This window comes from Aquarana catesbeiana, linkage group LG07 (assembly GCF_042186555.1).
Source record: "Aquarana catesbeiana isolate 2022-GZ linkage group LG07, ASM4218655v1, whole genome shotgun sequence".
NCBI lineage: Eukaryota > Metazoa > Chordata > Amphibia > Anura > Ranidae > Aquarana > Aquarana catesbeiana.
Genome location: NC_133330.1, coordinates 293113555 through 293401912, shown reverse-complemented (window position 1 = coordinate 293401912; position 288358 = coordinate 293113555). Strand labels below are relative to the sequence as shown.

Here is a 288358-nt window from a genome sequence, read left to right as displayed (position 1 = left end):
AGCAGGCACTTCGACAGAACACCGGTCCACGGCTATTTGCATATGAATGCCACCACTATTTATATTTCCCTGCCAGTATTTGTAAACACAGGGTCTGCAGGTGAGTCATTTCACAACAATAGGGCAGAGCTGAGCAGCATTAGTAGCAGAACTTCACACTGAGATATCGGGACACAGGACAGGACAAACTTCAAGGGACAAGGGAATTTAAACTGGGATAGTTGGCAAGGTTTAGGCAGCTGCTTTGGGTCCCACAACAATGATGGGGCCCAGGGCAGCTGTCCCTTTTGCCCTGCCTAAAAGAGTGCCCTGCTGTATACAGTATGTGCTTTCTTGAGCAGGGGGACCTTGTGGGCGCCGCAGGATTTCAGTTCTTTACGTCGTAGTGTGTTACCAATTGTTTTCTTGGTGACTATGGTCCCAGCTGTCTTGAGATCATTAACAAGATTCTCCCGTGTAGCTCTGGGCTGATTCCCCACTGTTATCATGATCACTGAAACTCCACAAGGTGAGATCTTGCATTGAGCCCCAGATCGAAGGAGATTGACAGTTATTTTTGTGTTTCTTCCATTTGCGAATAATTACACCAACTGTTGTCACCCTCTCACCAAGCTCCTTGGCGATGGTCTTGTAGCCCATTCCAGCCTTGTGTAGGTCTCAAATCTTGTCCCTGACATCCTTGGACAGCTCTTTGGTCTTGGCCATGGTGGAGAGATTGGAATGTGATTGATTGCTTCTGTGGACAGGTGTCTTTTAAACAGGTAACAAGCTGAGATTAAGAGCACTCCCTTTAAGACAGTGTTCCTAATCTCAGCTAGTTAACTCTATAGAAGACACCTGGGATCCAGAAATCTTGCTGATTGATAGGGGATCAAATACTTTTTTCAGTCAGTAACAACTTGCTGACCAGCCGCCATCATTATACGGCGGCAGGTCGGCACGATCCCGCAAATCGCCGTAGCTTTACGTCGGCCCTTTAAACGGCTCCACCAGGTCCTGGCCCATGTCTGCCAGCCACGCGCGATCATGGGCACGAGAGCCAGAACAGGGATGTGTGTGTGTGTGTATAAACACACACATCCCCATTCTGTCAGGAGAGGAGAGACAGATCGTCTGTTCCTAGCGATCTGTCTCCTCCTCTAGTCAGTCCCATCCCCATACAGTTAGAAACAAACAGGAGGGAACATTTAACCCCTTGATCGCCCCCTAGTGTTAATCCCTTCCCTACCAGTGACATTTACACAGTAATCAGTGCATTTTTATAGCACTGATCGCTGTATAAATGGTCCCAAAAAAATGTCAAAAGTGTCCGATCTGTCCGCCGCAATGTCGCAGTCCAGCTAAAAATCGCAGATGGCCGCCATTACTAGTAAAAAAAATAATAATAATAAAAATGCAATAAAAATGCCATAAATCTATTCCCTATTTTGTAGACGCTATAACTTTTGCGCAAACCAATCAATATACGCTTATTGTGATTTTTTTTTTTTTTTACCAAAAATATGTAGAAGAATATATACTGGCCTAAACTGATGAAGAAATTTCTTTTTTTTACATTTTTATTTTGGATATTTATTATAGCAAAAAGTATAAAATGATGTTTTGTTTTTTTCAAAATTTTTGCTCTTTTTTTGTTTATAGAGCAAAAAATAAAAACCGAAGAGGTGATCAAATACCACCAAAAGAAAGCTCTATTTGTGGGAAAAAAAAGGACCTCAATTTTGTTTGGGTACAACGTCACACGACCGCGCAATTGTCAGTTAAAACAACGCAGTGCCATATCGCAAAAAATAGCCTGGTCATTAAGGTTGAAATTCTTCCGTTCCTTAAGTGGTTAAAATTCAAATCAATTTGTAACTTATTTTAAATGAGTTTTTCTGGATATTTTTGTTGTTATTCTGTCTCTCACTGTTAATATAAACCTACTATTAAAATTATAGGCTGATAATTTCTTTGTCAGCGGGCAAACGTACAAAATCAGCAGGGGATCAAATATTTTTTTCCCTCACTGTATAGCAGGGGTAGGCAACCCTTCAGCTGTTGTGGAACTACATTTCCCATGAGGCATTGCAAGGCTGGCAGTTACAATTACTCCCAGAGGCATGATGGGACTTGTAGTTCTGGAACAGCTGGAGGGCCCCAGGTTGCCTACCCCTGTTATATAGCATAGTAGCTCCCTTGCTTTGCAGATCAAAGTTCTGGGATTAAAATTCTACCTGGGATGCTATCTGCATCAAGTGTCAATTTTTTCCCATGTCTAGGTGCTTGAGTTTCTTCCAACAATCCAAAGTCATACAGGTAAATAAATTTACTTGTTTCCAAAATTGCCTGTAGTGTGTGTATGTGTAAACTGTAAACTCCTCTGGGTGACAAGGAATGATAATCTGTGTACTCTGTGCATTTAAGGGTTTTTTTTTTTTTTTTGGTTGTGTTTTGTTTTTGGTTTTTTTACACAGGTACCCGCTCACAGTTTCTCAATTCTTTCCTAGGCAAGAATGATTTTGCTTGTCCCAAACTTTTAAATAGTTTATTTTTTTCCAAGCAAATGTCACCTAACCAGCTTAAAGCGTTTGTTACCCCAACACTTCATATCCCTGGATATGTGCCTGCTGTACCATGTACTTGTATGAGAAAGTATCCTGTTCTCTTTGTATTGCTTCCTTTATGTGAAATCCTTGGTGTTCCTGCCAGTCCCCCTGCTTACCTATTAAAAACTGACCACACTAAGCAGGAGAGCACATTGTGGTCAGCTCTCTAGCTATGCTGGGAACTCAGTGTGCTCTCCTCCAATGATCAGACTTTTCCTGACATGCCCCCTGCATAGCCTTTCACTAAGAAGATCAGTGTGCTTCTACTTCTTCTCCCCCAGCTCTTATGCAGCTGAAAACAGGGGGATTGTGATCACTTATAAAAAAGGGAAAAAAATTATAATGTATTTTTATATCTATACAAAAAAAAGTTGTCTTTCTTTTTTATGTAAAGTGGTTGTATACACCTTTTTTACATTTTTACCTATAGGTAAGTCTATAATAATGCTTACCTGTAGGTAAAATGAATATCTCCTAAACCTGTATGGTTTAGGAGATATTCACCCTGCATGCAGCCACTGAAGTCAGCGGCGCATGCGCAGTGAAGGTCCGGCGTATCATGCTAGAACTTTCCAGAACGGAGGACTTGATGTGACGTTATTGCAGCTCCGGCCACTCACAGCGCAGGAGCCGCGATTCCGGAAGAAATGCAGAGAGGAAAATGTCAGCTCCCTAGGCGGTGACCAGGATGTGATACCGACGCTTCGTTCTAAGGTAAGTATTTCATAATGAGCTAGAATGTGGTGCATACTAGCTCATTATGCTTTTGTCTTACAGGTTTTTTTTTTGGTTTTTTTTTCGTTTGCGACCGCTTTAAGGCCTGGTTCACACCTATGCATCTTTTAGTGCATTTTCAGTTTTGCAGAAACACACTACAGTCCCATTAACGTGGTTTCCTATGGATGTAGTCCACATCTGTGCATTTTATGGGAAGGGCCAGGATTTTTTTTTCTGGTTTTTGGTTCCTTCAATGGATCAAAAACATGTATAAAAGAAGGTTCCCCCAAGAAGGGTGGGGTTTTCAGGCAGCAGATTAATGTAAGCAAAAAATTATTCAAAAGCAAGTATTGTATTAGTAAGATTTATTAAAGTACAAAAATAGAATATTGAAGTTAAAATATGAGTTCAGCAAAGGGAATATATACCCTAGGTGCAATTCATGCAACATTTGCAATTCGTGCAATTCATGCTGGATCAAAAACGTGTATTGAAAAACGCAAAATGCACCTGGAATATGCAAACTGCAACCTGCATAGGTGGGAATCAGGCCTAAAACTGAATGGGTCGTTTTACAAGGTGATCGTTTACAATCACTTTTTAATGAGAAAAAAAAGGGAACCAGAAATCGATGCATTAAAAGTATGTTAAAATGCAATATGCATTTTTAAAAAAAGGCATGCCGTATTTTTAAGCACACCAGTGTGAACAGAGACCATAATATGGAAAAATCAGTGAGCCAATCACACAAGCAGGAAATGACATATCTAGGGAAGATCTGTACACCATGTGTGTGCACAATGCCTCCAGGTTGCCATATTGCATTGCATTTTACAGTCCCTGATTTGGAGCAATGTCCCTCTGTCCCTCATTCCTCCTCATTTGTCCCTCATTTTGGTCTGATCTATATTGCTGTATATAAAATGCACTTTTTATCTATCAAAAAGTTTTTTTCCAGCGCTAAACCTTTCATCTAATTTCTAAATGGCTGCATTTGTAAATTCCAAAAGCAATGTAAAGGAACAGTAGTGGTAAAGAAAGCACTTGTGGGTTTAACCAATCTTGTTTTTTTGTACAATTCTCCTTTAAGGGGGCGTGGCAAGGGGTGTGTCCTATGCCTACATACTTTTGCTGATAGGTGTCCCTCATTCCCATCTCAAAATGTTGGGAGGTATGGCTGCAGATTGAAAAGGAAAAGTCATTTTTAATGGCTTGTGTAGCAATTGTATATACATTATTATTTTTAATTCCACAAAAGTGGAGTTACCCTTTGAGCTGATGTGGAGATATGCTGGGACTAGTAGTTGCACAGACTGTCTTTCTTTGATTCAGTGTCATCATTTTACAGATTGATTTATAATAATGTCTGAAGGAAGAACAGTTCCTGTTGCCTATAACAGCCCAACCGGTTTCACATGTTTTTTTCCTCCTCCCATTCTCATAGAGGTGAATCTGGTAGAACAGTTTATATGGTGATAAAGAGGTAAAGCATTGCTGCATGACCCGGCGGGGTGAGGCTTATAACATGCACAGTAAAATGGAGATTTCTGAAGCCAGTAAAAAGATGTTGAGTAGACATAGGACATCATACAGCTCATTCGTTTTTTTAGTTACAGATAGTGTTGAGTTTACATTTCTGTCAAGTGTTATTTCTTTCTGCGACTCTGTGACTTTTTATAATTTAAACTATTTATTTAAATGCTGGCAATAAAAAAAAAAAAAAAATGGGGAAAATAACGATGTGGGGTCCTCCCCAATCCACACCAAGCCTTTTGGGTCTGGTATGAATTTTAAGGGCAACCCCAAGCCCAAATTAAAAAAAAAATGGTGTGGGGCCCTCTCCAAAGTCCATACTAGACCCTTATTTGAGCATGCAGCCCAGCAGGTCAGGAAAGGGAGGGAACAAGTGAGGCCCCCCCTTCTGAACCATACCAGGCCACATGCCCTCAACATCGACACCACCCCCTATGACATCATCAACTGATGCATGCTGGGCTGCTGATGTCACATGGGGCGGGGGCCAACAGGTGATGTCACCAGGTGGCCCCGTCCCTTAGCTATTTAACCACTTGCCGCCTGCCATATAGTAAAATGACGGCAGCAAAGTGGTTTCAATATCCTGACCAGACGTCATATGACGTGATCAGGATATTAAGCGCATCGCGGTCGATCGTTGTTGCGGTGTGTCAGTCTGACACACCGCAACTCCGATCTAGGTAAAGAGTCTCTGACGGAGACTCTTTACCACGTAATCAGCCGTGTCCAATGTAAATAGGACGAGCTGGTGATCGGCTTTTCCTCACTCGCGTCTGTGCTGCGAGTAGAGGAGAGCCAATCGGCTGCTCTTCTGACGGGGGGGGATCTGTGCTGATTGTTTATCAGCACAGCCCCCCCTCGGATCCCACCCAGGACCACCAGGGAAGCCAGCCAGGACCCCCAGGATGGCCATCCACACTGGACCACCAGGTATGCCCCCTAGACCCCAGGGAAATACCAATCTGTGCCCAGGCAGCTGCCAATCAGTGCCCACTCCAATACCTACCACTGCCAGTGCCACCAGGGATGCCTATCAGTGTCTCATATCAGTGCCACGTATCAGTGCCCATCAGTGCCACGTATTAGTGCCTATCAGTGCCGCCTATCAGTGCCCATCAGTGCCGCCTATCAGTGCCACCCATAAGAACCCATCTTTGCAGCCTTTCAGTGCCCATCAGTGTCACCTATCAGTGCCCACCAGTGCCACCCAGTGCCACCCATGAGTGCCCATCAGTGCCGCCTATCAATGCCAATCAGTGCTGCATATCAGTGCCACCCATCAGTGCTGCCTACCAGTGCCCATCGTCAGTGCCCGCTCATTGGTGCCACCTCATTGGTGCCACCTTTTCGGTGCCCATCAGTGAAAGAGAAAACTTACTTATTTACAAAAAATTTTAACAGAAACAAAAGCAAAACTTATTTTTATATTTTATATTTGTTTAGCATAAAATAAAAATCCCAGAGGTGATCAAATAGCACCAAAAGAAAGCTCTATTTGTGGGAACAAAATGATAAAAATTTAGTTTGGGTACAGTGTAGCATGACCGTGCAATTGTCATTCAAACTGCGACAGCGCTGAAAGCTGAAAATTGGTCTGGGCAGGAAGGTGTATAAGTGCCCGGTATTGAAGTGGTTAAGGACTGTCAGACGGTGGAGCAGGCAGACGGCGGGAGACTTTTTATAGGTTGGAGGTGGCAGCGGGCGGCCTGATTGACGATGGACATTTTTAAAAAATTCTTTATAACCCCACTGACAGGTGATGACTCATCAGTTGTTAAGGATGCAGAAGACATAAAAAACGCAACAATTGCGTTCTTGGTGCGGGTCCACATTACACGCAAAATGCAACCTGTTGCAGGGAAAAAAGACCCTGACCCTTTCCAAAAGCGCACCGGCTGAAAAACGCATAGATATGAACGTGTCCCATGGGAAACCATGTTAAATGGACTGTAGTTCATTTCTGCAAACTGCAAAACGCACACAAAAAAATGCATAGGTTTGAACCTAGACTTATTTATTTATGTAAAACCCTTATCCCCCCCAAAAAAAAACTGCTGTAGGTGCTCATAAAGTGTTATCTGGAGTTTGGCTTCAATTTGTTAGTGTATCTAAATCTGCTAGTACATCTAACACTCCCCTCCCTCCGGATTAACAATGCTGCTATTCATTGGTGCCCTCTGTGCTCCTTCATCCAGAGTGGAGGCACCCTAATACAAGGAGGTGTGTTACTGGCCAGATCACCAGGTAAAATCAGAGGGGGAACAAAGCCTAAAAAAGAAAACCAATGCAGCCACCACATCCATTGATTGGTAAGTTGTAATATATGACATTTTGGGATTTGGGTTTAATACCGCTTTAATTGCAAGATGAAAAAGTAATTAAACAATTTCAAAGTAACTCTGATGGAGTGGACGTGTATCATATAATACACGTCACAATCATTACAAATCTCTTTAAGTCTCAAAAAAGGATTGTCTTCTATTGAATGGTCTGGTTGTAGGAAATGATATCCCACAGGTGTGCAGTATTCATCTTCCTTATGATGTAATATGGTATGTCTGTGTAGATTTATCCTTTTTTGTATTTTGTATTTCGTCCTCTTTTATAAATGTAACATTCATTGTTGCACTGAATGAAGTACAGCACATTACTGGAGGTACAGCTGTATGATTCAGCAATATTGAGATTTAGATGCCCGCATCATGTTAATAACACACCGCATCGCATGTAACTTGCATTAGGCTCCGTTCACACTGGTGCGATGCAGGAAACCCTGCCATCCCTGTGCGGGTTCTCGCATCGCACCTGAATCACAGGCGGTTCACCCTGACATCTGCGAACCGCTACGGGTGTCAATACAAAGTTAAATGACACCCCCCAAGCAGTTCGCAGATCACATTGTTTGGCCGTCATTCGGCCATAGCGCGGATGTCAAGTGGTTAAACTTCTGCATCATGGCATCGCATGTAATATGCGTTACTGCATTGCGGCATCAGTCATTTTGAATGGAATCCCAGTGCCCCAAAGACACAACTTTTTTTTAAAGTTCTGGACAGAGCGGAGAGGAAACAGAATACATATTTTATTGTTGTCTGTGCCCCCGTTGGGACATACACCTTCTCTATTTGTCCTGTTTACTGTTATCATTGGAATTGAAAGTAAAAGAAAATCCCAAATTTTGGGTTGTCCCCAGAATTGTAATAGACGGGAAATCTTCTAGTGTGGACACTAGTTCTAGTGACCTGGAGGTCCCCAAGGGATTCCCTTATTGGCAGGGATTTCCTCTCACTTCCAGTTCTATGGGACGCAGATGGCAAAAAAAATGACATGAGGTTTTAATCCTCCCTTATGCTATCCAAAATGGAGAACGTTTTGGTTATAGCTCTGCTTTAATGAAATGCAAGTCTGAGGTTGGTTGGTTGCCTGAAGGTGAGTATAGGCTAGCCATATGTATTAAGGCTCCGTTCACACATAGGCGATTTGAATTGCGTGCGGAATCGCTGCGATTCTGCCCATAAATCCAGGATTGCGGCAAAACGCAGAACCATGTTTGTGATGTCATGATTTCCTAACCACCTCAATACAGGGCACTTTCACCCCCTTCCTGCCCAGGCCAGTTTTTAGCTTTCATTGCTGTTGCATTTTGAATGACTATTGCGCGGTCATGCAACACTGTACTCAAATGAAATTTTAAATAATTTTCTTCACACAAATTGAGCTTTCTTTTGGTGGTATTTAATTACTGCTGTGTTTTTTATTTTTTATTAAAAAAAAATTTAAAAAGATCAAAAATTTGGGGGAGAAAAAAGTTTTTCTTAGTTTCTTAGTAAATTTTGTAATTTTTCTCCTTCACTGATGTGGGCTGATAAGGCGGCACTGATGAGGCGGCACTTATGGGCACTGATTAGGTGGCACTAATATGCCACACTGATGAGCACTGATAGGAGGCATGTATAGGCAGCACTGATGGGCAGCACTGATGAGCAGGCACCGATGGGCACTGAAAGGTTGCACTGACTGGCATCACTTATGGGCATGCATTAGTGTCACTGGTGGGCACTGCTGGGGCTTTCCTGTAATCAGGGCACTGAAGATCAGTGGATCTGGCTGCTGGGGCCTGGCTGATGGGGCCAAGGGTCTGGCTGCTGGAGCTGGGCTGCTGGTCCTGGGGCCTGGCTGCTGGGGCCTGGGGTGTGGCTGCTGGGCCTGTGCTGGTCCTGGGGTTTGGCTGCTGGGCCCTTGCTGCTGGGGGCTGGGGTCCGGCTGCTGGGGCCTGGGGTCTGGCTGCTAGGGCCAGGGGTCCAGCTGCTGGGGCCTAGGGTCCGTCTGCTGGACGCTTACAATAAGCGTATATTGATTGGTTTGTGCGAAAGTTATAACATCTACAAACGATGATATATATACTGGATTTTTTTTTTTTATATGATTAATGACGGTGATCAGCGACTTGTGGTGAGACGGTGATAGTGCAGCGGGAAATCTGACACTAGCTGACACTTTGTGCCCATGAAATGCAGCCTTATCGGTGCCCATGAAATACAGCCTTACCAGTGCCCATGAAATGCAGCCTTACCAATGCCCATGGAATACAGCCTTACCAGTGCCCATGGAATACAGCCTGATCGCTCAGCTGCTGGGGCTGGGCTGCTGGAGCCTGAGGTCAGGCTGCTAGAGCCTCAGGTCTGGCTGCTGGGGCCAAGGGTCTGGTTTTTGGAGCCTGGGGACTGGCTGCTGGGGCCAAGGTACTGGCTGCTAGGGCCTGGGGCCTGGCTGCTTGAGCTGGGCTGCTGGGGACTGGGATTTGGCTGCTGGACCTGTGCTGGTCTTGATGTTTGGCTGCTGGGCCCTTGCTGCTGGGGCCAGGGGTCTGGCTGCTGGGGCCAAGGATCTGGCTGCTTGAGCTGGGCTGCTGGGGCCTGAGATTTGGCTGCTGGGCCTGTGCTGGGCCTGGGGTTTGGCTGCTGGCCTGGGCCCTTGCTGCTAGAGCCAGGGGTCTGGCTGCTGGGGCCTGGCTGCTGGGGCCAGGGAGTCTGGCTGCTGGAGCCTGGGGCCTGGCTGATGGGGCCAAGGGTCTGGCTGCTGGTCCTGGGGCCTGGCTGCTGGGGCCTGGGGTGTGGCTGCTGGGCCTGTGTTGGTTCTGGGGCCTGGCTGCTGGGACCAGGGGTCTGGCTGCTGGGACCAGGGGTCTGGCTGCTGGGGGCCAAGGGTCAGGCTGCTGGGGGCCAAGGGTCAGGCTGCTGGGGGCCAAGGGTCAGGCTGCTGGGGTCCAAGGGTCAGGCTGCTGGGGGCCAAGGGTCTGGCTGCTGGGGCCAAGGGTCCGGCTGCTGTGGTCTGGCTGCTGGAGCTGGGCTGCTGGTCATGGGGACAGTGAGCCATCCCAGTCAGAGAATTCCCCAGAAGGATGCGGAGGGGCAGAGGCAGAGAGAAGCCTGTGCGCCATGATCTGTAGTCTGTAGCAATTATTAAAAAAAAACACCTTTCCCCAGTCAAGTGGACCCCTTATCCACTTTCGGGTGCTGCCGCAGTCCTGGTCTGCCCAGCGGATTGATATAGAAGAGACCGGGACTGTTATGTACTTGTCGCACAGGTGATTACTGCGTGGCGGCACCCGAAAGTGGAGAAAGAGTCCGCTTGACTGGGGAAAGTTTTTTTTTTTTTAATTGCTACAGCCTGCAGATCACGGCGCCCAGTCTCCTCTCTGCCTCCCCCCATCCGCTTCCTTCCCTGCTGAATTTCCGGACCCAACATAGAAAGTAACCCCGTGCAGCAGCCAAATCAGGCTGAGGACAGCAGTATGGGCTGTCCCCCCCCCCCCCCCCGCCTCATCTCGCAGCACCTGGGCCCAGGATCGGCCCTTCATCTGCCTGTCATTCAGCCACAGACAGAATACAGAGCAGCCCAAGTGGCCGTACTCATTGGCTGCTTGGGCTGCTCTGTTTTCTGTCTGTGGCTGATTGACAGGCTCAGACGGGAGATCGCCCGGCGCTCGCAGGTGTCCAGGAACCCGTAGTCAAATGTGAGAGACTCCCACAACTGTCTGCATCGCCAAAGGAGCCCCTTAAGAATGTTAGGTTCTATGTTCTGCTTCTCAACCCCAAGAAGAGTCTCTGCCCCTCTGGCACACCTGGTACACAAATATCACTACAGACACAATGGTAAGGGACACCACACTGTAGCAGGTCAAAAATACTTTACCGAAAGACTTTGTAATAAACAAGACAGTAGTATCTTGAAATAGGCAGTTACCTATGGTAAACCCTGATAATTGGTAACAGGCCACAAAGGAATATGCAAAGTAATCAAAACACAGTTTTGACTAACCTGCAGATACTAAGATGACCTATGTGCTCAGGTATGAAAGGGAGTAAGGATGACGTCTCATATGACAGACTACTTCCTTAAATTCCTGAGATCATGGGCCCAGAACATAAATGTACAATGCAATACCCAGTCCTTAGAGTTGTAGAAGAAATGTGGAAGTTCTTATAGTGGAGATATCCGGTATCTTCAGCTAGCTCAATGAGGGCCCAAAGAGATCTCTAGGCAATAAGGCCCAGCAACAAATAAACTGTCTCCTGGGAAAGCTCAGATGAGAGGATAGGGTAAAGGTGTCTGCATGCAGTGTCTTTTTTAGTGTATGTGGTCAAGGTGGGTTTTCCGCCCACTCACCAATCTTGGCGACACCAAGCCCCAAGGGAAAGGATGTCCTGGAACAGGCACTTGAAGGATGCCCGGCTGGCAACCAAAGAACCCACTGATACCTGTACAGGTACCCACACAGCCGATAGAGTGCCTGTGGAGGTGGGCCTGCGTCAAACCATGGAGCTGCTGGTGGAAGAGCGGTAATGTCATCCTGGCCATGATGTCTCCCTCGAAAGCTCTGCAGGAAGAAGAGCCCCCTTCTCCTGCCTCCGGTCTCTCTGCCTTGTGGTCCCTGCTCCCAGGCAGCCTCATGGTGTGTCCCTCCTTTTCCTCTGCCCCTGTCCCCATCTCAGCACGCTGGGGCCTCTAGTCTGCCCTCAGGTATTGCCACGGGGCCGCTGATCTTCGGCACTACATGTCCCATGTCCTCTCCTTCTCCTTTCGCTGATTGGCCCTTTCTTTCTGGCCAATCAGGAGCAAGCTTTGGCGGGTCGGGCTACACAGGCACTGAGACACCTGAGCACAACATGGTCAGCTAGAGGACTGACCATGTTGTGCTCTCCTGCTAGTGAGGTCAGTTTCTAATAGGAAAGGAAGGGGACTGGCAGCAACAGTGGGGATTTCACATAAAGGAAGCAATACAAAGAGAATAGGATACTTTTTCATACAAGTACATGTCACAGCAGGCACATATCAGGGATATGAAATGTTGGATTTACATGGGTTCTTGTCTAATAAAGCATTTGACAAGAAAGCTGTTTTGCCTGCAGTTTAAACACACTTCAAAATCACGTGCTGCATCCAAAGAAACACATATTGGTTACAGGCATGCAAAGTGGGTCAAAGGGATCTTTTCAACTGCTATGTGTATGGCTCCCAGGGGTTTTGCTGATTTTGCATTTGACGTGTGTTCCATGTGCACTGCAAATGCAGGAAAAAAATGCCAGCCCAAAAAAAAAAAATACAATTTTACCCATGAAGGTAAAGGTGTCATTAAAATCAGGAATCGGCCATAATGAAAACTGGGTCATAGTTCCACAATAGCTGGAGAGCCTGTATTATTCACAATATGTATATATCTGTTCGGTTCTTGTTCTTAATGTCTTGGCAGTCGCACCTCAGGGCAGTCCATAGGGTGGAGTACCTGCTGACATCAAACTTTATCCTGAATAAAGGCGTGCGGTGCTAGAGATAATGGGTGAAGCTGTCAGCGGCCTGTAACACATTTCACATGGAATGAGTCATCTCCAAATCAAGTGGCAAAAAGGGAAGACAGGGCACTGCCGGAGTCAGCAGATTCTGATACTCTATCACTGACAACAAGATTGCTTAACCCCCCTTCCTGGTCCACCACCGTTCTTCTCTTCTCTCTGACACTCCAGGTTGTGGTGTCCTCAAGTACAATGAAGGACTATTGATCCTGAATTGCCCTTGACACAATGGTCGGGCACAGCACCTTAGAGAGGAGGATTCAGGGGACCAGTCACACAGATGGAGTGAGGAATAATGTAAGTATTACTTCTTATTCTTCTACTTTTTGGCTTAACAACTATTTAAAGTGCTACTAAACCCACAACCGTAAAATCAGTCTGAATATGCAGTAGAGCATGCTTGTTCCAGTGGATATAAAAAGTCTACACACCCCTGTTAAAATGTCAGGTTTATTCGATGTAAAAAAAAAAGAGGCAATACTAATTAATTTAAGAACTTTTTCCACCTTTAATGTGACCAATATACTGTACAACTCAAATGAAAAACAAACCGATATCTTTAAGGGGGGGCGAAGTAAAAATAAAAAAATAAAATAATGTGGCTGCATAAGTGTGCACACCCTCTTATAACCGAGGATGTAGCTGTGTTCATAATTAAAGCGGAGTTCCACACAAAAATGGAACTTCCGCTTTTTGGAACCCTCCCCCCCTCCGGTGTCACATTTGGCACCTTTCAGGGGGGAGGGGGGGTGCAGATACCTGTCTAAGACAGGTATTTGCACCCACTTCTGGCATAGACTCCCACGGGAGTCTATGCCTCTTCCTGTCCCTCCGCGCTGTCTCCTGGGAAACACACAGGTCCCAGGAGATAGCGGGGACCAGTTACGACGCGCAGCGCTACTCGCGCATGCGCAGTAGGGAACCGGGAAGTGAAGCCGCAACATTTCACTTCCTGATTCCCTCACCTAGGATGGCGGCGGCAGCTGCCGAGAGTCGAGCGAGTGATCGGCGTCGCCTGCCGACATCGCTGGACCCTGGGACAGGTAAGTGGCCATTTATTAAAAGTCAGCAGCTGCAGTATTTGTAGCTGCTGGCTTTTTATATTTTTTTTTTAGGTGGACTCCCTCTTTAAGCAATCACATTCAAATTAATGTTAAATAGGAGTCAGTACACACCTGCCATCATTTAAAGTGCTTCTGATTAACCCCAAATAATGTTCAGCTGTTCTAGTAGGTCTTTCCTGACATTTTCTTAGTCGTATCCTACAGCAAAAGCCATGGTCCGCAGAGAGCTTCCAAAGCATCAGAGGGATCTCATTGTTAAAAGGTACCAGTCAGGAGAAGGGTACAAGAGAATTTCCAAGCATTAGATATACAATGGCACACTGTGAAGACAATCAGCATCAAGTGGAGAAAATATGGCACAACGGTGACATTACCAAGAACTGGACGTCCCTCCAAAATTGATGAAAAGACGAGAAGAAAACTGGTCAGGGAGGCTGCCAAGAGGCCTACAGCAACATTAAAGGAGCTGCAGGAATATCTGGCAAGTACTGGCTGTGTGGTACATGTGACAACAATCTCCCGTATCCTTTAAATGTTCGGGCTATGGGGTAGAGTGGCATAACGGAAGCCTTTTCTTAGAAAGAAAAACATCCAAGCTGGGCTAAATTTTGCAAAAACACATCTGAAGCTTCCCAAAAGCGTGAAGGAAAATGTGTTATGGTCTGATGAAACCAAGGTTGAACTGTTTGGCCATAATTTCAAAAGATATGTTTGGCGCAAAAACAACACTACACATCACCAAAAGAACCCACCGTGAAGCATGGTGCTGGCAGCATCATTCTTTGTTTTTCTTCTGCTGGAACAGGGGCCTTAGTCAAGGTAGAGGGAACATTTCCAAATACCAGTCAATATTGGCACAAAACCTTCAGGCTTCTGCTAGAAAGCTGAACATGAAGAGGAACTTCATCTTTTAGCATGACAACGACCCAAAGCATACATCCAAATCAACAAAGGAATGGCTTCACCAGAAGAAGATTAAAGTTTTGGCATGGGCCAGCCAGAGTCCAGACCTGAATCCAATTGAATATCTGTGGGGTGATCTGAAGAGGGCAGTGTTTTTGCAAAGAAGAGTGGGCAAATATTGCCAAGTCAAGATGTGCCATGCTGATAGACTCATACCCAAAAAGACTGAGTGCTGTAATAAAATCAAAGGGTGCTTCAATAAAGTATTAGTTTAACCACTAGGCGTCCGTGCTATAGCCGAAAGACTGCTACAGCACGGACTCCAATTGCCGTGAGGGCGTCCCTGGACGTCCTCCTGTTTACTTCCCCTCTGCGTGCCGCCACAGGTGCGCATCGGGGAAGTTCTGTGTTGGCCGTGTCCCTTGGACACAGCCAATCACAGATCGTGCTAAATGGCCAATCACAACGGCCATTTAGCACTCGATCTGAGTGTCCAATGAGAGATGATCTCATATGTAAACATATGAGATCATCTCTCGTCACCGGCTCTCCCTCCTCACACAACGGCAGCGTGTGGGGAGGGAGAGCAAACGGCTGCATCAGTGTAAGAAAAAAAAAAGGGAAAATAAAGTGCCCACAGTACCTGTCAGTGCCATCTGTCCCCAGTGCCATCCATCCCCAGTGCCACCTGTCCCCGGTGCTACCTTTCAGTGCCATCTGTCCCCAGTGCCACGTATAAGTGCCATCTGTCATCAGTGCCACATCAGTATCACGTTTCATCAGTGCCACCTATTAGTGCCATCTGTCATCAGTGCCACGTATTAGTGCCATCTGTCATCAGTGCCACGTATTAGTGCCATCTGTCATCAGTGCTACATCAGTGTCACGTGTCATCAGTGCCACATATTAGTGCCATCTGTCATCAGTGCCACATATTAGTGCCATCTGTCATCAGTGTCACGTGTCATCAGTGCCACGTATAAGTGCCATCTGTCATCAGTGCCACCTGCCAGTGTCACGTGCCATCTGTTATCAGTGTCACGTGTCATCAGTGCCATGTATTGGTGCCATATGTCATCAGTGCCACATGTTAGTGCCACGTATTAGTGCCACGTGTCATCAGTGCCACATGTCAGTGCCACGTATTAGTGCCATCTGTCATCAGTGCCACATTAGTGTCATGTCATCAGTGCCACGTATCAGTGCCATCTGTCATCAGTGCCACGTGTCATTGTCCTGGTGCTCCAGGGCCTTCAAAAGTGTAATAGGTAGTCAACAAGTTAGATGTGTAATTTATGCTCCTAGAACACCTGATGGTGCTCCCTGCATGCTGGGCCTCTCTATGTGGCCAGGCTGTAAAAAAGTCCCACACATGTTGTTTTGTAATACTCAGGAGGAGTAGCAGAATGTATTTTGGGGTGTTATTTGTGGTATATACATACCATGTGAGAGAAATAACCTATTACAATGACAATTTTGTGGGGAAAAAAAATCCTCATTTTGCAAAGAATTGTGGGGAAAAATGACAACATCAAAAACCTCATCATGCATCTTGCTAAATACCTTGGAATGTCTACTTTCAACTTGGGGGGTATTTGTACTTTCCTGGCTTGTTTGGGTTACAAGAAATTAGATAGGCCACCAGTACATCAGGTGTAATCAATTTTTTATGATTTGCACCACAGCTTGTAGACTCTCTAACTTTCACACAGACCAAATAATATCCAGTAATTTGGGTTATTTTTATCAAAGATATGTAGCAGTATAAATTGTGGCCAAAATTTATGAAGAAAAATTAATAATTTGCAAAATGTTATCACTGAAACTAAGAAAAATGTGTTTTTTTTTCAAAATTTTCGGTCTTTTTTCATTTATAGCGCAAAAAATAAAAAACCCAGAGGTGATCAAATACCACCAAAAGAAAGCTCTATTTGTATGAAAAAAAAGGACAAAAAAATCATTTGGGTACAGTATTACATGACTGAGTAATTGTTATTCAAATTGTGAGAGCGCTGAAAGCTGAAAATTGGTCTGGTCACAAGGGGTTTAAGTGCCCAGTTGTCAAGTGGTTAAGGGTGTGGACACTTATACAACCATATTATTTTAGTTTTTTAGTTTTTTTTCCCTCCACCTAAAAGATTTCAGTTTGTTGTTCAACTGAGTTGTACAGTTTATAGGTCACATTATAGGTGGAAAAAGTTCTGAAATCATTTATCTAATTTGTCTCATTTTTGACATCACAGAAACCTGACATATTAACAGGGGTGTGTAGACTTTTTATACCCACTGTATACTCAGTGTGGAACCTAAGGGCTCCATCCTCCACATTGTGTAAAAAGATTGTTTGATCCTGTCTTCTCTGATCCTCCCCTTCTTCAACAGTCCCCAATCCATCTCCTGATAGTACAGAACCTTGGGGGCATTTTGCACATGCTCAGTTTGGTGTGTATTGATGGACAGTTTTTTTTTTTGGGAGGGTGCATGAGATCAGCACAGGGCCAATCAGCACTGTCCAGACAGAGGGTCAGGGGTCCTGCATCCTCATAGGACAGTCAGAGGAGAATGAAAATTCATCCTACAAGCTTTAACAAGTGCTTGGCCAGACACTGATAGAAGTCACAAGACTGCTATATACTGCTAATGAGAAAAAGTATTTAGCAGTTTATATTTACTAAAATAATTGCATTTCCATGTTCTGTTTACTGTGGGAGACCAGATATCACGAATGCAGGGTCCTGGGTTTAGTAACACTTGCAGTGTGTGGGAGGCCCCAGTACAAGGGTGATTTTTTTTCCCTGTTCGGAGTGGAGCTTTAAATTTGGGTATTGGTGTCATATAATATGAAAAACTGAGCCTAAAGGTGGCCCTGGATGGCAATGACCTCAAAGTAGAGCTCCGGCAAAAGGATTGTGCTTCAATTTCACAAAAAGGATTTGAATAAATCAATACTCATGTCATCAAGGCCTGATACATAAAGTAAACTCACAGAAGGTAAAAAGTCAAGTATTATTGTATAAAGGTAAGATAAACAAATTAATATAAATTATATGTAACTGACTGCAGTTAAACTATATGAGGAAGAAAGCAAAAAAAGATAGTGCAGGTTAGATATCACCCCAGAAAAAAATAGTATAACTAGTCTTGATTTTCAAACTTTTCAATATGTTCACTCCCTGAATTCCAGGAATATTTGTGCTGTATGAACAAAGGTTGTTTCATGTTCTTTAAAAAACTGCAGGAAACTAAAACGACTAACTCAAAATTCTGCTAAAGGCTTGAAATTAGGACAGACGCTTCCAGAAATAACTGTGTCGGAAGGATTTTCTAAAAGTGATGAACCTTGCAGAACTAACACACAGCTGGAGAGGATGGCGGAACACATTTTCTTGGATTAATTACCAAGCTCAAACTACACTATTTGGCCAACATTTGTAGACACCTGACCATCACACCTATATGAACTTTTTAGACATCCCATACCAAGAACGTGGGCATAATATGGTGTTTCTCCCCCCTTGCTTTTGAAAAGAGAATCTGAGAACTGACCCCTGACATGAACCACCTCCATCCCTAAATATAGCAGAGAAACGACAGTCGCTCCTGGGACTTTAAATGAGATGTTCATGATGATCAAAAGGGTGAACAAGTATAAAGGTAAAAATGATTTATTGAAAAGTAACAACATCATCCAACATAGGACATGAGCATGGGTGATCAAATTCATAAAACAGCAACATTGCATTGTAATCCTAAAACATAGCCATAATATTATAGTAATACATGCGATACAGATATGCATGGTACATCTCTAACCCGACGCGTTTCGCGAGCTTTCCTCGCTTCATCAGGGGCTGATGTGCATATCTGCTGTCTATAAGAACAGATAAAAATATATATTAGAGTGTCGGTTACGATTATGATTATGATAAGCAAGAAGCCTGAACCGATCATCCCATACTTACTTGTCAGACAAAAGGCTACAAAGACTGAACCCAAACAGGGGTCGGCAGAGGGCATCCCCCCCGGGAGCTGAAGAGACGGAGAACTCAGCAAGGAGGACCAAGGCCAGAGGACCGAGGCCACCTATATGAACTTTTTAGACATCCCATAGCAAGAACGTGGGCATAATATGGTGTTTCTCCCCCCTTGCCTTTTGACCATAAAGTCGGCCACAGATGGAGCGATTTTGGTTGCAGGAAAAATAATCGCTTGATTCCCCCATCAACACGAATTGAATCCCTCCTGTGGAGCTATTGTGGTTTTTTTTTCCTTTTTTCTTTTCGTTTTTCTCTTTACCTTACCTCCCACTTGTCCCTCTCCCACTCCCACTCTGTATCCTCCTTTTCTCCCATACTCTGCAGAACACCTTGCGCATACTCTGCATCCAGCACATACCTCATATCTCTATGACACATGCGCAAAAACACATATGCACATCATTTCATACTTCTAAGACATTTAACCTTATACATATTACATATTTGTATTTTCCATACAGTGAGTATGCCCTGCAAGACATATGGGAGCATTCTAGGTCCACGCTTCCTTTCCTTTCTCATATTGCCATGCTGCCCCCCACGTCTGGCCTTGGTCCTCTTAGCTGGGTCCTCGGTCTCTTCAGCTCCCAGGGGAGATGCTCTCTGCCGACTCCCACCTGGGTTCAGTCTTTGTAGCCTTGGTCTGACAAGTAAGTATGGGATGATCAGTTCAGGCCTCTTGCTGCTGTCCAATCATAACCAATACTCTGAATAATATAACTTATCTGTTTTTACAGACAGCAGTTATGCACATCAGCCCCTGATAAAGCGAGGAAAGCTTGCGAAACGCGTCGGGTTAGAGATGTATCATGCATACCTGTAAAACATGTATTACTATTATATTATGGCTATGTTTTAGGATTATAATGCAATGTTGCTGTTTTATGAACTTGTTCACCCATGCTCATGTCCTTTAATGGATTATGTTGTTGTTCTTAATAAATCATTTGTATTTCTATACTTGTTTACCCTTTTTGATCACCATTAACACCTCATTTAAAGTCCCAGGGGCGACGTCCGTTTTCTCTGATATTTAGGGATGGAGGTGGTTTATGTTAGGGGTCAGTTCCCAGATTTCCTTTGCAATGGACAGGGGAACACAAGGTGATTATTGCTACTGGCTATAATCGCATGAAAAATCCGAAAGGCTGGTTGTACCCAAGTTGATTAAGTTGGGTACAATCAGCCTGCCCATACATAATTTGAATCTCGGCCAGTTCAGCAGAGATTTGAACTGTCTATGGCTGGCTTTACTGCCTTCAATCCCCTGGGAAGGCTTTCCACAAGATTTCAGTGTGTCTATGGGAATTTGGGTCTTTTTACCCAAAATAGCATTTGTGAGATCGTGTACTCAATTTGGAAGAGAAGCTCAGGCTCAAAATGAGTGTTCCTTTTCCTCTCAAAGTGTTCTTCGATAGGGTTGAGGTCAGGGCTTCTCAAAACAAGTTCTGTAGCATTAACAGCATTCTTCACTGGAAATACCTGAACTCAATCATTAGGAGGGGTCTTCATATACCTTTGGTTATATAGGTAGGTGTGATGGTCACATAAACAGCTTATAAATCTATTTGGCTAAATAGCTCATTAAACACCTAACCTGCTCCATAAGACATTCAGGGTCTAGAAGATTCCTAGCATATACTAATGCAGTCATTCTGCCAATTCGACCCTGCAATTGTCCATAGAACTGTTGACCTTCATTTGAACAAATCAAATAAATTTACAAGTCAAATAAGTTTAGTCTTACAACATCTAATAACATTGCAATATGTATTTTTATTAGCAAGAAAACAGGTGCCTTTTTTGGATGGAGAAAGGAAGCTTTAACACAAGGTTTCTCAAAATCAAACTGGCTTTAAAACGATTGCTCATTCCCTTATTGACCCTGTAACATTGATCTGATAATTGTATTATTAATGTTGCCACCATTCAACTCTGTGGATATATCTGCTGTTCAGAGGACAGCCCACAAAACTCAGGATGCCGCGTAAGGCTGAAATGAGCAAAGCCCAGCTATCCTTCCTCCAGCCAGAGCTGACTGCAAGCCTTGGGTAATAGCTATAGATTTTACAATTCTAGTTTACCACATATCCTTTGTATAGTTTACTATATTATATTTGTAACGATTGTACATTGAGCATGGTGCAAACGTTTTAGGTAGGTGTGAAGAAATGCTGTAAAGTAAGAATGCTTTAAAAAATGTATAGTTTAATTGTTTATTTTTATCAATTTACATAATGCAAAGTGAGTGGACAGAAGAAAAATCTAAATCAAATCAATTTTTGGCTTGATTACCCTTTGGCTTCAAACCAGCAAACCATTCTTACACTTACACACTTTGTACACTTGCACAAAGTCAGGGATTTTGTAAGCTTTGAGTCAGGTGTACGATTGACCAGTCATACAAAACATGTGCTAATGATCATCAATTTCATATGTAGAGCAAGACTGAGCACAGCAACAAATAGCAACCAACATCGGAAGATGTCCAGCAGTACCATCAGCACAGAACTAGCGAAAACAATGGACCCAGCTATACCCATCTACTGTCCGGAGTCTGGCCAGAAGTGGTCTTCATGGAAGAATTGCAGCCATACCTCCAACATAGAAACAAGTCTAAATGACTAAATTATGCACAAAAACATAGGAAGTGGGGTGCAGAAAAAAAAGGCTCTGGCTTGATGAGTCAAAATTTCAAATAGTTGGTTGTAGCAGGAAGCAGTTGGCGAAAGGCTAGAGAGCAGCAGTGGCATACTGTCAGAAGCCGTGAATTAGATTGAGACTGAAGTACAGTTAAATCACACTTGTTTAATAATAAAAGTAAATAGAACAAACGTAGTCAAAACATAGCCAAAGTTGGGTAACCGGAACGGATAGTCAGACAAGCCAGAAAGTCAGAAAGCCAGAGATCAGCGTAGTGGACCAGCAAGCAGGATCTGGAGCCAGAAGGAATGTCAGCAAAGCAAGTCTTTAACAGGAACACAGCAGATAGTCTCTGTGATGTTGACCAAGGCGAAGGCAGAGATCATCTGGGCTGGACAACTTAAGTAGGCAGGACTGACGAGCAGGATATCAGCAACAGGTGAGTCACTGTGGAGAGATAGGAGCTGGCAATTAGCCGACAGCTGAGTGGCCAGCTCAGAGGAAGGAAGGGCTGAGCCCAGCCCTGACACATACCAACGGTGGGGTGGGGATTTGGGGGGATCCCAAGACAAAGTCGTGATGACGAAACGCATAGGGATGTGACTGTACAGCAACTAGTAGGACATCTTTGATATCACGAGGGACGCTCTGGCTGCATTTTCAGTGTGGTGAGATATTTCTGGCTGTATTATCATCCATCTGCCGCCTCAGTTCTCTGGGTTTATATTTTCCAATGCTTGTTTTACTCGTGAACTATGTAAGTGCAATATATGAAGATTTTATTGAATAAATGGATCAGTGTTTTGACGTTATCATACTAGTGGAGCTTTTCTGTTATCTTCCTCTCAAGTGATTGCATTACCGTGTCTGCACCGAGTGGAGAGGAGTGGTCTGAGGATTTAACCCTTGTGGGGTAACTGCTCTGCTGTCAAACACACGAATGTGAGGCAACTACCTTTGGTGAGTTCAATACTGACGAGGAGAGGTGCTGATGGCACTTATGGTGTTGTGTGAGGATCTCATTACTCTTTAGAGGATCGTTTACACTTTTCCGAAAATCCTTCATCTTAATTTTATTGACTGTTTATGGACTTTCATTCACTGATTTTCCAATTCACACTATTTTTAATTTTGTGTGGTTCATTCAAGTGCTGCTGTTTACCTTTAGGTTCTTTAGTGATTTTCAATCTTTAAGTAAGCCAAGATGGTCTCTGCCAACTTGAAACACAGTAAGAAGATGGATGTGAAAAGAAAGCTGGTTAATAAGATTTGGACAGCCCTGGATCAGGGGCGGATCCAGAGTCAAGTCTCAGGAGGGGCACTGCCAGAAAATACATTTTTTTTCCGGGCAATTTATCGGGGAAATGGCTGGTGTTGGCGCTTCTATCATCACGGCACCATGGTTATTATGGTGTCAGGATGATTGAAGCGCATTATTTCCATTCTTACATTGTAATATACAATGAAATAGTTCAACTCACCATAATACAGAATCAGTGGGAGTCACTTTCCACGTCGCCTGCTACCAAATGCGGATTGTCACTTGCCACATACTGCAAATTGTCACGTCACCTGCCACATTTTGCGGATTGTCACTTGCCACGTCACCTGTCACCAGATGTGGATTGTCACTTGCCACGTCACCTGCCACACGTTGTGAATTGTCACTTGCCACGTCACCTGCCACACGTGAATTGTCACTTGCCACGTCACCTGCCACACGTTGTGAATTGTCACTTGCCACGTCACCTGCCACACGTTGCGAATTGTCACTTGCCACGTCACCTGCCACACGTTGTGAATTGTCACTTGCCACGTCACCTGCCACATATTGCGAATTGTCACTTGCCACGTTGCCTGTCACCAGATGCGGATTGTCACCTGCCGTGTCACTTTCCTGCTAAGGTGGTCTCTTGCTATGTCCCAGAGTCAGGCAGCAGAGAGATGATGTAATCTCTCTGCTGCCCACAGCTGCCTTCACAGTGAGGGCGGAACTGCAGGGATGCAGGGCAGGCGCAGGGTGGTGAGAGATGTCATTTCTCTGCTCGCCTGCCCGCCGGCTCCCTGATTGGCCAGCAGCCCGCTCAGTCACACACGGAGCTACCCAGCTACCCCCTCTCCCTCACCTGCCCACTCACCGACCAAGCTGCCTGCACTGTCACCCATGGTGCCGCCCACACTGTCACCTGGGGAGCCGCCCACACTGTCATCCTCGGAGCCGCCCGCACTGTCATCCTCGGAGCCGCCCGCACTGTCATCCTCGGAGCCGCCCGCACTGTCATCCTCGGAGCCGCCCGCACTGTCATCCTCGGAGCCGCCCGCACTGTCATCCTCAGAGCCGCCCGCACTGTCACTCTCGGAGATGCCCGCACTGTCACTCTCGGAGACGCCCGCACTGTCACCCTCATTCTTGGAGGTGGCAATTGCCCCGTTGCCCCCCTAGATCCGCCCCTGCCCTGGATCTTCATTTCTGGGGGAACTGGTGCTGAACTGTCTGGGTGGGCACTGACCTGAGTCACCTGGCTTATCTAGGTGACTAGTTGTTAATTAGTTTGCCAATAATTAGATCACTGTTAGCGATTATTTGCTAACTGTTGATTAGCTTACTGTTTATGTTAGCTGTTCATCTGATGTACTGTTAGATGTACCTAAGATCTTACTGTTTAAAGTTTGCATTGTTTAGGACAATGTGATCAAGCTCTTATCTGATTTGGTGTGGTATATATTCTGGGTGAATTTGCAATAAAGAGTTCCAGTTTGCACCTAAGCTAGTGTCCTCTAGTTCTTGGGTGCAATGCTCAGCTATAATTTTTAAGTTTAAAAGGCAATATTTTTAGAATTTCAATCTCGGCCTAACAACCACAAACCAGTTTTGCTGGGCTGACCAAATCTTTGCTAAACATCCCAATTTAGGCCTAATACACACAGGACATTTTGCAAACTTTCCTAAAAGCCTTTCCTCCTAGCAGCAGCATCTTGGAAGACAAAAACTCCTGCCACTTGTAAAAGTGTATAACGCGTTTAGGTGCATTTAGGCATGTTTAGCCGGCAATTGCTGCCGATTTAGCATGGGATTTGACATGTCAAATCACTTCAATGTGAACCAGAGTTAAAAGCCTATGTGTGCATGGACACATAGGTTAACATGCAGGGGCATTTACTGTAGAGGCAGGAAAAAAGAAAAATGCCAGATGCACCTAGGAGCAGCTGAAAAAACGGCTAGTGTGCATGAGGCCTTACTGATCCTGAATAACTGTGCAAGACTGAAGGTAAGGCTCAGCTTTAAGAATGACAATCTAGGCAAACTATATACAATGCAAAGACTTTACCAAACTTTTTTTGCAGACATACCTTTTTCTGCTCTGAAGCGCTTTCTTTCACCTAGTCCTTTTTCACACTGATTTCTCAGAGGGAGGGTCTGCCTTAATTTTAACCACCTGAACATAGTCAGTGAAGTAATAAGAAATGCTACAGTATCTAGATCCCTTTAGAAGTGGGCGAATCATAGAGAAAACGAAAAAATAAAACTCATTATGCCAGAAAATTCAACAAGTTTCTCTGTGCAGCAAATCAAACAAGCAGAAAATTCAATTGGGGGGGGTGCTCTATATATATGAATAGTTACCAGGACACCCCCAGTGTACCATATTGCTAGGATGTGAAATTTAAATTTTTCGACAGTTTTATAACATTACAACTGCTGTAAGGCGGTAGAATTTAGACATGTAAAATCAAAGTTTAGTGATTTTTTTTTTTTTTTAAGTGTAAAAAATAAAGTTCTCCCAAAGAACTAAAAACCCTCCCAAAAATATTTTTAGTCACCCCACATAAACACATGTATGAATGTATATGCACGTCAGGGGCTCCTACACACAAAAATGTTGATTGCAGCACTTGTTACATATCGCCACGCACGCTGGAGTGGGATCAATAATTCTAGGCCAATTGTTCATCGTTAACTCAAAATTGATGACCTGTAGGGGCTTTTAAAGCGTCACCTATGGAAAATGTAAGGTACCAAAGTTTGTCACCATTTCACAGGCACATATAACTTTAAGCCTTGACATGTTGGGTATCCATTTACCTGGTGCAACCTCAGCTTTTATATTTTACCAAAAAATTATGTACTATATCGTGTTTGCTTGCCCTAGAATTAAAGTGGTTCTAAAGACAGACGTTTTTTTATCTTAAAGTGATTGTAAGGCTTCATCTTTTTTTCTTTTTTAAATATCAAACATATCATACTTGCCTCCACTGTGCAGCTCGTTTTGCACAGAGTGGCCCCAAACCTTGACTTCTGGGGTCCCCCTGGCGGCTTTTGCGGCTCCTCCTCTTAGCAGATAACCCCCTAGGAGAAGCGCTCTCCCGGGGGGTTACCTTGCGGGCGCGCTCCTGAGTCCAGCATTTGCGTCCATAGACACGAATGCCGGACTCGGCCCGGCCCCCGCGTCATTGGATTTGATTGACAGCAGTGGGAGCCAATGGCTGCGCTGCTATCAATCTATCCAATCAAGAGCCGGGACCGCATGCAGAGAGGGAGAGCGTGTCCTCGCCTAGTGAATAAAGGGGCTCAGGTAAGTAATACGGGGGGGGGGGTCTGGCCACTGCCAGAAATGTTTTCACCCTAATGCATAGAATGCATTAAGGTGAAAAAACACAAGGGTTTACAACCCCTTTAATGCATTAATGCATTCTATGACAACTGGGAGGAGAAGAGGAAAGCAGCAGGAGATATACTGATTGCAGAGCGGTACAATGACAACTGGGAGGAGAGGGAGAAAGCAGCAGGAGATCAGCTGATTGCAGAGCGGTACAATTCCGAAGGTACTTGGCACAATTAGATCACACAAACACACACAGTCTACACTATACACCACTGCAACAGAGTGGATTCCAGCACTCTACCAGCACTTTAAACTAGGGCTTATTTTCGGGGTAGGGCTTACATTGCAGCCCTTCCCGGAAATCACAGTAGGTCTATTTTCGGGGTAGGTCTTATTTTCAAAGAAACACGGTAGCTCTGCTCTTAGACAGCAGCTTTACTGCTAATCTATGTGTGAGAACTTATCAGGCTGATAACAGAGCTACAAAGCAAGAGACAGCTACAAGACTAAGTGCTTTGAAGAGAGATAAGAAAACTCTGCAGATCTGTGTGCTCAGCTCAAATTTCATTAATTTCATATCGGGTTTACATCCACTTTAAAATAAAAAAAATACCTTCAATGTGCAGCAGCCCCCCTACTTACCTGAGCCCCATCTCAATCCAGCAATGTTGCACAAGAGCTTTGGCTGTCCAGGACTCCCTCCTGATTGGCTGAGACACACAGCGGGAGTCAATGGCTCCCGCTTCTGTCAAAATCAGTAAGCCAATGAGAGGGGGCGGGGCCGAGCTGCGGCTCCTTGTCTGAAAGGACACAAATGGTTGTGCTTATATCCTGTGACATAAAAATTGGAACTACCACTATTTTATTCTCTAAGATGTCTGCTTTCAGAAAATATATAATGTTTGGGGTTTTAACTAATCTTCAGGCCTAAAAATATTTTTCAAATGGCTCTGGCAGCGAAAGGGTTAAAGTCTAGCAAAAGTCGGCACACGGAAGGATCTAATAAAACTATGAAGACTTTATTAAGACATAAGGTTCAAATTCTAATTAATCTGACCTACTTACAGGTTTCAGCCTAGGGGCCTTAGCCATAGCTGAGTGAAAGTGTTAAAGGGAAAACCTATACTGAAATAATTATAGTGCTGCAATTGCAGTCTTCCTTCTGAAAATACTAGTTTCCTAAGAGTCTATGTATAGCTCCAAAACGGACTCAGAAGAAGCATGCAGCAAGTAAAGTTGGAGCTCCTGATATGCAGCCTTATTTCACGTAAGTGGCTTAATGAATATTATTTCAAGCCCCACCATCCAAGTGGACATAGAGTTAGATTATAATTCACCCCCAACTCAGCTCAGCTCTCCGGGGCATCATCCGCAGCCGCCGTCCGGTCCCCTCCTCTCTAGCCAGCTAGACACAGGGGACAGACTGCAGCTGCGGCCTAGCTCCGGCCCGCACCAGCCTACCTCCTCAGCTCACCTCCACCTCTGCTTCAGTAGGCCAGCCTGCCAGTACTGGTAAGTAGTGGCCTAGGTTCACCCTAGCGCCCTCCCCTTCCATCCCTCTGACTCCCCCCCATCACCCCCTCTCACTCTCTCCTCATCTTTGGACCATCCCCGGTCAGGTAAGTACCTTGGGGCATCACCCCTCAGCAGTTGATCCAGGGTCCTAGTTCCGACCGCCTCCAGGGGTCAGGAAGGAATTTTTTTCCTCGACCGCAGCAATTGGCCAACTTGGCTAGGGGTTTTTTGCCTTCCTCTGGATCAACGGGAGAGCGGGTAGGTCAGCAGGACACCCTTCAAGCTCCAGCTCCACCACCTGAACCATCGCACCATGATCTGCACCATCAACTACACCACTCCTTCCTCAGCGACATCCCTCAGGACCATCATCAACAACACCACTCCTTCCTCAGCGACACCCCTCAGGGCCATCATCTTCGCAGCAACTTCATCGTCGTTACATCAGTAGCATCATCATATCAGCCTACCAACAGCAACTTTTGTTTCTCACCATGTACATCTTGAAATACTCAGAGGACGCCCTCCGCAGGCTAAGAAATACCACCTCAACATTACCAACCGCTATTTAAAAAATACTACAAAAAGAACAATTACTAAGGACCAACATACAATTAACCATCAAACAAAGGAAGACACCAATTCAACCACAACAATTAGCATGCACCTTGATCAACACCAGATCTGCAGTCAAGCACAGACTAGAAGTCCACGGCTTCATCACCCAAAACAACATAGATTGCCTCTTCATCACGGAAAGCTGGCTAACACCCGACTGCAACGCCATCCTAACTGAATTGGTGCCTGAGAACTACAGTATCCTAACTGAGCATAGAATAGGAAAAAAAGGAGGAGGCCTAGCAGTGATCTTCAAATCCCACCTTATGCTCATCAAACCAACACCACAGAATGCAGTGCCTTTCATGGAGACACTCACCCTACATCTTCAAACAACACCCCAAGACATCATTCACATACTGCTATGCTACAGACCACCAGGACCGAAGTCTAATCTCATTACACCTCTCACTGAATTCATGTCAATCCACACCCTGAAAAACAAAAACCTTCTGGTACTTGGGGACCTCAACCTCTGGGCAAACTCTACCCAAGACCCCATCACCACCACCTGCATCAACCAACTGGAAGAACTAGGTCTTCAGCAACTGATCAATGCTCCCCCGCATGCATCAGGACACAGTCTGGACCTCATCTTCAAGCAAAATATGGACATCAACATATCCGACAATGTACCACTACCATGGACGGATCACCACGCCATCAAATTCAAAATTGCCACCAACACCATCCTCCAAAAACGAAACGCACAATAACAACACACTGGACCAGATCTCAGAAGAAACTACACTCCGATCTCTTCAAAACCACATTATCAAACAAAATAGCAATGCTAAATTTAAACCATTCGACGGAACAAACACTAAACTCCTTAAACAAGGCATTACTACAAACAGCAGACTCAGTGGCTCCGAAACGTAGAACAATCATCCGCAAAAAATTCTCTGGATGGTTTAATGCCACTCTTACTCTACTGAAGCAGGAACACAGAAGAGCTGAAAGAGCGTGGAGAAGAAATCCTACAAAGGAAAACCACACAATCCACAAAGCGCTCACTAAGAAATATCACCAATATCAAAACAAATATCAACAACCTTCAAAGCAAAAAAAGAACATTTCTCAAACACCATCTCAACAGCCTTAAACCGCCCTCGGGAACTTTTCAAAATAGTCTCTCAGACTATGAACCCTACCTGCCTAGAGACCCCAGCAAACGAAACTCAAGAATTCTGCAATGAGTTTTCTGATTTTTTCATCGACAAAATCGACAACATTCGGAAAACAATTCAACAGAAGAAAACAACCGACTGCATTCAACCTAAGCAAAGAGATGGAATCGATACAATCGCACAATCACCGAACTTTTCACTGATCCCAATCACCACTGACACCACCAAAAACATCATCAGAAGCCTCCGAGACAGCACATCACCAAATGACATAATTCCCACAAAACTTCTGAAAGAATGTTCCGACATCTTGGCTTCTACTATAACACATCTTATAAATCAGTCGTTCAAAGAAGGGATTGTTCCGATTGCCCTGAAGCAAGGCACCATCAAACCCCTCCTTAAGAAACCTAACCTCGACCCTAAAGACCCTAACCACCGCAGACCGATAACAAGCTTAAACACCATCTCCAAGATCATGGAGAAAGCAATAGTACAACCGCTACAAATCCACCTGGACACACACAAACTCTTGGACCCACTGCAATCAGGCTTCCGCCGAGGCCATGGCACAGAAACGGCACTTCTCAAAATATGGGACGACGCCCTAGAAGCAGCAGATGATGGAGAATCATGTCTTCTGGTACTGCTGGACCTCAGCGCAGCGTTCGACACAGTGGACCACAATACCCTACTCGACCGCCTCACAGAAGTAGCAGGAGTCACAGATTCAGATCTACCATGGTTCGCATCCTTCTTAGGAAATCGTTCACAGACAGTGAAACTAGGAGCCTTCACCTCTGAAACCCGCGCACTATCTTATGGAGTCCCTCAAGGTTCACCTTTGTCACCCGTGCTCTTCAACATCTACATCCGTCCACTCCACAAAATCATCAGAAAATCAGACCTCTGCTTTCATTCATACGCTGACGACACTCAACTCTACTTATGCATCACTGGACAAAAAGACCAATATCAGCGACTAGAAAAATGCCTCTCACTAATAGGCGACTGGATGAGCACAAGCTCCCTCAAACTCAACAGATCCAAAACAGAGCTTCTGCTCCTCCACACAAACAGTAATACAAAAACCAAGACCCCATGGACATCACCCACCATCCTTGGACAGTCCATCTCCCCAAGCACCAAAGCCAGAAATCTCATCTTTGATGCAGAGATGTCGATGGATGTTCAGTAGTCAGCAGCTCTGACCATCTTCTCCGCCAACTATGTAGACCAGTGTTTCTCAACCTTTTTCCAGTCGGGGCGCCCTTAAAAAGTATTTTCAATCTTGAGGCACCCCAGTCCAAGGCTTGGTTCACGTTACTGTGTGTCACGGAACACGCACAAAATCGCGCTCGTTCCTGACACACAGACAAATGCTCTGATCTTTAAGGGTGCAATTAATTCTTAATGGTACCCCACACATTGGAAAACGTGGGGTGCTTTTGGTGCAGTGCAATTTCAAAAAAAAGGTTGGGGACTGAATGGGCTGCCCTACACGCAGCACGCAGCCACACAGATGTGAACCTTGTTCACATGTCAGGTTGGAGGGGCAGTAAACCAAATGGTTGAGCTATTTTTACCTGCCCAACTTCTCCCCCTTTAGCTGCAGAGGCAGCAGCTGGGGGTGTACACATGCTGTGGCTGCAGCTGGAGGGTATACCCAGGGTGAATGAGGCTGCACTGCAACTACCCCGCAACTGTGTGCATTGCACGGTTGCAGTGTAGTGATGCTGCATTTACGGGCTTAAAATAGGTGGTGGGGAGGCAACATAATGCCTCTTTACTGCCTGTCAAATGCCTCTGAAAAGCGATACTTGCATGAATTGCTTTTCTGAGGATCAGCAGTCCTGGCTGCTATCACAAACAAGCCCTACAAAAGCAGTTCTGATGGTACAGGAATGGGGGGGGAGGGGGAGGGTCAGGATTAAAATTAACATACACATATAGACACATGCACACACACACACAATACAGACACATGCACACACGCATACAGACAAATGCACACACACATACATACAGACACACACACATACAGACACATGCACACACACACACACATGCAGACACATGCACACACACACATACAGACACATGCACACACACACGCATACAGACAAATGCACACACACACGCATACAGACACATACACACGCATACAGACACATGCACACACACACGCATACAGACACACGCATATAGACACATGAACACACACACACGCATACAGACACATGCACACACGCATACAGACACACATACAGACACATGCACACACACACACGCATACAGACACATGCACACACAACACACGCATACAGACACATGCACACACACACGCATACAGACACATGCACACACACACGCATACATGCACACATGCACACACACACGCATACATGTACACACGCATACAGACACACATACAGACACAAGCACACACACACGCATACAGACACATGCACACACACGCATACAGACACATGCACACACACACACGCATACAGACACATGCACACACACGCATACAGACACATGCACACACACGCATACAGACACATGAGCACACACACACGCATACAGACACATGCGCAAACACACACATACAGACACACACACATACAGACACATGCACATACACACGCATACAGACACATGCGCAAACACACACATACAGACACACACACATACAGACACATGTGCACACAAACACACATACAGACACACATGTTCAAACACACACATACAGACACGTGTACACACACACACATAGACAGAGAGACAGACACACACAGAGACACATGTATAAATCCCACAGTACCTTTCCAGTTTCCTCATTCAGCCAGGTACTGCACTGTAGGGGGAAGCAGAGAGCACAGCACACTCCCCTGCACTTTACTTTCACTTTTGAGGCTGACGGAGCTTCTCACAGTGCCGATGTACAGTTGAGCAGGGGATCTGGAGATCGGGCTCATCTGACAGCCCTTCTCTCCCCTGATCCCGCGGCACACCTGAGAACCTCTGACGGCACACCAGTGTGCCGCGGCACACTGGTTGAGAAAGGCTGATGTAGACTCATCCCATTCATTTCAGAAGAGGACAAGGCAGCAGTACACTCATCAATTCCCGACTCGACTACGCAAACTCCCTCTACATAGGTCTACCTAAATACCAGATTTCTCGCTTATAAGTCATCCAAAACACGGCAGCAAGACTAGTAAACAGAAAAAAACCCTGGGAATCCATCTCCGCATCCCTGAGGACCCTACACTGGCTAACCGTAAAGAATTGGATCACATTCAAGACCCTCTGCCTCACCCACAAATGCACACAAGGAAACGCTCCACAATACCTATGCGAGAAAATAAAACACTACACACCTAATCGCAGTCTACGATCAACGAACCAAAACCTCCTCCTCATTCCCAAGTTCAGGTACAAATCAAAGGGAGAACGAAGTTTCGCAGTCCAAGGACCACGGCTATGGAATGCTCTACCCACTAACATCCGCATGGAAGAAAACCATCGGACCTTCAGAAAAAAACGCAAGACTCACCTCTTCTAATCAAGCAGGACAACTCAGGACGGATCAAGCACCATGAAGCGATTCAGTTCGCATTTGTAGCGCTGTACAAATTCTTCATTCATTCATTCAATTATGCCGAGTGAAGCGAGGCCGTGCCCGAAGTGTGGCGAGTGAAGCGAGCCCGCGAGGGGCCCTGTGGCAAAGTGGTGTCTTACAACAGTGTTGGAACGCATATGGCGGCGTCGCGTATGCGCACTCCAGCGGGTAGCCAAATGTGATGGGTCGCCATATCTGACGAAACTCCGGCAGGACATGGTTGGTGGGAGGGGCTGGCAGGGTGTTGTACATAGCTTCCTGGAAACATCACAACACGGTTCCTCGGTACTCCTCTCAAGAGCCCCCAACCCTGATGCAAGTTGTAGGCTGGCTCTTGGGAGGAGTTATGTAAATATCAAAATACTCTAACAGGTGGATTACAATCTGGAGGAGTGGGTGTTCCTAGGAAGGCTCAATTTGCATTCAGACCACTATAGGTGTGCGCAGTCTATAGCATTAGGGTGTGCACCCCAAAGCTCAAACAAACATGAGACTGTACGGTCTGTGGCAGCGACCGTTTAGATCGTTCACAATTTGTTCACCCAGAGTCGTAAGGCCTGTGGCAGAGGCCATGTTCGAGCATTGCATCGGCTGCTAGGTCAGTGAGAGGGGCCTATCCGGTGATGGCTGAATCCAGCTGTGGAAGTGTTATTTCGCTGGATGTAGAAATTATCTTCAACCGCAACGTCTAAGGTACCTGAATCCCTTTTCACCCTCTGTGTTTCTATTGTGTATGATGTTACTGAATAAAACTTGGGAAGAAAAAAAGGACTAAGTGCCGGAGCCAGTGTTTCAATTGAACGAGTGATGAGTACCCCTATGATGGACACTGGAAAGAAGGTAACCATAGGCCGGAAAGAAAAAAAATAATTAGCAGTTGCTTTGGGGTGAAGAGATTAAAGTAATAATCTGATGATGCTATGAGGCAGCCCCTGAGATAGAGCGAAACCCTTCATGTGGGGGCTCGAGTCCGGGATTTACGGTTACCTATAGTAACTGAGACTTTTTTTTTTTTTTTCTTTGCCATGGAATTAATGCAATAGAAGACTTTGGACTTTGCCATTTTTTTTCTTATTTCATGCTCAACAATGTGATTGGTTACGGATCAAGATAATGGTGAGTTGGCGGTGGGCAGAATTAAGAAAGCCCGGGAGTTGCGTGATCAGAGGAGCCAATGGGAGGAACTGTCTAAAGTATGCGCAGAGAGAGCCACCGCGTGGTCTGACCAAACGCGGAGAAGGAAGGTCCTGCAGAGCGGTAGCCATGTTCCAGGGATGCAGTCTGCTATGGGGCTCAGAATGGTCTCTGGAGGTACCACTGTGAGTATCAGACTGCCTGGAGCGCTACTGACGGACACAGGGATTCGCCTGAAACTGCATGGGCGTTTCATCCTATATACAACGGGAGCACAGAGGCTTTGGGTATGTTGTGTAACGGATGCGAGGGACTAGTCGCAAGTCCTCGACCGTTTGTCCGATGCTTACATTGCGGGGAATATCTATTCAACGTGGAACAACCCACCGTGTCACCCCGGGCCTACCGAATGTATTGGTCCACAGGCTTCGCCACTGAAGAGACTGTTGTATTCAATGCTGTAGTCAGGCCTAAACTCTCAAAGTCTGCCACGCTGAGTGTTCCCGGTGAGAGATGGAACTATGACTGCCATTGAGGAGCCGACAGTAAATACTGCAATTGCCATCACCTCTACCATTACCGACCTTGCTGTTCCTATTCAAAAGAAGGTTGGGTACGTTAAAGCCTCCCGCAGCCACGGTCGAGGCCTACCTCAGAGATTGCCTGAACCGGATCTACGGAAGGAGTCCATATCAGGAACGGGTGAGATCTCAGGGGACATTGTGCATGGGGGGACTGTTTGCCGATATACACCTGCAGAGGAGTTGCGGGACTCTGAAATAGACTCTCTCTCTGATCTTTCAGGAGATGATGATCTTTTGAATCTTTGTCCCAGGAGATGTTGTGGGCGAACAGTGATGATGTTGCTGCAACACTTAATTTGTCTGACTGGGCAGCTGTGAATTTGGGGAACACATCACCTCAGGTGGAAACCCCTAAAATTGCTAGCGGGACTTCCCTCTTTGCTATGGTACACAAATATCCAGTTTCATGTGTGCCTTCTGGTTTGGGAAGTTTCCGTTCCTTGCCAAGACTCGCTCGATCTCAACGGCTGTTAAACAAGCGAGTGGCTACAGAATATAGTCTTGAGTTCCCATACGTTCCTAGAGATATCATGCAAGAGATTGGGGAGAACAGAGAAGGCTGGTATAGTGAAGACGTTTGGGACTCTTTGAAAGGCCAAAGCCCTTTAGGAAGCCAGAATGTTCTTCTGTGATGGATGATCAGTTTGCCGGATGCCTGTTACATTGGAGCTATGGGAGGCACATATATGCGGATAAGGTTGTTATCTGTCGGCCGAGAAGAGATAACATCATGTACTTCATCACCACAGTAGATGCACAAGGCAAAGCTGTGACTTTACCAGATCCCCGGTTTTATTGGTGATCGATTATGATAACCATTCTGCTTGTGACAATCGAAGAAGAAAACTTCTATCTTCTTTTTCTTTCTTCAATGCAAGGACTATGGGGATAGTTAGTTAGTGTCAGTTGATAGAGAGACTACGTGTCAAGATTCTTTTTCTTCTTGCAGCTTTTTTCAACACTAACCTAAGAAGATTTGTATTACAATGACTTCTGCCACCAGATGGTAGCAGTTTCTTGTTAAGGTCAAACTTTAAAGAGAAATCATCTATGACAGTAAACATAGTTGCCAACATTGTAAAAATATTTTTACGGACACTTTTTTGGCTATAGGTGGAGTCACATTATAATTAGGGGGCGGGGCATGCATTTGTGGGCATGACATAGTTGAAATAAAAAAATGCGGCGAGCCGACAAAAGTGTGTGGTTGACGTGGGAAAGTGGGCGTAGCTTAAATGGGCGTTGCTCAAATGGGGTGTGGTTAGAGTCTGAGATGAATGAGGGATGGAGAGGAAAAGGGATGGAGAGGAAAAGGGGGAAAGGGGGGGACAGGGATGGAGGGACAGCAGCCCTAGATCCTACACCACAATAGAAATGTGTATTCCAGAGTTTAACAATCAGCAGATAAAGATACTCCAAACACCTGGTGTTAGCGCTTCAATCATCCCGGCACCATGATTGTTATGGTGTCAGGATGATTGAAGCGCATTATTTCTATTATTACATTGTATAAATCTTTCAACTCACCATAATGCAGAATCAGTGGGAGCCCTGAGCATGTTGCCTGCCACCAGATGCCATCAGGTGTCCCCAGCGGAGCCTTCCTCCTATCTGTGTCCCCATCAGCAGAGTCCTCCTTACATCTGTGTCCCCATCAGTCCTCCTTACATCTGTGTCCCCATTAGTCCTCCTTACATCTGTGTCCCCATCAGCAGAGTCCTCCTTACATCTGGTGCCCCCGTGACATCCAGACTATACGGCCCCCCCGTGACATCCAGACTATACGGGCCCCCCCTGTGACATCCGGACTTGCCCCCTCGTGACATCCAGACTATACGGCCCCCCCTGTGACATCCAGACTGGCCCCCCGTGACATCCAGACTATACGGCCTCCCCTGTGACATCCAGACTATACAGCCCCCCATGACACCCAGACTATACGGTCCTCCCCGTGACATCCAGACTGGCTCCCCCCTGTGACATCCAGACTATACGGCCCCCCCTGTGACATCCAGACTGGCCCCCCTGTGACATCCAGACTATACGGCCCCCCCGTGACATCCAAACTGCCCCCCCGTGACATCCAGACCGGCCCCCCCGTGACATCCAGACCAGCCCCCCCGGGACATCCAGACAGGCCCCCCTGTGACATCCAGACTATACAGCCCCCCGTGACATCCTGACCGACCCCCCTGTGACATCCAGACTATACAGCCCCCCTGTGACATCCTGACCGACCCCCCTGTGACATCCAGATGGCCCCCCCCGTGATATTCAGACTGGCCCCCCCGTGACATCCAGACCGGCCCCCCCTGTGACATCCAGAGCGCCCCCCCCGTGACATCCAGACTGGCCCCCCTTGTGACATCCAGGCTATATGGCCCCAAAGTTGGTGAAGTGGAGCCGCATGGTTACAGTAGAGATTGAGCTGCGGCGCCGCCCATCCCCCACCCCTTTCCATAACAGGTCACAGAGACTGGCAGCGGGGTAGAGCGGGGCAGAGCGGGCCGGGCGGCGCCGCAGCTCAATCTCTATTGTAGCCATCTAGCCAGCCTACGGTCTCCTTGAAATTGGGGGCCGGCGGAGACATCATCTCTGCCGGCCGCGGACCTCTAGCAGCCAGCGGCGCGAACCTCGGCGACGAAAATCAGGAAAAACGAATTTCTCGGGATATCTCCCAGGAAACGATTAGATTGGGAAAAAGGTCTAAATCCTGGGAATGTCCCGTGAAATTCGGGACAGTTGGCAAGTATGAGTAAATATAGTTCATGGCAGGAAAATTTCATTTCTCAGAAAGTGGAGTTTTGCTTCTTGCAAGAAAGGTACTGACTTTTATTGTGTCATTTGTATTTGTGTATTTTATTTCAGATTCGTCTGGATCTTCTAGAAAACCGTTGGTGAGTGGGTGGTACAGATAGTTAGATCATGGGAAAGTTTGTTGTATTTCCTATTCAGTTGTGATATTGTTAATTGATATTGTTAATTGCCTATTGTCTTATTGATCTACTCTCTCTCTCTTCTTTCCACTTAAATGCTGGGATTCAGGTATTTGACTCTCAGGATCGAGAGTTACATTTTTTTAAACAATGGGGACATCATCTGTTACGGCAGGGGGAGTGTGTAGCGCCCTGCTCCTAATGAGCAGACGCTATATATTTTTTTGAAATTTAAATTAGTTGAAGCTACAGTTTAGGCTCAACTTATTATTGCCTAAATTTAATGGTTTCTGTGTCAGATTGGTTGGACTGCGCAGATTTCCATCTAACCATGGGTGGTGCTGTCATCATTGGTGGATCGGAAAATACAGTCTGGTCAAACACATTGACTACTCGCTGCTCAGAGGCTTTTCGGTGGGAGTGGTTCACACACCGGATATTTCTGGGTAGGGGTATTTAAGGCACAGACGCCATCTTTGGTGGTTCTTGGGTGACTATCGGGTGGTCCGCGCTTCCTGACCCCCTGGGCTCGGGGAGTGGGTTGACGCTCCCCACCTTGTGGCCCTCCTGGCCTGGGGGACTACGAATCCTTAAAGTTCTGCCTTAAGCTTGGCAGACCTAAGGCCTCTTAAGAAGAGCCTGGGAACTCAGTCGGAGACGCATCTTGGATTAGTACCACAGTCAGTTCTTTTAAAGCAGGGGTCTCAAACTCAAATTGCCTGAGGGCCACATGACAAGTTTTCATATCCCATGGGGGCCGCATGCAAACTTTTAAAATTTCAAAAGCAATAAACTATACCAGCAATAATATACTATACTATACCCAGCACTGGTGTCAGCAAACGCATTATACCCAGCACTGGTGTCAGTAAACGCATTATTAACCCAGCATTGGTGTCAGCAAACGCATTATTAACCCAGCATTGGTGTCAGCAAACGCATTATTAACCCAGCATTGGTGTCAGCAAACGCATTATTAACCCAGCATTGGTGTCAGCAAACGCATTATTAACCCAGCATTGGTGTCAGCAAACGCATTATTAACCCAGCATTGGTGTTAGCAAACGCATTATTAACCCAGCATTGGTGTCAGTAAACGCATTATTAACCCAGCATTGGTGTCAGCAAACGCATTATTAACCCTCAGCATTACCCCCCCCCACACACAAATAGCCACACACTGCACAAATACCCCCCCACACTCCATAAAATACCCCCCACACTCCACAATTACCCCCCACACTGCACAATCACCCTCCACACTGCATAAAATACCCCCCACACTGCACAAATTTCTACCCCAGTCACCCCACTAAGGACTTTGCCTCAGTGTGATGCTCACTCACCTCTCCTGGCAGTTAGGATCATCTGCCTCCCGTTTCCTCTCCTCCTGGCTTCCATACAGGCCTAGTGACAGGGGACCCAGAGAACACAATCTCCCGCCCTGAAGTGGCAGCAGGACCCCGGTTTGGGGCTCTGGTCGATCATCAATGCCTAGGTGGGCGGATCGATGAGCGGATCCTTCCTCCGCTCCTTGCTCTGCTCTGTTCTCTCTCTGGGCTGCAGCAGCGTGCAGCGGAGAGGACAGAAGAGATGGAGAGGTAAAGCTCTTTGGCGCCTCCCCCTCTGCGGTGCCTGGGTGCAGTTCAAAAAGACGTCCTGGATAGAGGTCGACCGATATGGGTTTTTCTCTGGCCGATGCCGATATTTAGAAATCGGGGCAGCCGATATATGATGCTGATTTTTGTGGCCGATGGCACTGGTTGGCTGTGGCAGGTGGCACTGGTTGGCTTAGGCAGGTGGCACGTGGCACTGATTGGCACCGGCAGGTGGCACTGATTGGAAATGGCACTTATTGGCAGTGGCACTGGTTGGCACTGGAAGGTGGCACTGGCAGGCATTGGCAAGTGGCACTGGTTTGGAACTGGCAGGTGGCACTATTGGCACTGGCAGGTTGCACTGATTTGCGTGGCATTGGCGTGGAACTGGCAGGTGGCGGCAGGTGGCACTGGCAGGCACTGGTTGGCACTGGCAGGTGGCACTGATTGGCGTGGCACTGGCAGGTGGCGGAAGGTGGCACTGGTTGCCACTGGCAGGTGGCATTGATTGGCAGGGGCACTGGTTGGCGGTGGCACTGGCACTCACTGGTTGGCGGTGGCACTGATTGGCGGTGGCAGGTGGCACTGGCAGACTGGTTGGCACTGATTGGCGGTGGCAGCTGGCACTGACAGAAGGCACTGACAGATGGCACTGGCAGGTTTCACACTGAGCGGAGTGTAACCGTGTGTGAAACTTGACAAGGAGCTGTCCACACTCAGCGCTTGATGCTTGTGTGAAGCTGACACGTAGCACAGAGGAGAGAGACCCGGCTGGGGTGGGCGGGACCCTGCTGGGGTGGGCGGGACCCGGCTGGGGTGGGCGGGACCAGCAGCTATCAAACACCAGCCAATGATTGGGCTGCTTAAGAAAAGGGGCGGGCCACATACATGTAGCGGCCCGCCCAGATCCCATTGGCTGGTGTTTGATATTGGCCAGGTCCCGTCCACCCTGGTCGGGTCCCGCCCACCCCCGACATCAACCTCAAATCTGACAGATCCCTCTGTCTTTCTCCTCCTGTTATGTGTCAGTTTCACACAAGCATCAAGCGCTGAGTGTGGAGAAGGGAGGAGGAACAGTGGCTGGTGCTATAGAACGGCCAAATATCGGTCGACCTCTAGTCCTGGATCGGCCCTGCTTGCGGGCCATTTTTAACCGGTCCGCGGGCCGCAAATGGCCAGCGGGCCGGTACTTTGAGACCCCTGTTTTAAAGACTGTACGGTCTGTGGCAGAGACCGTTTAGATCGTTCACAATTTGTTCACCCAGAGTCGTAAGGTCTGTGGCAGAGGCCATGTTTGAGCATTGCATTGGCTGCTAGGTCAGTGAGAGGGGCCTATCCGGTGATTGCTGAATCCAGCTGTGGAAGTGTTATTTCGCTGGATGTAGAAATTATCTTTAACATCTAAGGTACCTGAATCCCTTTTCACCCTATGTCTTTCTAATGCGTATGATGTTACTGAATAAAACTGCGTATGATGTTACTGAATAAAACTGATGATGCTGTGAGGCAGCCCCCCGAGCTAGAGCGATACGCTTCATTTGTTTTTGTATTTTTTTACAATTTTTTTAGGAGCCCCATTATGGGGCTTTGGTGAGATATCAGGGGTCTAAACAGACCTCTGATGTCTCACTTTGGTGACAGAGAACAGAGAGTCTCCAGGCCATTTCCCCAGGCAGCAGGAGGAATCTGCACAGTACAGGGTGATAAGGGTGTGCCCAGGCTCACCTGGCACTCCATGTGTGTACGCTTACGCAGACCACTCTAGGTATCGCCCACATTATGCTGAGCCTCCATGACTGAAAGAAGCTAGATGATGCAAGACATCCTCCAGCCAGGAAATGTGGCAGGGTCTATTTGACTTGCCGTAGATTCTAATGCACCCTGTGAGAAGCTCACAGTGTGCAGTGATTAAGCATTTTTTTTTTTTACAGGAGAGGGGCCTGCAGGACTGTTCAGCCTAAGGCTAGTTGCTAATGATTCATAGCAGAATGGCACCTTTAAACATCCCCCAATGGCTGTATCTTCTTTCACTGGAAATGATAAGCACAGTAAACATCAATGACATCATAATGCAGTCAGCTGGTTGCCAGCAATATCTTCCTATAATGCCTCATCATGCAATCATGATGTGATCTGGTCATGTGATTATGTACAGTAGGAGATAGGCAGTGTGTGTGTGTGATTCTAATTTCCTGTTTGTCCCTTGCTGAATCTGACAGTCTCAGTCTGGAGCGCCCATGCAGGGGTTATAAAACCTGTGGTAGGATTTATAGAATTATGCTGGATACCTCGTCTTGTATTAACTCTTTTATAAACTAGCTATGAGATCATATGATGTCTGAGCGGGGTTTGCTGAACACAATAAGGCGCTATATCACATGAAAGGCTTAATGAGATTATTTAGGTCTGGACATCACTTGTTGGGTCTTTTTCAGTGCAGTAAAATTTCATAGTGTAAGTGTAAATTTGGCCGGTTCAGCAGAGTTTTGGCCTATGTGTGACTGTCCCAGTTTAACAATAGTCGATCGTTAGAACTCCTTCTGCCAAAGGGAATATTGGAAAACTTTTAGTGTTCAGTAGGCAGGTGCTTACAAAAAGTTCTGGGTGTTTAAAGTTTTTCTTCTACTATATACTATGCTCTGGGGTTTTGTTATTTAAACTGTGTTTATGCATGAAAGTCATTTTCTACTATGTAGATTTACTGCACTGTGTCCTGGGTTGAGTTTTTAAGCTGATAGTTCCTGAGAAGGATAGGTTAACACTGCTAGTAAGGTTTTCCCATTCTTTTCAGGAAGGTTAAGGTTACCGCCACCTACAGTACAAGTCATACCATATATATATATATATATATATATATGGGCTTATTAGTGCGCTAGGGAGGTTGGGTGGGGTTGATTAGAGGAAAGACTGCCAAATTTAGCCGTTTTGCTGTTGGGGTGAGGCTAGTCGGAGTTCCCAGTGGGGTATGGAGCCTGTGGATCTATATGAACTTGAATGAATATGTGCTACTTTAACTGGACCCGCTTATGGATAAATACTACCTTATATGGATCATTGCCAGTTTCGGACTTTTGCATTGAAAATTACTTTTATGGACTTGCTGCCTAATTCATGGACTACCTCATGGGGTACTTCTTTGGGCACTTAGAGAACTTGTCAGGAATGTGTGTGTGTGTAGAGGTCTTGGAGAACTGCTTCTGTGTTACCTCTAATGACTTCAGTAAAAGATTTTTTCTTTACATCTAATCTGCCTGGTCTGAAGTCTCTAAAGTGATGCATGCAAGGAGTATCAAAAGAACAGGGCTTACAACATAGCCCTGGAAAGGTTAGAGAAGGTACAGTACAGAAGTCTAACAAGCAGAGAAGCTGTCCCAAGAAGACTATATTACCATTGCTAATGACTACAGTCTACAATTCCTAAAGCAGCCAACCAGCCAGGAAACTGGTGACATTTCAAAGGTGATGGATGCTCTGGTAGTGAGGGGGTGTTATGCTTGGCTCCTTCACTAGCGACTGGCTCACCACATACTGGGACCGACCTCAGGACACAGAGTAGCTAGGGACCTAGTCTGGAGTCACAGAGAGAGATGTAGAGGGGCCCTGGAGTACAAGCATGGAGTTATGGAGAAGTGTGTTTCCTGCATCTATTAATACATTCAATACATTGTCATGGGAAGTGAGGTGATGGGACTGCTGAGTTGATGAAGACAGATCCACGCTCTGCAGTACCAGCTTAGAAATGCTGCACACCTGCGGAGAGGTGAGCTCTAACAGAAGTTGTGTCCGCAGTGCATTAGTGTGAACAATACAAGTATGGCCATGGATTGCAAAGTGTTAACTGTGCAAGTTGCTCTGCTCGCTTCTAAGTCCAGAGTACTGCCCTAATGATTTCACATGACCATGGCTCCTGCCTGTAATACAGACATTAGCAAGTGCAGTTCCACAGTGTCCCTACTAGGGCACCTTAAACCCCACCCACACACTGATCCATGTATTCTGACAATGGAGAGTCCCGCTGTCAGATTACAATGCCCCAGCACTGGGGATTCCTCCATCCCCCTTCTTTGTGTGGTTCCACTGAAGTCTATGAAGCCAAAAACGAACTATAAAAAAATCCCTGTACATTTTCCAAAAACACACTGCAGGCAATTGTATAGATGTAAACAGGACCCATAGGAAATAATGGTAAATGGATTGTGGTGCATTTTCTGCAGATCTGCAAACTCACTATAAAGCGCACAGATGTGAACCTAGCTTTAGTAGGGGACCCCACAAAAAAGGCAAAGGGAGTTCCCCTAAAAATATATACTAGACCCCTGATGAAGGGTTTGGTTTGGATATCAAGGAAATACCCCCCAGTCTGATATCTAGTTGCCTGGCTGTTGTGCAAATCCTTACTGACCAAAACCATCTGACTTTTTGTCTGACACACCTGATAAACATACTGGATCAATGACTCGGAATGCACTGAAGCTAAAACATCAGCATGACAACCAGGCAATGGTCGGGTTTACATTAACCCTATTGCTGTCAGAGCCATGTTTTCTCTCATGACATGTTTACTTGAAAGTCCTCAAGTGGCAAGGTACAAATGTGTGGGATAGTAGTAAACTGGACCTTGAACTTGCTCCAGTGTTGCTCCAGCATCCTGGAAAGTCAAGTATTCTACATGGTCACAACGCAGGCAGACAAACAAGCCTTTTCAACACACATTGCCAATAGTTGATGGATTGTGGTGGAAAAAAAGAAACAGGTTAGTGTTTTTTTTAAACAAAATACTACAATTTTCAACACATTTTTAGTTGTGATGATTACATCCACAACAACCCATATATGCTTTCTTCTATATTCATGTATATAATACAGCCGGTAAAGTAAGTATTGAACAAGTCTCCATTTTTCTAGGTAAATATATTTCTAAAGGTGCTACTGGCATGAAATTTTCACCACGTCGGTAACAACCCATGCAATCCATACGTACAAAGAATCCAAAACAAATAAGTTCAGAAATTAAGTTATGGGTAATAAAATGTCACAGGGAAAAAGTATTGACATGCTAACTGAAATGTATTTAATACTGTGTACAAAATCCTTTGTTGGTAATGACAGCTTCAAGACACCTCTTGTATGGAGAATCTAGCTGCATGCGTTGCTCAGGTGTGATGTTGGCCCATTCTTCTACACAGTCTTCAAATCTTGAAGGTTCCATGGGCCTCTTCTATGAACTTTGATCTTTAGTTATTTTCATAGATTTTCTAATGGATTCAAGTCAGGTGATTGGCTGGGCCATTCTAGCATCTATTTTTCTTTGAAACCAATTGAAAGTTTCCTCGCTTTGTTTTTAGGATCATTGTCCTGATGAAATGTCCACCCTTGTTTTATCTTTATCATCCTGGTAGGTGGCAGTAGAATGTACCAAAATTGTCTTGGTACATTTTTCTATTCATCCTTCCTGCAATGACATGAAGTTTGCCAGTATCATTTGCTGAAAAACAGCCTCACACCATGATGTTCCCACCTCCAAACTTCACTGTTTCAATGTTGGTATGGGGATGTTTTTGGGGGTGAGGTGCAGTGCCATTTGACCTCCAAACATGGTGTTTTATGGCATCCAAAGAGTTCAATTTTGGTCTCTTCTGACCAGATTATAAATCTCCCAGTATTTCACAGGCTTGTCTAAATATTGTGCAGAAAACTTTAAACGAGCTTCAACATGCTTTTTCTTCAGCAATGGAGTCTTGCATGGTTAGCGTGCATATAGGCCATGGCGGTTGAGTGCATTACTTTTCTTTGAAACAATTGTACCTGCTAATTCCAGGTCTTTCTCAAGCTCTCCACAATTGGTCCTTGGCTCTTGGACAACTCTTCCGATAATTCTTTTCACTCCTCTGTCAGAAATCTTGTAAGGGGCAGCTGGCCATGGCTGGTTTAAAGTGAAATAATGTTCTTTCCACTTCCAGATTATGGTCCCAACAGTGCTCACTGGAACACTCAGGTTTAGAAATCCTTCTGTAACCAATGCCATCAGTATGTTTTGTAACAATAAGGTTGCAAAGGTCTCAAGAGAGCTCTTTGCTTTTACCCATCATGAGATGTTTCTTGTGTGACATCTTGGTAATGAGACACTTTTTAATAGGCCATCAGTTGAGACGGAACCAGCTGATATTAATTTGCACTGAGAAAGGGCAGGATTGCTTTTGTACTGATAGATTTCAGCTGGTGTCTTGGCTTTTCATGCCTTTTTGCACCTCTCTTTCCTCCCATTCAATGCTTTTTTTCCTGTGTCATTCCATTTTTTTTACACATAACTTAATTTCTGAACTTATTTGTTTTGGTTTCTTTGTATTGTACTTATTTTACCCGCTGTATAGTCCCTTGCTCCAGAGAGCATACGGGTATTGGCAGCAGTGCAATGGCAGCACTGGATTTTTTTCCCTAGCAGATCTTGTCAGTGGAAAGTTATTTTTGGGTTAACTAGTAACAGTATTTTCTACATGTACAGTACATGCTTAATGGTCTGGGGGCATGGCAGCGATGCCTCCACCGCCTAAATACATTGTGTTAGAAGTTGTCCCTCTTTCTCATCTCAGAGAGTTGGGAGGTATGGCTCATGCACACAGTCACCAAATATACAGCTCTTTTATCAAAAATGTTTTTTTTTTTTTCAAGATCTGAGCGCAGTTCTATCGTTTTCTATGGGCCCATGCACACAAGTAATATCGGTAAACTTTGCTGCGTTCTGATCCCTCAAATCAAAATAGAAAAACCTGTATCTGAAGTCAGTAATTTACATGTGTATGCATGTGTAAAAGCTTGAACATACAGTATGCATACCTGTAAAGGTATAGAATTAAAATGTTACAAAACTAAACACTGTATAGACATTTTTAGGTCTATGCACATGGAACAAATACAAACCATTTTGTACGTTTTTTTTTTTATGCCAGCAAGATCCTGCTTAGATGATCAGTAATGTCATTACAGCCATGCGCATATACCGGATGTAGCATGTTCCTAGTGTGGGATGCTAGGTAAATTTAGTTTTTGGTTCCTTCTGTGATGAAGGGAGCAGTGATCTTTGCCCGTTCAGGGTTTCATAGGCTAAGAGTTTCACTGCTTCCCCCTGCCTCTGGAAGAAACTTCCACAGTTTTATTGAGGGAGATGCAAATAACCAGCCTGAATAGTTATATTCCAGCCAATCCCTGGAGATGAGTGTCCAGTAGGGGGCTGGGAAGATGATAAATAGTCTGAAGCACTGGAGAACTGGGCTATCTCTCCCCAGAAAGGTTCCAAGCCTGAGAGGCTGCTGCTATTAGGCAGCCAATGGACTGTGAAGCTGTTCTTGAGGCCTCAGTGGAATCGGGGATGAGGGTCTGACTGGATCTTGCTAGAAGCTGATTGCAGGACCTCACCATAAGGGATCTGATCTGGAGAAGGATTGTATCACTCACTGGACCATGTGGGGAGGAAAGACCCTAAATTGATCCCTGTGACTGTGCAGTGGTCTGGAAAGTGTATTGGCTACCAATAGTTGTGTACAGGTGCAAGGTAACCAGATACCAAATAATAAGCCCAATTTGGGTGAAACGCATCAGTGGGAAGTGGCTTATGGCAGTGATTGTGTTAGTTGGCTGCATTGATTAAACCCCATTCCAATGGTAAGACTTTCAAGTTTTGCACTTTATCCTTGCTATATTGGCTACGCTGGCTGAATTCTTTGTTAACTGGCACCCAGAGCTGTGGAGCACCCAATAAGCAAGCTTGGAGCAGTGCAATTTCTTTGATCTAGTACCTGCCACAGCCTGTGATTGCACGATTAAAGGGCAGCAGAGCACTGTTGCTGTCATCGCTGTGTTCTCCTCTTGTGCTAGGTGGTTTCAAGTATTGTATGCAAAGTTCTTTACAATGCAGCAGAACCTGATAGGCTTGCAGTGCTACCTCTTCCCCTCCAGTCTAAGTGTTGCTGTATAGGGGATATCAGGAGGGCGATATCAAGAGGTTTAGCTACTGTTACCAGCCATATGTAAAAATAATTTCTTCTTTAACAAATTTGCAACTAACTGAAATTGTGTTTTTTATATATCTGCCTAGAATTCAGTTGTAATCTCATATGAAATGATAAACTGCTGTGGAAATAAATGAAAGTACTGTTTTTCAAAGCCCTTGACATTTCTTGACAAGGACAGAAAAATTTAGAATTATTTCCAATTATGCCTTGCAGATCTCCTTGAGAGATAGACAGCACTGGTTATTCAAGCAAAAATGTGTGTTACTTTTTCAGGTCAGACATGTATTTTTGCTGCCTATTATTTTAATAATTTAGAAATGATATTCTTGTACCAAAGCCAAAAAGCTTATTTAGAAATAAATTCAGAGAAAAAGTTCACTGTAACCTGAACAGTTAGAATTATTCACAGCAGAGAATGTATAAAACTTCTTCCAAAGTTGAACATTTAATAATCTTGCACTAAGCTAAAGGTACACAGCCTCAATCACATTTATTGGAGTATGGAAAAGATGCAGGCTCCAGCACTGTAACCCTGGCTTAGTACTGATCTACTCTGATTTTACATGCATTTCAGGTCAGTGACACTCTAGGTTGGCCTTTTTCAACTAGGGTTCCTCCAGAGGTTGCCTGGAGTTCCTTGAGCGATGAGCAGTTTCTACGTGTCCAGTAAACAACTACCAGCAAATGTTTTAGCTATCTGTAAGGGAGACAATCTAAGAAGGCCCTTCTCCACTGGCCACCTATATAAGCAGGTCCTTCTCTACTAACTACGATGTAAGAGAACATTCTACTGATCACCTAAATAAAAAAAAGCCTTCTCTACTGACCATCTATACAAGAAGGCCCTTCTCTACTGACCACTCATACAAAAAGGCCTTTCTCAACTGGCCACCTATACATGAAGGCCCTTCTCCATTGACCACCCATACAAGAAGGTCCTTTACTGACCACCAAGTAAGAGAGCATTTTACTAACCACCAAAGAAGTCCTTTCTCCTCTGAGCACCAATTTAAGGAGGGCACATTTCTACTCGCGATCAAAGTTTCTTACCTGATCACCATGTGAGGGAATATCCCAATTTTCACTGTCTGCATTTACCTTCTGGCCATTATTATTGTTTCATTTCATTATCTCCTAAAATAATTTAGTCGTAAAAAGCAGACCTGTCAAATATACTCAGTGCATCATGTTCCTTACTCATTTATTTACTCTCACATCTACAACTATTTATGTTAAGGTATCATGATCTGTAGATAAAGTAAGGATACTCGGGGGTTTACTGAGACCTGAAATGTTTCTCGAGCGTTCCTCCATGTTCAAAAGTTTGAGAAAAGCTTCTCTGGGTGGTGAAGACAGGAGTATGACAAACCTGGAGACTGCAACTTTTAAAAATAGTTTGGCAATTGCAACTTCTATAACTGTATTCTTTCAATTCACTGGACTCTAGAGTAGTGGAAATGTGTTCACTTTAGTGACGAATCACGCTTCTCTGTCGGGCAATCCAATGGACATCTGACTGAGTTTGGTGGTTGCCAGGAGAACGGTACTTGCCTGACTGCATTGTGCTAAGTGTAAAGTTTAGTGGAGGGGGGATTATGGTGTGGGGTTCTTTTTCAGGAGTTGGGCCCCTTTGTTGTTGAAGGGAACTCTTAAGGCGTCAGCATACCAGGACATTTTGGACAATTTCATGTTCCCAACGTTGTGGGAACAGTTTGGGGATGGCCGATTCCTGTTCCAACATGACTGCATACCAGTGAACAAAGCAAGGTTCATAAAGACATGGATGAGCGAGTTTGGGGTGGAGAAACATGACTGGCCTGCACCTCAACCCAAGAGAACACCTTTGGGATGAATTAGAGTGGAGACTGCGAGCTGGGCCTTCTCGTCCACATCAGTGCCTGACCTCACAAATGCGCTTCTGGTCAAACATTCCCATAGGCACACTCCTAAACCTTGTGGACAGCCTTCCCAGAAGAGTTGAAGCTGTTATAGCTGCAAAGGGTGGGCCAACTCAATATTGAACCCTTCGGACTAAGACTGGGATGCCATTAAAGTTCATGTCTGTGTGAAGGCAGGTGTTCCAATACTTTTGGAAATATAGTGTATATTTAGTCTAGGGATGCATTTGACATGTGAGGCAAAAATAAAAGGAACCCTTTTGCATCATAAATACATTATACACCTCTGGCTAGCTATATTCCCTTGTGATACAATATAACACACAATTGTTTTTTCAAAAAGAAACATCCTTGGAATACAGAAAGTTGTGGAAAAAATGAAAGACAATCTCCTGGATGCAGGCAGGTGACAGGTTGTGTACATAATCCTGGGTGTGCAGATCTGGGTACTGTGTGCGCACGAGGTGTGCCACTGATAGGCAGGGTGCAAACTAATGGCACTGTAAGCTTAGCCTATTACTGACTACTCCTTTGTACTTCAAGGAACATGTCACAATGTACAGTATTTCTAGGGACATGCTGATAATGTATACACTTATACAAGAAACAAAAGGTGTATTACTTTTAAAAGAAAAAAATTACTGTAAAAGTGAAAACCCACCAAACATCACTGCGGTAGATTAATGCCACCCGAGAAAACTTAGATGTGTACATCTTTAGGAACAACTGTTATCACTTGACAAACAGAGGGACTTGTAAAACTCAGGGAAGCTCGAGGTGCAGTTGCAGTGCTTTGCAGGTGTAGCGTCACATAAGGCGACCCATCACATTTGGCTACCCGCTGGAGTGCGCATGCGCGACGCCGCCATATGCGTTCCAACACTTTTACGTCAAAACAGCACACTAAAACCGGCTCCACCCCTATGCAACAGGGCCCCTCGCGGGCTCCCTTCGCTCGGCATAATGATAATCTAACTCTATTTCCACTTGGATCGCCATATGTGACGCTACACAGGCTCCAATGTGAAAAAATTCTGAATGCACATTTTCGTTAACCACTTCCCATCCAGGGTACATATACATTTTGGACGAGAAGTTGGTTATACCAAGTATAAAAATGTAAGGTATCAAAATTTTTAGCTAGCAATCAACTTTACTGTAAAATTAATCCGAGCAGCTCTGCAGCTGTCCAATCACTTTTATAGGGCTCAGAAAGGTTCTTTTCCACCCCACCAGGGAGCCCAAGATGACTGCAAGTGGTTCGGTCAGACGTTCCTCGCTCTCCTCTGTGACAGATGAAGCCGGAAGTGACAAGAATTTCATCCCTTCTAATAGCAATAAAGCGTTTAGAAAAATTGTAAAAAATTAATTTAGACAAAAGAATAAAATCTAAACAAATTTAAATCGCCCCCCCCCATCCGCACACTCAAATGCAGGTCCCACATGCAAACAGTGATTGCACCACATGTGAGGTATTGCCGCAAATGTCAGAGTGAAAACAATAATTCTAGAACCAGAGCTCACATTTAACTGACAACCTGTAATAGCTTAAATTGTCGCTTTATAGGTACCCACAGTTTGTTGTCATTTCACGGGGTGTGCAAAATTTTAAATGTTGACATGTTTGGTATCTATTTACTCAGCGCAACATCAGCTTTTATATACCAAAAATGAGTAGTATAGTAAATGCATTTTTTCCTACCCTTAATAAAGGGCTGCACAGCTACTATTTTATTCCCCAGGGCCTCTGGTTTCAGTAAACGTGTAATGTTTGGGGGTTCTAAATAATTTCCTAGCAAACACATGCTGATTTTAACATGTGAGAAGTGGGAAATGTCAAAATTGGACCGGACAGCAATTGGATAAATCAACGTGGGTGCAGTGGAATATGGGGTTATAGCCCAACTAAACTTTCAGCTTAGACTTTGAAGTCTTGCAGTTTTTGTTCACTTTAGAAAACAACCACAGAGCAGAAAAGTCTATAACCCTGCCATTATGCTGCAGAGGTGGACTTTTGCCGTTTGCGTGGAAGCAGTGGTCTCTCTACAGGGGTACAACACACCTCCTGCGAGTCACAATTGGAGCTCTTCAAACAGGGAGCTTGAGTTTTTCTAATTGTAGAGCTATAGGTTTAAAACAATAGGGTGCATGCCAGACCTCTGCAGGGAGCCAACTGCTTAAGCACAGAACAAGAGTCCTTCTCTGAAGCATGATGGCAGGAGACAGGCGTTTCTACTCAGGCAGTGGCTTCTTTCTCAATAAAATGATCAGACCTAAAACACCTTTTGATGCACCTAAAATGTATTTGATTTAAACTGGAAGTTTAATTTGGTTTTACTATATTAGTGCAAAGTGGAATGGTGACATTCAAACAATAAGGCCCTGTTCACACCTGTGCATTTAAGGTGCAGTGCTGCATCTTTGATGTGATTTCATGAATATGCAGGTCACATAGAGTCCAATAGTAACACGTCTAAAATGCAGTGCACCAAAAATGCAATGCACAGAAGTCAACCGGCCCTAAGTCATATCAACCAATCATATTTTAGCTTACTGTTGTGGGACTAAAGTGACAATTTTTGCTAATGGACTCTTACACTATGCACATCCTCACTGAGCTATTCACAGCTTGTCTGATTCAGTCTGTAAATATATCACCATGTAAACTCCCTGCGAAACTGTTTGCTGTTCTTTTTAGTCATGTCTATTATCATGTACTAATATTGTGCCTTATCACCTGTGACGCTGCTCAAATCAGCTGATCTGTATATAATGTCCTAAGGCAAGACTGCAAGATGACAACCAACATAGCTAAAATGCAAAGACCAACAAGAAATTTTTCTAGCGATATTACACTCACTCAACTACAGTTTAAATCACACAAAATAGCAATGGATAAGGTGAAACTCCCAGCAGAAGATTTGATTGTTTATTAATTTTGATCAAAACTGTTGGTGGTAGGTTACCTTGATCTGTTTTTCTTCCTCTTTCCATTCTTGTTTTATCTCTTGTAATAGGTTTTCCCCCTTTTTTTTTCCTCCTGCACTTTGTGACTTCTCACATGATTCCTCCATATTTGAATGTATGATACCTATTTGACAATCAGCTTGTAACCAAACATATGAAGCTCTTATGTGTTCATGCTATAAATCATTGTTTTATCTCTGTAAATATGACCTTTTAGGGCCCTGAAGCTGTGTTTCATGTTGTACTGGTATCAGAATCAACTGTGATTGCTAGAACCTTCCCTGTGTGTATAACCAGCTCCATATCCTTTACATAATGCTGGGCACATTTACAGTTTCAGGTATTTGCAGAGCTAGGTTGCTAGTTTACGACCATACCCTACCTTTTTTTTTAATCAGCACAGGCGCAGGACCACCAATGGCAGAATGGGAAATTCAGAGGAATGCCAATTTAGATAGATAGAACCCTAATTTTTTGTCTCCTAAAAAGATACTAGTACAGAAAAACAGCTGTTAGTTCTGCCAGAAATCAACCGACTTCCCAACTTCCTGTTGGTTGACAAGGTATTCTCACTCCTGCCTTGAGTTATCCCTTCAGGGCTACAGGACATCTCCCCCTCTCCTCATCTCAATAACTTAAAGTGGTTGTAAACTCTTACATATAACCCAGTGAAGAGACGGACCTCAGGTGATGTACAGAAATTAAACAAATTCTCCTACTTAACCACTTAAGGACCGAGCCTCTTTCTGAGATTTGTTGTTTACAAGTTAAAAACTGTTTTTTTTTCTAGAAAATTACTTAGAACCCCCAAACATTATACTTTTTTTTTCCAACACCCTAGGGAATAAAATGGCGGTCGTTGCAATACTTTGTCAGCAGCGGTCTTACAAGCGCACTTTTTTTTGGAGAAAATACACTTTTTTTAATTAAAAAAAATAAGACAATAAATTTAACCCAATTTTTTTTTTATATTGTGAAAGATAATGTTACGCTGAGTAAATTGATACCCAACGTGTCACCCTTCAAAATTGTGCCCACTTGTGCCCAGTCTCCATAGGTGCCATTTAAAAATTCTACAGGTTGCACGTTTTGAGTTACAGAGGAGGTCTAGGGCTAGATTTATTGCACTGGCTATACCTTACGTGTGTGGTTTGAACACCGTTTTCATATGTGGGCGCTACTCATGTATGAGTTCGCTTCTGCACGCGCTCTCGGCGGGACAGGGCGCGTTTAAAATGTTTTTTTTTTCTTTTTTTCTTTTACCTTTTATTTTTACACTGTTCTATAAAAAAATAAAATTGTGTCACTTTTATTCCTATTTCAAGACATGTAAACATCCCTTGTAATAGAAAAAAAGTATGACAACCTCTTCAAAATGAGATCTGGGGTCAAAAAGACCTCAGATCTCATATTTACACTAAAATGCAATTAAAAAAAAAAAAAGAAGTTTTGCCGTTGCTTCTGCTCTGTAATAGTATGGAGACGGGTGGGGGCCATCCTCACCTCACTCGTCTCCATACCCAGAAAGGAGAAGGATCCGATCGCCTCCGCCGCTACAGTAAGTGGTGGAGGGCACCGGAGAGCGGCGGGGGGTGATCTCGCGGCGAATCTGCCGCAGAGACCACTATTCTCGGAAACCGGACCGCCCGCTGAAGAAGAGGATACCGGGGGGTTATGGTGGCTAGCTGCTGCCATAACAAAGATATCCCTCTTCAAACAGCCGATGTATATCGGTGTGTGGCGGTCCGGAAGTGGTTACGTTGTACCTGTTTATCTGCAGTCTTCTCTCCAGCCCTTCAAAGTGCAGAATTTATAAGGCTTGTCTGAGCCGTCAGGAAAAAAAAAAAAGGGGGGGGGGGACGGAGAGCTGGAGTTACACTCTGCAGAGCTCAGTGACAAGAGCTCTAGGAGCTGATTGGAAGCAAGGGATACACCCTCTTTCACACAGCACACAGGAACAAAGCTGAGGCTGTCAATCAGCTGGAGGTTCCTCCCCTGTCACATTTTTCTCTTGGTATCAGGAAAACTTGTCAGAAGTGATTCATGCTGATAGCAAAGAACAAACGCAACAGACAGAATTTACACATGATGGTCTTAACTGAGACAAGTACACACTATAGAGAAATATGCTTTGTTCACATTTCATGTCTGAGGTTTACAACCACTTTAAAGCCCAAGTGCTGCCAGAATCACAAACCTGAAAAATTGGCACAAGGGACATAACTTACAGTCAGGAAGGGTGTACCTTGTGCTGATTCCTCTTCTGTTAGTGAAAAATGTCCTCTTTCCTAACCTCTCTACCCCCCGCTATGATCTTCCAGTGCGTCAGGGGTTAAAGGAGAAGTATAGCCAAAGATATTGCTGTCAGTTCAGGCTCGGGAGAGATCCCGACTGTAAAGATGCCTGTACCCGCTTCTAGGAGACTGAGCCAGCCAGTCTCGCCCCCTGCACAGCCCAGCGCTGGGAGGAGGAAAGTAGAGAGGCGGTGACTGACATTCACCAGCTCTCTGCAGGCTCAGAAGTGAGAGATAAGCTGTCTTTGATCGCTCAGTTCTTGGTCTCTTGCAGAGAGCCTGACTATGCCCTTTTTGCCCCGCTCCTCCATTCATAGAAGCCACACTATAACTTCTATGAATAAAAAAACAATCTTTGAATGGAGGGCAAAGCTATAGATCCTGTTTCATTCATAGACGTTGTAGTACAGGATGGAAGATTTTTACTAACAGAAGAAAAATCAGCACAAGGGGCACATCCTACTGACTGTAAAGTAAGTTTCTTGTGCTGATTTTTGTATATAATAAAATGATAAAATATGTAGATGGACAAAAACAGAATGCTTTTTAATGCATCCAGCCTGATTTTAGATCAGTTTAAGATACTTCTAAGTTCCATTACGAGGGCTTTTGACTTGCAGTTGACTACCTCCTGACTTGCATTGACCTCTTATGCGGCTTTGGCATTTTCACTGACTCAAATGGAAAGAAAAACAGTTCAGCCTGTTATTACTCAGGCCAAATTACTAATCAATACCTTACAGTTTAAACATTTAATATGTCAGATATTAAACAAACAAAAAAATGAACAAAAAAATATGACATACAACAAAATTCCAGAAAGTGGCCAAGCAATCTCTATTAATTTACACTTTATTAAGTACTTACATATTATGTTCATAATTACAACATCTAGCTCCAATAAAATATAGAAAACAAACAGGAAAATATGGAGTCATGTAAGAGATGCCCTGCCATTTACTGCAGAACTGTAACAATACTTTACCACAAGGGAGCCTGTTCAGTAAGGCATAATGATGAGGTACAAAGTGAAGTAACCCATTATAACCAGGTTTTACTTGACCAGAGTGCAGCCATTTTTTGCTCATCTGACATCAGTTACGAGGTTCTCCCACATTCTTCATACTTCTCATTGCCTTACAAATAAGTCTAAGGAGTCAAAGACCCTTGCAAGTAATGGGCCTGATTATCAAACATGTCTGAAAGAAGAACCATATTTGTTTCACATAGCAACCAATAATTTTCTCCATTCTGTACTAGATCTCTGAAAGAGAACTCTAGCTTTAAAAAAAAAAACTTAAAACATGAACCTTTAGCATGAACTGCTGGTGGCATGATGTCACCCCAATGCCTACATGCACACCTAATTATTCTGCCATCTTCTGAGTTAGTGAATCAGAGAAAAAGTGACCAGGTTGCTCATGGGTGCTTTGAAGTCCATCCTTCCCAGATCTACTCATCCGTGGGCTACAAAGCTTGATGGGCTTCATCAATGGCACTGAGAGGCAGAACCTTTTTTCCAGCACTATGGATTTTAAGGGAAAATAAGGAGGTACCTGTGCCATCTAGACACCAGTGGCTTTTGTGGTATTTTATTTGTTCCTTCAGGCATTTTTGATTATAAGACCCAAAGACAAAAGTAAACTTTTTTTGCTTTTGTTTTTCTTTTTAGTGGTTATGTTTAAAATTCCAGCACAGAACAGCTGTACGTCAGTAGAATAAACATACATTAATTGATATATACATATTTAATAATATCAATAATAATATTGGTCCACAGAGTATTCCTTAATAGCAAATTCCGCATCTCTGTAAAACAGTGTACACTTAAAATAGCATTTTTGAGGGTAGAAGGGGGAAAGAATCTCATCAACACAGTAATATGAACATGCTTCATCAAATAATAACAAATAGTATTCCACATCTGATTAGTCAACAGAGAATAAAAACAAAATGGCCGCTAAGCCAACCAACATTTTGTGCAACACAGGTTTGAGTCTATACGCATGTACCAACTCTTTTTGTGACCACATATTAATACAAGTAACTACACATAGTGGTACGTTATAACAGATGGAAATCCATCTATCTGTCCTGAAATCTGAGCATCTTCTGATAGGCTGGTTGGGATTTCATGAAAACATTTCTTCTATAACTACTCAGTGCAAGAAATAAGACCAGGGATAAATATAACAAAACATATTAACAAACTGATTCAGTGGAAGGCTAAATTGTTGTCAAGTGAAAGGGTTAAATAAAGGGCCAATCTACTCAAAACATATTTCATTTTTAAAATAAATCATTAGTCTGAATTATCCAAGGGTCTGATTAAAGTGGAGCTCCACCCAAAAGGGGAAGCGCCGCTTGTCTGCTCCCCCTTCTGGTGCCACATTTGGCACCTTGTTGGGGGGGGGAGGGAGCTGGTACCTGGTTTTGACAGGTACCCGCTCCCACTTCCTGCTGAGAACTCACAGCCAGCCCAATGAGAAAGTACAGCACTATTTACACATGCGCAGTGGGAAACCGGCTGTAAAGCCGCAGGGTCTCACTGCCGCTTTCAACTATCCAAAATGTCGGTGCCAACACCCGAGAGCCCAAGCAAGAATCTGCTTGGGTGAGGACACCATGGGATCCCTGGACAGGTAAGTGTCCTAATAGTAAAAGTAAGCAGCTACAGTATTTGTAGCTGCTGACTTAATTTTTTTTTGGGGGGGGGGCGCTGGAGCTCCCCTTTAAAGACCAACTGAAATTTCAGTTTGAATCATTCCAGGTTCATCAAAGGAAAGGTGTGCAAAATCAAACAGTTCATTGTATGCTTAGAAAGTAGAAAAGCCTGTCCCCTGTCAGTATGCTGTAGAGAAGGACTCAGTGTAGAAGCAGTAGTCTCTCTGAAGAGGTATGCCAAACCCACCCAGACCTATAGCTGTGCAATCAGCAATGCTCACACTCCCTGCTGACTGGAGGACTCTAAGGCTGGCTATACACATTATACAATCTTCTTGTACAATTTTCCTTTACATTTACCAAAACCATATAACAGGAGGTCAAACCTAAACACTTTAAATTTGTTACTAATCAGGCAGGCCCTTGCACTATCTAGTTGAAGGTAAATATAAAAAGGAAATTGAACAAGAAAATTGTATAATTTATGGTCAGCTCCGACTCAGAAGAAGGAATTCTGTCAGATTCTCCACAGAGAGCAAGGATCCTTCTCTACAGCATGATGGAAGGAACAGGCTTTTCCATTCAGACTGTGACTGTCGATAAAGAAAGTATATTGGAAGACTTTGCACAACTGCACCTGGAATGTATTTATCGGATTTAAACTGATTTGGACTGATGGTTTTATATACTAACCCATAGCCAACAATTTAAAATTTTCTAGGGCTGTCCTGCCTTGTGGGGGGTCTTAAAGGTTTAGAAAAGTAAACCCTGATAGGGTCTGTTGTCATTAAACCAAAATAGTGTCGGGTGCTGCAAAATTCAATGTATTAAAGCACAGCAAGATGATTAGGCAGAACAAGGCAGTGCAATAATTTTAGAGAGAATTTACTGTATCCAGGTAGACATTTTTTGGGGAATTAAACATTAAAGATGCAAAACACACTGCATTTTTTGTAGTGTCTATTCTCAGCAAATTAAGGGGCCTAACTTATTGAAATATAGTTGTGTTCACCTCAGTCATCTAAGCCTGTGCAGGGGAACTGAAAAAAAAACCCCACCAGAGAGTATCAATTAAACAGTATAATGGGATAAGAGTCACTCACTCCAAAATAATTTTCTTGTTTGTTCCTTAAAATGTAAGTCTAACCAAATAATGGTACCTGATATTTCTTAGACCCAGACAGTCTGGTCTAGGAACCTGGCTCTACCTCCCTGCACCACTTGTTGTGGTCACTTCCTGTACTGCACACTGTTAGAATAAATGAATAATGGAGCCTTAACCACAAGGGCCACACTGTTCAGCAAGGCTATGGTGGAGAGCCAAGTCAGGATCTCCTGGTAATGGAACACACCTGAGCAAAAAATAAAAATCGCAACCCCCTCCTAAAAGTGCCCCTTTACATGTATTTAAAATATTTTAACTTCATTTTACTAGTCTTTAAAATAAAGCAAAGCACAATGTGCAACAGCAACCAATCAAAAGGCACCATTTACTTATCTTATTTTCATTAAGTGAAAGTTGATTAGTTGCCATTGGCTAATGTCCTTTGCACATCAACCTTGCTCCTCGTGCAGGTTTATTAAATGACCCTGTATATGATTATCTGATTTAATAGGGTTTAATCCATGACTTGGGAGGATAAACTAATTTACTTTACTTACTATCTTGTTTGCTCCCCACAGTTCTGATGAATCGCTCTAGATCAAGCAGTACTAAGTTACTAACCTGGAGTGCTAATCCCCTGGGTGCCCACCAGGGTCCTCCACCTGGCATCTAGCTGTTTAATGTAGTCATAGTGACAGGACATCGGAAATTACTGCATAATGTACACAGTGTGAACACAGAGCACAGAAAGCCTTGATGGCATGTCATACATTATTTAAAATAGTTTAATTATTCCTAATATATATCCTGGCATAGGGATTTGGCACTGAGGACCTAAAGGCAAACTTGTCTCAAGGAGGTGCAGTTCACGTATAAAAAATAAAACAATGGTAGAAATAAAGGCACCTGGTCAAGGAGAATTTTTTTTTTTTTTAAGTTTCACAAGTGCAGATTGAGAAACAAGGCCTCGAATACTGGACTATATTCAGCACCATTACATTTCACCAGGAAACTACTGTGCTACATACAGCAAAGCAAAAACGTCTATTGATGTAAGATGTCTTTAGCCTCTAATATGGAAGTCATCAGGCACTGCACAAAAGTTTAGAATTCTTTAGCTGCAAATTGCATTCAAATGCATTGAATTAACTTGCTTAGTAGTGTCGGCTCCTTCTGTAGAGTAATTAATCCTAAAGTGTGTGTTCCAGAGGCTAGTTGCAGATAGACACACATAGATGTGCACTGGAAAAGCAAGTAAGCAAGTATATAACAGAAGAAGAGGAGTCATATTGAATAATGTAAGGTGTCACTGAACTAAACAAGATGGCACCTACCTGCTTTACCATGCATGTAACTGAAATGCTACATTACAAGGGTTTCCTCACCCATATACAGAATCAATTTGCTTTCAGTTAAATTATCTCTGAAAACAGGTTCAAGCAAAAAAGGCGAATCCTATCAAGTAAAGCAGCCAATAATTACATATAGTCTAGATTCACACTGTTCTCAGTGCATAAGGTAACGTACACTCCTAGGTATGAAGGGCCTATATTGTTTCTTTCATACTAAACAGTCCATACATGTGAGCCAGCCCCTTAGGTAAGAAAGGCATTTCAACTTGCATGGGTTTTGCTGCATTAAAACTGACAAGTGTTAATAGGCCCTAAGAAAGGTGAGCTTTGACAGCCGCACCATAGAAGAGGTTGCCAGAAATGGATTCTGCATGTTTACAGTGACAATGTAACCTTAATGGGGTTTTCCAGAATTTTGTAAAACTCACCCAAAACTTTGAAACCCAGTATATTTTAGTAACACAAAGATTGCCTTTCTGCAACCATGTTGACACAACAGCTGTGCCCTTGTGTCAAAGATGTTTAAACCTAACCAGCATATTTAGAATAATCTGGGTTATAAGAAAGAAAAAAAAAAAAAACTTAAACCCACCTTATCCTACTGCTGCTCAGTAAAAAGCCTGGTACTTCCAGATCCACACTTCTTGCCTCCTGCTAATACAGCACTTGGGGCCTAAATAGTCAATCAACAGGCCCCAACTCTGTCACATGGAGATGGATGTGCTAGAGTTGGCAATTATCATCAATACCAGGCATTTTCAGTAACTGGTGCTAGCAGCAGTAATAAAGGTAAGTAAAGGGACATATGGTGCAAGGTTATAGTGTGGGGATGTGTTTAGTTTCCTTATGAAAGGTTTAATCCAAATGGAATCTGTCACAAAGCAAAGTACATGTATGAGAGGCCTTAGGTGCAAGCTACCATTATCTAACTCCGGGATTGCATTTTAGCTCCAGGGAGTGGTGTTTTAAAATAATTTCAGCAGTCCTGGAGTAAATATAATGCCTGAGAGGAAGAATGGCACTTACGGTCTAAAACTGGCACAAGGGGTCAGCACATTTTGTACAACTCCAACAAGACTCACAGGAATCAAGGACTTTCTACTGCTTTTACTACAGTGCTAAGAAAAAGAGATTTTACTTGAGATCAGGGATGTTGCAGACGATTTTGGTTTTGTATCACTAAAGGGCACATTGTTGAGCACACGACTGGACTGTGTACTATTCTATGGTTGCCCTCACTTGTAAAAGGACATCCAATGGATAATGGCCCACTCCTCAACAGCTCTGGTCTTCCTAAGATACAGGTGGCCTATTCTATTATCCCCATTCACACTTGAGCATAGCATATGTTAGGAGAATTTTTTAGGCTTTTTTTTACATTTATTTGCACTAAAAACAAAGTGCCATACAGGAGCTTCTGCAGGACAGAATTGTGCCTTTGTGTCCTCATAGGCTTATTATGGAAAGATGCACAGAACGTACAATTTTGCACATTTTCACACAAACTATTGAAGTTAATGGGGCAAAAAACAACTTGTTCTGCGTCAAAAGTAGATAATTTACCTTTCTGAGTTGCAGACGTTGAGCAGGATCCTGAACACTTAAATGTGAATAGAGAATATTTAAAAGCATAGGATTTTGGCTTGTTGAACATTTTGCAGATAATCTGCATGTAAATAGGCACCTTATAGATACATACATGGGTTTTTTCTGTGACAGGTTCTCATTAAAACTATCCCTATTTGATGGAACCCTCCAAAGCTTTATTGCACCCAAGTTTGATGCAACAATAAAAGTGTTTTTTCCAGCAGTTGGAGATGCTGGGGGAAAAAAAACAGATTTATGGCTTGTGGTCCCAGAGAAAATATGGTTATGCTGATATATGGATAGAATAAATCTGCATGGGGTGGGTGGATTATATATTATTGCAAAAAGAAACAGAAAGCCCCATTTAGTAAACTCCTTCTGAAATTGGGAGGAGACACTCTTAAAGCAGAGGCATAGACTAGTATACAGAAATACATAGTATCACTGCTCAGCCAAGTTTAAAAACACACACACAGATAACATTACCTGTTCACTGCTAGAGACGCCCCTAGCCAAGCAAGAATTGAGGAGATGTTTAAATACTTCATGGGTAAAGAATGAAAAGCTATTTAAATATTCCTAGGAACTACACAGTTTTATTGTACACCCGACGGCCAGCATGTTTCACGCTTCGGAGATCTCAGACTTGCTGAGCGCAATGGCGAGCTCCAGGTCTTCCTGCTCCTGCTGCTTTAGTCTCTGCATCCTCTCTTGTTCCTCCCGCTGGCTTTCCCTCTTCGCCCATTCGATCATATCGTCCTCAGACTGGTACTGCAGATTTCAAGAAAGACATGCACTGGCTAAGCAAGTCACAAAAATATGAAACAGAGAATTGAGGAAACATCCACCTAACAGCAGAAAATGGTTTTCTTTCAGGAGCACCATGCTCCCTATATATAAACTGACACAAAAAATAAATAAATCACCAAGTAAAAAAAAAAAAAAAAAAAAAAAAAAAGTTACACATTGCAGTTGTGGTTTCTTGCATTTTCTATGCTGCTCTAAAAAAATGAGGCTTGAAGAAGAATTCCAGGCATTGTTTACATAGTTACATTGGTGTAGCTTGGACTAATGTAAATAGCATCTACCATACCTGCGAGAGTCCTTAAGAAGCTGGAAATCACTGTAGTAGACACCGCTACTCCAGTAATCTCCACCTGCTTCTGGGTCCCGTGCCGAGCGGCTACGCTGCAGCATTATGAACACAGGAGGTTGGCTGCTCAGCATCAGCATTCTCTGTTTGGACAAAGTGGAGAGAATGATGTCACCTCCACCAATCAGAGAATGCTTTGCATTCATTGAGAAAATGTAAAGTATTCTCTAAATGGTGCCTGTGCCCAGTGGCCGAGCCCCTAATTTTTACAATGCAGCAGAGCTTGGGATGAGACCTGGAAGCTAGTGGAGATCGCTGGAGCAGATGTGCCTATTACAGTGATTTCCAGCTTCTATAGGGGGCCCACAGGTATCATAGATGCATAGTTACAATGGTCCAATCTGGACCAATGTAACTATGTAAAAAAATGCCATACTTGGAATTCAGGCAACCTGTACTGAGGATGTATTATAGGCTAATAAAGACCTATGCTTATGAAAATGTTAATTTCCTGGCTGTCAATCTCATCCAATAACTTCCATACTTTTAGCCCTTGAGCTGTGCCAACCGCGAAAAGGAGTTAACTTCAATTTGACTGGTTCATATCAGTAACTGAAAGCATTAAAAATTCAGTGTCCAGGTATTTGTAGAAAAAGGACATTAATGGCAGCTCTTATGTTTTATTTTTTAAAGAAATCTTGTACTAAGATATATAAAGTCTTCCATTTGTGATGTCTTTCTAAGAATATCAGCTGCAGGGCAGTCTCTGGCTTCTCTATTGGCCTCTATATATTTTCTGACATATTGACCTGGAACAAGCAAACAGATTACAAAGTCAGAACAGCTAAATTGCTTCATTGTCCCTGATCAGTCCCTCAGAAAGTTCTCAACTGCTAAAACAGGATAGCCAAACAATTCACATTTTCTAAAGAAAAGGTCGGCAATGGCAGCTTCCATATTTTCTCAGTGTAGGTTACCTTGAAGGTGGCATATGTAAACATACAATCCTTCAAGTTTGTTTCCATAATGGTCTTACTAGAGAACAAACAGTTCCAGAAGAAGTGTCTTTTAACTTATATAGGAGGATTGAGAGAGTAATTAAAACTCTATCAAAAAAGATGCAGATATTGTGGGCATAGCATAAGGCTGTAATTATAAAAAAAAATATGTATCTTTATTACAAAAATTATTAAAATGACATATGAACAAACATATGTTTGTTCATATGTCATTTAATTAATTCTTGTAATAAATATAATTACCGCCCACAAAGTCCCCCTCTTTTTTGAGAGAGTTTTAATTACTTTCTCAATCCTTCTATATATCTATTGGATGTTGGCAGAGTGGGGGGGCTCCCTTTCTATGTCTTTTAACTTAAGAATACCAAGAGACCATCACATTACAATGACACAGGAAATTATAATCTGATAAAAAAAAACAAGTGATGTAAAATTCCCGCTATAGTCATTCATTGCAGGTTTGCAAGTAAAACATGCTGATAATCGATCTCTGTGTATTACAATGCCCAACTAATTGCAATGGGTACCTTAAAGCTAAAACTATAGGCAGAAAAAAAATAAAAATAAAAAAAATTACAAATAAGCCCAGATTCACACTATAACCAAGAAGTGAATCGCATTAAAACAGTACAGCATTCCTGTGCAATTCACATGCGATTCAGTGAGGCGCAATTTGAGCCCCTTTCATTTTTAAAGGGCTCAAATCGCACCGCACAAAAGAAGTATAGGCACCTTTTTTTGGAGTTGCACCGCAGTGTTGTTTTGTACCATGCAATTCGGTGCAGGCAAACCGAGCTGCATTTGCGATCCTTTTGACACCCGCAGCAGATCGCAAACACAGTGCAACTGCAATGTAGTGCGGGACACGAGCAGGGATCGCCGCGTATGTGTGCTTAATACAGCTCTGTATGCATTAATACATCGTTGTGTTTCTAAAAGTAATTATTGTGATTTGACTTGATATCAGCCTCTTGTGATCACCATGCAGCAGCGCTTGGGGGGGGGATCTAGCATGTTGAGAGCAGAGAGATGAGCTAACCAGGCTGCTGCTTCTCCTTTCACAGTTTAGGGGAGGAACGAGACTGGTAAACAAAACTGCAGAAGAGAAAAGCCAGGTCTTCTGCCATACCAGACAGGGGTTTGCTCTGTGGCAGAGCTGTGAAAAATCTCAAGACTATATGGGCATAAATACAAATTATTTGGCAGGTAAAACAGCTCCCATCCATGTATTTCATCTGTGAAATAAATTTTTGGTCTGCTTGGAGTTCAGCTTTAAACAGATTGCTTGTTAGAGTCCAAACCTTCAGCGCAATTGCAATTTTTGTTTGGTTCATCCTGGCTCTATGAGCTACTAAAGGATTAGTTCACTTTTACCAGAAAACTGTTTATGAAGATAAGGGGCATCTGTACATAAATACTGTGCAGCTGTGACGAAAGTTGAATAAAGCCCTTGTTATAGGTGTAGGCCATTTACATACTTGATGAAGCCTTACTAGAATACTCCCAGGACGTTCATTTCAGGAGCCTCAAACGCTAAGCTCAGAACTACTGCATCAGGGGAGAGAAAGAACATGTGAGGGGGTCTAAATCAGAGAAAGAGCTCACTGTTCTGATGGTGGAGGTGAGCAGTAACAACTAGGCCTCACTTAGCAACATCCTAGTAATATCCTGGGAGTATTTCGGTCAGGCTTCATGAAGTACATAAATGGCAAACAAATACCAGTCTATGAAGAGTCTAGAGCAGGGGTCTTCAAACTGCGGCCCTCCAGGTGTTCAGGAACTACAATTCCCATCATGCCTAGTCATGTTTGTGAATGTCTGAGTTTTACAATGCCTCATGGGATGTGTAGTTCTGCAACAGCTGGAGGGCCGTAGTTTGAGGATCCCTGGTCTAGAGCAACCATTCCCAACTAGGCTTCCTCTAAAAGTTGTTAGAGCTGTGGAAGACTGACCTCCCATGGTTTACATTCTGTGGCCAACATCACTTGGTGGAGTCAGTGGCATGCCACAATGATCTTTTTAGATGTCTGTAAGGGTGGCGGTTTTTTCACTGAGTGCCAGAGTAAAGAAAGCACTACTCCTCTGATCACAGATTTTAATTTTATGATTTTTTTTCTGATATGTATTTTGTGATCATAACCGATTGTTTTAAATTTGGAGCGTGTGTTAAAATACAACCACCATACTTAAGCAAGCCATATTATTGTATTATGTGTATAACTTTATTGATATTGTTAACATACCATAAGTGCTAGTTTAAGGATACCTTTTAAGGATACCTTTGGTGTGAAAAGGTTGAGAAAAGTCTAGAGAAAGCAGTCCTACCCCAACTAGCATACATCATTACTAATTCCTTCAGTGGCTTCTTTAACACCATTAAATTAAAAAAAAAAATAAAAAACAAAAAAAAACCCACCATAAATATATTAAGCAAATGCCTTTTACTTGCATCTTCTCTGTTTCAAAGCCCCCGTTTTACAGAACAGTCAGTGTGGACCTGTAACAGGAAATTAATCCTGATAGTAAAAATCCCGACAATGTTTGGGTGTTAGAAACATTTCAGGTACGGTGAAAACACCTTGTTATTATTATGTTATTATAACAAGTCCTCAGCTGCGTGGAACCTTTATCTCCAATAAGAAAAAAAAAAATTTAAATGTATGTACATTTATAAGTGATCCCTATCCTTGAAGTAGTTTTGGACTACCAGTTTTTAAACAGGTATAGTGGTAATAAACTCTCATGCTAAAAACTATCATAATGCCACATGTAAAGCTTTTATGACCATCTATATGTTTTCTCTCTCTTTACTACAGCACAGTATCTTTTTTTCCTTACTTTTTTAATTCCTACCAACACAGTGGCTCCTATTACAGGCATTGTCTCTAAGCAGCCGCCACTGTGTGAGTGCTCCAGCTGAATTGTTTCCCTACACACACACAGGTCGCACAGAGAAGCTGATGCTAAATAGGACTTTTGATCAACCCAACTCCTATGCTTCACAGTTTAAGACCCCTTTCACACTGGGGCGCTTTGCAGGCGCTACAGCGCTAAAAATAGCGCCTGCAAAGCACCCTTAAAGAGCCGCTGCTGTGTCTCCAGTGTGAAAACCCCGAGGGGCACTGGAGTGGTGCGCTGGCTGGACGGAGAAAAAAAGTCCTGCTAGCAGCATCTTTGGAGCACTGTATACACCGCTCCTTCATCACTCCTGCCCATTGAAATGAATGGGGCAGCGAGGCTATACCGCCAGCATAGCGCTGCAGCAGCAGTCCTTTTGGTGGTTTTAACCCTTTCTCGGCCGCTAGCAGGGGGGTAAAACCGCCCCCGCTAGCGGCCGATTACCGCCGCTAAAACGGCGCTAAAAATAGTGCCGTTTTACCGCCGGCGCCCGCACCACCCCAGTATGAAAGGGCTCTTAACGAAGTTTTATTTTGAAAAAAAAGAAAAAAAGAAAAAACAAAAAAAAGGTGTCATAACTTGAACCAGTCAAGTCCAAGCAGACCTTTAACTGGGTCTTCACGTCAGGGTGCAGGATACACTTCCCAATCACATGAGAGTTGTGATTGGCTGTCATAGTCGTAACATGACCAGGAAGCCCATCCCCGCCAGCTCCCAATCACAACCAGAAACCGTGAGCTGTCTGACAGTTGGGTCACTGTGCTGGGAGTGCACCATGGTCGCTATGGACATACAGTATCTCACAAAAGTGAGTACACCTCTCACATTTTTATAAATATTTTATTATATCTTTTCATGTGACAACACTGAAGAAATGACACTTTGCTACAATGTAAAGTAGTGAGTGTACAGCTTGTAGTGAGCATAACAGTGTAAATTTGCTGTGCCCTCAAAATAACTCAACACACAGCCATTAATGTCCAAACCGCTGGCAACAAAAGTGAGTACACCCCTAAGTGAAAATCTCCAAATTGGGCCCAATTAGCCATTTTACCGCCCCGGTATCATGTGGCTCGTTAGTGTTACAAGGTCTCAGGTGTGAATGGGGAGCAGGTGTGTTAAATTTGGTGTTATCGCTCTCACTCTCTCATACTGGTCACTGGAAGTTCAACATGGCACCTCATGGCAAAGAACTCTCTGAGGATCTGAAAAAAAGAATTGTTGCTCTACATAAAGATGGCCTAGGCTATAAGAAGATTGCCAAGACGCTGAAACTGAGCTGCAGCATGGTGGCCAAGACCATACAGGGGTTTAACAGGGCAGGTTCCACTCAGAACAGGCCTCGCCATGGTCGATCAAAGAAGTGCCCAGCGTCATATCCAAAGGTTGTCTTTGGGAAATAGACATATGAGTGCTGCCAGCATTGCTGCAGAGGCTGAAGGGGTGGAGGCTCAGCCTGTCAGTGCTCAGACCATACGCCGCACACTGCATACAATTGGTCTGCATGGCTGTCATCCCAGAAGGAAGATTCTTCTAAATATGATGCACAAGAAAGCCCGCAAACAGTTTGCTGAAGACAAGCAGACTAAGGACATGGATTATTGGAACCATATCCTGTGGGCTGATGAGACCAAGATAAACTTATTTGGTACAGATGATGTCCAGTGTATGTGGCATCAACCCGGTGAGGAGTACAAAGACAATGTGTCTTGCCTACAGTCAAGCATGGTGGTGGGAGTGTCATGGTCTGGGGAGCTACAGTTCATTGGGGGAACCATAAATGCCAACATGTAATGTGACATAATGAAGCAGAGCATGATCCCCTCGCTTCAGAGACTGGGCCACAGGGCAGTATTCCAACATGATAACGACCCCAAACACCCCTCCAAGATGACCACTGCCTTGCTAAAGAAGCTGAGGGTAAAGGTGATGGACTGGCCAAGCATGTTTCCAGACCTAAACCCTATTGAGCATTTGTGGGGCATCCTCAAACGGAAGGTGGAGGAGCCCAAGGTCTCTAACATCCACCAGCTCTGTGATGTCATCATGAAGGAGTGGAAGAGGACTCCAGTGGCAACCTGTAAAGCTCTGGTGAACTTCATGCCCAAGAGGGTTAAGGCAATGCTGGAAAATAATGGTGGCCACACAAAATATTGACACTTTGGGCCCAATTCAGACATTTTCACTGAGGGGTGTACTCACTTTTGTTGCCAGCAGTTTAGACATTAATGGCTGTGTGTTGAGTTATTTTGAGGGGACAGCAAATTTAGACTGTTATACAAGCTGTACACTCACTACTTTACATTGTGGCAAAGTGTCATTTCTTCAGTGTTGTCACATGAAAAGATAGAATAAAATATTTACAAAAATGTGAGGGGCGTATAATAATAATAACTTAAAACTAAAATGTTTCTTTTGGAATGGATCTGTTAAGAAAAACAGTTTGGGGTTGACATACTGTAAGCTTTAGCCCCTTCCCACCCAGCCTATTGTAAAATGATGGCTGAGCAGGAGCACTGTTGTTCTGGGAGGGCGTCCTCCCAAAATCTGGCTGATCTGTCACCCGTCGTGCCCAACGGACACAACCGATGACAAATCACTGTACCGGGCCCGCTGTCAGTACTATGTGATCGCTGTGGTCAACCACTGCAGATCACATGACAGGTGTACACAATGAAAGGCTTTGTGTTACCATGCCTTCCTACTATTGTAATGAGCTCTTTGATTGGTCACAGTCATCACATGGTAGACCAGGCCAATCACAGCCCATCTATACCATGTGATCTGCTGTGGTCAATCACAGCTCTTCACAATAGTAAACACTGAATGAATAGTTTTCATTCAGAAAAAAAATGGTTGTTTATAACTGTAAAATGCAGAGTTATAAGCAATCATAGTGTGTAGAAAAATATATATAAAAAAAAAAACTGTATATTTTTCCATACTGTTACCAGTGTCCCTGATCACCAGCACACCAGTCGTATGGCGACGCTGTACTGCACTGGTGACAGTATGTAAAAAAAATTGTGAATTTTTTTTTTTTTTAATTTCTTCATTTTCCAAAAAAATGGGACAAAAAATTACCACTTCAAAAAACTTGCCATGCCTCTTACTAAATACCTTGGACAGTCTACTTCCCAAAAAGGGGTAATTTGGCCGATATCTATACTGTTCTGGCAATTTTGGGGCCTCAGGAAATGAGATAGGCCACCAGTACATCAGGATTGATCGATTTTCAAGTATATACCATAGTTTGTGGACTCTATAACTTTCCTACAAACTAAATAATATACACTGATTTGGGTTATTTTCACCAAAGAAATGTAGCCGAATAAAGTTTGGCCTAAATTTATGAAGAAAGATTATTTATTTGCAAAATTGTATAACAAACTTTTTTCATTTGGTCTTTTTTCAATAATTTTGCAAAAAATAAAAACCCCAGGGGTGATCAAATACCACCAAAAAAAGGTTCATTTGTGTGAAAAAAAAAAAATGACAGAAATGTCATATGGGTACACTGTTGCATGACCACTCAATTGTCATACAAAGTGTTACAGCACTGAAAGATGAAAATAGGCCTGAGCAGTAGGGTGGTAAAAGTGTCCAGTAGGGAAGGATTAGAAACCCTGTCAGATTTTTATTGCTATCCGGCGCTCTGTCAAAAAGATTTACCCTCTCCAATAGCAACACAGGAATAAAAATTGTTTTGCTCTTATGGGCAGTAATCAGATTTTTATATCTATGTACCTGCTGCAGATTTTCCACCATTTCCTGGTTGGGGAAACTGCAACCAGCTCAGCTGGAAGTGAGAGTTAGGCCTCTTGCACATCACAGCTTAAAAAAGCTCAGCAGTGTGTTTTTTTACTGATCTAAAATGCAGCCCATTGTTTACAGTGTGCTTGTACACACAGGTGTGTAAACAAGGACTGTGTATTTTTGAGTAAAAAAAAAAAAAAAATAGAAAAATCTGCGTTCTCGGTCAGTATTTTGCACTGGTACGTGTATATGAGCACAAATAGTAATGATTTTTTCCTAGGAATGTATTGTGCGCGAACGTGTATATACGCACGAATACACGCAAAACAATTGCCCAAAATTACTTCTAAAAAAGCAGATGCTTAATCATAAGTAAGAGGCCTAAATCTCTCTGCCCCAGATATCAGTAATGGCCCATCAATAGTTCTAATCCTTTCCTGTGCTACTCAAAACTAGAAAATACAGTAGTTTTTGGCTTGACAAACTTTAAAGTTCTTTTCTTTAAACAGCACCAAGGACGCTACTTACAGCAATGAAGTGTGTCCCATGTGCTGGTGGCTGTTTTTTAGGCTGGCTCACACCAGAACGCGGTGAGGGAAAGGCGCTGCCCTTGTGATCTGTATGTGAATGGCATTGTATTGGTAACAGCACCCCAAACACAGATCGCAACTGTAGCGGCTTTGCGGGCACCAAATCGTATTTCGCAAATCACAAGCGCTACTTTTTCCATGATACAGTCCATTTTACAGTCTATTCAAATGAATGGGCTGTCAAAACGCACTACCAGACGCATTGCACGGGAATCCATGTGATCCTGGTGTGAAATGGCCCTTACAACAGAAATCTTCCATCCTCTACCACTGAGCAGTAAAATTCTGATGCCGCAGGAGTTAGTATCAGCGGCTGTGCCTGTGACAGGCACTCATCAAAAGGGCCATATAGGCCCACCCTTTCCACCCCATGCTCTATTTAGAACACCCATACTATAGGCTTCCAAAATGCAAATCGTTCCTGTGACTGGACGAAAGGTGGACAAATGAAAGGTCCATCCCTCCAATCACAGAACACACTGCATTCTGGGAACCTATAGTACAGCTTTAAAGTGGCTCTAAAGGCAAAAAGGTTTTGTTTTTTTGCTTTAATGCATCTCCGCCCACCAGCCCACCCTTAAACATTTATCCAAGCCTGATCTCGAACCAGTGCTGTGCCTGTCTGTAGCCGCTCTTCTCCCCTCTTTCTCTTCTCGCAGGAGCCATTGCCTCCTGCTGCTGCCGAGCCATGCTATGTGTGTCGATAGATGAACACAGCCAGTCTGTGCAGATAGAGAAAAGTATGATTGGAGAACGGTGGCGTTCTGCAATGTGTCGAGTTGTATTACCACAGAATAAACATAAGATCGGTATTGCTTGTTTATTTTTGCACACACAGAAAGCGACTGATCTACTCAAAAATCAGAACAGGAATATGTGACTCTATCCCACACTTCTGAGACACTGTGGTGGTAGCCCCGATGTAATTTGTTTTGAGCCAGCAAAGCTTGGGAATGGAGTACCCCCAATAATTTGAAAAGGAAAGGAAAGAACAGATTGTCAAAATGTTCCTGTAACACCTTAAGTTCTTGATTACAGCTTAATTCCAGGCAGAAATAAGTATGTATCTCTGTGTTCAATATTACATTATTGTTTGTTAAATGCAAACAGTGTAAGCCCTGAATTTGATTTGGTATTAGTCTCTTGGAGTCCATATGCTAATAAAGGGTCTGGAGGATATTCATTATGAGGAAAGGTTGCGAGCACTGAACTTATTCTCTCTGGAGAAGAGACGCTTGAGAGGGGATATGATTTCAATATACAAATACCATACTGGTGACCCCACAATAGGGATAAAACTTTTTCGCAGAAGGGAGTTTAACAAGACTCAAGGCCACTCCTTAAATTTAGAAGAAAAGAGGTTTAACCTTAAACTACGTGGAGGGTTCTTTACTGTAAGAGCGGCAAGGATGTGGAATTCCCTTCCACAGGCGGTGGTCTCAGCGGGGAGCATCAATAGTTTCAAGAAACTATTAGATAAGCACCTGAACGACTGCAACATACAGGGATATACAATGTAATACTGACATATAATCACACACATAGGTTGGACTTGATGGAATTGTGTCTTTTTTCAACCTCACCTACTATGTAACTATGTGCAGCAGAGCTCATATTTGCAACGGTAGCACGGCACAAGTCGCCAACCAGTTGTACTACAGTGCTCATGAGCTAACAAGGAGCAAGCTGATAGGAAGAGAAGAAGTCTCCTGCTTCACCTGTCCAGTCAGGGGGTGGGAGAGGAATAAGACCTGTAAGTGTTATAAGTGCAGCAAAGAAAAATCAGGTCTTCAAGCTGTGTGGCAGAGCTGTTTAAATCTCAGGACTGGATGGACAAAAAGAGAACCCAATTGGCAGGTAATATATAATATAGACACCATATATGTATTTCATGTGTGTATTTCTCAGTCTGCCTGGAATTTAGTTTTATGTGATCAAAGAAAATTAATCAAAAGTACCAAAAAAGATTGCATGTGATTTTAGCAAAGATGGCCATAGCGTGTTTGGAGCATAGTAAATATGGTGTAGCACAAAGTGACATACAAGATAGCTCGCCTGGAGCATTGCTATTTAGTGAAAAATTAATCATCACTCAATAAAAGATATGAAAAAAAGAAGCAATCATCAACAAAAAGACATAATTGACATCATGTTTTACTTCAAATCATTTAAAAGAACGGTACAAATAGTGTCAAAAAGGCACAATAAAAACAGCACAGGATTTATAATACAGAGGAGCCACACAATGCCGGCCCTCACTGGGCGGTTTCGGGATGAGGGATGAGAGGGTCATGCCTGCCTCTTGGCTCAGCTTGTACTTACAGTGTTAAAGCTACTGAGGCTGCTGGAATCGTCTCCCACTTTGCAGGCAGTGAACGGGTCAGACTCCACCTGTTTGGGGAAGCTGAGATTGAACTGCTGAAAGGGATCTCCATGCTTGAACAAGTCCTCTGGCCTAGAGGGAGGCCGCTGGCCTGAAAACAGGAGCACCACACAAATTCTTAACATTACAGCTTATTGGCAACCAAGTCCTAAACTAAAAATATAAATATCTAACACCTGGACGAATACCAAATGTCTCTAAGGTGCATAACAAAAAAACCCTGCAAGGGAACAACTATGACTTAAAATACATATTTTTATATTTGGGAATAAAATGCATAGATTCTAATACAGGACATACACCTACAGGTGGCAGTGTTGTCTACATGTCTCTGAGGAAAGTTTACATAAAATAACCTTTGCAAGGACAAGATCCATGCAGGCTCCTCTTCCATCTGGACTACACAACTAACACACCGAAAACAAAAGTAATTATTGGGCAACTTTAAGCTGACCACAGACGGATTGAAATTTGGCCAGTTCAGCAGGAACCAGACGAATTTCGATCCATCTATGGGCAGGCTGGTTGTACTGAAGGCGATCCATTGATTGTACAACCAGCCTTTTGGTGTTTTTTTCACCTGATCACTGTCGGCGGCTATAGCCGCCAACAGCAAACGTATCCTGCAGGTGGGGAAGGCTCCCAGCTAGCAGAACACAATAGCGCTGCTAGAGGGATTCCCCCATTAACACTGACTGTGTTGATGGGGGAATTCAGCACTTTTCTTTCCTTCAACCCGCATTATCCTGCTGAAAGAGGTCACTTCCATCAGCGAATGCCATTTCCATGAAGAGGTGTACTTAGTCACCAACAATGTTTAGGTAGGTGGTACATGTCAAGTGACATCCACATGAATGGCAGGATCCAAGGTTTCCCAGCAGAACTTTGCCTAAAGCATCACACGGACTTGCCTTCTTACTATAGTGCATCCTGGTGCCATCTCTTCTTTGGGTAAGTGACACACACACACACACACACACACACACACACGGCCATCCACATGATGTAAAAGAAAACATGATGCAACAGACCAGGCCACCTTCTTGCATTGCTGTGTGGTCCACTTCTGATGCTCACTTCCCTATTATAGGCGCTTTTGGCTGTGGACACAAGTCAGCATGGAAACCATGACTGGTTTGCAGCAATGCAGCTTCATACACAACAAACTGCAATGCCCATTTTTCTACTTTCAACACATCTACTTCAGAGACAACATGTTTACTTGCTGCGTAATATATCTCATAGAATTTCAGATGACATTGTAACAAAATAATCAAGGTTACTCACTTAAGCCATCAGTGGTCATAAAGTTATGGCTAACTGGTGTATGTATATATGAAATACTGACCATTACAGGATATCGAAAGATCTTTTGAAGACCTAAAGTGGTTCTAAAACCTAAAGGTTTTTTTTTTTACTTAATGCATCCTTTGCATTAGGATAAAAAAAACCCTTCTGTGTAACAACATCCCTCCTGCCCCTCTTATACTTACCTGAGCCCATTCACAATCTAACGATGTGCATGAGAGCTGAGGCTCTGTTCGGAATGGGACCCAGCTAAGCACAATATCAGAGTGGCCATCTGCCTAGGTGCCTATTAGAACAATGCTGGCAGTCATATGTAGGATGTGGGTCATGTACCTGGAGGAGGAGGGCATGGCCGAGTGGGAGTTCCAGTCTTGGGTGGCAGTGCAGGAGGGGTCTCTGTCTGTAGAGATTCTGATTCAAAAGTGCTCTTGTTGTTTAGTGTCTCTTTTTCTTTAAAGGGTAAGGTGCCATCCGCAGAGTCTGAGTCATTGTTCTGCTTAAAAACAAAAAAAGTCCAAAACATGGTTAAAGTGCACATATAGTCCTAGAGAAACAATATGCTATGAAGGAGATAGAAAAAAAAAAAGAACTTTAAGTAATGGAGCAGGCGTGGAAACTCCTCCCTGCCTCCCACAATGCAGTGTTTTGTGCCTGGGAGGCCAGTTGCCAGGCTTGAACATTGTCATACCAGGGTAATGCCAATCCAGACTACAGGAGGTCAGCATTCACATAGGAATTTCAGTGGTCTTTAACCAATTCAGCTCCAGAAGGTTTTACCCTCTTCCTGACAGGACATTTTTTGCGATACTGCACTGAGTTGTTTTAACTGACAATTGCGCGGTTGTGCGATGTTGTACCCAAATAAAATTGATGTCCTTTTTCCCCACAAATAGAGCTTTCTTTTGATGGTATTTGATCACCTTTTTGTGCTATAAACAAAAAAAGACCAACAATTTTGAAAAAAAACACAACTATTTTTTACTTTCTGCTATAAAACACATCCAACAAAAAAAATGTAAAAAAAATCTAATTTCTTCATCAGTTTAGGTCAATATGTATTCTGCTACATGTTTTTGGTTAAAAAAAAAAAAAAAATCCCAATAAGCGTATATTGATTGGTGTGCGCAAAAGTTATAGCGTCTACAAACTATGGGATAGATTTCTGGACTTTTTTTTTTTTTTTTTAACTAGTAAAGGCGGCGATCAGCACTTTTTAGCGGGACTGCGACATTGTGGCGGACAAATCTGACACTTTTTATAGACCAGTAACACCAATACAGTGGTCAGTGTTAAAAAAAATACACTGTCACTGCACTAATGACACTGGCAGGGAAAGGGGTTAACATCAGGGGCGATCAAAGGGTTAACTGTGTTCCCTTGGAGTGCTTTCTTAGACCCCTTTCACACTGGGGCGCTTTGCAGGTGCTACAGCGCTAAAAATAGCGCCTGAAAAGCGCCCTGAAAGAGCCCCTGCTATCTCTCCAATGTGAAAGCCCCGAGGGCTTTCACACTGCAGTGGTGCGATGGCAGGACGCTAAAAAAAGTCCTGTTAGCAGCATCTTTAGAGCGGTGAAGGTGAATGGGGCAGCGCGGCTATACCGCCGGCATAGCGCTGCTGCAGCAGCGATTTGCGGTGGTTTTAACCCTCTCTCGGCCGCTAGCGGCGCTTTACCGCCGACGCACCCACCGCCCCAATGTGAAAGTAGCCTTACTGTGTAGGGGATGGTTTAACTGAAGGAAGACAGAGATCCGTGTTCCAGCTTAGCAGATACACAAGATAACTATCTTTCTTACCAGCAGAACGGCGATCTGCCTTGTTTACGCCGTTCTGCCTCTCTCGGAATGATCGCCGGGTTATCGGCGGACCCACTGATTGGCTCCTGCTGTGTCCAACTGATTTTATCTGCGTTTGTACACTGGCTTTTCAATAAAATGAAGATTCTTTAAGAGCAACAACTGGTGTGCGGATCATCTTTCCTACAGCAGGAGTGGGGCTCCGGCGGCGGAAGGCTTTCCACAAGATTTGGGGGTATGTCTGTGGACCATTCAGCCATAAATTAATTTGTGATGTCAAATATGGATGATGGATGAGAAGCCGTGGCTCAGTTCAGTACACGTCACTCGAGTTCCTCCACCCCAAACTTATCGAACCATGTCTTTATAGAGCTGGCTCTGTACAAAGTGGCACGTTTATGCTGAAACAGAAAGGGCCTTCTTCAAACTGTTGCCATAATGTTGGAAGTGCACAAATGTCCAAAATATCTGCATTTACAATTTTCTCTATGACCCCATTCAAAGTCCCAGACTGTTAATTCTGCCAGTGAAGTCCACCTAACACAGCTTGCTGTGATGGCGGGGTAATAATGCTGCACTGCTCCTGTAAATAGAGCAGAGTTGCCACTCTCATGTAGACTGGAAGATGAAAAAAGATGTCTTTTTTTGTTTATAGCACAAAAAATAAAATCTGCAGAGGTGATCAAATACCACCAAAAGAAAGCTCTATTTGTAGGGGAAAAAAAGGACATACATTTTATTTGGGTACAGCATCGCACGACCGCACAATTGTCAGTTAAAGTAACGCAGTGCCATATAGCAAAAAATAGCCTGGTCATGAAGGGGTGTAAACCTTCCGGAGCTGAAGTGGTTAATGCAGAAGAGACAAAGCATGTCTCTTCTACATTTTTATTTTGTAGCATAGAGTTCCACTTGAAGTTTACGAGGTTTGTGCATTTACGTAGTAACTGGATTTTGTAATTACCGTATTTATCGGCGTATAACACGCACCGGCGTATAACACGCACCCCAATTTAGGAGGGAAGTTGAAGGGAAAAAAACTTACATTTAAATGCCCTTCATTGCAGCCTTGTCAGTGCAGCCATGTCAGTGCAGCCATGTCAGTGCAGCCATGTCAGTGCAGCCATGTCAGTGCAGCCATGTCAGTGCAGCCATGTCAGTGCAGCCATGTCAGTGCAGCCATGTCAGTGCAGCCATGTCAGTGCAGCCATGTCAGTGCAGCCATGTCAGTGCAGCCATGTCAGTGCAGCCATGTCAGTGCAGCCTTCCCCAGTGCAGCCTTCCCCAGTGCAGCCTTCCCCAGTGCAGCCTTCCCCAGTGCAGCCTTCCCCAGTGCAGCCTTCCCCAGTGCAGCCTTCCCCAGTGCAGCCTTCCCCAGTGCAGCCTTCCCCAGTGCAGCCTTCCCCAGTGCAGCCTTGTCAGTGCAGCCTTCCCCAGTGCAGCCTTGTCAGTGCAGCCTTCCCCAGTGCAGCCTTCCCCAGTGCAGCCTTCCCCAGTGCAGCCTTGTCAGTGCAGCCTTCCCCAGTGCAGCCTTGTCAGTGCAGCCTTGTCAGTGCAGCCTTGCCCCAGTGCAGCCTTGCCCCAGTGCAGCCTTGCCCCAGTGCAGCCTTGCCCCAGTGCAGCCTTGCCCCAGTGCAGCCTGGGATCCCCTGTCCCTGCTTCCAGGGCTTCAAAATCGCGGTCCGCGAATTGAAAATGGCGCCGCCGGCGCCGGAGTACACAGAGCCGGTCCTCGGCTCTTTCCGGCGGCTCTCGTCTACTTTCGGCTCCACTCGTAGTCCCGAGCGGAGCTATCCGAGTAGGTTCGGATAGCTCCGCTCGGGACTACGAGTGGAGCCGAAAGGCTCTGTGTACTTCGGCTCCGGCGGCGCCATTTTCAAATCGCGGTCCGCGATTTTGAAAATGTGACAGCTCGGGATCGGCGTATAACACGCACCTGCGACTTTCCCCTGATTTTAAGGGGAAAAAAAGTGCGTGTTATACGCCGATAAATACGGTATTTAGACTGTTATAGTGGAACCTTTAGTTTTAATTTAACAGAAACCCTCACTGCAAACACCTGAACTCAATAAGCTGAGGAGAGGTCCACATACATTTGACCATATAAGTGAATATGGTCACTTTTTTAAACACACACACATATAATAAATATATATATATATATATATATATATATACACATACATATATATATATATACATATATACACACACACACACACACTTAACAGACTTTTCCAGGTACGCTACCTTAGAAAGTGTGCTGAAATCAGCAAATCCGCTGCCAAAAGACTCATTTCCAAAGAATGAGGCAAACGGGTCATCAATCCCTAGAAAAGCAGATAGAGGAGGTTGAATGACGTGATGCTACCCTGGTAATAAACACAAATACAAACTACAGGATTATGAGACAGACAATTGGTAATAATGACCTTACCAGACTGACTGGCTGCTTGGACAAAAGTTCCTCCAGGAGCAAATGGGTCATTACTATTCAAATCCTCCACCTGGAATTAAGAAAAAAAAAAAGTAAAGACATTTACCGAAAAAAAAGATATAAAAATAGTCTTTTGATAGAGGATGTAACAACATGGAGGATTATCTGCCACCCACAGTCCCTTAGTAAACAGTAGGGACCTATATTCCACTTGAACTTAAATGGTATAAAGTGAAGGCAACCAGTGACGTAGGGGTATAAAATGTCTATATGTAAGAAAAGCCTAACTATAACAATTCCTAAAAATGATCCCTCCCCTTCCCCTACCCATTATGTCTAACCTGTATAAAAAAAGATCTGCTTAATTCATCTACTTTCAATTCGCTCCAGTCTGTTCATGTGATCCTGCAGCTGTGTGTAAGTCACATGACTGGACCGGAGCGGATTAAAAAAGGTAAGTACACAGATCTGTTTTTTAATATAGGTTAGGCAATATAAGTAGGAGGAAGAGGGGAGGGGCTACATTTTTAAGAACAGTTATAGTTAAGCTTTTCCTCCACTCTAAGATTCAAAGTGGTCCATTTTAGAATTCATTCTTTTAAAGTGTCAAGTTTAACCTCTTCATTCATTAGATCAGCAGAGTAAGAGGCAGTGGCGTCAGGAGGGGGGCTGGAGCCCCGAGTGGGCCCCCAGAAAGCCCCGGGTCTCGGGCATTCACAAATGTATTATTATCCCCGAGCCCGAGCAGGGACCGATCTGACTCAGAGCGTGGCCGAGTGACGTAGCAGGTCCCGCCTTCTGGAGCCTGCAGCGCCTATGATGGACGTCCCACTGGTCCAAAGCCGGGACCGTGGGATGTGTGATGTCCATCACAGGCACTGCAGGCTCCAGAAGGTGGAATTACAATGCAGCCGCGTCACTATGAGAAGATCCCCACACGGTGCTCGGGCGGGCGGCTCTCCTCTCCTGTCCTCTGTCTCTGCTGTCTCCTAGGATGGGCGCACCAGCACCGCACACTACGGCTGAGCTGCAGGAGGAGCCGGAGGTCACGGTCACCTGAAGTCTGACGTCACGTGTAATGGGTCAGGTAGGTCAGTGCATGTCAGGTAGGCCAGTGCATGTTGTCAGGTAGGCCAGTGCATGTTGTCAGGTAGGCCAGTGCATGTTGTCAGGTAGGCCAGTGCATGTTGTCAGGTAGGCCAGTGCATGTTGTCAGGTAGGCCAGTGCATGTTGTCAGGTAGGCCAGTGCATGTTGTCAGGTAGGCCAGTGCATGTTGTCAGGTAGGCCAGTGCATGTTGTCAGGTAGGCCAGTGCATGTTGTCAGGTAGGCCAGTGCATGTTGTCAGGTAGGCCAGTGCATGTTGTCAGGTAGGATAGGATTGGTCCCAGGACAGAATACTGGGGGACCCCACTTCCCACCCCTGACCATTCCAAGTATTCCCCATTTATCACTACCCTCTGAACTCGCCCCTGTAACCAGTTTTCAATCCATGTACTCACCCTATGGTCCATGCCAATGGACCTTACTTTGTACAGTAAACGTTTATGAGGAACTGTATCAAATGCTTTTACAAAATCCAGATACACCACGTCTACAGGACTTCATCTAGATGGCAGCTCACCTCCTCATAGAAGGTTAATAGATTGGTTGGCAAGAATGATTCTTTATGAATCCATGCTGATTACTGCTAACGACCGTTTTCATTACCAAAATCTTGTATATAGTCCCTTATCATCCCCTCCAAGAGTTTACATACTATTGATGCTCGGCTAACTGGTCTGTAATTCCCAGGGATGTATTTTGGCACATTTTTAAATATTGGTGCTACACTGGCTTTTCTCCAATCAGCTGGTACCAGTCCAGTCGGTAGACTGTCAGTAAAAATTAGGAACAATGGTCTGGCAGTCACTTGACTGAGTTCCCTAAAGACACCCGGGTGCAAGCCATCTGGTCCTGGGGATTTATTAATGTTAAGTTTTTCAAGTCTAATTCTGTCCTCTATTAGCCATGAGGGTGCTTCCTGTGATGTGTCATGAGAATAAACACTGCAGTTTTGGTTACTGAAGCCCCCCGATTCACTCGAAACTGGGGAGAAGAATAAATTCAATACCTTCGCCATTTCACCATCCTTTGTAACCAGATTCCCTTCCTCATTCTTTATGGGGCCAATATGGTCTGTCCTCCCTCTTTTACTGTTTATATACTTAAAGCAGAGGTGCGCCAATTTTTTTTTTTTTTAAGTCAACAACTACAAATACTGCAGCTGCTGACTTTTAAAATAAGGACACTTACCTGTCCAGGGCGCGTCGGCACCCGAGGCCGAACCGTCCCTCGGTTCTCAGATGCTGCCGCCGCCATCTTCGGTAGGGGAATCAGGAAGTGAAGTCTTGCGGCTTCACTTCCTGGTTCCCTACTGCGCATGCACGAGTTGCTCTGCGCAATCCGAATGGTCCCTGCTGTCTCTGGGACGCGTGTGTGTCCCAGCAGACAGCGTGGGGGGGGACGGGAAGTGGCATAGACCCCCGCGGGATTCTAAGCCCGGAAGTGGGTGCAAATACCTGTCTTATACAGGTATCTGCACCCCACTCCCCCCGAAAGGTGCCAAATGTGACACCGGAGGGGGGGGGTTCCAAAAAGCGAAAGATCCATTTTTGTGTGGAACTCCGCTTTAAAGAATTTCTTGGGATTTTTTTTGCTCTCCTACACTATGTGTCTTTCGTGTTCTATCTTAGCGGCCCTAATTGCACTCTTACATTTCTTGTCGCATTCTATGTAAAGTTTGAATGCTGATGATGATACCTCAGCCTTGTATTTTTTGAAGGCCTTCTCCTTTGCTTTTATATGCATTTTTACAAGCTCTCTTGTTTTGGGATACATTTGATTCCACTAATCTACTCCAGCTTGCTCTAGTGAGTTGTTTGTATTGTACTGTAGTTGTAAAGATTCTTGTGTAATTTAAGAGCTGTAAAGCTCATATCAGTTGAAAATCTGCACTGATAACTGGAAGATTAAGATTTTGTGGTGAAAAGGCTGGTATGTCTTAAATTGCAAGCATCATAGAATTGGCTGTATCGCTTATCAAGACCACAATTATCTGGGTCTGCTCTGTAAACTAAAGGTGGCCTTAGAAGGATCACAATTTGCCTGTTCGGCAGAGCCCAGCCAAATCTCCATCCATGTGTGGCCACCGCAGTTGGACGGAAGTCAATCTACCGACTGTCAGAATACAATAGTGCCAGGGGGAGAATTTCCCCATCCACCTTGAATAGGTGAATGGGGTAATTGGTTCAGTATTTTTTGTTCAGCCTACTGGTCGAACGGAAAAAACGGAACCATCCATGTAAGGCCAGCTTAATGGGTGGCAAGGTTAGCCACTTATGTAGGTTTGCAGAAAGACAGTGCACGCACAAGGTGGGTACCAGCAGAGAGTGGCAGAGCTCAACAGCTGCTAGAAGCTTAGATCGAATAATGTACAGATGGCTAACAAATATGATATCTAAGGCGGGCCCATACACAAAGCTGATTTCTTTCCTGCAACCAAGGGTTGCAGGAAAGAAATCTGCTTGATTCCTCCATCAACACAGACAGTGTTGATGTGGAAATCCCTCCTGCAGGGCCCTTGTCCTTGCTGCTATAGCTGTTAGGGATAACAAGAGTCTTCTCCTGGCGGGGCCGGCTCACCCCCTGCTGGGAGAAGACAGTGATTATCGCTAGTGGCTATAGCAGCCACTTGCGATATTTGCAAGCAAATCTGGCAGGCTGGTTGTACATAAGTTGATCGATCAACTTGTTACATTCAGTCTGCTCACTAATGGTTCGAATCTCTGCTATTTCCTGCTGAACCGGCCAAGATTCGAACAGTGTATGGCAAGCCTAAGGGTGTCAAATGTTTAATGAAAAAGGTATTATTAAACCTCAAAAGACCCTTATCAACTAAAGTAGCACATGTGCAGGATCGGACTTCTAATACCCTCGGCACCTACAGTCACATTCAGTTCAGTGTCACCTCACAGTAATGGTGATAACAGCTAGCTGCTGTAGTGGAACAACACTGCTGAATGCGACATTTCAGAATAAATGTAAGTACATGCTGGATATGTTCTAAAATGCCTGGCCTCTTGCACTAAGCTTTTTCCCAATCTCTGCTGTGCTGAGCTAGTGAAAAAAAGCTTCACCAATGCCACATACATGTGCCTACAGCAAACGGCAACAACAGTTCATACAAGCACAGAAATGCATGAAGCGTAACGATAAGCTGTAACTTCTAGGAAGGATGAGTGATGTTTTTTGAGTTTAGTGAGTGGAAATAAACAAAAGCAAACAAAATTTATGAATGACAGAGCTCCAGGCAGACGATGAAATACACAGCTAATATACAGAAAAGCTTTATTTGGTGAATATTTGTTATTCTCAGCCACTCTTTACGCTTCAGCTTTGCAGCTTCCTGTGTCACTATCCTGCACAATAAATGTAAATGCTGTTCTTGGGGTTTCTCTTTAACCACTTTATACCACAGCCATTTTTTCAGGTTTTGCACACAATAAAAAACCCATTTTAGGCCTAGGAATTCATTAAAACCCTCAAACAAATTTTCTGAAAGCAGAGACCCTGGAGAATAAAATAACGGTAATTGCAATTTTTTTATGTCACATGATATTCATGCATTTTTATCAGTAAAAAATACACTAAAGTTAGTTTTAGTACACACAATATATTACATAAATTCTTTGTAAAATATAAAAGATGAGTTAGTGTCAAATAAATAGATACCAAGCATGTCAAGCCTTAAAGCGGGGTTCCACCCAAATTTTGAACAATATCTGTATGTATTCCCTTCCTTGCCTAGATGCTGACATGCCGTTTAAAAAAATTGAAATCGCCGTAATTACCTTTTATTTTTCTATTCTTCTTTGCACTTCCTGGTTCTCCTCCTGTGGGAGTAGGCGTGTTTCTAGCCTCTCCCAGACTCCACACAGTCTCCTGGGAGCTAGTCTCAGGCTTCCCAGGATGCCACTGAGCATGCGCGGGAACGAGCGGTGAATGCTGGGAGCACAGCATTCACCGCATCCAGGAAATAAATGCTTGTGGGCTTCAAATGCCCACAATGAAGATGAAAACCGCCTGCAGTGAATAATATAAGTTATTCTTTCCGAGGAAATCTGACACAGGCGGACATATTACACACAATATGTGAGTATGTAATGCTGAGAAGAAAAGTTTGTGAATGAACTAAAAAAAAAAAAAACGATAGATAGGTGGACCCCCGCTTTAAAGCTGCATGCGTTCATGAAAAGGTGACAAACTTTGGTGGACCCTTGATGTCTCCCCTACCCTACACTGAAGCTACTGGAGCACAGATCATTCCCCCAGCAGGATGCGGAGGCAACTGGGCGGCTCTAGGCTAGGTTCACACTAGTCAATGGTCTGAAATACGATCCGATCACATTCTGAATGCACGTGTTTTTTATTTTTCTGCTGAACAGCGGTGTATAACAGGACTAATGTGCTTCAGGCTCCATTGACTTGAAGGGCCAAACAGTGCCTGTCAACTCAGCACGTTGTGTTAAATTTGCTAGAGCTGCATTATAAAAAATCTCAGCTGCTGCATGTGAAAAGCCTGATCCGCCTTCAGGTATACGGCTTAGTGGGGGGGGCAAGAACCAGCAAATTTAAAGTGATTGTAAAGTCTCTTTTTTATTTTTTTTAAATAACAAACATGTTTTATTTACTTACCTCCTCTGTGCAGTTGGTTTTGCACAGAGCAACCTGGATCCTCCTTTTCTCTGGTCCCTCTTTGCTGCTCCTGGCCCCTCCCTCCTTATCGAGTGCCCCCCACAGTCAGCAGCTTCCAATGGGGGCACTGGAGCCGAGTCACAGCTCCATGTGTCCATTCAGACAAGGAGCCCCGGACCCGGTCCAGTCCCCTCTCCCCTGATTGGCTGACTGACTTTGATTGACAGCAGCGGCAGCCAATGGCACAGCTGCTGTGTCTCAGCCAATCAGGAGGAGTGTCCAGGATGGCTTAGACATTCGTAGACATCGCAGGAAAGAGTTGGGGCTCAGGTAAGTAATTAGGGGGTGCTGGGGAGGCTGCTACACACACAGAACGTTTTTTATCTTAATGCATAAAGAAAAAAACCTTTTGCCTTTACAACTTCTTTAAACACACTCCCGCTTGCTATAACAGCAAGGAGTGTGTTTAAAATCCTGTTCAGCTAGCCACCATTTAGAAACGCTGCTGGTAGACAAGTGGTTAAATAAAATCCAAGTAAACGTTTTAAGCCTATATTATCCTAAAACCAAACGCCTATATTAAACACATATTTCAGCACGTACCAAGGCAACGCTATTTCCTGATGCTGCAGCTGAGAAAGGATCCGCTTTTGATGACATGAAAGGATCCTCATTTGAGGATATGAAAGGATCAGCTTTAGATGATGAGAAGGGATCTGTTTTTGAGGACAGAAAAGGATCTACTTTATCTTCTTTTGTGGTTGGGAAAGGATCTGCTTTGGAGGATGGGAATGGATCTGTTGTAGACTGCTTGAAGAACACATCAGCGGCAAAAGGGTCAGAATCTTTAAAAGGATCTCCACCAAAAGGATCTGTAAATAAAGTGGTAACAAATTAGCATTGACAACCTTGATGGATCTTTAGTGCTCATGCAGTAACAGAAGGTTTCCCATAAATAAAATTTGCACATGTAACAGCTGTCAGGCTAAGGAATAAAGCACAAAACAGCTAAGTTTAGGTTGAAGCCTTCAATATGCTCTGTGCCACAGAAACAAAACTTTCCACTGTGTATATAACTCAAGTCTACTGCTGCTGCCTTATTCTAAATAAAAAAAAAAAAATTCACAAGCCAAATTAAAAACAGTGATTCCCAATTAGAGGAGGCACTGTGACCAAAAAAATATCAAGAAAAAAAAAAATATAAATGTACATGCAATAAATACTACACTGCGTGTCAACACACGCGAAACAAAATATCCAAAAACAAAAATCCTCGAGGTTCATTTTTATCTAAAGTCAAAACTTTTTTTTATTTTTGTTTTGGAAAGAGGGGAGAGGAATTAGAACACCTGTCAGTTTTTATTGCTGTCTGTGCCCCTGTTGGGGAGATTCACCCTCTCTAGTTCTGTTTACTATTATCATTAAAATAAAATTCCAAATTTTGGGTTGTCCCCAGAAAGGTAATACATAGGAAATCTTCCAATGGGGACACTAGTGGTTACTGGTGGTCCCCAAGGAACTCCCTTAATTTTCAGGGATTTCCTCTCACTTCCCTTGGCTATGGAACAGAAAGTTAGGAGCAATCACTGCAATGGGACACAGATGGCGAAAAAAAGCTGACAGGGGTTATAACCCTCCCTTACTCTATCAAAAATGAAAAAAGTTTTGCCTATAGCTCTACTTTAACGTATCCACCTAGTAAATCTTCAAACCACCACGTGACTAATGTGAAAGTACTGCTCCCTGCTGACTGCAATAAGTGAATCTAATTTTATTTTATTCATCTCAATATATATATTAAATATTTTCTTCTGAGTTTATTACAGCCTATAGGTGCATGCCAGCCCCAAATGGTGAAATTTGGGTTTTGTTTTGTTGTTAGTTTGAAACAAACAAAAAAAAAAAAGTTTGATTATGTCAGAAATTGAGAGCTGTCCTATCTATAGTACTCACTTCCTGTCAGAGTACTAGTTGAGTAATAAGCGCTCCTAGTACCCATTTTGGGACTACAGAATAAACAGGGTAGCCATAAACACATAGAGCTTTCACTCCTTCAGCCCCGTGGAGCAGAACAAGAGACATCAAATAAAGTGTATGTTAACCAAACATCTCATATTTCTGATAAGTGTCTATGCTACCATGCACTTGTATTAAAAAGTATCCTGTTCTCTTTGTATTGATTCCTTTGTGTAAAACACCTGGTCATCCTGCCAGTCCCTATGCTTTTCTTTTTAAAACTGGACTACGCTAGGCATAGAAGCACATCCGTCCCAGCGTGGTCAGTTTTCTGGCTGGAAGCGCAACCTGTCTGTTCTCTAATGGCCAAGACTTGTGCTGACATCCCCTCCTGCACAGCTCTTCACTGAGAGGACCAGTTTACCAGTTTTTCTACTTCCTGTTGACCCCCCCCCCCCCCCCCATGCAGTCTCCACCCCCATCTGTCTAAGCCCCTTATTCAATTGAGAACAGAGGTCATGTGATCACTCAAAAAATATGTAGGTATTTATAATTTGTTCGCCCTAAATTCTTATAGTAAGGGTTCACATATACTTTAATTCCCCCATCCTCGCTAAACAGCGCTGAATATCCCCTGCTGCTACTGTATTCAAGCAGCCACAGTACCCACAGCTTCGTGAGTACCCCGAAATGGTGACTGCAGCTAAGAGGAGTTGGTGGGTATGAGTAGTTTGGCAAGAGAAAACGGCAAGGCTGGCAACACTCAGGTCACAAAGAAGATTTGTGTTGTCAGGACACAACAGACAGGAGCACAATCAGCAGATATTCTTCTGTACTTCCAGGGTGTTTAAATGGAAAAGACATGGAGGAAAGGTGTACGTACTGCAAAGATGTGCTGCATATCTTTTTTTTCTCCTACTTTGCCTTGACGTACACTTTACGCCAATTTGATATATTTTAGATGTACATATATTTTGTTATTTTATAAGTGTGGCTCCCTACAATTAAAAAAACTAGATCTCTGTTTTGTAAAAAGTAAGGTATTGTTTTGAAAAAGAGTTGCTCAGCTGTAGATTTATTATAGAGAAAGAAATAAGAATTGAATACTGCATATTATTACACACAACTTACCTATTTTACCAAAAGGATCATCTTTAAATGGATCACCTTAAAATGAAAGAAAGAAAAGGCATGAACGAAAAAAAAAAAAAATCAACCACAAAATACATAAACCATTTTCAATGCACAGTAAGTGATTGTACTGGTGCACAGTGTACTGCTGAGAGATCATGAGTTAAGGATAACTATACTTCTATATTATTGTTTACATTATCCCTTTAATGTGTCGTACTCCCCATGCTCCTGCGAGATCCACGAGGAGTCGCATAATTGCCGCAGCACACTCTCTGGTGAGCCCCTCTAATGTTCTGCGTATGTAGAAAGAAGATACCATTTACTCCAATAGAAAGGCCATTTATTCAGAGGGAACCATAAAAGATGACCTCTCCATAAGAATGAATGAGATTTTTCCGCATATCACAGCTTTTCAATTTAATTTCTATGGGTACGAGGTACTCTGGATAAACCACTGATGGTCACAATGAGTACATCTTACCCATAGGAATGAATGAGCAGGTGAAGTGCGTGCACACAGAGGAGGACCTGGCAGGGATTTTTTTGCTGGAAAGGTATGTGCCGGGTAGGGCCACAAAGAGAAGATTGCTGGACCAAGGAGAAAAGTATGTTATTTATCCAGCTGGGCAGCACACAGGAGGGTAGGGGAGCAGGTTTACAAGAAGAAAAAAATAAATAAAAAAAAACTTACTGCCCACAAAAGGATCACTCTGGAAGAAGTCAAGTCCCGACTCTGGCACAGACTGTGCAGGGGGTGCACTTTGTTTTGTCTCAAAAGGATCTACTTGAAAGGTGACCTCCTGCAGCCATAAGAAATAACATAAATAAATCTCTGTTTACGCATTGTTTAATGCTATAATTTTCACATCATCTAAAAAGCTTTTGACATGCTGACAGTATAACTGCCTTTTTCTAGAAACATTAGTTGTGTGTCATCCAGAAAAGGAGGGAGAATACAGATGGAAGAGATGGTAAAGAAATGGGAGAGGGAAGGAGGAAAGAAGGGTGTAGGAAAGAGGAGAAAAGGTAAGTGAAAAGTAAAAAATTAGAAAAGGGAAGGGAGAAGGGAAGGGAAAAAAACATGAGGGAAGTACTCTATTAGTAAAGAGCAGAGGAGAAGAGGAAAGGGAAGATGAGCAGAGAAGAGGGCAGGAAAGAGAGGAGAAATTGAGGAGGGAAGACAAGTGTTGAGAAGACAGGCAGAAAGAGGGATTTACAGGTGCAGCATTACCTTGTCAGTAGTAACAGGCACATTATTGTGTTCATCTTTGTCCTCTGCATCACTCCCTGAGGTATGAACAATATCAGGACTGCTCCTTACCTAGGAAAAAAAAAAAAAAAAAGGAAACCAGTTTGAATTTTGTTTGTAAAACTGATAACAAATTCAATGTTTATAGGTTGATATATCTATATATTGTTACCCCAAAGACACAATGTATTATAAATACATGCACAGAATAAACACACCTATAAATGAGTGCAACAAGTGAGCAGACACCACACATTCCATATACCAGGGGAGTGATTCCCAGATACTGACACTAAAAGGGTGATGTACTAGTAAACACCACCCTGAGTCCTGTTCAAAAGAGACTGATGCAGCACTATTCATTGACCCTCTGAGGCCCATTTCACAAGACGGGTCCGATCAGGTAAGCAGACATGGACCTGTTATCTGCCTGCTCTGCTCAGCAGGGGATTGGTGGAAAGATCTCCCACTTATCTAAACGGAGCCTGCCCTGTGTGAAAGGGGCCTTAAACCCTGAAGCTCGGTGCAAGAAATCTGCACTCAATGTAAATGTATTTAGCACCTTAAAACATAGTAGTGGTTTGCCTTACTTTCAGTGCCATTGATGTACTAAATACTTACGGAGGAGCTTTGGTTCTGATCTTCTGCCTGAGCCAGGGTCTCATACTCTGTGTTTTCATGAAGATTGGCAGGCTCGCTGCTACTATTACTTAGGCTTGAGTGCTCTCCAGTACCATTGACCATGACGAGATCTAAATGAGGGCGCCAGCTGAGCTGAATTTGATCATTTATGTGATTCTCAGCAGTCTTAAAATTTTGTAGCTTCGCCTATTAAAAAAAAAAGACAGAAAAAAAACCAAAAAAAAAAAACAGAAAACATTAAATGAGACCGTTCTGATACAAAAATGATCATATAATCTAGTTAAAGTGATTAAAGATGCACTTTAAGGAGATATTTAAAAAACAAAACAAAACACTGGTTAAACATAAAAACAGAACTTTAGACTGACGGCTAAATACAGTTAAAGTGAAACTTTAATCAGAAAATGAAGTCCTGATAGATGACTTCATGTTGGCTCCTTTTGCAAGTATAGCTGTAAAACAATAAAAATAAATGCCTATACTGTTTTAAATCCAGTAATACACCGCCACATCCTACTCTGCACAGCCTCAGTTGTCCTGTATTCTCGGAACAGTGCCTAAAATCAGTGAGTTACTAGAGGCCAATCTGACAGCCTCAAGATTTACTGCGATTGGGGGGGGGGCAATAATGATACAGACTATGCCAAGGAAGGACAGATTAAGAAGAGAGAAGAGAAAAGCAGGAGAGGTGACAAACTCTGCTGCCAGAGAGATACAAAAGAGGTAAACTTGCAAGGATAGTGTCTTATCTTCTTTCCCTGATATTCTCCTTTCTCCCTGTAGCAGCAGTTGGCCATACATAGATTTAAATTTGGCTGGTTCAGCAAGAATCGCGTGAATTTTGATCCATGTATGGGCACGCTGTTTGAACCCAAGTTGATCTATCGATTGACTTGGGTACAACCAGCTTGTTGGAAAATTTTCTGTCCATCAGCACTGCTGATGGACAGAACATTCTGTACATTCTGATGGCAGGGAAGTCTCCTCAATGGCAGAATGCAATAGCCCAGTGGGAAGGATTCCCACATCCACATCAAATGTGTGGATGGGGGAATCATGTAATTTTCGTTTACTCAACCAGCGGTCATACAGAAGAATATATGGCCAGCTTAAGGCAGCCCTTAGAGGAGACTTTTTTTTTTTTTTGTGCAACCAGAGGGTTGCACAAAACAAAAAAAAAGACTCAATTTTGCCATCCACACATTTGATGTGGATAGGGGAATCCCTCTCACTGAGCTATTGTATTCTGAAAGCAGGGAAAAGCTGTCAAAATACACTGATCAGTGCTGCCGGCTACAGCTGGCGACGTTAATCTAGTGGGGAAAATCCGACAGGCTGGTTTTACAGAAGTCAATCAGTAGATCGCCTTCTGTACAAACAGCCTGCCCATACATGGATGGAAGTTCAGCCTGTCCCAGCTAAATTTCAATCCATCTATGGCTGGCTTAAATCTTCTGCAGCCTTTCCACCTAGCTGAGCCAAGACATACCATCAAGGATGTTAATGCACATATTTTAATTACAGAAAGTGACGGGGGAGAGTTTTCAATAAGGGCGTGACTACTCTGGGCTTAAACAAAATGGCAGCTCCCAGCAAAAAGAAACAGGTGCAATGGTAGAGGCAATTTACAGCACACACTTTTTTTGGTAGCATAATTATTAATGTGGAATGCATGTTCTTAGGTTAAAGAACATTTGTTGTTAAACTGTTACGGGCTCCACTTTAAATTACACAGGAGCTGTAAACTAAGGGTTTAAAATTTTATTGAGCCAGTCCTGAGATTTACACAGTTGGTGAACTCACTTTTCTCTACTGGATTTAAGAAATACAGCCAAATCACCTCCCTGCCCCCAAGCTGTAAATGGGTGATGATTAAGCAGCAGCAGACTGATGAGGTCATCCTCACCCCTTCTGTCTTTATTTTTCTTTCAGTACATGTGCATTTAGCAGAGTCTGATTAGCTAAGAGTACAGACCCTTCCTCCCACTGTACATGGGTTTATAGAAGCCTAATAGGAACATAGTTGGTGAGGCTGAAAAAAGACACAAGTCCATCAAGTCCAACCTGTGTGTGTGCTTGTCAATAGTACATTCTATACCCCTGTATGTTGTAGTCGTTTAGGTGCTCATCGAATAGTTTTTTGAAATGATCAATTCTCCCCGCTGAAACCATTGCTTGTGGAAGAGAATTCCATATCTTTACCGCTCTTACAGGTAAGAACCCTCTATGCAGTTTAACTACTTCAATACAGGGCACTTATACACCCTTCCGGCCCAGACCAATTTTGTGTGCTCTCGCACTTTGTATGCCAATTAATCAGTCATGCAACACTGTAACCAAACAAAATTTTTATTATTTTTTTCACACAAACAGAGCTTTCTTTTGGTGGTATTTAATCACCACTGGGTTTTCTAGTTTTTGCAACATAAGTAAAAAAAAAAAAAGAGCGAAAATTTTGGAAAAAAAACACTTTTAGTTTCTATAATAAAATTTTGCAAATAAGTAATTTTTGTTCATAAATTTGGGCCAAAGTTTGTACTGCTACATATCTTTGGTAAAAATAACCCAAATAAGTGGATATTATTTGGTCTGTGTGAAAGTTATAGAGTCTACAAGCTATGGTGCAAATCATTGAAAATTGATCACACCTGATGCACTGACGGCCCATCTCATTTCTTGAGGCCCTGAAATGTCAGTAAAGTACAAATACCCCCCAAATGACCCCTTTTTGAAAAGTAGACAGTCCAAGGTATTTAGTAAGAGGCATAGTGAGTCTTTTGAAGTTGTAATTTTTTCCCGCAATTCATGGGAAAATGAATACTTTTTTTTTTTTTTTTTTAACACAAAAAATTGTCATAAGTTATTTCTCACACTTTTGAAGGCCCTGGAGCACCAGGACAATGGAATTACCCACAAAATGACCCCATTTTAGAAAGCAAACACCCAAAGTATATTCTATGGAGGCATAATGAGTCTTTTGAACAGATCATTTTTTTCCCACAAGTCTTCGGAAAAGGTGGAAAGAAAATGAAAACGTATTTTTTTACAAAACGTTGTCACTTCATATGATATTTCTAACACACAGCATGTACATAGCAAAAATTAAACCCCAAAATACATTCTGTTACTCCTCCTGAGTATGGCGATACCACATGAAGCTAAGGGGAAAATAATACTGGGAGTATGGTATAGGCACCCTAACCTGAGGGAGGAGGGGGAGACGGATCCCCTTTCACAATTTGGATTAGCAGCAAGAATGGGAAGTGTTATCATAATGGGGGATTTTAATTATCCAGACATAGACTGGGTGGAGGGAACAACGCATTTGTCTAATGCTCGTCAGTTCCTAAATGTCTTGCAGGACAATTTCATGGGTCAGATGGTAGACACACCAACTAGAAACAAGGAGTTACTAGCTCTACTGATTACCAACAATACAGACCTGATCACAGATGTGGAGATACGGGGCAATTTAGGAAACAGCGATTATAGGTCAATTGGCTTCAGTGTAAATCACACAAACAGGAAACACAAGGGGACACAAAGACACTGAATTTCAAAAGGGCCAACTTCCCTAAACTAGGAACCTTGCTAGAAGATATCAATTGGGATAAAATTTTAGAAACAAAGAACACTGAGGAGAGATGGGTTTGCTTTAAGAGCATAGAAAATAAGGGCATTAGCCAGTGCATCCCATTGGGAAATAAAATAAAAAGAGCGAACAAAAGTTCTGGATGGCTTAACTCCATTGTAAAAATGCATATAAAAGCAAAGGCGAAGGCCTTAAAAAAAAACAGGGCTGAGGGATCATCATTAGCATTCCGACTTTACAAAGAATGCAACAAGACATGTAAGAGTGCAATTAGGGAGGCTAAGATGGAGCACGAAAGACACATAGCGGAGAGCAAAAAAAATCCCCAAGAAATTCTTTAAGTATATAAACAGTAAAAAAAAGGGAGGACAGACCATATTGGCCCCATAAAGAATGAGGAAGGACATCTGGTTACAGAGGATGGGGCGATGGTGAAGGTACTGAATTTATTCTTCTCCTCAGTCTTCATGAGGGGGGCTTCAATAACCAAAACTGCAGCGTTTGTCCTCATGACACATTACAAGAAGCACCTCCATGTTTAACAGAGGACAGAATTAGAAATAGACTTGGGAAACTTAACATTAATAAATCACCAAGACCAGATGGCTTGCACCCAAGGGTACTTAGGGGAACTCAGTCAAGTAATTGCCAGACCATTGTTCCCAATTTTTACTGACAGTCTACTGACTGGAATGGTACCAGCTGATTGGAAAAAAGCCAATGTAGCACCAATATTTAAAAAAGGGCCAAAATACATCTCTGGGAATTACAGACCAGTTAGCCTAATATCAATAGTATGCAAGCTCTTGGAGGGGATGATAAGGGACTATATACAAGATTTTAGTAATGAAAATGGTATCATTAGCAGTAATCAGCATGGATTCATGAAGAATCGTTCTTGCCGAATCAATCTATTAACCTTCTATAAGGAGGTGACCTGCCATCTAGATAAAGGAAGGCCGTAGACGTGGTGTATCTGGATTTTGCAAAAGCATTTGACACAGTTCTCCATAAACGTTTACTGTACAAAGTAAAGTCCGTTGGCATGGACCATAGGGTGAGTACATGGATTGAAAACTGGCTACAAGGGCGAGTTCAGAGGGTGGTGATAAATGTGGAATACTCGGAATGGTCAGGAGTGGGAAGTAGGGTCCCCCAGGGTTCTGTGCTGGGACCATTCCTGTTTAATTTGTTCATAAATGACCTGAAAGATGGGGTAAACAGTTCAATCTCTGTATTTGAAGACGATGCTAAGCTAAGCAGGGCAATAACTTCTCCGCAGGATTTGGAAACCTTGCAAGAAGATCAGAAAAATAATGGCGTGGGCAACTACATGGCAAATGAGGTTTAATGTAGAAAAATGTAAAATAATGCATTTGGGTGGCAAAAATATGCAATTTACTCACTAGGGGGAGAACCTCTGGGGGAATCTAGGATGGAAAAGGACCTGGGGGTCCTAGTAGAAGGGTCCTAGTGCAATGCCAAGCTGCTGCTAACAAAGCAAACAGAATATTGGCATGCATTAAAAAGGGGTTAACTCCAGGGATAAAGTGATAATTCTCCCACTCTACAAGACTTTGGTCCGGCCTCACCTGGATTATGCTGTCCCGTTCTGGGCACCAGTCCTCAGGAAGGATGTACTGGAAATGGAGCGAGTACAAAGAAGGGCAACAAAGCTAATAAAGGGTCTGGAGGATATTAGATACGAAGAAAGGTTGCGAGCACTTAACTTATTCAATCTGGAGAAGAGACGCTTGAGAGGGGATATGATTTCAATTTAAAAATACCATACCCCAAAATAGGGATAAAACTTTTTTTGCGGCATGTGGCCATTCATTAAAATTAGAAGAAAAGAGATTTAACCTTAAGCTGCATAGAGGGTTCTTTACTGTAAGAGTGGCAGGGATGTGGAATTCCCTTCCACAGGCGGTGGTTTTAGCGGGGGGCATTGATAGTTTCAAAAAACTATTAGATAAGCACCTGATTGACCGCAACATACAGGGATATACAATGTAATACTGACATATAATCACACACGTAGGTTGGACTTGATGGACTTGTGTCTTTTTTCAACCTCACCTACTATGTAACATGTGTGAGACTTTTACACAGCCTGGCCACATGGAGAGGTCCAACATTGAAGTAGTACCTTCAGGCGTTCTAGGAGCATAAAATACACATATAATTTCATTCCTTCCTATCACACTTTCGAAGGTCCTGGAGTACCAGGACAGTGGAATTATCCACAAAATTACCCCATTTTAGAAAGCATAACTCTGTTTATAAGTATATTCGTTTGAGGCATGGGCTGCAGATAGGTACTCGGGTACTCTGATGGGCTGGTGATAGGTCCTCTTTATTACTGGGGGGCAATCAGTGTGATTGGTGTGCACTGTAAGCGGTAACAAGCTATTACCGCAATCTACTCCTCACACACGATCGGTGTGTGAGGAGGAGAACCCGGTAACAGCTCGATACAGCGGTTTCTTGACATTCTGTGACCGGCTGTGATTGGACACAGCTGGTCACTGAGGCTGCAATTTGGACTTGTTAATTTACTTACCTCGGGTATAGGTACTTTAGTCAACCTACCACTAATGCCTCCAATACTACCCTCTGAAATTTGTTCCAAGCTGGCCATCTATACATCTGGACCTTCCCTCCCCCTCCCCGTTGACTAGTTTAAAAGCCCCTCAAAGTGCACCATGACAGCTGGGTCTTCCCCAGCCCCTCCCAGTAATCTGTCCACCAGATCCGTGATGTGCCGGAACCCGAGGGCCTGGTAAACAACATACAGTTCGGCGCTTCAGGTCTTTATGACAGATTGCCCTCTCTGTTCTTCAAATAACTGAGTCCCCTACCACCACAATCTGTCTTTCCTTCCCCTCAGCCTTAACCCCCGCCCTCACTGGGATTTTTTCCCTGGCAGCTAGGGGCGTCACTGCCAGGGAAACAAATTCATGCAAATACACTGGTTGCATTAAAAGGAATTTTTTTTTTTAATAAAATGTGTTTTTTTTGTTTTTTAATATTGGAATCCAGTGTTAAATATATTTTTTCTATAAAAACAGTTTCTGAATCTGTATTGATATCAACCTCTACTAATCCTCTGTATGGTGACTGAAAGGGGTTATGATGACCATGTCTTTGTATAATGCTGTCAGTCAGAAAGTGAACAGGCTTACAGTAAGGGAAGTGCACAGAGATAACCTCAGCTGTATGCTGCTGCGCCCTTATCTTCAAATCACATACTTGGGCGGGTCTTTGCCTAAACTGTATTGTTTGACAACACCATTGTCTGCAGAGGTCCAGAGCTGCCTAAAGCCTGGTACACTCTATTTTTTTTTCTTCGATCAACCCAGCGGGCTGAACGAAAAAAAATCTTTAGAGCTCAGGAGTTGCTGCTGTACTATCAGGGCTTCTGTTATAATAGGAATCTTGAACTCAAAATAGAGATTTCCTGTGTTAACCTGTGCAGGGAAGCCAATTGCTGGATCAGGAGAGTAAAGCCTTGTACACACCCCTAGTGGGTTGAAAAAAAACCCCAAAAAACTGACAGCTCAGGTTGGAGCCGCTGTACTAACAATCAGATATTAGTACAGAAATCACCCCCGCCAAGCTATTGTGTTCTCACAGAGTTATGTAACCCCTCCCCCTCACACACCAGAACACACCGGTCAGTGCTCTCAGCCATTGGTGCTGATCGGTAGACCTTCTTTAGGACTGGCTGTCGGCCGGTTTCTATTGAAACTGGGCCCATGTGTGCGGCCCTTAAAGCAGGGTATACACAGACCAAAAATTGTCCGGTTCAGCCGATACCAGCCGACCTTCGGTCTATGTGTACCGCTGTCTGTTCAACAGAAGTCTTCTGACAAACAGTCCTGCTGGAAAAACAGCATTCAATAAGTGCTTGCAGCCCATAGCTGCAGTGCTGATCTGTGTGTTCTGCCATATACCCAGTTTAAGTTTCCTCACAAAAAAGTATCTGGGTCACAAAAACAGTTAAAGGAAATGAAAAATCTTATGGTAGCTAAAGCGGTTTCTGTATACTGAACAATATGCTTTTAGCTGCTTGCCAGAAGTTCAGCTAAAAATACATACATCGTTTCAACAAAAATGTATTTTCTTTAAAGGAGCTGAGGATGGTGCTAAGGAGATTATTATGGAGCTTTCACACTTAACTTGTTCTGGAATGGTAGTTTTATAAAATATCAGCAGATACGCCATACTGCACACATGAGATGCACACATCCCTAACACACCAGGATAGGGATACTTATTTTCTGCAAAGCCCAATGAGATTTGAAAAGTAAAAAAAAAAGCTAAAATAAAGATTTTTCTGGTGTTAAAGCTTTGTGAATTAAGCCAATAATATAAGTTAAGGCGCTCTCGCTCCCCAACCAGATTCACAATCCTCTTTTTAGAGCTCATCTGCCTGCTCCCAAACATTTATCCTGGGCCTGTCTGTAAAGATTTATAGCTCAGAAAGTAAAGATATTTTGTCTTTGTTTTTCCCAGTAAATAAGGAAAGTAAAACTTACTAATTGCAGCTCTTCCTGACATTCCAGCAACTGTTTCTCCAATGGCAGAAGTTGTTCCTTTCCCCGTGCCAGGTTCTCCTCCAGCTGCACAGTCTCCTCCTGCAGTTGGATCAGCTCCTCCTTAGCTTTGATGACTTCCTCCTCATAGCTGGAGATCTGTCTCTCCTGACTTGATGCCTCGTTTTGTAAAGCAGAGACCTTGGCAAATAAAAGGGGGTACAAAAATAAGGAGATGCTGACTAAACTACAAGGCCTGGTTCACACTATTGCGAGTATCGTAGAGTTTTACCACACTGGCAACCAACCACAGTCAAAACACGCTGTTGTTTAAAAACACACGTGGCTGCCATTCATTCTTAGTAGGGAAGGAAAGGGTGTCACAGCTCCAGGTGGGTCTAACAAAAGTAAACCTCTTCACCAGTTTAGAAGGCACAGGTGCTAGCAATGCATATAGCAATAGATAGAAGTAGTTCTGGACTGCCGCACTCCAAAAAAATATTTGCCTTTTATTCATAATGCAAGATCAAAAATACATGCCACAGCAGAACGGACAGAAGAGCTGACGCGTTTTCACATTACAAACTGATTAGTCATAGCTAGATTTATGATCTTGCATTTTGAATAAAAGGCAAATATTTTTTTTTAGAGTGCAGCAGTCCAGAACTACTTTCTATCTATTGCCATTCATTCTAAATGGCACAGCTACACATCTCAAACTGCAGAGCTTCTGTAGGTGCGAGAACTGCAGGGAAACTGCATGGTGTAAAAGTTGTACTTTAAAAAATGTGCATGTACCTTTTTTTTTTTTTTTTGCAGGAAACGCAAGCACAGCAGCCCATTGAAATGAATGGGCTGCCGTGCCCACACAAGCACGGAAGGCAAACCTAAATTAGTGTGAACCAGGCCTAAAACATATATACAGTCTGTGATGGGGATAACAGAGATAACAGGATAAGGTCCAAGAGGCAGTACAGGGATAGAGACTGGATTGAAAAGTAAATATTAGTAAGTGTTTGCAGGCATTTCTCTTCTTGGCTCCTTCTAGCAATCTTATTATGTTAGGCACTTTTCTTGTTGGGTCAGGTTCACTTTAAAGTAGTATCACTTCCATTTTTAATAATGTGTTCTGTTCGCAAGCTGACAAAGTGCATAGAGCACAAAGTACAGCTGTGAGGTTGAACAGGGTACCCCCCTCTCTTCATGGCTCACCGATAACACAGCTAGCAAGGAGATGACTTTTCTGACAGATGACACTCTTCTCTGTCTTCAAGCACTTGCCTGGAATATTTTAGCTGATAGGACCCCCTCCCCTGCATTCCTCCTGAGATGCTTATTTTGGGCAAGTGCTTGAAGACAGAAAAAAGTGCCATCTGTCAAAGTAGCTATCTCCTTGCTAGCTGCATTGTCGGACGACCATAGATGGAGGGAGTTCCCTGTCCAACCTCACCGCTAACTTTAGACAGCACTTAGGAAGATAAGACAAAGTACTCTGCGTATTAAGTCCACTGGGAAACAGATCACATTGATGAAAATGAAAGTGAGACTTGTTTATTAAGTCACTAAGTGAATCAACAAATGGCAGAAATAAGCAACGCTGAAAATATTTTCTACCATGCCCCCAAAAAGGTTACCGGAGTTTTTATGCAAAATAACCTTACCTGTCGTGCCTCCTCTTCACATTGCAGTCTCAGTTCCTGTAACTCCCTCTCCAGTTTTTCTTTCTGCTCATCCAGACCTGCCACCACCTCCTCTACCTCCAGCTTCTGGGCTTGTAGCTTCTTCAAATTAGCACTCTCTTTCTCCACCTCATCCTGAAGATCCTAAAGAACACAACAGACAAATTCATAAGAGAAAAGTGGGTAATAAAGAAGCCTATTACAGGCAGTCCCCTAGTTACGAACATCCGACTCCTACTTACAAACGGAGAGAGACAACAGGAAGTGAGATGAAATCTACCCCTAGGAAGGGAAATTCTCTCCTGTAAGACCCCTTTCACACAAGGCGGACTCGGTTTCTACGGAGCCCGCCTCGGTCCGCCGGCTCAGCGGGAGATCAGTCCGTTGATCTCCGCTGAGCCGGCGGATGACAGGTCCCTCTCTGCTCACTGAGTGGGGAGGGGCTTGTCAGGCGCCGCTGCCGCCTATGGAGGGATCGGACGAAAACAGACAGCATGTCCGTTTTTGTCAGATCTCACCCGATCCGATCTGCCAGCGACGGACCTGGACATAGGGCCATCCGTCTGCTTTTAGCGGATCGGACGGGGTCGGATGTCAGCGGACATGTCTCCGCTGACATCCGACGCTCCATAGACTAACATGGATCGCCCATTCAGGTCCGCCGTCAAAACTGACAGGCGGACCTGAACGGTCCGATCGTGTGAAAGGGGCCTTAGAGTTATTATGGGAAAGAGGTACCTCCACTGATGCTTTATCACCAAGGCTAGTTTCCACAACAGCCCAAAATGTTCAAAATCCAATTGTCATTGGAACAGAAAGTGAGGTGAAATCTTCTGGACAGGGGCACAGGCAGCAAAACAAATGTTACATAGGTGTTAACCCTTCCCTATGCTATCCAAAAAGCTTAAAAATAGTTTTTTTGCTGGAGCTACACATAAAAAAAATTACCTGTTCCGACTTACAAACAGATTCAACCTCAGAACAAACCTACAGACCCTATCTTGTTTGTAACCCGGGAACCACTTGTATAGTGTTACACTTAAGACAATTTTTATTTTTTATTTTTGATAGAGTGGAGGGGGATTAAAACTCCCCTATTAAGGAGATTTACCATCTCTAATTATCTTGTTTACCTTTATCATTAAGAGTAAAAAATAAACAAAAATCACAAATTTTGGGATGACAGGAATAAAGAAGAAATCTTCCAATGGGGACACTAGTTCTGGTGACACCTCGGGATTCCCTCACTTTTGGGGGATTTCCTCCACTTTCTGTTTTGGCTATGGGACAGGAAGTGAAGGGAAATCTCCACAATGGGACACAAATGCTGCTTAGGTGTTCCCTTGCTGTTCTCCTTCTCTAACATTCACCAGGGTAACAGTTGAAATGATTTAAAACATACCTATTCTAAAATGTTATCTTACAGTTAAAGTGGTAGTAAAACGCTGGCTTTTTTTTTTAACCTGCAAGGCAATGTCAGAATGTTCTAGTATGCATTGCATACTAGCACCTCATGTGAAACTTACCTTAGAACGAAGCCCTCCATTGGCACGCTGTCACCGCTGAAGGAGATTCTATCTTCACCCGGTCTTCCTTCCAGGTTCACGGACTCTGGCTGTGTGAGTGGCAGGAGCCGCAATGACGTCACTCCTGCGCATGTGCGCGGGAGCCGCCGTTTATGGCGCAAGACTTTGAAGAACAGATTTACTAGCCAGATCACCAGGTAGCCATCACATCTAATGCTGCGTACACACGGTCGGACTTTTTGGCTACAAAAGTCCGACGGACCAAGTCCAGCGGACAATCCGATCGTGTGTGGGCTTCTCCGGACTTTCAGCAGACTTTTCCAGCCGCAAATCTGACGAACTTTAGATTTGGAACATGCTTCAAATCTTTACGTCGTAACTCAGCCGGACCCAGAAATCCGCTCATCTGTATGCTAGTCCGACGGACAAAAACCCACGCTAGGGCAGCTACTGGCTATCAACTTCCTAATTTTAGTCCGGTGTACGTCATCACGTACGAATCCGTCGGACTTTTGTGTGATCGTGTGTAGGCAAGTCCGGTCGTTAGAAAGTCTGTTGAAAGTCCGCCAAAAGTCTGTCGGACGGGCTGTCGGACTTTTGTAGCTGAAAAGTCCGACCGTGTGTACGTGGCATAAGAACTGGTAAGCAATATAATAAACGGCTGCTTTTAGGTTTAAAGTATAAAAGTTTACCTTTGGGAACACCAGTTCTTAGGGTGGAACTTGTAACATGACAGCAGTATGTGGAGACGTTCCCCGTACTAGCTGTCACTTTTTGAAGTTAGCGGGGCTCCGCCCACACGGCCGTGTCATTCATTCACACAGCTCTGTCTGTGAATGAATTACAAGCTCTGACATCCTTTGCAGGGAACAACTGTTCAGCCTCATTTCCTGTACCAGTGTAACAAACAGGAAGTAAGGAAAATCTGCTGCAATAGAATCAGAAACAGCAATAAAAAAACAAAGTTCTAACACTTGCCTTCTTTATCCAAACCTAAATATGGCTGGAGCGGTTGTCATTCTATGTAGTACTTCCATTGCATTTATAATATAAAGGGAACTGTGCAGGCAAATGCATGTGACATCACGGGGTTGCTTAATAAAAACGGCCTAAGAGGAACACATAGGTGAAATTCAGCAGCCTTGTGCTCATTGCTGCAGGACATCCTGACATTATATAAATAAAATAAAAAATAAACTTTAATCAAGCCAGAGGTTTCTAAATGCTACAATTGAGCATTTTAATCCGCTTATTAGTCATGTATTTCCTTTTCAAATTAGTCTTCTGACGTCTATAAATTAAATACATAATTTGATGAAAAGGAAATAATATTCTTGCAGAAAATATTTTATGGAAAATATTTTATATAATAATCTGATAAAAAGGAAATTGTATTCTTGCAGAAATACAAAATGACTATATTGCATTATGTTAGCACACAAGGGTAATCGTGGTAACATTTTCAACCAACAGTGAGCATTCTTCTGGGTCATGATCCCTGTGATGGGGAAGAGAGGTTGTCGGTTAGGGAATAATAGCCCTGCACACACTGACTTGGACTCTATGTAGGGAATTGTGTATTTGCCATTTATCCAGGGCTGCTCTTCTCCCTATTCACATAAAGAGGAATGCAAAAGCAGCTTGATGCAGCTTAGAGGGAGGTCAAAGCATCTCTGAACACCTAGGAGATGCAGAAGCAATTTGAATGCAACCAGAATGCACCTAAAAGCATGCTGCTTTTGCCCATCTATGCATGCCCTAGTAAGACTTGGGCTTGCCATACACATTACAATCTGACCATACAAATCTATGCAATATAAGCACCTACCTAAACTATACAACAAATGTATATGCAATTAGGAAAGCAGTTGCATTATATACTTGTTGGTGGATCTAAAGAAGATTGTACAATCAGACTGTAATGTTTGAGTTTTAAAGACATGGCCCAGGCTCCCAACCAGCGCTGAAGTTTGGCACTGACCAGCAACCAAAGCAATGCTAGTTTAGACACTAAACCATCCATTGCAGTAGCAAATTCATTTAGGCAATGTCGTTCTCCAGCTGTGGATGGGAGCCTTGTCTGTACCAGATATCCTAAAAGAAATTTTACATTTAAAGGATTAAGGAAGAACCTAACAGAACACAAGGTGACTATGACCTTTACTGGCCAAAAATGCTCTTTTCACTTTCTTAGTAAGGATCCTTTCAAACGGGGGTTCCATATGTCTGTTTTTCCTCCATCCCTTGGCGGATGAAAAATGGATATACAGTAGTGCTCATAAGTTTACATACGCTGGCAGAATTTATGATTTCTTGGCTATTTTTCAGAGAATATTAATGATAACACAAACACTTTTCTTTCACTCATGGTTAGTGTTTGGCTGAAGCCATTAATTGTCAATCAACTGTGTTTACTCCTTTTAAATCATAATCACAACAGAAACTACCCAAATGACCCTGTTTAAAAGTTTAAATACCCTGGTGATTTTAGCCCCATAACATGCACACAAGTTGACAAAGGGGTTTGAATGGCTAATAAAGGTAACCACCCTCACCTGTGATCTGTTTGCTTGTAATTAGTGTGTGTGTATAAAAGGTCAATGAGTTTCTGGACTCCTGACAGACCCTTGCATCTTTAATCCAGTGCTGCACTGACGTTTTTGGATTCTGAGTCATGGTGAAAGCAAAAGAATTGTCAAAGAATCCGCGGGAAAAGGTAGTTGAACTGTATAAAACAGGAAAGGGATATAAAAAGATATATAAGGAATCGAGAATGCCAATCAGCAGTGTTCAAATTCTAATCAAGAAGTGGAAAATGACGGGTTCTGTTGAAACCAAACCATGGTCAGGTAGACCAACTAAAATTTCAGCCACAACTGCCAGGAAAATTGTTCGGGATGCAAAGAAAAACCCACAAATAACTTCAGGTGAAATACAGGACTCTCTGAAAACATGTGGTGTGACTGTTTCAAGATGCACAATAAGGAGGCACTTGAAGAAAGATGGGCTGCATGGTCGAGTCGCCAGAAGAAAGCCATTACTACGCAAATGCCACAAAGTATCCCATCCACAATACGCCAAACAGCACAGAGACAAACCTCAAACCTTCTGGTACAAAGTCATTTGAATTGATGAGACCAAAATTGAGCTTTTTGGCCACAACTGTAAACACTACATTTGGAGAGGTGTCAACAAGGCCTGATGATGAAAGGTACACTAATCCTACTGTAAAACACGGAGGTGGATCACTGATGTTTTGCTGATGTGTGAGCTACAAAGGCACAGGAAATTTGGTCAAAATTGATGGCAAGATGAATGCCGTATGTTATCAAAAAATACTGGAAGAACATTTGCATTCATCAGCCAGGAAGCTGCGCATGGGAGGTACTTGGACATTCCAACATGATCCAAAACACAAGGTAAAGTCGACCTGTCATTGGCTACAGGAGAATAAAGTGAAGGTTCTGGAGTGGCCATCTCAGTCTCCTGACCTCAATATCATTGAGCCACTCTGGGGAGATCTCAAAAGTGCAGTTCATACAAGACAGCCCAAGAATTTACAGGAACTGGAGGCTTTTTGCCAAGAGGAATGGGCAGCTTTACCATCTGAGAAGATAAAGAGCCTCATCCACAAATACCACAAAAGACTTCAAGCTGTCATTGATGTTAAAGGGGGCAATACACAGTATTAAAAACTGGTGTATGTAAACTTTTGATCAGGGTCATTTGGGTAGTTTCTGTTGCCATTATGACTTAAAGGAGTAAACACAGTTTATTGATAATAAATGGCTTCAGCCAAACACTAACCATGAGTGAAAGAAAAGTTTTTGTGTTATCACTCATATTCTCTGAAAAATGGCCAAGAAATCATAAATTCTGCCAGGGTATGTAAACTTATGAGCACAACTGTACATGTATGTCTATGGGCTAGCGGACAATCATCCGCTGACATCCATCTCCGCTAAGTTCCGTTTTTTGAGACAGAAGAAAACCCTACTTTTCTTCCGTTTAAATGGAAATGGACACTGATGTGGAAATAAAAATAAAATAAAAAAATAAAATAAAATAAAGAAATGGAACGGACGAAAAACGGATGTTAGCGGACGACATCCGCTTACATCCAATCCGTTGACATCTGTTTTTCACCCAAAATCATGGGCATTCAGTTTTTTAGTTCAGTTTAGTCACTTTTTTTTGTGTAAAAAACGGATGTCAGCGGACATGAAAACAGCTGTAAAAATTTACATCTGTATCCGTTTTTGATGTTTTAAAAAAAAAAAAAAAATAAGTGACTGAAGGACCCTAAGAGCTAGAGTTCTTTGACACCAGAGCTAAGAGGAGCTTTCCCCTAATGTGCTTGTAAACCGCAGACATGAAATATGAAAAGCATATCCCTCTATAGTGTCTACGTGCCTCAATTAAGAGCACTAAAGTGTAATTTCTGTATGCTGCTTTGTTCCTCTGCTATCAGCATGAATCACTTCTGACAAGTTTTCCTGACACCAAGAGAAAAAAAGGTGACAAGGGAGAGATCTCCAGCACACAGCCTGCTACTGAGAGCCTAAGCTCTGTTCTTGTGTGAAGGGGGGTGTCCTTTTCCTCCAATCAGCTCACAGAGCTCTCCTCACTGAGCTCTACAGGGTGTAATTTCTGCTACCTTTTTTCTGACAGCTTAGACAAAATGTATAAATTCTGGACTTTGAGCAGATGTAGAGAAGAGAAATGTGCATTCCAATATGTTTTTGGTGCATTTTTCCATACAGAAAAAAAATGCAACAGGTTTTACTTTTTTTGACTGCACTGGTGTGAGCTAGGGCCATTGGAATATATGGCAAAACAATGTGCATGCATTTTTGATGCAAATTAAAAACAAACTGGACTACAACTGGTATGAACCAGTCCTTACTCCCAAGGCAAGGGACAATGGAGGTCAAAACCTTAGTAAAAACTTGTTACGGAGGAGCACACAGCAGAGGCTTTTCCAAAAAAAGGTCAGAGCGGGCACATTGTGAGGTCTGCACTCAGGCAGTGCAGGTAAAAAGTTTACTAAGATCTGATTTACTTCAAGATGTCCGAAACACTATATCCACTGTATTGACACTTAAATAAATTAATAAAATCCTTTCCTGACAAAAAAAAAAGTGTTACTAAACCCAAAACCCTGCATTTACTATATCTGGTCTCCTACAGGACACAGAACATGGAAATGCAATTATTTTAGTAAATATAAACAGCTAAATACCTTTTCTCTTGAGCAGTATATAGCAGTCTTGTGACTTTTATCAGTGTCTGGCCGAGCACTGGTTAATGCTTGTAGCAGGAGTTTCTATTCTCCTCTGACTGTCCTATGAGTCTGCATGACCCCTCACTCTCTGTCTGGAAAGTGCTGATTGGCCCTGTGTTGATCACATGCACCCTCCCAAAAAAAATTGTTTAGCAATACACAGCAAACTGAGCATGTGCAGAGTGCCTCTAAGGCAGTGGTTCTCAACCTGGGGGTTGGGACCCCCTCAGGGGTCGAATGACAATTTGCCAGGGGTCACCGAATCCTGGGCTGTTCCTGAAGCCCGCACCGCTCTCCCAACCTTATTGTGACCGCCCAGCTGGGCTGTTCCTGGAGCCCGCGGCCACCCACTCAGCCTCTTCGCAGCCGCCCATTCAGTTGACGGCATGGCTGGGGGCAGAGACTAGAGGTCAGCTGACTGGTGAGGAATGTCAAGTGGGAGAGGCTGGAGGAGACCCTATCTCCTGATTTTGGCACAGGTGTCACTGCTGCAAGACACCACAGAGCTGGAGACACAGTGAAGCCGGAGACACAGTGAGTAGCACTATCTGTGATTAGAGTTGCCATTAAAAGTCCCCACTACAGTTTTCAGATCAGCAGATGACCTTGATCAAGAGCACCTAAGTTGGTTGATTAGAACTCCCCCCAGCACTGACACTCATCTCATCCCCCCACCTCCCACCAAGGAGTAAGAGAAGGAATAAAAACAGAGAATACATGGAAGGGAGAGAAAAAGAGGGGGAGGAACAAAGAAAAAGGGAGAGAAAGAACAAGAAACACTGCTAGATAGAGGGAAGGGGGAAAAAAACAAGAAATTAGGACAAAGAGAAAGCGTGGTACATCCTAAAATGTACCATAAGGGGTTTTAATACTGTACGAGTGGAAGGGACTCGGGGATCGCTAAATGTCCGTGGGTTAGGGGCGCAAATTACTTGTCTTGACTTGGGTGCTGACAACCCACGCTATGAAAATAATTTTACTGTTAGGGGTCCCCACAACTTGGGAAATTTTATCAAGCGGTCACGGCACTAGAAAGGTTGAGAACCACTGCTCTAAGGGCTCTTTGTGCTATCAGCAGGTAGTTTGGGGACAGTAAAAGAAGGGGAGGATCAGAGATGACAGGATCAAGCAGCCTTTTTACACAATGCACAGGATTAACCCCTTAGATTCTACAGTGAGTATAACAAGCATGCTTTAATGCATATGCAGACTGATTTTACTGTTGCGGGTTTAGCAACACTTTGAAAATTACCTGTTATAGCAAATGTGGAGGATATGATTGCTGCCTGGTTTTTGAAAGAGCATGCTCCAGGGTTGCCGTCCTCATCTTTTTTCACTAACGAGTCACTGACCTGAAACAAGCCAGGTCAGGTTTCCACACACCTGTTATACACATGCTTGTTCCAGGACATTGCCTCACCAAATAGTTAGGGAAAGATAAAGATAGTAAGTCTGGAGCATATGTAGCGGGTACAGTAGATTTCCCCTCCCGCTTGCACTCCCTGCCTGCAACTCAGGAGCGAGTCCGATGGTGAGAGGTTGTCCCCCCCCCCCCCAGGATCGAGCCGCCGCTGTCAGCTTTGAGAAGAGTGCCCCTCCTTTCTCCCGTCAGCAGCAGCAGGGGAAGGGAGCCGAATACAGGGAGAGAGAGAGACAGACACAGCTGCGGGCTATTCCTCCCCCCTCCCTCTGCATTTTGCGCCACTGCATAGGAGAGTGGCGCTTGTCACAGCAAGCCGCCCGCTCTGTTCCCCTCCCCATTGGACAGAGCGGAGGACCAGTCATGGGGAGGCAGAATGGAGGATCATGGGACACGTAGTCCCAAAGACTAGCGGCTTAAGGGAAACTCAGATGGCGCAAACTGCAGCCCCCAGGATACAATAGAGGAAATCCGGACAGCTGCACTCCAGTGAAAAATGTCTTTATTGAATAAAATCAGCTATGACTAAGCAAAAGATGTGTGAAACGCGTCAACTGATTTATCCATTGTCCTTGATTGCTGTATGGACTGATTTTATTCAATAAAGACATTTTTCACTGGAGTGCGGCTGTCCGGATTTCCTCTATTGCATGTGCTGCTCTACACAGAGCCAGCACCCAGGCTGTGCAGAGGAGGTGATATCTCTCTGCAGCCCCCAGGATGTCGGAGGGGAGGAGAGGTGAGAAGCTCAGGAACAAAAAGTCAGGGAAGAGTGTGTGAGGGACAAGAAGGCTGGAGTGTAAAGGAGCAGAGAGGTAGAACCATGCTGCAGTGTGTGACCTAGAGTGCTACAAGGAGAGAGGGAATCACATTGCCCTGAGCCACCAGAGGGAGTAGAGTGCTACAAGGTGAGAGGAGGCTGAAGCGTGGCTGAGGGAACGCCAGCAGGGAAAGGGACCAAGCCACTAAAGTCCCTTTGCTGTGCAAGATTTTGCACCTGAACCGGGAGAGACAGACCCACTGCCATCTTTGCCGTGCTGTCCGCCAGAGTCGCCTTGGGTAACCCAAGTGAAAGGACATCGATCCGAGGGACAACTACTGCTGTATCGCTGGGTCTGGTAAGAGGGCCTTGCGCTCATTATTTGTTATCACTGCTATAGACTGAGCCATTAGGCACTGCCTGACCTGCTATCCTATAGCCCTAATACTGCCTGTAGCCTTTACTGATGGCCACCACAAGCTCCAACGGTTTAGCTGGTGAAGATTCAGGACTAGACTGCCCCTAACCTTAGCTCTTTGCTAGTTAAAGGGGTACCATACCTCTGTCTATTTGTTTGAGTGCACGCAAAACCTAGTGTAGAATTATAAGTACCCTTGTCACATTTAAAGTTTATATGCATTGTTTATTGCTTATTTGCCTGCTGTGTGTGTTAAATTTGGTTTAACCACTTGCCGACCGCCGCATGTACATTTATGTTGGCAGAATGGCACGGCTGGGCAAATGGGCGCACAGGTACGTCCCTTGGAATTTGCCACCGTGTGGTAGGCGGCGTGCACGACCCTGCCGCAAGCTCTGTGAGTAGGATCACGGGTCCCGCGGACTCTATATCTGCGGGGATACCCACGATCGTCTCACGGAGAGGAAGAATGGGGAGATGCTAATATAAACAAGCATCTCCCCGTTCTGCCTAGTGACACTGTCACTGATCATAGCTCCCTGTGATCGGGAGCTATGATCAGTGATGTGTCACACGTAGCCACGCCCCCTAACAGTTAGAATCACTCCCTAGGACACACTTAACCTTTTCCTAGCCAGCTAGTGGTTAACCCCTTCACTGTCAGTGTCATTTTTACAGTAATCAGTGCAATTTTATAGCACTGATTGCTGTAAAAATGATAATGAAATGATAAAAATGTGTCAAAATTGGTCGATGTGTCCGCCATAATGTCACAGACACAATAAAAATCGCAGATCGCCGCCATTACTAGTAAATAATAAATTATTAATAAAAATGCCATAAAACTAACCCCTATTTTGTAGACGCTATAACTTTTGGGCAAACCAAACACTTATTGTGATTTTTTTTACCAAAAATTTGTAGAAGAATACGTATCGGCCTAAACTGAGGAAAAAAAATGTTTTTTTATATATTTTTTGGGGATATTATAGCAAAAAGTAAAAAATAATGCATTTTTTTCAAAACTGTCGCTCTATTTTTGTTTATTACGCAAAAAATAAAAACTGCAGAGGTGATCAAATACCACCAAAAGAAAGCTCTATTTGTGGGGAAAAAAAGGACGTCAATTTTGTTTGGGAGCCACGTCACAGGACCGCGCAATTGCCAGTTAAAGCAATGCAGTGCCAAATCGCAAAATGTGCTCTGATCTTTGGCCAGCCAAATGGTCCAGGGCTTAAGTGGTTAACTGTTACTTATGCTAATCCATATCAATAGATTAAGCGTATTTACCACTAAACAGGTGTGTGTGTGTATTTATTGGCATATCCCACAGCCAGGCGAAAGGTATTTCTCACTTGTGTTGTTAATTGGGTTCGCAGTGGTATTATTCAACCAGGTGTACCAGAGGAGCCAAGATTGTTTTTGGAGTCGAGGCGCAGAACACAAAACCCCAAATTACCAAGCGGCTCCTTCAGGGCTGGCGCTACACATATATCTTAAAGCGGAATTTCACTCAAAAGTGAAACTTTCGCTTATCAGTCTCCTCCCCACCTCTGGTGCCACATTTTGCACCTTTTAGGGGGGAGGGGGGAACGTGTACCTGTTTTTGAGTCCGGCCCCCTTATCCTTCTTCCACCAACGAGCCAATTAGAAAGCGCAGCAAGCTTCGCGCATGTGCAGTAGGGAATCGGCTGTGAAGCCAAAAGGCTTCACTGCCGGGTTCCCTTACCAGGAATGCCAGCGGCTGCACCCGACAGCCAATTTTAAGATTGGCTGGGGGTGCCAACACTGTGCGCTCCCTAGACAGGTAAGTGTCCATAAATTAAAAGTCAGCAGCTGCAGTATTAGTAGCTGCTGACTTTTACTTTTTCGTGGGGGGGGGGGGGGGGGGGGGGCTGGACCTCCTCTTTAACAAAATAGTCAGCAATGGCAGCTCTGAATGGTTCAATTTAAGCCTTTCAAGACCTACACCAGTGGTCTCCAAATTGCAGCCATATGTGACCCTTTTGCTTGCCTCTATCTGCTCCTTTGTCAAAGACATGAAAAGGAAAAACAAAAATGCAAGGTTTTCCAAGGAGAACACGCATTTCATATTTCAAAGGCTCTTTGTTCAGTTCCAACAGATAAAACAATGGCTACTGGTCCAGTCAGGAAGCCCCCCAAGCACCCCTATGTAGTGAAACAGATGGCAACTGTTGTAATGCCACGTACACACGGGCGGACTTTTCGACTGGACTGGTCCGACAGACTTTCGAACGAACGGACTTGCCTACACACGTCAACCAAAGTCCGACGGATTCGTACGTGATGACGTACGACCGGACTAAAATAAGGAAGTTGATAGCCAGTAGCCAATAGCTGCCCTAGTGTTGGTTTTTGTCCGTGGGACTAGCATACAGACGAGCGGATTTTTAGACCGGACTCGAGTCCGTCGGAAAGATTTGAAACATGTTTTATTTCTAGGTCCGTCGGACTTTTGTGAAATAAAAAAAAAAGTCCGCTGGAGCCCACACACGATCGAATTGTCTGACGGAGTCTGGTCCGCCAAACCAATTCTGCCAGAAAGTCCGCTCGTGTGTGCGCGGCATTAGAGTATGTGAAGGCAGCAATGAGCCTGGGTGAAACATCAAGACATTTTTTTTACTATTACAGCAGTTTCCCCATAATGACATTCCAGCATAAAGCATGACACAGCCCAGGCAGCTCAAGACCTACAGGCATAGCCCTATGTAATTTGGCACTGCAGCATATATTGTAACATATAATGAATATTCATATGTCACAGTGTAGCTCAGTGACTACAGAAAATATCTGGGACAATAACATGCTGTAGGTGGAAGATTATTTATTTTACAACTGCATAAAATTCCAAGATGTATAGGGAGATGAACAGGGGTCGGAGACATAAGGTATGAATGTGTGAGCTTAATGTGGAGAGATGAAGGTATGAAAGATAGGCCATTCTTCCCAGACTGAACAGAAGCAGGCAGTGGAGTAGTGATGGAAGCTGAGCAATATGACAGATATAGGTCAGATGAAGGTTAAGGAGAACCAGCAGCACATAACAGGCAAAACAAAATGAACAGTATAAAGAGGAACAACACTGAGTGCATGAGTGCTGAGCAATTCACTGAATCGTGACAGAAAGAAATGACATTTAAGAATGCAGAGAAAAGAAGGCCATAAACATCAACAGTCATGTGGAAAATGTATTTATAAAAATGATTCAATGTATTTATTTTTGACCAGCAGTGCACCAGATTTTAGACAGGCCTCTGAACTACATTTCATTTATGTGAGGGCCCAACTGTCTGTTTTTGTATAAGAACAAAAAACAGGATAAAGGAACTGCATGAACAAACACTGAAAAAAAAATAAATACAATTTTTTACCAAAAAAAAGATATTTCAGCATATTCTAAGTGGGTTACTTAAAAGTGTATTTGTATTTAAAGCAGTAGAAATCCCATAAGCAATCATTTATTATTATTGCAGCTTACCAATTCTTTGGGCTCTTTCATATTGGCGGGGGGATCTCTCCTCTGATCCCCGCTGATGCAGAGCGGACACAGCCCCCTTTCCTCTATGGGCGGTTGGATAGAAACAGACCGCCTCTCCATTTCCATCCGAATGTCATCCGATCGGATCCCCCATCTGTCCATTTTTAGCAGATTCGATCAGATGTCAGCGGGTGTAAACAGACACATGTTTTTTTTACATTAGCTGCTCTATAGAGGGCAATAGATGGCCTGATCAGGTCCGCCTACAAAACTGACAGGCGCTGCCAATCGATCTGCCCATGTGAAAGGGGCCTTAGATGTGATGGCTACATTCGTTTTCTTTTTTTAGGCTTTCTTTCTTCTATTTTCACCTGGTGATCCAGCAGGCAAGTCTGTTTTTCAAAAGCACAGGCTCTACAGTAGAATGCATCAGTTTACACGGATGAGAGGACCCACTTAACACTGGCAGGGATTAAAATGATCAGCTTTATATATTCCTGCAAAACCTTTATCCCAAAAGGAAAAAAACTGTTAGCTGTAACTGTTCATAAAGTGTGAGCTGGAGTTTGGCTTCAACTTGTTAGTGTTAAACATATTAGCTAATTTAGATACACTATCTTACCCGACCCCCTACCCTACTGACTGCTGTGCTTCTTATATTCATTCCTTCAGAGTTGTGTCTCACTAATACAGGTGGTGTGTTCCTGGCCAGATCACCTGGTGAAAACAGAGGGGGGAAAAAGCCTAAAAAAAGAAATCTAATACAGCCACCATATCTAGTGATTGATAAGCTGCAATATAATACATTTTTGGGGGTTAAAACTGCTTTAAGATGTAAACAAAAAATATCCTGAAGCTCTACAAAGGATTGTAGGATCATGTATGATTGGATGTAGCTGTGATGTAAACAATCTGTGGTTGATAATGATCAAACTCAGTGCAGCTGGTACAACACTGGAATAATATGGAACAAACATAAAAGAACTATAAGCAGCGCTCTATGAGTAAGATCCAAAGTGTAATAGTCACAAAAACAATATTTATTCCATCATAGATATGATGAGCTGATGCAAAGTCTAAAATTAAAGTCTAAAAATCAGCTGGGAACAATGATGTAATGAACAGATAGAAGTTATTCAACGTTACCACAGGTGACCTGAGCTGGGGAATAGGGGTGAACAGACATCTGGGGGGCTCACTGGTATGACATGGGGGCGCCAATGCCCAAGTTGAAAAGGATGGAAATCCGGTCCCAAGGAGTCCAGAGGCTGTAGAAGATGGTGATATAGCCGGGTCCAAGATGGATAAAGCCGCTAGGAGCTGGAGGATAGGGGGCCATGTATGTCCAGACTGGGAAGGTGTAAGGTCGCCTAGGTGTGGCCAAATCACAGGGCTCAGCGGGTCAGACCACTCGGTGGTGACACCACAACTGAGGGGAACTGGAGAAGCCGAGCAGAGCCAAGAGCAATCAAAGTGCCTGGAGTGACATCAGTGTTGCACCAGAGACAGAGGAAGGGACGTCTGTGGTCAGCTTGTGGAATGCAATCCGTGCTGTTGCCGTGACTTACATGTTTTGCTCGCATGCGCTTTATCGTCCCCGATGGAGATGGCAACAAGTACTATTTAAAGCCAATAGGAGGGCAAAAACAGGTGAAAAATTATCTCAAGCCTGTAGATGTTGTTAACCCCTCATTACCCATTGCGATCTCAATTGGCTAGAGGCATAAATACAATAATTGTAGAGTAAATTACAAAATGCGATTACAATACCACAAAATCGCTTTTGTGGTTTTTTAGCATTTGTAATTTACCACATCAACATCCACAGGCTTGAGATAATTTTTCACTTGTTTGTGCCCTCCCATTGGCTTTAAATAATGCTTGTTGCCGTTCCCGCCGTGACTTTGACAAAGTGCATGCGTGCGAAACATGTAAGTCACAGCAACAGCACAGCTTGCGTTCCACAAGCTGACCATAGACGTTCCTTCCTCGGGCGCAGCACTATCACTCCAGCTGCGTCGGTTACTCTTGGCTCTGCTCGGCTCCTCCAGTTCCCCCCCGAGTGACACCACTGAGTGGTCTGACCCGCTGAGCCCTGTGATTTGGTCACATCCAGGCAACCTCACACCGTCCCAGTCCAGACATACATGGCCCTCTATCCTCCTAGCGGCTTTATCCATCTTGGACCTGACTATATCACCATCTTCTACACCCGCTGGGCTCCTTGGGACCGGATTTCCATCCTTTTCAACATGGGCATTGGTGCCCCCATGTGATACCAGCGAGCCCCCCAGATGTCTGTTCACCCCTATTCCCCAGCTCAGGTCACCTGTGTTAACGTTGAATAACTTATCTGTCCATTACATCATTGTTTTTAAACCGGTTTCCCAGCTGATTTTTAGACTTTAATTTTAGACTTTGCATCAGCTCATCATATATATGATGGAATAAATATTGTTGGATCATCATTCCATGGTTACAAGTGCCTAGTTTTATGACTACACTTTGGATCTTACTCAGAGGGTTGCTTATAGTTCTTTTTGCTTTAAGATGTATGTAAACCTCAAAAACTAACACAAGAGACATTCTATGCATGAAGGTAAAAAGCCTGTGTGCAGCAGCCCCCTAAGGCTTCATGTACACAGGACGTTTTTACAACCTCTCCTGAACGATTTAACTTGACAGATAGTAACCCACGTTTAAAACGTTTACATGCCGCATTTGCCCTTAGAAGCGTCTTTTTAAAAAAAAAAAAAAAACACCTAAAAACAAAACGTGGCCAAACACGAGTTACCACGTTTAGCACTTGAAATGCCTCTAAACTCAGCTTCTGAACCCATTTTTTTGCATAAAAAAAAAAAGCCTCTAAACCAGGGATATGCAATTAACGGACCTCCAGCTGTTGCACAACTACAAGTCCCATCATGCCTCTGCCTCTGGGTGTCATTCTTGTGGCTGTTAGAGTCTTGCTATGCCTCATGGGACTTGTAGTTCCTCAACAGCTGGAGGTCCACTAATTGCATATCCCTGCTCTAAACTCAACTGCCTAGAAATGACTGTAAACGACCCTGTGTACATGTACTGATAAGATAACAGAGGAGAGTTCAGGAGCAGTTGAAAAAAATGCCCAACTGCTCCTAAAACGTCCGTTTAGCAGCAGCAGTGTACATGAGGCCTAATACCTACCTGAGCCCATCTCAATCCAGCAATGTGCACAAAAGCAGCAGTTCTCCTGGGTCTCTTCCTCCTTATTGTCAGAGACAGCAGCGGGAGCAACTGACTCCCGCTACTGTCAATCGCAGCCAGTGAGCCAATTGGGGGAAAGAGCAGGGACAGGCTGAGACACGCTCCATGTGTGAATGGACATACAGAGCAGCGGCTTGAGAGTAAGTCTGCTTGGGTACCCCCATAGCAAGCTTCTTGCTATAGGAGCACTCTGCAAGAGGGAGGGCCCAGGAGAGCCAGTGAGGGACCCAAAAAGAAGAGGATCGGAGCTGCTCTGTGCAAAACCACTCCACAGTAAGTAAGTATAACATGTTTATTATTTGTGGATAAGACAACCATGGGCGTGGTTGAGTAGTTTAGCAAGAGACAAGCAGGGCTGACACCACTCTATGTGTTGTTGCTGGTGTAATTTCACCGCAGGCGTTTTTGTTTCTAACCCTTCTACAAGGTCATATTAAAAGTAGAATTATGGTCAAAAAATGAAAAAAAAAAAATACCATGCAATAAACACTTTTACAAAGCTTGTTTGCATAAATGTAGCAAATAGGCAGTTCCGTACCCAGTATGTGATTGCTTGCAGCTCTACTTCCTTTTACAAGGTGATGATGCAGTTCCACCCCCATTACAAATGGCTGCATTGTCACCCTTGCCATCTCACCATTTTAGATCGGGGCTTAATAATGTCACAGTGTGCTTGTCAGTCATTGTAAAGTCTGCATTGACACTCGTATTTTTTTTGCTCTGAGAATCTAAATAGTGTTATTCCATGTGTCCATGCTCATTACATTAGGCTATTGGCATTTTTTTGAGCTTAAGCGACTAGGGGCAGAAAAAAAAATAAAAATTTGTAGAGTTTTTTGCAGCGTTTTTCCAGCGGAAAGAATTGCTGAACACTCCAAAACACTACTGAAATGCTATTAACAGCTTTTTTTTTTTTCTTCATATACTGTAAAAACAATAATAAAACGCTAATGCTACTAAAACGCTACTACAATCCTGCACAAAAATGCTATTATTAGCATTTTTCTCAAGCATTTTTTTTTTTAGGCTAATAATAATGCATGGTGCCTAAAGGTCCTGCCTATGGCTTGTCCACCCGCTGTATGTATACCAAGATGTAGTTTACAAAAAGAGACGCAGCAACTAACAGAGTACTTGGAAAGTATGCTAACTCTACATAACACTTTCCAAAATTGGTATAAGATTCATTAGCAATGATGCATGAGGCTAACGTTGAACTACACATTAGGATACATACTGGAGGTAAGAATCAACATTAAGCTAAAATTGCATTAGATCTGTGACTTTCACAGGGTTTACTGGTAGACTAAATGGACACATACTTCCTTTAGTTCTAGAAAAATTCTCACTTCTATTTTTATTACCGTGTCCTGTGTCTCCAGGGGACAAAAGTACATGTAGTCCTTTGTCCCATCTTCCTATGTGCTCTCCAAGGCTGGCTGTGAGTTTGTACAAAGCACCCTTCCTCCCTCTATGGCCGACCGACGACACTTGCCTGCTTACCTGGAACATTTCAGCTTTGATATCTGTGTTGTCAAACAGGTGTGGAGGGAGGAGGGATGTCCTGTTCAATCTCACATCTAGCCCTTAGACACTACATATGAAGACGGGACAAAGTAATATGTGAACAGAACTCATTAAAAAAAAAAAAATGGAGGTGAGACTTTAAGGATTCTCCAGCTATTTAATATTTTGAATACGGAAAACACTGAAGAAGGGTGACACTACAATTGATTTTGTAATGGCCATGGGAGCTAAGCAGAACTGCAAATTATAGTGGAAACAAATCACCACTGTAGTCCCTCAAAGGCATGATTTAAAATTTAAACTTATGACTCTGAAGTCCCCCAACTCCCTCTAAAAAAGTGTGCCATATAACTTTTTCGCACAGGTCTTCCGGCTGGTTCGATTACATCACAGGTCCTACCTTTTCCTTTCCGCCAGTAGCACAGGGAGATCTTTTCTGCTGGACTGAATGGCACACACCTAATGACATGTCAGTGCCATAATATTCTGGAGTCCAGTCTTCATGACGACAATGTCCCAGAGGATGGGCGCAATGCAGCCTGAGTTCAGAAGATGTGGGCTGTACGACACTAGCTGTCATTTACCCCTTAAGACTAAGGGATAATCTAGTGGCAGAAAGAAATTACTGAGAGAAAACTATGGACTGTAGATGAATATTGACGCAAAAACCTTTTCTATTTTTATTATAACTGGGTTATTAAAAAATAAATAAAAAAAAAAAGGTTAGGCTAACGATAATCCAAACAAATTTAACACCACGTGGGCATGTTGGTTCCACTACAAACATTCCACGACTCAGACTACACCACCTGCCACCTCATCACCTCCACCCGGAACTCCCTAAATTGTTCTATGCTCTTAGAACTCATAAACCATACACCCAACACTCTTGTATGCCAATCCCTTAATCCTCCATTCTTCCCACACCTCATTCTCACCCTAAAGGTCACTACTGGCCACTAACCCCTCTCACAGCGACCGCTGAGGACCACACCCACTATACCTCCGAATGCCTCGGTTTCCTAGCATAGACACGCTTCTGAAAGGTCACTGGAACACCCCCCTCCCTTTTCTTTTTCTGCTTTGTCAATCTTACAATTCTGCTCCCCAATGGGACTAGATATTATGCCCTACCACACCGTTCTAAATTTGACATTTTCTTGTCTCCAGAAGCCCTCCCATCCACAGAAAGCTCCCTCTTAGGGGTGGATGGTTCTCGGGCCAACCTTCGATGGTGTGGACATAACATCTATGCTTGCCTCAACCTTCATATTAGACTCCTACCCTTATATTACGCAACACCAGCCCTCACAGGCGTGATGAATATCACTCTCCATGAATCCCACATAGTGCACCAAATGTGTTCCATGAAGTTCGAGTGCAACTAATGGTTACAGTTCTTATCTAAGCTTGTGACTCCTCACACTTCTAACGCTGCGACACATATTCCTGTTATTTTTGTGTTAGGTTACTCAGCCTTTAAAAATGTCTCTGCCTTTCTGATTCTTGTGTTCTGTATATTGATATATATATACTGCTTAACCCCTGTATTTCTGTAAAATTTAATAAAACTTTTTTGAGAAAAAAAAAAGGTTAGGCTTTGTTTAATTTAATTGTAGGACCCAGTTTGGGATCTAGTTGCAAAGACTGCACAATCAAAATTGAACATTAAGTCTTTTCTCATAGGAGCCAGTTAGCAATTTAACATTCTTGTACCCAAAAAGTTATAGTTCCTTCACCTATACTTAAATCATTGCTAGGGCAGCTGAACGTTCTCAAGGCCTAAACCATCAAAATTGCCATTGAGTGTCATAATCCATGAGGATAGAGGCTATAGAACTTGCAGAAGGAGATCACCAAGCCACTTCTAAAGACCACTGCAGAGAAAATACTTATCAGTTTGCAATGGGCAGGAAACTCAGGACCAAAGGACACAAGTAGAACTATAAGCAAAAATGTTTTTTTCATTTTGGATAGAGCAAAAGAAGTGTATCCCCCTCAGATTTTTTTTCCCTTATCTGTGCCCCATTGCAGCGATTTTCTTTCACTTCCTGTCCCATAGCTAAACAGAAGGTGAGAGGAAATCCCTGCAAATTAACTGAAACCCTTCCCTTGGTGGCAACTTTTGGTAACAAGGTACCGAAGAAATACCACTGCTTTGATATAAAAAATACATACAGAACGTTTATTAAGCACAGCGGGGTACTTTAAAAAGGTGCATTGTGCTTTGAAATTCCAAAGAAAAAGAGTGCTATTGACACGAAAGGATAAAAAGAAGCCCATTACCACTATTGCGATGTATAGTACATGGGCTTTATCCAGTGCATTAACATGCATTGAGTGAAGGCAGCTTATTCGCACCATTTCTGGCAGTACACTCCACCTGAATGCATTTTGAGCTGTGCTGCATCGCACGAAGCCATTCAAAATGTGTTTCTGCAATGCAATACTGTGAATGGGCCCTCAAAGTCATGTGACCAGACTCTCCTCCAATCACAGAGTTCTCTCTGCAGCGTAAAGCAGAAAAAATTCCATGGGACACTACAGTCTCCACAACGCAGCCTGTATTTTATAAATTAAGTGTAAAGTGCAGGCAGCAGTGTAAAGTAACATTGTGGTGTCTAGCAGAGAGCGCTATATGGTCTGGTATTAATTGGCCCCTTAGTTTACTAATTCATTGTATATAAACAACCACCATTAAAAACATTAAAATAACAGTAAAAAAAAAAAACAGTTTCAGCCATTTTTAATTGTGTTAATTGTGTTGCTGCAGCCATTTCCTGTATACATGCACTTGCTCCAGCAACTGCTGCCTATTATTTCTCAGGGCAGGTTACCCTATAGTTTTAACAGTGGACCTTTACAATATGCTCCAAAGAAGAAAAATCATCCAAGAGGTGCTGGGACTTTGATGTGAGTTATACAATGTAGCGAGGGGGGAAAAAAAAAATTTGAAGAGCGGCTGATGAAAACAGACAATGCTACCCCCTCCAGTGAGTACCCAATAAAGTTACAAGAAAAAACATGCAGAAATGGGAGGAGCACCAGACCAAAAAAATAAAGGAGTCCAAGTTAATTTGTTATTCTGTGAAATAAACTGATACTTCGCAAAATATCAAAAAACGATTAAAATAAATGTGACTAAATAAACAGCAGCTACAAAAGAATGTGACAAAAATTCAAATAAGAAAGGTGTAGCGCTAGCAAAATATGTGTACCAAGAAAAGGTGCACACAAAGTTCAAAAGTCCAACATATTGAAAAGGACAAATGTATATAAATTAGAAAAGTTTATGACTTGAATCCAAAGGGATTAGGTGAAAGTCCAATGACGAAGTGATATCCATCAAAGATACGGGGTGTAGTGTGGAACATCAACCATATGTGAATCCAACAAATGAATAAGATAGGATACCCTTACCAGAGCAGTTGGACCCGGATGTCAGCGACACCGAATCATAAAGGCTTGTATACACGGATAGATGGTTCTTTCAGATGAATACAGGAACCCGAAGTCTCCAGGGATGTCTTCCAACGAACTCCGGGATCTCGACCAACCTGGAAAGGTAGTTCATCCAAAACGCATGCAACAACCACTCTCATCCAAATGGTTGTATATAAAAAAGGAGAGAGAGGGGGGCTCCAAATGGTACAGGTCAAAAAGGTGGGTTTATTAAAACCAACATACAAAATCGAATAAAACAAAACAAAAGTGATCACAATTGATAAAAGCAATGTGGGGAGCGATGAACCTTGTCTGACGCGTTTCGTCCTAATGGGACATCTACAGGGGCATCTACGAAGATGCCCCATTAGGACGAAACGCATCGGGCAAGGTTCATAGCTCCCCACATTGCTTTTATCAATTGTGATCACTTTTGTTTTATTTTATTTGATTTTGTATGTTGGTTTTAATAAACCCACCTTTTTGACCTGCACCATTTGGAGCCCCCCTCTCTCTCCTTTTTTTATATACAACCATTTGGATGAGAGTGGTCGTGGCGTGCGTTTTGGATGAACTACCTTTCCAGGTTGGTCGAGATCCCGGAGTTCGTTGGAAGACATCCCTGGAGACTTCGGGTTCCTGTATTTATCTGAAAGAACCATCTATCCGTGTATACAAGCCTTTATGATTCGGTGTCGCTGACATCCAGGTCCAACTGCTCTGGTAAGGGTATCCTATCTTATTCATTTGTTGGATTCACTTATGGTTGATGTTCCACACTACACCCCGTATCTTTGATGGATATCACTTCGTCATTGGACTTTCACCTAATTCCTTTGGATTCAATTCATAAACTTTTCTAATATATACATTTGTCCTTTTCAATTTGTTATTCTGTACTAAAAAAACACCGCCAATGTGTTTCAGGGGTCAGAGACACTCCCCCTTCATCAGGGCTTCAGTTAAAATTGAAAACCTTGAATGGACTCAAAATAGAGCTTTCCTGTGTGAATCTCTGTAGGGAAGCTAAATTCTGGATCAGGAGAGTAAAGCTAAATTCTGGATCAGGAGAGTAAAGCTAAATACACATGGACTGAATAGCGGCCGGTATCTTCCAGTTCAACAGCAACCGGCCGACATTTGGTCAGTGTGTACAGTTATCCTTCCAACAGAAGCCATCCTAATGACCAGTTTTGTTGAAGGGACATGCTGGAGAACCAGCATCCGATCAGCACTGGCAGCCAATAGCTGCCAGCACTGATCAGTGTGTTCTAGCGGGGAGACAATCCCCCCGTCAGAACACAAAGGTACATCGGGTAAAACCGCTGCACTAACATTGCTTCGTTAGTACGGCGACCTCACAGGTTTTTTTTTTTGTTGAGCCCGCTGGGTTGAACAAAATAAAACTTTACGTGTGTACCCAAACTTACTGGCCAGCAGTATCTGCATGAGCAATCAACATAAGTCCTATCTTGATTGCTCACACGGATTCTGTTGGCTAGTAAAGCCTAGTACACACTACTATTTTTTTTTCTTCGTTCAATCCATTGGCTGAGAGCACTGACCAGGAGACCCTTCGAGAAAAGCCAGCCGAAAGGACACCTTTCATACAAACGGGCTGAATGTCGGCCAGTTTCTATTGAACTGGCCGATGTCGCCCAACATTCGGCCCGTGAATACTGAGCTTTTCTCTGCTGATCCAACACTTAGCTTCCCTGCACAGGTTCATACATTAAAGCTCTATTTTGAATTCAAGTATTTGAATAATGAAGACCTCATAAAGAGGGAGTCTCTCTTTTTGTAGGACAAACGAATAAATTATATCGGACTCTTATCCTTTGATCTGGCACTCCATTACAATATTCATCAGCACAAATGCTTGTAGTGTTCATTGGGAGATAAAAGTTTCCTTTGGTTGATGAAGGGACAGGTTGACAATGCAGGAGAAAAACTGGGAGACATGGAAAGGGCACGATCACCCTATAACAGGAAGTGCCTGCACAAGGATCTTCATGGCAGAATCGCCAGTTATTATTTTAATGCAAATTTAACAATGACTTTGAAATTACTTTAACATGTTAAAAGCTTATGAGATTTTAGTGACTGTGTTTAAATATATTTTAAGAGGTCCGCCCAGACAAAACTAATTTCCAGATTTTTGGTATAGTATGTATTACCTATCTTGTATCCCTCATCCCGGTCTCACTGCTGGAGCGCCTACCTCTGTTCCCACTACTTTTCAGTATCTTTTTTTACTGTTGCATCAATGGAAATCTTGCCTCTCATGCTGCAACAAGGAGTTTCACTCTTCTCTTTTCTACAAGCAGAGGAGGTCAGACATGCTACCAAGGCAGAGAGATTCCCATGTTGTCTCCAGTGGCCAAAAAATGCCACTTTTTCTTTTGTGGAAGCAGTCTCATATCTTCTGCTGCAATAGAGATGGTTTCACTACTACTGGCGCAGCAGAATGTCTCATTCTTCCTGCTGCGTTACCCCACAGATTACTAGAAATTGAATGTCAATGGGGAGCATGAGACCTCCTCATAATTGCTGTAGACCAATAAAGATGACTTAAAAACTCAATCTAAGAGATCTTACTGGAATATGCCTGGGAGAAAAAAGATAATCAGTTTACAATTCAACTCAATAAGCTCAATGATTCTCAACTCCTGTCCTCAGGACCCACTAACAGGCCAGGTTTGCAGGATGACTGACATACATCACAGGTGATATCATTTGCTGCTCAGTGATTGCAGTATTCTAGTCTGCATCACCCCAAGGTAACCACTGCACTAGCCTTTACCAAAAACCAAATCATCTTTAATACAATGGGAGATCCTTTAACTACTGCTCCCTATGTTTGGACATATACCTCCCCTACATTCCTACAGTGTACATTCCTATGATAACAGCAGCAGACAGCTGCGGATGTCACATGCAAGCAACACTTTGCCTTACCTGAACCTCGTTGGTCCTCTTCTTCACTGCTTCCTCCTTCTCATTCAGTTCTTGCTCCACGTTCGTCTTCTCCCTAGAAGACCAGCAAACCATACAGGAATATCTGAACACATCAGTCACGGCAGGCATGCTAATCCAGCCACCCAGGCCGGAGTCCCACTTTAAATACATTGCTCCTTTTTATAACAAGCCGTTAGAAAGCCTGGAGAGACACCGGCCTAGGTAGCACTAAAACCAGCACCTCATCGTGGGAGAACGGCCAGGGTAAAATGGGAAAAGCTGGAGGAGGAGAGTGAGAAATCAATGAAAGACTCTGTGATGATCTCACTGTTGCTAAGGAGGAATGGGCTAATGCACAGTGCTGAGGAGTCAGGTGGGAGGGGAGGCAGCGGACAGCAAGCTGTGCACTTAACTCTGCACAAGCCTGGCTGTCAGCTCAGCACACATAGCATCAGACAGGTGGAGCTTAAATCAGACCGGAAACACAGTGATGTTCATTGATTTGCAGGATTATGAAAAATAAAAGAATTAAACGTGTTGGCAGGTATTGAATGGAGCATTTGAATTACTCTACACCGTACACAATGAACCTCCCTGCTGTGACTTGATAAAATCTCCCCAGTGTTTATCACAATGGTGAATTGGGCTTTTACGCTACAATTGCATCTGACCAGCAATAAATATTCTATGTGCAGTTATTAATTCTAAACAGGAACATGAACACAATTATGGCAGCTACAAGCCAAGCACGTTATTTTACTGGTAATAGATTATGGCAATTCAAGAACACTGTGTTAAAGTAAAAAATAATGAGGGAGAAAAATTGCTCTACTAATATCAAACAGCTGCCAGCATCAGCAATAAGACTAATTGCAATAAAATATAAAGAACAAGGGGGATGCAGTGCTAAAAATATATAAGTGTACCCCAGATGGATGTCCGGGGATTATATACAGACTATAAAGTGCTGTGTAAAGTGCTAAATGCATAAATAATAAAGGGATATACTGGAAGTGAAACAATACTATTGTGAAATATTCAGAATACTATAACACAGTGCTATGTGCTGTGCTAAATGCATATACATTCAAGGAGTAATCCTGGCAATTAAATAAAACATTCTGAATGGTGTAACAACCCAGACAAGATATGCTGACCTAAAACAGCCAGAGAAATTTCACATATAATGAGCTATATGAAAAAACTTTAAAATCAGAAGAAGTGAGTGGCAACATAAAAGTCACTTGAATATAATAGAGTTCAAAATGTCATCTTCAATCCCCTAAACGTGATCGCAGGGTGTTTGAAATTCATGGGATGTAATAATAAAGCTGAATCGAGCGGAGTGATATTCGCACACGACACCCAGAAATGTGCCTCCAACACCAGGGGAAAGGGATGGGTACTCTTACCCTAAGCTGTGGACACACGTGTCAGCGGCGGTGGGTCAAACAGGCTTGCATGGCAGTCAGGAGCGCGATCTCCAACCCGAACTCCTATGAATGGACTGGCATGTGCATACACCGGCGTCCATCAAGCCAAAGGTGACATGAAAACCTAGACTTCAATGGCAGTGTTCCTGGTATATGTAGTACTCCTCACATCCGGGAAGCAGCATGGATCATATGGAAAAAAAGAAGGCCTCCACATAGTGCAGATAAATCCAACATTTAAAAATGTATAATATAAAAAAAAAAAAGTACAAACATCGCTTCCAATGTGTACAAGTGGTGATCACAAAACAGATAAAAATAAGCGCGGTGTGCAGAGTTAAGCAGGCTATGTACTTACTTGGGTACATAGCCTGCTTAGCTCTGCACACCGCACTTATTTTTATCTGTTTTGTGATCACCACTTGTACACATTGGAAGCGATGTTTGTACTTTCTTTTATATTTTTTTACTTAAAAACATTTTTAAATGTGGGATTTATCTGCACTATGTGGAGGCCTTATTTTTTTCATATAATCCATGCTGCTTCCAGGATGTGAGGAGTACTACATATACCAGGAACACTGCCATTGAAGTCCAGGTTTTCATGTCACCTTTGGCTTGATGGATGCAGGTGTATGAACATGCCAGTCCATTCGTAGGAGTTCGGGTTGGAGATCGAGTTCCTGACTGCCGTCCATGCCTGTTTGACCCACCGCTGCTGACGCGTGTGTCCACAGCTTAGGGTAAGAGTACCCATCCCTTTCCCCTGGTGTTGGAGGCACATTTCTGGGTGTCGTGTGCGAATATCACTCCGCTCGAATCAGCTTTATTATTACATCCCATGAATTTCAAATACCCTGCGATCATGTTTAAATGATTGAAGATGACATTTTGAACTCTGTTATATTCAAGTGACTTTTATGTTTCCACTCACTTCTCCTGATTTTAAAAGTGTTTTCACATAGGTCATTATATGTGAAATTTATTTGGCTGTTTAGAGTCCGCACATCTTGTCTGGGTTGTTACACCATTCAGAATGTTTTATTTTATTACCAGGATTACTCCTTGAATGTGTTATAGTGTTTTGAATGTTTCACAATATTATTGTTTCACTTCTAGTATTTCCCTTGATTATATATGCATTTAGCACTTTATAGTCTGTATACAATCCCTGGACATCCATCTAGGGTACACATATATTTTTAGCCCTGCACCCCCCTTGTTCTTTATACTGTGTAAAAGTAGTCATAGGCATCGACCAATTAGACATCAGCAACAACACACTTACGATGACATCTTTGCTATTACACTTTGTCTTAAAGTGTATCTATACCTATATTTTCTTTCTAGTTTTGGATACAGCAGGGAAGAATTGCTATTGTGATCATACACAGATCCACTCAGAATACCAACAATGAAATTAATCTGTTTTACGCAAAATTGATCAATGACACAATATGTGTCTTACCCATAATTCATGGATTGGACCATATTGTCTGATTCTATGAAGAATGGTTTGATCTGTGTGTTCCATGTATGGCCACCACTGAGAGATGGCCCCTCATTTCCCGTTCTGGTAACACAGATTTATCAGACAGGAAATGGGGGAAGCTCACCAACAGCAAACACAGATACCCGGCAGGTTCTAACCTTTCCAAATTCCATCCTCAACTAGAAAAAAAAAATCCTTAGTAAAGCAATACACAAAGTATTTCATTGAGATTTCTAAAGTGACCACAAATTTCACGACGACTGTTTTTTAATGCTGCTGTTTTAAATTAAACTATAGTTTTCTAATTTCCTAAAACCAAGAATGATTTTTATTATTTTAACTTGGCTACAGTGGCACAGAGAGGGTTTATGTCAGCTTCGATTGACATCACTGCAAGCATTACAAAACAGCCGAAGCCTACACAGTCCTGACAAATTTTGCCAAAATACTGCCAAGGGCGACACGTCATCTAATTCTAATCATTAGCTGTTTGGCTGGCAGTAAACCCCATGGCAAGTCCAGAGAAATACATAGATCTTTTAACCATTCCCTTTGTGATAACATCATCATTTCTATGAATACCTCATCAATGTTCTTTGACCCACACATGCCACTTTAGGGCACAACCCCAGTCATAAATAATTATACAAAAACTAAAAGCTCATTAAAAGATAAAATTAAATAAATAAAAAAGCGCTTATGCTGCAATAATCACCTTCAATTTGGATCTGTCCACTGTAGTGCCTTTTTTACTGCCATTATATGTTCTTAGGTCGGTCATACCTGGAGCAAATTTCTATTTTTATTGTTAGAGGCTATACCAGCCGCTAGTGATAATCTCAGTATGCTGGTAGTACCTAAGTTGATCGATCAGTTTGGTACATTCAGCCTGCCCATACACGGTTCAAATCGGCAGGCCATAGATGATACAATTTGCTTTCCTGCTATCATAGGGGAATCCCTCCCACTGAGCTAATGTTTTCTTCCGGTGGGGGATGGGGGGCACGGGGAGTCTTCCTGTCCGACAGAACACAGTGATTATTGCTAGTGGCTATAGTCGCTAGCAATAATCACATCCCAAAAGTCCAACATGCTGGTTGTACCAAAGTCGATCAGTGGATCGACTTGGGTACAATCAGCCTGCCCATACTAGGTTCTGCAGGGACCGGCCGGGATTCAAACCTGTTTATGGCTAGCATAAAAGTCTGATGGCCTGCATCATTCAACCTAATTCCTCTGAACCCAGATTGTCCTGGACCCTAGACCCAGCCTCTGACTGGACAGTGAAAATAAAAGCAGCACAGTGATAAGCTAATTTCTCAGGTTTCTCGTGAATTAATTAGCAGGCTTTAATGCTGCAGTTTTAAATTAGATTACAGTATTTTATTTTCCTAAAAATATTTCCACAAATTGATGGGCCTCTTGTACTGCTTCTTTCTCTTCCACTCTGAGAGCTGCTGTACAGGGATGGCATGCTGGTACACACAAAGAAACACTGTTGCGGTGCATTGCAGTGCAGGTACATTGTGGAAGTGTGTTGGATGCCATTTAAAATAACACAGCAGTAGGTGTTTGGGAATTCCTCTCCTACATCATAAGCTGGGGTTCCAAGACCACCAGATTGGGGAATGATGCTATGCATTGGGGGGGGGGGGGGGGGGTTGACTGGTGAACTACACCAATAAGTGATTTACAAACTGAATTACTGAGCAGTTAGGCTGGCCATACATTATACAATTTTCTTATTCAATTTTCCTTTAGATTTACCAAAACCATATAATATGAGGTCAAACCTAAACATTTTGAATGTGTATGCAGTCAGGTAGGCCCTTGCACTACATAGTTGAAGGTAAATCTAAAGAAAATTGAACAAGAAAATTGTGTAGTGTATGGCCAGCCTTAGGCTATGCTTTCTGAAGGCATCTCAAGGCTTAAAATACATCTGTAGCTTAAAGCCTTTTATTTCGTGTTGGATAAAAAAGGGAGGATTGAAAACCCATGTTATATATTTGTGTGGTCTGAGATTTCCCCTGTCCTGGAGACATAACAGGAAGTGGGAGGAAAACTAAGTAAGGTGAATTTCATCTTTGACAGGTGTACCCATAGGAGGAATTCACTTCACCTCCTGCTTCAGGCACAGCTGTAAAATGTTGGATTTCCCTTCACTTTCTGCCCGGGCAACAATCTCCCCAGCAAGGCCAGAGACAATAAAAACCTGACAGTGGTTCCACATCTTCCCCATTCCCTTCACAACTTATAGGGGTATTAAACTCAAAAGTAAATATTTATTATAGGGTTGCACCGATACTAAGCATTTACACGAGTAGTGGTACTTGTGCAATTGCTCCGATACCTGAAACTGATACTTTCAGGCTTGTTTCTTTCTGTTGTCAGTGATAAAAAGCCTTCTGTGAACAGCAGCCCCTCACCCCCCTAATACATACCTGAGCCCCATCTCTATCCAGCGATGTCCACGAGTGCCTTGGCTGTCCGTGACTCTCCCTCCTGATTGGCTGAGACACAGCAGTGGCGCCATTCGCTCAGTTAGCCATCAAACTCAGTTAGCCAATCAGGAGAAGGGGGGGGGCGAACCTCAGCTCTGTGTTTGAATGTATACACGGAGCTGCAGCTCAACCGCCCCCATAGCAAGCTGCTTGCTGTGGGGGAACTCAAAATGAGGGAGAGGCCAGGAGCTCCAGCCACAGACCCAAGAAAAGGAGGTTCGGGGCTGCCCTGTGCAAAACCACTGCACAGAGCAGGTAAGTATGAGAAGTTTGATATTTTCATAGAAAAAAAAAACAGAGACTTTACAATCACTTTAAGGAGCGGGGCCACTGCGTCCTTAACAAACAATGACTCATTCAGCTGTCAGTAGGAATCCCCTTTGACAATTGTTAAGCAAGTATTGGAGCTGTCAATAAAAAAAAAAAAAAAAAAAAAAAAAAAAAAAAAAAAAAAAAAGCAGCTTGACAATGTTTAGCAAAAACATTTCTCAGCCACTAAAAATGAAAAATTAAAAGAAACATTGTTTAATTTTCTGTTTATTCATTTACAGATCAAAGGGGTGAACTTACCTGCTATGTAAATGTAACGCTTTATTCTCCTTCTCCATTTAAATATTTTCCTGCTGATTTTTTTTTTTCACTTCTATTTTATAAACTAAACTATTAATTAAATAAAACTTTTTTTTTGTTTTTGTTTGCTTTGCTCGTTATTTTTACACCTTTAACATATATTTACACGTATCACATTGAAAAAAGCGCAAAGTAATAATTAAAAAAAATGAATTTAAAATTTGTAAATAACTTTCCAATCCTTTGTACCATTGCTGACAGCTGAAGTGCAAACAAAACAGTTACCGACAGGTATTGGTAATTGGGATCGGCAAGTACTAAAAATAAAAAAAGTACTCGTACTCGCTGTAAAATAAATGATATTGGTGCATCCCTAATGTATTGTATTGCAGCTCCTTACCAAATCTTAGATGTGACTGCATTTGTTTTCTTTTTTTTTTTTTTTTGACACTTTTCACCTGGTGATCTAGCCAGTAAGTTTTTTCAACACAACAAGCTCTCCTGCAGATGTAGCAATTAAGTGTGTTGAGACAAACCATTTACCACTGACAGGGATGCTTACAATGATCTGCTTTTATTTATTCATGTAAAACCTTTATCCCAAAAGAAAAAATGTTGCAGTTACTGCTTGTGTAACTGCAGTGTGAGCTGGAGTCTGGCTTCAATTTGTTAGTGTATCTAAATCTGCTAGTACACCAAACACTCCCCTTCCCCCAGACCGACAATGCTGCTATCTGTTGTGCCCCTGTTCTCCTTCATCCAGAGTGGAGGTAATGTAGCATCCCTGGCGGTATTCCCGAGTGTGGCTCGGGGTTAAAATTCAGTACCATTAGCGGTAACCCCGAGCCACACTCGGGATCGCATTGCAGGATCCTGGGGCGGCTTTACTTACCTTGTCCCCGGGATCCTGCGATGTCACCCGCAGTGTCCGAGGGCTCCGTCCTCCTCCGAAGCCTCTCCGTGCCAGGCTCCATTCCCTGCGAGCGGCGCGACGCACGGGGGCGGAGCCTGGCGGCAAATTCAAAAAATAGTAAAAATCATAACACATACAGTACTGTAATCTTACAGATTACAGTACTGTATGAAATGATTTCACATCCCTTTTGTCCCCCGGGCTTTGGCCCATGCCCTGCATGCAGTTTTATATTATATACACTGTTCTTTCTGCCTGGAAACTGGAGATTGTCCATAGCAACCAAAAAGTGTCCCTTTACGTCAAAAGTGGCTTTAGACCAGCTAGAAAACAGCGATAGTAAATTAGAACACTTGCAGAATTGAGCGATAGTGAATTGTGGGGAAATTTATTTTATTACTATTTTTTTTTTTAATTATTTATTTTTATTTATTATATTATAATTTATGTTTTTGTGTTTCAAACTTTATCATACCCGGGATATCTACTAGACTCTGGTTTGGACAGATTTAAGTGTGTTATTGTTAAGATTTACAGACCTACAATATAAAACGCCAAATTTCCATGCAAAATAATTGTACCGCTTTCAGCGCCCAAAATCCGAAATAATCATACCGCCAGGGAGGTTAATACAGGTGGTGTGTTTCTGACCTGATCACCAGGTGAAAACAGAGGGGGGGGGGGGGAAATACAACGAATACAGCCACCACAATTAAGGATCGGTAAGTTGCAATATATTACATTTTTGGTTTTGGGTTGAATACCGCTTTAAACAAAGTTGTGTAGAAATACACTATTTTCATTTTGATTGCAGTGTACTTTAATGAGGAATGCTGCAGAGATAAAAAGAAAACCAGGGCTTGACTTTCAGCTGAGAGTCAGGTCAAATCTTTCTGTGGAATGACATAGTAATGAATAGATGTAAACTGTCACAAATCAAATGATGAAAGGATAACATTCTGCTGTTCAAATACTTCTCTCCAGAGGTCACTCCAATATTTCCATGGGAATAAATAATATTTATTTACCATTAATTATAAGCATTTATATACCGCCGATAATCTGTGCAGTGCTATGCATACTGTACATGAACATCAGTCCCTGTCCCCAAATAGATTACCCCTCGAAGGTCGCCATCTCACATGCATGAATACACACAATAATACAAGGGCCAATCAATCTACAAACATAGGTAGGAACATGCTAAATCCATGCGGATAGTGTCCCAACTTGGATTTGGACTGAAGAACCAAGCTCATAATATTTCCTCCCCCACGTGCCTCTTGCCCTGACTTACCCATACCCACATACCAGGGTGCTAGGTGTTATCCTGGACTCTGAACTGTTCTTTCAGCCCCACATCCAATCACTTTGCAAAGTTTGCCACCTCAACCTCCGCAACATCTCCAAAATACGCCCCTTCCTAACCAATGACACCAAAAAGCTCCTAATTCACTCTCTGGTCATCTCTCTCCTCGTCTACTGCAACTCCATCCTCATTGGCTTACCTTTAAATAGGTTATCTCCCCCTCAGTCTATCATGAATGCTGCTGTCAGACTCATCTACCTTACAAACTGCTCAGCTTCTGCTACCCCTCTCTGCCAATCCCCCCATTGGCTGCCACTCATCCAACAAATTAAACTCAAAATACAAAGCCATCCACAACTCGGTCCCCAGCTACATCACTAACCTAGTCTCAAAATACCAACCAAATGCCCTCTTCATTCCTCTTAAGGCCTCCTGCTCTCTAGCTCCCTCATCACCTCCTCCCATACTCACCTCCAGGACTTCTTCCAAGCCTCTCCCATCCTTTGGAATTCCCTACCCCAATCTGTCTATCTCCAACTCTATCCACGTTTAGGCGATCCCTGAAAACTTTTTTTTTTTTCAGAGAAGCCTGTTCTGCCTCCACCTAACAACTGTATTTTCAATTTCTTCATCATCTCATCCCCACAGTTACTACCTTTTGTATCACTTGACCCTCCCTCTTAGATTGTAAGCTCCAAACGAGTAGGGCCCTCCGATTCCTCCTGTATTGAATTGTATTGTAACTGTACTGTCTGCCCTAACATTGTAAGGTGCTTCACAAACTGTTGGCGCTATATAAATCCTGTATAATCATAATAAAAGACCCCTATGCTTCAGCCAGAAATGGTAACCACTAAGCCTCTGCGCTGTCTAAGACCTTGCAGCTCTCTCTAGACTGGGGAATCCTTGTAGATATACTATAAAACAGAAAGAGCATGGACATTATGAGATATGTGACTATGGGTTGCTGAAAGGATTCAACAGCTGGTCACTCTCAGTATCCAATGGATCCAGCAGGTCTCTTCTTTTAAATTATATGCATGTTTGTCAAGCACTTTTGTGCGTATAATATAACATTTTATAATAAAATTGTATTAAAGATAGACTATGCCGAAGCAATTTCCATATTTTTTATAGAAATGTAGAAACGCAAATATTTTTGTCCAATAAAAAAATACTGGCTTGTTTTATAACATTCATCAAAATGATGAATTAAATGTGCCCAACATAACAGGCCCTTTAAAAAACACAAGTTACATTGATCCACAAACCAAAGGGAACTATGTACAGAAACAAGGCCGAGGCTATTTGAAATTATAAGATCTCATAATCAAAATATAAAGCAGCAATAATGTATTCTTGTTATATGCAATGGTCTATTGCATAGACAAGAACTGCAGCAAAAGCTTTGGAAATTTAATACATCTGCAAATTCATGGGACTTCTTCCATCAAGCCAATTATACCAGAAATAGAAACCCAGACATACAAAAGCACAATCTCTACTAAGCTGTAACAGCACCTGCAATTCAATTGAAACACAATTCTGCAACTACAGCAATGTACATCTCAAAATGGACAGCATTAAAGAGATGAACCTCCGCACAAACAGTATTTATTACTTAGCTTATTCCCATATGGATATACAGGATCATGACCTATGCATTGTATATAAAGGGAAATGTTCAAACTATGTTTGTTGACATGGGGGAACTGTAGACCACGGTGAACTCTGGGTCTATGCCAACATTCTATAGAAACTAATGACAGTTGTGTCTACAAATTTAGAGAAAAAAAAAGCATTTCATTGGGTAAAATGGACACTTATAAAAGGTCTACAAAAGGCAAACAATTAAAAATAAAAAATGTATATTTTCTTTTAATATCTAACTGTACTGCCTTGGGCCATATATACTTGGGCACACAGCGTAAAATTACAAATGTATTTCTATGCCTGGGATTAATGCTACACCAATACCAGTATCGATGCCAAGCATTTGCACGAGTGCTTGTACTCGTGCAAATGCTCCGATACCAGTACTGATACCTTCGTCCCAGTTGACAATGCTGCGGTTGAATTCCACCTGTTTTCGAGTGTGATTTAGGTGCGCATTCACAGCGCGATTTCTGTCAGGTGCAATTCCAATGCAAACTTTAAGAAATCAGAGCTGAGCCCAAGTTGGTTGTTAAAGATGCATCCTTAACAACCGATGATTCATCAGCTGTTAGCGGTATTCCCCGCTGACAGCTGAAATGTAAACAAAAGAATGCCAGCAATTAAAAATTCGGAAGAAAAACAGTGCGGGGGGACGTGGGCTTTCCTACCTGGTGGACCTGCTTGCTGGGATTACGATTTAAGGTGGTCTCAACCTCGAAATCTTGGGTTTTATTGTCCCACATTATGATCCAAGTGGCAGATCGTATGGATAACCACCTCCTAGTGTTCACAATGATTTTTTTTTTGTTATATATCCATGTGTTATACGTTATGTAAATATGTTATTCCTCTCCACTCTGAAGGGACAGTTGATGTCCTGGCGGACCTGCTCCTTAAAGCGGGGGTCCACCTATCTATCGTTTTTTTTTTTTTTTTTTTTGAGTTCATTCACAAACTTTTCTTCTCAGCATTACATACTCACATATTGTGTGTAATATGTGCGCCTGTGTCAGATTTCGTCGGAAAGAATAACTTATATTATTCACTGCAGGCGGTTTCCATCTTCATTGTGGGCATTTGAAGCCCACAAGCATTTATTTCCTGGATGTGATGAATGCTGTGCTCCCAGCATTCACCGCTCGTTCCCGCACATGCTCAGTGGCATCCTGGGAAGCCTGAGACTAGCTCCCAGGAGTCTGGGAGAGGCTAGAAACACGCCTACTCCCACGGGAGGAGAACCAGGAAGTGCAAAGAAGAATAGAAAAATAAAAGGTAATTACGAGGATTTAAATTTTTTTAAACGGCATGTCAGCATCTAGGCAAGGAAGCGAATACATACAGATATTGTTCAAAATTTGGGTGGAACCCCGCTTTAACAACCGGCTTGGGCACAGCTGTGATTTGTAAGTTTGCATTGGAATTGCACTTGACAAACAGAAATTGCTAAATGCGGCTGCAGTAACAATGTCCCGCCTCCTGTGACAGACGGCACACTGATCCAATGGCTGGACACTGAATCAGCGTGACGTGATTACAGGAGGTGGAACATTGTTACTGCAGCCGCCCGGGCAATTCAATTCACAGCTCCAGGACACACGGAGATGCTGCTCTGATCCAGGCACGGGTGAGGCTGCATCCAGACACAGGCAAGCTGCATATGATGAGCACTGGCAGGCTGCATGAGGGGAACTGGTGAGGCTGCGTTGATCTCTTGTAGTATTGTCTGCAGTCTGACCGTCTCATGTACTAAGTCTGCATTCCCTGACCGTCTCCTCTACTATATTACAAAAAGAAAAATATCTAAAACCATCCCTTACTTCCCTCCTATCTCAGCGCTATGGGTTTCTAGTTTGGATCATATAGGCCAGGGGTCCTCAAACTACGGCCCGCGGGCCACATGCGGCCCGCCGAGGACATTTATCCGGCCCACCCCACCCAGGGCCAGATTCCCGACAGGCCAGGCTCGGCTCGGCTTGGGCAGGTCCACTCTGCTTCGGCAGGGAGCATATCCACTCCACTCAAGCCGCCTCCCCCACCCCAGTAATGGAGGGCTCCGTGTGCCGCACTGCATGCTGGGAAGTGTAGTTTCCAGCACAGTCCCGCGCGGAGGGTGACAGCGAGACAGGAGGCGCGAAGAGTGACAGTGAGAGCGGAGGCTTCAGGCAACAGCCTACTAACAAGTGAGGACCCCTGTCCATCCCACTATCCCACTGTCCCTCTGTCCACCACACTGTCCACCACACTGTCCATCACACTGTCCATCACACTGTCCATCACACTGTCCATCACACTGTCCATCACACTGTCCATCACACTGTCCCCCTGTCCACCCCACTGTCCCCCTGTCCACCCCACTGTCCCCCTGTTCACCCCACTGTCCATCCCACTGTCCCCCTGTCGCCCCCTCTGTCCCCATGTCCATCCCTCTGTCCCCATGTCCATCCCTCTGTCCCCCTGTCCACCCCTCTGTCCCCCTGTCCACCCCTCTGTCCCTCCCCCTGTCCACCCCACTGTCCCCCTGTCCACCCCACTGTCCCCCTGTCCACCCCACTGTCCCCCTGTCCACCCCTCTGTTCCCCTGTCCACCCCTCTGTTCCCCTGTCCACCCCTCTGTTCCCCTGTCCACCCCTCTGTCCATCCCACTGTCCCCCTGTCCACCCCACTGTCCCCCCCTCTGTCCCCCTGTCCCCCCCTCTGTCCCCCTGTCCACCCCTCTGTCCCCCTGTCCACCCCTCTGTCCCCCTGTCCACCCCTCTGTCCCCCTGTCCACCCCTCTGTCCATCCCACTGTCCCCCTGTCCACCCCACTGTCCCCCTGTCCACCCCACTGTCCCCCTGTCCACCCCACTGTCCCCCTGTCCACCCCACTGTCCCCCTGTCCACCCCACTGTCCCCCTGTCCACCCCTCTGTCCCCCTGTCCACCCCTCTGTCCATCCCACTGTCCCCCTGTCCACCCCACTGTCCCCCTGTCCACCCCTCTGTCCCCCTGTCCACCCCTCTGTCCCCCTGTCCACCCCTCTGTCCCCCTGTCCATCCCCTCTGTCCCCCTGTCCATCCCCTCTGTCCCCCTGTCCATCCCCTCTGTCCCCCTGTCCATCCCCTCTGTCCCCCTGTCCATCCCCTCTGTCCATCCCACCCCACTGTCCACCCGTCCACCCCGCTGTCCCCCTGTCCACCCCGCTGTCCATCCCACTGTCCCCCTGTCCACCCCACTGTCCATCCCACTGTCCCCCTGTCCAACCCTCTGTCCCCCTGTCCACCCCACTGTCCATCCCACTGTCCCCCTGTCCACCCCACTGTCCCCCCCTCTGTCCCCCTGTCCCCCCCTCTGTCCCCCTGTCCACCCCTCTGTCCCCCTGTCCACCCCTCTGTCCATCCCACTGTCCCCCCCCGTCCCCCTGTCCATCCCACTGTCCCCCTGTCCATCCCACTGTCCCCCTGTCCATCCCACTGTCCCCCTGTCCACCCCACTGTCCCCCTGTCCACCCCACTGTCCCCCTGTCCACCCCACTGTCCCCCTGCCCACCCCACTGTCCCCCTGCCCACCCCACTGTCCATCCCCTCTGTCCCCCTGTCCATCCCCTCTGTCCCCCTGTCCATCCCCTCTGTCCCCCTGTCCACCCCTGTGTCCATCCCACCCCACTGTCGCCCCCACTGTCCCCCTGTCCACCTCACTGTCCCCCTGCCCACCCCACTGTCCATCCCCTCTGTCCCCCTGTCCATCCCCTCTGTCCCCCTGTCCACCCCTGTGTCCATCCTACCCCACTGTCCCCCTGTCCACCCCACTGTCGCCCCCACTGTCTCCCTGTCCACCCCACTGTCCCCCTGTCCACCCCACTGTCCCCCTGTCCACCCCACTGTCCCCCTGTCCACCCCTCTGTCCCCCTGTCCACCCCTCTGTCCATCCCACTGTCCCCCTGTCCATCCCACTGCCCCCCCCCCCCGTCCCCCTGTCCACCCCTCTGTCCCCCTGTCCACCCCTCTGTCCATCCCACTGTCCCCCCCCCGTCCACCTGTCCATCCCTCTGTCCCCCTGTCCATCCCACTGTCCCCCTGTCCATCCCACTGTCCCCCTGTCCATCCCACTGTCCCCCTGTCCATCCCACTGTCCACCCCACTGTCCCCCTGCCCACCCCACTGTCCCCCTGCCCACCCCACTGTCCCCCTGCCCACCCCACTGTCCATCCGCTCTGTCCCCCTGTCCATCTCCTCTGTCCCCCTGTCCATCCCCTGTGTCCATCCCACCCCACTGTCCCCCTGTCCACCCCACTGTCGCCCCCACTGTCCCCCTGTCCACCCCACTGTCCCCCTGCCCACCCCACTGTCCATCCCCTCTGTCCCCCTGTCCATCCCCTCTGTCCCCCTGTCCATCCCCTCTGTCCCCCTGTCCATCCCCTCTGTCCCCCTGTCCATCCCCTCTGTCCCCCTGTCCACCCCTGTGTCCATCCCACCCCACTGTCCCCCTGTCCACCCCACTGTCCCCCTGTCCACCCCACTGTCCACCCCACTGTCCCCCTGCCCACCCCACTGTCCCCCTGCCCACCCCACTGTCCATCCCCTCTGTCCCACTGTCCATCCCCTCTGTCCCCCTGTCCATCCCCTCTGTCCCCCTGTCCACCCCTGTGTCCATCCTACCCCACTGTCCCCCTGTCCACCCCACTGTCGCCCCCACTGTCTCCCTGTCCACCCCACTGTCCCCCTGTCCACCCCACTGTCCCCCTGTCCACCCCACTGTCCCCCTGTCCACCCCTCTGTCCCCCTGTCCACCCCTCTGTCCATCCCACTGTCCCCCTGTCCATCCCACTGCCCCCCCCCCCCCCGTCCCCCTGTCCACCCCTCTGTCCCCCTGTCCACCCCTCTGTCCATCCCACTGTCCCCCCCCCGTCCACCTGTCCATCCCTCTGTCCCCCTGTCCATCCCACTGTCCCCCTGTCCATCCCACTGTCCCCCTGTCCATCCCACTGTCCCCCTGTCCATCCCACTGTCCCCCTGTCCATCCCACTGTCCACCCCACTGTCCCCCTGCCCACCCCACTGTCCCCCTGCCCACCCCACTGTCCCCCTGCCCACCCCACTGTCCATCCGCTCTGTCCCCCTGTCCATCTCCTCTGTCCCCCTGTCCATCCCCTGTGTCCATCCCACCCCACTGTCCCCCTGTCCACCCCACTGTCGCCCCCACTGTCCCCCTGTCCACCCCACTGTCCCCCTGCCCACCCCACTGTCCATCCCCTCTGTCCCCCTGTCCATCCCCTCTGTCCCCCTGTCCATCCCCTCTGTCCCCCTGTCCATCCCCTCTGTCCCCCTGTCCACCCCTGTGTCCATCCCACCCCACTGTCCCCCTGTCCACCCCACTGTCCCCCTGTCCACCCCACTGTCCCCCTGTCCACCCCACTGTCCCCCTGCCCACCCCACTGTCCCCCTGCCCACCCCACTGTCCATCCCCTCTGTCCCCCTGTCCATCCCCTCTGTCCCCCTGTCCATCCCCTCTGTCCCCCTGTCCACCCCTGTGTCCATCCCACCCCACTGTCCCCCTGTCCACCCCACTGTCGCCCCCACTGTCCCCCTGTCCACCTCACTGTCCCCCTGCCCACCCCACTGTCCATCCCCTCTGTCCCCCTGTCCATCCCCTCTGTCCCCCTGTCCATCCCCTCTGTCCCCCTGTCCACCCCTGTGTCCATCCTACCCCACTGTCCCCCTGTCCACCCCACTGTCGCCCCCACTGTCCCCCTGTCCACCCCACTGTCCCCCTGTCCACCCCACTGTCCCCCTGTCCACCCCACTGTCCCCCTGTCCACCCCACTGTCCCCCTGTCCACCCCACTGTCCATCCCACTGTCCCCCTGTCCATCCCACTGCCCCCCCCCCTCTGTCCCCCTGTCCACCCCTCTGTCCCCCTGTCCACCCCTCTGTCCATCCCACTGCCCCCCCCCCCCGTCCACCTGTCCATCCCACTGTCCCCCTGTCCATCCCACTGTCCCCCTGTCCATCCCACTGTCCCCCTGTCCATCCCACTGTCCCCCTGTCCATCCCACTGTCCCCCTGTCCATCCCACTGTCCCCCTGTCCATCCCACTGTCCCCCTGTCCATCCCACTGTCCCCCTGTCCACCCCACTGTCCCCCTGCCCACCCCACTGTCCCCCTGCCCACCCCACTGTCCCCCTGCCCACCCCACTGTCCATCCGCTCTGTCCCCCTGTCCATCCCCTCTGTCCCCCTGTCCATCCCACCCCACTGTCCCCCTGTCCACCCCACTGTCGCCCCCACTGTCCCCCTGTCCACCCCACTGTCCCCCTGCCCACCCCACTGTCCATCCCCTCTGTCCCCCTGTCCATCCCCTCTGTCCCTCTGTCCCCCTGTCCACCCCTGTGTCCATCCCACCCCACTGTCCCCCTGTCCACCCCACTGTCCCCCCACTGTCCCCCTGTCCACCCCTCTGTCCATCCCACTGTCCCCCTGTCCATCCCACTGCCCCCCCCCCCCTCTGTCCCCCTGTCCACCGCTCTGTCCATCCCACTGCCCCCCCCCTCTGTCCCCCTGTCCACCCCTCTGTCCCCCTGTCCACCCCTCTGTCCATCCCACTGTCCCCCTATCCATCCCTCTGTCCCCCTGTCCATCCCCTATATATATTATTATTTATTATTCATTCTTTTATTCTTTTGCACTACAAAAAAGATGTGTGCATAGGAATTAGTTCATATTTTTTTTAAACTATAGTGTGGCCCCCCAACAGTCTGAGGGACCGTGAACTGGCCCCCTGTCTAAAAGGTTTGAGGACCCCTGATATAGACAATACAAATTTAAATTTAAACAACAAATATTTAAAATGAATAAAAAACACCTATGTGTTTAATCAGCGGCCCCCTAAAAACAAAGTAAATACTAGAATATGATAAAGTTTGTTACTGTTTAAAAATTCAACCAGATATGAAATTTTATCAGAGCGGCGCTCCTGTCAAGCTAAACACATTGACTGGCTAACATATGTACCTAACCATATGCAATCAATAAATACAATATTTAATACACAGGCACAATGACCAAGGAATAAATAGTGATAATAGAGTGAATGATGGAGAGAAAAAAGTCTGTAATGAGTTAGATTGGTGCACCTAAAGAAATCTGCTGGCGAGTGCACCTTTCACCACAATCCTCCACATCATGTATTGGTGTACGAGGCAGGATATCGTGGTTGTTTGAGGCTCATTTTTATCATCAGTCCGGTGAGTTTGAACCCCAACGGGGTTTGTGAAGCACATGTGGAGGATTGTGGTGAAAGGTGCACTCGCCAGCAGACTTCTTTAGGTACACCAATCTAACTCATTACAGACTACTATTATCATTCTACTATTTATTCCTTGGCCATTGTGCCTGTGTATTAAATAGTGTATTTATTGATTGCATATGGTTAAGTTCATATGTTAGCCAGTCAATGTGTTTAGCTTGACAGGAGTGCCGCTCTGATAAAATTTCATATCTGGTTGAATTTTCAAACAGTAACAAACTTTATCATATTCTAGTGTCTCCTCTACCATGTCCGCAGTCTCTGACCATCTCCTGTACTATGTCTGCAGTTTCTGACCATCTCCTGTACTATGTCTGCAGTTTCTGACCATCTCCTGTAATGTGTCTGCAGTCTCTGACAATCTCCTGTACTATGTCCCCAGTCTCTGACAATCTCCTGTACTATGTCCCCAGTCTCTGACAATCTCCTGTACCATGTCCGCAGTCTCTGACAATCTCCTGTACCATGTCTGCAGTCTCTGACCGTCTCCTGTACCATGTCTGCAGTCTCTGACCGTCTCCTGTACCATGTCTGCAGTCTCTGACCGTCTCCTGTACCATGTCTGCAGTCTCTGACCGCCTCCTGTACCATGTCTGCAGTCTCTGACCGTCTCCTGTACCATGTCTGCAGTCTCTGACCGTCTCCTGTACCATGTCTGCAGTCTCTGACCATCTCCTGTACCATGTCTGCAGTCTCTGACCGTCTCCTGTACCATGTCTGCAGTCTCTGACCGTCTCCTGTACCATGTCTGCAGTCTCTGACCGTCTCCTGTACCATGTCTGCAGTCTCTGACCGTCTCCTGTACCATGTCTGCAGTCTCTGACCGTCTCCTGTACCATGTCTGCAGTCTCTGACCGTCTCCTGTACCATGTCTGCAGTCTCTGACCGTCTCCTGTACCATGTCTGCAGTCTCTGACCGTCTCCTGTACCATGTCTGCAGTCTCTGACCATCTCCTGTACCATGTCCCCAGTCTTTGACCATCTCCTGTACCATGTCCCCAGTCTTTGACAATCTCCTGTACCATGTCCCCAGTCTCTATCTCCTGTATAAAAATATTTTTTAAAAACAGTCACTTTCGGTTTCGCTGCTGTTTCAGTATCGGTTTCGTTTTCAGGATCAAGGAAGATTTATTATCGGTTTCGGCACCAAAAAACCCATTCGGTGCATCACTAGCATCCAAAATAGGTATGAGTAATTGGTATCGGCGAGTACTTGAGAAAAACTATTCTCGTACTCAGCCTTTAAGAAAATAGTTTATGTTGTACATTGGAAAAAAAAAAAAAAATTGAATAAAAATTGTCAATTAAAAAAAAGGAAACTGGTATCGGTCCATGCCGACCTGGGATACACAGATGCTGTGTATATAGTTGCTTGTGGTATTAAATATCTGTGCATGGCTGTATGAAGGTTTATGCCACTACTTGTGCAAACCTGCGCATGCGTAACACTCGACACAGACTTTCTCCATCCAGGGTTGTACATCCATATACAGTTGTGGTCATAAGTTTACATACCCTGGCAGAATTTATGATTTCTTGGCCATTTTTCAGAGAATATGAATAACACAAAAAAATTTCTTTCACTCATGGTTAGGAAAGCCATTTATTTATTAATTTTTTTTTTTTTTAAACGCGCCTCATTCCGCCGAGCTCGCGTGCAGAAGTGAACGCATACCTGAGCAGCGTCCACATATGAAAACGTTCAAACCACACATTTTTAATTCAAAAAAGTGTATTTTTTCCAAAAAAGTGCTTTTGTTTATTCTCTAGGGTGTTAGAAAAAATATATATAATATTTGGGGGTTGTAAGTCATTTTCAAGCAAAAAAAACGTTTTTTAACTTGTAAACACCAAATCTCAGAGGCTCGGTCCTTAATTGGTTAAGAACTGGGGTATGTAAACTTTTGATCAGGGTCATTTGGGTAGTTTCTGTTGCCATTATGATTTAAAAAGAGTAAACACAGTTGATTGATAATAAATGGCTTCAGCCAAACACTAGCCATGAGTGAAAGAAATGTTTTTGTGTTCTCATTTCTATTCTCTGAAAAATGGCCAAGAAATCATAAATTCTGCCAGGGTATGAAAACTTATGAGCATGACTGTACATGCAAAGGATTACTCAAGTTGCTGTTTGAACGCATATGCAGCCATTCATTACTCTGGGCAGCAGTACGCAGCCGCCGTTTATTTTGGGTGCAGAGATCCTCCCACAATCTACATTCTTACAATATCAACTTTTTCAAAAAGACAGCTATTGCATGACTGGACAAATTTAAAGGGATTAACAGACACTCTGGGAATCCCTTAGTTATCCTTCCATTTTAATAGGGTAGGATTTACCATATAAGAGGAAGTATGAACTCCTTAGTTTTTTTGGTCTAACTTCTGCCAAAGGCTGTAAACAACATTAAGACAAAAGACTGTGGAAAGGGAGGATGCCTCGGTGATATTAGAGGAAGAAGTGCTTAAATACCTTTAAGGATGTTCATTTTTCAGGAAAAAAAGTAATTGTTATTTTTAAGCACAGTCTGCAAGCCAAGAGCACTCTACAAAAAACAAAGATGCAATGGATTTCACCAACAAGAATCGAGGGGACTGAAAGAAATTCAGAGCACAGATGTTACAAGTAGGATCTTTTTGTGCTCACTGTAAAGTCCCTTTCTCTGCATTCATTGGAGGAGCTCTGCTTTAGATCAACTACTGAGGATAGTGCAACCTGCAGGAGAACACCACTAGGTACCATTAAAAAAAAAAAAAAAAAACAACTTACAGTCCGTGGCTACCCTGCCAGTATTCAAAGTCCTTCAACCTGTGGAGCAAGCCAAGTTACCGCCATAGCATCTAAGAGTTAGAACATAGAATATTTCTTCTGAAATCCCAGTTCCTTTAGTTTTACTTTAAAGTGGTTGTAAAGGCAGACATTTTTTTTTTTTATCTTGATTCATTCAATGCATTAAGATAAAAAGCCTTCTGTGTGCATCAGCCCCCTAATACTTACGTGAGCCACATCTTGATCCAGCGATGTTACATGAGAGACTCGGCTCTCCGGACTCTCCCTTCTCATTGGCTGAGACAGCATCAAAGCGCCATTGGCTCCCGCTGCTGTCAAAGTCAGTGAGGTATTGAGGAGTGAGAGGGGGCAGGGCCAGGCCGCAGCTCCATGTCTGAATGGACACACAGAGCAGTGGCTTGGCTCGGGTGGCCCCATAGCAAACTGCTTGCTGTGGGGGCACTCAACAGGAGTGAGGGGCCAGGAGCACCGAAGAGGGACCAGAGAAAAGGAGGATCTGGGCTGCTCTGTGCAAAACCACTGCACAGAGCAGGTAAGTATGACACATTTGTTATTTTTAAACAAAAGAAAGAAAACAAGACTTTAATATCACTTTATGCAAATCACTGGCTGGATGACAGGCCGGATAATACAGATCCTGGCAGTCTCCTAAGCTTTAGGCTTCGAGTTTGGCTGTGACAAGCCTGTTAGGTTTCACTACTGGGGAAGCATCTGACTGGTCAGCCTCGGGCTGTCCTATCACAGCGTCCCCCCTCAGGCAAGCAGTACCCTGGCTGTGATGGGTGACATCCTGCTGCTCCTCCTCCTATACTCGCATGATCCCGGACTGGGTAGTAGACAAACAAAAGGAAGTGAGAGGAAATCTTTCTAAAGTAAGAAGATGTCCCCTCTTAGGCATTTGCCACTGAGGGTCACCATTGTTAGATTAACCATCACCTCCTGTTTCTGTGAAAAATTTTGTATTCCCTATAACTCCCTTTGACTATGGTCACCGGGAATAATAAAGAACATAAATCCTCACAGTGGGGACAAAGAGAGCATTAAAACAGACAGACAAGGTTTTTGAATTCTTCCACAAAGATTTGGCTACATACTGTATATACTTTAAACCTTTAATTGCCAGACTCATACAGACAAAACATTCAAGTCTTCATCACATATAACCCCATCTCTGCACACTCACCCATGAAAGTCTGAAGAGCGATGGAATGGCGTTTTCAAGCAGTCGCGCACAGCGCGTAGCATTTTAATTGATCATTACTCACGCTCCATTGTCATCTGAGAGAGAATAACGCTTAAATAATGTAAAAACAGATAAAGACTGAGGTAATGTAGGCTATGAACTGCAGACATGAAACAAAATGCTGGAAGGCAGTTTCTTTAAAGGTTCATAATCCTTGAGAGACCTGGTCCCAGGGCTGGGTACGAAGCACAGCAAAAATGTTGCAGACTAATGGTAGGAGATCAAAGGTTTAACGAATCCTGGGATCCCAGAAATGTCCATCACCAGAAGGTCAGGAAGATGCTTTTGTCAATACTTATCGGAAGTTAATGAAACAGGCAACATAGAAGTACAGTTCCAAAGCAGTTAATGACTGCATCGCACCCAGGGGATGTGTGACAGAAGTCACAAGTGTCTAGTAAGCATGGAATCCCATAGCAATTGTTAGATTAACACCAAGAACAGGTTTACTGCTTACCAACCCTGCAATTTTATGAGACAACTTAACATTGCAAAGAACAACGGTATTGAGGTTTTAACCTAAGGTATCATAATGAAGGAAGACATGTATCATTATGAAGTACAATCTATCCAATACATGCATAACTCTCTATGTTTATTCTTTTTAACTCCTTCCTGCCAGGCGTACGCATATACAGCATATGTGGCAGAATGGTGGTGGGCTTTAACACCATGCTGCCACACATATAAGTACAGCGAGCATCACCGTTTTGTGCTGCAAGCACACTCAATCGCACACCTCCAGCACTGTGATCTAGGTGTCACCAACAGCTCCCAGTCACCGTTTACAATCGGGAACCGGTGGGATGGGCTCCTGATCATGTGACTACTGTCACTGACAGTCACAGTGATCAGGAAGCACAGGAAAAAACTTCAGCATTAAGATCTCCTTAAAGGCCTGGTTGCCAAGTTAACAAGGGGTTAAAAACTATGCAAGAAGGTTTCTGTTTGTCTGTCTAAAATCCAATGAGCTCCTAACTTCCTTCCTGCAGTGAGCTTAAAACGCTGCCTCTGCTTCACTGAAATATTAAGAATTGTTGTCAGCTCTTTCTACTGAGCCTTAGAACTCGATTTCTTTGCCAGCAAAACAATTCTGCTACCTTGACTCACAATCTTTGTGTAGATAAAAAGGCTCTTGGGTGATGTAGTTCTGAGGGTGTGCCTACACAGGAACTAAGCTTTCAGTAGTACCTTGCAAGATTATCCAAGCCTGGCGATGATGTCATAGAAAAATAAAAGCACTTTCTTGCTGCAGGAGCAAAGAAAAAAAAAAGATAATGCTAGGACATGCTTTAGAGTTAGGTTTGGGGTTAAATTTGGGTAATGTCTGCACAAAGTACTTAAAGAGGCTCTTCAATCTCAAAAAAAAATAAGGAATCGTCAGCAGCTACAAACACTGTAGCTGCTGACTTTTAGCCTAGGTTCACATTGCTGCGGGTTAGAAATGGTGCAAGTTCAGCTGAGCTTGCACGATTTCAACCTGGTAATGCGGGTTTCTGCACAGATGTCTATTAAAATCGCACCCGAAGTCACCAAAAGTAGTGCAGGAACTACTTTTGGGAATCAGTGCGGCATTGATTAAATTGCAGCAATAGCCACCAATTTGGCATGTGATTTGACATGCCAAATCAGACCAATGTGAACCTATGCTTATAAAAAGGACACTTACCTGTCCAAGGTTCCACCACCCGGGCTGGTTCTTCACCGGTCTATGGGTGCCCTGCATGTTTACTAAGGGAAGCCGTCTGTGACTCCCCACTGTACATGTGTGAGAATATTCGCCCCGATCACCTAGGCGGTATGAGCAGAAAAGGGAGCAAGTACCTGATAAAACTAGGTAGCCGCTCCCCCTCAAAAAAAAAAAAAAAAAGAAAGGGTGAAGTTCTGCTTTAATTAATAACTGACTAGACATTGTGTACAATGGGATGGGTCTTATTTGTAGTTTCTCGTGCTAGCATTTCAGAATGGGGCTGGTAGCTTTAAGTAAATAGTAGTTTTATTAGGTTCAGTCTGTATGCATTCTAATATATGGGAAAGCCAAAGGCCTATAAGAGACAAAGGGGCTATAGAAGCAAATCAGCAACTTTCTTCACTCCTAAATTAACACAGCAACTGATTTTTTTTTTTTTTGCATGTGTGAAATAAGCCTGTTCTAGGGTATGCACTGATTACAACAATATTCTTCCCATCGGCAAGCATGGGGAGTATTCAAAATAGATTTCCATTATTGCTACAAAAGACTTCATCTCTCCTTTGTTTCTGCATAAGAAAAAAAAAACAAAGGACAGATGGGTGACAAAATGCTAATGGGTATCTGTGCTGAAAATCATTAAAAAGAAAAAAAAACTGACAGGAAAGAAGCTCTGCAACCCTAAAAATAAACCTCCATAAGTAAACTAGTCAGGAGAGAACAGGGGCTGCTATTGCTGACCCTCTTCTGAAATGCTAGCTGCTTGCCTCTTTTTTTCAGATCCACTGGTTTCAATATTTTTTAAGGTCCTGACTTGGGACAAGTATACCATTAAAATCAGAGTAAAGATAGAGACTGTACTTGTTCTGTCAGTGAAAAAGTGTTAAAATGAAAGGATGTCATTGTGCATGCTATGGTTCCCGCTGGCAGCTGTCACCCAAGGAGCAGAATCTAAATACCAGTTAGGCCCCTTTCACACTTAAACGACTTCAAAGTCGCGAGATTTTACCGCGATTTTGCGGCCGCTATTTTGCCGCGATTTGGGAGCAGTACTACTTTGTACGACTTTGCCACAACTTTGGCATTAACAAATGAAAACATACATGGTATGAGGCTTGTGCTTACAGCTTATGCTTACAAAGTCGTACTGAAATTGTGTCTATATTATTCAGGTACGATTTCCATGCTACTTGAGGGTTTAACATTGAGGTCTATAGAGTACAACTCGCATGAAAGTTGGACCAAAGTAGTGCAGGGACTACTTTGAAGTTGGCACGACTTAGTCGTGCCAATATGAATGGTAGTCATTGAAAATCATGGAGAATGACTTGTCATACGATTTTGTAGTACAAAATCGTGGGCCAACGCCTTAGTCTTCCCCAGAGCTTCTTCGGACAATAATTGTCTTTGCTGTAAACTGGTACCAGGTCACAGCCCCCAGGATCACCCTACCATGGGGTTTTTTTGGAGTAGAAGGGCAATTGTGTAGAGAGAGTTCACAAGAAGGTAGAAAAGAGAGTAGCTGTGTCCAGGCAGAGGTCATGGCAGGTAGCAGGCAAGGGAGTAGTAAGGCCCAAGCAGGGTTCTTGGAGGGCAGCAAGCTAGAGAGTAGTAAGGTCATTCTGAGTCAGCAACAAATAGGCAAATGGCAGGTAAATGTTATAGCACTTTGCTGCTTGCTACGGGGGAACTCAAGCAGGCTTGATCCCAAGCCGCTGCTCTATGTATTTATTGACACACGAAGCGTGGCTCGGCCACTGCTCTCTCATGGGCTTACTGGCTGTGATTGATATCTGGTGTCTCACCCAATAAGGAGGAAGAGACCCAGGAGAGCTGCTGTTCTTGTGCACATCCCTGGATCGAAAAGGGGCTGAGGTAAGTGTTGGGGGAGACTGGGAGGGCTGCTGCCTTTACAACCACTTTAACTGGCTGCATACTTGTTCTTTTTAATTATTTATTGGCTTGCATCAGATAGCAATGATATAGTACATGGACTGCATACAGTTGCACAGTGTACATTTCAGGTCAGTGCAAGACAGTAAACAACAGAATCTGACAAAAACATAGAAGAGAAAACAGTGTTCATACAAAAACAAAACTGCATCAATCAAAAAGACACAACATGCTGGTGTATCTTACATCAAGCCAAATAAGTCAATGTAAGCTGGCAGAGGTTCCACTAGTGATCACAGAGCAAAGTGCTGAGCAAAATTCAGCGCATAAAAAGTGTCTTACAATGACTAAATAAAAATATGCAGAAACCATGTGTATACACATGCCTGGATTTGTGCATGCCAAAAGATGATTTGTTTTAACAAGGATCTAGGTAAAGAAATGAACAAGCAGAAAGAAAGGGAGAAAAAAAAAAAAGGAGGGGGGGTGGGGGGACTCAGTTGAGTCACCACTGGTGGAGCAAGTCAGTAGAATTACCCCACGAGTAGCCCATCATGAGGTTGGAATGAGACAGTTCATACATACTGAGGGTATTCATCAGAGAAACGAAAGAGGTCCCAGTAGAACCATCTGGTCTTATGTTCCTCAGTCTGGTTTCTAAGAGCCAAAGTCAGGGCAGTCGTCGGGGCAGCTTGATGTTTCCACATGCTAGGGATACAAGCGCGAGCCGCATTTAACAAGTGTTTGAGTAGGGACTAGTAGCGCTTCCTGGAATGGGGAGTAAGATTAAGCTAAACTGTTGCAGAATCATTATGTTGGGAGATGTCTGTAAATCTGTGAATTAGTTGAAGCACTGGTTGCCAGAATGTACGCAAAACAGGACATACCCCAAAAACGTGCAAGAGATTGCCCGCACATGTATCACACTTTCAGCAGCGATCACTTTGTTGGGGAAATAACTTGGCGAGAACTGATGGGGTCCTATAGCAGCGGGTCACTATTTTGTAAGTGGATTCCTGGTATCTGCTACATAGAGAAGACTTGTATGAAAAAAAAAAAGAGAATGCACTCTTTTTGAGGATCGGAGAAAGTGACTCATAAGTCCCTATCCCATTTAACAAGGAAGGAAGGTTCAGTCCGTACCCGTAGTTCTATGAGAGATTTGTAGGAGGTGGGTGGTGTTCCCCGAATAGGGCCCTCTCCAAGACACATCTCCACAAAAGGATGTAGCTTCCTTAGGAATAACGTGGGGTTAGACAGCGAATGCAAAAAATTAGATCGCTGAAGAGCAATGGTTGAAAGGATTCCAATGGTTCAAAGGATTGGATGAGCTAGAAAGCAAGGTATGTGCCGATAGTCAACCTGCAAGTGGTGCTGTTGCTGCCTTTTGTTCAAGCGTGACCCACAATTTTTGGGTCTTGTGCCTCCACCAGTCTACCACCCTCATCATATGGACCACCGTTATAGTATAAGGCTGGATCAGGGAAACCCAAACCACCTTTAAGTTTGGGCCTAAGCAACATATTCTTACCAATATGTGGATGTTTGCAATGCCATATAAATTTGATTAAACCGTTTACACACAGAGTGGAAGTAAGCCCGGGGTATTCTGATTGGTAATGCCTGTAACAAGTACAGTAGCCTAGGCATTGCGTTTATTTTCAATGTGTTATAACGGCCGAACCAGGATATGGCTTGCATACTTGTTCTAGTGATGTTGACAGGCAACTAGCATTCTCAGAAGGATGTCAATGACTGTCCCCTGTGCTAAATATTTCCCTTTTAGTAAAGCTTTTCTTTCTTTCTTTTTTTTTTTTTTTTTTATTCCAAGGAAGATTTGTATTTCTATATTATTGTTTATTTTTTGCACAAATCATGGAACACTAACTTTCTAAAGACAGCGCTATGCACTTCTAAGAAAGAGAAATCCCCGTAGTACACTGTAACCAGGGAGATAAACCATTAAGTCACTGTGCTGAGAGCAGTCATAGTCAACAATCTGGTTTCATTACAATAATATAGCTAAGGATATGAATCAATTGTAGCCAGGAATTGGTATTCTGGCAGCGACAAAAAATACGGTATATAGATCTGCTGTCAGAAAATGTAGTGAACACTGGTTGACACACCAAGAGCCATCACAGGTTTTTCCTCCGGCACTTGCAGTATCCTTTGCAGTCCTCCCCAGGCCCTGCCATAATGGGCAGCTGCGTCTGAGCTTCACAGGCCTGGGGTAGGCAAAGAATATTAACCCTTTCAAGTCTGGGGGCTATCTATACCTTTGTGATCAAAACTTATCCTAAGTAAATTTACCTACAAATTCTTTCTTTGTTGGACAGATGTGGCTTTCTGTTGGCAGAATGGTGAAGTCAGTAATATATACAGTATATACAGTATGCACTCACCGACCACTTCAGTAGGTTGGTAAAGCAAATTGCTTAGCAGGCAACCGCATGGCAGCAACTCAATGCATTTAGGTATGTAGATGTGGTGGAGACGTCTTTCTTTAAGTTCAAACCGAGCATCATAATGGGAAAGTAAGGGTATTTAAGTGACTTTAAACATGACATGGTTGTTGGTGCCAGACTGGCTGGTCTAAGTATTTCTAAAACTGCTGATCTACTGGGATTTTCACACACAACTATCTCTGGGCTTTACAGAGAATGGTCCGAAAAAGAGAAAATATCCAGTGAGCTGCAGTGGTGTGGACAAAAATGCCTTGTTGATGTCAGAGGAGAATGGGCATAATAAATCAGAGAATAAACCTTTTTGGCTGGCATGGGCTTTTTTTGCACACACTGGCACATTTATCTCCCAAAAACACTCCTCCAGCGATGTGACATCTGCAACTCCCTCATTGATATATTGCTGCTACTTCCATCTGAAGTCTTTAGCCATCTTAATTGGCTAGCCCAGGATGATGCAACATCCACACATTTGCACAGGAGATACGTCAACCCAGCAGGCACAGCATGCTGAGATTGTACAATGAGCTTCGTATGCATGGCTCATTGTACAACATGAAGAAAATTGCTGGCAGGCAGAAAATTAGATTTTATTATAGAAGAAACATACAGAATCTCTTCTGCAAAAAAAATAAACAAAAAGCAGTTCTGCTTTCATACCATTGTTTCACAGATTAGCCTGTTAAGAGGAAATCTATACCAAAGCATTGTTTATTTCTACATTACATACAGAAGTTGAAAAATGTCCATGGAGGCAAAAAAAAAAAAAGACCTTTTAAAATGATGGTCCCATTTACTCTGATAGGGTACAAAATTCCTTCCTGATCCCCTAAGGCAATGGAATACTTCAATGATTCAATTTAAATAGTTTTATTTTACTATAACAAAAAGTGGACAAAAAGGACATTTGAGGTCAGTTAAAAAATACGTAAACCCTAACTATGAACTTCTCTTATTTGCTCCCTTTCGGTCTGATAACCATTAAATGTGTTTTGTTATATCTGCTCAATAAGTGCAAACAAAAAACTTACTGATCCTGCCATAAATCCAGTGCTGCCTTGTGTACTCTGCAATATTAGCTAAAGCAGTGTTATCAGCCCCACCCAGTCTTCTGAGCTACAGAACACCCCCTCACATTAACGATAGGAGAGTGGGATATCCTGTAGTTCTTGTACACTTCCTGTCCTAAGGCAACAACACTGTTCCCCAATGCATATAGTAAAATGAATGAGGCGGTCCTTATAGTATAGGAAATGTGCTACTGGCAGGATTACCAGGTGAGTGCAAAGGAAAAGAAACCTGACATAAATGCAGCAAACACATCTGAGCATCGGTAAGCAGAAATAATTAAAATCTTTGTTCTTGGAATTTAGTCACACCTTTAACCTTTTCGCTTTTTGTGTATTTTGCACATGTTTAAAAAAATCTTTTTTAGGCCTGAAGATACCACAAAACCCTCAAACATATTTTATAAAAGCAGACACCCTAGAGAATAAAATAGTGGTAGTTCCAATTTTTCATGGTCACACGATATTACCGCAAAGGTGTATCACAATTGACGTTTTCATGCGTAGGCACCCAACACCTGCGTTTACGTTTGTACATGTAACTATATAACATGCGTATATGTGGGGGTGGGAGGGCCTCAAAAAAAATTTTTTGGAGGGGGGGCTTTATGTGCTTGGGTGCAACTCTTTTTCCCCCCCCCCATCACATGTGGTGATTTTTAGGTGACAGGTTCTCTTTATGAGACATGAAAGGTCTAAGAAGACCCGTACGGTGAATGGACCTGGCAGCAAAAGGGTTAAACGTCTGAGATCAGATCGTGCTTTGCTTCTTCCATATAAGTCTTCCATACAAGTGAACGTACAACAATCATCCATAACTTTATGTCCACCCACCTGATAGTAAGTAGGTCCCCCATTTGCCAACAACCAGCCCTGACCTGTCAAAGCATGGACTACACTAGACCTCTGAGGAAATATTGTAGTATTTGACACCAAGCTGTCACCAGCAGATCCTTTTAGTCATGTAAGTTGCAAGGTGGGGCCTCCATGGATCGAACTTGTTTTTCCAGAACATCCCACAGATGCTCAATTGGATTGAAATCTGAAGAATTTGGAGGTTAAGTCAACACCTCAAATTTGTGGTGGTCCTCAAACCATTCTTAAACAATTTTTGCAGTGTAGCAGGGTGCATTATCCTATTGTAAAAGGCCACTGCCATCAAGGAATACCATTTCCATGAAGGGGTGTACTTGGTCAACAACAATGTTTAGGTAGGTGGTACATGTCAAATTAACATCTGCATGTATGACAGGAGCCGAGGTTTCCCAGCAGAACAAAAAAATATGCCTCCGCTGGCTTGCCTTCTTTCCAGCCATCCTTCCTATATATATATATATATATATATATATATATATATATATATATATATATATATATATTGCTTGCACTCACCTTTGCAATTCAACAATTTCATTATTTAAGGAGTCCAGTTCTTTGATGGCGGAGAAATCTGCAACAGGACTAGGAGCTGATGGGATCTATAGGAAAAGAACATTGTATTATAAAAAGAAAACTATACTCTTTTAAACCTTTATTTATTTTTACCAAACTGTATAAATAAGATCACTTTAATGTTAATTGATGTGTTAATGCTTAAATAAAAATGTACTTGCATGCATAGTTTATATAGGTACATGTACGTATTACATACATAGGTTGTACTGGTGTCCTGAGGATTTTATAATCTTGCTGCCAGTCCACCTGACAAGGTCTTCATGACTAAAGAAAATATATTGTTTACAGTTTTTAATGATGTGAAACACCCACTAGGCACATGGAAATTGGGAACCATGTGAACTTTGCCCAGGCTTTAGGACACATGAGGAACTTTTGAAGAAATATTTATCACTGGCAAGAAAGATTTTTCATATCAAAGTAATAAAGTAATTTACTAATGCTGACACACGCCCTTTTGTCTTTAGGCAAAATGTAGCTTTTACTGTTAACAAACATCATTTTTCTATGTGGATGTGACAGAACAAAAAAAAAAAAAGTTGGAAAATATCTGCATTTGTTATCTGATTAAAATTGGCACCACATGCAGATGAATAGTTTCTCACAGCAGTTTGCTTCCACTCATTATGGAGATCTGATAAAGCACAAAAGATCTGATCTAAAATGTAATAAAAATAAACATGAGTTTATATCAGAAAAAAAAAACTGTTGCAGGAACCCAGAGGTGAAAATTTCCTGCAGCAGCCCCCAAAATCTTCCTGTGGTTGCCGAGGCTGTTTTGACAGGTGAAGCGCTGACACTTCCAAGTAGAGTCAGAAACCGCTGTAAGCTCCACCCCCAACCACTCCTTTTGATCCATCATTTTGAAGGGCAGCCCCACTGACCAATATATATTTGATGGAGGTAAGAAGAGGTGAGTCGGCTTTGTCACTAACAAGAAGTCCTGAAGCTTTGCCTGTCAGAAGTGTCTGGGATTCAGAAGGGTATGGGAGGCAACTGCAGGTATGTCGAGCCCCTTTAGGTGTTTAGACTTTAGAAATACTGCAGTTTTCTTTTTTCCCCATGATAGTCTTTCTTTAAAAGGCCCCGGCATAAGGAAACTGTAAATATATATATATATATATATATATATATATATATATATATATACACACACACACACACACACACACAGCAAGTAAAATAAGTATCGAACACGTCACCATTTTGCTAGGTAAACATATTCCTAAAGGCGCTATTGACAAAGAATTATCCACACGTTGGTAACAACCCATGCAATCCATACATACAAAGAAACCAAAACAAATAAGTTCAGAAATGAAGTTATGCGTACTAAAATGGAATGACACAGGGAAAAAATATTGAACACACGAACTGAAATTTATTAAATACTTGGTAAAAAATCCTTTGTTGGTAATGACAGCTTCAAGATGCCTCCTGTATGGAGAAACAAGTCACATGCTGTGCTCAAGTTTGATTTTGGCCCATTCTTTCACACAGTCTTCCAATCTTGAAGGTTCGCTGGGCCTCTTCTATGAACTCTGATCTTTAGTTTTTTTTACATAGATTTTCTATTGGATTCAAGTCAGGTGATTGGCTGGGCTATTCTAGCAGCTTTATTTTATTTTTTGAAGCCAATTGAGAGTTTCCTTGTCTTTGTATTTCGAATAATTGTACAATTTTTCCATTCATCCTTCCTTCAATGATATGAAGTTTGCTAGTATCATATGCTGAAAAACAGCCTCACACCATGATGTTCCCACCTCCAAATTTCACTGTTGGTATGGGGATGTTTTTGGGGTGATGTGCAGTGCCATTTGACATCCAAACATGGTGTGTAATATGGCATCCAAAGAGTTCAATTTTGGTCTCATCTGACCAGACTATATCTTCCCAGTATTTCACGGGATTGTCTAAATGTTGTGCAGCAAACTTTAAATAAGCTTCAACATGCTTTTTCTTCAGGAATGGAGTCTTGTGTGGTGAGCGTGTATACAGGCCATAGCGGTTGGGTTTCACTACTTGTTTTCTTTGAAACAATTGTACCTGCTAATTCCAGGTCTTTCTGAAGCTCTCCACAAGTGGCCCTTGGTCTTGTACAATTATTCTGATAATTATTTTCACTCCTTTCGAGGAGCACCTGGTCCTGGCCAGTTTATGGTAAAATAATGTTCTTTCCACTTCCGGATTATGGCCCCAACAGTGCTCACTAGAACATTCAGAAGTTTAGAAATCCTTCTGTAACCAATGCCATCAGTATGTTTTGCAACAATAAGGTTGCGAAGGTCATGCGAAAGCTCTTTGCTTTTACCCATCATGAGATGTTTCTTGCCTGACACCTCGGTAATGAGACACCTTTTTATAGGCCATCAGTTGAGACTGAACCAGCTGATGTTAATTTGCACTGACAAGGGGCAGGATTGCTTTTCAGCTGGTGTCTTAGCTTTCCATGCCTTTTTGCACCTCCTTTTCTTCATGCGTTCAATACTTTTTCCCTGTGTCATTCCATTTTATTACACATAACTTAATTTCTGAACTTGTTTTGGTTTTATTGTATGTATGGATTACATGGGTTGTTACAAACATGCGGTGAAAATTTCATGCCAATAGCACCTTTAGAAATATATTACCTAGAAAAGGTGTATTTTACCAGATAGATAGATAGATAATATATAATCTATCTAACTACATGCCTGCCTTTGTCTGGTTTCAGTATTTTCTGAGTAGCTGACCTGGAATAATCTTGCAGTCCATTAACAGAGGTGAGCAGGACGGCATAAAAGATGAATAGCTTTTTCAGAGAGTGAGAACATCAGAACATCAACCCATACATTTCTTTCATGATAAGTTGCTTTTACGGCTCATATACAATACTGCACATCATATAATATCAATATATGGTAAACCAGCAATTGTATAGGAACCTGGCACTGCTACAGACTATGTGGGTTGGGATCTTTTATCCTTTCTTCCATTAATCTCTCCTGAGATAACCCAGCTTTACCCATTACTGCCACTTCAGAATACAGAACAGTGTGGGTGTATCTTGGGTGAGTAGAGGATCTTTCAGGGAGTCCTAAAGCATAATGCATATCTGATATCCAGAGAGCTTTTGTGCAAGTGACTTTCCCTCTATACGACAACAGGGTTCACTTGCTACCTCTGCCATTCATAAAACCTATTGTATTTTTTTTCCATGAAAACAAGATGTTCTTTGGTTGGATTATGTGGAGAGGAGAGAAGGTGATGTCACAATCTTCACCTGTTCCAATCAAAGAATCCCTTGTATTAATTGAAAAATTCTCTGAATGGCTGAGGTGCCCCCATGGTCAAGTGTGCAGAGTAGGGTTGTCCCGATACCGATACTAGTATCGGTATCGGCACCGATACCGAGCATTTGCCCGAGTACTTGTACTCGGGCAAATGCTCCCGATGCTTCACCCGATACCTGGAGGACAGCTGTGATCGGCGCATGGGGGAGTTACAAGATTCTCCCCCCCCGCCGGCTTTCAGCAGCTTTAGTGACACAGCGGTGATCGCTCACCGCTGACTGTCACTGCATTCTCCTCCATGTCCCCTCCTTTTCTCTGTCCCTCTCCGCTGTCCCCCTCCGTTCCCCTCTCCTTTTCTGTGCCTCTCCGCTGTGACTGTCCCCTCCGTTCCCCTCTCCTTCTCTGTGCCTCTCCGCTGTGACTGTCCCCTCCGATCCCCTCTCCTTCTCTGTGCCTCTCCGCTGTGACTGTCACCTCCGATCCCCTCTCCTTTTCTGTCCCCCTCCGTTCCGCTGTCCTCCTCTTCCTTGCTTTGTGAATAGACAGAGTCAGCTGACTCTGTCCATTCACATAACTGAAACATTGTAATCTCCTGTGATTACGATGTCTCAGTTTATGAATGGAGAGGAGCCGCTGTCTTCTCTCCATTCATTCTCAGTGCAACTGAGGCTGCAGAGAAAGGGACTGGGGAATCTCTATCCTCTGTCTCTTTCTCTGCCTCAAGGGGGAGATATCAGAGGTCTGTTAAGACCCCTGATATCTCACCAAAGCCCCCCAACAGGGCTGATTAAAAAAAAAAAAAAAAAAAAAAAAAAACACATATTGCAATAAAGTATAAAAAAAATATGATTTTAAAAAATAAAAATTGTAAATAAATAAATAAATAATAAAAAAAAACACACACACATACACCGTACACCCCCTCCCCACCCCCCCACCCCACAAAAAAAGAAAGCACTGTTAAAAAAAAAACACACTGTCACGTGACATTTAAAAAAAAGTATCGGTAATCGGTATCGGCGAGTACTTGAAAAAAAGTATCGGTACTTGTACTCGGTCCTAAAAAAGTGGTATCGGGACAACCCTAGTGCAGAGGAGAAGCCGCTCACACAGCACCCAGAAGATCTCGGCTCTCACTGTATGTAGCTCAGGCTAGTACAGTGATTTACAGCGTCCCGAGCAGCCCTCGGTATATAGGATAATCATACTTACATAAAGCAAAGCCGGACCAATGTAAGTTTGCAAAAAATATAACTCTTGGAGTCCATCTTTAAAGCCTGGAACACACCAACAGTTTTTTTTTTTTGGTCAACATAGCGGGCTGAGCTACTTTGTTGCTTGTAGAACTAATGGGGGCCCTGGGTAATGAGCGGTTTGAGAGGTATAAAGGTATTGTGAGGAAAAGGTATGAAAGATGAGGCCACTGACACGGACTCGAGCTATATCACCACATGACGATAAGAAAAGCCTATGCTTTGGTACAACCATGCACTTTTATCTGTGTATTAAGTGTTAGGGATGTTTGATATGCTACTAATATATATGTGAAAAACTGAAGTGTATCATAATAATTGTTTTGTTATGCTTATTACTTTGCAATAGCAACTCTTTGATTTAAAAAAAAAAAAAACATAGCGGGTTGAATGAAAAAAACTGACAGCTCCGGTTGGAGCCCATGTACTCACTATGTGAAGTACAGCGATCTCCCCTGTTGAGCTTTTGTGTTCTGACAAGGGGATGCCCCCCCTGCCAGAACACGCCGATCAGCGCTCTTAGCCATTGGCTGAGAGTGCTGATTGGGAGCTGGTTGGCTGCTGGTTTTCCTGCATGCTTGTCCGTCAGGAGCCGGCCAAATTGCCGGCTTCTGTCGGACCGACTGACATACACACAGGCCGAACGTTGGCCTGTTTTTATTGAACCAGCCGATGTCTCCCGACATGTGGCCTGAGTGTACAGGGCTTTAGGGTCATCATAAACTTTACAATCTGGCCATGCAATCTTTGTATATTGAACTTTTTATTTACCAAACTAAGCAATATGAGGACTCATTTATTCTATCCAATCAATTTGTATCCAATAAACCAATAGTTGAAGGTAGAGCTAAAAGAGCTTGTACAATCACAATGCAATATGTAGGGTGACTCTTAAGCCTGGTATACACTAGCAGTTTTTTTTTTCATTTAACCCAGCGGGCTGAACGAAAACAAAAATGAAATGCTTGGGAGGAGCCGCTGTACTAACTACGCAATGTTAGTACATCAATCTCCCCCCGCTTAGCTATTGTGTTTTTTTTCTCCGTTTTTTCCTCCTTCCTCCATTCAATTGTTTTTATTAGTGCCAAAATCTTGTTATCTTTCGATTCTCCAGTTTCCTGCACATTACATTCTGCACTGTAAACACAAACCCTCTTCTTCCATCAAGAGTAAAGACAACACATATCAAGACACCAATAGACAGTATATAGATTTATATATAGATTTTTTTTTTTTTCAATTGATTGGTTCTCTTTGGCGGGGGAGGGGAATTCTCCATGAAGATGCCATGGAATAATTTATTTGCCTTGAAAACAATATTACTTTATTATGTCATGATTTCACTTAAATAAAAATACATCTGACAACATTTTAATTTGTGAATATATATATTTCCTTTTCTTGCGTTTAAAGTGCACAGCTGTTGTGTTCTGACAGGGGGAACCCCCCCCCCCCAGGCTTTTTCGGCCATGCCCCTTCGACAGAAGACAGACATTCGGCCGGCTTTTGGGTCGAAAGGTGGCCAGTTTCTATTGAACCGCCCGATATTCGGCTTGTGTGTACGGCCCTTAAGGTTTAATTGCAATGGATCTGACTTCTTGGCCAGCTTTAAAATAGTCTTAAAGCACGCCCCACCCAAAAAAAATTCTGCAGCAAAATGCTTCACATCCCTCAATGCAGCTTTCATAAATGACAATTGCTAGCCAGAGGTTCATCAATTTACATCACCTACCTCCCTGTACATTCTTTACATAGAAGTAGCTGGATACTGTAATATCAGAAGGGACAGAGCACCCCCTGGTGGCGATAGGTACATTCCAACCAGCAGGACAGCAGTGTCTGGTTTATTACTCATTTTTAAAAAAAATTCTGTGAAAAATGACAGAGTAGTGCGAGTGTTTTTTTTTTTTTTTTGGTTATATTTTATAACACCCTTAATATTTTCTGCATTTGACTTGCTACCACCTGCCCTTTGTTTAAAGAGGATATATAGATTGTAACAAATACACTATTTAGCTACTAGTGATTTTTTTGCTTCTTAAGGCTCCGTTCACACCTGAGCGATCCGGATTGGAGTCGCCATAATTCTGCACACAAATCCAGAATCGCGGCAAAACATGGAACGCGTTTGTGATGCCCTTATCTAAAAAATTTGGTGCGATTGTCAAACAAAACGCGCTACAATTGTACCAAAAATTGCAACTGCAAACACTCCTGGCTCTGTGCCAAGATTTGGTACATACTCTTCTTTAGAGCAGAGGGAGGCCCATTCAAATGAATGGTGCCTCTCCAAAAACTCTCCACTAAAAAAAAAAAAAAAAAAAGCTAAAAAAAAAAAAAAAAATGAGCTGCAGCAGCTCTAGCTGCAGATTGCTCAGGTATGAATGGAGCCTTAGAGGAACTACAGTGCTTTTAATATTACCAGTATAGGTACATAGTGAGTCATACTAGTAGTGCTACACAATGTTTGTACCTTACTGTTGCCTTTATCACACTAAAACAATGCATGACTAAAAGTATAATCAAGTTTTTTGTTTTTTTTTGGGGGGGGGGGGGGGGTTCTTAATTTTTGATGGCGTAAAGAGGGATTTGCTGTCTATGCCGCCGATTTGGGAGATTCTTCCTCTCTATTTGTCCTTTTTATCATCATTGAAAGTGGCGGTGAAAGAAAATCCCAAATCCTGGGTCATCACCAGAACAGGAATAGAGGAGGAAATTTTCCAATAGGGACACTAGTTTTTGGCTAAAAGTCAGGAAGTGAAGGGAAATCTCCACAAGGGGACACAGATGGCAAAAAAAAACCCTCTCTTACTCCATCCAAATTAAAAAGATATATATATTCTAATTTAATATAAAAGAGCAACATTGTTTCCAGCAGCCAGACACCATTTTCATCATATGTTAGGTCACACAAGGGAGCCCAAGATTAGTGTTTTAGCATTTATGGCAAAAAAATTAGTTTTACTCAAAATAAAAGACATTTCTGATTGCTTTAGTCCTTCACACCTTAACCAGTATGGTTGTACTTACTGAAAATGACACGTGAGTTTGTAATGTTGAGATGTGGTGTTGCTTATTATTGTCAAAGTGAAAAGCAGTGAATAGAAACCAATAAAATGTATTCAGGACTCCAGAGACATGATGGAATGTAGTTGCTACAGCCAGCAAAAGTAAAAAAAAAAAAAAAAAAAGTACACAATGTCCTATGTATTAACTTTTTGCTGATGTTGATCATTGCAGATGTTTGTAAAGGCATGAAAACATTTCTGCTGCACAAAGAGAACTGGTGGTCTGTCTAATTTACCTGCCAGAAATGACTAAATTGCTAGCAGAGGTCTTAACATTTTGGCCACACAGCACATTCCAAAGCCAGAACTCTCATATGCTGGTGTATTTTGGCATAGGAAGGGATGGTGTGTGGCATAGATAGAGGATCCCAGGGCTGGCAAGCTGAACATGTTTTACAGTGCCTTGAAATAGTATTCATATCCCTTGAAAGTTTCCACATTTTGTCATGTTACAACCAAAAACATAAATGTATTTTACTGGGATTTTACATGATAGACCAACACAAAGTGGCACATAATTGTGAAGTGAAAAGAAAATGAAAAATGGTTTTCAAAATATTTTTACAATTAAATATGTGAAAAGTGTGGTGTGCATTTGTATTCAGTCCCCTTGAGTCAATACTTTGTAGAACCACCTTTTACCGCAATTACAGCTGCAAATCTTTTTGGGGATGTCTCTACCAGCTTTGCACATTGAGAGAGTGACATTTTTTTGCCCATTCTTTTTTGTAAAATAGCTCAAGCTCTGTCAGATTGGATGGAGAGTGCCTGAACAGCAATTTTGAAGTCTTGTCATAGATTCTCAATAGGATTTAGGTCTGGACTTTGACTGGGCCATTCTAACACATGAACATGCTTTGATCTAAACCATTCCATTGTAGCTCTGACTATATGTTTAGGGTCGTTGTCCCGATGGAAGGTGAACCTCTGGCCCCATTCTCAAGTCTTTTGCAGACTCCAACAGGTTTTCTTCTAAGATTACCCTGTATTTGGCTTCCTCCATCTTCTCATCAACTCAGACCAGCTTCCCTGTCCCTGCTGAAGAAAAGCATCCCCACAACATGATGCTGCCACCACCATTGGTCATGGTGGGGATGGTGTGTTCAGGGTGATGTGCAGTGTTAGTTTTCCGCCACACATAGTGTTTTGCATTTAGGCCAAAAAGTTAATTTTGGTCTCCACACAGCACCACCTTCTACATCTTTGTTGTGTCCCCCACATGGCTTCTCGGAAACTGCAAATGGGACTTTTTCTGGCTTTCTTTCAATGACTTTCTTCTTGCCACTCTTCCATAAAGGCCAGATTTGTGGAGTGCACGACTAATAGTTGTCCTGTGGACAGATTCTCCCTCCTGAGATGTGGATCTCTGCAGCTCCTCCAGAGTTACCATGGGCTTCTTGGCTGCTTCTCTGATTAATGCTCTCCTTGCCCGGCCTGTCAGTTTAGGTGGACGGCCAGGTCTTGGTAGGTTTGCAGTTGTGCCATACTCTTTCCATTTTCGGATGATGGATTGAACAGTGCTCTGTGAGATGTTCAAAGCTTGGGATAATTTTCTTTAACCTAACCCTGCTTTAAACTTCTCCGCAACTTTAACCCTGACCTGTCTGGTGTGTTCCTTGGTCTTCAAGATGCTGTTTGTTCACTAAGGTTCTCAAACAAACCTCTGAGGGCTTCACAGAACAGCTGTATTTATACTGAGAATAAATTTCACACAGGAGGACTCTAGATTCCACTAGATTTTAGTTAGAGGTATCAGAGTAAAGGGGGCTGAATAAAAATGCGTGCAACATTTTTCACATATTTATTTGTAAAAAAAAAAAAAAAAACGTAAAAACCATTTATCATTTTCCTTCCACTTCACAATTATGTGCCACTTTGTGTTGGTCTATCACATAGAATCCCAATAAAATACATTTACGTTTTTGGTTGTAACATGACAAAATGTGGAAAATTTCAAGGAGTAGGAATACTTTTTCAAGGCAGTGTGTGTGTGTGTGTGTGTGTGTGTGTGTGTGTGTGTGTGTGTGTGTGTGTGTGTGTGTGTGTGTGTGTGTGTGTGTGTAGTGGGGGATGATGTGGGGGGTTCCTTAAGTTTTAGCTAAAACTTTTTTTTTTGATTTTGGATAGAATAGGGAAGGGTTAGTTGTCTTTTTTATTGCCCGCCATGTAAACCTTTATGAATGGGTGGCAAACCATAAGCTAAGAGTCCAACGAGATTTTATTAGTTCACAATTGAACCAAAAAAGACAGCCAACACATTTTGGGGGCAAGAACCCCCCCCCCCCCCCCCCTTCATTGGGGTTTCAATATAAGGAAGGAAAACTTGAAAGGACTGAAAACTGAACCAGAAGGATCTGTACTAAGAATCTATTTTCACTCTGGAAACCTTTTGAACCTATAAACATAAACGGTGGTCAGCGGTAGTAACACTTTGGAGTAGTGGGTAGGTAGTAACACTTTTCCACGCAGCAAGCATAAATGCACTAACGTTTTGGTGCTCGACCAAAAGTGCTACATGCACCTTTAGTGCATTAGGCAGACCATATTAATAAAAAGGCTGCATTTGTGTCTATGTGTTAACCTGCTGCAATGGTATAAATGGGTGCTAAACGTGGATTTTCTTTAATTTGGAAAAAATGCCTCTCACATTCTGTTGCATCCACTATATAATTTCCCACAACAACAGACAGCAAACAAACCTGAAGGGGGGTTTAAACTAAGATAGTGGAGGTTGAGGATCTGCAGTTGTGGTTGAGGATCTTGTTGTGCTGTCTGGCAGGGATTGGATCACAAGAATAACTGCTCAGAATTGCAAAGCATTTGTGTGAAATTGCAAAAGCATTTCACACATGTGGACAGTTATGCCGCGTACACACGAGCGGACTTTACGGCAGACTTTGCCCGGCGGACTTTTCGACGTACTTTACGACGGGACTTTCTGAATGAACGAACTTGCCTACACACAATCCACCAAAGTCCGTCGAATTCGTACGTGATGACGTACGACCGGACTAAAACAAGGAAGTTCATAGCCAGTAGCCAATAACTGCCCTAGCGTGGCTTTTTGTCCGTCGAACTAGCATACAGACGGCGGACTTTTCGACCGGACTCGATTTCAACGGATTAATTTAAAACATGTTTCAAATCTAAGTCCGTCCAACTTTTGAGAAAACAAAGTCCGCTGGAGCCCACACACGATCGAATTGTCCGACCAAATCCCGTTCGCCGGGCAAAGTCTGCCGTAAAGTCCGCTCGTGTGTACGCGGCATTAGTCCTTTTCATCTATCCATTGACAGATGAAAAATAGACATCAAACTCTATGGAAAAACAGATGTAAAGGGATGATAATCCCTTTACATCTGCATCCGTTTTTTCGGAACGGATCAAAGCCCTATTTTTGCTCCGTAAAGTGTGTACAACAGACAAGGGAGACAAGGGAGGGGGATGGGAAGTGAGTGTAGAGAGGAGCAGTGTATACAGTGGAGGGGGCAGTGTGTACATACAGGCTTTGTCACTTGCCAGCCCTGGATGTAATCGCCAGCTCTTTATTGCACTGGAGAAGGAGCGATCATTCGGCCCTGCTGCTGAAGTTGAGAAAGGGGTGGGGTCACCCGGTGAAGAGGACGGTCATTAAAATGTAAGCATCCTATAGTGAAAATTGTATACATGTCAACATAACGAAGTCTCACTATATTTTGAGTAAAAAATAAAACTAACTACTCTTGCCATATTTACAAACTACCCACTTTGGATCGGGCCATCCTATTGTAAGATTAACTGTAACTATGTTAGAAGCACTGACTGCAGCTCTCAGGAAAACCTGCAAGACTAAGCCTGCCATAGATGGATCAGTCTCTTTTGATCAGCCAACGGGCTGATAGAAAAAAAAAATGAACCCATTCCCCCATCCGCACAAATGAGGTGGATGGAGGAATCCTTTCTGCTGAGACATTGGGGTTGATTTATTAAAGCCAATTAGCCTGTGCTGTGCAAGTACAGTTGCTCTAGATCTGAGGGGAACATGCAAGGAAAATAAAAAAAAAATTAGCATTTTTGCTTGCACATGACTGGATCATAGAAAAATCAACAGAGCTTTCCCCACTTTTCAGAGCTTCCCCTCAGATCTAGAGCAACTGCACTTGCCGTACAAAGTATATTTGATTTTAGTAAATCAACCTCCCTGTATTCGAACAGCTGGGACTCATCCACTGTCAGAATATACTGATCAGCTGCTGAGAGAATAACATTTTTTAACATTTCCGATCAACTTCTGTCGAGCCGGAATAGCCATAGATGAATCGAAATTTGACTGGTCCCTGCTGAGTCGGCCAGATTTCAATTCATCTATAGTCAGTAGTTTAAGTTCAGAGAAAAACAAAAGAGAGTTTTGTGGGTTAAATAAAAGGAAACCACAGGAATCCTGTGATGTCTGATCTTAGGCTAGACTTAGGGACCATTCACATCTTTGCATTGTGGTTGCATGTGCACTGTGGTGTGGTACTGTTCATTCCTGAATGGCACCCCAATGTACAATTAGAGTAGCAGGCAATGCAACCCACTGGAGTGCACCAAAAAACACAAACTGTGGTGCGCTGATTAAATAAAAAGGGGTCAGGTCCGTTTTTTTAGTCTGCTAGAGACCCTGTCACCAGGACATTCGTATAAACAGCAATCTCTCCTCTTCAGATTATATGTCCATTTAACATATTTTAGGCATATTATTTACATGTAAAAGCCTCCCTGGTGTAGAGAAAAGCCCTGAGAATGATGTTTGGCGCCACTATTATGGATGTGATGTCAGCAGCCCCAACAGACTCCAAGCTATAATATTCCATAGTATTCCCCTTCACTATTCCCTTAGCAGCTGCATAAAAGGTTACGTAGGGAGATGAGGGAAGGAGCAGAGGAGCTGGGCCAGCACAGAGTAATTACACATTCCCAGAAGAGGAGAAGGCTAGGAAACTGACTGAAGCTCTTTGCAAGTAAATGCAAAGTCATTTATGAAAAAGGAAAAACGAAGTATTTAAAATACTTGATTCCTCTGTATATACTTGCATTTTTTTTTTTTTAAACGAACGGGGTCTCTTTAAGGTGCAGTGCAATCTCATTTAAATTGAAAGGGCCACCTTAACGTGTTATTAAACCCTGAAATTTAAAATGCCTTTGGTGCTGCAAACCTCAGCATTTACCATGTTTGCTCCATGTTTATATTTTATTTTTTTGCAAATCCTGTGGTCTCCTTGCATTCCCTGTATGAAAAAGGACTCTTTACTAGCTCCTGCTTTAGGTTGGCCCTAGTCAATGAAGCCACTGCTGCATGTGTGCTCCGCGCTGGAACTGCAGCCGAGTGTCCCTGTGCTGCTTAAGTCCACCACACCCAGACAGCCCAGAGGGATAACAACAGCAACAAGCTTCTTCTAGCAAGCTGACTGACAGCAGCTGGAGCCTGCGCTGTCCAAGTGACCTGCTCCCTGTGATGTGCTCAGTGCACGTGATTCCATACCTGGATGTTTGGGGAAGTGGTGTACAGCAAGAACACTGTGCTGGGCACAAATGACGAATGTTTTACTAATTGATTAGAATGGATTTGCTTAGAAAAATTGTGAGCATTTATTAATGCTTTAATGCACGATAAAGCATTGTGCTAATGCATTTGCACCAATGCAAGGCATAGTCTGCATTTGCCCTTTAACTTTTAAAGGCGTATAATGGCTAACAAGTTCATTTTTGTTGAGGTGAAAGGTTTCATATCAGAGAGTTCCTGTTTCTATGGCACTGTCCAATATAAAAAGCACAAAGATGACAACTGGAGCAACATCAGACATATTTCTACCAAAGCCAGCGGCTATCTAAGGGCAGATGACTCCAGCTTCACCAATTCCCAAAACTCACATATTATACAACCTTGTTCATTCAGGACTAAGAATGGATATTGTGATTACAATACAAGCATCATAAAAGGGTCAGAGGTATGCAGAAAGACGGGACTTGGAAGAAAAGACCATATGTGCTGAAATTTTTTTTTTTTGCCAAATTAATTTCTGTTTCTTACTCTGCATGCAGAGATGAGTCTTGCATGGAATACCCATTTGCAAGGTACCTGAATAGAATTTTTGCACTTTTGTAAAGTCATAACTACTTGAGTGCCTTTCACAGGTTAATTATCACAGTTGTCCATTTAATTAAACATTTATTTTAAAAATCATTTTTCTATGAACCAATAATCTATACACTGGAGAGGATAGGACATGTACATAGTTGCAAAAATCATTACCATATTACAAGCGGGTTTGAAATTTATTAGCCGGAAGAATAAAAAGCAAAAGCCATAACATAAGCAGTTTAACATGCAGCAGTCATACCGCATTCATGCAAGCTATTACACTCTCTGCTCTGCACTGAAAGACAACTAATTATTGTATTATTTTAACTTTAAATTAGGAACCAATATCTAAAAGTCCAAAGAGGAAAGCAAGGAAAGGGGTTCTGCTCCCCCCAGTATAAAATATACTGAGAAAAAAAAAAAAAAAAAAAACTACAAAAGCAGTTTACTTGAAGTCACTAGTCCCTATAAAGAATACCTGAAATTGTATGAAAATCCTACCATGGGATGGACACCTACTGTACAAAGAAAGCTGTCTAATTATTTACACATAACCGGTACCTTATCACACCCCAAAAATATGCTCTGGGTGGAGGTATTCTCACGATCTCCAATATATGGCTCAAATTTGGGGTGTGAGAGAGAGAAAAATATAATTTCCCCCCATCCCTGCTAACAGTGTGGATGATGGAATCTCTATTGTATTGTGAAGCAGCCCTGGGCACATACTCGTACTGGCAAACAGTGAATGCATCTCACAGGATGCAGTAGATGTTGGGACGCTAATTTTTAAGTTGATTTTTAAACAAACCTTTTAGTCAAGCCGGGTGGTACTTACAGAGCCCACATAGCTCACATTTTAGGTTGATTCAGCAGGCATGGGGACCTTTAAGTGCTAGTGCACAAAAGTTTGAGATTTGCCTAAAGTGTTCGATAAGTGCAAAAAAAAAAATCTATCTGTTGGTCCTGCCAGAAATCCAGCGCTGTCCTGTGTTCTCTGCAGTGATATCTTAAACAGCCTTTTTAGCCCTGCCTGAACTACAGAACACCTTCCGCCCTGTTATAGAGAAGAGGGGGAGATGCTGCACCTCCACACATACAAAACATCAAATCAGAATAGTCACCCTAGGACACAACGTGTGTTGCTGGCAGGATCCCCAAATGAAAATAAAATAAAAAAATCCTAATGCAGCTACCACATCTAAGGATTGGTAAACTAAAGTATATGGATGTTTTTTTAGATTTAGATACTCCTTTACCATACTATTGCTGCAGGAGGACATGAGGGACATTCCCAGACATAATTCTCAGTTACTCCGTCACAAATACAAAAGGATACAAGCATGGTGACTTTAAAGGGCCAGTCCAACCCACTCTAAAATTAAAAATGTAAGGTTGGGGCTCCAGACACCAGATCTCTGCATCTGATTTCCCAGCCAATTCCAACCGGGGTGGCCTGGACATTTCATTATTTGGATGTCTATAAAGCTAGGTAAACACGAGTCTGACAAAAGAGTGTAAGAGATGGTCTAACCTTGCAAAGCCAGAAGAGGAGAGGCGAGAGTTAGGAATATTAGAGCGAGGCTGAAAGCAGATTGAGGCAGATGGAAATAAACAGTCCAGCAAGCTAGAACAAAGCAAAGAAAGCAAAACGAGGATAGTTGGTTAGTGCAAGGAGCAAACGAGCCTTCAAAAGAACCAATTCACTGCATTGAAAAGGAGAAGTTCAATCAAGACAAAAATAAAATCAGTGAACTCACATTAAACCAGGTTATATTCAATTAGCATTTATGTTTTTAAAGCAAACCCCAAAAGTCCCTGTACTGAGGACTACAACTGCAGCACTTGCAGTGCCTAGCTACTATATACACTATACTACCAAAAGTATTGGTCTGTAGGGTTCAATATTGAGTTGGCCATCCTTTGCAGTTATAACAGCTTCAACTCTTCTGGGAAGGCTGTCCACAAGGATTAGGAGTGTGTCTATGGGAATGTTTGACCATTCTTCCAGAAGCACACATTTTTCTAAAATGTCTTTGTATGTTGTAGTGTTATCAGTACTCTTCACTATAACAATGTGCACATACTTTTGGCCCTGTACTGGTGTGAACGTGTGATGGTCAAATGTCCGCAGACTTTTAGCCATATAATGCATAAAAGGTACCTCCAATCATCATTCTAGGGAAGATGGAGCAAAAGCAATGTCTAACAGGATGACAGAGTAACAGAACTGCCCCATTTAGGATTATGTAAAAGTGGACCGTCACATTTTTTAATAGAAACTGAACAATGGTAAAACCAAAAATGTATGATGAGTATACACACACTATATTTAGGTAGAACTAAGGCTCCCTATTAAAATACAAATATGTGCTGCACACTTCATTATGAGCACATCTGCACTTAAGTTTTCTCTTAGTCCCCCTACAAAGTTGCACAAATACCTGCTGGGACTGCCAGTGTAGTCCACTGCTGGTTCATAGCCTGTAGCTTGTCAGTCAGCACCTGGCCCCACACAGTCCTACCAACTGCTTCTGGATTAATAACATTGCCTGTTACTGAAACCCTCCCATGGGTGAGCTGCAGTGTCTGGGAGGGGGAGCGTGTGAGAAACAAATGAAGGCGAATTCTGCTCAGTCCAGAAAGTAAAGAAAATTCCATTTATTTTAGGAGACCTATGCACCATATAGTAACTGCATTTGGTAATTATTTAGACTGTCATACAGGAGCCTTTAGTTGTACTATCCCCTTAGCGCCGACCGTAAGCACATATACAGCCTCGGCTTTAATAAGGGGTTATGCTGGGATGATGCCTGCAGCTGCAGGCATCACCTTGGTACCATTTTTTTTAGAGAGCGCGGTTGGCTCTTTAGGGATAACAACCGATGCGGCTAAAAGCCGCTCGGCTGTTATCCCGAAGGAGCAGGAGAGGACACCCCCCCCCCCCCGTTCCACCGGTAGACCCGAGCCAGAAACTGTTTTGTTACAGTCTCCTATGTAAAGACACGGAAGTGAAATCACTTCTGGTTTACTCGGCTGTCAATAGCGCCGATTTCAAAAAAATTATTCAGAATCGCCGTTTTTGATGATCTGAATACTTTTATGTGCAAAGGAGGGATTGGGGGTCTTTTAGACCCCCAATCCCTCCATAAAGAGTACCCGATTAAAGCACCCCCGTGCCCGCGAGCTCACGCAGCAATGAAACAGCATGCATAAGTCACGCCCGCATATGTAAACGGTGTTCAAATCACACATGTGAGGTATCACCTCAATTTTTAGAGCGAGAGCAATAATTCTAGCAAAAGACCTCCTCTGTAACTCTAACCTGGTAACCGTTAAATTATTTTAAAGCATCACCTATGTCGATTTTTAGGTACCGTAGTTTGTCACCATCCGAGTGTGCGCAATTTCAAAGCATTACATGTTAGGTATCTATTTACTCGGTATAACATCATCTTGCACAATATACAAAAAAATTGGGCTAACTTTACTGTTTCGTTTTTTTTTTTATTCATGGATGTGTCTTTTTTCCCAACAAAGTGCGGTTGAAAGGCAGCTGCGCAAATACCAAACACCGACATAAAATATTGCAACGATCACCATTTTATTCTCTAGGGCCTCTGCTAAAAAAAAACATATATAATGTTTGGGGGTTCTAAGTAATTTTCTAGCAAAAAATACGGATTTTAACTTGTAAGCAACAAATGTCAGAAATAGGCTTAGGCATGAAAGGGTTAAGTGTTAAAACACTTTCCAAGAAAAATATTCACAGCAAAGAGGGAAGTATGATGTTAATATACTTTGTGTATTCTGTTACACAGCAGCATCACAAAGTTAAACAGTTAAAAAAAAAATGCAGTGAGCCTGTTATTGAATGCAAACTCCCCCTTGACTTACACAGAGAGGACCTGGAGAAAAGGAATAAGGTACATTCCATACCGGGAAACGATCAGCTCTCTAAGGCAATTTGAAGTATAAATTAGAAGACATTATATTTTGTTGTTTACTGTACATGAAAAAACAAGGGTATAGATACACAATCTCACGAATTACATACTTCTTAATAATGCATGCTAGAAACCAGCATAGTGGACTTTTCATTACCACGCAAGGTCTGTTTATAATGTCTGGGCCTTCCCCACCTATATATATCGCTGGCTGATATAATTTCCAAAATGTACCTGTTAAAGAGGGAGTCCACCTACATCAACCTAAAAAAAAAATATTAAAAGCCAGCAGCTACAAATACTGCAGCTGCTGACTTTTAATACATGGCCACTTACCTGTCCCAGGGTCCAGCGATGTCGAAAGCCGACGCCGATAACCCGCTCGGTTCTCGGCAGTTGCCGCCGCCATCCTAGGTGAGGGAATCAGGAAGTGAAGCGTTGCGGCTTCACTTCCCGGTTCCCTACTGCGCATGCGCGAGTCGCGCTGCGCATCGTAACTGGTCCCCGCTATCTCCTGGGACCTGTGTGTTTCCCAGGAGACAGCGCGGAGGGACAGGAAGAGGCATAGACTCCCGTGGGAGTCTATGCCGGAAGTGGGTGCAAATACCTGTCTTAGACAGGTATCTGCACCCCCCTCCCCCCTGAAAGGTGCCAAATGTGACACCGGAGGGGGGAAGGGTTCCGAAAAGCGGAAGTTCCATTTTTGTGTGGAACTCAGCTTTAAGAAAAAAGTCAGACTAAATACTTGCATTAGTGCTGTCCTCCACATTATAGGGTGTGATATTACCTTCCTTTCAGGAAAATTTCTGGGAGAACGATAAGCACTCCAAATATCACGAGTAGACACTTGTTTATTAGTTTACTCATTTACTAGTTTATTGCAAGACTGTCTTCTTGTGAAATGTGGGCTGCGGTCTTCCCCAGGATCTCACTGGAGGGAGTGTAAAGTTGCCCTCACTTAGGGGCTGAAGGCAGAAAACAGAGCAAGGAAAATATAAAATCTGACTTTTTTTCTTTACAGGTACATTTTAGAAACACTATTGGCCAGTAATTATTACAAAAGGAGGGGGCCTGGACATTATTGGTGGACCTTGCATTTTACTGCAAGGTATGCTTTTACAAGGCTGAAGAATATGAGCACATTCATTGGTACTTTTAAATTGAGCAGTTGTCATTTTTTTTTTACTGTGGCTGGTGTGGTTACATGCAAACTGAATCAAGGGCTAACTTCTTTTCTGTTAAAGTCCGGCTGTGACATAGCCCTACCTGAGTTTTTAACTGTGCCCAACTGGCTATATAAGGCCTAGACATGGCACCAGGCTTTTAAATGAGACAAGATGCATCAAAGTTAGGGCAGTTTGGGCAGCACAGTGGTGTAGTGGTTAGTACTCTCGCCTCGCAGCAATAGGGTCGCTGGTTCGAATCCCAACCACGACACTACCTGCCTGGAGTTTGCATGTTCTCCTTGTGCCTGCGTGGGTTTCCTCCGGGTACTCTGGTTTCCTCCCACACTCCAAAGACATGGTGGTAGGTTTATTGGCTTCTGTCTAAAAAACTGGCCTTGGTGTATGGGTGTGAGTTGGGGACCTTGGATTGCAGACCCCGTGGGTGTGGTGGAGCGCTGTGTAGATTGATGGCGCTACATGGGTACCTTAAATATATTTTAAAAAATAATAATATAGTGGATGGGCATCTTGATGTGCTCACTCAGGTTGAACTGGATGGACTGGTGTCTTTATTCAACCTTACTAACTATGTAAATAACTGGGGAACCCAACTTGCAAAAAATGGCCTTATGAGAAGGAGCAGTGATATCTCATTATTAGTTTCAGATACCAGTGAGCCAATTGCCACTAGAAACTCAGATAACACAATATGGCATATGACTGCCATAGATAATCATAAAACTGAACGGCTATGGCCAACAACGTCTTTCCTACAAAAAATAATATATACTATATCTAGCTATATACATATAGTACATGTCTATCAACAGCACCTTAGGGCAGGCCATAGATGATGCGACTTTGAAGAAAATTGCTCGATTGTGCGCTAGTTTGTACTCAAGCTGATCAATGGATTGACTTGGGTACAATCAGCCTGCCCATACATGGATCATATCATGGTTGCTCCTTGCTGAACCGGCCGAAATTTACCCAATCTATGGCAGTTTTTAAGGACTTATAAAGACTTTCCCTGGCCATGCAGGTGTGCATTTTATTGTCTAGCATGCTAATTAAACCATTAATACACTGAACAATTGATTATTTAGCAGGATTTTACAGTAAATATCAACAGTATGGTTGTGCATTGATGTAAAACATGTGGCTCTACTGACCCTTAGCTTTTCAGGCAAGACAACAAAATTTTCAGCCATGTAAAGAGTATTCATTACATATCTATTACTCTTATGTGCATACAGATTTGACACAACCACTGTACTAACTGCAAGTTCAACATTTGCTTGTGAAAACTATAACACATACAGAATGCTGTATATTTAATGCATTCCACATGCAGCTGTAGAGAATACCAGGCAGCTGTTAATGGATCCCTTTGCTAATGATCAAGACATTAACAGTCCCCACAAGCAGTGGCGGTGCGTCCATTGGGGGCGCTTGGGCACCATCCCCTTTCTCCAGCCACCCCCTCTGTGCACTATGGCCGCTGTAGACCGCAGTAGATACCCCCTATTCAGGCGCCTGGACCCTTTTCGGGCAACGGTCGTCTGATTTATAGCGGCGGGGGGGCGGGGTGTGTTTCTGATTAGAGCCTCTAATAGGCATCACAAAAGGTGACCTGCAAGCGAAATCCATGATGGGCACAGGTGGCTGCAATTGATGTTTTTGTTTCAGTATTTTTCACTTCGTTTGTTCCCCCCCCCCCCCCCCCAAATTTTGAGCACCAGCCGCCACTGCCCACAAGACGCAGTGAATAACTCAAAAGCCTGTACAAGCATAAAAGCATTAAAGAAAATATTGATGAGGAATAATTATCACAACACTGCTTTAAGCTAGGGTCACACTATGTAGGTTTCCCTGCTGCCACATTTGCATGGGCAAAGCAGCCCATTTATTTGAATAGGCTGCTGTACCTATGGAAAATGCAGGGAAAATGGTCCTGCACCTTATCCAAAATCACCGCTCTGGGGAAACTGCATACTGATGTGTAGTTCCCAGCATGGGAAACCGTGCTGCAGACTCCAGTGCTTGGGGTGCCATTAAAAACGAATGGCACCCCCACACATCTGACAGCAGCAGCACGTTTTTGTTGCAGGTTCAGGAAAGCATTCAATTTACATGCAATACTGTACTTGCTCAGATGTGAACCTAGCCTTACAATGCAAAACTTGTGAAGCCTGCAGTTACATTGTTTTTTGGAACTGCTCTGAACATTGGCGCTACAATGTGGAATGATAGTGGACATAATAAACAAGAGAATTTCTATGAGCCTTACCTTAGGTGTGGGAGCTCTTTCAGATGGTGGGATCATTTCAGAGGTGAGGACTTGAGGAGGATCAGTACCTTTCAGCAGCTTCAAGTTGATAAAATGAAAGGCCAATGCAAATTGTTCTTTGGTAAGTTTTCCACAATCTTTTGTATCACACAAAGACCTGTAATAGAATTTAAAAAAAAAATTCAGTTTCAATCAATAACCAAAACAAGACAGTTTAACCATACAGACTATGGTCAAAGCAATCAAAAAGCCCTCATTCTTAATAGTGCAGAGCACAGTAACACCTTCTTAAAGAATAAGTTCACCTTTCTAAAAAAAATTATAATTGAGTACTGTCTTTTTGACAGGTAAAGAAAATGTGCATTTACAGTAAAACCTTGGATTGCGATCATTATTCGTTCTGGAAACATGCTTGTAATCCAAAGCACTTTTATATCAAAGCAAATTTCCCCATAAGAAATAATGGAAACTCAAATGATTCGTTCCACAACCATTTATTCATAGGTGTTTATAGTCCAAATAAAAAGATTATAGCAATGTGATAGGTTGTGTAAGCATAAAATGTCCATCCACAAATGGAAGCCTCCACAAGGGGATTAGAAGCAAAATCCAGCAGGAGCGACAGAGTATAAAAGAGAAGAGAGGCGCCTCTAAGTGTAGCAATATGGTTACATTTAATGAAGGTACAACATTTAGCAACTCACATGGTTGATGATTAAAACAGACACATCTAAGTATGCAGGCATCCAGGGTAAAGATGTCCACATAGACCATCCTCCTCACCAACGGCTCTCACCGTTGTCAGTCTGCAATCGTGACGACCCTGCAGTAGAGCAATCTGAAAGCGAGGCTTGAAGCACGCATGAAAGGGATGACATCAATGGCGGTGGGGAGGATGGTCTATGTGGACAGTTTCACTCCGGCTGCCTGCTTAGATGTGCCTGTTTTAATCATCAACCTTGTGACTTGCTAAATGTTGTACCTTCATTAAATGTAACCATATTGCTACACTTAGAGGCGCCTCTCTTCTCTTTTATACTCAGTTGTGACATGCTGCTACTTGTATATCAAGACATCGCTTGAATATCAAGTCAAAATTTATTTCAAATTTTTGCTTGTCTTGCAAAAGGCTCTCAGACCAAGGTTTTACTGTATTATTATTATTTTTTTTTTTTCTAGGAGCCTGAAAAGCATTGCACCCACAAGCTACAGATTGCAGGTGCAATCCAAGGGCTCCTGCAGACTGTCTGTGTAGCTGTCTGCCTGTAGCTCATACAGGCAGGCAGTTACTAAGTGACAGGAAGCATCAATGAACTACCTGGAGCGCTCATCAGCGCCCTGCTAGTTTATTGAGATCTACAAGCTATCAGTCGCAAAGGCTGCCCGTACATGTAGTTCATTCACAGAACTCTTTTCAAATTGTGACAGCGGGTGCAGGGAGAAGATTCTCGGGCCCTCTGTCACAATTAGAAGGGGGATCGGGGAGAGGCTGCCGGGAGCAGGAACACGTTACATGTTCCACTCTAAAACTGGGTGGAACATGTAAAATGTTCCCAAAAGTAAACTTTTACTTTAAAACAAGAGAATTCACATTCAGAAACCAAAAAAAAAAAAAAAAGGACGGTACTATAGTAACAAAACGAGAATAAATAATTTATTAGCCTAATTTTCACCCTTTACACGAATTCCAATTACTTGCCATCACTGAACTTTCATAAGCCTGTAATTAAAACATTTACCGTATTACTATCTCCAGAACAAGCAAAACCCCATCTGTTCCCATTTAGTGTGTGTGTGTGTGTGTGGGAGGAGCATCCATTGCAGGAGGAAGGAGTGCGATCTCACAGAGAACTACACAGGATCATTGGTAAAAATGTTCACATAGAGCAGGCACAAATGTTGGTTCCCCTGCAGAGGAAATGCCACACAAAGAGGGAATCAAGTGTGAAGTTTGGAGAGGAATGCACGGTATCGCTGATAATTTTTAAAAGGACGACAAAAAGGACAAAGGTTAACAACTGCCAACAAGCCAATTTAAAGCCGCTCGGAGAGGAGATTTAAAAATATTCCAAGAAGTTTTATCTAAGTTGCAGCGTTTTACTTGCTTAGGTTCTGGTAAAACAGACACATGCATTGCAGTCACTTTCTGAGTGTTTAGGACAGCAAATAACTTTCCGGTCTCAGGGAACCCCTGTTAAGAGTGACTATAGCAACAACTCATGATACATTAGGGTGATGGTCAGTGGGGCAAATGCACCTTATGCTTGTGGACATTGGGAAGAATTACCCCCTTGAAGATAACTGAAAATATTAATGGCGTCAGTGGGAATTTAACTGAGAGGCAGAGATTGTTCATTGGTCAAGGAACCCCTAGCAACCTCTGAAGGAACCCTAGTTGAGAAAACCTAGTTTAATAGGGTGGGTCTGCCTGCTATAAAACACAAGATCAGTCCCAGTAATTATAGCAGATAGTGAAAAAACTGCTATGAAGTGTGGTGTGCCAATTACATCTGCAGGAAATTACAGTTCTGTTTTTTTCTTCTGTACAGAAACAGTATATAGCAGGGATATGCCATTAGCGGACCTCCAGCTGTTGTAAAACTACAAGTCCCATCATGCCTCTGGGTGTCATGCTTGTGGCTGTCTGAGTCTTGCTATGCCTCATGGGACTTGTAGTTCTGCAACAGCTGGAGGTCCACTAATTGCATATCCCTAGTATATAGAATGCACAAATCTAAGGGGTGCTGTCTTAATAAGGTCTAGGTCTTAATTTTTTTTTTTTGTTCCAAGATTTTAAAGTTTATGTATCAATAAAATGTATTAATTTTTATAAAAATGGGGCGAGTGCCTAAAAAATCCATGTGTCTAAAAGCATCTTCTAGCAGAATGCCCATAGTGTTGTATGTTTATAAAGCAACATCTGACTTTTTGCCAGTTTACAAAACCATAGTGGGTTGCAGATTGCAGCTGTGTGGTCATTTTTAATGACATTACAGAATTGATTGTGTAGCAGCTTTACAAATGCAATTTTAAAGAAGGTGGGAATATCACTTTAGGGAAAACTCAGCACAGGATACATATCACCAGTAGACATTTCTAATGTGCTATTGCAGCATCATGCTGGAGCTGCGATTTATAAACAAACCCCTCTGAGCTGAGGGAAAACTTCTCACTATTGATAGAATGAGTTAACCACAGGATTTAATTATACATATTGTAGTTTTTAATTCTCCAGAAGGAAGACATTGTCTAAACAGGACTACATACACACGCCGGCCACTCTATTAGGTACACCTCTTCAATTGCTTGGTAACACAAATTGCTAATCAGTCAGTCACATGGGAGCAACCCAATACATTTAGGAATCTAGACGTTGTAAAGACAACTTGCTGAAGTTCAAACAGAGTATCAGAATGGGGAAGAAAGGGGATCTTAGTCACTTTGAACGTGGCATGGTTGTTGGTGCCAGGCGAGCCTGTCTGGTTATTTCAAAAACTGCTGATCAACTGGGATTTTCACGCACAACCATATCTAGGGTTTAAAGAAAATGGTCCGAAAAAGAGGAAATATCCAGTGAGCTGGCAGACGTGTGGATGAAAATGCCTTGTTGATGTCAGAGGGGAATAGGCAAACAGACATGGGCAACAATAACCTTAAATAACCACTTGTTACAACCAACGTATGCAGAATACCAACTCTGAATGCACAACACATCGAACCTTGATGCACATGGGCTACAGCAGCAGAAGATCACAACGGGTGCCACTCCTGTCAGCTAAGGACAAGAAACTGAGGCTACAATTCGCACAGGCTCCAGGGTTGTGGCTGGTGGTGGTGTAATGGTGGGGGGGGATATTTTCTTGGCACACTTTGGGCCCCTTAATACCAATTGAGCATTGTTTAAATGACATGGCCTACCTGAGTATTGTTGCTGACCATGTCCATCCCTTTAGGACTACAGTGTACTCATCTTCTGATGACTACTTCCAGCAGGATAATACACCATGTCACAAAGCTCAAATCATCTGACCACTGGTTTCTTGAACATGACAATGAGGTCACTGTACTCCAATGACCTCCACAGACACCAGATCTCAATCCAATAGAGCAACTTTGGGATGTGGTGGAAGAGGAGATTCTTATCATAGATGTGCAGCCGACAAATCTGCAACAACTGCATGATGCCATCATGTCAATATGGACCAAAATTTCAGAGGAATGTTTCCAACACTTTGTTGAACCTATGCCACGAAGAATTAAGGCCGTTCTGAAGGCAAAAGGGAGTCCAACCCGATACTAGCAAGGTGTACCTAATAAAGTGGCCAGCGAGCGTATATTGCTATTGAATATGCTTATTTATGACTGATCATCTTTTTATATATGGCAGTTACTCTGCTGCGCTTACCAGATGTGGGCAAGAAGTCCTGAGGGCAACCCAGTCTTAAGGAAGATCTCTCTGACCTCCACACCGGACACCAGGCCGTCCTGGTCTTTGTCAAGTTTCATGAAAATATCTTCGTATTTTGTTTTCTCTATAGGTGACACAACCCACTGTAAATAAAAATAAAGACAGTCAGAGGCAATGTTTTCCACAACTCTATACTAAAGAACAAAGTCGATTTTTTTTCAGAGCAGAAGATGAATCACACTTCGTGTTAACTTTCAGGATACCATAAATCAACAAGACCGGTGATAATGAGAAATACAGCCTCAGCTACATACAGTATGTAGCATTGTCTTCCAGCAGTAAGATGGGAAGTTCCCTTCTCCCATCCGGGCTGAGCGCCGCTCATGCATTCACAGGGAGCTTTGTATTCTATAAATGAGTCAGAGATCGTGACATCATTGCGTCACTTCTCAGCCTCAGGAAATCAGAAGAAAGCTTTGTCTTCATTCAGAGAACATAAAGCTGCTTATGAATGGTTGAGCAGCGCTCAGCCCACCTCTGTTTTGTTACCGGTGTGAAGAGAGAAGCTCCCATCCCACTGCCAGAACACAGCGCTGTATACTGTATGTAGCTGAGGCAGTATACAGTTTATACAAAGAGCCCAGCAGGCACACCTGTTCATGTAGAAGATAGTTTATTTGGGCCAGCTTGGCCCAAAAGAACTAGTTAAAGTGAAAGGTAAAGATCAGCTTTAAAGTCAAACTCCAGGCAACCGTTTAAAGCCGATTTCCATGTTTCCTGTCACTTTAAATAGTTTGTTTGGACCAAGTGCTGCACAGGCTCTAATCACTGTATGAACTGTATATAGTCTCAGCCATATACAGTACACAGTGCCGGGTTCTGGCTGTGAAACATACTTCCTGTCTCACATCCAGAACAAAATAAGATTCGGTCTGAGTGGTGCTCAGCCATTCGTAGGCAGCTTTGTATTCTGTAAATGAATACAAAGCTTCCTCTGATTGACTGAGGTGGAGAGGCAGGCTGATGACGTCACAATTTCCAACACGGCCAATTGGTGGAAGCTCAGACCGACTCTTATTTTGTTCCTGGTGTGTGACGAGAAGTCTTGTCTCACAGCCAGAACCCAGCACTGTGTAAGTTACATACAGTGCTTAGAGCCAGTGCAGCATTTAGTGAAGGAAATAGTTTGTTAGGACCAGCTTGGTCCAAATGAACTTTTTAAGGGGGTTGTAAAGTCTCCAGGTTTTTCACCTTAATGCATTCTATGCATTGAGGTAAAAAACTATCTGTGCTGCAAAAACCCTTGCGCAGATCAGGTAAATAGAACATGTTTGTTATTTAAAAAAAAAAAAACGAACCTTTAGGCTCGGTTCACACTGGGGCGACTTGGGATCCGACTTGTATGCCCTCAAGTCGCCCCAAGTCGCCCCAGAAAGAGATTCACATTTAAGTGAATGGGAGCGTCTTAATAGACACTACTGAGGTCGCTCCGACTTCAGAGCGTACTCCCTGTACTACTTTGATCCGACTTTGATCCGACTTCAGCCTATTGACTATCATTGAAGTCGGATCGCCGTCTCGCATGATCCGACTTCGGCATGCGACTTGTGCTCAGATGATCTTGAGGGGGAACTCCGCGCCAAATTTTAAATAAAAATCCGGCATGGGTTCCCCCTCCAGGGGCATACCAGGCCCTTGGGTCTGGTATGGACCTTGAGGGAAACCCCCTACGCCGAAAAAACTGCGTGGGGGGTCCCCCCAATCCATACCAGACCCTTATCCGAGCACGCAGCCCGGCCGGACAGGAATGGGGGTGGGGACGAGCGAGCGCCCCCCCCCCCTCCTGAACCGTACCAGGCCGCATGCCCTCAACATGGGGGGGTTGGTGCCTTGGGGGAGGGGGGCGCGCTGCGGCCCCCCCACCCCAAAGCACCTTGTCCCCATGCTGATGAGGACAAGGGCCTCTTCCCGACAACCCTGGCCGTTGGTTGTCGGGGTCTGCGGGCGGAGGGCTTATCGGAATCCGGGAGCCCCCTTTAATAAGGGGGCCCCCAGATCCCGGCCCCCCACCCTATGTGAATGAGTATGGGGTACATCGTACCCCTACCCATTCACCTAGGGAAAAAGTGTCAATTTAAAAAAAAAACACTACATAGATTTTTAAAGTATTTTATTAGACAGCTCCGGGGGTCTTCTTCCGTCTTCGGGGGTCTTCTCCGCGCTCTCCGGGTCTTCTGCCGGGCTGCTCCGCTATTTTCTGCTCTTTTGCCGCTCTTTTGCTATAGCGGAGGAGCCCGGTCTGCTGCCTTCTTCTCTTCGGGGGTCTCTCCGGTTCTTCTCCGCGCTCTCCGGGTCTTCTGCCGGGCTCCTCCGCTCTCTTCTGCCGCTCTTTTGCTAAAGCGGAGGAGCCCGGTCTTCCGTCTTCTGCCCTCTTTTCTCCTGATGTTGACACGACGCTCTCTGGGGCTGGAATGCACTCTGAGCGCTCCGCTCTGACTTATATAGGTGGTGACCACGCCCCCTTATGCCGTCACAGTACCTGGGCATGCTGGGACTGTGACGTTTTAGGGGCGTGGTCATCGCCCAATGACCACGCCCCCTTATGCAGTCATAGTCCCAGCATGCCCAGGGACTGTGACGGCATAAGGGGGCGGGGTCACCGCCTATATAAGTCAGAGCAGAGCGCACAGAGAGCATTCTAGCCGGAGAGAGCGTCGTGTCAACATCAGAAGAAAAGAGGGCAGAAGACGGAAGACCGGGCTCCTCCGCTTTAGCAAAAGAGCGGCAGAAGAGAGCGGAGGAGCCCGGCAGAAGACCCGGAGAGCGCGGAGAAGAACCGGAGAGACCCCCGAAGTCGGAAGAAGACCCCGGAGCTGTCTAATAAAATACTTTAAAAATCTATGTAGTGTTTTTTTTTTAAATTGACACTTTTCCCTAGGTGAATGGGTAGGGGTACGATGTACCCCATACTCATTCTCATAGGGTGGGGGGCCGGGATCTGGGGGCCCCCTTATTAAAGGGGGCTCCCGGATTCCGATAAGCCCCCACCCGCAGACCCCGACAACCAACGGCCAGGGTTGTCGGGAAGAGGCCCTTGTCCTCATCAACATGGGGACAAGGTGCTTTGGGGTGGGGGGGCCGCAGCGCGCCCCCCTCCCCCAAGGCACCAACCCCCCCATGTTGAGGGCATGCGGCCTGGTACGGTTCAGGAGGGGGGGGGGGCGCTCGCTCGTCCCCACCCCCATTCCTGTCCGGCCGGGCTGCGTGCTCGGATAAGGGTCTGGTATGGATTGGGGGGGACCCCCCACGCCGTCCTTTCGGCGTAGGGGGGTTCCCCTCAAGATCCATACCGGACCCAAGGGCCTGGTATGCCCCTGGGGGGGGAACCCATGCCGGATTTTTATTTAAAATTTGGCGCGGAGTTCCCCCTAAAGATTCATACCAAACACAGTGGCGGGGATCCAAGTCGGATCCCCGTTCATTGAAAGTCGGATCCACAAGTCGTGTTGAAGTCGGGTTGAAGTCGCGTTGCAAAGTCGCGTTGAAGTCGGGTTGAAGTCGCGTTGCAAAGTCGCGTTGAAGTCGTGTTGCCCCTGTGTGAATCGAGCCTTACAGTCACTTTAATGTGAGAGAAAACATGGAGGTCAGCTTTAATACATATACCTATAAATGCCTAAATGGGAGCAGAAATTTTACATTTCTGTCCATCCAACCCTGAGACTTATAGTGTTTTGTCTGGTAGGGCATGAAACCTGATTTTTCTTTGATTAAAGTCTCATATTTACCTCCAAAGTTCTCATTATAGCTATATATATATATATATATATATATATATATATATATATTTTTTTTTTTTTTTTTTTTTCATTCCAACTACAATTTGTAGGTTTTTCTTTTGTTCTTGTACATTTTCTATAGTGTAAGCTTTAACAAGCAACATTAAAAGCAACTTTAATTTAAATACCTTTTCTGTGTTTTGTATCAAGTCCTGGTAAAAAAAAAAAAAAGTTGAAAATAGCAGAATTTGTACCTCAAAACAAAGTAATAGCCATATGAACAGGCCTCTATAGCAGAAATAGGAAAATGGTTTTGAAGCTTAAAGCTGAAATTTAGGTATGGACTATTTTGTATACTTACATTAGTCCAGCTTGGACCAATGTAAGTATGCATGCGCCATAACTGGGTGATGCCCTTTGGAAGCTGGAAAACACTGTAGTAGGCACCTCTCTTCGTATGCGCTGCATTCTAGCACATTATGACATTGCCTTGCAGGGGATTTTTTTTCTTTAAAAGAGAAGTAAAGGAAAAAAAATGTTTTCAGATTAATACTTACCTAGGTGGATGCGGTATCGGTCCTAGCGCCTCTACACTGAGAACCGAGCGAGCGAACACCGCCGATCACTTGGTTTTCAGAGCTCCGTGAGCAGAGAGCTGTAGACTGTCTCAGATCTTTGCTCTTCTCCGTCCTTGCTCACTGGAGCGCTGGGCTGAAGCAACTGAGCGGGGTGTCAGTCCAGGCACCTGGCGGATCCAGACTCCCATTGTCGGGATGATGGGGTGCCTGGACTGACACTGGCAACGTCAACAGTCCGCTCTCTGCTGAAAATGGGTCACAGGAGTGCAAAACAAATTGCACTCCTGTGATCCATTGAAGTACAGCCAAACCAGCTTTGGCTATACTTCTCCTTTAACTGCGATTTACTACCACTTTAAAAGGAAATTTACATTATGGGACTTGTTTATTACATAGTAACTGGATTTGGGACCTCTTTATATTGTCATACAGGCTGACAGCCTTTGGTTGTACAGCAGAGTTCAGAAAGGGGGAGGGAAAAGTAGTACATGGAGTGTATTAGGTGTGTTGCAGTGCAAGAAGCACGCTCATGGGAGCATAGAACAGAGTGACGAGGGGAAGGGGGACAGGTAACCTGTTTGCCTGGATTTAAACTTTAAATGGTTAAATATGACAAATCCTATCTACACTAAATCTATAATCAATGGAGAAAAACTCCATTACACCTTGCTCCTTTTACAGTTATTCATATTACTGAAGTACATGTACACTTCAAGAAGGTCATTTTCCCCTAGTCAGTGCTTTCATGCCTCAAGTTTCAATCACATGACCAATGCTGTGAAACTGGTCACACGGTCTCAGCCTAAGGGAGTGATATGGAAGCTGAATCATTCAGCCGCTAAAACACATAAACACTCCCTTCTGCAAAGATTTTACGGCACTGGTTATGCGACAAGCATTGAGGCACAGAAACATTATAAGTACTCCAGTTAAAAGATTCCCATATCTAATGGCCCGTACACACGATCCGAAAATCGTACGAAGAATTACCGCTTTTGAGGCGATCGTACGATAATCGGATCATTACTACACAGCTTTTGAGGGCAGATCGCAATGTTCATCAGATATTATCCGATCGAAGATGCACGAAAATTATTCTTGTACGATACCAGATTGTATAATTTCCGTTAAATCAGTACAGTTGTCATCTGAAAACACAATATGAATACACTACAACAAATGACATCACTTCCAATTTTTTATTCTGTCGTACGAGAATATTTGTAACTTTAGTAAACTCTTCATGTTAGATATGCGACTAGCATGGAAAAAAAAAAAAAAAGAAACAATCTGTAGTCCGATTTTCGGATCGTGTGTAGGGGCATAAGCCATCCAAACCTTTTTTACAAAGCAAATAAATTCATATTAGACATATCTATGTAGAGAATGACAAATTCTCTTGCTTAGCAGCTTGTATGCTCTTACCTGTGTACCAGGCGCTTTAGTGGGGAGGATTCCTACAGGTGGCAGCGAATGTCGTGGCTCTTTAGATGGCGGAATCGGCAGTGGTGGTATGATTGGCAAGGATGAGGCAGGACCAGAGGATTTCCTCTTGGATGGTGGCACCAATGCAGGAGGTAATATCATAGGAACTGGCTCTTTCTCCAGAGCAGAGTACACTAAAAACATTGCCTGCACAAACAAATCAGACATGATGTTAGCAGCCAGTTTACATATTTCATTGTGACTTTTTTTTTTTTACTTGTTCAGGAGAATGTTTTACCATGCAGTGGTGCTCAACGCGTGGCCCTCCGGCTGCTGCAGAACTACAAGTCTCATAATGCCTCTGCATGAACTTTATAAGTCTGACTCAGAGCAAGAAAGCAGCAATTGAGTCAGAACTCCCAATCTGCACTCAATTTCCAGATTAAGGATGCAAAGGCTACTGAAGCCATTGTACCAGCATAAAAGCCAGGCAGCTGGCATTTTCTGAAGAGGAGATTGACCACAGCAGATTGTCCTTTTCTATAAGCACAGTTTTCCTTTTACAGGGATGGCACACATCCACTCACCGGACACTGTATTAGGTACACCTGTTCAATTGTTTGGTGACACAAATTGCTAATCAACCAATCACATGGCAGCAACTCCATGCATTTAGGCATCTAGACATGGCGAGGACAACTAGCTAAAGTTCAAATGAATTGGTGTAGCACTCGTGCAAAGGTGAATATGATGTCCAAAATAAAAAATTAAAAATTGAAATTTAGAAATAAAAATATAATTTAGAAATCTAATATATGGGTTGCAGCAGCTTAATGGTTGTTACCATATATAATTTGATACAAAATGTTGATCCTGCACTACCCTTTTCAACAGGGTGTGCAAAATTCATTCAAGTGCTACTGTGTTTCCAATATCTTAGTGACAAGTAATAATGTAAACAATAAAATACGAGTGACACTTTAACCACAATAATAAAGTTCCGTAGTGCTCTATATAAATCTCAATCTCTGAGTGTATACACAACATAGGTGTACCAACTAAAAAGTCCATAATTCAAAAACAAGCATGCTTCCAGTGAAAGCTGTAATTAATCATGGTACCCAGAAGTGCTTCTAATAAAGTGCTCTGTGTGCATTCAGCTCTCCAGTTCCACTATCCCACACCATAGATGATCCCCCACTGGGGTGCTCACTCACCAGCAGATATGGACCCCCTGAGCTTATGCCGAGGTGGGTCTATCAGGCTCGTCTACACCGGTGATTTATCTGGTATTTCCCTTGATGTGTCGGTATTATACAGGAAATGAAATGACAGAAACCAACATAGCGTGATATTGTTTAATAAAAGCACATGAATAAAACGTACAAAATGTCCACTCACATGTACAAGTGCCATTTCCGGGCACTAGGAATAATCTGCCAACAATATCGATATGGCCGCCGCTGCTCCGCCATCCTCTGGAGCCAGCGTGTGTTCCACTAGACAGAAGTACTGGAGTACTTGACTGAACTGGGGGCGGGCAGTTCAGTCACGTACTCCAGTACTTCTGCCTAGTGGAAAGCACGCTAGCTCCAGAGGATGGCGGAGCAGCGGCGGCCATATCGCTATTGTTGGCAGATTATTCCTAGTGCCGGTACACCTATGGCAGTTATATATACATGTGGAGATTGAGATTTATATAGAGCACTACGTCACTTCATTATTGTGGTTAAAGTTTCACTGGGATTTTATTGTTTACATTATTACTTGACAATAAGATACTGGAAACACAGTAGCACTTGAATTAATTTTGCACACACTATTGAAAAGGGTGGCGCAGGATCAACCTTTTGTATGAAGTTCAAATTAAGCATCAGAATGGGGAAGAAAGAGGATTTAAGCGACTTTGAACGTGGCATGGTTGTTGGTGCCAGACGGGCTGGTCTGAGTATCTCAAAAACTGCTGATCTACTGCATTTTTTACACACAAACATCTCTAGAGTTTACAGAGAATGGTCAGAAAAAGAGAAACTATCCAGTGAGTGGCAGTTGTGTGAACCAAAAAGCCTTTTTGATGTCAGAGGAGAATGGGCAGACTGGTTCGAGATAGTAGGCAACAGTAACTCAAATAACCACTCGTTACAGCCAAGGTATGCAGAATACCATCTCTGAACACAACACATCGAGTCTTGAAGCTGATGGCTACAGCAGAAGACCACACTGGGTGCCACTCCTGTCAGCTAAGAACAGGAAACTGAGGCTACAATTGGCACAGGCTCACGGAAATTGGATAGACTTGCATCATGGATGTGCAGCCGACAAATTTGCAGCAACTGCGTGATGCGATCATGTCAATAATGACCAAAATCTCTGAGGAATGTTTCCAACACCTTGTTGAATCTACGCCATGAAGAATTAAAGCAGTTCTGAAGACAAAAGGGGGGTTTCAACCTGGTACTAGCAAGGCCTAATAAAGTAGCCGGTGAGTGTATGTAACAGGCATGCAAACACTTTATGGTGGGTTTGGGGAATGACCAACACATTATTAACAAACAAAATACTCACAACTGCAAACTCATCTCGGTCTAAAAGTCCATCGTGTTCAATGTCACTTAACTCCCAGACCTTAAAAAAAAAAAAAAGCAAGTGAATTAGTAGTTAGAAAATTACAGAATAAGTAGTAATACAAGCACAAGCCAGGCAGTAGGAAGGGTAAACCCTTGACGGTCACACCTACCCTTCCAAGCACTTCCACAGGCAATTTGGAATTGAGCAGCACAGGTTTGACCTTGTCCCCTGACAGGAATCCATTCGAAGGGTTTAAACTGTCGAATATTGCATCATATTTAGCCTTTTCATCTGCCTGTAAAGCAATCAAAAGTAAAATAATTCATATTTCATAAAGAAGAAAAAATTTGACAAACTTTTAGAAAAACACATGCACACTGGAGTTGCACTGTCCACGACAGCCGTCTGCATTCTGAGCATCTTACAGACATCAGGAATGAGCTGGGGTGTACACTGCATTGCACATATCTCACTGGCAGTGTACACTATTAAAAATAAAAATGTTAGGAGACGGGAAAGATAAGACATGCAAAGACTCATGGCTATTTTTTAGCTTTAAAACAGTACTCAACTACATCCTACATGTCCCCCCCAAGTTACCTGTAGTGACCTACTCACCCGCACAGTAAAGTCAACGTTGTGCCACTGAGATTCACTGTTCTGGCTGCCTCCCCCAGGGGTAGGAAGCCAGCTTCAATGACATACCAGACCCGCCCCCCCAGCAACTTTGTGTGCCAATTCTGCAGCATCCTGGGAGATGTAATGGGAAATATCCCAGGAGGCTGCAGGACCATGTACATGTACACGACATTCTGACCTAGACTGAAATGGCAGGGGGCTAAAACCCCCAAAAAACGAAAGCGACAAAAGAATACATTTTGGTTGGCCCATAATTCTGCTTCGGGTGGGAGTGTTAAAGCGGGACTTTAGTTCTGCTTAAAGGGACAAATTAATTTCTACATTAAAAAAAATAAAAGTTTATGGTTTAAATGCTCTAAGATAAATTACCCTAAAAAAACAATAGCTTTCAACTCCAAATTACCTTTAAAAACATCCATGAGTGGGGTATTGTAATTTGTAACACAGCATAACATTCATGTCAATCTCTCAAGCAATAAAGAGTAATTATCCACATAACTAGTGATATTAAACACCGATGCAAGGCTGTTAACACTCACCTTGACAATCCATGGCAGGTCCGAAGAGATGGGGGCAGCCACCAACGAAGGGCTTGCAGTGTCATGCTAAGGAAGAACACACAATTTTGTTTAGTAACTCAGCTGATCAGTGGGCACTTTAGAAAAGCTTCTTTCTATTCCAGTACAAGGACCGTACTTGCAAAAATGATGGATAGTATACCAGGAACTAGGGGTGCAACGGATCAAAAAACTCACGGTTCGGATCGTTTCTCGGATCAGGAGTCACGGTTCGGATTATTTTCGGATCAACAAAAAAAAAATCTCCCCCACAGTAATATCCACAATCTCCGTATTGGCAGAGTATTGCAGGGTATTGGCAGGGTATTGCAGGGTATTGGCGGGTATATTGGCAGGGTATTGGGTATATTGGCAGGGTATTGGCGGGTATATTGGCAGAGTATTGGCAGAGTATGGCAGGGTATGGAAGAGTATGGAAGAGTATTGTCAGGGCATTGCAGAGTATTGTCAGGGCATTGCAGAGTATTGTCAGGGCATTGCAGAGTATTGTCAGGGCATTGCAGAGTATTGTCAGGGCATTGCAGAGTATTGTCAGGGCATTGCAGAGTATTGTCAGGGCATTGCAGAGTATTGGCACTGCTGCCATCCGATCTCTCCCCTCCAATGTACAGATCAGTACACAGAGGGGAGAGAGAGGAACCGGCGTCATGACATGACGCTGGTTTGTTACAAGTGATCGCTCCGTCATTCGACGTGCCAAACAGCCGCCGCGTGTACCAAGATGGCCGCAGCTCCGGAGCTAGGCCAAAGCCGCGGCCTTACCTATGGCCGAGGCCACAGAGGTGTCCCGTACAGATCAACCTCCGCGGATCGGATCACGGATCGATGATGATCCGTTGCACCCCTACCAGGAACACTAGTCAATTCTGTCCTACCTAGCTCAATGTCGATGTTGCCATCAATGTCATAAAAAGAAAGTTTAAAAATCTGCCAATGAACTACACTGTTGTAGAGAAACAAAGAAGCAACTGACTGCTAAATCTTACAGACTGGATATAGGTTCTGTAAGGAGCATTGTGGCAAAGGAAACCCATGCCGCACCTCTCTTCTCAATTTAAGGGGAGATCAGCATTGTCATTCTCCACATTTCTCTCTGTAATCTTACGGTAAAACCCTGAAAGTTCTACCGTGACAGACTCACCCGGGACAGAGGCTTTTGGAGGGGACTGAATGCTAGCCTCTTGCCTACAAACTATGGGCCCTGGCATTTGAGGGAGCTACAGGCATTTAGGAAGATATTCTGTTATGTAATGCAAAAGGACATTATTAAGGAGGCCATGATGGTCTCTGCATGCTTGGGACTCAGTGGTCAGATGTATGAAAGGAATGCTGATTAATGAGATCTGGAAAGCCCGGGTCTTTCACCCAATAGTTTATTGTGTTTATTAACAAACCTTTGTCTCATAGCAATTATTGGGGGATGTGTTTATACTTATGTGTGTTGTGAGTGAGGAGATGGTAAGTCAACCCTGAAAGATCTCTGATTCACCTAGTCTGGGTAAATGATTAGATAACTAGCTCATGTTAATTAGGTTTCTGGTTACAGTTTGTATTGTCAGCCTGCTGTATATATTTGTGTGTCATCTCAAATAAATCAGTTCATGTTCATGTTCAGCAACCAAACGAGTACTGCCTTGTTTGTTGTTGGGAGCAATTGGAATATCTGATATCTATATTCAGACTGGGAGGAAGTGGTATATGACGAAAGCACTCAAGCGGAGTGTGGGACGTTTAGTCACATCTACGCTACCAGATATTCTACTAAAAATTAAAAGATGGTCTACAGTGTCAGGCAGTGTTTGACGTCAATGTTCTATCAGTGTGCAGGTGAGACTACAACTCCATAGAAATGAGTGGGATAGCAGTAATGGGTGTTAGACAGGGAAGGGTGCACCTAAGCAGGTCTGTTAGATTAGCATGCACTGGGCAGAGCAGCCAAACTCTTGTGCCTATTCGGCTATACAATATTATTAGGGGCTTGTGTGAAAGGGTTTTATTTGCACCAAGCAGGTTTTGTATTCCCATATAAGTTTATGGGAATGCAATTGCTGATTGAAGCAGGTTAAATGCAGGTCAGGAGGCTGTCAAAAGCGCCAGCAAATAATTTTAGAACGATCTAAAAATGTATGCATAAATTATGCAACTGACACTAGCCCAATGACACTAGCCCTTAGCCTAGTGCTTGTCGCACCTGTCCAACAGGCAATAGGTCACCTCTCCATCTGTTTTTGCAATGCATACAGTTGCAGTGCCATCCTAATAACTTGAATGGGTCGCATTCGGTGGCGGTACTGCCCACTGAATGCTACAGGGGATAATTTTGCCACAACTTGAAAGAAGTGGTGCAGCCAAAGCTCATTTGGCTGTACTTCTGTGGATCACAGGAGTGCAGTTTATTCTGCACTCCTGTGACCCGTTTTCAGCAGACAGCGGGCTGAAGCCCGCTATTGGCTGACGTCTCAGAGCTGGTCCAGGCTCAGGCAAGATCGCGATAATAAATTCAGGATCTGCCTACATGCTCAGGCCCTCCACAGCCCAGAGCGCGGTGGGGGGGGGGGGGTAGTCACCAGCTCTCTGCTCAGGGAGCTGTGAGATCCGAGCGATCGGCAGTGTTCGATCGATCAGTTCTCAGTGTTAGAGGCGCCAGAAGCAGCATCATACTGATTCTGCATCCACCTAGGTAAGTATCATTCTTAAAAAAAAAAAACCATACATCCCCCCCCCCCCCCCCCCCCAGTCACAAGGGTAAACAATCCTATAGGCGCACTACACAATTCCTGCTACAGGTGAAATTTAAGCATATATTAAAGACGCAGCTCTATAATCATTACATACATCAATACATGTGTTTTTTATTTTTTTAAATGAAATCAGTGTAATTAACAGAATGTGACTGGTATATGCCTCTTGTACAGCCAAGCTCAGACTGGGGCAGGGGAAAAAGCAGCACAAGGAGCAAATGAGTTCATGTGCTGAGAAGCAGCATTCTGATTGGAGGAAAAAGGGGCTCATCACTGTACAGTTTCTTCTTCACTTTCCAGTCACAAAGTTGGTGAAATTTCATGACCCTGGGCTCAGAGAAAGTGGGCTAAATAACGATGGTCTTCCACTTTACTTAGAAGGTAATCTAGCAGCAAAGAAGCACTGAAGATTACAGTTTTGCTGTTTCTGTGACTTCGACCTTTACAAGACTACTTCTTAAAAAAAAAAATGCAAAACTTACAAATCTGGGAGGAGGCACCACCATCTTGACACTGTTGAGTGACACTTCCATGCCATTTTGCGCACAGGCGACCAGCTGCAAGGCTACAAAAAATTCCTTAACAAAATAAAATAATCCATTAGTTTAATGCTTTCTAAACATTATATAGACGCAAGCACTACAGTCTAATGGCCCGTACACACGATCCGAATATCGTACTAAAACAGTCGTCCGAGGAAGGATCGTACAATATTTGGATCGTGTGTACACTACTTTTGACAGCCGATCACGACCGTTCAATTGATATTATTCGATCGGACATACACGAAAATTTTCCTCGTACGATTTTTGTTTAGTCAGTATAGTTGTCGTCCGAAAATACAATACAAATACATTACAACACATAACATCACTTCCGATTTTTTTGTCTGTCGTACGAGAATTTTCGTGACTTTATTTAGCTAATAAATTTCTACTTGCGACTATTAAGCGAGAACGGTCATACGATCGGTCGTATGATATTTGGAACGTGTGTACGAGGCATTACAGTCACATGCGTGACACTCTGTAGACCCAGAAGCTCAAACAAAAGTCTACAAGGAAAAATTAATGAGGATCCGGGTAAAGCAATCAAGCACACTGAGCAAAAGGCAGAAATCCCTGACTTTCAGGAATAAAGTGACAAGTTGAAGACAAACAACCACTCCACAGTAACAAGCCTTTCAAGGTTTTTACAAGTTTATTAGAGATAATGGACCTCAGCTGATAATGGATGGAGCTGATACAGAAGCAAATAAGCCTATAAAAAAGGTAGTAGTTGCTCATAGCAGCAATTAAAAGCCTTGGTTTTTTTGTCCAGTGAAATATTAAACATGATGGTTTTGCCGGGGGTAACTGGCTGGAGTTGCCACACAAATGTTCAGAGGGAAAGGGAGAAAACATAATGCAGTTAGCCTGCAATGCAGCCCCCACACAGCAAGCGTGAAACACTGGTTTAGGCCTGTTTTACATGGGCTTTGACACATGAAAGCCTGCTGAAGCCTTGTTTACAGTGACAATCAGCACTCCAATTAAGATCTGCGCATAACAGTGGTGCTCAACTCTCAGATGTGGCCTGTGAACTCAAACCAGGCAACTGGGATGGCGAGTCGGCAGGCCCAGATTGCGATCAACAGGTTGCTGACCCGCCATCTCAGAGCATCAGAGTGCATGGAGCCTGCAGCTGTGGAAGCAGGCGGCCACAGAGGGAGCAGGAGCTACATGAGATGATGCTTCCTCTGTAGTGCCCGCTCCTGTCCTAGGAGTGATACCAAGTGAACTTTGCCTGGGAGTTTTCTAGCAGCCTAGAGAGCGATGCCAGCAGAAGTTGGAAGAGAAAAGGTCAGTGTAATAAACATCACATACACTGCACTTTGGTGGTGGTTTCACGCTGATCTGCAGGTGAAGAGAAGTGCACCTGTGGCTTTCCTGTGGGTTACCTGCAGACAGACTTCTATAAAAGCTTCAGGTTTTGTGCCCTTTCCGAAAGCGCAGCAAAACTCTTGAATGCAAGGGTTTTGGTCTGCTTTCAGAAAGTGCACCACTCCCAAAAGATGTATTAGAAGTCTATAGCTCAGTGTAGCTAACCCGTAGGAAAGCTGCAGGTGCACATCAGTGTGAAAGTAGCCTTATAGAGGGCTCAGGACAGTAAGGGTTCATTTACATATGCAGTTGGGGGGGGTAAAACCCTGTAGTTCATTGTGGCCTGCGACCAGTTAGCAAATCATTTAAAGTGGAGTTCCACCCACTTTTACAACTCTTCAGCATCCCTCACTAAACTGTGCACTGTAAACGAATTGGATATTTTTAAATTCTTTTTTCTCAGCGCTTACTGTATATCTGCTGTATTCATTTTTCACTTCCTCCTCCCTGGCCGCGGCCCATCGCATCATTTCCTGTTTGCAATGCCTTCTGGGAAGGGGCGGCAACTTCCTCTGACACTGCCGTTGCTATGGAAACCTGACCTGAAACCTATTACACTGCTTGTGCTGCACTGAGCATGTGCGAGATATGAAAGGATGAGATCCAGGAAGAAATACAGTCTGGCTTCAGATGCCCACACTTAAGATGGCCACAGCCTGCTGTAAGTTTATAAAATAACAAACTACTGCTATAAACTGACAAAACAGACCTTAGTTTACAGACTAACTTTACTAGAATACATTAAGCTTGTGTATTATAGGGGTATTTTTATTTAAAAAGTATAAATTTCGGCCGGAACACCACTTTAAGTGGCCCTTGATCTTCAAAAATTTGAGCACCCCGGTGTATAACACTTCCAAACAGGAGCTGAGGGGCTCTTACGAGGTTTAGGAAGTTAATAGAAGCTTTCTGAAAGCTTTGTGAAAGTTTCATAAAAGCTTGCTATTCATACTGCTCTTACACAAGCTGAAGTCCGTGGGAAACAGACCTTAGGAGAAAATACCTTATTCCTGACTGACAGTTTTCTTCCACAATGTGCAACCTAACTCTTCTCAAAAGGTGCTCCAGCAGGCAGTCACACTCTTTTGTCATCGTGTACAGTGGAGGACCAGCAGTCCAACATGCATGCGAGGACGACGAGGGCCCACCTAATGCCTTGTGTGTCAGAGAAAATAGGACAATGCCAGAACCTTACAGAAGGAGAAATAAGGTATTTATTATTCCTCTACCTCCTGGAGTTAATGAGCAGGTAACTAATGCAGTGCTGGGGGGGGAATGGGGGTACTGCAAAGGTATATTTTTTCCAAAAAGCCTAGAGTTTAGCTGAAAATTGACCACTTAGACTTATGCAGCGTACACACAGTCGGACTTTTCAACCGGACTTGTCGAACAGACGCCGACGGACCAAATCCGGCAGACAATCCGATCGCGTGTGGGCTTCAGCGGACTTTTCCCGTCGCAAATCTGACGGACTTTAGATTTGGAACATGCTTCAAATCTTTACGTCGTAACTCCGCCTGACCCAGAAATCCGCTTGTCTGTATGCTAGTCCAACGGACAAAAAACTATGCTAGGGCAGCTATTGGCTACTGGCTATCAACTTCCTAATTTTAGTCTGGAGTACGTCATCACGCACAAATCCGTCGGACTTTGGTGTGATCGTGTGTAGGCAAGTCCGTTCCTTAAAAAGTCCATCAAAAGTCCGCTGGAAAGTCTGTCGGACCAGTCCGGTCGAAAAGTCCACCCGTGTGTACGCGGCCTAACTCTTTTAAGCTGCAAGAATACCTTATTTCACTCTTTATACTTGACCATCATTGGGTAATAACTGCCATATATTGATATATAAAATAATTCAGATGAAAGTGCATATCACCAGATACTTTTTGTTAAATCATGCCAATTCTCAACTGTTTAGCTAATAGCTATGCTGTCTATGTCATGGGGAAAGATAAAGAGTAACAAACCACTGAAAATGTTACTTTTCCTGAAGGAATCATGTGCCAGAATCCCTCTAAGTCTGATCACATGACTAAAGGCCTAGGGCAGTGATAGTGAACTTTGGCATCCCAGATGTTTTGGAACTACATTTCCCATGATGCTCATGCACTCTGCAGTGTACTTGAGCATCAGGGGAAATGTAGTCCCAAAACATCTGGGGTGCCAAGGTTTGCCATCACTGGCCTAGGCCTTTAGTCACATTATCGGATATTGATGGGGAGGATTCGAGATCAGACGACAGATTGTTCCATTCAGCAAAGAGCATGCATAAAATGCTCTGGCTTTTGGTCACATGACCAGCATTGGAATGAGCCAGAATTAACATTTTTTCTTGAAAAGGTGTTTCAGCATTTTCACTGCACTTTTTATTTAGCCGTGTGACCTTGGTGACGAAGAGAAACTCAAAGCGAGAAGTAGAACAATTAGTATACAAACACTAAATTCAGAAGTTCTGTAAATCTGATTTAGCTTATTTTCTGCAGTCAGAAGCCAGACAGCTCCTTACAAAATGTACACGGATCTGAACATAACAGCACTGTATGCTATGGCCCCATGGACACTGCTCCATTTCAGACCACAGTATTCAGCTGCATAAAATAAAACTAGAAGAACCTGCACTTATGGCTATGCGGATGGGCCTTTTTTTACATTGTGAATGTTAGCACCAGCATACATTGATTCTACTGACAGCCGCTGCGCAGGAATGGCATCCAAATACCAATATCGTGTAGCCATAACTACCACTGATTACACATTATTGAGGTATACATCTCCCCTAAACAAGTAATGCAGTGGCAGCACTTAAGCAGGATGACCCTGACCTTCAGTCACTTAGAATTGGCTGGAGGTCATTCTGTGCATGGGCTGCTCCTGCCTGAAAGACTCATTCAGGAGGAGATATAAACATCAATAGTGTGTAATCAGCAGCAGCGGCGCCACTGGCTACACTTTGTTGATCTATACATAACAGACAGGGAGCAGCAGCCACTAGAATCCATATACACTACAGGTAGTATGCGTGTAAACGTTAGCACAAGCATTAAATGGCCACAACATATGGCGAAAAAATTGATTTTTAAAACAGCTTAACTGTAAAATCCTTTTCTTGGAGTACATCACGGGACACAGAGCACCATAATAATGACTATGTGGGTTATACGCTTACCTTTAGGTGATTGGACACTGGCAACCAATAGTAAGACGGTTCCTCCCATATAACCCCTCCTACACAGGAAGTGCCTCAGTTTTGTAGCAAGCAATGACGATCCCAGAAAAAGAGGGGAGGGACCTCTGTGTCCCGTGATGTACTCCAAGAAAAGGATTTTACAGGTAAGCTGTTTTAAAAATCAATTTTTCTTTATCGTACATCACGGGACACAGAGCACCATAATAATGACTATGTGGGATGTCCTAAAGCAATGCATCTGAGGGGGGGGGGGGGGGGGGGGGACATCATCCCTAGACCCAATGGATCTGAGATTATAAAGCAGCCTGCAGCACGCTGTGGCCAAAACTAGTCTCATTTTGAGATCTCACATCCACCTTGTAAAACCTGGTGAACGTATGAACTGAAGACCAAACGGCTGCTTTGCAAACCTGAGCCATAGACACCTGCTGGCGTACTGCCCATGATGCACTAACCCCTCTCTAGTGGAGTGTGCTCTTAAATCCCGGGGTGGAACCCTGCGCTTTAATCCATACGCTTGGACAATAGTCTGGCGAATCCACCTGGATATAGTTGAACTTGTTGCCGGCTGTCCTCTTTTAGAACCCTCAGGCAAGACAAAAACACAGTCAGTTTTCCGAAAGGGAGCTGACATTTAAGTAAGCTTTTATCGCCCTCACCACATCCAGTGAGTGAAGTGACCTTTCCTCCCTAGTCTTAGGGTTTGGAAAAAAGGAAGGAAAAATTATATCCCGATTCAAATGAAATTTGAAAACCACTTTTGGTAGAAAATCCGGACGAGGTTGCATGACCACTCTGTCCTTATGAAGAACCATAAAAGGTTCTTTGCACGAAAGGGCGGCCAATTCTGACACCCTTCTAGCTGATGTTATAGCCATTAGAAAAACTAATTTCCTGGTCAATAGGACAAAAGGAATATGCCTAATAGGTTCAAAGGGCTGACTCTGTAAGGCTGACAGTACCAAATTTAGGTCCCAAGGACATAAAGGTGGTTTAAGCGGTGGCCTCAGGTGTGTTACTCCCTTGACAAAGGTTCACACCAAAGAATGGGATGCAATTGGTCTTTGGAAAAAAAACGATAAGGCCGAAATCTGTCCCTTGATTGTCCCTAAAGCAAGCTGCAAGTCTACTCCTGTTTGGAAAAAGGCGAGCACCCTTCCAATCGTATACCTACGAGGGTTCCATTTCCTTTTCTCACACCAAGAAATGTATGCCTTCAAGACTCTATAATAGATAGCTCTAGAAACTGACTTTCTAGCGTTTATCAAAGTGGACAAGACTGAACCCATAATACCACGGTCTTTCAGTAGTCTGGTCTCAATAGCCAGGCCATCAAATTCAGCAACCGTAAAGAAGGATGGAATATGGTCCCTTGAGACAACAGGTCTGGGCGGCAAGGAAGAATCAACGGATCTCCTACTGCCAACTTCACAATCTCCGAGTACCATGATCTCTGGGCCACGCTGGGGCCACTAAGATCACTGGCTTCCGTTCCTCTTGTATTCTACGTAGTAAGTGCGGCAGAATTTGGATTGGAGGGAAAGCATATATCAGAGAATACTGATCCCAAGGAACTACTAACGCGTCTATCCCGACAGCAATCGGATCCCTGGTCCTGGACACAAACCTGTCCAGTTTGGCATTGAATCTGGACGCCAGCAGATCCACATCTGGGTTCCCCCAGTATTGGCAGATCTGTAGAAAAACCTCGGGATGCAGGGACCATTCCCCTGGTAACAATTTCTGGCGACTTAGGAAATCCGCCTGCCAATTGTCTACCCCCGGGATAAACACTGCCGATAGAAACGGCACATGATTTTCTGCCCAGGTTAGTATATGATTTGCTTCTCTTTGAGCTGCCCGACTCCTGGTATCTCCCTCGTGGTTGATATACTCCACTACTGTGGAGTTGTCGGACTGAACTCTGACTGGAAAACCCCGCAATCTGGACGTCCGGGATCGCAGGGCCAGACGAGCTGCCCGAATCTCCAGTAGATTGATGGGCAGAGTCCTTTCTGTCTGGGACCATATTCCCTGAACAGACGCTTCCTCTAGGACTTCTCCCCAGCCAAGAAGACTGGTGTCCGTAGTCACCATCTTGCCCAATAACCTCATGCACAGCCGGACAGAAGGTGTTGGTTCTTTTTTCACCCTCTGTACGAGTTCCACTATGGAGGCGACCTTTAAGGGTGGAAGAAACACCTTTTCTTGGGCGGTGTCCAAGACCAGACCCAAATACAACAAGGTTTGGGTTGGACAAAGAGCTGACTTGTCCAAATTTAGTACCCAACCTAGGCGTTGTAAGACCCACAACGTACTTGACACGTTTAGAACTAGTGTAGGGTGAGAGCAATCCCTTAGAAGTAGATCATCCAGGTATCCTATTATGGAGACTCCTTGAGATCTTAGGGAAGCCAATACTGGGGCCATAACCTTTGTGAAGACCCTGGGGGCCGTGGCTAGACCGAAAGGTAGTGCCACAAACTGGAAATGACTGGCCTCTACAGCGAAACGTAAGAACCTTTGGTGTGGACCGAAGATCGGCACATGAAGGTAAGCATCCTTGATATCTATGGATGCCAAATAGTCTCCCTTTCTCAGGGACCTTATTACTGAGCGAACTGACTCCATGCGGAAAGATCGGACGTCTACAAAGAAGTTGAGAGCCTTGAGGTCTAAAATGGGCCTTACTTCCCCATTTGGTTTCGGCACGGTGAACAGGTTTGAGTAAAACCCCTTGAATCTTTCTTCGTGCGGGACTTTTACAATTACCCCCTGCATCAGCAGATGGTGTAAAGCTAGCAGTAGGCAACTTCTTTTCTCTGGATCTGCCGGGACCCTTGAGTGTAGAAAGCGGTTTGGGGGAACCTCCCGGAACTCTATTCTGTAACCGTTCTTTACAGTGGAAATGACCCATCTGTCTTGAACCAGTTCCTCCCAGGCCTCCCCAAACAACCGAAGCCTGCCTCCACCCGTGAGAGCGGGGGAGCCCCTTCACAAGGTAGACTTGGAGTTAGGCTCGGGTGGCTTTTGGGTCCAGGGTTTTTTCTGACCCTGTGGTCTTTTAAACCCAGACGGCTGAGGCCGTCGATACCGTTTAGGGCAGTGTTTCTCAACTCCAGTCCTGAAGGCGCCCCAACAGGTCGTGTTTTCAGGCTTTCCATTATTTTGCACAGGTGATTTGATCAGTTTCACTGCCTTAGTAACTACCACAGCTGTTTTATCTGAGGGAAATCCTGAAAACATGACCTGTTGGGGCGCCTTGAGGACTGGAGTTGAGAAACACTGGTTTAGGGGAAGAGGCACTAGGCCCTGGGGGATTAGGAATTTTATAAGAGGACTGCTTCCCCTTCTTTTTAATAGGAAGCAGAGCGCTCTTTCCTCCAGAGATCTTTTGGATATATTTATCCAGATCATCGCCAAACAGGCGTTCTCCATGGAATGGAAAGGCAGCAAGTAGCCTTTTACATGGTGTCTCAGCAGACCAGTTCTTTAGCCACAATACTCGGCGCTGAACTGATAATAACGCAAAACGAGACATCTGTTGAATTGAGTCCTTTGAAGCGTCTACCGCAAAACACAAGGCATGAGGGATCTCTGATAGCTCTTCAGCAGATTCCCCCTGGCAAGGAATGCTTTTTACTATCTTCTTAAAGCGATCCTTTAGGGATTGACAAATCCCAATAGCTGCAATAGCAGGCTGAACTGCTGCACTGGAAACCAAGAAGGAGGCCTTCAATAAGGATTCTAGCTTTTTATCAGCCGGATCCTTGAACACCTGGGCATTATCCACTGGACAGGTTAAGTTTTTATTCACGGAAGATATGGCAGCGTCTACCAAAGGTGTGCTCCATTTCTTCCTAAACTTCTCCTCCATAGGGTACAAAACAGAAAACCTTTTGGGAGGTAAGTATATCCTGTCAGGATGCTCCCAGTCTGCATAAATCACCTGCTCCAGTAACAGATACAAGGGAAAGGCTTGGGAAATTTGCTTATGTCGCAAAGATCCCAGAGTGGAACAAGCGAATGCAGACTCCTGAACCGGGGGTAACTTAAACGCAATTCGTACCATCTCCATTAGAGATTGGATAAACAACTGCCGGCAATGGGAGGCTGAAATTGGCTCCTCAGAGCCAGAATCCTCCGCCGAGGAATCTTCAGCCTCTCCTACCTCCTGGTCCTTCATGACCACCTCCTCTGGATCATCTGCCCATTCTGGTTCCAGGTCACCTGGACCCATATGGCTATAAGAATCCTGGGGCTCTAGTGACTCACCACTTGGCCCGGGCCCGGGGGAGGGAGATCTATTACGCTTCCTTCCCCCCTGTGTTACAGAGGCAATCATGCCAGCTATCTTGCCTTCAAGACCCGCTAAGGCAGATGCCATATCATCCTTTGTAACATAAGCCGAGGCAGTTACATTGGTAGTGGCTACTATGCCTGACAAGTGCAATGCCTCAGCCAGGTCAGAAGCCCCAGGTCCTTCAGAAGAAACTGAGGCTGCATCAGCATGGGGTCGGTCTCCTGTTATTTGTGGAGGGACTCTTACCCCTGTGCTTGCCTTGTTCCCTGTTCCTCATTTTTTGGAAGACATTGCTTACACCCGAGGAAACTAAACAGGAGTACTCCCCACAAACTATAACTAGTTTAAACCTGTCATCTCTGTGTCCAAGACCACCAGGCTCACGTGCCCACTATTCGCTCTGCCTCCTCCATGCGCATGCCAGAGCTCCCTGCTTTAAAAGCACTAGTATGAGAGCGAGCGCCTCAGCGTTTGGCGACCCGCCTACCGCATGGCGCATGCGCTGTCCTGACGCGCACCTGTGACGTGGATAGCGGCGGCGCATGCGGGTGGCGCGCATGCGCACTCGCACAAAAATTAAAAATGCCTGCCAAACCAGCCTCTGTAATCCTAGCACAGCTCAAGGTTACACTAGCAGTATTACAAGGGGAAATATATATATATATATATATATAGAAAAGCCCCAAAGGGAATACTCACCATCCCAAGCAGCAGGGCCTGTCTTGCCAGGCCCAATCTTCCCCCATCATGGCGGGTAGCACCTCTAGGGACCTTCAGGGACCGGGTCCCCCATATTGGGGTCCACACCCCTGGACCTGTAAAGCACCCTTTATGGTTTCCTTGGGCAAGATTGAACAGGAATACCAATTTTAACAAGGGTCCAGCGCCTAAAAAGGACACATTACAAGCAACACCTCGTTCTTGAACCGAGGTTCGGGTACCATCCACTTTAGTTTAGTAAGCCATCCGAATGGATCCGATTATAAACTTCCTCAGTGGGACATTTTCTTTGAAGTAACTTGAAGAGCTTCAACAGCCATGACCATCACCTTCAAGACACTGGCGAAAAAACTGAGGCACTTCCTGTGTAGGAGGGGTTATATGGGAGGTACCGTCTTACTATTGGTTGTCAGTGTCCAATCACCTAAAGGTAAGTGTATAACCCAGTCATTATTATGGTGCTCTGTGTCCCGTGATGTACGATAAAGAAATGTATTTATTTTAAAATATGCTCATGTTCATTAACCCTACATCTTCCAATGCAGGTATGATTCTAAATGGTGGGTGTAAGAAACCTTAGTGCCAATGTTTGTTTTAATTTTTTTACACTTTGCTTTAGGTATTTGCGAGAGAGCAAGGATTCTGCATTGGGTATGTTTGGGAATTATTCATTACAAGTGGGTGTTCTAAGACACCGACATAGGAGATTGGGGTGGGATGCACTATAGCGAATCCAGGTTGAAAGCTGAAGTACTCTGCAAATAAGCTGTGCTTCTGGTATGTAACTCAAGGTTTAATTTGTCATTTCCAATTGGGTGAATGTTTCACTTAACCTTTAGGTTGTAGGTTGACTTGAATATTTTGTTGAAGTATAATAAATCATGAAACCGATAAAAAAAGTTATGCAATCTTGTTGGAAAAATAAGCAAAATGTAAACATTTCCCAAGTTATTTAGCTGTTATATGTTACTCTGTGCCTAAATGGGATTTTGCCCTGTAGCTTCATGCACAATTACATTCTTTTTTGCTAGGGAAAGGTTACATTATCGGATATCATCTCAATGGCTTAAGCTGAAGTTTTTTTCACCTTAAAATTAGGGGAAAATCGTGGGTGCATGTTATACGCTGATCCCCCACTGTCTGTGGGCAAGAGGAGCACCGCCGACATTGACCAAGCCGAGTGTACTGTGTACTCGGCTCCACTCGCAGTCATGCCCAGTCCTGCCTCCTAGCCTTTACATCCCGCCATTGGACCGGTGTTGTGTCCATCATAGCAGCCGGGCCAAGGGGCGGGACGGAGGCATGATTGCGAGCGGAGCCGAGTAGCCGAGTACACAGTACACTCTGCTCGCTCTATGTCGGTGGCGGGAGGAGCCGAATGTACTGTGTACTCGGCTACTCGGCTCCGCTCGCAATCATGCCTCCCTTGGCCCGGCGGCGGCAAATTTAAAAACCAAACATGCTGAAATTTTGGGCAAGGCTGCAGACGGACACTGGGCAAGGCTGCAGATGGTCGCTGCAGGTGGACACTGGACAAGGCTGCAGGTGGACACTGGACAAGGCTGCAGGTGGACACTGGACAAGGCTGCAGATGGACACTGGACAAGGCTGCAGATGGACACTGGACAAGGCTGCAGATGGACACTGGACAAGGCTGCAGATGGACACTGGACAAGGCTGCAGATGGACACTGGACAAGGCTGCAGATGGACACTGGACAAGGCTGCAGATGGACACTGGACAAGGCTGCAGATGGACACTGGACAAGGCTGCAGATGGACACTGGACAAGGCTGCAGATGGACACTGGACAAGGCTGCAGATGGTTGCTGTGCAAGGCTGCATTGATGAGCATTTAAAATGTACGTTTTTTTCTTAAACGTCCCTCCTAAAAGTTTTCTTTAAATTTCCCTCCTAAACTTGGGGTGCGTGGTATACGCCGATAAATACGGTAATTATTACATTTTTTAAAAAAAGTATTTCATTGTAATCATTTAACTTATTTTAGTATTTAGAGTCTCTGTGCTTCCCTATACAATACAGGCAGATCATGGATGGTGGGAGGGTTCAACAGGGTGCTGTACGTAGCTTCAGGGAAACATCACTGCAGCCTTCCCCACTGATGCAAACAGATGGCTATGGCTCCTGGGAGGAGTTATAAAAATATCAAAATGCCTTGACGGTTGGATGTAGTGTGAAGCTGTGGGCTTTCCTAATTAGAATGAAGACTGTCCTAGGTAATGCCACATGTAATTCTGTCCCTCCATGACTGAAAGGACTGAAATACAACTAATGAAAGGGTGGACCAGGGACAATCAGGTTTGGGAGGAAGGTGTTAGATGATGCTAGACATCATCCAGTCAGGAGAACTCTGACTTGCTGCAACCTCTAATGCATATTGTGAAAAGCTCACAGTGTGCATTGAAAACACAGTAAGCAGTTTTAGTACAGAAGAGGAGCCTGTGCAAGACTGAGGGGAAGACAGGAGTTCAGCTTTAGGCCTCATTCACATGGAGCGTTTATCATACACCTGTGCAGGGCCAACTATACCCGCACGGGGATGTACAGGTATTCTGTGCATAGCAGTGCAGGCAGTCCCATTTATGTCAACTGGGATGCAGCAGCTGCACATACACAGCTGCTGCTCCCAATTTGACATCTGCATGGGTGCAGGTGTGTCCTCGAGCTCACAGTCTGCATTTAGGGACATGCACCCTTGCGGATCTCATATTGGGAACATCAGCTGTGTCTGTGCAGCTGCTGTGTCCCAATTGACATCAATGGGACTGCCTGCACTGAGATGAGCATAACACCTGTGCATCCCCGCACAGGTAAACATGGTCCTACGATATAGTACATTCCCCGTTCACAAGGCCCTAATGTCATCTAACACACCCTACCAAGTTTTTAAGCGGCCATTGGCATGTCTATGGGCAGTCATCAATCCTTAAAACATCAATATCTTCCTGTATAACTTGCCAAAGTGTTAGACTAGTGCAGCCAAAAGACATCCAGACAAAGCACTTATTCCATCACGGGAACAAAGCCTATTTTTTTATTTTTATTACTTCCACCAAGCAAACTATTATAGTGCTGAGAGGAACAAGCCAAACAGACAGATAAACCTATTGTTCAAAATTTCTGTACATTTACACAGCAGCTGCAGGGACAAAAACACATTTAACATTGCGTGGAAAGGACTAGAGTTTTTTTTTATTTATCTTTTTTCAGAACAAAAACACACAATCTGAACAGAATACATACTATGCTTCTGAATTTATAATTTAATGCACTGTTGGGTTAAGGTTAAAAAAATGACATGAAAGTATTAAGCAGAATAAAGCAGGAGACAATACAACAGTATATCTAAAGCAGAAGTAAAGACAGAAAACAAGAAAAGTAAACTAAAACATGTTATGTTTGTGTCATGTTTAAAGCCAAAATCCTTTGTATTCGTTTTGGATAGACTAAGGAATGTTTTAAACCCTTTTGGGTCTTTTTTCTCTCATTATCAGTCCCGGTGACAACGGTCACCAGGGGAAACAGACAATCTTCCTTGCAGGGACACAGACCAGACAATAAAAATTTAACAAATTCTAATCACTCTTGGCATTAGATAAACTCTAAAGTGATTGTAAACTTAAAATTAAAAAAAAAAAAAATCATACTTTTTTTTTTTTTTTTAGCAAGAAGCCTGCTACGATGACACTTGTGCGGGCTCGATCTCAAGCCACAGTGTGTGCATCTATTGACACACACAGTGCGGCTTGGCCCCGCCCCCATGCTCTTCTCTCAAGCTATGATTGACAGCAGCTGGAGCCAATGGCTGCATCCAAGTCCTGAGGAGGGAGAGAGAGCAGTGTTGCTGCCCTCAGGCACAATGCTGGATCCAAATCAGGCTCAGGTAAGTATAGGGGGGGGGGGGTCTAGGGGGAAGCTGGTCACAGAAGGTTTTTTACCTTAATACATAGAAACCTTCTGCCTGTAGAACCACTTTACCCTCACTTGTTGCATTATTAGAGACAGTTGTCATTATTGGAAAATTTCCCCTCCCCCTTGTTCGGAGAACAGCACTAAAATTTTGGATTTTCCCATCACTTTTTTTTTCAATGATGATGGTGAACAAAATAAATAGAGGAGTTAATCTACCCAATAGGGAGACATTTAAAACTTGAAAGAAAGAGTAACCCTCCCCATTTTGTCCAAAACTGCCAAAAAATAAAAATACACAGTAAAACCTTGGATTGCATAATTTGTTCCAGAAACATGCTTGTAATTCAAAGCACTTGTATATCAAAGCGAATTTCCCCATAAGAAATAATGGAAACTCAAATGATTTATTGTACAACCATTTATTCATAGGTCCTTCAGTTTATAGTCCATATAAAAAGATTATAGCAATGTGATAGGTTGTGTAACCATAAAATGTCCATCCACAAATGGAAGCCTCCACAAGGGGATTAGAAGCAAAATCCAGCAGGAGCGACAGAGTATAAAAGAGAAGAGAGGCGCCTCTAAGTGTAGCAATATGTTGCTAAATGTTGTACCTTCATTAAATGTAACCATATTGCTACACTTAGAGGCACCTCTCTTCTCTTTTATACTCAGCTGTGACATGACACTACTTGTATATCAAGGCATCGCTTGTATATCAAGTCAAAATATATTTTAAAAATTTAGCTTGTCTTGCAAAACGCTCTCGAGCCAAGTTACTCTCAAACCAAGGTTTTACGGTATACAGATTTTAAACTTGGGACTGCTTTTGTTGGTGGTCCCCTCAACTAATACAGGCATGGATACCGAGTGACTACAGTACACCCTGCCAAACATAGGCTGAACTGCCTGCTGGCTGGCCAAATACAACTGGCCTTATAGATCTTCAGTAACTGAAAAAAGATCTGGACTTCCCAATTATGAGCTAACAGGAAATCCCCAGACTGAAAACAATTCCTGCCTTCCTCTGCTCAGAATTTCTCTCACATCATATTTAGATCCAATACATCTGCTTTATAGACTGTTCACTATAGTATGTACCTACAGCCTATTCCATGTGGGGTCTCTAACTAATGGACAGATTTCACCAAGAAGCATACTGTTTGACATTAATGGTATTTTGAGTATGTACCGGCAGAGCTCATTACCTGCTTGTTTAAGTAACCCTTGCTTTCTGTGTCAGCCAAATCCCAAACCTGTACGGAGACACAGGACAAAGGGTCAGTTCCAGAGACTACTACATACACACATCCGCAGGAAAGCACAGATATTCTACACACATTTACATTTCCCAAGTCAGCAGAAAATATGCTTTGTCATCAAAATAATTACTGGGAATAGGAAAAAAAAAATCATACAAAACACCCACACAATTCAGTGAACAAGTACATTGTTCTCTATAATTTATACAGAAAAATGATTACAACATTGTCATTCTTATTCCATAGAAAAAAAAAAAAAGAAGTGAAAGAAAACGCAAGTTACTCAGCCTACCCCCTTTATAAAAAAAAAAAATAATAATAATAATCTTATCTCATCTTACTAAATGGTTTTTCAAATTTTGCATTAGGAAAGACTATTAATTTTGAATGGGCTTACAGTGCTTAAAACTCCAGGAAATTATAAAACAAATTAACGTTCCTCTGTATTCATTACTTGATCACTAATGCTCCTTTCACACGGACGGATAGAATTGTGCTTTTAGCTGCATTTTCTACCGCAGCTAAACGCACACAATGCTTTCCTATGGCCCCATTCACACACTGTGTTTAGCTGCGCTTTCATTACATGCGGTTTGGTACGGATAGAAAAAAATAGAATTGACTGCATTCAGGAGCGATTTAGCACAGCTATCCGCACATAACAGCAGTGCACTGTGTCAGCTGTGGATAGCAGCGCCGAGCTGGCTCGCTCATCGGGAAAGGAAAAATGTTTTTTCCTTTCCCAATGAGCGACAAGCACGGGGATCCGACTTGGATCTCCGCCAAAGCCAGGCACTGTTTGGTATGAATCTTTAGGGGGAACTCCACGTCACATTTTAAATAAAAAACTGGCATGGGTTCCCCTCCAAGAGCATACCAGGCCCTTCGGTCTGGTATGGATTTTAAGGGGAACCCCTGAGCTGAAAAAATGGCGTGGGGGTCCCCTTCAAAGTCCATACTAGACCCTTATCCGAGCATGCAGCCCGGTCGGTCAGGAAAGGGGGTGGGGACGAGCGAGCGCCCCCCCCTTCCTGAACCGTATCAGGCTGCATGCCCTCAACATGGGGGGGTGGTGCTTTGGGGCAGGGGGGCGCCCTGCGGGCCCCCCACTCCAAAGCACCTCGTCCCCATGTTGATGAGGACAAGGGCCTCTTCCCGACAACCCTGGCCGTTGGTTGTCGGGGTCTGCGGGCGGGGAGACTATCAGAATCCAGGAGCCCCCTTTAATAAGGGGGCCCCCAGATCCTGGCCCCCCCCACCCTATGTGAATGAGTATAGGGTACATCGTACCGCTACCCATTCACCGGGGGGGGAAAAATGTGTCAGTAAAAAAAACCCACAGTAGACAGGTTTTTAAAGTGATTTATTAGGCAGCTCCGGGGGACTTCTTCCGACTTCGGTGGTCTTTTTCCGACTTCAGGGGTCTCTCAGGCCTCTTCTCCCTCTCTCCGGTGTCATCTCCACGCTCTCTGGTTCTTCTCCGGTGCCTTCTTCCTTCTGCCGGGCTCCTCCGCTATCTTCTGCTCTTTTGCCGATCTTTTGCTAGCAGAGGAGCCTGGTCTTCTGTGGCGTCTTCTTCCCTCTTCTCTTCCTGAGATGTTGAGACGACGCTCCCTCTCGCTGTAATGCCGTGAGCGAGGTCCGCAACGAATTATATAGGCATGGGGCGTGGCCACTGGGTGATGTCACCCGGTGACACCGCCCCCTTATGATGTCACAGTCCCGAGGCATGATAAGACTGTGACGACCTAAGGGGCGTGATCACCGGGTGACATCACCCGGTGGCCACGCCCCATGCCTATATAATTCGTTGCGGACCTCGCTCACGGCATTACAGCGAGAAAGAGCGTCGTGTCAACATCTCGGGAAGAAGACGTCGCAGAAGACCGGGCTCCTCCGCTAGCAAAAGAGCGACAAAAGAGCAGAAGATAGCGGAGGAGCCCAGCAGAAGGAAGAAGGCACCGGAAAAGAACCAGAGTGCGCGGAGACGACACCGGAGAGAGGGAGAAGAGGCCTGAGAGACCCCCGAAGTCGTAAGAAGACCCCCGAAGTCATAAGAAGACCCCCAGCGCTGCCTAATAAATCACTTTAAAAACCTGTCTACTGCTTTTTTTTATTGACACTTTTTTTCCTTCCGGTGAATGGGTAGGGGTACGATGTACCCCATACTCGTTCACATAGGGTGGGGGGGCCGGGATCTGGGCCCCCCTTTTAAAGGGGGCTCCCGGATTCTGATAAGCCCCCCCGCCCGCAGACCCTTGACAACCAACGGCCAGGGTTGTCGGGAAGAGGCCCTTGTCCTCATCAACATGGGGACGAGGGCATGCGGCCTGGTACGGTTCAGGAGGGGGGTGCTCGCTCGTCCCCACCCCCTTTCCTGACCGACCTGCGTGCTTGGATAAGGGTCTGGTAGGGATTTTGAGGGGGACCTCCATGCCATTTTTTCGGCTTAGGGGTTCCCCTTAAAACCCATACCAGATCGAAGGGCCTAGTATGCTCCTGGAGGGGAACCCATGCTGTTTCTTTCTTTAAAATGTGGCTTGGAGTTCCCCCTCAAGATTCATACTAAACAGTGGCTGGCATTAGAGGGGATCCAAGTCGGATCCCCGTTCAATACGAGTCGGTACCCTGTCGGGTTGCTATGGAAATGCCAAACCGCAGCTAAACGCAACCGCGTGTAAACGCAGCTAATCGCACTGTACAAATGCAGTACAAATGCAGCTGATCACAGTGCCTGGAGTCTTGAATTTCACAGGAAAAAAAACATGCTTTTAACTGCGGCAGAATAGCCGTCCGTGTGAAAGACGCCTAAATGGTGTAAGTACCCGAATTTGATTTAGTATCTGTTTCTCGCAGTTTACTGAAAAGAAGAGCCCAGACAGGGAGAGAGAGAAGCAGCAAAAGGAGCCAATCGGTTTTAATTCTGTGTTTGTGTACCAAAAAAAGGTGCACTGATAAAAAGGATAGTGCAAACTACAGAGGGATTAGCTCATCAGTCTGTTGTTTCTTTACAGTCCAGTCACAAACTGGGGGAAGGATAGGACCTGTGTTACTTAGCTGCAACAGAGGGTCTTCAGGTCTTCTAGCCTGCCAGACAGGGATGTGCTGTGTTGGAGTACAGTTTAGTTTTCAAGATTGGATAGACAAAAATAACAAATTACTTGACAGATAAAGCTGTCAATATACAGTACTGTGCAAAAGTTTTAGGCGGGTGAGAAAAACTGTAAATTAAGAATTCTTTCAGAAAATGGAAGTGTTAATAGTTTATTTTTTATCAATTAACAAAAGTAAAACAGAAGAGAAATCCAAATCAAACCAATATTTAGTGTTAACCCTCTTTGCCTTCAAATCAGCATCAATTCTTCTAGGTACACTTACACACAGTTTTTGAAGGAACGTGGCAGGTAGGTTATTCCAAACATCTTAGAAAATTAACCATGGATCTTCTGTGGATGTAGGTGGTCTTAAATCCTTCTATCTCTTCATGTAATCCAAGACAGACTTGTTGATGTTGGGATCAGGTCTTTGTAGGGGCCAAACCATCACTTCCAGAACTCTTTGTTCTTCTTTACACTGAAGATAGTTCTTAATGACATTGGCTGTATGTCTGGGGTTGTCGTCCTGCTGTAGAATAAATTTGGGGCCCATCACACGCTTCTCTAAATGGTATGGCATGACAGATAAGTATCGGTCTGCATTTCTCAGCATTGAGGACACCATTGATCCTGGCTAAATCTTCAACTGCATTTACAGAAATTCAACTCCAAACTTGCAAGGAACTTCCACCATGCTTCACTGCTGGCTGCAGACACTCATTGTAAAGCTCTACAGCCCATCAGCTTATCAAACTGCCTCCCACTACAGCAAAAGATTTCACATTTCTCCAGGACCACAGCACCCGCTGCCATTTTTCTGCACCCCAGTTCCTGTGCATAGTTGAGTCACTTAGCCTTGTTTCCAAATCGGAGGTACGGCTTTTTGACTGCAAATGTTCCATGAAGACCACATTTGGCCAGATTTCTCCGGACAGTGGATGGGTGTAGCTGGGTCCCACTGGTTTCCTCCAGTTATGTGCTGATGACACTGCTGGGCATCTTCTGATGTCGAAGGGAAGTTAAGCACGATGTGTGTTTCATCTGCTGTAGTAAGTTTCCTTGGCTGACCACTGCTTCTACGTTCCTCAACTTTTCTTTGTGCTTCTTCAAAAGAGCTCGAACAGCAAATCTTGAAACCCCAGTCTGCTTTAAATCTTTTGCCTGGGAGAGACCTTGCTGATGTAACTGTTTCAACCTACATATGAAATTGATGATCATTAGCACCTGCCTGGCTAACTGGTTAATCATACACCTGACTCCAATGCCCTGTACACACGATCAGACATTGATCGGACATTCCGGCAACAAAATCTATCGGATTTTTACCGACCGATTTTGGGCCAAACTTGTTTTACATACACACGGGTGCACATAGTTGTCAGAAAATCCATTCGTTCTGAAAGCGGTGACGTAAAACACGTACGTCGGGACTATAAACAGGGCATTAGCCAATAGCTTTCGTCTCTTAATTTATTCTGAGCATGCGTGGCACTTTGTGCATCGGATTTGTGTACACACGTTCGGAATTTAAGCGATCGGATTTTGTTTTCGGAAAATTTTAAATCCTGCTCTCAAACTTTGTATGTTGGAAATTCCGACGGAAAAAGTCCGATGGAGCCCACACACGATCGGAATTTCCGACAACACAATCCGATCGCTCTTTTTCCATCGGAAAATCCGACCGTGTGTACAGGGCATAATACTACAAAATCCCTGACTTCGTGCAAGTGTGCAAGTGTACAAAGTGTGCAAGTGTAAGAATTGATGGTGGTTTGAAGCCAAAAGGTTAGTCACACCAAATAATGAATGGATTTAGATTTTTCTTCTGTTTGCTCACTTTGCATTGAGTAAACTGATGAAAATAAAATTAAAATATATATTTCTGAAAGGATTCTTATTTTACAGCATTTCTTCACACTTGCCTCAAACTTTTGCACAGTACTGCAGATGTAGGACACGAGTATTTTAGTTGTTTGCCTGGAGTTCAGTTTCATGTAACACAATGGGCTTAGTGGTTAGCAAGTCCGCACTGGGGTCCTCATTTCAAATCCAAGGACGCTGCAGCTTTAAATACACAACTAAAAGTCCAAAAGTATAAAAATGTAATCCTAACTTGTGAGAGCAAAGAAAAAAATGGTGCTGCAGTTAATTTTAGGGGGAAAACGCAAGACAAAAAGGGTAACTGAAGCAAGACAATCCCATGTTCAACGCAAGACAAAAAGGGTAACTGAAGCAAGACAATCCCATGTTCTCAATATAAAAATGCAAGATGGCATCAGACAGGAAAAACGGTTATGGGAAACACACCGAGACAATACTGGACTTATAGGGAGCATGACACCAGGGACCAGCTTAGATGCAACCCAGGGCTGGCCCTACCATATGTCTCGCTGGGTCCATTGGATCCAGGCGGCTCTTTGAGAGGGGCAGCAAATTGACGACCCAAGATTTTTTTTGCAGCAGTTTTGTGTCATTCAGGGTGGACTGGGTCGAGGGGCGGGTTGACAACTGCCCTGCTGCCTTCAACATGCATACTCATAGTTGCCGGGCACGAGGGTGCTCGCACACAGTCCAACACTGGCTGTTAAACACCCGAGCACACATGAAGAGCTCAGGTTTGTGCTGCCGGGGGCGTGGTACCCACAGGAGACAGAGAGCAATGAAAGAGCCCATCTTCAACGGCTCCGCCAGCAGGCAATGTTCAGGCACAGCTTGCGAAGCTTGCATTTCTACTGAGTGGAACTGGAGGAGGGCGTGTGGCAGGCCTCGCGCAGGACCTGCCTTCTTCTGCTCTGGTGCATGCGTGCGGGCTAGGCACTGAAGACTGTGGGAGCACTGGGAGAGAGCAACAGAAAGGTAATATTAGTGAATTCTGTGTGACAGGACACAAAGGGTGTCCATCATTTTTTCTAGTAGTTTTTTGGTCTGCTGGATGGCTAAATGTTGCATAACCTGTCATGCTCAAAGATCACTATACATCCCTAGCTTTCCATTATACTACCCTAGCCCGCCCCATATACTAAAACAAAAAGTCTAAATACTTCACTAGCCTGCCTCTATACTGTCCATATTACTTACCCTAGCCTGTCCATATGCTACCCTAACCTGTCAATACACTGCCCTAGCCCGCCCCTTGGAATTGAACATAACGAAATGTCATATAATTTTGCATATAGAACAGGTGCTGTTACATGCAAATCTGACTTACTGATACATTTAATTTTAGTTATAATTATCATGATATAAAATAATGGATGGGCCTTTTGGTGGGCGTGATTTTTTTGGTGGGTGGGGAGGGGCATTTCATTCTTGGACCCTGTGTTGATGCAAGATAATACATAACAATAGTAAGATAAATTTGGAGATACTGCCCATATCAGCTGATCCACAAGAACGTTTAGAAATTCAAACAAAATGACAAATAATTGGCTATTGTGTACTATGAAGGTTAATGCACAGATTTATTTTTATCATCACTTGCCTTGCCTAGAACCAGATCCGGGAGACCAGATTTCTTCAGGAACACAGCAGCATCTCCAGCCAACACCTTCCCAGAGCTGCCGGACTCCAACTGAGAGACATGTGCATGATGGATAAGGTAAGTTATTGATCACAGCTGATTGGATTTTAAATCACAATTATTCAACATCAGTAAATAAAGGGGATCTAAAGCATTTTTTTGGTTAAAATTTGTCAGGTTTTTGTTTTGTTTTTCAATAAGTTTGTATCAAAAATTTTCAGCGACCAAAACAATTGTACATAAAATGACTGAAAGTCTGGTACAAATACAGTGGAGTGTCTCTGTTACATAACATATGAAATCATTCATTAAAAAAGATCATAAGTGAGCAATACAAACATGAAAGCTTAAAAGAGAAGTAAAGGATTTTTTTCCCCCCAAGCCCACTTACCTAGGTGGATGCAGCATCTGTCCCCCTGATGCCTCCACACTGAGAACCGAGCGAGCGAACACCACCGGTCGCTCGGTTTTCAGAGCTCCGTGAGCAGAGAGCTGGTGGACTGTCAGTCACAGCTCTCTGCTCTTCTCCCTCCTCGCTCATTGGAGAGCTGACCTGTGGACTGGGCGGAGTGGCCGTCTCAGGCTCTCAATCCAGGCACCTGGCAGATTCAGACTCCATGGTCAGGATGACGCGGAGCCTGGACTGCCATTGGTGGCGCCAGCAGAGAGCAGACTTCAGTCCGCTCTCTGCTGAAAACGGGTCACAGGAGTGCAAAACAAATCGCATTCCTGTGATCCATAGGAGAAGAAGTACAACCAAACAAGCTTTGGCTGGACCTCTCCTTTAAAGGGCCCATTCATATTATGTACAGTAGTGACCTGTATTTTTCTAGGGCACATAGAAAACAACTGCTTTCTTTGTGCATAGTGCGGTGAGTAAATACACACCCGCTGCATTTTTTCACAGCGCATTGGACGGCACCTCAGGAGACTTGACTGGACGTGGTAGAAAAGCCCAACACTAACTATTCTTAAAAATGATCCCTCTCCCCTCTAACTATCCTGCATACTCTGTATAAAAAAAAAGATCTGTAAACTTTGTTCTTTTTTTTAAATCTGGTCCAGTCATGTGACTCCACAGCTCCATCTCCCCTTTCTAAGGGAGCGCTCAGCAACAGCTATGAATTTCGGAAGCTGTGATGTCACCCATAGGATCCCATGGCTCAGCTGTTGACAGCGCTCCCTTCCCTGCAGCAGCTGCTCGTCGACAAAGGAAGGTGAGCTGCAGGATAATGTAACTGGACTGGAGTAGGTGGGAGGAGGGGGAGGTAACATTTTTAAGAATACAATGATTTGCAAATCTCAAAAATACATATTTTGTTCACAATAGCAAATAGAAAAAATATCAAATGCAAAAATTTAAGAATAGAATAAGAAAAAAAAATACAATGTCAAAATTAGCATCCCCTCTATAAGGCCTCTTGCACATGATACTCCTATTTGAGCATCTACTTTTTCAGACTTTTTTTTTTTTTTTTTTATGTATTTTGCGCATAAGCGTTCGCGCACATTTCCACGCATGCGCAGAAGCTTGTGCTTGTGTTGACAAATATGTGCGACTTTGCACGCAAATGTGCACAAATTTGCACGCATGAGTCAGAAATTACTGACCAAAAATGAAGATTTTTCTATTTTTTTATTTTTTTTTTTACTGAAGAATACACGGCACATGTTTACGTGCCTGTGTGAATAGGCACATTACAATTTGGGGGCTGTATTTTAGCTCAGTAAAAAAAAATAAGCTGTAATGAGCTTTTTCAAGCTGCAGCGTGCAAGAGGCCTAAATGTCTGGGAACTAAGGAGGCCAGTTGTAATGAATGGAATGATGCCCCATTATTCTGTGATATACGATTCTAATTGCACAACAGTCCTGGGTCTTCTTCGTCATATTTCTCATTTCAAGATGCACCAAAATATTTTAAATTGGTAAAAGGTCTGGACTGCAGGCAGGCCAGTTAAGCACCCAGGCTTCTACTACGAATCCATTCTGTAGTCATAGATGCAGTATGCAGTTTAGCAATGTACTGCTGAAATATGCAAGACCTTCCCTGAAAAAGACGTCGCCTAGATGGAAGAATATGCTGCTCCTAAACCTGAAGTTATGTTTCAGCATTGATAGTGCCTTTCCAGATATACAAGCTGCCCATTCCATACACCACTAATACACTCCCTTACCATCAGAAATGCTCACTCTTTGGCATGTAATTTTTTGGGGTGGGAGTGGGTACCTAGTTTTGAGTGGGACTTTCTGTCCCACTTCCTGCTTCAGACTAAGGGCCGCCTAGGCGACTCCTCTCTCTCTGCAATCTTCTGGGACACGTCACAGGTCCTAGAAGATTGCCTGTCCACTCGAAAAGCGCAGCCCGACTCGTGCATGCCCGGCCGTGAAGCCGCAAGCTGTCTCGGCCGGGTGCCCAGAGTTTCAATGGTGGCGCCACAGAGAGGAGGGGGAGAGGAGCGAGGCTCCATGTGGCCACATCGCTGGACCGCGGGATAGGTGAGTGTCTGTTTATTAAAAGTCAGCAGCTACACTTTTTGTAGCTCTTGACTTTTAATAAACAAACAAAAGCCTGGAACTCTGCTTTAAATGAGCTTTGGCCCAGAGAAAGCGGTGAAATTTCTGGATCGTGTTCAGATATGGCTTCTTCTTTGCATGATAGAGCTTTAACTTACATATTTGAAAGGCAAAGTGAACTGCATTTACAGGCAGTGATTTGTAGAAGTATTCCTGAGCCCATGATGTCCACTACAAAATCATGTCAGTTTTTATTGCAGTGCCATCTGAGAGCCTGAAGATCATGGGCATCCAATATTGCATTTGGGCCTTGTCCCTTACACAGATATTCCTTCAGATTCTTGGAATCTTATATTTGTACTGTATTATGTAGTGATATTATGTACTGTAGATGATATATTTAACCGCATGCCTTCCAGAAGATTTACCCCCTCTCATGACCAGGCCATTTTTTGCTTTTTGGCACTGCGTTACTTTAGCTGACAATTGTGCGGTCATAAATGAAATTTCTCTCATTTTCCCCCACAAATAGAGCTATAAAGGAAAAAAGATCGAAAATTTTGAAAAAAAAAAATTATATATTTTTTACATACTGCTATAAAACACGAAAAAAGATGTCAAAATCGAATTTCTTCATAAAATTAAGGACAAAATGCATTCTGCTACAAATTCTTGGTAAAAAAATCCCAATAAGCATATGTTGATTGGTTTACGCGAACATTATATCGACTACAAAATATGGTATATATACTGGAATTTTATTTTATATACTAGTATTGGTGGGGATCAGCGACTTATAGCAGGACTGTGATAGTATGGCACGCAGTCTGACACTGACACTTTGTGGGTACCAGTGACACTAATACAGTTATCAGTGCTACAAAATATGCATTGTCACTGTACTAATGACACTGGCTGGGAAGGGGTTAAAAATCCAGGGCGAGCAAAGGGTTAAATGTGTGCCTAACTAGTGTTTTTGCGTGTACTGTGAGGTGCTTTTACTAAGGGACGTGCTGGTTTTTATTTCCTGCTTTGCAGGGAAAACAAAAACCGATACATTCACTTTGACAGGACAGAGTTCTGTATGGTTTACATTGACAGAGCTCCTTCCTGTCTTCCTCCTCGCCGATCAGCGGCTGCCTGCAGTAATCTATTGGCTGGCACCCGCTTATCGGCTTGTGCTGTGACTAATCACAGGTGAACTTAGCCTTTAAACAATTGATGTTTCCTATTGTGAATAAAATATGGGTTTGAGAGAGATTTAAAAATCACTGTATTCTGTTTTTATGTAGCTTTTCCCAACTTTTTTAAATTGGGGTTGTATATTGTGCTTCTCTGAATCAGAACTTCAGTCAGGTATAGTATTTAGTTTCAAAGCAGCTCTTGATGGCCCAGCCCAGTACACCATACATCATACATAATACAAAAATACATACAGTGATATTTTTTTATTTAAAAACAATTTCAGTAAATGAACGCTCAAACTCTGATAAAGGGGGGATTCTTTGAACCCTAAAAATAATGTAAATGAATGTGTTAGGCCGCAATTAAACATATTGAGGCCTGTGTCACTGGTGGGGAGATTTCCTTTCCCTGTTTGTAGGGATAACCCTTGTTACTTGTTGAATGAACGTGAAGGAAAATTCTAAAAAACTTTAAGCGGTCACCAAAACAGGAATAAAATGGAAGTCTCCTAATATGGATACTTGTGGTGGTGGCAGATGCACACAAATAAAGATGACAGCTTTTAACCTTTGATTACTCAATTCAAAATATATAAAAAAAAACAAAAAAAACAAAAAAAACAAAAAAAAAAAAAACTTTTGGCTTTCGCTATACTATTGGCAGTATTTGCTGAGTGCACCTAGGAGAGTTTACACCCGTAGGCATGTCTTCAGTTCACTCGCACTGAATTTTGAAAGGATCTCATCTTATTGTACTTAAAATGACAAAATGCAGTGCTATGCACCAAAAATGCAGCATGCAAGACTATTTCTAAGTACTGCAACAAAGCTTGTTTATGGGAACATGTAGAAAACACTCCATTGTGGTCATGCATTTTGTCTGCATTGGAGTGAAAGAACCTTTATTTCGAATACTCCCACTTATGTTTTCTAATTTGTGACATTACTCAAATTTATTTTTTATGCAATTATTTCCAAAAGCTTTTAATACCTACTACAGTTCATTATAAAATATATACACTCACCAGCCACTTTATTACCGAACACCTGTTCAATTGCTTGGTAACACAAACTGCTAATCAGCCAATCAGTTGGCAGAAACTCCATGCATTTAGGCATCTAGTGAAGACAACTTGCTGAAGTTCAAACCGAGTATCAGAATGAGGAAGAAAGGGGATTTAAGTGAATTTGAACGTGGCATGGTTGTTGGTGCCAGACGGGCTGGTCTAAGCAATTCAAAAACTGCTGATCTACTGGGATTTTCACACACAACCATCTCTAGGATTTAGAGAGAATGATCCGAAAAAGAGAAAATATCCAGTGAGCGGCAGCTGTGGGGAGGAAAATGCCTTGTTGATGTCAGAGGAGAATGGGCAGGTTCGAGATGATAGAGAGGCAACAGTAACTCAAATAACCACACGTTACACCCAAGGTATGCAGAATACCGTCACTGAAGGCACAACACATCGAACCTTGAAGCAGATGAGCTACAGCAGCAGAAGACCACACACCGGGTGCCACTCCTGTCAACTAAGAACAGGAAACTGAGGCTACAATGTGCACAGGCTCACCAAAATTGGACAATAGAAGATTGGAAAAACGTTGCCTGGACCGAGGAGTCTTGATTTCAGCTGCGACATTCAGATGGTAGGGTCAGAATTTGACGTAAAGAATATGAAAGCATCCATGCTGCCTGTATCAATGGTTCAGGCTGGTGGTGGTGTAATGGTGTGGTGGATATTTTCTTGGCACACTTTGGGCCCCTTAGTACCAATTGAGCATCCTTTAAATGCCACGGCCTATCTGAGTATTGCTGCAGACCTTGTCCATCCCTTTAGGACTACTTCCAGCAGGATAATGCACCATGTCACAAAGCTTAAATGATGTCAAACTGGCTTCTTGAACATGACAATGAGGTCACTGTACTCTAATGGCCTCCACAGTCACCAGATCTCAATCCAATAGAGCACCTTTGAGATGTGTTGAAACGAGAGATTCGCATCATGGATGTGCATCCGACAAATCTACAGCAACTGTGTGATGCTATTATGTCAATATGGACCAAAATCTCTTTCCAACACCTTGTTGAATCTATGCCATGAAAAATGAAGGCAGTTCTGAAAGCCAAAGGGGGTCCAACCCGATACTAGCAAGGTGTACCTAATAAAGCGGCCGCTGAGTGTAAATAACACATAAGCCTAATAGAAACTCCTAGGACTTGTGCCTAACTGGCTGAGAAACCGATATCAATGTACAATAATCAATATACACTCATTCCCAACACTGACCTGGAGGAAGTATTTCTCATATACCGCATTGTTACTCGGGATCTGTAAAAAAAAAAATAAAATCAATGTTATTTATTGATTTATTAAGCACAGTTTGCCAGGTAGTACATGTATTACATAATAGAATGGTAAATTCAAGACAAAATACAGCCATGCGATACTCTATATAGTCAAGTATATTAATATCCATATATATAGATCTCAACTCCTTTCCATCCCACCCTACAGCATCCATATGTACTGTTCTGTTAAAACGGAGTTCCGCCTACAAAAAAAAATACAAATGAAAAGTCAGCAGCTACAAATACTGCAGCTGCTGACTTTTAAAATAAGGACACTTACCTGTCCAGGGCGCCTGCAATGACCTCACCCGAAGCTGAACTGTTCCTTTGGCTCCCAGCGGAGGTGCCGGCATCTTAAGTAAGGGAATCAGGAAGTGAAGCCTTGCAGCTTCACAGCCTGTCTCTCTACTGCGCATGCACGAGTCACGCTGCGTGTTCTGACTGGTCCCTGCTGTCTTCTGGGACCTTTGTCTCCCAGAAGACAGCGGGGGGGGGTTGGGGGTACAGGGGAGGGGCCGGACATGGCGTAGATTGCCGTGGATACTGCAGTGATCTTTCACCGTTAGTGGGAGCAAATACCTGTATTAGACAGGTATCTGCTCCCCCCTGAAAGGTGCCAAATGTGACACCGAGGGGGGGGGGGGGCCGATAAGTGGAAGTTCCATTTTTGGGTGGAACTCTGCTTTAAACCCCTAACCTGCAAACTGTAGCCAAATACAAATTCTTTTACTCTCCCTCCACCCTAAAGTAGCCATATACAGTTCCTTTAAATCCCTCCGTAGCCCACTACAGCCATATAAAGTTTTTTTTAACACACCCCCACAGCAGTGACTTACATATTTTGTTTAAAGCTACCCCCATAGAAGTTAAATATATTGTCCCTTTGTAATAACCCTAGTATTGTTGTAAGTGGTATAAGGTTTAAAGCTGAACACCGGAATAAGCAAATATTGTCTACATACAAGAGCCATGTGTATTCTCACTTGAATCTGGGTGTGCTTTGTGTATTTCTTTGAGATCTGTGCAGTAATCTGGCATGAAACTTTGCCTCTGTGCAGGAGCTTTCTGTAAGAAAGACCGCTCAGTGCTAGTCCCTCTCCTTGTGCAGAGTCACTGGTCTTGTCTCCACCCCCCTCATGTAGTTTTCGGAAGGCAGCCTGTAGTGGGTGGGGCATGCTGAGCCACTCCCACAGCTCTGCTCTCTGCAGTTTATGTGCAGCACAGTGTTGCTGTCACTGCTACTTTTACAAGGCAATATATGGGTTTATATAAGGCATTTGGTACACATAAAGGGATTACTAACCTTTGAGATCATTAAGAAATATATTTTAATCAATATTTTTGAGACTGGCGTTCATCAATAATAATTACTGCTATAGCCTTACAGCATCTTGTCATAGCAAAAATAACTTAAAAAAAAACACTCTCTGACCTCAGATAAAACCATCTTATCACAAGCAACCAGCTATACTACAAGCACTGGGACTCAGCATTCCCTGCACTCTATGCAACAGGAAGTCACATGGCATGAGTAAGCTGGGTTCCCCTTCCTGGCATGGTTCACATTGCGGTCAGTCACCAAGGTGGTGAGAAGGACTGAGTGAGGGTCGGGATCTAAATGATAGGACATCCTGGTATGTCAGAGGATTTCCACGTCAACCCTATGCCAGGCTACGTGCAGCATAGCGACAATGAAAAGGAACAATTTAGTTGGTATGAGTAACAGACATTTATCATTTTCTGTATTAAAGGTTATAATTTGGATCTTTGGCGCTACATCTCATTTGACATACACGCTACACCTGTGTGCACAGTTTCTGTACTTTATGAACCCATCATGCAAACAGTCAGAACAGACGTGTAATTAGTATTATACAGCAAAGTGATACATTACAGGTCACCGGTACTTAAAGGACTATGGGAGGCAGTTATTGATATTTATTGATGACATCCTTCAGAAAGCCAGTGACTTGTGTACTATTTCAAGGAATAATAAATAAACCAAGGCCAAGAGAAAAAGTACATATAGTTGAAATGTTATACAGTTCATTAGAACAGCTTGGTTCCCTTGCTAGCACTAGAAATATCAAAAATAGAAAAGTGGAACTCGCAGCAAACCTTCATCTGGAGAGGAGCCTACTTCTTCAGAAAATCCCAGCAACTCGTGCAATGTCACCACCGACCCACATCCATCTAATGAGTTAGGCAAGGTTCACACTGCTGGGATACCATTTTGTTCCAACTTTTAGTGCGATTATGTAGCGCTACTTTAATGCAACTTTGGAATTTGGTGGAATTGCACCAAAGTAGTACAGGAAACTTTTCCAAAATCACTGTGTGCCGAGTCGCATTGATGTGAACAGGCACCATTGAAAACAATTTGCATCTGAAAATCGCACTAGTGTGAACCAGGCCTTTGATTTCAAACTAACGGACTGCGAGGAAGACTATGCAATGGGGTTGATTTACTAAAACTGGAGTATGCAAAACCAGGTGCAGCTCTACAAAGAAACCAATTAGCTTCCATTTTTTTTCGTCAAAGCTTAAAGTGTTATTAAAGGCAAAATTATTTTTTTAAATCAAAATAACAAACATGTTTACCTGCTCTGTGCAGTGGTATTGCTCAGAGCGGCCCAGATCCTCTTCTTCACGGGTCCCCGGCGGCGATCTTGGCTCCTTCTCCTTCGGCACTACCATAGCCAGCCGCTGGCCATGGGGAGAGGTAGTCCCCCACGCTCCCAACCTGTGTGTCTATGGAGCTGAGCTCCATAGACTTACCCAGCGGGAGTTAAGCCCGCCACCCACTTCCTCCTCACTGCATTTGATTGACAGCAGCAAGAGCCAATGGCTCCTACTTATGCTCAAATGCTGTGTAAAGAGGAAAAGAGGGGAAAATAGATGCAGCCGTGCACAGCGCTGATCTCTTCTCTTCTCCCCTCTCTTCCCTTTCACACAGGGGAAGGGGGCACAGAGAAGCTGAAAACGTTTTTTTTTTACCTTAATGCAAACAATGCATTAAGGTAAAAAACGTTTTTAGGTTTAGCCTAGGTTCACACACTAATAGCAGGATTGAAATCGTGCAAGTTCAGTGAACTCACACAATTTCATACCCGCATGTCAGTCCGAACTCGGGAGCAATTTCAGAGACATTTGTGTGGGTTCCTGCACAGATGTCTATACAAAAATCGCACCCAAAGTCGCCAAAAGTAGCACAGAAACTAATTTTGGGAATGGGTGCGGAGCTGCAAAGGCGTCATCGCATCGATTCTGACTGTGCCATTGCCAGCAATAGCCGCGGATTTGGCATGTGATTAGCATCAATGTGAACCTAGGCTTAGTGACACTTTAACTGAACAAGCTGAAGTTAGAAGCGGATTGGTTTCTATGCACAGATGCACCAGATTTAGTTTTAGTAAGTCAACCCCATTAAGACTAAAGTCTCGTACACACGATGAGATTATCGGACGACTAATCGTCCGTTTTTTGTTGCATGGTAGTCTCATATCGAAAGTGAACAAGATAGTCAACTTACAAAATGTCTTGTACAACAGAACACAACTTCGGAAGTGCTTTCATTTCCGAGCATGCGTAGTCTTGCTCTTATGATTTTTTTCAGACGAAAACAGTTCTAATTAAATGATAAATCGAATGTTGTGTTCATGTACGTTAAAAATTTTGTAGCATGCACCTTCAGTTTTTGTCGTCCAAAAAGTCTGATTCAGCTATCGAAAGCACTATACTAATGATCAGATAATCAGCCGATCGGTCGTTGTATGAATTTTAACTTCCAATTTTCGTATCGCGTGTATGGGCCTTAAGGCCGACCATAGATTTTCTTTCCTGCAACCACGTGTTGCAAGAAAGAAATTTGCTTGATTTCCCCATCAACACAGACAGTCCTGCTGGGCCATTGTTTGCTCCCGTTCTAGCCGCTAGCGATAAACACATAAAAAATCATCCTAATGGCCAGAATAAGTTAGTATTCTGGCCAATGAGATCCATAAACTCTCAAACCGCTAAATGCATCTAGACACATGTGCAACACGGGGCTTAGGGCATTCAGAGGATAAATTCACATACCCTGCGAGGCCTTATGCTTATTATTCAAAATAATAATAATGAGTTTTTCATCACTTTCTGTCTTGGTGCTAATGGTTACCATAACAAATACAGAGGATAAGTCTATCTAGCGGGAACAAAGAAAGCAAAGACAACTTAACAGTGGTGGTGCACCGAAATTTTGGTCGCCGAAAATTATCAGCCGAAAACTGTGTTTTTTCATTCAGCCGAATGAAAATAAAACAGCCGAAACCAAAAGGGGGCATAGTCTGCCCCGGGTGCCGCCCAGTCCTCCACTCGCCGCAATCTCCGTGTTTCACTGAGCTGAATTGCCCGGCCACAGTAACAATGTCCCGCCCCCTGTGATAGACGGCACACTGATCCAATGGTGGGACATTGAATCAGCGTGACGTGATTACAGGAGGCGGAACATTGTTACTGCAGCCCGGGCAATTCAAATCCAGTTCCGTGACACACGGAGATCGCCGCTGATGCTGGCACAGGCAGGCTGCACATGATGGGCACTGGTAAAGCTGCTGGGCATACATGATGGGCACTGGTAAAGCTGCTGGGCATACATGATGGGCACTGGTAAAGCTGCTGGGCATACATGATGGGCACTGGTAAAGCTGCTGGGCATACATGGACACTGATGGGGCTGCTGGGCACTGGCATGCTGCACATGGACACTGATGGGCTGCATATGACGGACACTGGTGGCCTGCTGGGCACTGGCAAGCTGCATATATTGGGCACTGGCAGGCTGCATATGACAGGCACTGGTGAGGCTGCTGGGCACAAGCAGGCTGCATTGATTGTGACAGTAACAGGCAGTGACAGGTACTCTTTATGGAGGGATCTGGGGTCTATAAGACTCCAAACCCCTCCTCTGCACTTGAAAGTATTCAAAACCTCAAGATCAGCGTTTTTGAATACTTTACATTTTTTTTTAAATGGCGCCTTTAAGATGACAGTAATTCGGGAAGTGCCCTCCAGCTGCTTATAATAACAGCCGCATCTGTTGTTATTACAAAAAAAGCTGACCATCTGCTCTAAAGAATGGTACCAGTGTAATGCAATCAGCTGCATGAATCACCCCGGTAAAACCCCTTGAAGCAATATCGGTAATACTGGGTGTGTTTGTGCCCGATACTTCAGAAAAAGTCAATATCGGCCGCCGATAATCAGTCGATTCCTAAATGAGAGAACTACAACTACCGTCAGTCATTGCGGCTGACAGCCTGTAGATGTTATTTAACTACCAAGGTGCGGATGAGCGCTCTTGGTAGTTCATCGAACCTTCCCGTCATTCAATGGCCTCCTGCCCGTACGAGGTACAGGCAGACGGCTACACTGACAGTCTGCAGGAGCCTGATTTTGCACCTGTGATCTGCTGATAAATGCTCATTTGTTTACCTGCAAAAAGATGTGCGTTTTTTTTTTAAAGGGTGAACTTATCCTTTAACATGTGTGCTACAAATAAAAGAATGGCTCAGGGACTGAAGTAGTTACATTAAATTAAAAATAATTTGGGCTATACAAGCTCTTTAATCGGTACATTTAGCTATAGAGGTTTATACATCAGAATATAAAGAGGAACAAAACTATAAAGAAGGTATATTGTGGACGAAAGAGGGACTGTGGGAATGTATGCCAGGAAGTGGACAAGGCATGCTGGGATTTGCGGTGCTGCAATAGTGAAAGATCTGCTAGTTGCCAACCACTGACCAGGTTGCTGTTTGCAGTAAGCACCATTTTTCTTTTGGGCCCCTCCAGTAGCACCCAGCCTGCTTTTCCAAAAATATCCAACCATCTGCCGTTTAATTTTCAGTCATCAACTGGAAAGTGTCTGCTGTTCTTTGATGATCATTCCCAGATCAGCTCCATTTTACTGGAAAGAGCATTACACACAGAAATGTGATTTGAAAGTGTTTGAGGACCATTTCGCAATTATAACAAATGATATCACCCACACAGCAAACAGAGTAGGTTTACAGAATGCCATCTGAAAGAAGAACTGTCAAAGATACCCCAAAGAAACCAACCAGATGAAACATACTGCATTGGAAAATGACAAAGAACAAGTCTGATTGGTTGCTGTGACACAACACAGAACGTTATTACTTCAAAGAATTGTTGTAAAAGAACTCTTCTATGTTTCTAAACATTTTATATAAACTCATACACCTCAGAGCACATATATACTATTATGCAGCCTTTGTGCTGCAGACATAATAATAATACTAGCTTTATTTTATTCCTGGAGCCAAGTGTTTACAACAAAAACAAAGCAAACTTTAAAAATGCAAACAATAGAGAAGCCTGTGAGAGGGAAGTTATCTCAAGCTCCCATGCAACATTTCCTGTAAAAATCTAAAAGGAAAATGCTGCCACCAGGAAGCTGGTGAAAGGAGAATGAAGCCGTCAAGGACCAGTGAAGGGTTCTGGTGTATCAGCCTTGGGACAGATGAGTTACAATACATTCACATTCACCAAGAATTACATTTCCAGGTTAAACAAAATTTCCATTTAAAGGCACATCAAAAGAGAACACGTCTCAATGACAGTTCCGCCTCCACATCATACTTACAGATGTTCCTGTGAGCTCCAAACAGGAGGAGTTTCTGGTTTCACACACGGAAACATCGGAGGACAACATAACTTTCAGTTTTCATAGCTGCCAATTTTTTCCTAACAAACAGGCACACCCGGAATGTGGGCGGTAAATGGAGGAAAGTAGGACAGAGCGAGTAAAAACTCAGGTGGAGAACGCAATTCACCATTCACGTCAATATTATTGTGAGTCACCCAGTCAGGTGAAGAGTTTCAGGAGCAACGTTCAAAAATAATAGCAGGCCAACAGAACTCCTCCCGACTTCCTGGGATATAAAGAGGGGTAAATGTTCTGCTCCAAACTTTACAGGCATGCCCTTGTTTCACCTCTATAGATCCACATAACCTGATTCTAGTGCTTATGGGCCCATTCACATCCCTGTGACTTTGGACATGACAAGTCACATCCCATTGTCTCCAATGGTAACCTTTTAGATCGGTGCGATTTAACCACTTGCCTATTGGGCACTTTCACTCCCTTCCTGCCCAGGCCAATTTTCATCTTTCAGCGCTGTCACACTTTGAATGACAATTGCGCAGTCATGCAACAATGTACCCATATGAAAATGTTATCTTTTCACACAAATAGAGCTTTCTTTTGGTGGTATTTATTCACCACTGGATTTTTATTTTTTGATAAACAAAAAAAGACCAAAAATTTTGAAAAAAAAAAAATTTTTTTCTTAGTTTCTGTTATAACATTTTGCAAACAGGTAATTTTTCTCCTTCACTGATGTGCACTGATGAGGCTGCACTGATGGGCACCAATTGAAAGCAATGATCATCAGTACCCCGATTATAGGTGTAAATGTCCCCTTTCACACTTGCCAATTACCAGCTCTCTACATGCTGTCACAGTGTGAGGAAAGGAATGCTAATAACCGGCATGTATGTTTACATCGTGATCAGACATGATTGGACACAGCAGATCACGTGGTAAAAGGCTGCTGTGATTGGCCCTTTATTCTGATCTGTGATCAGCTGGGTCTGAAGGACACAGTGATCACAGAGTGCGTGTTGCAGCAGGCGCGGTTCTGGAAGGATGTCAATAGACGCCCTCCCAGAACTGGACGATTGCACTGTAGCTGTCCATCCAGCTATAGGGCAGTCAACAAGTGGGTAAAGTTGCAGATATCTTAAAAAGGTGCCTGTACTACTTTGGTGCGACTTGGGTCCAGAGAATGTAAAGTCAGATCAAGGTCGCACTGGAAATTGTGCGAATTTGGAGACCTGCTAATGTGAATGGAGCCTAAGAAGCCAACAGGTTTGCAATTAAAAATCTCACTTGCAGCACTTCTTGCAGGATTCTTAAAGTGATTGAAAAACAACCTGTTACGTTTAAAATAGAAATGAAGGCCAGCATAAAAGCTGGGGGGGGGGGGGGGGGAGAGGAGAGAAACAGCAGCACACTGATCTGCCCACTGGGGGCTGGGGTGTCAGGGCAAGTCTGATTATTAAAACAGAAAATGACTCCTGCGCACAAGTGGTCGACCCAATATAAAGGGGATACACTGGCCTTGCTGCCCTCAAGGATGGGGATTCCTAGCAAACAAAGAAATAAAAAGAGAGAAGGGCGCACCAGCCATGTGCATTATCTTTTGTAAAACATTTATTAAGTAAAATGATAAAGGAAATTACTCACAAGCAGTAAAGAATCATGTGCCATAAACCTTGGACATCAACTTGCAATAAGTGGTATAAATGATGAACAAAGCCTTCCAAAGGTGTTCCCGAGGAATATATAACACTGCTCGCTTACGCGTTTCGAAGGTCTCATCCCTTCTTCATCAGAGCTCAGCAGTGAACGCTCCTTCAGTAGGCCCTGTATATATAGTGTGAATGCCAAACAGGCACAATCAGTGGAGGGGGCAGGGCACATAGGGCTCCTCCCTTTCTGGGAGATCCTCCCTCCTACACTCTTTGCCTGTACAATTGGATTGCCCATCACGATTTATTTAATTAAAAAAATATATATATACATAAAAAAATTTGTGAATAAATAAATAAATGAATTGATGAAAAGATTCATTAGTAGATATAATAAAGTGAAAAAACTGGTGAGTGTCGCTGTATTGTAATACAGTTAAAACCCAGCAGGGGCTAGCCATAGGGGTACATGATCAGCAATGATAGATGTGTGCATGTGTACACACACATGTATGTATATATAGCGAGAGAGAAATGGGCGCTGGACGGTGCAGAGTGGCATGGGATGGATGCATCTGTTTGGCAGGAAGGGAAATATCATGTTAATAAACTTATACATAAAGAGATGGACACTGTACCTCAGATGTTAGGTGCACCCTGATCGCTTTGTAGCTGCAGTGTGTATAGGATAGCGGCTCGCCGGTCTTTTCTGGATGTATAATCAATGTTGGAACGCACGCCAGTGCGTTTGCGTTCCAAACAAGAGGAAGGAGCGGTGCGCGTCATTTCCTCTGTGCCCCCTGCCGCTTACCGATGACGTCAACGGCAGGGGATAGCGCGGCGCCATACTAGTAGAGGCAGACGTTCGAGGGGGCGAGGCCAGCACAGTGCAAACCACGGACCCGCCCCGCAAGTGACAACACGGAAGCAATGCACAGAGCGGCCGTCACACACTGAGTCACAGGGGCTGCTGAACACTGACAAGCAGTGAACACACACATATATATCTCTATGTCACACATGTTTGCCAAAAGTCAATGGTGACCAGTGGGTAATATACAGCATGTATAGTGTTATGCTAAATAGCAATTAGGACTGTCAGCGGTACTAGTAGTACATATATATGTATATGGAGACATATTCAGAATATTACAGAATGCACAACCCATATGCCCATCTGCACATAACGTGAGCGCCCACATCACTGTATACCATGTGACACCCGAGGCAGCCAAGACAGATTATTATATAGATGAAGGACTAATCCAGGCCAAACCAGAATGTATGAATGTTTAAAAATAGTTAAATAATAAGTTGTTATAAAAAATTGTTATTATAAAACAAATTGTGTAACAGGTAAGAATTAAAATGTTCTTAATAAATAAAAAAGAGAGATGATTGGATACACCGGGATGGTACTGAAGGAGTGGACACATGTGGCACGACCAGTAACTGGCATAGTGACTACTTAGTGCTAATGTGCCCATTGTAGTCATCATATACCCCACAACAGAGGGTGGGGGGAAGGAAAGGGATGTATAGTAAATATATATATATATGTTTTTTATTTTTAATTTATAATATAATATTTTCCAGGCAAAAGCCGGATGGTCCCTTCCTCATTACTGTGTGCAACATGTGTGACGTGACAAACTTGTCATTACAATATAAAGGAGATGCCTATATCATATATGCTAAACATATCAACAATGGTACCACAATAACAACATAACCACATAATAATAGTTCAGTGTAGATTTGATTAACCATAGGTCACTGGGGGAAATGTGAAATATGATACACCAAATAAACCTGGAAAAATATATATTCGAATGCAACAATCGAAAGTCGACCTAGGACCAGAAGTAGGAAGGACAGAAAGGTGTGTATATATATGGATGAAGTGACAGTGGCATACTAAAGCGCCGTGGGTAAATGCTATGGGGTCACGTGATTTTGTGAACCTCAGGGTCTTCATTTAGGCCCCCAGGGGTCATACTCCCAAGGGTGAAGATCCAATAGGCTTCGCGTTTGCAGAGCCTTTGGTGTCTCCTACCCCTATCGAGGCTGCCTCCAATGGATTCAATCCCGAACACTCTCATGCCTGATGGATCACCATAATGGGCTTCCTGAAAGTGCCGAGGGACTGGATATTTGACACGTGTATTTGTGATGTCACATTTGTGTTCGCCAATACGCACTCTCATGGGGCGGGAGGTGCGACCTACATACAGGCGTCCACATGGACAAAGGATACCATATACCACGTGGTCTGTCCCACAGTTGATGAACTGCTTCAGGTGATGTACTCTACCGTCTCTACCAGTGACTGACTTTTTTCTGTGCCACATGTATTGACATGTGCCACAGTTCTTGATACTACATTTGTAGCTACCTTTCTGGTCAAAGATCGTTGACCATGCATTTATGGACCTATTACGGGGCTCCCTCACCATACTAGGGGCTATAAGCCCTCTCAGGTCTCGTGGTTTTCTATATACTATGTTTGGGCCATCAGAAAGGTGCTCACTTAACACTGGATCGTGTTTGAGAATATTCCAGTTTTTCCGTAGAATACTTTGTATCTCAAAGGCTCTGTTAGTGTATTGTGTGGAAAAACGAGTCTGTATGGTATCCTGATTGATGGAGGAAATGGACGGTGGATCACATGTCGGAGTGTCATCATACAAGAGGGCATATTTATTGAAGGCAGTCTCGATAAGGGTTGAATCGTAACCCTTATCCAGGAACTTGTTACGAAGGACCTTGCTTTGCTCTAGGTAGTCACATTTCTTGGTGCACGTACGCTTCAGACGGCAGAACTGTCCAAACGGGACATTTCTAATCCATCTAGGATGGTGATTGCTGTCAGCGTGCAAGAAGGAATTGCCACCACTAGATTTGAAATGTGTTCTAGAGAGAATGTTACCATCAGGGTCACTCCTAAGCTCGAGATCTAAAAAGACAAGGCTCTCACTATTGATAACGTGAGTGAAGCTAATCCCAAAGGGGTTCCCTCTACAGTGGTCAAGGAAGAGGTGTAGTTCCTGATCAGTCCCATCCCAAATGATCAGAATGTCATCAATATATCTGGTTCGCTCCATAAGGGTTGTTGTTCCAAATAGAAAGCTCTTCCCAGTATCCCATGAAGATGTTGGCATAGCTTGGGGCGAACCTAGCCCCCATAGCCGTGCCTTTAGTCTGCAGGTAGTGTTCTCCGAGAAATGAGAAGTGATTATGCGTGAGAGAATACTCAATACAGTCAAGCACAAATCTGGCCTGCACTGAGTTGAGTGCACCCTCTTTGGACAAATAGTAATTAGCTGCCCTTAGGCCATAAGTATGGTCAATTGATGTGTAGAGCGAGGCTACATCTAGAGAAAGCCATTTGTACCTCGGCTGCCAGACATAATGGGACAGTATTTCTAGCATATGGCTCGAGTCCCTAACAAAGGATGGAAGACTGGTCACTATTCCCTGCAAAAAGTGATCTATATAGCAACCCACATTACTTGTAATACTATCAATACCTGCAATAATAGGCCTACCTGGAGGGTTGGCCTCACTCTTGTGCACCTTAGGTAAATGATAGAAATGTGGGGTAAGAGCATGTCTGTTGTAGAGGAAGTGATACTCGCTTTTAGTGAGGACCCCATCCAATAAGGCTTTGTCCAAGAGTGACTTCAGGTCTTTCGTATATTCTATAATGGGATCTTTTTTGAGTCTAACATAGGTGTCTGTATCCCCTAGTAGTCTCATTGCCTCGGCAATGTAGTCTTCTCTATTTTGAATGACCAGACTACCGCCTTTGTCGGCTTTCCGAATGATGACGTCCTGATTCTGTTTGAGACTACTGACAGATAGCCCCAATGGATCAAGATGTTTATTGAATTTGCTGCCTTTGGTATTAGTATGGTGGAATTTCTTTTTAAAGGATTCAAAGACGACATCATAGAAAGTCGATATATATTTGCCTTTGGCCCAATGTGGGAAAAACGAGGATTTAGGTGCAAAGGGAGTGTGAACAATGGCTGCATCACTAAAATGCTCATAGGATGATGGTAGCTCATAGTGTTCCGCTTCTGCGTATAGTTCTTCTAAAATGTCTAGAGCAGAGTCATCCTCTGTATTATTACTCGCAGGAGAGCAGAGTGGTGACTCGGTGATGCTATTAGCAGTGGTTTTCCCATTATCCTTCAATAGGTAATACCGTTGAAGGGTAAGTTTACGTATATACCTATTGAGGTCGATAAATAGTTCGAATAGATTGGGGGCACTGGGGGGGGCATAATTAAGGCCTTTTCTGAGCAGATCAAGCTCAGCGTCGGTGAATACAGAACTGGACAAATTGTAGATTTTAATGGTGGCATGGGTGCAGTTTACACTCTGCCTCTTTTTGTGTCCCTTACCTCCTCTTCTACCTCTTCTTGTTCCTCCTCCCGTTTCCTTGACTTTTTTATTGTTAGCAGAGTGGATGGTTGAGGGTTTAAGATCCCATTCTCCGTTGCGGACCCCTCCATTCTCGCAACTTCCAGTTCTAAAAAAGTCAATGGGGGTGTAACATTGGCTATACTACCATTGCAAAGATCGGATTCTAGATTTTCTAGAATGGTGAAGGGATTGTAAGTGGTAATGGATGGATCAAACACTATCCCACTATCAATAGCCAAGGGGGGGACCCCGGGCCCAGTGATAGTGGGCGGTGGTAGGACTGCACTGGAGGTAGAGTGCTCTCTCCCAGAGAGTGAGGAGCTAGTGAGTCTACTGTCTGGACCCTCAGCTGTCGAAGGCCCAGTTGGATGGGGAGATGAAGCTGCAAGAGTGTCTCCATTCCCCATACGATCCCTAATAGACGGTCGACGTCCACTGTATGCACTTAGACTGTTCTTTTTAAGCGAGTGTCTAGTGTTACTACTGTGTGTTTTACCATTCTTGACATGGCCAGGGTTATCAGTATACCTGGTACACTGAGGCTGAGATGGAAAAACAGCCTGAGATGGAATGGTGGGATGGATAGGCCCATTGGTAGTGTGATTACTTCTATCACTGTTATACTTTTTATTTTTATTTTTATTTCTATTCTTATTATTGTTAGTATTAGTATTGTTACCGTTGTGGGGCCTATCCTTAAGATTTTTAGGTCCTTTGGCCTTATCAGCAGGAAGCCTGAGTTTCTTCCAGTTGAACTCCCTATTATTTAGGTAGTCCAACCTGTCTCGCTCAAACTTTCCTGACTTTTTACTGATGAGGTTAGTTTCATAAACCATCATCTGTTCATTAATTTTAAGATCCCAACTGTCAAAAGTGGACACATCTAGAAATGTAGATAGGCTCTCTTGCAAAGTATTGATATCAGCACGAATTTTAGTTAAATTGCGCTCCCTCTGAACAATAATAAACTGTAACCATAATTGATTACAATCACGCAAGCAAGAAATCCATTTGACATTGAGATCATCATCAAGAAAGGAGCATAGTTTAGTAATTCTAAGGCCCCTAGGGACTCGTTTAAATTCTATATATTTCTGTAAGAGTAAAATGTCCCACCATTGTAACATCTCCTTCTCCAGTAAATCTTTTAGCTCATGAAATAAGGATATCATTTTGTCCTCTCTCAATGGGGTTGGCTCATCAACGGCACATGTTACAGTATCTTCATTGTTAGGGTTCTCCAGTTCAAATGAGTCAATACTTGTGGTGAATCCTTTAGCCAATGAAGATCTTCTTAGCTGCCTTTCCTCAATTGATATAACCATTGTCAGTGGGACAGAGTCTAGATCAAATTGGTGACGAACCACTCTGCAGCTGGAGACCCCAACACAAACAACCGATATAAAAACAGAAAATGACTCCTGCGCACAAGTGGTCGACCCAATATAAAGGGGATACACTGGCCTTGCTGCCCTCAAGGATGGGGATTCCTAGCAAACAAAGAAATAAAAAGAGAGAAGGGCGCACCAGCCATGTGCATTATCTTTTGTAAAACATTTATTAAGTAAAATGATAAAGGAAATTACTCACAAGCAGTAAAGAATCATGTGCCATAAACCTTGGACATCAACTTGCAATAAGTGGTATAAATGATGAACAAAGCCTTCCAAAGGTGTTCCCGAGGAATATATAACACTGCTCGCTTACGCGTTTCGAAGGTCTCATCCCTTCTTCATCAGAGCTCAGCAGTGAACGCTCCTTCAGTAGGCCCTGTATATATAGTGTGAATGCCAAACAGGCACAATCAGTGGAGGGGGCAGGGCACATAGGGCTCCTCCCTTTCTGGGAGATCCTCCCTCCTACACTCTTTGCCTGTACAATTGGATTGCCCATCACGATTTATTTAATTAAAAAAATATATATATACATAAAAAAATTTGTGAATAAATAAATAAATGAATTGATGAAAAGATTCATTAGTAGATATAATAAAGTGAAAAAACTGGTGAGTGTCGCTGTATTGTAATACAGTTAAAACCCAGCAGGGGCTAGCCATAGGGGTACATGATCAGCAATGATAGATGTGTGCATGTGTACACACACATGTATGTATATATAGCGAGAGAGAAATGGGCGCTGGACGGTGCAGAGTGGCATGGGATGGATGCATCTGTTTGGCAGGAAGGGAAATATCATGTTAATAAACTTATAAACTTATACATAAAGAGATGGACACTGTACCTCAGATGTTAGGTGCACCCTGATCGCTTTGTAGCTGCAGTGTGTATAGGATAGCGGCTCGCCGGTCTTTTCTGGATGTATAATCAATGTTGGAACGCACGCCAGTGCGTTTGCGTTCCAAACAAGAGGAAGGAGCGGTGCGCGTCATTTCCTCTGTGCCCCCTGCCGCTTACCGATGACGTCAACGGCAGGGGATAGCGCGGCGCCATACTAGTAGAGGCAGACGTTCGAGGGGGCGAGGCCAGCACAGTGCAAACCACGGACCCGCCCCGCAAGTGACAACACGGAAGCAATGCACAGAGCGGCCGTCACACACTGAGTCACAGGGGCTGCTGAACACTGACAAGCAGTGAACACACACATATATATCTCTATGTCACACATGTTTGCCAAAAGTCAATGGTGACCAGTGGGTAATATACAGCATGTATAGTGTTATGCTAAATAGCAATTAGGACTGTCAGCGGTACTAGTAGTACATATATATGTATATGGAGACATATTCAGAATATTACAGAATGCACAACCCATATGCCCATCTGCACATAACGTGAGCGCCCACATCACTGTATACCATGTGACACCCGAGGCAGCCAAGACAGATTATTATATAGATGAAGGACTAATCCAGGCCAAACCAGAATGTATGAATGTTTAAAAATAGTTAAATAATAAGTTGTTATAAAAAATTGTTATTATAAAACAAATTGTGTAACAGGTAAGAATTAAAATGTTCTTAATAAATAAAAAAGAGAGATGATTGGATACACCGGGATGGTACTGAAGGAGTGGACACATGTGGCACGACCAGTAACTGGCATAGTGACTACTTAGTGCTAATGTGCCCATTGTAGTCATCATATACCCCACAACAGAGGGTGGGGGGAAGGAAAGGGATGTATAGTAAATATATATATATATGTTTTTTATTTTTAATTTATAATATAATATTTTCCAGGCAAAAGCCGGATGGTCCCTTCCTCATTACTGTGTGCAACATGTGTGACGTGACAAACTTGTCATTACAATATAAAGGAGATGCCTATATCATATATGCTAAACATATCAACAATGGTACCACAATAACAACATAACCACATAATAATAGTTCAGTGTAGATTTGATTAACCATAGGTCACTGGGGGAAATGTGAAATATGATACACCAAATAAACCTGGAAAAATATATATTCGAATGCAACAATCGAAAGTCGACCTAGGACCAGAAGTAGGAAGGACAGAAAGGTGTGTATATATATGGATGAAGTGACAGTGGCATACTAAAGCGCCGTGGGTAAATGCTATGGGGTCACGTGATTTTGTGAACCTCAGGGTCTTCATTTAGGCCCCCAGGGGTCATACTCCCAAGGGTGAAGATCCAATAGGCTTCGCGTTTGCAGAGCCTTTGGTGTCTCCTACCCCTATCGAGGCTGCCTCCAATGGATTCAATCCCGAACACTCTCATGGCCCAAACATAGTATATAGAAAACCACGAGACCTGAGAGGGCTTATAGCCCCTAGTATGGTGAGGGAGCCCCGTAATAGGTCCATAAATGCATGGTCAACGATCTTTGACCAGAAAGGTAGCTACAAATGTAGTATCAAGAACTGTGGCACATGTCAATACATGTGGCACAGAAAAAAGTCAGTCACTGGTAGAGACGGTAGAGTACATCACCTGAAGCAGTTCATCAACTGTGGGACAGACCACGTGGTATATGGTATCCTTTGTCCATGTGGACGCCTGTATGTAGGTCGCACCTCCCGCCCCATGAGAGTGCGTATTGGCGAACACAAATGTGACATCACAAATACACGTGTCAAATATCCAGTCCCTCGGCACTTTCAGGAAGCCCATTATGGTGATCCATCAGGCATGAGAGTGTTCGGGATTGAATCCATTGGAGGCAGCCTCGATAGGGGTAGGAGACACCAAAGGCTCTGCAAACGCGAAGCCTATTGGATCTTCACCCTTGGGAGTATGACCCCTGGGGGCCTAAATGAAGACCCTGAGGTTCACAAAATCACGTGACCCCATAGCATTTACCCACGGCGCTTTAGTATGCCACTGTCACTTCATCCATATATATACACACCTTTCTGTCCTTCCTACTTCTGGTCCTAGGTCGACTTTCGATTGTTGCATTCGAATATATATTTTTCCAGGTTTATTTGGTGTATCATATTTCACATTTCCCCCAGTGACCTATGGTTAATCAAATCTACACTGAACTATTATTATGTGGTTATGTTGTTATTGTGGTACCATTGTTGATATGTTTAGCATATATGATATAGGCATCTCCTTTATATTGTAATGACAAGTTTGTCACGTCACACATGTTGCACACAGTAATGAGGAAGGGACCATCCGGCTTTTGCCTGGAAAATATTATATTATAAATTAAAAATAAAAAACATATATATATATATATTTACTATACATCCCTTTCCTTCCCCCCACCCTCTGTTGTGGGGTATATGATGACTACAATGGGCACATTAGCACTAAGTAGTCACTATGCCAGTTACTGGTCGTGCCACATGTGTCCACTCCTTCAGTACCATCCCGGTGTATCCAATCATCTCTCTTTTTTATTTATTAAGAACATTTTAATTCTTACCTGTTACACAATTTGTTTTATAATAACAATTTTTTATAACAACTTATTATTTAACTATTTTTAAACATTCATACATTCTGGTTTGGCCTGGATTAGTCCTTCATCTATATAATAATCTGTCTTGGCTGCCTCGGGTGTCACATGGTATACAGTGATGTGGGCGCTCACGTTATGTGCAGATGGGCATATGGGTTGTGCATTCTGTAATATTCTGAATATGTCTCCATATACATATATATGTACTACTAGTACCGCTGACAGTCCTAATTGCTATTTAGCATAACACTATACATGCTGTATATTACCCACTGGTCACCATTGACTTTTGGCAAACATGTGTGACATAGAGATATATATGTGTGTGTTCACTGCTTGTCAGTGTTCAGCAGCCCCTGTGACTCAGTGTGTGACGGCCGCTCTGTGCATTGCTTCCGTGTTGTCACTTGCGGGGCGGGTCCGTGGTTTGCACTGTGCTGGCCTCGCCCCCTCGAACGTCTGCCTCTACTAGTATGGCGCCGCGCTATCCCCTGCCGTTGACGTCATCGGTAAGCGGCAGGGGGCACAGAGGAAATGACGCGCACCGCTCCTTCCTCTTGTTTGGAACGCAAACGCACTGGCGTGCGTTCCAACATTGATTATACATCCAGAAAAGACCGGCGAGCCGCTATCCTATACACACTGCAGCTACAAAGCGATCAGGGTGCACCTAACATCTGAGGTACAGTGTCCATCTCTTTATGTATAAGTTTATAAGTTTATTAACATGATATTTCCCTTCCTGCCAAACAGATGCATCCATCCCATGCCACTCTGCACCGTCCAGCGCCCATTTCTCTCTCGCTATATATACATACATGTGTGTGTACACATGCACACATCTATCATTGCTGATCATGTACCCCTATGGCTAGCCCCTGCTGGGTTTTAACTGTATTACAATACAGCGACACTCACCAGTTTTTTCACTTTATTATATCTACTAATGAATCTTTTCATCAATTCATTTATTTATTTATTCACAAATTTTTTTATGTATATATATATTTTTTTAATTAAATAAATCGTGATGGGCAATCCAATTGTACAGGCAAAGAGTGTAGGAGGGAGGATCTCCCAGAAAGGGAGGAGCCCTATGTGCCCTGCCCCCTCCACTGATTGTGCCTGTTTGGCATTCACACTATATATACAGGGCCTACTGAAGGAGCGTTCACTGCTGAGCTCTGATGAAGAAGGGATGAGACCTTCGAAACGCGTAAGCGAGCAGTGTTATATATTCCTCGGGAACACCTTTGGAAGGCTTTGTTCATCATTTATACCACTTATTGCAAGTTGATGTCCAAGGTTTATGGCACATGATTCTTTACTGCTTGTGAGTAATTTCCTTTATCATTTTACTTAATAAATGTTTTACAAAAGATAATGCACATGGCTGGTGCGCCCTTCTCTCTTTTTATTTCCAAGTCTGATTATTGGAGGAGAGCAGGCTGTATTGTATGATTTTACGTGTTCCCAGCACAGCTAGAGAACTCACCTTGGTGTGTTCTCCTGCCTAGTGTCGTCAGTTTTTAATAGGAAAGCAGAAGGACTGGCAGGAACACCAGGGATTTCACACAAAGGAAGAAATACGGAGAGAACAGGATACTTTTTTATGAAAGTACATGGTACAGCAGGCACAAATCAGGAATAGGAGATGTTGAGTTTACATACTCTTGAAGGACCTGTTTAAAAAGCTGGGAAAACAACAAAGTCACAAAATTGCACCTGTCTATACTGACAAATCAGGTTTAATTAAATTATTTTTATTTTACTGGTCACTATGGACATTGACTCTAATTTTCTAAAGCATCATGGCAGCACAGACTGGGTGTGACTCCGCCTCCACAACCTGACAGGATTGGTTAACTATAAAATGAAAAGGAGAGACACCCCGCTTCATTCTCTTTTTTTATCCTCACCTGACAAGACTGGATGGACATCACACACCTCTTACCACATTTGCCCCAGCAGGTTCAAGCCTCTCCTGTTTAGAAATCCCTCCTGTACAGTCTCTAAAGGAGCTTCTATGGAGGGAACCCCGATCTGGTGGTCTCAGGGGTATATGGGAAAAAAAGATTCTGGCAGTTAACAAGCTTTAAAGAAGCTTCATTTCTTGCGGTGGTCTCCTACCTTTCCTCCTGCACGGGTGCTGTATATTTTTTCTTTATTCTCCATTTCTTTTTTTAATTTCATTTTTTCTGGGCTTTCTGAGCTTTCTTGTCCTCCGGGCGCCAGGATCAAGGCAAACGTGGCCGCCACATCTCTCCAATCTCTGCGTGTGCGCAGGAGGATGTGATGCGGCCATCTTCTTTTGCCCTATTCCAAGATGGCGCGGGTACAGCCGCATGCGCGCGAGCGTCACTTCCGCCTGAACGGCAGATTTAAATGGCCAGCATAATCTATCAGTGCTATCTGGTCACTGCACAGGAGGCTGGCTTCTTTCCCTTACAGGTAACTTACTCTTATTGATTTCTCCCTGTATATGACCACTGCTCTTTGCTCCTGTCCCAGGGAAAATAGTTTATTTATTTTTTCTTTTACTTATACTATTTCAGGCTGCCTTTTCTTTCTCTCTGCCACCGCTCATGGAGATCACTGCCCAGGCAGACCACCCTCAGTAGATAAGAGGCTTCAGACCATTTCATCCCAAAAGTGGCAACTTCATTTCATTATAATCAAGACATCATCCTTCCATCTTTTACTAATAATCAAGGTGAACCTCATGCATTGGATGTAAAGACAGCTATAACCAGTTATTTTATGGCTACAACTCCCTTTAGGAAAACGGATACTCTTGGTAATTCCTCATGGGGTCAGGAAAGGAGAGCCGGCAGCTTCTGGCACTATCTGCATCTTGGCTAGTCAAGTCTATCAAGAAGGCATATTCCATTCACCAGCTTACAGTTCCTGAGGGTATTAAAGCTCACTCAACCAGGGCGACTTCATGGGCAGAACACTGCAGGATTTCACCAGAGACAATCTGGAAGGCAGAGACCTGATCATCCAGACATATCTTCATATCCCACTATAGAGTAGACTCGGCTCAGTTGACAATGGCAGACTTTGGGAGATCCATTGTTAGAGCCAATTCTTCAGCATTATAAGGAATAAATATTATTTTCTTGCACCCACCTGACTGGCGAGTTATTTCCCAGTGTGTGCTGCCATGATGCGTCAGGAAAACGGAAAATCGTATACTCACCTTTCCTTAATTTTCCTTTGCTGACGCATCTTCATGGCAGCACACAGCAGCCCGCCCGTTCTTTAGATGATCGATACAGAGAATGAAGCGGGGTGTCTCTCTTTAAATTTTATAGTCAACCAATCCTGTCAGGTGGTGGAGGCGGAGTCACAACCCAGCGTGTGCTGCCATGAAGATGCGTCAGGTAAGGAAAATTACAGAAAGGTGAGTATACAATTTTCTATTTTCTCTGCTTTCATTATAAACAGGTCTGGTAGGATGCAGGTCATCCTAAGGATAACAGCTGAAGATTTTTTTTTTTTTATTCTGCTTTATACAACGGTGTTAGCGCTAATAATGGTAATCCTAGGTCCTGCTTGCGGCCGTTTAGTGTACAAGGACAGCCTCACTGATGCCAGATACCATTGTCAACGTTCTTCTGACACCATGACTGAGTTCCGGCTCTCATATAGTGCGGCAATCCTGTTTTGAATCAGTCTCCTACTAACCACAGGTCCATTCATGAAAAGCCTTGCATTTGATTCAAATGAGTCTACCCTGGTCATATACGCAGGATGTCTTGCATTACAGCTGGAACTCCCAGTCGCAGTGCCAGAAAAGCAAACGACACTAATCTTGGGCATTATTGAAGCTATTCATTTTTAAAACAGCAGCAAGCAGGACTACAATCATTAGAGGAAACTCCTTTGTACAGATCAGAATTTAAAAAAATCCTGGAGTGCAGCTTTATTATTTGGAGTCCAGGCAAATATAAAAGTAATATTTTATCTCTGTGTCTTGTTATTATTTCATTTAAAAAAAGATGTTATTACATGCAAGCAGTCCGAGAACCTGAATTTGATTTGGTACAAGCCTTCTGCAGTTCTTGTACAGCAAAGCTCAGCCTGGGAGAGGAAGAAGCAACAGAAAGAAAAAAAAAGTCCGTTGTGCATGATGATGGGTGAAAAGAGAAGAGTGACAGAAGGACACGCTCATCAGTCTCCTGCTTCTCCCATTCACTGTCCTGTTACAGAATAGGGGGGGACAAAGACATGTAATTGTTACTTAACTACAGCAGAGTGAAATCAGGTCTCCTGTCCTACCAGGCAGGGCTGTGCAGCAGAGATGTCTGCATTTCGGTCCATCCTGTCCTGAGATTTAACCAGTTCAGATCCGTGCTATTGCCGAATGATGGCAACAGCGCGGACCTGCTTTGCCGGGATGACGTCTATTGACGTTGTCTTCCCGTGCAAGAGCGGCCTGCGCGCCCCCTGCAGGGCGTGCACGGCGTGCTCGGTGATCAGCGAGTCTATGAGACTCGCCTGATCACAGATCGGAGTAAGGGGTCGGTCCCGACCCCTTACCACGTGATCAGCTGTCAGCCAATGACAGCTGATCATGTGATGTAAACAGAGCCGGTAATCAGCTATTTTTTCTCCTCGCGCTGACAGCGTAAGGAGGAAAAAAAAGCCGATCACCGGCGGCAGTGAGAGGGACATCAGTCCCGATCATGGCGATCATCTGTGCCCCCTGCCAGTGACACCTAGCAATAGGCAGCAGTGCCGCCTACCAGTGCCCACCAGCGTCACCCATCAGTGCCCACAATGCCACCCATCTGCGCCCACAGTGCCACCCATCAGTGCCCACAGTGCCACCCATCAGTGCCCACAGTGCCACCCATCAGCGCCCACAATCAGTGCCACAACAACAGTGCTGCACATCAGTGCCACCTATCAGTGCCCAGTAGCGCCCATCAGTACTGCCCACCAGTGCCGCCTCATCAGCGCATATCAATGAAGGAGAAAAATTACCTGTTTGCAAAATTTTAAAACAAACTATGAAACATGATTTTTTTTTTACTACATTTAGCCATTGGCCTGAAGTTCAGATTTAATCATTTTTAAATGAACATTTAATAACCACCTGCACTGTAATACTTCTTCAAAGTCTTTAATACGTTTCACATGGTCTCCCCGAGAAACCATGCAATTCAGGCCTGGACTTATTAAGAGCTTGAGCCTCCTGCCAAATATAAAAAGGAAATATAGGCGTTTCCACTACTCAATTTGGCAAGTTTATGGTGTTAAATAAAACTCAAAATGCCTCTCCATCAAGTGAGATCTACTTTGGCCCAATCATCTCCCATTCTAATGGCCCGTACACACGGTCGGATTTTCCGATGGAAAATGTCCGATCGGAGCGTGTTGTCAGAAATTCCAACCGTGTGTGGGCTCCATCGGACATTTTCCATCGGATTTTCCGACACACAAAGTTGGAGAGCAGAAGATAAAATTTTCCGAAAACAAAATCCGTTGTCGGAAATTCCGATCGTGTGTACACAAATCCGACGGACAAAGTGCCACGCATGCTCAGAATAAATTAAGAGACGAAAGCTATTGGCTACTGCCCCGTTTATAGTCCCGACGTACGTGTTTTACGTCACCGTGTTTAGAACGATCGGATTTTCCGACAACTTTGTGTGACCGTGTGTATGCAAGACAAGTTTGAGCCAACATCCATCGGAAAAAATCCTAGGATTTTGTTGTCGGAATGTCCGAACAAAGTCTGACCGTGTGTACGCCCTATTAGGATTAAAGCAGCAGTAAAGTCTTAAAAAAAAAAAAAAAAGTTTAATACCTGCAAGGCAATCATAATGTGCTAGTACCCATACTAGCACATTATGAAAGACTTACCTTGTGATTGTAAAGTCTTGTTTTTTTTGTTTTTTTTTCTTAAAAATAACAAACATGTTATACGTACCTGCTCTGTGTAATGGTTTTGCACAGAGCAGCCTGGATCCTCCTCTGCTTGGTTCCCTCTTCGGCTCTCATGGCCCCTCCCTCCTGACGAGTGCCCCCACAACAAGCAGCTTGCTATGGGGGCACCTGAGCCGAGCAGCAGCTCCATGTGTCCATTCAGAGAGCCCCCTCTCTCTCATTAGCTCACTGACTTTGACAGCAGCGGGAGCCAAATGGCGCTCCACTGCTGTCTAAGCCACTGAGGAGGAGAGTCCTGGGCAGTTGAGTCTTTCGTGCAACATCGCTGGATAGAGATGGGCTCAGGTAAGTATTAGGGGGGCTGCTGCACACAGAAGGCTTTTTATCTTAATGCATAGAATGCATTAAGATAAAAAAAACTGCCTTTACAATCCCTTTAAAACTAAGCCCTCCAGTGGCATGCTGTCCCCACTGCAGAGGCTTCTATCTTCACCCGGTCCTCTTTCCGGGTTCGGGGGCCCTGGCCGTCGGATTGGCTGAGCCGCAATGTCGTCACTCTCACGCATGGGTGCGGGAGTTGTGGCCGTGGCACACAGATCTGAAGGAAAGACATGGGTATGCTGTCCCTTCAGATCATATGTACCGGTGAAGCTGCTGCTTGCTAGAATATCTCCTAAAACCTAAATGGTTCACGATTAGGAGATATTAACAGCAGTTCTCCAAATTGGAATCATTCCCACTTTGAAGCAGACAGTCTTCAGCCTCCCAGTGTTTTACAGACTGCCAGCAGCAGGGCTGGACGGTGCATACTTGTGCCTTTCACCTGCACCGGGGTAAAATACACAGTGTGCATGAGGCCTTAAAAATGAATCTGGGAAGAGGAAAATACGAATATTTACACACTGTTAGACCCCTTTCACACGTGCGGACAGTATGTCTGTATTTCATCCATCCATTTTCGGATGAAATATGGACATACATGCATCCCTATGGGATAGCGGGTGTCAGCAGACGGACATCCACTGACACCTGATAGCATCCGTCCCTGCTATGGTCCGATTCTGCAGACGGAGAAAAATCCTATTTTTCTATCCGTCTGCAAAGCGTATTGGATGAACACGGACAGACGGTCCATGTGCATCCGATCCCCCCGTAGGGGAGAGCGGAGATCTGACAAGGTGGTCCCTGCACAGTGTGCAGGAACGCCCTGTCATCCGCCGGCTCAGCGGGGGATCAACAGAGCGATCCCCGCTGAGCAAGCTGATGTTCACGGGGCAGATCATCGCGGATCCGTCCCGTGTGAAAGGACCCTTATTCTTAGGCTGATGTGAAATGCTTATATTCAGAAAGTGAGTCTATGGGACTAAACTCACCTGAAGCCTTTTATTTTATAGGGCGTTACAATTGATTTTGTTTACTGTGGTGACAGGGTCACTTTAAAACGTAAGAAACATGTATGTACAAGAAGGCCTAGCAGCATTCACAAACAAGTGTTCAAAGAAGCCAAAACTTTACAAAGCTGGAGATATCTGTATTACCATTTCTTATAACACTCAGTGCAGAAGCCATTACAGAAGGAAATTTATATATTTTAAATAGCTAGAGGTTCAAACCACCAGATGGTGTCTCTAAGCCTAGGTTCACACTAATGCGGTGAAATCCCACGATCCATGCTTTTTTCCCCCACATCACATACAAATTTCACTGCTCTTGTGATCTGCAGCAGGTGTCAGAGCAAATTTAACAACACCCCAAACGCAGTGCGTTTGCCCGCACTGTATCGCATGCTACAAAGAGTACCATGCGATCCAGATGTAATACGGTTTTAAAATTGGTGCATACATGACTGATGCTAAGCGGTGCGATTTGAGCCCATTCAAAATGTATGGAATCATATCACACCGAACTGAATCGCATGTGAACTGAACAGGAATGCGGTGCAGTCCATAATGTGAACCGAGACCGAAAATTTTATGTTGCATATACTGACTCTTTGGAGCAGACGGAAACCCCGCTGACAGGCTTTTTAGGACTGAAAAGACTGTATGGTAAATTGTTGCACACTGGGCCGCCCATGCACAGCCTTGGCACGATTCTGCACTAGAACGCACCAACTGTTCTGCGGATGCATGGTAGTCAAGTCACCCCAGTCCAGCCAATCAAGATGAAGATTCCAAACTCAGAAGACTGAAGATGGAAATGCCGGTGATGGAGGGGATCCCTTACTAGGTAAGTGTGCCATAATGTGCAAATAGGCTGTGCATGTGTACATTATAGCAAAAAGCACCTGAAGCCCAAATTTGCTTTATTCTTTTATAGTACTACCACTTTAAATGTATATTATGTTATTTTAAAACAGTTATCATATGAATCGCTCTCACAAATACATAGAGAAAATAAAAGCAACTATTCATCACAGATATTAAATCAGTGTACATACAAGAGATGTTTTTCCCCATAGTGACAGTCACAGAGTTTCTATTGTTTGAGTTTATAATAAACAGAAGGATACAAACACATAGAAGATGCTTTCACAGCTACGTCTGGATGTACATCAAATGAGCCAACACTGGCCAAGTCTCTAAGCTCCACACAGCAGTATTTATTACTTTACCAAGTATCTTCAGGATACAATTATGATACAACACACACACACACACACACACACACACTGAAGGGCGAATCCCTGTGACCTTGGATGGCTATAGGGACAGGCAAATTTTATGTGTTCTCCCAAAAAAAGCCCAATTGCGATTTAGGGGTTCACCCTTCTACTCTCAACCAAAATAAACATTTTAAGCATATATACCTAGATTTGAGAATTCTTCTGACCAATCACATGACTTCCTGTTCTCCAGCATCACTGGTGGCCGGATCTCAACATTGGAGAGACACACTCACATTGGGATGTGTCTATGACAGCCCAGGTATAAAGGAAGAAGACTAACAGACCCTGGATGTCATTCAGTGCAGAAGACAACAGGAGGAGGAGGATGCAGAGGGCAGCACTAGAACTTGGAAAGGGAGGGTAAAAAAATTTAAAGCAACACTCCTATTTTTTTTTTTTTTTGTAACAATTTTTTTTTTTTTTTGAAGGGAGGACAAGAGAAAACACAAGTGCTCTACCTGCTCTCTCTACCCCCCCCCCCCCCCCAGTGCTGCTCACATTCAGGTTCAGTGATGGCCTTTTTGAAAAGCGAGGGCCACTTAAGGAACTTGGCAACCGGTCACAGGCCACAATGAGCGTAGTGGGCGGATGACAAGTTCGTGTTCACTCTGCATATGCAGAGCAGACATGAACACAGCCCACTCTACTCTATGGGCCCTCTGATCTGCCCAGGCGGAAGGGGACGGATCCCCGTTTTTTTTTGTTTTTTTTTATAGCAGATCGGATTGGAGGTAGGCGGATGTAAATGGATACAAGTCCCTTTACATCTGCCCCTCCATAGAGGTGAATAGATGGTCCGACTGAGTCAGACCAATCGCGAGAATGGGGCCTAAGGCTGCTTTCACACTGATGCACTGCGGTTTTCCCACACCGCGGGTGCAGCAGAGTGCACCTGTAGCTTTTCTGCGGGTTAGCTGCACTTTGCATAGACCTCTATTAGATCCTGCAGGTGTGGCGCACTTTCTGAAAATGCACCCAACCCCCAGGTAATAACAGAAGTCTATGGCAGAGTGCAGCTAACTCTGCGGATCAGTTTGAAAGCAGCTCAGTAACAACTGCAGAACAGGTATGCCCATATATACACTGTTATTTTAGTAATAAACTTACCTTTAATAACAGTCATCCATTCAGGTATCGCCGGCTGTCGCTGTCCCAGGCAGAGTGCAATTGGTATCACTCCGCCTATGACAGGAGCCAGCACTATACAGGAAGCATGGGCTTATGTGGCTCTGCTACGCAGCCACCTGCTTCCTCCATCACAGACTCCATTTACAACACTAATGCTCTGAGATGGTGAGTCGGCAAGCCACAAAATGGGCTTGCCAACCTGACATCCCACAGCATGAGGTTGCGGGCCACATCAGAGGGCTCTGCGGGCCACTGGTTGGGCACCCCTGATTTAAACCCTTCCTGTGAGTTCAGGCTGCCAGGGATGCACCCCCTGGGTATGCACCATTATGCAGCTTAAGCTTAGTATATATACAGAATGGTGCTCATACATCAAGTAATGAACCAAAATAAAAGAAGTCTCTCTGCCCTCAATTGTTCATGCACATGAAATGTTAGGAGGATGAGAAAAAAAAAAAAAACTTAAGTACTTTGGTCTGTAGGGAGAAATCTGCCCACAGTTCTCCTTAGGGTCTGGATTCACGTGATGAAAATCAAAACAGATGCAAAGGACAGCAGCCTTGTAATGAGACAATAGCAGGATAGATCACTGGGATGGATGTAATCAGGGATGGATGGGTTCAGGCTCCATTCATGTGCTCGTCAGACCAGGGAAGATCATCAGGACATGTGGAAAAACAGAAGGGGTGCAGCAGCGCAAACATGAATGGAAGCACAAGTAATTTTTTTTGAAACATGAAAAAAAATTACATCAAGGTAAGTAGATGGCTGTGTCAGGTAAGAAAGCTGCTGTGGCCGGTGTGGCTGTCTGGCTGGCAGAACCGGCTGCCATGCACGGATTACCAAAAGCCGCTGAGATAGTCGGAGGTGGTAGCAGTCTCTCCTTGAGGCAGAGTGACAAGCCACGTGGGTGTAATGGGGCGTACACAACGCGTTTCTGAAACATTGTATACACCCCTTACACCCCCTGGCTTTGTCACTCTGCCTGAAGGAGACACTACTACAGCCTCCAACTCTCTCTGGGGCTTTGGCAATCCATGCATGACAGCCGGTTCTGCCAGCCAGACCGCCACGCCGGTCACAGAAGCGTTATCAAAAAAATGACTTATGCTTCCATTGATGTTTGCGCTGCAGCTCCTCTTCTCTTTTTCCATACATCAAGTACATGCCATTCAGCAGGGCAGTAATCACCACCAAAGCTGTAAAAGAAGAAGAGGAAGCACCCGGCTTGTCACATGACCGTGTAGAACAATGTTTCTCAACTCCAGTCCTCAAGTACCCCCAACAGGTCATGTTTTCAGGATTTCCCTCAGATGAAACGACTGTGGTAATTACTAAGGCAGTGGAACTGATGAAATCACCTGTGCAAAATAATGGGAAGCCTGAAAACATGACCTGTTGGGGGTACTGGAGGACTGGAGTTGAGAAACATTGGTGTAGAACAGGGATATACAATTAGCGGACCTCCAGCTGTTGCAAAAGTACAAGTCCCATCATGCCTGTGCCTCTGGGTGTCCTGGTTGTGGCTGTCAGAGTCTTGCTATGCCTCATGGGACTTGTAGTTCGGCAACAGCTGGAGGTCCTCTAATTGCATATCCCTGGTGTAGAAGACCACTAAATGAACGGTATGTTAAAGGTACAGCAATAGCAGCTTCAGTAATTCTCGCAGTACAGGTTTCCTTTATGTGTCTAGCAATTTTTTTTCTCTCTGATAGGCAGCAATCAGTAAAGAACAATCACTGTGCTACCAAAGTACGCCTAGCTTGTAAAAGTAATGCGCAAATACAGCTGCCCTATCTTCCCATGAAGAAAATCAACAAGAATGGAGCACAAAGGTAACGGCACTCTGTGATAATATTGTTTATGTTAAAATAACCACACATACTCAGATTTACTATATATTTCCTAGAGCAAGAGATATCCCCCATATTCTCCTGCATCCAGGGACATTGTTTGCTGGAAATCTGTACATTCTTTCCATGTTTGATTGACTCTCCTCTGACTGCCCTACATTCCTCCAACAATCCAAAAACATGCTGTCATTTTTAGGTGTCATACAAATGAATAGTTTACATACATTTTCCACATTGCTACACATGTTACAATGATCATCACAGCTTAGTAAATCCTCTCACTTTTTATATTTGTTTATCTACATTAGGGCTGAACCAACTAATCGATTAATTGACAACTAATCGATTATGAAATGAATCGATTACTGTTTTCATAAATCGATTGATCGGCCAGTAACATAATGGGGTTAAAAAAATAAATAAAACAAGCCCTTTATAGTACAAAAAAGAGCAAATAATCGCTACTGTAAATATTACTTTCACAGTTCTACAGTAAAAAAAATGAACCTTACAGTAGTGATTATCTGCTTTGCTATAAAGGGCCAATTTTAGTTTTTTAACCCCATTATGTTATGAAGCGTCTTAGACCTGGTTCACATCTATGTGTTTTTTGGTGCTTTTTGCAGAAACGCACTACAGTTCATTTACATGGTTTCCTATGGGACACGTTCACATCTATGCTTTTTTCAGCCGCTTGGTATTTGGAAAGGGTCAGGGACTTTTTTTTAATGCAAAACGGTGCTTCTTTTGGTTAAATTTACTTCAATGGAGAAGCTACAGCAAAGCATGCAAAGCATGTAATGTCTTTTTGCAGCAATTTGTGTTTTTTAATCTGCCCGACGACAAATTGGCCAAAAAAAAATGCAAAATGCAAATCACAGTAAAATCACGTGCTCAAAAATCAAAAAGCACTGCAGAAACAGATCAAAAGCAAACTGCATAGGTGTGTACCGAGCCTGATGCTGGCCACATGGTAGGGCTGGGAAAAAAATCGATTTGAATCTTGAATCGAGTTGAGAGGTCAAATCGATTCAAATCTTCTTCAAATCGATTTTTTTAGATTTTTTTTTTTTTTTTTTTTTTAACAGCACCGCGCCGGGCCTGAGCAGCTGCGGGCACGATTTTTCAGGCGAGGCCGCGGCTTCGGCCTAGTCCGCGAGGCCCGACGCTGTGCATGGGTGGGTGAGTGTGTAGGCAGGGTAGTGGGCGAGGCTGTTGGTGGAACACCGCTGTGTATTGGAGGGCTGTGATATCAGGAGGAGGAGGGGGTGGGGGGATCACAGGGACATTCCCGGGCTGCAGAGAGAGAGAAAGAAGGGAGGGTGAGTCAGAGCTGCCTGTATGGTGTATTTCATGAGATACTGATAGCCATGTGATCACTGCCAGAAAGAAAAATACCTCAGAGGAGAGAAGTCACATCACATCACATCCCATTCCATATATTCACCCTTCTTAAATTTCATTACACAGCACTGTGCTCAATATATGACAATACCCCCATATGACATCACACAGCAATGTGCTCATCACTGTATACTGACATGCTACATCACTGAATCACTGAGTGATGTAGCGACGTGTCAGTATACGGTGATGTAGCGACGTGTCAGTATACGGTGATGTAGCGACGTGTCAGTATACGGTGATGTAGCGACGTGTCAGTATACGGTGATGTAGCGACGTGTCAGTATACGGTGATGTAGCGACGTGTCAGTATACGGTGATGTAGCGACGTGTCAGTATACGGTGATGTAGCGACGTGTCAGTATACGGTGATGTAGCGACGTGTCAGTATACGGTGATGTAGCGACGTGTCAGTATACGGTGATGTAGCGACGTGTCAGTATACGGTGATGTAGTATGTCAGTTTACAGTGATGTACAGTGATGTCACCTGTCACCACCGAGCTTACCTCAACCTGCTGTTGTTGATAGGTACATTTTCCTTGCAAAGAATGTTTAAAATGCACTTAAATTTTTTTTGAAATTTTGTTTGTTGATGCACTTTAAGATAATAAAAAAAAAAAAAAAAAAAAATCGGATTCGAATCGTGAATCGAGTTTTTTATTTAAAAAAATCGCAGATTTTTTTGGGGGGGAAAATCTCCCAGCCCTACCACACGGATCAATTTTCAGACGAGAATATTCAATCTTTATACATTCGCTGAATGAAAGAATGTTGTTTGAAATTTTCACTTGTTTTTAACGATCTGTTTTTAAAATCAAAATTTCTAAAAGAAAACCACATACACTGTCTGAAAATACCTTTGACAAAGAAGTTTTCTATTTCCAAATTTTCCCCTCACTGTGGTTGAAAATGAATGTCGATTTGACTCCACTACGATTATAAAATAGAAGGAACGTTCTTAAAATGAAATTTTTTTTGAAGGAAGACATTGTTTTGTGTTTTTTAATAAAAAAATTTGATCCGAGTCTGATGATATTTACCAGATTCACCCTTTTAATAGTATATACAGTATATATCCTAATAGTATATACAGTATATCTCCTCTAATAGTATATACAGTATATATCCTAATAGTATATACAGTATATCTCCTCTAATAGTATATACAGTATATCTCCTCTAATGGTATATACAGTATCTCTCTCCTCTAATAGTATATCTCTTCTGTCTGTTATTCTCAGAGTGGATTAGATTATTTGCTCCCTAACCATATACTGTAGTTGGTTATTTATATTTACCACTGCATAGAGATATTTAAGAATAAATAGTTTTTTTTTTTTACACTTTACATATTAACTAAATTACACACCAAACTTTTTTTTAAGGTTATTAATCGATTAATCAAAACCATAATCGGACAACTAATCGATTATGAAAATAATCGTTAGTTGCAGCCCTAATCTACATTATCATTTTAAAATGCAAATAGAGTAACGCCACTTAGTCTTGGATTGCACACCTTCATACACTCCTAGTACCTGGATGATACCTCTTTAGGCAACATGGAGGATCTCAAAACATGCAAAAAAAATTCTATAATCCACATCCACTATGATCCTGCAGTGTGCCTCCTCCATAACACGTCTCGGCCTATACAAGATAAATATATTACCACATCTTCAAGCCTTTATCCAGCACCAGCCACCCACCATTCCTAAACACATATGTAGAGGCAATACCATTCTGGAGGCTGAGCACAGGTGCATCTCTCAGAGGGACAAATACGACATTTTATGAGATCTGGGCATCTTGGATTCACCATTAAAGCAAAAATATCTTAAAACCCACCCAACCACCATTGATCAATTAACAACTCTAGTCACATAACCTCTACACCATCTATTCTCAACCAAGCCTAAAGTTCCTCAAGAGGTTGCTAGGGGTTCCTTGAGCTGCGGTTGATTGACCACCAATCTGAAAGTGCCTGTATGCTTCCAGGTCCAATGCCAAATGGCAGAGTCAGTAGCATGACACCGATGATCTTTTTAGCTGTTACGAAGGGTGGCATTCTGACCACCAATATAAGCAGATCATTCTTCCCTGACCACCAATGTAAGGTGCATACTTCCCACTGAAACTAAATTTATTTAATTTTAGCTAGGGTTCCCCAAGCCCTGAAAATTATTTTAAGAGTTTTTCACTGGTTGCAAAAGTGTGAGCAAGAGCTGGTTCACACTGGGACGACTTGTCAGGCGACTTATCCGCCTGACAAGTCGCATTCCATTCTGTACTATGGAACCGTTCTAATAGGAGCGACTCAAGTCGCTCCGACTTAGAAAAAAGGTTCTTGTACTACTTTGGGGGCGACTTGAGGCGACTTGCATTGACTTCTATATAGAAGTTGTTTTGCAAGTCGCCGCTGCTGTCGTGTGCAGGTTGCCTGAGGCAGTCGCGCTGCAAGTCGTGCTGCCTCAGTGTGAACCGGCTCTATGGCTTCATTAGACATTCTTACCGCAAATGGTCACCTCCCTCTTTTCCTTTTCTTCTTAACCTGATCAGCTCATTTACTACACTCCTTGCGAGTCCACTGTTTGATGGTAGTCCACCGCCCCCCCATCCATTTGTACCTTTTTTAAATGTAATAATTTTTTTTAAGTTTTGTGGGGAAATAAACACACTTTTCCACATAATCTTGCATGTTGAGAGTTTCTCAATTCTTCAATATACAAGACACACTGTATTTATTGGCGTATAACATGCACCTTTTCACCCTGAAAATCGTGTGCAAATAATGTGTGTGTGTTTTACGCCGATACTGCAATTTGGGCTGCCTAGCAGGGAACGGGGAGAGGGATGGGACGAGCGCCGTCCGATTACATACAGCGAGAATCTCCTGTTTACTCAGAGGCCTCTGTAATAGGAAGTCCCGTCTCCTGGGCCGGCATTAGACCAGTGTTCTGTCTATCATAGAAGCTGGTCCAGGAGGCGGGACTTTGTATTAAAGAGGCCGCTGAGTAAACAGGAGATTCTTGCTGTCCCGCCTCCCTCCCTGTCCCCTCTGAGGCAGCAGTAATCTGAAGTCAGCAGATGGGCATTGTTCAGGCTGCATTCATGGCAATGGTGAGGCTGCATATGGGCATTAATAAAGCTGCATTGATGGGCAATTGTGAGGCTGCCGATGGCATTGACCAGGCTGGAGATGGGCAATGGTGAGGCTGTATTGATGGGCACTGACCCTTATTTTGCTTCAGAGTTCTTTATTTAAAATGTAAGTTTAATTCCTGAAACTTTCCTCCTAAAATGAAGGTGCGTGTTATATGCCGATAAATACGGTAAATTAATCAACAGTTGAAATCCTAAGGAAACCTGGTTTACTGCTTAGAATAACTTTAAAGTGGAGGGCCAACCTGAAAAAAAAAATTCACCAAAAATCCTAAAAAAAAAATTTTTTTTTAAATTTTTTAAACTTGCCTAAACCCTTGTTGCTAGGCAGACTTCCTAATCTGCCTCTTCCTTTTCCGCGGCGTGTTCTGCGCCTCGATGATCGGCCCCGTTGTCTTCTGGGAACTGCGGATGTTCCCAGAACACCACGGGGCCATTCACAGAACGCCGCTAGCGCGTGCGCAGTAGGACACTGGCAGTGAAGCCGCAATATAAACTTAAGCAACTTGTTTAAAAGTTGAACCTAACACTAGGATGGCGGTGCCGGGACCCGAGAGCCGAGGGACGGGTCGGGCTCGGGCGGCCGACATCGCCAGGACAGGTAAGTACTTATTTAAAGTCAGCAGCTACAGTGTTTGTAGCTGCTGACTTTTACATTTTTTTTTTTTTAAGGCCGGAATCCCACTTTAAGTAATGAAATTGTTAATAATAATACTACTATATTTAGAATTCTCTCCCTTAATAATCTGAGCCAATCACAGTTTGTTGAAGTAAACATGTGCTTACAGTAAACATGCTGTCAGGAGCAGGGAGCAGAGGGGTGTCCCCATCAGTGTTAAACATCTCATTCAATATCCAATCAAAAGTGCTGGAGAGTGTTTTTGCTGTACATCTGCTACAGTGGAGGAAAAGGATCGGACTTTCCCGTCACGGTTTCCTCAAGTGTAGAGGTTAACTATTTTAGATTAAGGTGAGGCGAAGGAGAGATTGCCTGCAATGTGTCACAGTGCGGCCCTATGTTCTACCTCATATCCTCCATTCTGATAAGTTATGAAAAGGTTTCACCTTAGCTTATATCATTTCTGCTAGACTGTGAGCTTTTCTGGGGCATAGGTATTCTTCTGAATGATTCCGTGTATCCTGGGTATAACATACATTGGGTCTATACAAATACAGCAAATCAAGCAATAATGGGTAATGCATGAAACCAGTATTTTCTTAGACTTTTGACCACTTTTTATAGATTACACAATGATGGAACTGAAATTGTGATCCCCCTATACACACTCACGTCTTACGTCTATACTCATTGCGCAACAAATACGGTTACTAAGCACCAAGCCCTCACCATTACAAGGATGGAATGTAAAGTCATTTGCATTGGCATTTCATGTATTTAGAGTACAAGAAGCTGAGAGCTGTGAGGCCTACAGATGGATGTTAGTCCAGGGATCCACAGAACACACATGTAAGACAAGCAACAGGGAACCAAATGGATGTGTTTTCTAAACTAGAACTCAGAAAATGGAGAAAATAATATTATATAGCAACAGTATACAAATGATAATGTACTTATATATTCCAAAACCAAGTTCTACCGTGTGAAGAAATATAGAGGGGTATTTCCCTTACATTGTAGAGATTTCCACTAACTTCCTGTAGTGTCTCTAAAGCCTGGTACACACAGGCGAATGTCGGGCAGCATCGGTCAGTTCAATAGAAAACAGATGACATTTGGCCCGTGTGTACTGCAGCCGGTCAGACAGAACACGGCCTTTAGGCCAGCTTCTGTCGATGGGACACAACCAAAAAAAGGTCTGCCAATTGGCTCCCGATCAGTGCTCTCAGCCAATGGCTTAGAGTGCTGACCGGAGTGTTCTCAGAACACAATAGCACAGCAGGGGAGATCGCTGTACTAACATCACATGGTTAATACAGCGGGTCCCCCCCGGAGCTGTCAGGTTTTTTTTTCGTTCAGCCCTGCTGGGTTGAATGGAAAAAAAAACTTATAGTGTGTACTAAGCTTAAAGTGTTTGTTACCCCAACACTTCCTATTCCTGATATGAGCCTGTTGTACCATGTACTTGTATGAGAAATGATCCTGTTCTCTTTGTATTGCTTCCTTTATGTGAAACCCCTGGTGATCCTGCCAGCTCCCTTGCTTTCCTAATAAAAACTGACCACACATATGCCCTGTACACACGGTCGGACTTTGTTCGGACATTCCGACAACAAAATCCTAGGATTTTTTCTGACAGATGTTGGCTCAAACTTGTCTTGCATACACACGGTCACACAAAGTTGTCGGAAAATTCGATCATTCTGAACGCGGTGACGTAAAACACGTACGTCGGGACTATAAACGGGGCAGTGGCCAATTGCTTTCATCTCTTTATTTATTCTGAGCATGCGTGGCACTTTGTCCGTCGGATTTGTGTACACACGATCGGAATTTCCGACAACGGATTTTGTTGTCTGATCTCAAACTTTGTGTGTCGGAAAATCCGATGAAAAAAGTCCGATGGAGCCCACACACGGTCGGAATTTCCGACAACACGCTCCGATCGCACATTTTCCGTCGGAAAATCCAACCGTGTGTACGGGGCATAAGTATGAGAGCACAATGTGGTCAGTTCTCTAGCTATGCTGGAAACTTAATGTACCCCCCTGCACAGTCATTCACTGGGAAGCTCAGAATGCTGCTGCTTCTTCTCCCCCCAGCTCCTATGCAGCTGAGAACAAATGGAATGTGATCACTGATAAAAAAAAATATAAAAAAAAAAAAAAATTATAAATACTTTTTTTTCCTCTATCTACACAAAAATGTTTTGCCTTTCATTTCTATTTTAAATGGAATAGGTTGTTTTACAAGGTGATCATTTACAAATCACTTTAAAGTCGTAGTAAACCTAGTTACACCACTTGTACCTACAGGTAATCTTAGAATAAGGCTTACCTGTACTGTAGGTACTGTGAATATTTCCTAAACTTACAATTTAGGAGATATTCAGAGTCACAGTGCACGGAGCTAATAACCTTACCTGCGCAAGCGCTCTGAAGGTCCGGCTTACAGTGCCGGACCCTCAGAGCCGTGCCATAAAAGGCGGCTCCCACGCATTCATGGGAGTGACATCATGGCGCCTCCAGCTACTCATGCAGCCGGAGGCTGTCAACCTGGAAGGAAGACCAGGAGAAGAGGTCAGCCCTCTCGGCGATGCATACTAGCACATTATGACATTAACTTGCAGAGAATTTTTTTTATTTTTTTAACCACCTGCAGTTTACTACCGCTTTAAGACAGCAAGTGAAATCTGCCCAATGTGACATAGATAGCTTAAATAAATGAATGGACAGCGGTTTCAACCCCATCGTACTGTATTCAAAACTGAAATAAAACCTTTTTGCTATACACATACTTTAAAGTGGATGTAAACCCGAAATTTTTTTTTTTTATATATATATCATACTGTAGAGTATAAGATATGCTATCATTTGAGCCCAGTATTTCCACACAGAGTTAAGCCATCTCTGAGCAATCCTCTTTTATTGTTCAATGAGACAATTCTTGACAAACTGAGAAAAACTTTGTCAAATCCTCCCCCTTGCTGTGAGTGACAGGTGATTTACATATCTCGTGCACTAGCCTAAGAGACATGCATTATTTTTTAATTCCCTCCCCCACTCCTTTCTTCAGCAGCTCCGCAAGGATTGGCTGTTCCACACCTCAGCATGATTTGGCATGCTGAAGTCATGTGGTTACTTTCCTGTCCTTTCACTGGATGTTAGAGATCATAGCAGAAGTTCAGGGTTAGAAATACACAGGAGAAAATGCATATTGACAAGGGGAGTGTAGAGGTGGGCGGGGAGTTTACTGACATCACGACTCCACCCACCGAGCTCCAGACAACAGACCCACCCACAGAATCTGCAATTTTTCGGGTCTAATAACAGACAGAGGGGAGACATTCGACAGGTAAGGATACATGCAGGAGGCATGTATATCCTTATAGATAACCCCTATGGCAGTAGTTTAGAAAGGATGACATTGGGTTTACATCCACTTTAAAGTTGAATTTGAAGTTTAAGTGAATCTGAGGCATGCTAAACACATAATGGCAATGCTCAACTAACATGTGTTTAACAACAAATAGAACATACATTCCTATCTACTTACTAGGGATAGCAGCTCCTGGCTCCTCCCCCTTGACCAGGGCCCCCATAGCAAGCCGCTTGCTATAGGGGCACTGGCACGTGCTCACACCTGAGCCCTGCTCCATAAGGCAGAGAACTGTGGTTGGGCCTTACCCCACCACGCGCTCTCCTCATTGGCTGACTGACAGCAGTGAGGGTCAATGGCTGCCTCAGTCAATAAAGGAGAGGGAGTCCTGGGACAGCCGAGACTCTCGTGCACATCGCTGGATCCAGAGAGGGCTCAGGTGAGTATAGGGGGGGGGGGGCTGCGGGGGGAGCAGCAAAAAGAAGGTTTCTTACCTTCATGCATAGAATGCATGAAGGTATAAAACCCTCAGCCTTTACAACCACTTTGGGCACAAAGACCTTTCAAATACATACTGTCGTTAGCCATCAAGAAGTATGCATTGTCCGCACCCCTGCATTGGATTTTGAAAACTGGGTTGCAAATCGGACTTTCAAGGCTTTCAAGTGCAGCTTTAAAGCACAACTTCAGGCAAAAAATAACTAAAAATCTTCCCATGCAGTAGCACTGCACAGGCCAACTGCTCTCTTTGTCAAGGGGTGAGTTCAGCCATAGGGAATGTTGGTGCCTCCACCAGGGGTGAACATAACCTACTATGGCAGCAACCTGTAAGGTTGAGTTTTTAAGCACTAGATCTGTATGCTGGGCATGATTTTTGAGGCTAGTCTGATAAGAGGTCATGGGGTACTGGAAGACAGGAGACAGTTCAGAACTACACTTACACTTTAAAGTGTTACCAAACCCACAACAGTAAAATCATTCTGTATATCCATCTCCTGATAGTACAGAGCCTTTTGAGACACTCTGCACATGCTCAGTTTGGTGTGTATTGCCAGAGAGTTTTTGTTTTTTTCTTTGGGAGCGTGCATGCAATCAGCACAGGGCCAATCGGCACTGTCCAGACAGAGGGTCAGGGGTCCTGCAGCCTCATAGGACAGCCAGAGGAGAATGAAAACTCCTCCTACACGCTTTAACCAGTGCTAAGCTGGACACTGATAGGCACAAGACTGCTAAATACTGCACATGAGAAAAGGTATTTAGCAGTTTTATAGTTACTAAAATAATTGCATCCCCACATTCTGTGTACTGTGGGTGACCAGATATATTGAATGCAGGGTCCTAGGTTTAGTAACACTAAGTAAGATACTACGATCATATCTTGCTCTCGCAGTAAGAACCATGTGTAAATGAAGAAGAAATATTACAGCAGGTATCAAAAAGAGAGCTACAGATAAACAGGGCAACTCAAGAATGTAATCTGCTGTACAGATTTGTACTTATTCTTATCCAAAGTAGTACAAAGTGCATTTATTACATCAACAGTGAAACATCCCACAGCAACCAATAAGAATTTTGTTCTATTACTACATTACTAAAGTCAACTGAAATCTAACTGGTTTCTTGGTTTACAAAACATTGCACTTACTAAATGAGTTTGATAATGTTTACAGTGTAAGCAAAGCATATGCCACCTATAAACTCAATGGAATCCATCTATGAAAGGTATGGGATGGGCGTAGAAGTTAGACAACTGCAACCAACAGATAAGTGTGAGGGGTTATCAAAAGAAAGTCACACAAATAGGGCTGTGAGTGTTTAGCAAGTCAAACCGTCTCCTGTACAGACATGAATGTTATTGCGCTATTGATCGGTTCAGGAAAAACAGGAAATTTCTAGGCTTTGCTTTACAAGGTTAAAGAGATGACAGAAGGCATGTTATGGGATCAAAAATAATGGCCTAGTCCCGAAGGTAAGCAGGCCATAGTCTGTGTTCAGATCTGTACTGTGTGCAGCTTCACAAGGACCTGAATGCAGCAGTAATATACAATCACCAAACCCCTTGAAATTTTCCACATTTTGTCATGTTACAACCAAAAACGTAAATGTATTTTATTGGGATATTTATGTGATGGAGCAACACAAAGTGGCACATAATTGTGAAGTGGAAGGAAAATGATAAATGGTTTTCAACATTTTTTAGAAATAAATATGTGAAAAGTGTGGGATACATTTGTATTCAGCCCCCCTGAGTCAATACTTTGTAGAACCACCTTTCTCTGCAATTACAGCTGCAAGTCTTTTTGGGGATGTCTCTACCAGCTTTGCACATCTAGAGAGTGAAATGTTTGCCCATTCTTCTTTGCAAAATATATCAAGCTTTGTCAGATTGGATGGAGAGCGTCTGTGAACAGCAATTATCAAGTCTTGCCACAGATTCTCAATTGGATTTAGGTCTGGACTGTGACTGGGCCATTCTAACACATGAACATGCTTTGATCTAAACCATTCCATTGTAGCTCTGGATGTATTTTTAGGGTCGTTGTCCTGCTGGAAGGTGAACCTCCAGTCTTAAGTCTTTTGCAGACTCCAACAGGTTTTCTTCTAAGATTGCCCTGTATTTGTCTCCATCCATCTTTCCATCAACTCTGACCAGCTTCCCTGTCCCTGCTGAAGAAAAGTATTCCCACAACATGATGCCGCCACCGCCATGTTTCACGGTAGGAATGGTGTGGTCAGGCAGGGTGATGTGCAGTGTTAGTTTTCCACCACACATAGCCTTTTGCTTTTAGGCCAAAAAGTTCAATTTTGGTCTCATCTGACCAGAGCACCTTTTTCCATGTTTGCTGTGTCCCCCACATAGCTTCTCGCAAACTGCAAACTGGACTTCTTATGGCTTTCTTTCAACAATGGCTTTCTTCTTGCCACTCTTCCATAAAGGCCAGATTTGTGGGGTGCACAACTAATAGTTGTCCTGTGGACAGATTCTCCCACCTGAGATGTGGATCTCTGCAGCTCCTCCAGAGTTACCATGGGCTTCTTGGTTGCTTCTCTGATTAATGCTCTCCTTGCCCGGCCTGTCAGTTTAGGTGGACGACCATGTCTTGGTAGGTCTGCAGTTGTGCCATACTCTTTCTATTTTCAGATTATGGATTGAATGGTGCTCCGTGAGATGTTCAAAGCTTGGGATCTTTTTTTTTTTTTTTTTATAACCTAACTCTGCTTTAAACTTCTCCGCAACTTTATCCCTGACGTGTCTGGTGTGTTCCTTGGCCTTCACGATGCTTTTTGTTCATTAAGGTTCTCTAACCTCTGAGGGCTTCACAGAACAGCTGTATTTACACAAAGACTAATTACACGCAGGTGGACTCTGTTTACTAATTAGATAACTTCTGAAGGCAATTGGTTCTACTAGATTTTAGTTAGCTGTATCAGAGAAAAGGGGGCTGAATGTAAATGAACGCCACACTTTTCATATAATTGTAAAGAATTTTGAAACCATTTATCATTTTCCTTCCACTTCACAATTATGTGCCACTGTGTTGGACTATCACATAAAATACAATTACGTTATTGGTTGTAACATGACAAAATGTGGAGTTTTAAGGGGTATGAATACTTTTTCAAGGCACTGTATGCTAAGGGCAATCAAACACCTGCTTTGGGGTCAGTATTTCTCCCGTAGCATTGAGCCGAGTAAACCAAACCAAAAATTGGCATCCAAGGTACAATTTTGATCATATTTATGTAGTGTGTGCAAGTATTTAAATGTCCAACACATAAACGGACTTGGCTATGGCATAGGTGCTGCCACTGCCAGCTTGTGAATTAACAGCCAGAGGGAGACATAAACAATCCTAATGCTATACGGATATAGGTGTATGCCCATATGAATAGAGATGCACTACAGACCACATTTTAAGCAGGGTCATATTATAAGAAAGATGTACTATAGAACACTCACGCCTTGGCAATAGATGGCAATGTGTTTGAGCCGCTGCTGTCAATACTGTCCCCACCGGAGGGCAAATTGGGAATGAATGAATAATAGACAGCACCTGCCCCATCTATAGAATATACTAGATCCCAATGTTATACTCAGTGTCAGTGACTATACCTTATCTATATCATATCATATAGATATCTGTATCCTATGACTTCTAATGGATATAACAAATGAATAATACAACAGTGAAATTATAAAGTGCATATATGGATTAAAAGGTGCACTGAATGGAAATTTTGGTACCGAAAATGAAGGATGCACTAGGTCGAAAACCGAAACCGAAAGCGAAAATGAAAGTTTTTTTTAAATACTTATACTTTTATATACAATTTTATTATATTCGACTTTTTAATTAATATCATCAATTTAAATTAATATGCATTTATTGTTTCCCATTATTGGCACCTTTAGTGCAAGAAAGGTCAAGAAAAATGCAGTCTGCAGTCTCTGACCATCTCTTGTGTCATGTCCTCCTTCTCTAACCATCTCTTGTGTCATGTCCTCCTTCTCTAACCATCTCTTGTGTCATGTCCTCCTTCTCTAACCATCTCTTGTGTCATGTCCTCCTTCTCTAACCATCTCTTGTGTCATGTCCTCCTTCTCTAACCATCTCGTGTGTCATGTCCTCCGTCTCTAACCATCTCGTGTGTCATGTCCTCCGTCTCTAACCATCTCTTGTCTCATGTCTGCAATCTCTTACTTAAACTTAAACACACTGCTAATAGCATTAGCAAAATTTCCATTTGGTGCACCTCTAGCAGACATGATACAGGAGACGGTCAGAGACTGCAGACATGATACAAGAGATCAATGCAGCATCACCAGTGCACGTCAGATGCAGCCTACCAGTCAGATGCAGCAGCCTGTCTGTGCCCTTCATGCAGCCTCACCAGTGCCTGTGTCCATCAGATGCAGCAGCCTGTCTGTGCCCTTAATGCAGCCACACCAATGCCTGTGCCCATCAGATGCAGCAGCCCGCCAGTGTCCATGACATGCAGTCCGCCAGTGCCCATCATGTACATTCTACCAGTGCCCATGAAATGCGGCAAGCCAGTGCCCATCATGTACAGCCTATCCGTGCCCATGACATGCAGCCTACCAGTGCCCATGACAGGCAGCCTGCCAGTGCCCATCATGTACAGCCTACCAGGGCCCATCATGTACAGCGGGGATAATACATGTGCGGCACCCGGCGGGACAGCCCTGCTCCTTTTTCGGCTCCATTATCAGCACTAATATAGATGACTGTGTGAACCAAAGTCCAATGTGAATAATTTCATCAGAAACATATGAATTCTATACAGTGACCATTTAAAGTGATGGTGATGGCTGTGCAAACAAAGTCCTTTCCTTGTGAAAAAGTGCTGTAGTGCTCCGTGTCCCATCGGTGTCAATGTATCCACCGCATGGGGCTGTAAAAGATCCGCACTCACCAGATAAGTTGGACTCCCTTGCCTCGCAGCAGGAGGAGTCTACTATGCTTGTAGGTCATTAATGGGGACCAATCCCAATATGATCTCCTCTGGTTGCTCCCTCTATAGTGGGTTACCGCCAATGATGACTCCGAAGCTCCAGGGATGAAAATGTGCGGTATATGGAAAAAACTCAGAGTAAAATCCTCAGATGATTTATTAGAAACCAGCAGCATACAAAAAAAAATCCATAAAAGGTTTTGTTAAAACTGTTAATATGACAAAACTGGACATCATAATAAAACCATAAGCCTTGCTCGTGTGCGAGACGTGGTCGCTGCTTACAACACAGCATTTGTTCCACTATCTGGGCCAGTAGTGACGTGTGGGAGAGTCAGCTTGACGCGTTTCATCATCAATGTGCAACGTTATCAAAAGCAGGGGAGCTTCCTATGATCTGCGCATGAGCAGTAGTGATGTCACTCCAGCTGATCTGCACCCATGCGATCCGATTCTGCTGTGGACGGAAAAAAAAGGGTCCTGTGCGAGTTTTGTCCGAATGTGATGCAAATTCAGCCATACAATCTGTATGGCTGAGTTTGCATCGCACAGACATCACATGTGATTTGCAATGCGGTGCGAATTACATCCAATGTCAGACAGCACAGCAGTGTGAACCGTTCCAAAGACTCAAGTAGGAGAGAGCTACAGAGGAAAAATGTTCAAATAATGACAACTGTTTGTATGGAAAGTATAAAAATAAATTCTCAAAAAAAATAAAAATTACGCATGATCATTTCAAACCTTATTCTACAAATATCACATACAGAGCAGCAAAATAGTGACATCACCAAAGCTCCTGAGACTGGCAGAGGCAGAAGCGGGCGGCACAGTGGTGTAGTGGGTAGCACTCTCGCCTAGCAGTAAGAAGGGGACGCTGGTTCGAATCCCGACCACGACACTACCTGCCTGGAGTTTGCATGTTCTCCCTGTGTCTGCGTGGGTTTCCTCCGGGTACTCCGGTTTCCTCCCACACTCCAAAGACATGCTGGTAGGTTAATTGGATCCTGTCTAAATTGGCCCTAGTATAGGTCTGAATGTGAGTTAGGGACCTTAGATTGTAAGCTCCTTGAGGGTATAGGGACTGATGTGAATGTATAATATATATGTAAAGCGCTGCGTAAATTGACGGCGCTATATAAGTACCTGAAATAAATAATAAATAAGTGCCCTAGAACTCACACTGCAGATATAAAGCTATGAGACTGCAGACACAAGAGTACCTATGCCAGCCGTGGAGGAGGACCATCAGCCCGCCAGTCTGAAGATCCCCACCGCTAAGAAGTCATTGGTTGCTGGGACCACGGCCGTCCCAGCAACCAATGACATCATGTGTGCGTCCCACCCTCTTCAGCAAGGTGCTCGGCGCAGATCCCGCCCCCTGCAGCTCGCTACATCTCTCAGCTCCTGCGCTGTGCCTGTCCGCAAGGTACGCCGTTTACTTACATGCTGTTATCCTGGTAAGCAGGGCACACTGATGGGCACATTATTCTGTTAAGGGGCACTCTGATGGGCACATTATTCTGTTAATGGGGCACTCTGATGGGAAAATACCATGGAAAGGGGTACTCTGATGGGGACACCTGATGGAACTTGACAATACAAATACTGTTGAAATGCTATGGAAAATGTACATTTCTCATTTCTTTGATAGACATACAGTGACTGCAATCTTTCACAAACCAGAGATTCGGACGTTGGCCGGAAGAAAATTTTAGTGACTGGACCTCTTTGAATTTTAATTCAATAGCCCTGTCCTGGGCATATTCACATATCAGGAGGAATTCAAGACATGAGGTACATTGTTTAGGATTCTGCTTAGAACAATTAACATTTCTGCACGTTGCCTATAACACAGCAAATCTTCCCTATTCTGGTTAGTTCCACTTTAAACAGCTCTCAGCCCCCCCAAAAAAATGGCCAGGACTTCTGTGCCCAATGGACAGGTACACAAAAAAAATGCAAATAAAACTAGTGGTGTTGCCCATCAAAAACAATGAAAAATAATTGCCAAACCCCATTAAGCATCGCATATTTAAAAAAAAAAAAAAAATGGAGTCAAAGATCCCCAACACCCTCTTGTCAACCAAGTCCTGTATAAATACACCATATTAAATATGAACTGTATAAAAGGAAGAAAGGGCATGGAACTTGTGGGTCATCGTGGTAAAGGGGGCTGACAGCACAGCATACTACATAATAGCTGGAAATTCTTGTCCTTCCACTCTTTGGAATGCCGGTTATCTTTGGAAACATCATTAGCTGAATCGGCAATAGCCACTCCGCTCACATGTAACCCTAGACACACCAGAGAGCTCGCTTCACTGGGCAGCCTGTGGACAAATACATAACCCCACTTTACCAACATAAAATTATCCAACAGCTCAACGAGAAACTGAAGGGGGTATAACATCTAATAAAACTCGAATTGTTGTATATGACAGGCTAAACCAAGAACACTTAATAGACATAGGCAATAAAAAATAAAAAAATACATGAAAACAAAAAGTATATCCTTTTGTAAGGCAGATGTAGAACATTACATGTCTGAGCAGCCAGTTCCGGCCCGGTCACTGTACCCCTTCAAAAATAACTGAGACTCCGGCTTCTAGTGCATGAAATCCAACAAAGAAATGCAAACACACCCAAAACGGATTTCTAGTTTGGGTGCAGTAGCCTTACCAGGCCTTTTTTCCCTGCAACCACAAGTTGTAGGTAAGAAAATTGCTTGACTCCCCCAGAGCTGTTGTGTTCTCCCGGCGGGGAAGGGGGGGGGGGGGTCACGGGGAGCCGTCCCTGCTAATTATTGCTAGTGACTATAGCCGCCGGCAATAATCGCATGCTAGAAATCGGATATGCTGGTTGAACCCAAGTCAATTGGTAGACTTGTAAGGATGGCCAAACCCATATAAATATGAAGGTCAATCCTAGACACTTGCAATATGAATGCAATCAGGCAGGCCCTTGCACTAAATAGATGAAGGTAAATCTAAAGGAAGGGGGGGGGGGGGGGATTTTATGTGCTTGGGTATAACTTTACTTTTTTACAATAAAAAAAAAATTTTTACTCATTTTTTGGAGACAGGTTCTCTTTAATGAGACATCAAAGGTTTAAAAAGGACCTTGCATGTCTCCTCTGTGCTCTGCTGAATGTAATGCAATGCAGATTGCACCGCATTACATTCTTTCTTGGCCTTGAAGGCCTAAGAAAATGGTCAACAGGGATCCATAAGTGACGTCATACACTTTGCCTCTGGGACAGGAATAAGATGGGGAGGAGAAGGGAAGTGTGTCCACTCTCCTCTACCCAGCGGCACCCACTATGCCCGTCCCGGGCCCACAGTTGGGGCGTGCACAACAAGGGTCGGCCACTTTACCAGGCTTTGTGGAAGCCTTCAATCTAACAATTAAACCGAGTAGACGTGTTTTGTTTTGTTTTTTTTCTTTTACAACACTACACTACACACATACGGCCAATGCCCGGAACTGCATGTCTGCAACCCTGATATACAAGAAGCGTGTGTACATGCAGCTGCAGGGCATGCCTCAGTTATGACTGGCCCAGTACAGTTAAAGTGGAGTTCTGCCTGCAAAAAATGTTTTTTAATCAACAGCTACAAATACTGCAGCTGCTGACTTTTAAAATAAGGACACTTACCTGTCCAGGGCGTCCACAATGTCCTCACCCAATGCTGCTCTGGGTGGAGGCGCCACCATCTTAAGAAAGGGAATCGGGAAGTGAAGCCTTGCAGCTTCACAACCTGATTCCAAGTCGTGTTCTGACTGGTCCCTGCTGTCTTCTGGGACCTGTGTGTCTCCCAGAAGACAGCGGAGGGGAATGGAGGTGGGGGCGGACATGGCGTAGATCACAGCGGATACTGCTGCGATCTTTCCCCGGTAGTTGGAGCAAATACCTGTATTAGACCCCTCTGAAAGGTGCGAAATGTGACACGGGGGGGGGCCGGATCAGCGGAAGTTCCATTTATGGGTGGAACTCCGCTTTAAGCAAAAGCAGCCCATAGATTATTCAATTTTCTTTCCTTCCAACTTGGATGGAAGAAAAGAATATTGCTTGATTCCCCCATCAATGCTATGTCTCCCGCATCGCTATTGTGTTCTGCCAGCAGTGGGGGTGTGGGGAGCCTTCCCAGCTGGCAGAACGCAATAATTACTGCTAGCAGATATAGCCACCAGCAGTAATCACATGTAAAAAAAAAAATGACAGGCTGGTTTTACCCAAGTTGATCAACAGATTAACTTGGGTACAAATCGGGCTGCCCATACAGGGATCGAATCTTGACTGGTCCCTGCTGAACCAGTTGAATTTCGATCCAAGTTTGGCCGGCTCTACAACTTCCTGCAGGCTCACTCTGGTGGGTTCAGACTAGGATCACAAACATGCCTGAGCTCATCCCTACTAACCAGCAATATTAATCTATTTCTGTCATAACGGTGATGATCTTTATAATTGGTAAAGTGATTATGCTGATAAAACGCACAGGAACTACGTATACCACTTTACTCAGAAAACTCACACACCAATATGCAGGAAAAATGTAAATGCATACATGAGCACGATCTTGATCCAGCAAAGTGCACAAGAGCCAAGGCTCTCAAGGCTCTCTCATTAGCTCAGATAAAAGCAGAAAGGGCCATTGGCTCCCACTGCTGTCAGAGTCAGTGAGTGGGGGTGGAGCCAAGCACAGCTCTGTGTGTCTTATGGACACACAGAGCACAGCGGCACGGGAGCGAGTAATCATGAGTGCCCACACAGAGCAGAGCAGGTATAGAAAGTATAAAAGGTTTGTTATTTAAAAAAAAAAAAAAGAAATCAGGCTTTACAATCACTTCAACCTCTCAGTAGTCAAAAAAGGCAAACTTCTTTTTTCATTTTGGATAAAGGGAGGGTTATAACCACCTGTCAGTTTTTTTTTTTTTTGGGGGGGGGGGGTTGCCATCTGTGTCCCATAAGGGAGATTTTCCTTCACTTCCTGTCCCACAGCCAAAACAGGAGGTGGGAAGAAATCCCAGAGTGTCACCAGAACTAGTATCTACATTGGAAGATTTCCCGTCTATTATTGTCTTAATGCCGACCCAAAATTAGAGGTTTTCTTTCACTTTGGTAAACAGGACAGATAGAGGGTGACTCTCCATAACAGAGAAAAAGACAGCAATAAAAACTGACGGGTTATAATCCCTCTCCACTCCATCCAAAACCAGGAGAAAAAAAAAAGATTTGCATTTAGTTACAATTTAATACAGCAACACTGTCATCAGTAAGCATTGCAAATTCTACTTGGCGTCTACCAACCAAAACATTTCCTGCACCAATGAAGGGAAAGCAGAAGATTCCGGGCAGCTTGTGCAATAGATAAACTGGCATTTACAGCCGAAATCTAGAGAACTATTGTAAACAAAATGTGGATACCATAAACAGGTCAGACTGGTGTTTGTTTTACAAGTGTAACTTGTTCAGGAGCAGATAAAATGCAGAGATTAACTGATAAGATTAGGTTCCCTTATCACAACTCCCCCTGGGTTTAAAATGGTTGTAAACCTATGCCGTGAAAAATGAACAAAGCATATCCTCCTATAGTGTGTATTTACCTCAATCCTTAGCATGAATGTCATTTGTTGCCTTGCTACAAGTTATTTCTGACAGGTTGTGCCAACTCCAAGCAATCAGGAGGGGCAGGGGTGGGTAGCTCTAGCACACTGCCTGTGATTGCGCGCTTTAGTGCATGTTTCTCTAGGACAGGGGTGCTCAACCTGTGGCCCTCCAGCTGTTGAGAACTACAAGTCCCATGAGGCCTTGCAAGCATGACTCTCAAAGCCAGAGGCATGATGGGACTTATAGTTCTGCAACAGCTGGAGGGCCACAGGTTGAGCACCCATGCTCTAGGAGATTGTGCGGAGGGGTGTGTCCATTCCCTCCACTCAGGTCTCAGATTATACTCAGCTCTCCTCTCTGAGCTGTACAGTACGTACATCGGATCCCAGACCCCTGCTTTTGGAAGCACAGAAAAAGCTGTGTAAAATGTGTTCTTTGGAAGGCTTGTAGAGGAGAGATTCCTGCAGATAAACAGGTACAACTTACGTTGCACACTTTAATGGATGAAAACCAAGGAGACAAAAATAATAAACACCAGCAAAACTTAACCTGACGTCACACCGATCTCTGGGAATTGTGCAGTTAGGAAAACCATGTGCATGGGGCAATAGATCCGCTTTTCAAATACTGCTATGTAACATTATTATTACAGGACAAGTTCAGTTGAATGTGAATACCTACTACTAGCTGTGGCAGTACACGTTTGTTTTTTGGGGAGGCTCCCAGCTGTTTCAAGCAAAAGGTAGGTGGTCCTGGGAAAAAATTACAACAGCAGGATTACAGCTCCAGATTGGCCAAGGGGAAGTTCGGACAAGTTCACGCTGAAACCTCCTATAAGGTTAGTAGTAACGTGACAATGTGTTCCTTCTCCATAGGAACAAATAGGTTTACAGCTGTTTCAAGCTTTTCATTTAATACAGGCACTGTCCATATAAACAAGGCCTTCTGGCCAATTACTCTTGGGTAAATACTGAGCAAACATAATAGGTTTCCTTAAAGAGAACCTGTCCAAAAAAAAGTTTTAAACGTTCTAGTCATTGGATGAATTCCCCTGCAGTGATGGCTGTCAGAATACCTGAACAAGGTCTTCATCTGATTGGACGCCTGTGCTGTTCGGCCAAAAATATTCCAACAAACTCCTTCACAAAAGTCAATCGAACAATCTGCTTATATCGAATGGAGAGGGGGGGGTTACCCAATGAGTAAATTATCAACCCATTCATCAGTAAGTTTCTGAAATTCACTCGCTGTGCAGTGCATCTGAAAAGGATTCACAGCGCTTCACTTTTTCCACATTTTATGTTACAGCCTTATTCCAAAATGGATTCAATTCATTATCTTCCTCAAAACTCTACAAACAATACCCCATGATGACAACGGGAAAGAAGTTCAAAAACTTTGAAAATTTATTAAAAATAAAAAACGAAAAAAATCTCATGTATATAGGGCCCCTTTCACACTGGGGCGGTAGTGCGCCGGCGGTAAAGCGCCGCTATTAGCGGCGCTTTACCGCCATTTTAGCGGTGGTATTCGGCCGCTAGCAGGGTGGATTTACCCCCTGCTAGCAGCCAAGAAAGGGTTAAAAACCACCACAAGGCGCTTTGCTGGCGGTATAGCCGCGCTGCCCCACTGATTTCAATGGGCAGGAGCGGTGAAGGAGCGGTGTATACACTCCGCTCCTTTACTGCTCCGAAGATGCTGCTTGCAGGACTTTATTTCCCGTCCTGCTAGCGCACTGCTCCAGTGTGAAAGCCCTCCGTGTTTTCACACTGGAGACACAGCAGCGGCTGTTTCGGGTCGGTTTGCAGGCGCTATTTTTAGTGCAATATCGCCTGCAAACCACCTCAGTGTGAAAGGGGTCTAAGTGCCGGTTCACACTACCGCGACTTGGGATCCGACTTGTCAGACCTCAAGTCGTCCCAAGTCGCTTAACATCAGAAATTCCATTCAAGTGAATGAGAGCCGTCTTAATGTACGCTACTGAAGTCGCTCCGACTTCAGAAACGGTCCCTGTACTACTTCAAGGCGACTTCTAGGCGACTTGTACCCATTGATTTCAATGGAAGTCGCCTACAAGTCGGATCGTGGTCTATAGTGAAGCGACTTCACAGGAAGAGAAGATGTTTTTTTCAAGCAAACCCCTCCCTCCCCAGAGCTGATTGTAGTTTGATTGGCCACTGGAAAGTGGCCTGTCCTGGAGGCGACTTGAAGTCGTCCCAAGTCGCGCTGTGGTGTCGCCCTCAGGTCGTGTCCAGGTCGCCTCGCAAAGTCGCGGCCAGAGTCGTGTTGCCCCTGTGTGAACCGAGCCTTAGTATTCACAGCCTTTGCCATGACACTCAACACTGAGCTCAGGTCCACCCTGTTTCCACTGATCATCCTTGAGATGTTTCTACAACTTGATTGGAGTCCACCTGTTGTAAATTCAGTTGATTGCACATGATTTGGAAAGGTACACACCTGTCTATATAAAGGTCCTACAGGTAACAGTGCATGTCAGAGCACAAACCAAGCCATGTCCAAGGAATAGTCTGTAGACCTCTGAGACAGGATTCTATCTAAACACAGATCTGGGGAAGGCTACAGAAAAATTTCTGCAGTATTGAAGGTCCCAATAAACACAATGGCCTCCATCATCCATAAATGGAAGATTTTAGAACCACCAGGACTCTTCCTAGAGCGGTTGTTATTCCTATTGCAGCGAGCGCGAGATGTAGTACCCTGCCCTTGCGTCGTATCTGGTCCGTTGGACCAGCATACAGACGAACAGGCTTTCCGTTAGGAACGGAGTCCGGCGGAGTTACGACGCAAAGATTTGAAGCGATTTTGAGCGTTTGGCGTTTTTTGTAGTCAGAAAAATGATTCCTGAACGTGATTTTATGGCATTCAGAAAACAGCCCATAAACTCCACTGCTGATAAACATCCAAAAATGTCCATGTGTGCATGGACACATAGGATAACATAGAGGGGAGTTTATGGGCTGTTAAAAAAAAAAAAACTCCCAAAAGCAGACGTTTTTGAGCTTCAGTGTGCATGGAGACTAACGCATTCCCAGCATTAAGGTTCTAAAATAAATAAATAAACCTTCCAATGCCTGAGCGCCCCCCCCCCCCCCCCCAAAGTTTACAACAGTAAAATCAGTCTGTATATGCAGTAAAGCATGCTTGTTATACTCACTGTGGAACCTAAGGGGTTAATCTCTGCATTGTGTAAAAAGGCTGTTTGATCCTGTCTTCTCTGATCCACCCTTTCTTACACTGTCCCCAATTCCTCTCCAGATAGTACAGAGGGTAGGGGACAAGCTGCACATGCTCAGTTTGGTGTGTATTGCTAGAGAGGTTTTTTTTTTTTTTTTTTTTTTCTAGGGAGGGTGCATGTGATCGGCACAGGGCCAGGGGTTCTGCAGCCTCATAGGACAGATAGGGGAGAATGAAAACTCCTCCTACAAACTTTAACTAGACACTGATATAAGTCACAAGACTGCTATATACTGCTGATGAGAAAATGTATTTAGCAGTTTACATTTACTAAAATAATTGCATTTCCATGTTCTGTGTACTGTGGGAGATCAGATATAGTGAATGCAGGGTCCTGGGTTTAGTAACACTAATGCATCAGTGACCAATGGCAGCACATTAACCCCCTTCATGATGTACATTACTAATGTTATTATTAACCCCTTTACTGCCCCCCCCCCCCCCCCCCATATCACAACACCCCTCTCATAGGGCGTACACACGGTCGGACATTGTTCGGACATTCCGACAACAAAATCCATGAATTTTTTTCCGACGGATGTTGGCTCAAACTTGTCTTGCATACACACGGTCACACAAAGTTGTCGGAAAATCCGATCGTTCTGAACGCGTAAAACACGTACGTCGGGACTATAAACGGGGCACTGGCCAATAGCTTTCATCTCTTTATTTATTCTGAACATGCGTGGCACTTTGTCCGTCGGATTTGTGTACACACGATCGGAAATTCCGACAATGGATTTTGTTGTCGGAAAATTTTATCTCCTGCTCTCCAACTTTGTGTGTCGGAAAATCCGATGGAAAATGTCCGATGGAGTCCACACACGGTCGGAATTTCCGACCACACGCTCCGATCGGACATTTTCCATCGGAAAATCCGACCGTGTGTACGGGCATCACTGTCAGTGTAACAAAACATTACACTGTCAAAAGTAAAGATTTACCAGCCAGCGCCTGCTGCTTTTGCTTACTTGAATTCCTCTCCTCACGGTGCCATTCTCTCTTCCTCTCCCGGCCTCCCAATGACAGCAAATCTGAGGCTGAGACATCATTTGTAGAGTGGAGATCACTCCGCCCGACAGAAGTGGATATATACTTTCTAAACTAGTGTTGGGTTCAGGAGCGCACTCGGCACTCCGCTGCAGCTCTGCAAGTGTATTGTGTGCTCTGCTGTGCATCTTTAAACGCTGGACTTCAGTTCAGTTTGGCTTTACATGATAAAGATTGCACAGGTGGCCGGTGTGGTCAGGAGCTGACAGCATTCCGGGTTGTGATCTACCTGTCAGATGATCACGATTGATGAATGTCTGACCCCCGCTGTAGCAGGTCAGACAGAGACCACCTCATCCCCTGGCTGGAGGACATCCAGCATCCTCTAGCTCTTTCCTCACCAGTGTGACTGTCCCAGCCCGCCCGCCAAGACACTAAACTGAGCATGTGCAGAGCGCTCCCAAGGCTCTGTTCTATCAGATGATTTGGGGTCTGTGGAAGAAGGGGAGGATCAGAGAAGACAGGATCAAACAAACAGCCTTTTTTACACAATGCAGAGGATTAACCCTTTAGCTTCCACGGTGAGCATGCTTTACTGCATATACAGACTGATTTTACTGTTGTGAGTTTAGTAACACTTGAAGGCTCTAAGGAGGAGTAGTGAGACAGGGTGCTGTGATGTTTTGATGGAGCTACGTACGCCACCCTGCTGGCCAATCCTACAAGTCATGATCTGCCTGCATTGCATTGAGAAGTACAGAGACTCAGTGATTACATCACTGGGTCTAAAATAAGGTAGGGAACGAAAAACAGATTTTATTTCAAAATGTAATTAGCATGTTGGGCACAGCAAGTAATCTATAAGCAGATTGAAATACACACACATATATATATATATATATATATATATATATATATATATATATACATACACACACAAACACACAGTGAACTTTAAAATGTGGTGACAAATTGGAGAATTTTAATGCTTATATGATTACTTTAAACTATATAACAATAAGACCCCTTTCACACTGAGCAACCCCGTGCGTCATCGGTAAAGTGGCCCTATTTTTATTTTTAGCGCCGCTTTACCGGCGCTATTCGGCTGCTAGCGGGGCGGTTTTAACTCCCCGCTAGTGGCCAAAAAGGGGTTAAATCCGCCCGCAGAACGCCGCTGCAGCAACGCTTTGCCGGTGTTCAGCCAAGAAAGTTCCCCTCGGCGGATAAGGATCCCCCTCTAATGCGCAGGTGCAGCGCTTGCGCAGTAGGAGGCGGCGGAAATAGTTGAAGCCAAATAGAATAGAAATCATCTGTACACGGCGCCTGTAGGAGGGCCCCTCGCGGGCTTGCTTCGCTTGCCACGCTTCGGGCACGGCCTCGCTGCGCTCCGCACTTTTTTATTCTCCCTTTAGGTCCACTTGGATGGTGGGGCTTGAACCTGGACCTAGGGCGCAGGTGCCGTGTACAGCTGATTGAAGTTTTTCAGCTTCGACTATTTTCGGCGGCTCCTAGTCATTCATACTGTGCAAGCGCAGCGCCTGCGCAGTACAGGGGGGGTCCTTATCCGCCGGGGGAACTTTCTCGGCAAGACACCGGCAGTATCACAGCGCCGCCCCATTGTGTATTCACCGCTCCTACACCGCTGCTAAGAAGCTTTTTGTGACGCCCTGCCAGCGCAGCGCCCCAGTGTGAAAGCACACGGGCTTTCACACTGGGTTTGCAGCTGAGGCTTTTTTCAGGCGCTATTTTTAGCGCTGTAGTGCCTGAAAAATGTCTCCAGTGTGAAAGAGGTCTTAGAAAAAAAATTGCCATTAAATTAAATTGAACTAAACTACTGCTATAGCTCATAAACTGCTCTATACAGTTAATGGATGACCCATCCATATCATCACTGCATTCATAACCTGTATAGATTGTACACCATCATAGGATGTCGATATGTACTTAGCACAGTACTACTGCACTATATAAATAATGTATAATAATGACACATTGCAACCTGAAGCCTTGAAACTCAACACTATCATAAATCATATATATCTGGACCACTGAACTGGCTCGGTAATGTTGGCATTGCTGACCGTTAATCATCAGCACTCAGTGTACATCAGGAATATCATATACTAATAATCATTGTATAATAAGCCAGAACAGAATCCAGTGTGTATATATTATATATATATACACACACACACACACACACACAGAGGGTGTGATTCCTTGGTGGATAACAATGTTAAAAAGGAATTCTAATTTGCTTGAGAACTTGAGAAATATAAAATTCCCCTCTGGGTGATCTCTGTACATTGCAGGGATTTTAACAAGCTTTGTTGCACTGATCCCTACCTTTTGTTATTCTGAAGAAACAGCTCTTTTGCAGGCCATACATGGGTTGAATTCCGAAATAATTTGTGTTTGAATTTTGCACCATTAGTGGGACGCAGCAATGGCCAAATTTCTTGCGGCCATCTAATTTGAGTGATCGGGCATGTTGCAAATTTTTGGAAATACAAACGATTTTCTAATCAATAATGGGAGAATCGTGTGAGAAATATAATCGAAATGCGCGTGAGTGCAAGAAAAGAAAATTCCTAGTAAGAATAGATAATTCCCAGCCACGAAAATTCTTTTCTGTAGCAACACGAGGGGAAATTGAAGGCTTGATTGGTCGATATTTCGAAATCATTCGGAATCAATGGTGGCACCATCAGATCACAAAACACACAACATTTCTGATTTTCAAAATAAAATTTGTTCGGAATTCGACCCATGTATGGCCTGCATTTGTCTATGTCCATACGCAAAATTAATCTGTATGGGAGTGATTTTATAATTATCAATCAGCTGCTGCACCTGCAGGACTCTGAGGAGTGGCAAGATCTGCATCCCTTTACATGCGTTTTTTTTTTTTGGCAGTATCTCAACCAAAACTGACATTTTTGTTGCAGGGGATGCCCAAAATCTGACTTGTAGCCCAGGTTCACACTGAGCTACGGGAATGAAGCCGTGCGAGTTCAGCTTCTGTATTTTAGTATGGATTTCGGCTGTGATTTCACAGATATCGTGCTGGTTTCTGCACAGACGTCAATAGAAATCGCACCCCGAAATCGCAAGAAGTAGTACATAAACGGCGTTGCACCAGTTAGGACGGTGCCATTGCCAGCAATTGACACCGATTTGGCATGTCAAATCACACCAACGTGAACCAGGGCAGTGCAGACGTCTGGGAAAAAATCATCAAACAAGCAGAGATTAACATTTCTGGGGGGGGGGTTTTGTACGCCATCTATGTATAGAAGGCCTCCAGGTTGTCACATTGCATTTTACAGAAAATGACAGCACTGCAGGTTGAAAGGGAAAGGTGAATTTTTAACAATACAACTTGTACCCCAATTGTATATATATATTTTTTTTTATTTGCTATTTTAACCTCGAAAAGTGGAGTTACCCTTTAAAGAACATACAGGTTCTTGCTGGCAGGCCATCCTGCAGAAAATAGTTTACACATCTAAAGTACTTGTGTTTAGATACATATGGCATTTAGACCTGTACAATTCTTCTTTCACTCAAGTGAATGGCTACACATTTATGAGCAGATGTGTTTAGTCGCTCACACATACAACCTGCGGGATCTGTGCATCCCTGAAAGCAGAGGTGTCCTACTATTCTACTGCGCAGCTAAAGGAAGCTCACAATTTTGCAGGTAGGCACAGCTGTGTGTATGGGCTCACAGCTAAACTCCAGGTTTTGTTACACTTTAGATGGTTGGTTGGGGCCAAGCTGGCCCCAATGAACGTTGTGCCTCACTAACATGTGAGGCCGCTGGATGTGCGGTACAAACTGTATGTAGCTGAGGCCACATACATCATACCAGACTATGTTCTGGGTTCAAGCCAAGACTTCCTGTTTCATACCCGGAACAGAATAGAGTCCGAGCGGCGCTCAGCCATTCATAGAAAGCCATGTATTCTAGCAATGAATGTAATGCTTTCTCTGATTGGCTGAGTCAGAGAGGCAGGATGATGCCACAACCTTAGACTCATTTAGAGGAAGCTTTGTATTCATTGCTTTCTATGAATGGCTGAGCGCCGCTCGGACTCTATTGTGTTTCGGTATGAGAATGGAAGTCATTGCGGTATACTGCATGTAAACTCAGCTACACACACTTTATACAGCACAACCAATGGCCTCGCATGTTAGTGAGGGACAAAGTTTGTTTGGGCCAGCTTGGCCCCACCGACCTACACTATATTGTTAAAGTTTTTGGGACTCCTGCCTTTACACGCACATGAACTTTAATGGCATCCCAGTCTTAGTCCATAGGGTTCAATAATGAGTTGGCCCACCCAGTGAAGCTATACCAGCTTCAACTCTTCTGGGAAGGCTGTCCACAAGGTTTATGCTACTTTCACACTGGGGCGGTGCCGGCGTTAGCCGTGCTTTTCAGCCGCTAGCGAGGCACTTTTAACCCCTGCTAGCGGCCCAAGAAAGGGTTAAAAGCACCCCTGTTAGGGCGCTGCCCGGGTGTTTGCCCCAAAGATGCTGATAGCAGGACTTTTTTTCCCATCCTGCAAGCGCACTGCCCCAGTGTGAAAGCCCCATGAGAGGCGCTTTTCAGGCGCTATTTTTATCGCTAAAACGCCTGAAAAGCACCCAATTGCGAAAGGGGTCTTAACACTGATGTTGGATGAGAAGGCGTGGCTCACAATCTCCCCTCTAATTCATCCCAAAGGTATTCTATCAGGTTGAGGCCAGTCAAGTTCCTCCACCCCAAACTCGCTCATCCATGTCTTTATGGACCTTGCTTTGTGCACTGGTGCGCAGTCATGTTGGAACATGAAGGGGCCATCCCCAAACTGTTTCCACAAAGTTGGGAGCATAAAATTGTCCAAAAATGTCTTTGTATGCTGATGTCTTAAAGCGGAGTTACAACCAAAAGTGGAACTTCCGCTTTAAGCACTCCTCGCCCCCTGACATGGCACATTTACATGTCATTTTTTTGGGAGGGGGTGGGGGAGAGTGTACCCTCTTTTTAGTGGGACTTCTTGTCCCACTTCCTCCTTCCTGTTCTCGGCCATCTAGGCAACTCCTCCTCTCGCCCTAGGCGGCCCCTCCCTGCCAGTGATCTTCTGGGACACAACACAGGTCCAAGAAGATTGGCTGGCCAATAGCAGAGCAGAGCACAGCACGACTCACGCATGCGCAGCGCGCGCCCGGCTGTGAAGCCATAAGCTGTCAAGGCCGGGTGCCCACAGTTGCTATGACAACGCTGAGGAGCGAGGCTCCGGGTGGCCGCATCGCTGGACAGGTAAGTGTCGGTTTATTACAAGTTAGCAGCTATGCTTTTTGTAGCTGCTGACTTTTAATAAACTAAAAAACGGGTGGAACTCCGCTTTTTGCGTTCCCTTCACTGGAACTAAGGGACCAAGCCCTACCCCTGAAGAAGAACCCCACACCATAATCCCCCCTCCACCAAATGATTTGGACCAGTGCACAAACCAAGGTCCATAAAAGACATGGATGAGCAAGTTTGGGGTGGAGGAACTTGACTGGCCTGCACAGAGTCCTGACCTCAACCCAATAGAACACCTTTGGGATGAATTAGAGCAGACACTTCGAGCCAGGCCTTCTTGTCCAACATCAGTGCCTGACCTCAAAAATGCGCTTCTGGAAGAATGGTCAAACATTCCCATAGACACACTCCTAAACCTTGTGGACAGCCTTCCCAGAAGAGTTGAAGCTGTTATAGCTGCAAAGGTTGGGCCAACTCAATATTGAGCCCTACAGACTAAGACTGGCCATACAATATTATACAATTTTCCTTTAGATATACCAAAACCATATAATATGAGGTCAAACCTAAACACATTCAATGTGCATGCAGTCAGGCAGGCCCTTGCACTACATATTTGAAGGTAAATCTAAAGAAAATTGTATAGTTTATGGCCAGCCTAGGACTGGGATGCCAATAAAGTTCATGTGTGTGTAAAGGCAGGCGTCCCAATACTTAATATAGTGTATGTAAACCATAACAAAAGCTGGAGTTTAGCTTTAAAAGGTAAAAAGCACAGAGTCTCCAAATGGACACAATACTTTATTTCATCAGGCTACAGGTTCATCGCCTTTTTTATTTTATTTAAATCTACATAATTAGACCGATATGCCTCCCTGCAGGGAGGGCCCCCCTTTACCCCATGGACACACAACAGTCATATATCCAAACACGGCATTACTAAGTACAACTGATGAGACTCCGGGGCTCATACACACGGGATACAATGATCTGAACACAGCAGTATTGCATCCTATGGGCACATTGGTTCATTCTGGTCTATAGCAAATATCAGCACAAAACAAAACTAGAAGAATCGGCATGCAGGGTTCTGTCTGCTCAGAACTTCCCCCTCTACACATGGAAACGTTGGGGACATTCAGTGCTTCATCACATAGAGCACAGACCTGCATTTCTCCGCACTGATTGAACACCAGTCACTGCTGGGAGACATACAGTGGGTATAGAAATTAATCCCCCCCCCTAAAATAATCACATTTTGTTGCTTTGCAGCCTGAAATGAAGACACAGATTTTGTTTTATCCAGCTGTATTTACTCAACTTATGTCATAGTGCAACTTATACCATCCAAGTGAAAAATATAACACCAACACGTCAGATAAAAAAAAATTAAAACACAGAATCACTGAGTTGGAAAAAGGGATCACCCCCTTGTGTCAGTGTTTTGTTGAACCACCTTAATTACAGCCTTTAGTCTGTTGGGATATATTTCTACTAACTTCACACATCTAGACTTTGCAATATTTGCCTGCTCTTCTTTGCAGAACTGCTCAAGTTCAGTAAAATTTGATGGTGACTGTTTGTGGACTGCTGTCTTCAAGTCATTCCACAGATTTTCAATGGGGTTTAAATCTGGGCTCTGACTAGACCATGCAAGGACATTCACCTTTTTCTCCTTCAACCACTGCGTGGTCATTCTTGCTGTGTGCTTTGGGTCATTGTCATGTTGGAAGGTAAACCTTCTTCCCATTGACGACTTTCTGGCAGAGGGCAGCAGATTTTCCTCAAGAATTTGATGGTATTTTGCCCCATCCATTTTTCCTTCTATCCTGACAAGTGCTCCAGTCCCTACGGCAGAGAAACACCCCCATAACAGGATATTACCCCCTCTATGCTTTTCTGTAGGAACTGTGTTATTTGGATGGTGAGCTGTATTGGATTTCCTCCAGATATATCGTTTGGTGTTGAGGCCACATCATTACATTTTAGTCTCATCTGACCAGAAAACCTTTTTCCATGTGGCCTCAGAACCTTCAAGGTGTGTTTTGGTAAAGCTCAGTCATGACTGCATGTGGCATTTTTTGAGAAGTGGCGTTTATCTTGCACCCCTCCCATACAAGCCACATTTGTGGAGAATTTGTGATATTGTTGTCACATGCACACAATCACCATTCTTTGTCAAATATTCCTGCAACTCATTCAGAGTTTCTGTTGGCCTCTTGGTGGTCTCTCTGCCCAGTTTCTTCCTGGCTCTTTCATCCAGTTTGGAGCGATGTCCTGATCCAGGGAGGGTCTGTGTTGTACCAAATACCTTCCACTTCCTAATAGACTTCACTGTGCTTCTAGGCATTGTTAAAGCCTTTGAAATTTTTTGTATCCATCTCCTGACCTGTGTCTGTCTACAACTTTATCCCAGAGATTCTGGTGGCAGCGCCTTGCCACCCACAGTTTATGGTTTGCTTCAGTTGCACTACCAGAGACTGAAATGCTCCAGGAAAGCTCTTTACATGCTGAGCCAATCAAAATCACAGTTAAAAAACAAATGACTTTGCGTGCCATTGAAAAGGTGATTAGCTACACCTGATTGCGTTTACAAGTCATTTTTAGAGGGGGTGATCCTTTTTCCAACTCAGTGATTCTGATTTTTTTCTGACATGTTAGTGTTATATCTTTCACTTGGGTGTTATAATTTACACTCAGTAAATACAGCTGGATAAAACAAAAACTGTGTCTTCATTTCAGGCTTGCAAAGCAATAACGTGATTATTTTAAAGGGGGGGAGATTCTCTTCTATACTCATTGTATATAACAATTGTTTTCACCATTCACAATGCAACTGAAGTCTTATATAGAGGTCGGTAGGTGTCAGGGGGTCTTATACAGAAGTTGGTTGACACCCCCCCGCCCGACACTCCCCTGTCTCTCTGTATAGTGAGGAGGTGAGGGGTCTCTGTCTGGGGGTCTCTCTATAGTGAGGTGAGGGGGGGTCTCTCTCTATAGCGAGGAGGGTCTCTCTCTATAGCGAGGAGGGTCTCTCTCTATAGCGAGGAGGGTCTCTCTCTATAGCGAGGAGGGTCTCTCTCTATAGCGAGGAGGGTCTCTCTCTATAGCGAGGAGGGTCTCTCTCTATAGCGAGGAGGGTCTCTCTACAGTGAGGTGAGGGGGGTCTCTCTCTATAGCGAGGGGGGTCTCTCTATAGTGAGGTGAGGGGGGTCTCTCTCTCTACAGCGAGGGGGTCTCTCTCTACAGCGAGGGGGTCTCTCTCTATAGTGAGGTGAGGGGGGTCTCTCTCTACAGCGAGGGGGTCTCTCTCTACAGCGAGGGGGTCTCTCTCTACAGCGAGGGGGTCTCTCTCTACAGCGAGGGGGTCTCTCTCTATAGTGAGGTGAGGGGGGTCTCTCTCTATAGCGAGGGGGTCTCTCTCTATAGTGAGGTGAGGGGGGTCTCTCTCTATAGCGAGGGGGTCTCTCTCTCTATAGTTAGGTGAGGGGTCTCTCTATAGCGAAGGGGTCTCTCTATAGCGAAGGGGTCTCTCTATAGCGAGGGGGTCTCTCTATAGCGAAGGGGTCTCTCTATAGCGAGGGGGTCTCTCTATAGCGAGGGGGTCTCTCTATAGCGAGGGGGTCTCTCTATAGCGAAGGGGTCTCTCTATAGCGAGGGGGTCTTTCTATAGCGAAGGGGTCTCTCTATAGTGAGTTGAGGGGTCTCTCTATAGTGAGGGGGTCTCTCTCTCTGTATAGTGAGGTGAGGGGTCTCTCTCTCTCTGTATAGGGTCTCTGTATACAATCAGTGTCTCTCTCTCTATAGTGTGGGGGTCTCTCCATAGTGAGGGGGTCTCTCTCTCTCGGGTCTCTGTATACAATCAGTCTCTCTCTCTCTGTATAGTGAGGGGTCGGTCTCTCTCTCTATAGGGTCTCTGTATACAATCAGTGTCTCTCTCTCTGTATAGTGAGGTGAGGGGTCTCTCTCTCTCTCTGTATAGGGTCTCTGTATACAATCAGTGTCTCTCTCTCTCTCTATAGTGTGGGGGTCTCTCTATAGTGAGGGGGTCTCTCTCTCTGTATAGTGAGGGGTCTCTCTCTCTCTCTCTCTCTCTAGGGTCTCTGTATACAATCAGTCTCTCTCTCTCTCTCTGTATAGTGAGGTGAGGGGTCTCTCTCTCTCTCTCTCTTTTTAAGGTTCTCTGTATACAATCAGTGTCTCTCTCTCTCTCTCCAGCTGAATCCCCCGGTCCTGTCCGGCGCTCCCCTCCCCACCCGGGGTGACACATTCCTCTCAGACACCCCGGGTCCCCCCGCCCCATTCCCCGCTCCCCCGTTGTCCGGGTTACCTGTGTCCGGGGCAGTGTGGCCGCCATGCTGCTTCCGGCTTGATCCGCCCATCATCCACTCAGCCAGAGACGGGAGGGACATTGGGCGGGGACAGGGCGTGCTAGCAGACACAGCGGGCGGGGTGAGAAGTAGGAGGGGCGGAGCCATGTAGAGGAGGCGGCAGTGGGAGGAGGGAGAGGGTGCCTGAGGTGAAGATGAGGGGACGTGCGGTGTCAGTGCTCCTGACATAACATTTTCCCACACAAATGCCTCACATAGTTCACAATAAAAGAACAAAGTGAAAGAAAAAGTGCGGGAGAAGTGACTGTTGTGTCCCTGGCAGTGTTCTCTACTCACAGCTCACATAACTGGAAGTTTGCAAAGATATAAAACGTCACATGTTTGGTATATACACAAAGTCATATGTTATATATACCTCCCAACATTTTGAAATGGGAATGAGGGACACCTACTAGCAAATGTATGTAGGCATAGGACACACCCCTTACCACACCCCCTTAACCACTTGCCAACCGCCTCACGCAGATATACTGTGGCAGATGGGCACATACAGGCAGAATCACGTACCTGTACGTTGCCCTTTAAGAGGCAGCTTGCGGGCGCGCCTGCCGGGAGCTCCGTGATCGTGGTCGCGGGTCCCGCGGACTCGATGTCCGCGGGGATATCCACGATCGTCTCACTGAAAGGAAGAACGTTGTGCCTAGTGACACTGTCACTGATCACAGCTCCCTGTGATCGGGAGCGGTGATCAGTGTCGTGTCACACGTAGCCCATCCCCCCCACAGTTAGAATCACTCCCTAGGACACACTTAACCCCTACAGTGCCACCTAGTCGTTAACCCCTTTACTGCCAGTCACATTTACACAGTAATCAATGCATTTTTAATTGCACTGATTGCTGTATACATGTCAATGGTCCCAAAATCGCGCCAAAAGTGTCCGATCTGTCCACCATAATGTCGCAGTCACGATAAAAATTGCTGATCGCCGCCATTACTAATAAAAAAAAAAATATTAATAAAAATGCCACAAAACTATCCCCTATTTTGTAAAAGTAGAGTTGGGGGGGCAGAGCTGGAGCTGGAGCCGGAGCCTGCGCTACCACGGCTCAGTCCGCCCCTGTCCCCTGCATTCTAGGACCGGGACAAGAGACTCGGGGGCTATTAGCCCTAGGCTCGGGGCTGTAGCCCCAATAGCCACCCCCTGATGACGCCTCTGCTGTATGGGTTTAGTAAACAGTTGCACTAGTATTATATGATATAAAAAAATGCAAAACAGCCATCATTGTTTCTCCAGGATGTCTGCTTCCAGAGAATAGATCTTGTCTGGGGGTTATAACTGACCCCCCAGGCCTAAAATGTGCATTTCAATGTACACAAAAACAGCTCATAAATTGTGTTCAGGCCTCGTTCCCTCAGGAATACCGCAGTGTACACGAGGGCTGTGCTTGCGCACACAGGGATACAAGTGTTCCATGTATTCCAACGCAGGAAGTCCCATTCATGTCCATTGAGACACAGCCGCTGCATGGACACAGCTACTGCTTCCAGCTTGACAGGCGTGCGGGTGTGTGGCCCCAAATGCACACTGCGTTCAGCGTCACACACCCACACAGATGTCAACTTGGGAGCAGCTACCGTGTCCGTGCAGCCGCTGCGTCCCAATTGACTTGAATAGGACCGCCTGTAACAGAATGCGTGGAACACCTGTACAGGCAAACACAGCGCCAATACAGGCACACGCTTATGTAAACCTGTGTGAATGAGGTCTGTCTGTTTTTCAGGTGGACCCAATCAGACCCTTCATTCTCCTCTATGGAGCGGCTGATGTACTAAACTAATATCACCACACCTCCCCTTACTTCCCAAAAGATAACCCACTTTCCTCCCTGGGATTAGAATCTCCGGTCACTTTTACTTGGTGGAAGACTCATGGTTTTACCATGGCTTATTCCTTTCTCAAGAAAGATTCGATCCTCACAGGTCCTGCTATCAGGTATAAATCCCATGTACCTTCTACTGAATTTTTTAGGTCCTTTCGACATAGTTAGGCAAGAAATGTGTCAAAACGAGATCAAAAGTCCCTAAAATGGATGCAAAAAGAATTTAAAGGTCAAAATGTCAAGGAGAAAGGTGTTTAAGGGCCATTTCTGGTTTTGAGGAGGTCACTTTTGGGTCACAACACTCATACATATCAAGGATCTCTCCACAAAACTAACCAATTTCAAACATATTTGTATCTAATACATATCCCGAAATTATACTTGATTCTCATCTTAATTACTTGCCCTCCCTCCGCGGCAGCTGCGGGCCCGGGGACCATACTTTCATTGAGGAATTAATTACAGCCCCAGTTGGCTTAACACCAGCGGTGAGGCTGACAAACCGAGGCTTATACGCATCAATTGTCTCGCACGCATATCTAAGATATCCACGGGGACTGCCCCCATTATGACCTCCTTAGCACCTTTTAAGAGGATAGCCTTTCGGCTACCTCGCAAGATATTCCCATGGTACTTCTTCCATATACTGTATTCTTACTTATGTGTTCAATCCATTTGTATGCAATGTTTATGTACAACGAGCCCATATGGGTCCGAGATTTTAATTTACTAATGTTGAACAGGACATGTTACTTGTCTTTTGCAAAAATAAAGATTATACAATTACTTGCCCTCTCTGACCAAACACTCTTATGTCATCAAATAGGAGAAGAAAGTAAAGGGAAACAAGACAGAGGAAGATTGGATACAGACTTGGTCTGCAATCGCTCCTTTAAAAGTACTATCTAGGTGGCACTTGGTACCCTCCAGGCTCGCACACATGCTCCCAGGACTCTCAGACCATTGCTTTAGAGCAGTGATGGCGACCCTTGGCACCCCAGATGTTTTGGAACTACATTTCCCATGACGCTCAACTACACTGCAGAGTACATGAGCATCATGGGAAATGTAGTTCCAAAACATCTGGGGTACCATGGTCGCCACCACTGCTTTAGAGGGTGTCAGACAGTTGGAGATGTCCTATGAACCTGGTGGACTTGCCCTGTGCTTAGGCGATTTTGGACTAGGGTCTCCAACCTAGTCCAGAAAATTATTTGATATTCTGATTCCAAAAGACCCATTGCTAGTCCTCTTCCACTTCCAACTTCCGAAGCTTACAAGAGATCAAATTAACTTAGTCCATTTCATGTTATTAGCTTCCAAACTGAGCTTACCCATGGAAAAACTATTTATGCAATTTACCAAGGTTAAAAGATGCAGTAAAGCTTTTTCATTCATGAAAAACAGAGTAGCATCCTTATAGACACCCATGACCGATTTCTCAAGGCGTGAAGCCAGTGGACTTGATTCAATACTCTCACCCAACTTTTTCTTCTGACAGCCCTGTGAGGAACCCAAAATAGGGGATGGGGGTCGCTTACTCCACACTCTACTCATTGCCTTCTTCCCCACTTGCCTAAAACCTTTTGCTCTCAACCCATTCAACCCAGCAGGCTGAATGAAAAAAAACTGCAATATCGCCATACTAACACAGGCAATGTTAGTGCGGTGATCTCCCCTGTTGTGCCTTTGTGTTCTGACAGGGGGACTGACCCATACCGCCCAACTTTTTGAGATGGGAACGAGGGACACCTATTAGCAAAAGTATGTAGGCATAGTATACACCCCCTGCCACACCCCCTTAAAGGACAATAAGGACAATTATACAAAAAAAATTATTAGTTAAACCCACAAGTGCTTTTATTACTACTACTTTTCCTTTATATTGGCTTTTGAAATTTACAAATGCAGTAATTAAGAATTTTGATGAAAGGTTTAGCACTGGGAAACACTATTTGAAATATAACCAGTACATTTTATATACAACTTTATAGATCAGACCAAAATGAGGGACAAATGAGGAGCAATGAGGGACAGAGGGACATTGCTCCAAATCAGGGACAGTCCCTCGAAATCAGAGACAGTTGGGAGCTATGGTGATCCTTGTAGGAACACACTGTTTTTCCAGCATGTCCATCTGACAGAAGCCAGTTGTGAGACCAGCTTTTCTCAGACTGGCAGCTGTGCAAACTGACCAAAATCTGAACCGGCCGATATGTGGATAGTGTGTATAGTGGGTAAACATTTGGAATTATCATTTAGTCCTATATAATCTTGGGGTTGTTTGGACGCCCTCTAGTGGTTTATTTCATGAATTACATGTATACATTTGGTATGCCAGCAACATTAGGGTCTACTGGGGAGGATAGACTACTAATCTCTGAATTGGACATGTATACAGTATATATAACAAGGAGTTTGCTTTGGGTGCCCCTTCAAGTGGCATCTGCAATAGAGGGAAATCTATACAGTGGTGTGGAAATTAGGCTTTGTGAGCTGCTTATATAGATTACAGTACAACCTTTTGTATCACCTGCCCCACCCTATTAGATTGTAAGCTCTTCTGAGCAGGGCCCTCTTAATCCTCTTGTATTTTATTGTATTGTAACTGTATTGTCTCCTTTTTTATTGTAAAGCGCTGCGTAAGCTGTTGGCGCTATATAAATCCTGTATGATAATAATACTATATATGTATACATCTACTGAAATCTATATATCACTGTCTAGTTTCTATTACTGCAAGAAAAGATCTATGTACTTGGATGTTTCCAGGTCGAGTAATCTCCTATGCCGTAAATGGGTGTCAGGGTGCAGATCAATGGTAATGTAGGTGAGGAAAGGATGTATATGTTGGCAGAATAGAATTTGGTTTATTTTATTTATTGTTGCCTAGTAGACATGTGCATTCGTTTTCGTCCAAATGCATTTTTGTCCGAATTTCAGGTATTTTCGTTATCATTTTAACAAACAATAAAGAAAGCGCAGAATACGAAAACTGAAAGATCTGACATAAACAAATGCTTTATTTTCGTTTTCGTTGCGACAACAGCTCGATATTGATAGGAGATTCGACATGACACTGACAATAACAATCTGTGTCTATCGAACCTGTGGTCGAATGTGCCTAACCTTAACTCTATTAGTCCAAGATCATTCTACATAGAGAGGAAAAATTCAACATAGAGAGAAAAGATTTGACATAGAGAGAAAAGATCACTGCTGGAATTGGGTGGTGGAAGTAAAATAAAAATAATGATGATGATGAATGTTATTGGCCGATTGTAACCAAAGAAGAGGGGCAGTAAAATAGCCAACTTACTTTCACTTACGATTTGCTAGCAGAGAGAGACACACACACTGAATCATTTCAGAAGACAGTCAATCTTAGCTGGTCCGTTTGTCAGAGGACCTGAATTATTTAGCAATTAAGCATAAGCACAGCAGCAGAACAATAGTGAAGCAAGCTACAGTTCAATTTAACTTTTTCATAATAATCTGCTGCTATTGTGTTAGTGTTGTGAACTTGATAGTGATACTAGTGTTGCTAGTGTTGCCTCAGAGGCTGCCCGTGTTGTGGGGGGGGGGGATTTATTATTATAGATTCTATATTATAATGCCATATCAATATCTGACACAACTTTGGATGCCGCGCCTGCCATTGCACTTGGAGATTGAGAAACGAATGTAAAAGTTGGCTGACTGTTGGGGGTAGAGTAGACCATTCAACATGAACGACGAAGATTCGACAAAGCAACGAAAAACATACAAACGTTGAATCTTTGGCTTATGGTGTCTGTTGAAAATTCTAAGAAGATTCGACTGCAATCGTACATTTCCAGTCAAATGCATCCACCCATAGGCTATAGAAAAATTCTAATGTTGGTTGACTAGTAAAATAATTAATAAATATATCATACAACATTAGAATTCTACTACAGCTAGCTTGTAGGCGGAAAATTCGACCGGAAATGTACAATTGCGGCGTCGTACAGTTTAGCTGCTCCGTCGAATCTTCTTTGAACATTCGGCAGACACCATAAGCCTTCAATGACAGATTCAACCTTAATTAATTTGGATTTTCGGACGGATGCAATTTTTAACGAAAAATGAAATAAATAAAAACTAATTTCGGGAGTAACCAAATAAATTTATTTTTCGGACGAAAACGAAATTCCGAAATGAAATATTTCAGTGTGCACATGTCTAGTGCCTAGAATGCAAACCCTGTATTACATTTAAGTTTCTAAATAGGATATATGATTTGACGGTGAGGTTGCCAACTTGACATTGCCTGCTGTTACCCTGTGTCTGCCCAAAGTGTGGTTTTAAGGCAGCTTTAGTTGTAACATAAGTATATACAGCACAACAAAGTATGCATTTTATATGATATACGCTCCATTGGTAGATAGTTTCTGGAATTAGTGACTGAATTCTAAAATACTCTTTATTGCATGATGTTCACAGCATTCTCACCATTCCACCCCAAGGAAGTCTGTGAAATGTGTTAACATGGGATGCCATTTTACCATTAGCCATGACCTTGCATTATGTACTACAATACAGTTTTATATTTCAATATTTTTATTGAAAAGGAAACAAAGTCTGGTATGAACAGACGCATTAATGTAACAAATTCAATTCTCGGGTTGTCAGCATAGCAATACAGAGACATAAGAGGTATGATTAGAACAGATATCTATCATCTATCATCACATCAGAAAGCAAAAGGTATAGCATATATCCGAGTACTAATGGGACTGAACAGTTACTTCCCAACTATGATCAGGGATGCCACCATGTATGGTGGATAATGGAGAGCCGGAGTAGGGGCATGATATAGGGAAAAGGGGAGGGGGGGGGGGGGAAGTGATGGTTGGGAAGTAATGGAGAAATCCTGTCAGCGATCCCTGAGGTTATCCCAGGGCTCACTACTGTGCAAGGTCCCATAAGCCATTAACTGAATCGTATATGTAAATACCAGAAAAGGGAGAGAGAGAGGAAGAAGAAGAAAAGAAGAAGAAATGGAAGAAGAGGGAGGAGAGGAACCCGGTGTTCCCCCCGGAATTGAGATATAGTCAATCTATGTGTCCCATATCTTGTTGAATTTTTTGGAGTTATTGCAAAGTATATGAGTGAGCTTATCATTAATCATGATCCAATTGAGCTTACTTTTTACAATACAGTTTTAATGATAAAATAAGTTATATAAGTACTTACCTAGACAATGGTGTTAGGCATGTCACATGGAACAGTGTCCTAAGTGTAAATGATGAATACTCTGTAACCATCTGTAACTTTTTAATGATTTTTAATGATTTATTATCAATTGATTTCATTTATGGGATTT

At 43.7% G+C, this 288358-nt stretch overlaps 1 protein-coding gene across 6 annotated transcripts; it reads right to left on the bottom strand.

Moving 5' to 3' along the window:
- Positions 1–55090: 55090 nt before the first annotated feature.
- EPS15 (epidermal growth factor receptor pathway substrate 15) lies at positions 55091–281233 on the bottom strand. 6 transcript variants are annotated; one of them, XM_073593554.1, is made up of 26 exons: positions 281129–281233; positions 218348–218389; positions 212322–212411; positions 205692–205739; positions 190905–191000; positions 187643–187708; positions 186634–186759; positions 186462–186521; positions 183897–184103; positions 182082–182105; positions 178115–178260; positions 173710–173866; positions 152548–152633; positions 122851–122923; positions 98751–98912; positions 97093–97290; positions 88939–89145; positions 88300–88389; positions 87760–87868; positions 87066–87101; positions 84582–84850; positions 78243–78312; positions 78056–78135; positions 74345–74507; positions 72643–72794; positions 55091–61735 (listed from the first exon to the last, which is right to left on the bottom strand). In XM_073593554.1, the coding sequence occupies exons 1-26, from the start codon at positions 281153–281155 to the stop codon at positions 61589–61591; spliced, it is 2931 nt and encodes a 976-aa protein (XP_073449655.1). In that variant the 5' UTR covers positions 281156–281233; the 3' UTR covers positions 55091–61588. The 6 variants fall into 6 exon arrangements, with proteins under 6 accessions (XP_073449655.1, XP_073449650.1, XP_073449651.1 ...); XM_073593549.1 differs by lacking the exon at positions 281129–281233 and adding an exon at positions 225059–225142; XM_073593550.1 differs by lacking the exon at positions 281129–281233 and adding an exon at positions 225059–225142 and having other exon boundaries at positions 74345–74504.
- Between the last annotated feature and the right edge of the window lie 7125 nt (positions 281234–288358).

Excerpts from the sequence above, each read along its gene's own strand:
- EPS15 (XM_073593549.1), bottom strand. The coding sequence starts at position 225,127 with ATGTTGTCCTCCGATGTTTCCGTGTGTGAAACCAGAAACTCCTCCTGT. Across the intron at positions 78,136-78,242 it reads CCAAGCAGCCAGTCAGTCTG|GGATTGATGACCCGTTTGCC; the intron begins GTAAGGTCATTA and ends CTGCTTTTCTAG. Across the intron at positions 72,795-74,344 it reads GCCATGCCCTCCTCCTCCAG|GCCAGCGGCCTCCCTCTAGG; the intron begins GTACATGACCCA and ends TCCTGTTTTCAG.